Raw genomic sequence first — 270,754 nt, 5'->3', positions numbered from 1 at the left:
GGAGACTCCAGGAGAGTCCTGGAGGGCTGGCCACCCTCGGGGAGGCCCTTGCCAGTCAGTCTCTCATTGCTTTTACCAGCCCCAAATGTCCATTGCTCCATGTGGATTTACAGAAATGGGGACAAAACATGGATGTTGATACAACCAACAGCGATTCTGGGACAGGCCTGGAAAACACGGCAGTCTGTATTCTCGGGGACAAATGATCATATTAATCTCACCCTCATCTGGTTCCTTACCCTTGGCTTCAAACTTGTCATTGTCTCCCCACCTTAAAAAATCCTTCCTTGTCCCTCCTGCCTTTCCAGCTCCTGCCTCATCTGTCTCCTCCCTTTCACATGGAAGTTCAGGCTCCTCCGCTGCCTTTGCTTGCTCACTGTTAGCTCCCTCCTAGATCCCTTGCAATCTGGCTGTTACCCCTGAACTGCATGACAACCACAGAGCTGTGAATACATTCAGTCATTTTGGCACAGGACCCAGGCCACCCCTATTGTCCACACACATCAAATCTTTCACCTGGGTTTATATGTGCTTTCAATCCAGGCTTGCTTGCCCAGCTGAGTGCATAGGTTAGCGCTCAAGTTTTGCTTTAATGCAGGCTGAAACCTGGGTTACAGAACTCAGGTTCTGATAATCCTCCAATGCCTTCCCACACTTCCTACAGGCGGTACTTTTTCTGCCTGCTCATTGTCTGTGCACCTGTAGTCACTTACCAGTTTACAGACACCTGGTCAGTATTCAAACCCCTCATTCCATGTGATGTGCTGCCTTTTTGCCTGGCTCCTGCACAGTTTATTTGAACAGTGCTAGAACAGGAGATTATCAGCCCAGGGTTTACTTGCTGGCTTGAGGAACATTCAGGGTTTCTGGTGGACCTCCGGTGTGAGTTCAGTAAGCATCACGACTGGAAGATGTACCTGAAATCAACACCTCGATGACAGCATCTGCAAGAAATTGGAAATGGAGGAGGGGATTAAGTGGATGGAATGCAGTATGAGGAGAGAATAAAAACCTGAAGTCAAGGTGAAAGATACCAATGCCTAGAAATGCATTTTCAACCTGTCCCTACTATGAGGTGTTTTACCAAGTGCTTAGGACTGCCCTGAGCATGGAGCCCCTGCACATGCATATCTATTTATCCATATATCCTGTACTATTAATAACTGTGTTATAATGGCACTAGTACTAATACATGGTCCAAAACATCCAAGATTATAAATCCCACTGTAGAACCTGTGACTGTGCTAAGTGAAAAAGCTCTTGGTACTGCCAGTACTCAGTACCTTGGTAAAGCTAGTCTGATATCGGGGGTTTCTAGGTCTTTAGTTTTGTTGACTGACCTACGCTGGAATAGAAGCAGACACTTGGGGCCTGATACCTTCCTGCCTTGCATCCTGTGTAATGTCTCACACTTGTGCAAAGTGCATTCAGGGTGTGACAGGATCAGACCAGACGGCTTCCAGAGAGTGCTAGAAGCCGGCTATATCAGCTCTAGCATCAGCAGGTCACTTTTTCCCTGGTAGCTGAGCAGGGCTGATGCCAGGTTAATTAATACTGCTGGAGCTAATCAAGACCCTGCCTTGGACTTGTTAAAAGCCTCCCCTCCCGCCAGAAAGAGGGCATGGCCGGAGTTGTGGGAGTGAGTGACCAGAGTGTTTGATCAGGCAAGTGTAGGAGAAGGAGCGGGATGCTGGCAGGAGAGAGCCCTGCAGGTACAAAGAGTGGGGGGAGGGTAGAAACCCTGCCCAAAGAGGGCAAAGGACCTTTCCTAGGCCTGGAGGCCTGAGGGAAAAGAACCTGCCAGAGGGGAGAGATTGAAGTGGACATTTGGTTCAGCACTGCCTGCCCAGAGGGGCTGTCAGAGGCCAAGAGCCTCCTTTGGCAAGGAGGCCAGGAAGGGCCCCTGTTTGAGCAGCGTGTGGACATTGAGTCAAGGGACACGGGGAAGTTACCTGGGGAAGCTAGCAGCTTTCCTGAAGCCTGCAGCATGAGGCTGCTACTTGGAAGGTCCCAGGGTTGGGGCCCGGAGTTGAGAGTGGGGCTGGCCCCCCCTTCCCCCTACCCGCCATCTGATGGAGGGGAGAGAGTCCCAGCGAAGAAGCAAGGGCCTAGCAGAACCGGAGATCGGACTGGAAGCCTGTAGGAGGTGGCCATCTTTGAGAGGCTGTATTATCCTAACCCGCCACAAGAATGAGGGAGAGCACTACGGGACGAAGCAGTTCCCTGACCTACGGCTAGAGGGAAGCACTGGACCTACCGAGGCAGAGGAGGAGCTTTGTCACAAGGGATATCGTAGCGATGAGGCGGGCCTCCCTTGGAGATTGACAGGGAGGGAATACCGTCCAGCCGGTGGTGGGTGGAGCCAGAAAGGCCACACCCCTCCACCAGAAGCAGTAGGGCAGAGCCGGAAGTATAAAAGGAGAGTCCTGCAGCTCAGTTGGGCTGGAGCCAGAGGGTGAAGACAACCCTGACGACGCAGAGGGCCAGCACCAGACCCGCTGGCCGACCTGGACGCTGAGGAGCTGCTGAGATTCTGGCTAGCAGTGTGCCCTGAGGAGCTGGAAGATGACCCTGCGACTCAGGTACACCACAAGGGGAGTGCGGGAAGTAGCCCAGGGATATCGGACTATAGTCCACTTGTGTTATTGCCTACAAGCCAGTCAGCTTCTTTTGGTGGGATCCCTGCTGACCCACTGGCAGAACCATTTGTCACTGTTCCAGCCCTGGGCTGGGACCTGGTGGAGTAGAGTGGGCCTGGGTCCCCCTACTTCCTGCTGCCGACCCCACCCTTGGGGTGGGAGCCTACCCACGCTAGGTCAGGAGGCCTGTTTGGGGCCCAGCCTTGCCTCAGGGGCTAAGCCCCTAGACCGCTTGCTCTGCCCTGCCCTGCCCGAGGGCCAGACCACGTAGACTGCTACCTTCCCATTCAGAGTACCTTCCTAGGTACATGGCAGCAAGCAGGTGTGGCCTCCCTCAAAGATTGACAGGGAGGGTGGGCCACTCACTCCTACAGGTATGTAAAGTGCTATCCTTCCAACCTGGAAGCATTGTACACAATTGTAAATGAAGTACTAAGGGAGAATCCCATCCACATGGGTACTGTCGCATTCCAGCCATTTTCATTCTGCTCCCTGTGTGATAAAATTGTTCAAAACCTGCCTGATTGACAGCCAGGAGGCATGCTTGTCTGCGTATTGGCCTGCCATAGGTATTGGATCTGGTACCTTGGCATAGTTAGACTTTCTCCATGCTCATTGGGTTAGTATTTTAGTACATTTGTGGTGTTAAGATTTCCCACTTCCCATGGACAAGTCTTAGTAATTTAAAATGTATTAAAATCTGTGTCTGGGACAAGGTGAGTGAGGCCATATCTTTTATTGGACCAACTTCTGTTGGTGAAAGGGAAAACATTTGATTGTCAGACCTGAGGAAAAGATCTGTGGACAAGGTAACTAGCGTGTCCTAGCTAAATACAAGGTGGGATGGCTTGTTAAGCCTATGGGTTCACAAGTGGATCCAAGAGAGTGAATCTTTTACAGATTCTACCTTCAAGCAACAGCTGCAAGTAGGTGTTACTGTCTTTTTAGACTACATAAAGTGATCGTTAGGAGCTGGACAAATTGTTCAGCCACAACTTTTTTGCTGAAGAATGCAGATTTGTGTCAACTGAAACATTTTGTGAATTCATATTGAATTCACTGAGTTTCATTCAAAAATATTTTTTGAATGAAACATTGTAATCTTTCAGGTCAAAATAACTTTGTTTCGCATGTTAGTTCAATAATTTTTTTTTAAATTAGAAAACCTTAAAAATGAAAAGAAAGATTTGGCTGACCTGAAACGAACACTTTTTTTTTTTTTTTTTTGGTTTGGCCACCAAATCAAAAAGCTGTTATTTGCACAAAAAGCTGTTATCTAAGACATGTGACCATGGTTATTTTTCAGGTTTCTGCTGGGAGATGACAAAGTGACAGGTGTAGTGTAATGAGTATCATTTCCCGATAACTTGTGATGTACAGAATGACTTCCTTTTGCAGCGTTCAGCAACCAGCTGTAAGACACTTTCTCTGCCCATTCTGCTCTTACTGTGGAAACTATTCTTGGGTTCAGGATAGTGATGGCAGCTGTGACATAAGCATGCAAAAATATTTTTAGAAAGGAATCTATCAAAGTGTGTTATGAAGTCTATCTGCCCTTCATAGGAGTGTCAAAAACAGCTTCCGGCCATGCAGAAATCCAGCAAGAATGATCAAAGGTTTCTCTCTTGAAATTTATTTTCACTTTTTGGTTAATTTTTTCTCCAACTTTGATCAATTTAAAATAATATTTTCAGAAAGGGAAAAGAGCATCATTTTAAATCAAACACACATTCTTTTCTCATATTAGATAAAATTTTGAGCACCACATTTTCAAAACTGAATACAACTGTCTTTGCAAAATACAACATTGCCTGCTATGTTCAGAAAATGAACTGCAGGATACAGTTTGTCAAGCCCCTATTTACAAATGAACCTTCCATTCACCTTCCCAATCATGCCCAGTAAGAAATGAGGCAAGTTACTTATGTCAAGCCAGGCCTACGCACTCCCTAACAAGATCTGATAACAGATGACAGCAATAAGGCTGAGGTGTTTAATGCCTATTTTGCTTCAGTCTTCACAAAAAAGGTTAATTGTGACCAGATGCTTAACACAATTAATATTGATGAGGGGTAAGGAATAGAAGCCAAAATAGGGAAAGAACGGATTAAATAATATTTAGATAAATTAGATGTATTCAAGTTGGCAGGACCTGATGAAATTCATCCTGATGAATTACACACTAGTCAGCCTAACTTCAATACCTGGAAAGATCCTGGAACAAATTATTAAACCATGGTGACTAACATAGCAGGCATATGTTATCTCATATTCATAATATATATCACTGGTGCCTATAATCCTGTTCACTTATCCTAGGTATCCTATAATACCTTGCATTTGAGCATTTGGCATAAGCAGGTAGGAAACCTATCGAAATCAAGATACATTGATTCCATGCTAGGGCAGTACCTTCATGGACCAGGACCTAAAATGCTAGTATTCAAAACAAAGATAAGGAAGGACAAGGAAGATAAGGAACAACAGCTTAGGTAACTGGGAAAAAATGATGGGTTGGATTTTTAGTGATGTGTAAAGAGATACATAACTTGTAAAATCGTCATATATATATATATATATAATACCAACTGAAATGTGTAATTCTGGGAGCACGCCATCTGTGGAAGGTGAATGTAACATTGCTGCATAAGAGAGCTTCCTGGAGACAGGTATCATACAGAACCTTTTTCCTGTACTATATTATTACTGGCTTATAGCAATAAACTTGACTGATATTGGTTATTTGGTCTCTTGAATATATTTTATAACAAACCAAAGTGTGGTCAAGCAGTTGACTACATAATTTATGAACAGCCATCAATTTGTAAGTATCTGGAGGACAATAGGGTAATAAATAATAGTCAAGATGGATTTGTCAAGAACAAATCATGCCAAAATAACTTAATTTCCTTCACTGACAGGACCACTGAGCAAGTGGATAGGGGCAAAGCAAGAGACATGATCGGTATTGATTTTAGTAAGGCCTTTGACACAGTCCCACATGACATCCTCGTTAGAACTAGGGAAATGTGGTCTAGATTAAATTACTGTAAGGTGAGTACACAACTGCTTGAAAGACTGTACTCAAAAAGTATTTATCATTGATTTGCTATCAAACAGGGATGGAGTCCCATAGGGGTCTCTCCTGGGTGCAGTATTATTCAATATTATCCTTAATGATTTGGATAATGGAATGGAGATTATGTTTATAAAATTTGCAGATGACACCAACCTGGGAGGGGTTGCAAGCACTTTGGATAACAGGATTAGAATTCAAATCAACCTTGACAAATTGGAGAATTAGTCTGAATTCAACAAAATTAAATTAAAGACAAGTGCAAAGCACTTCACTTAGGAAGGAAAAATCAAATGCACAACCACAAAATAGGGACTATCTAACTTAGGTGATTGTACTGCTGAAAAGGATCCGGGGGTTATAGTGGATCACAAATTGAATGAGTCAATGTGATGCAGTTACTAAAATGGCAAATATCACTCTGAGGTGTATTAACAGGAGTGCTGTATGTATGACACAGGAGGAAATTTCTCCGCAATGGTGAGACCTTGACTGGAGTACTGTGTCCAGTTCTGGGTGCCACATTTTAGGAAAGAGGTGGATGAACTGGGGAGACTCCAGAGGAGCAACAAAAATAATAAAAGGTTTAGGAAACCTGATCTATGAGGAAAGGTTAAAAATACTGGGCATGTCTTGAGAAAGGAAGTCTGAGGTGGGACCTGGTAACAGTCTTCAAATATATTAAGGACTATTATAAAGATGATGATGATCAGTTGTTCTCCATGTCCATGTAGGAGAAGAAGTAATGGGCTTAATCAACATCAAGGTTAGGTATTAGGAAAGCTTTCTAACTATAAGGTTAGTGAAGCACTAGAACAGGTTACTAAAGGAAGCTGTGGTATTCCCATTGTTGTGGGTTTTTAAGATCTGGTTGGACCAGCACCTATCAGGCCTGGTCTAGATACACATGGTACTGCCTTGGCACAGGAGGGCTGGACTAGATTATCTCTCAAGGGTCATTCTAGCCCTACATTTCTAGTATTCTAAAGCTTCAATAGGCAGGACTTTGCCAAGCAATACTGTGAGGACTACTGCAGCTTAGAAGCTACCGTGTCCTGGGGAAGGCCTGTGTCCTGGGGAAGGCATTCTTCCTCCTGCGCCCCAGCCTACAGAAGCCCCAGCACATAGTTCGTCTATGCACTGCGTATTGCTTTGCCCCATCAACAATGACGTCTTTTAGACAGCGCCACACTGAGGCACTTAGGGCCTGCACAAGCTTGCTAGGTGCAATACAGAAAAGACAGATTAATTATTTAAAGGCCAAAAATGTTACATCATTAAAAATGGAGGGGGGAAGGGAGGATCCAACACAGAGGCCACAGCAATGAACAAGGAAAACACCTCTGGAAAAAATGTTTTACAATGTTGTTAAAACTGGGGCTGGGTGGGGGGGATGCAAAGGGAGGTGGAAATGTGGTGGAGGGCAGTGCTACCCCCAGGTGCCATCGCAGTACTTGCATGAGCACCTGTAACGGTGCAAGGATGACGTACCTGAAAGGCGGGTGTCAGAATGCAGATACTCACCAGGACCAAGCTCTGTGAGGAGGTCTTGGACAATGCCAGAGCCTCCTTGAAGTATAAAAAAGGTCAGCTGAAAGTCCAGCAGCCACCTCAGCACATGCATGCAGTGTAAAGAAGACGGAGTGGCTGTAACATGAGCAAAGAGGCTCAGTGCTGCGAGCAGGTGTGCTGCTGTACCCTGCACCAGCTCCAAGCGGCTGTGGCGTGCTGCTGCTAGCCCTGCTCACAGGGAAGTGGGTGATCAGCCCTATTCGGGCAATGGCTTTGTAGGACAAACAAGTGCACTAAGTTTGCAGCTGACATTTTTTTGGATCCTTTTTAAAATGGGGTTGACATTTAATTTGAGCCTCTATTATGGTGTTTTTTTTTTAAAAAAGCTTTCAAGCAGCTTGCAGGCGTTTCACTCTTGTTCCTTTTAATTTGCATTTAACTAGTTTCCTCATTTTTGCGTAGTTCCCCTTTCTGAAGTTAAATGCTTCTGTGGTGAGCTTCTTTGGTATTTTCTCTCCAGAAAAGATGTTCAATTTAATTACATTTCTGTTGCTATTTGTGATGAAGGGGGGATTTTCTTAATGGCTTGCGTGAATATTATGTGTGTATTGGTTCTCCCTATGTACTGCATGTTTAACAAGATGGAGGGAGAGGGGTTGTGTTTGTTGCAGAGGACTAGGTATGACCTCACCTAGCAGCCGGGACTCTGAACAATGGCCTAGAGATTGGGTACTCTAGCAACTAGTGACAGGGAGACCCAACCTATTTTGGAAATCAGCTGGTTCTGACCAGTTGGAGGACAAAGGGCTGAGAAGAGAGGACCCCAGTGACCTGACCAGCCAGTTTCAGCCAGTGGAGGAACAAAGGATGGAAGAGAGAGGGCCCATATGATCTGCCTGCCTGGGACCAAAGGCAAAGGACAAAGAAGGGGCTGTTGGGTAAGGTGATATAGGATGATTGACTGACTGACTGGAAGGAGGGGTCCGCTGGACTGGGAACAAAGAGCATCCTGAGCCTATCTGGACTGGGACAGGCCCAGATAGACTATGCTGAGACTTTCCAGGCTTGAAGGTCCTGAGAACTTCTTGTGCTGTGTTCAGACGTTCAATAAAACCTTATGTTTTTTGCTGGCCGAGAGTCACTGTAGTCTAGAGATCGGGGTTGCCTTGTTCCCCCTGGATGTGGAGGCCCTTGGGGTCCAGAGCGAGCAGACTCCTTGAGGGGGCCCACGGTGAGAGACAGGCATGCTGAAGACTCAGAGGTGTGGTTCCAGGAGCCGGTGTAGCTCCGGGCTTAAACCTGAGAGAGAGTGTGATCACCAAGAAGGGCTGTCACACTGAAGAGGTCCCTCCAAGGGACCATCTGGAGCCAAGAGAGCACAGGTCCTGTGAGTCCGTGACACTATTACTGAGCGATTCATCTCTTGGACCAGAGCCTGGGTTCCACTTAGTACTAAATCAAGAATTGCCTCGACCCTTGTGTGTTTCCAGGACTAGCTGCTTCAAGAAGTAATCGTTAATGGTGGCTAGAAACTTTCTCTCTCCATCTCATCTTGAGGTGATATGTACCCAGTCAATATGGGGATAGTTGAAATCCCCCATTGAGTGTTCTATTGTTATAGCCTCTCTAATCTCCCTGCGCATTTCACAGTCACAGATCACGTGACCAGGATAGTGACTGTAGTATATTCTTACAGCAATACTCTTCTTGTTCAAGCATGCAATTTCTATTCATGAATTTCTACGGTACAGTTTGATTCATTTAAGATTTTTACTATATTTGATTCTATGCTTTCTTTCACATACAGTGTCATTTCCCCAACAGTACGACCTACTGTCATTCAGTTATATTTTGTATCCTGATATTACCATGTGCCACTGATTGTTATCATTCCACCATTCTTGGCACTATGTTATTTAACAGTTGTTAATAACCTGGAAGAAAACATAAAATCATCATTGATAAAGTTTGCAGATGGCACAAAAGTTGGGAGAGTGGTAAACAATGAAGAGGACACATCACTGAATCAGAGCAATCTAGATCATTTAGTAAACTGGATGCAAGTAAACAATAGGTATAAACGTATACATGTAGGAACAAAGAATGAATCTAGGCCATACTTATAACATGCAAAACTAGCCAGGGAAGCAGTGACTCTGAAAAAGATTTGGGGGCCATGGTGAATAATCTGCTGACTGTGAGTACGCAGTGTGATGCTGTGGCCAAAAGAAATAATGTGACTCTGGGATGGATAAACAGGTGAATCTCAAGTAAGAGTAGAGAGGTAATTTTACCTCTGCATTTGGAACTGGTGGGACACTTGCTGGAACAGTGTGTCCAGTTCTGGTATCCATAAATCATGAAAATTGTTGATCAATTGGAGAGGGTTCAGAGAAGAGCCCCAGGAATGATTAAAAGATTAGAAAACTTGTCTCAGCGATAGATTAAAAGAGCTCAATATATTTAGCTTATCAAAAAGAACATTTAGAGATGACTTGATTAGAGTCTATATATAAAGTACCTGCATGGGGAACAAATCATAGTCATGAAAGATGTAGCTCCATCCTCCCGCAGCCTAGCTCCATCCTAATAAGTAGCTCTTCAATCTAGTGTTAAAAGGTATAACATGATCCAATGGCTAGAAAAATGTTCAGACCAGAAATAAGGTGTAAATTTTTAATTGAGAGTAATTAACCATTGGAACAATTTACCAAGGGTCGTGTTGGATTCTCCATCACAGACAAATCTTAAATCAAGATTGGATGTTTTTCTAAAAGCTGTGCTCTAGGAATTATTTTGGGGAAGTTCTCTGGCCTGTATTATACAGGAGGTCACAGTAGATGACCATAATGGACTCTTCTAGCCTCAGAATCTGTGAATCTAAGAATCTATGAAATGCTCAGATTCACAAATTTTACTGCCAGCAGGATCCATTATGACCATCTATAGGCCAGAGAACCCTCCCAGGGATTTCTGCACAGGAAGGAATTATTGTTTCCTGTTCTGTAAGTGACACAGTTGAGTTCAGTTACTTCTGGCGGAGATAGAGCAGCTTCATCTAGTTGAGAAAGATGTCCAGTCTTGATTTATAGGTTCCAAGTGATGGAGAACGGACCTCGTCCTTTGGGGAAATTGTTCAAGAGCCAATTTTCCTCGCTGTGTAAGTATCTATAATTCATGATCAAGCCGCCTCTCCACCCTTTTTTCTGATAAATATATTGAATGCCTCAGATTTTCTGTCATTAGGCTTATTCTCCAGAAGTTGAAGATTTTTTTGCAGCTCTTCTTGTAACCCTCTCCAGTTTAACCTCCTTGTTCAAGTGTGGACACACAGCATGAAGCAATAGTCTCACTAGCGCTGCACACAAGATAATATCACCTCCCTGCTCCTATTTGATTTTACTGTTTATACATCCAAGAACCACGTTGTCTTTTTGTCACAGCATTGCACTGGGAGTTCATGACCCCGAAGTCCTTCCCAAAGTCTCTGCTTCCCAGGATACAGGTCCCCAGCCTTTCAGTGTGACCTACTTTATTTGTTCCTAGATCTATAACCTTGCATATGGCTGCATTAAAATTCATGTTTAACTCCCCAGATTTCAAAGTGATCCAGATTGTTCTTTCTCAGAGATTTTGTTCTCCTCATTATTTAGGATCCCTGTAAGGGGTTGGGCCATCCCTCCCTGTCCATCTGGCAGGGAGGCCCTGTCCCCTTGCTATGATGCTCCTGTGGGCAGGTAGGGGGAACTAGCATTCAGGAGCGAGGAGGGCTCTGGCCCCTCCTACAGGCAACCAGCTTTCTGTAGTCCCAGGCATTCAGGCATGGTGGGACAATGAAGCAGTCTATGGCTCAGGTGAGGGGGGTGAGCACCGGCAGAGTCTAGGGGCTCACAGGCAAAGGGGACAAGCACCACTGAGGCTTCACAGGCTGAGGCTTCACAGGCTGGGGTGAGGCTGCCACCAGCAGCGGGGTAGCTTTAATCCAGCTACTGGGAGAAATTCTATGGTCTGTGTGTGTGTGTGTGGAAGTGGGCTGGGTGGTCTCTGCTGGGTTTGGACACTGTGTGTCAATCAGTCCCCCTATTCATCCCCTTCCTTCATGGGCTGTGAGAAGAATGCATTGCCTGCATTACCCTCAACATGCTCAGAACACTTGCAGCTCTGCTTTAAGATAATGACAATAATCAAATCTCATGCTTCAGGGCTTCAGCCAGTTCACTGCAGGGGTCAGGAAGGAAGCTTTCCCCCCCAGATGCATAATTGGACTGATGTATTCTAGTTATTTTTGCCTTGCCCTGAAGTATCAGGACTAGCCACAGCTGGAGATGGTATGCTGGACAGGCTGGGCCAGTGCGGTGAGGTGGTAGACAATCTTTTCTTTTTTTAGATGCCTGTTGGGATGCCTTGCTCATGTGCTCAGGGCCTAACAGGGTGGCAGATTAGGGGTCAGGAAGGAAATTTCTCCCAGATCAGCTTGGTAGGCACCTTGGGGGCTTTTTACCTTTCTCTGCAGCATGGGGCATGGCTTGCCTACTGGATTCTATGGGCATAACTCACCATATCAATGCCCTGTCACTGCAGGGGCCTCAGCCACTGGTGGCACATCAGCCTCTCCTGGTCTATGTCTGTGACACACAATTTAGTCTCCTAAAGGCTGAAATGTTTTGGTTTAACTTACATCTTTGGGATTAATGGAGGGGAATCTGAGTGAAATGTAATGGTTTGTGCTATACAGAAGGAGATTAGATGATCTAATGGTCCCTTCTAGCCCTAAATCCTATGAAGCTATCAAACACAAACACACACACACACTTACTGGTTTATATTATAAAAGGAGCACTTTTCTTTTTTCTTGTGTCATTACTATCCTTCATCCCCACATTACATTCTAAGAACAGGAAAATACCTTCTCAATTCAATTTCAGGACAGGATTAGGACGCAGAGCTAGGGATCTAGTTGAATCTCAGCTTTCACTTTTTCTAAAGTAAATTTTAGCCTTTGTGGTTGCAAACAAAAGTTTGAACGCATAACCTGAGTTTAACCGCTGCAGTGACAACTGCCTGCATCTGCAGGGAGTCTGAAACAATAGCTCTGTAAGGGGAAAACAGCCCCCTTTATCTCAAAGGCCCCTGCTCTGAGGTGCCGCAGCAAAGTACCCTGTGTGGGGAAGGTGCAGCAAGCCTGGCCCACTCACTCACCCAAGCAGATACACCATGGTAGCTGGGGTAAATACTGGAGCTCCCTGCATCTCCAGGGGCAGAGGGGACCCCTTGTTGCCTCCCTTGCTGTTCCTAAGAAGTGGTGGGCCCTGCTGCCTCTCCTGGGATGACAGAGGGGACCCCATGTTGAGATTCCTGCATCTGCAGGGAAGGAGGGGCTCCCTTCCACTATCATGCCAAGAGAGAAGCAGGGCCCAGGTATGGGGATATGTTTAAAGGGGCCCTAACATGGGAGTAAATGAGTTCAAGTGCTTCACCCTGTCAGACAGGTGTAAAGGGGGAACAGTGTAAAGCCTCACAGCTCGTTTTTTCCTGTCTCTCCGTCACTGTCGATAGATAGATGTGATTTGCATTAAGCAGTTATAATCCGTGAAGGCTACATTTTGAAAAGAAATCTCTTGCTGGTTGAAGTAATCTGCCAAGGTCAGGTGCAGAAGATTCCCTTATTTGGGATTATCAGGGACTTTCTCCAGCTTCCTCCAGCCCCCAGGCCAGCCTCAGCCTTGCAGAGGTCAAAGCGTGTAACTGAGACAAAAAAAAAAATCTCTGGGCAGCTGCCTCCATGCATCCTTCAGCCAATCATGTTTCTCAGTAATTAACAGAGAGAGAGAGAGATCAGAGTTTCAACACATTTACAACTAAAGAGTAAATTATTCTTCACCAAAAATAGAGGAGGAGAGTGCTGTGTTGGCAGATGACTGTGTATAAAGAGGCTAGGGCTAAGACTCCCTTATTCTTTGCCAGTTCAGCATCTCAAGGTAAGTTTCAGATGCCTGTCCACATTGTGGGGCCCTGGATGTCTCTGTTGCTCAGCAGAAGAGTACGAGGGTTCAGGGAAGAGTAAGACCTGCCCCGCTCCCCATTTCTGACACTCTGGATACACTAAATGTGAGTGAAACAGAGAAACGTCCCAAGCTGTGGACATGTGGCTTTGGGACAGAAGCAGAAGAACCCTGGCATGCATTCAGGAGGCCCCTCAGCACACTTCACCACCTTTTAGCCCGCCAAGGGCACAAGACAGCTAACAGCGCAGGTCACTACAAGTGATGCAGGATGATGTATTTAATGCATCTGACCTTTCCCAGCACCTCAGTTCGCTGGTTCAGCATTCTAATGTCAATACTTTCCAGTAAGATAGTGGGATACAAGCAGTTCTCTCTGGGGCTTGGATCCACATTGATAGTCCAGAGAACCTCTGTGTAGTTTAATGGTTAAGAGCAATTTTACATGAATGGGAAACACGTTCCCTTTTCCACAATCCTATTATTCAGCTGAGCAGTACAGAACTACTCAGAATATATGGTAAGACACTAGGCTACTAGATAACCAAGACAATGATCTTTCTTTGATTTAACTTTCTTTTCATTTCCTTTAAATATCATAAGGTGATACCGAACACAGTTTGCCTCCTTGGGTTACTGAAGGTAAGAGTCATTTTAAATGCAGAGTGTACCTGTGCTGATCTCCCTCAGCAATGTGTGTTGTTTACCCACAAGATGAAATGCTGTCTGGTGTGCAGTACTGACTGATCTCTCCAGCTAGCACATGCTGATCTTGCTCTTCAAAGCTCTTGAGCAAGCGGGAATTTGTTCATGAATTATCTATAGGATTAGCTTTACGAGCATCAGCAGAATGGACTGAACCCTTCCCGCTAGCCAAGAAATTCCCACCTTGTAGGAAAGCAAACAGACATTAGAGAGGTAGAAATAAGATGTTGTGCTAATGAGCTCTGGTACATCTTTCTCAGAGAGAGAGATGTCAGCCCTGACACCAGCACGGTAAGGAATACACAGACTTGCTGGTGTTTGGTTAGCCTTAAGTACCTCAGCCTACTACAGCCAGGTGCTAGCATCCTTCTGCGAGGATCTAATGAAACTGACCATTGCAAAGTATCTTATGGATTGGGAAGGGCTTGCCTACATGGTCTGTCAATGCGCACCAGGCAGGAGCGTAAATTTACAGCACACGCGCCTGGTGTGCACAAACTGGATTGTGGATCCTGCTACCAGGCACTAAAGGTCTCTCAGTGTACTTTGATCTACTCCTCTTTGAAACAGCTGTAGATCAAAGGATCAAAGCACTCGGGAACTTTCGTGGTGTGGTAGCAGGGTCCCCATGGGCAGTCTCACCCTGCAGGCTAGCACACTGTGGGGTTACACCCTGGCTAGCTGTGTACCGACAGACCATGCAGCTGGCCCTTACAGGCTCGTTTGGGTCACTTAGAGGGCAGACATGTAAGGGTCTGACGAACAGTGCAAGGGAAATGTGGTAGCAAGCAGCTAGCTGGATGATCTAGCCTTGCTATAAAACAAGCGCCCTGGAATTGTGTGTCCTATTTTCATTTGAAGAACACGTTCCATGGTGTTTAATAAAGGAAGGATTCAGTGATGGGCAAAAGGCGTGAACAGAACTGTCAGGAGAATTCACCATCAAACACGTATTTGCTGAATACAAAATGCGAGTTATAAAACAAAACGACAAAACCTATCATCTGAAATGAACCAAAACCCAAAAATAATCCACGAGAGCCTAGCATGACCAATACATTGTGTTCTGCTAAGTAAAGATAACAGGTTTGTTATATGAAGTAAACAAGACCAGATGACAGTATTCTGCAGCTCTGCAATTGGTTAAAGCCCATTGATCAGCAAGGACTGTTGTGAGAGGAGCCTATTACAGTCTTTCTTCCCCCCCCCCCCCCCCCCATTCTGCTTCTGAATGCTGATGACTCTGTATTGCTATAGATCTCGGCTTCCATGCAGTGTGTAGAAGCGTGTGACCTGTCTTCCCAGTACAATGCAATTCTATTCTACACAGGCTCCACTTTGCTTTTGGAAAATTAATCACATTTGTCTCTTAGTAAAACACTCTGAGGAGAATGGAAAGGCCTTCCGGAGAGGGGCACGTTCTTGGCATTCCAAGCGGTTAATTTACCTCTACATTCACTGGTGATCAGACCAGTCATTTCCCTGAAAATGCCAGGATGTTCCTGTCTCAGTGTTTTCCCCAGATCATTCTCTCGGGTGGGGGGTAGTGGGGGTTACGTGACCCCTCCCCAGCAGAACAAGCTGGGGTCTCTCAAGGGCTGCACTAGAACCCTGAACAGGGAGCTCAGCTGTGAGAGGAACTTACAGCACTGTGCAGGATGTCCCACCCAGAAGTTAATACCTAGCAGCATTAACTTGGGGGGATTTTCTCTGGGCCTGGATCTAGGACAATGCATGTCTTACCCCCTCCCCATACAACAGGTTCTGGGGGCCAGTATTATGGCAGTGGCCAGTCCCACCACCTTCCCCGCAGACAAAGGTATGTCCAGAGTGCCAAAGGGTCACCTCCATGCAGAGTCAATGGAGCCAGCATAGCCCATGGCCATTCCTTCCTAATGTTCATGGAAACGCTGGTGCTTTGGAGACCGGGATAGGGCTCACCAGCACTGGCAGAGGCTGCCACCACATCTGTCAATAACCCTAAGCAAAGGACTCTCGAAATTAGAGTGGGAATTGTCCAGAAACACAGGCTTGTGTCCTACAACCTGTCCGTGCATGGTTAAATGTCTGAAGCTTTCGTGCTTCCCACATGTTTCTCCCTTTTAAAGAGCATTCAACAGATCCTACCAGAATCTCCCAATATTCAGCCTCCACTTTCGGTGTTCCATGTTGCCCCATTGGTCCCATGCTAAATGACTTCTCTTTTCTGCCCCTATTTCTACTACCTCACAATCCCTTTGTGTCTGTCTTATGCTCACACTGGGCTTGCAGAACCCAGGGTCATCTGGAAATTTAGTCCATGTGCTGCTTGCCATCTCCTGCAGATATTACCACAGCTGTGAAATAAAACTGGGCTTAACACGAATCTCTATAGAACAGCTCCTAGGCAAAGTCCTATCCAAATGTATGGCTATTTATCGTCAGCCTTCCATTAATTGCAATGGTCCATATGCCAATTGCACCCCCTGTGACAGAATTCATATCCACGTTAATGTTGTAAGTGACATTTTGTGAAATGCTCCATCAAATAAATGCTTTATTCCTATCCAGATAATATGACTTTATTAACTCCTCTATCTCTGTTATTCTGTTTTAAAAAGCAGTCTAGTTTGGCTGGTATGATCCATAGCTTTTTGCTTAATATTCTGTTATAACTCCAGCTGTGTAATCTTAGGGCTGTGTAATCACATGTAAGGCTAGAAAGGGCCTAGAGGTCACCTAGTCCATCTCTCCTGTGCTGATGGTAAACCTAGACCATCCCTGTTTGTCTAACCTATGCTTAAAATCCTCCTGTGATGGGGATTCCACAACCTCTCTTGGAAGCCTATTCCAGTACTTAACTATCCTGACAGTTAGGAACTTTTTCCTGATATCTAACCTAAATCTCCCTTGCTGCAGATTAAACCCATTACTTCTTGTCCTGTCTTCAGTGAACAAGGAGAACAATTGATCACCCCCATCTTTATAACAGCCCTTAACATGTTCGAAGACTGTTCTCAGATTCACTCTCAGTCTTCTTTTCTCAAGACTAACCATGCCCAGTTTTTGAACCTTTCTTCATAGCTCAGGGTTTCTAAACCGTTTAGCATTTTGGTAGCTGCTCTTCTGTGGACTCTCTCCAATCCATCCATATCTTCCTTAAAGTGTGGAGCCTGAAAACTGGACACTGTACTCCAGCTGAGAGCCAAGGCCTCACCTGTGCCGCATAGAGCAGGACAATTGCCTCCCATGTGTTGCACGCTACACCCCAGAATTCTATTAGCCTTATTCACAACAGCATCACATTGTTGCCTATCACTCAATTTGTGATCCCCTGGGACCCCTGATTCTTTTTAGCAGTACTTCTGCTTGGCCAGTTATTTCCCCTTTTGTATCTGTGCATTTGATTTTTCCTTCCTACATGTACTTTTTTGCACTTGTCTTTACTGAATTTCATCTTGTTGATTAAAGACCAAGTCTCCAATTTGTCAAGGTTGACTAGCATTCTAATCCTGTTCTTCAAAGTGCTTGCAACCTCTGACATCTTGGCATCATCCACAAATTTCATGAGCACACTCTCCACTCCATTATCCAAATCATTAATCATTATCCAAATCATTAATGAAAATATTGACTAGTACTGGATCCAGGACAGACCCCTTATGGGACTCCACTAGCTGTGTCCTCCCATTTTGCAGTGAATCATTGATAAGTACTTCTTGAGTACAGTCTTTCAAGCAGTTGTGCGCCCACCTTATAGTAATTTCATCTAGGGCACACTTCCCTAGTTTGCTTATGAGACTGTCAAGTGGACTGTGTCAAAAGCTGACTAAAATTAAGATATATCACGTCCGCTGCTTTGCCCCACTAGCTCAGTGGCCCTGTCAATGGAGGAAATTAAGTTGGTTTGACATGATTTGTTCTTGACAAATCCTCTTGCCTATTATTTATTACCCTATTATCCTCTAGGTGCTTACAAACTGATTGCTTAATAACATGTTCCACTATCTTTCCAGGTATTGAAGTTAGGCTGACTGGGCTATAATTCCCTGGGTCCTCCTTGTTGCCCTTTTGACAGGTAGGTATTATGCTTGCCCTTCTCCTGTCCTCCACCTATCCTCCTATGTTCTTGAATATAATCATTAATGCTTCCAAGACTGCTTCACCTAGTTCCACATATACCCTAGGTGTTAGGGGCCTCAGGTTTTGAACCCAGGTCTACAGGGCACTCGGGTGCTGGAAAGCACCAACCTGCCACCCCGTGACCTGCTAGTGCAAAGGCTGATGCCTGACAGAGGACTCCGGTCCTGGAAGCTGATTGGCAGAATGCTGGCATCCCGACTTTTCCACAGCTTCTATATAAACCCAGCACAGGAACAGGAAGTTGTCCATGCAACTGAGAGACACCCTGGACTGGAGTATATGCCATCTCAACCTGACTTGACTCCTGGCAGGTGATTGGTGGTGCTCAGCTCTGGTTTGTCTCCTGCCTCTGGCCCCCTAGTCTCCCAACCTGGCTTGATTCTTGTTACTGATTTATGGTTCTGCTCTCAAGTTTGTCTCCTCCTTCTGATCTTCTGGTACCCTGACCTGGTTGACTCTTGACTCCTGTCCTGTGACTGTAGACCCTGACTTTGACCACTAGACCTGGCTGCCCACAATCTGGCCTCAATACTGGGTTGAATTTTACTAGACACTGCTGACTTGAATGCATCTAAATTATCTAATTATTCTTTAACCTGCTATTTCCCTTTTCTGGCTTTTGTTCCTTCCCCACTTGTTAACAGTAATTGTGTTAAGCTTCTGGTCACAATTAACCTTTTTAGTGAAGTCTGAAACAAAACAGGCATTAATACCTCAGCCTTCCTGCCGTTGTTGGTTATTAGCTCTCTTTCCCAGCTACACTTTCCTTTGTCTTCCTCTTGCTCCTAATGTATTTCCCACAACCACTTCTTAGTGCCTTTTATGTCCCATTTAGCTATAACTCAATTTGTGCCTCAGCCTGTCTGATTTTGTCCCTCCATGCTTGCACTCTTCCTTTATACGTCTCTTTAGCAATTTGTCCATGTTTTCACTTTCTGTAAGATTTCTTTCTAATTTCCAGGTCAGTAAAGAGCTCCTGACGCAGCCAAATTGGTCTCTTGGCATTTTTCCTATCTTTCCTTTGCATCAGGATAGTTTGATGTTGCCTCTAATGCCGCCTCTTTGAGAAACTGCCAGCAACCCTGAACTCCTTTTTCCCTTAGATTTTTTTCCCAATGGGACCTAACCTACCAGTTCTCTGAGTTTGCTTTTTCTGAAGATCAGAGTCTTTAGTCTGTAGTTCTCACTCCTTCCTTTTCTTAGAATCATGAAATCTATCATTTCATTACCACTTTCAATCTTCAGCTTCACTACCACTTCCTCCCTGTTGGTCAGAATCATGTCTAAAACGTCCGTCCCTCTGGTTACTCCACCTTCTGAAGCAAGAAATTGTCCCCAACACATTCCAAGAATTTACTGCTCTTTTGGTGTTTTGCTGTGTTGCTTTCTCAACAGCTTTCCGTGTCGCTATGATAGTTCCTCCCAATATTTGGTCCATCGAGTTCCAAGGAAAAGAGCATTTCAAACAGTGGAATGTCAGAACACACGACAGTGCATTTAATGCTTGGCAGCAGGTTCCACACAGCGACCTCGTGTGCACCAGACTAGTGCGCTGTGTATTCACACCCTGACTTGTTGTGCACTAGGTCTCCATGTAGACAAGCCATTAGACCTACAGAATTATGGACTTCAGAATCACGCTTTTTTAAAGATAGATTCAGTTTTGCTTTTCTCCCCATTTCTCTGATACCTCTAGTTCTCCAAGCCCTTTCTAAAGCAATCAGTGGTGGTTTAATTTTTTCATTAGTTAATTCCCCCAAAGTCCTAGAACACCTGTCATCCAGGTCTACTGACCTTATGTAGATTTTGTTTTGTAAGTATTCCCTTATCTGCTTTTAACACCAGACTGAATTTAGGCCTGTAGTGGCCCGAGTCCTGTCTAGTCCTAGTAATGGTTTATATGGCCTAAATATGGAAAAAAGAGAGGGTGCACTCAGAAATCCTGGCACTGAAACGATCCATTGCCAGACGGTTCAGAATTACAGACACACATCTCTCTGAAACTTTCTTGTTTCCTCAGCCAAACTGCAGCCATGAGCTCAGACGTGGAAATGTCGATCTTTGGAGCTGCTGCTCCCTATCTACGGAAGCCTGAGAAGGAGAGGATCGAGGCCCAGAACCGCCCATTTGATGCTAAAGCTGCCTGTTTTGTAGTCGATGATAAAGAAATGTATGTAAAAGGTACCATCCAGAGTAGGGAAAGTGACAAAGTCACTGTCACAACTCATGATGACAGAGTAAGTAGGAAATTAAGCTTTGAGTCATTTTCATGCAGCTCAGAAAGTTTCCTTGCTTTGTTTTTGTCACCTGTTCTTTTCTGGTTTTGCCAGACTGTGACCGTCAAGGATGACCAAGTCTTCCCCATGAACCCTCCCAAATTTGATAAAATCGAGGACATGGTGATGATGACCCACCTCCATGAACCTGCTGTCTTGTATAACCTCAAAGAGCGTTACGCAGCCTGGATGATCTATGTAAATGGATTCTTAAAACTTCTTTTCTGCATAAAGATATTTAATTCTCATGGACACATGAGAACTAAAAGTCCTTCCATTCCTCTTTGCACAGACCTACTCAGGCCTCTTCTGTGTCACTGTCAACCCCTACAAGTGGCTGCCGGTCTACAACCCCGAGGTCGTGGCTGGCTACAGGGGCAAGAAGCGTCAAGAGGCCCCTCCCCACATCTTCTCTATCTCGGACAATGCCTATCAGTTCATGTTAACTGGTGAGTCATTTAGCAGCAGGGGAAAGCCCTAGTATTTCACAGCTATGTGCAGGGCTGGCTGCCCTGGTAAGGGAGCTCAGCATTTAAGCATAAATACTTAAATATTCATTGGACCAAAGAGAGAGACTCCATAGGCTGGTGGTGAAGGTACTCAGCTCCGAATCAGGGAGCGAGATTTGAATCCACCTTTCCTACCTTCCTGGGGAGTGATTTAATCACTGGCTTATAGAGCCATTTTCTTTCTTTCTGGCCCAATAAATATTGAAGGATTTATTCAAAACTGAACAACTTCAACAGACAAGATTAGGAGGCCCCACCGCCAGGATAGCCTGCTGGAGGCAGAAGCTGTGCACGTAAGCTCCTGCTTCAGAGTAGGGATCAGACATGGGTCTCCCTCCCCCACATTCCAGGCCACTGCTGTAGCCACTGGGCTAACGGTAATGAGGTGGGGCAGAATCGTGGTTTGAAAACCGTTTTCCTAGCTGAAACCATTGGGCCAAGTTTGTGACTAGTCATGGGTCCACCAAAACTGCATTTTTGGCAAATTATTTGCCTTTTCCCCCAGTGCTACTTTCTACGCCCAGCTTTTCCACTAGCTCACTGAGTCATCTTGGACTACTCACTTCCCTTCTCTCACCTTTGTCTCTCCATCTGTAAAATGGGGAGACAAACAATGGCCTCCCTCATGTGGGGTTGGAACCTTGGTTCGTCTGGAGACTCCTAGAGGAAATGGGCCCAAGATCACATGAAGTGAGCCATCCCCTTTGTCAGAAAATGTAGCTTTTCTGTGGGTTGTCAAGATCTCAGGCTAGAAAGGACATTTTCTGCCTTGAGCAAGAAAGACTGAATGCCTAAGAAAGAAATGAAGCCTGCGTCATACCCTGATGGTTCAGGCATTAGTTCTGCTCTGCATATCTAAGTAAGGCAGAATCAGGGGTTCATGTTCAATGCAGCAGGGAAGGGGAGCATCAGGGAACTGGTTACAGCTCCCCAATTCTCTGACCAGCCCTAGCTCCAGTGCAGATTAGAACAGCCTGGGTGCTACTCTAATGATACCAGCTGGCAACTGTTCTTAAGAGCCTGCCCTGCAACTTAACAGAGGGAGTGGCATATTCCAGATGGGAGTTAGGGACAGAGGCAGGGACACAGCAGGGCAGAGAATTTGACTCTGTCAATAAATATTTAAAAAATCGATAAAAAACCCAGAGTCTTGTAAACAACTAACTGCAGCCCAGTCAGCTCTGCTTCTGGCCCCTTTTGCACATCCAAGCTCCAGCCGAGCAGCATTTCCTCAGCTTTGACCACAGCTTTGGAAAAGAAACTTTTCAATAGCTCCTCCAGCCAATGTGCCTCAGTTTGGTGGAGAATGCAGGGGGTGAGGGTGGAACAGCGTTTTGGCTTTCGGATGCAATGTGCATTATGTCCCATTTTGATAGCTCCGTTTTATTTTCAGACCGTGATAACCAGTCGATCCTGATCACGTGAGTATATTCCAATATCTGTGATTCACTTGACAGGGGAGGAAGAAGAGATTTAATTTGCTTTACACGTGAATACTTTTTCCCCCCAACAGCGGAGAATCCGGTGCTGGGAAGACTGTGAATACCAAGCGTGTCATCCAGTACTTTGCAACAATTGCGGTTACTGGGGAGAAGAAGAAAGATCAGCAGCCTGGCAAAATACAGGTAGATCTGTACCTTCCAGAGCTTTGTCTCTGCACGTGCCTGGACAGGAAAAACAGAGGAGTTGGGGCATGGGGGCCTCTTACCCGCACAGCGCATGAGCCACTGCTGCCAGGGGTCGAGATCTCAGCAGACTCCCCACACTCTGCCATACAGGAACAGACTCCCCACTTGCCAGGTCACAACATCATTTGGCCCGGCTGCCCCTCTGTCGAGACGCAGGGGTGGCTAGGTTAAATTTCCACACAGCGATGCTCTGGACTGTCCCGGCAGCAGCTATCTTGATTTAATATGGCACCCCTGTAAAAAGATGCTCAGGCCATGCCCCCCACCCTCCTGTTCTGCAGCCTATGGAACATTGAGCTGAGCGGAGGCATTTAGCCCCCAACACCTGCTGATTGGCACCACAGGTAGCTTGGGCCAATTCCATGCAGGATTTTCAAGTAAAGACAGCGACCCTGAACTGGATTCTGTTCAGTGAGGAGCCAGGGAGAGAGCAGGGTATCGGGCTGGCATGTTCCCCGTGACCTTTGCTGCTGCTTTCCAAACCAGCTGTAGCCTTCTCAGGGGCACAGGGACTTCATTAGGAAATACAGAGAACTGCATTAACCAGGCCTAGATGGTACCAGGAGTGGATCGCCATGGTCAGAGAGAAAGGGGCACAGACCAAAGGCGGGTTTGGCTCCTTGAGTATTTGAGTATCCAAAGATGGGGCAGCGTCCAAGGGGACTCCACAGCTGCAGCTTCTTGACAATCCAAGGTCAGATGCCTTGGATTGTCAGGCTGTTCTGGGGGCGGCGAGTTCTTCACAAGCATGTCCCTTTTCCCACCAGCATCATTTCAGGCCTGCCTGGGCTCACTTTTCGCCAGCTGCTCTCCATGTAGGTGCTGATCTCAACTCAGCATTGAGACAGCTGGGGGATGTGCAAAGTGGCTTGGATGTAAAGGAGAAGTAGGAGCCTCTCGGATGTGCAGCAACCTGCTCTGCCCTCCGCTGAGTTCATTCAGGTCTGAAATCTTCCTATTAGATGGAGTCAAACACTGGCTCCTTCTAAATGATACCATGTCACCTGGGAAAATAACATCGTCCGCCTTGTAGCTTGAGTTCCTGTTCCGCCTGTCTGCCTCTCTCCACGGACCTTTATTCATGGACCTTGATCATGTCACTTCTGTTTATCTCCCGTCTCCAGGGGCAGCCCATCCTTTGCCATGTACTGCTGAGCTGCCCAGGAGATGCCCAAGAAGCAGCCCGTGACTGCCTGGTGAAGGATACTCCCTGCAGTGTACTGCCTGGGGGAGGGGTCCTGAGGAGTCTGCTCTCCTCTCCCATGCTGCTTGCTGCAGTGTGGGTAGCTGGCACCCTACCCCCTGTGGGAGTCATGGCCACCATCTGGCCCTCAGTTCCCTTCACAGGCTAACAGCATCTTGTGAGGGACTTTGACTTTGACAGAGGGTTTGCTCAGCTGAGACCAGAGTAAGATTTCCAGCTCTGCAATTCCCAGGGACTCACCGATGCCTCTAGTTCTAGCAACAACATTTGCTACCCTCCAATACTCCAGCAAAGGAGCTGATCTTAATGAGACTCCAGATCATTTGCTGGCAGCTCAGGTACTTCATTGTTAAGCTCCTTCAGGGCTCTTGGCTGTAGCCATCCAGTCCTGATGAGCTGGTGCTCTTTAATGTATCAGTTTGTTCCAGCATGTCTTCTTCTGAAACCTCCATCCCTGAGAGAACACCATCTTTATCACTGAAAGGAGCAGGTATCTCCCTGGTATCCTTTGTGGCGAAGTCCGATGCAAAGAAATGATTTAGCCTCTCTGCAATAGCTTTATCCTCTTTAATTGCCCCCAGGTGGGCCAGCAGACCCACAGCTGCTCTCACAGCCTTCCTGCTTCTGATAAGGACCAGCAACTCTGATTTTAGATCTTTTTGATCTTTTGGTATTTGCACCTCAAATTCCATCTGAGCTGCCTAATTTCCTTCCTACCAGTGCCTCACTTCGGGCTGCATTTCCATTGCCAGAGGGATCTCTCTTCAGGTCAAACGTCCTCTTCAACCTTGCCCTTTGGCCACGGCTGGTTTACTCCTTGCCTTCCTGGCTCCTTTTCAACTGGGGGGTGAATGCTCTTGCGTAGCCTCTGGGCCACATAAGGATTTTCATATCTATTCTATTGATGTGAAGGCCTTAGTGACCAGCGTCCACACTCTCTAAATACCTCTGCCTTCTTTCCACGTTAGGCTCACCGTACTACTCCTTTCTTCCTGTGCCTTCCCAAAGACTTTGAAATTTCCTCCGCTTCTAACATTTACATTCAATGTTTAGTTTCTGAGGGATTTTTAGCTGAAAGTCCTGGTGGGGTCTAGCACACCTACGGGACTGGCTGTGCACGCGTGGGGTCTAGCACACCTACGGGACTGGCTGTGCACGCGTGGGGTCTAGCACACCTACGGGACTGGCTGTGCACGCGTGGGGTAATGTGCACTGCAATGGGGGCGGTCACCTCTTGAGCGCCTCCTTGCAGCTGGGTGTGGTACTGCAGCCCTTTTCTCACCCCAATGCTCCTTTAAGGCTGTTGGCTGACCTTGGCGTGGCCCTCAGTGCTTTGGATCTCTGGCCAAGTCACAAAGTCCTTATGAACCTTTCCAAGGTTTTGGAGTCCAATAACTAACAGTCTATTTGCCCTTGCAAGAGTCTTCAGTGCCGGCTCTGGGCCCTTTAAACTCCGCCCTTTGTTCAGGCTCCCAAATAAGCCCTGTCACTTTTGGGGTTTATGCCGTGTTACCTGTGGCTGGTAGGGGAACCTGGGCCTGCCCACTGTTGTGGGTTCCTGCAACCAGCAGCCACAGATTGCTTATTTTTGCTATTTCCCTGGGCCTCTTCCCACCAGGCCCTTATATCTGCAGCCCTGTCTCAGGGCCAGTGTCCTCAAGTCCTTCTCCCTCTGCATCCCCAGCTACGTAAGTTCAGCAGGCCAGGAACTGTCTGATTGCTGGGCTCCTTTGGCCAGAGCGGAGCCCCTCACCCTCGCCTCGCTCCTGCCACAGACCAGCCTGCCACAACTGGGGAGCTCCTCTTTTCTCAGCCTGCTGGGCTCTGGCTGGCTGCTTGTGAGAGGCCCCTCTGGCAGGCGGGGAGGACACACCTTCGCTGCTCCTTTCCAATCACTTCGCTGTTTCCTGGGGTGGGAGACAGTAGGACTGGGGGCTTCCTGCAGGGATCCTGCAATCAGCAGCCACGTGCGCCTGTGACTGCTGTGTTCCTGGGGGAGGGTCCCGCGCACCTACGTGACTGCTGTGTGCGGCGGTCTCAGGAGCATGAAAGGAAGTTAGACGCCCACACCCACTGGACGTCAGCGAGCGGGAGTGGGTAGCGGGGGTGGGTCGCCTTATTCCCTTAGGCAGATTCGAAAATCCCGGCATGGCCCTGAACTGGCCATTCATTAATGGCAGAGGGCGGGTGGGTGTGTAATGGCAAATGGCCATAGTGGGGCGCTAGTTCAGCTCAGGTGCCTAAGGCAGTGGCTAATTCTAAGCAGGTCTCCACTGAAGTCAGTGGGCCCACGTGCATGCTTACAGTGAGGCATGTACTCAAACGCCTCGCTGAGCGAGGCCTAGGGCGGCGTAGTGAACCTGCAAATGCTCGGGTTGTAATGTTTCCTTCGCGCCATTCCACATGAAGCAATGGCAAGGTTTAATGGGAAGTCTCTGTGCCGCATCTAGGGAACTCTGGAGGATCAAATCATCAGCGCCAACCCCCTCCTGGAGGCCTTTGGCAACGCCAAGACCGTGAGGAACGACAACTCCTCGCGCTTTGTGAGTTCATTGCAATTGTTGGCAAAGCACACGCCTTGCAGGAAATATACTGAGCACTGCGGCTGCTCCCTGCACAGCATCCACGTTGATTTGAGTTTGTACAATTCAACAGGGCAAATTCATCCGGATCCACTTCGGGACCACTGGGAAGCTGGCTTCAGCAGATATTGAAACTTGTGAGTGGCAGCAAGCCATTGCGGGCGGTATTTGAAGAGGGATGATTATGAATTCGCCTGGGACGATAACCGTCCGAATCTTTGCCCCATCAGATCTCCTGGAGAAATCCCGAGTAACCTTTCAGTTGGCTAGTGAAAGAAGTTACCATATTTTTTACCAGATAATGTCCAATAAGAAGCCGGAGCTGATCGGTAAGTGCTGGCCACGCTGTGTTTCGTTCCACGGCGTTATCACCATCCTGTCACTTTGCAGCTAATGAGACCTTCTTTGTTTACAGATCTGCTTCTCATTTCCACCAACCCCTATGACTTCCCCTTCGTGAGCCAAGGAGAACTCACTGTCACCAGCATTGATGACAGCGAGGAGCTGCTGGCTACAGATGTGAGTATCGGACCCTGTCAGCTTCTTGGGGCAGGGAGCATCTCTTCACTCTGTGCCTGTACAGCACCTGGCGCAATGGGCTCCTGGGCCATGGCTGAGGAGCCTCGGTGCTTTGATAATACACATCATTAATCATATTTATAGCAGGGGAATGTTCGGCATATTAGGAACTGCGGGCTGTGCTGCTGGCCATTGATCCCCCCTTCCTGGCCCCTCCACGTTTGCTCCTGGTACAAAAAACCACAGGCGTGCCTTGGAACACGCTCATGCTCTTCACAGGTGCTGAGCGCGTACAGCGCCCCTTGCATTTAACAGGGGCAGAAGGCACCCAGCACTCCACAGACTTAGGCCCTAAGGTGGTTGCTCTTTGGGGCATGATGCTGCCCACATGAGGAGTTCTACTGAGGTCACAAAGTGCATCGATTCACAGACGTTTGGGCCAGAAGGGACACTTGTGCTCATCCAGTCTGATGCCTCCAGCATAGTCCAGGCTGGGGCACCTAACTGGGGCGTCTGCCTGCAGCCAGCCCAGTGACAAGGGAGGACACTAACACAAGTGCAGCCGTGTTCGGGGACTGGACCTTTGAGACCTACTTCTCCCCAGCTGCCCCCTCGCCCCCAGGTGCCCCATTTGGATATTCTGTCCCTATATCTGAGCACCTCTTTGGCAGTGTGTGTGGGAGAGAGAGATGTCACTGACTAATCCCAGCGTTATCAGACCTTTCGTAATATTAGAAACTGCTATTGGGGCGCTCAGAGCTTCCCCTCATGCATGGACAGGCAGCAACAAGGTCTAGCAAAGCCTTCTACGTTGCCTGGGGTCAGAGCCATCCCTCAAAGATAGCCGGTGAGCACCACAAAGTCAGACGAGGGATGAATTTGGCCCACTAGCGCTTGAATCTCTTGTTCTGCCCCTTTGCCAACCCAGTCTTGTACTGTGTGTGCCTTCATTACTGCATTGGTGCTCTGGGCAGATGGCTTCAAAGGGATTTTCCCCATTCATTCCTAAATCCTTCTCCTGGCTCCTGTGCCGGACTGCCAGGGCTTTGCCCCCTGTGTGCTACACTGATGTGCCATGGAGCCGCTGCCCAACCAGCTCAGACAACAAAATCCTTTTCAGCCTGGACACGTTGTTACTCGTCATTTGCTTGGCCTCCAGTGTTATCCGAAACGTGATCTTGCTCACCAGAGGTTTGTGCGACGCCCAGCACTCAGGATCGCTTACAAGTTTCCCTGTTCTCGAGTCTCCCTGGTCACATGACACGTGGGCCCACGCTGCAACGCTCATATCAGGATCCAGGGAGATCCGATCTGGGCTTGAATCCCCATCTCCTACCTCCAGAGGAGTGCCTCGGTCACCAGGCTATAGACCTTCCATCTTTCTGGAGCAATGGATGTTTATACAAAGTGGAACCCCATCAGCAGATGAGATTGAGAGCGGAATAGCTGACAGTCTGCAGGGCAGGGAGCTCCCAGCAGGGAAAGCTGAGCTCAAGCCCCTGCTCTAGAGTTTAGGATTCAAACATACTCGGTACCCACAGGGCTAAAGACACCCCTGTTCTTTCTGCATGTATATAAGTCCTTAATCTGCATCCACAGCTCAGCAGAAGCAGGGACCCTGAGTCGAGGGAGGAGTTTGACTAAGAGACATTTTACACAGTGCATGAGAATGATGGACTGGAGAAGTAAAAGCTGGCCCAAACTGGCAGAGGCTGCTAGGTCCCAGGAAATAGTGCCACCTCTGTCCTCTGCCTCCTGCACACACAGGAACCTAGGAGAGGCTTTCTGTGAACTGAGAGGCAGTGACTCTGCACTAGCAGAACACAGGAGCAGCTCCATTCCCTTCGTTATCTGTCTTACCATAGCACATCAGAGCCCCGTCCCAGACCAGGACCACACTGGGCACGGTACTGTACAAACACAGAACAGACCGTCCTGGCCCCAATTAGCTCGCAATCTCTGCTAGTGGCTGCTCCGTTCCCAGGGCAGAGAGCAGTGCAGCTGCACCTCCCAGGGACCAGGAAGGGGAGGGATGGGATGCTGGATCCCTGATCCATGAGATGCTCTGGAGGGGAAGTGCTGCCAATGTCCCGTAAGGTTGCTGCCTTATTGCTTAAGAGGCTGTTTCAGCTATTAGCTGGGAACCCCAGTCGTGGTATCTGCCGCCCCCCAGTGGCTTCTAATGATCATTGCAGTCAGAAAATTATGTCCTTACAGCAAATCTCACCCACCCTGTCTACACTTACCTCCGAGATTCGGCGGCAGTCGACGGGAGTTATGCAAGCTACGCAAAAAACGTATGTAACTCCCGTCGACTTCTCTGCTCCTCTTCTGCGCACCGTCTTCACTGCACTGCGCCTACGGGAACCGTGTTCCCGTCGACGCAGCGCTACGCCACTTGTGAAGGTGGTCTCAGTATGTCAATTTCTGGATCGACTGAGCGGGTCTTCACTGTTACTGCTGATTGACAGCGCTCCCTGCTATTTCCTGCCAGGGCAGAAATGTAAGAGCTTGGGCTGCTTTCCCCGACCATAAGGAGAATTGGAATTAAAGCAAAGATGGTTTTAGAATTGCCACACTCCCTCCTCACAGCGCCTGACAGGCCCCAGGAGATGGGCCAAGCAAGATGCTAAGGGTGGTTGTGTTCAGAGATTTACTGTGCAGATGTCTCAAAACCCTTGTGCTGTTTTGACTGTCCTGGTTCCTCTACACAGAGTGCCATTGAAATCCTGGGCTTCAACCTGGAGGAGAAGGTGGGAATCTACAAGCTGACAGGGGCAGTCATGCACTATGGGAACCTGAAGTTCAAGCAGAAGCAGCGAGAAGAGCAGGCGGAGCCGGATGGCACGGAAGGTAAAGCCGCCAGATAAGGCGGCGCCTGGGTGACATGTTCGGGGGGAATGTTCACAGCAGTGTTACCACCCCCTGGTACAGCTAACGGTGGGGCCCTGGGGAATTCCTTCCCTCTCTCCTAGCAGGGGCCTCTCCAGGATGTGGCTGATGCATGGGAGAGAAGCGTATTGCTGCTGTCCCTGCCGTCCTGTTCTATGGACAGCGGGTGAAAGTCAGGTTCCAGGGCTGTCAATGGGGTCAGGACTTGTTATGTACACTTTGTGCATGGTAGGTTGCAGGGCTGTTACTAGCAGGTCAAGCTCTTGTCCAAGATATGAGCTGGCTACAGCGCTTCCTTCCCAGAGACAGACACCAGAGATATGGTCTCTATCAGACTTTAATGTGCTGCCAGGAATGGCTGTTGTGAGCTTAAAAAAGGTATTAGAGAGACAAGGTGGATGAGGTAATATCTTTTTAACAGACAACTTCTGTTGGTGAAAGAAACAAGTTTTCGAGCTTACATGGTTCTGAAGAAGAGCTCAGTGTAGCTCGAAAGCTTGTCTCTTTCACCAGCAGAATTGGTCCAATAAAAGATAGGACCTCACAAGCTTTGTTTCTCTAATATCCTGGGAGCAACCTGGCTACAGCATGGCAAACAATGACATACCTTATGTTATACAGGGCTCCCCCCAGTGGCAGAACCTTATAATACAGTTTAACATTCTGTTACAACTCCCAAGTTTTTTACATTCCTACCAAAATCTATATTGTCACTCGATCTTTAAAGTTCAGCATGGATCAGTCTGTTAAAGGTCTCTGAATTGTTCTTGTTTCCTAATTACAAAACCCAAATACATAACAGCTTGGGCATCTGGCTGGTCAAGAGCTGCAACAACTGTCTCTGGTTGATTGGGAATCTGTCTTCTTCCGCATCTGGCATCTGTGGAATTTGCTTTGGTTGTTCTTTCTGAGGAACAAACTGTAGCTGTCAATGGTTTCTGTCGAACTCTCCGCTGTTGGTCTCAATCACATACGGTCTGGGTGCTTGAATTCTTTTCCTTTATGACAGCTGGAGTTGTCTACCCTCTTTCTCCATCCAATTTGCCATGAACACAGTCACTAGGTTCCAGACCTGGAAGCTCTCTAACAGAGTGACGTCTCTTTAAAAGTCTTTGTAAGCTCCTTTTGCCTTTTTATCCAATTTGGCTACTCTTCGTGTCTGGCCACTTTGGAAATAGTTTCTTTTCCAAAGCTGGAACAGTGGTTCTGAGTTATCTTCCCATTAAGAGTTGTGCTGGATTATATCCAGTAGCTGCCATAGGTGTTGATCTGTAGTTCAGAGGAGCGAAGAACGGATCTTCTTGCTGTAGGATTTTCTTGGCTGTCTGAACAGCTCTCTCAGCCTCTCCATTTGCATGTTCATAATGTGGGCTGCTAATAATATGATCAAAATCATATTTCCTTCAGAACAACTTAAATTCTGCAATGAACTGTGGTCCATTGTCCATCACTGGTTGTTCTGAAACACTGAAGTGAGAAAAGTGCACTTCAGTTTCTCAATACCACAGCAACATATTGTTTTAAGAACATTATTTCTATATACCTATGTCAGGGAGTCACAGGATCTGGTCAATGCCCCAGCATGCAACCTGTGTCCTGGGAATGATCCCTTTAGTGCACTGGGCCTCAAGGACCCACATAGTCCACAGGTGCAGGCCCGTGGTGGACTCCAAAACTGGGCCATTGACACCAGCGATCGGTACCTCCGTGGTGTCTTGCAGTGAATCCAGCCCAGCCAGACTCCTGCGGGAGGCTTGTACTGTCCCCTTCAGGACGCAGTGCTCTCAGTGCGTATTACAGCGACACAGGCAGCCTTTGCAAAACAAGATCACCATTTACTAGTCACCTGGCTATGGAATCTGAAAGTCTTTGGTTAGCACAGAGGAATGAAGGATAAAGCATAGTCCATTCTGGTGAGTCCAGAGCCCAGCCAAGCTTGTGAGCCCCATGTTCAGGCTCTGTCTCTGTCTGACCTCCTCAGTCAGTTCCCAGGTGAGAAAGCTCCCAGCTTCCTCCAAAAGCCAACACTTATCCCCCACCTCATGCCTTCCAGTTCTTTGGTCTTGAGCTGAGATCTTTGCTTAACTTCCCTGCTGCGAGGCAGGAAAATCCATCTCCCTCTGGGTCGTTGGTTGCAGGATTTCAATGTCCTGGGGATTGGGCTTCCCATTGTCTTCTCAGATTTTCCATTGACATGGGGGTAGGCCTTGGCCAGTTCTTTTTAATGACGCATTCTGTCTCAGACAGCTAGTGGACTCACATACACTGTCTCCTAGCCTGCTCCAAGAGCAAACCAAGACCTTCCCCCCACCCCGCCACTCCTCAGGGAGCCATATAAAATATAGGGGAAACTGTGTCTCACATAAGACCAATAAAGTACCACAGAAAATTCCTGCTTCATCACAACCTGGAAAAATAGTCCATTATGACCAAGTAATGATGTCCTCTGAATTCGCATAAATCTGCAGCAGTCTGGTAAAGGTGTTTATACACTGTATGGTTTAGCATTGTCTCTTAAGGTTATTTGTTCGGGGTCTCTGTTCAAAAGTTCAATATCACCAAATTCTCCATTGAATTCTTCCACTTTTCTCAGTAGGCCCATCATCACCGCCACACGGTAGCTGAGGAGGTCATTGGTCTGTGGTCCTTCGATCATATACACTCTGAATGCAAAGCTTTTGTCTTTATACATTTTTTCTGTGGAACTGGCCCATGCAGTCAGGGGCTAGTTAGAGCTGTCAGGTAACTTCAGCTCTGGGAGGGGTTGAAAGTGATTGTAAGTTCTTTCTGAGATGACAATCACATCTGCTCCTGAATTGATTTTAAAGTCAATAACTTTTCCATGAACATTCAGTTTCACTCTCCAGGCAAGCGCTGTAGGCGAGCGACAGACATCACCTATTTGGTTGACTGAATGTACCCACTCTACATACATACATATCATACATCACTTGAAAACTTATTAGTTCTACTTTGAAATGATGTATGATGTGGAGCTGTCAAGTGGTGCCATTACTGGAAAAATGGGGATAAACAACGATACCATCAACAGGTTTAAAAGACCACTTTCCAAATATTTGCATTAACCTGTTAGTTTAATGACTGTTATTTCAAGACATAAAATTGGATTTCTCTGACCTTCAAGCATCACAACAACAGTGTAAAGGGTAAAATAAAATCTAAAAATAAATGTGTACATGTGTAATTGAAATGTAATAGTGCTTGTGACACTTTTAGTCAACATCATTAGAATCATCTTGTTCATCATTATGATCTCTGTTGAGAGCACGTGGGTTAGCACAGTCTTCGTAGCCTTGGCACGTACACAGTCCCATGCAGGGACGATGGTGTTGACTCCAAATGTAGTTGATTGTGCAGTGATATCTATTGGTACAGGCACAGATAAGGTCTTGTAGAAGCTCAGATGTCCTCCTGACCATCTTACGGTGGGGAAGGGCAAGCAGGAGCTAAGAGGCCATACCAACAGCCACGGCAGGGTTCTCCAGGGGGTATGGAGCAGGAGGAGGGATATAGGGATATTTTATCTCTGTGTTTGACACTCATGCAATCGCTGCTGGAATCCTGTGTCCAGTTCTGGTGCCCACAATTCAAGAAGGATGTTGATACATTGGAGAGGGTTCAGAGAAGAGCCACGGGAATGATTGAAGGATTAGAAAACAGGCCTTATAGTGATAGACTTGAGGAGTTCAATCTACTTCACAAAGAGAAGGTGAAGGGGTGACTTGGTCACAGTCCGTGAGTACCTACATAGAGAACAAATATTTGACAATGGGCTCGTCACACGACCTAATGGCTGGAAGTTGAAACTCGAGAAATTCAGTCGGGAAATATGCAGCAGTGAGAGTAATTAGCCATGGGACCAACTTACCAAGGGCTGTGGCAGGGCCAGTTCTGGGGGCCAGTTCTGGGGGCAGGTGAGCAGAATGGCACCCTTTGGTGACAATGCCCCGGGGGCACCTTCCCATTGTGCAGCTGAGGTGTTTTCTTTTTTCTTTTCTTGTAGTTATTTTTCTCCACCCTCTGATTGGCCGGCCTGTTTTTGGTTTTGTTTTGCCATCCAGTTGCATTTACCACCCTGGCGAGCAAAACGGCTAGAGCTATTCCAGGGCTGTGGAGGGCTGTGACAGCTGTGGGGTGCTGTCTGGGCTGGGGGAGAAGTGGGAATGGGAGCTCCAAATCATAATGGCAGCACTAGATAACGCAGCTCTTGGTGCAGGGCAGAAAAGAAAACCTGAATGGTGACTGCAGCAGTGTTAAGGTAGACAAACACCACACACAAGGGGCCAATGTGGCAGTCAGATGTGCCTGATTCTCGACACACAAGAGTGTGAGCTGAGTTAAGGTTTTGCACTACAATGAGTTGGATGGAGCTGGATTGTGTACTGAATTTCAGTTTCTGCTGGTGATGGAAGTGAAGGCCATATGGAGTGCTGGATGATAGTGTCTTATCACTAGTGTTACAGGCTCTGTGAAGGTGGCAATGAGTGCTGGATAGTGTGTTATCACTAGTGTTACTAGTGATCTTGTTGGAGATTTGTCATTTCATTTCTGATCTGCATGCGTTATGGCTCTGAGTGCCCTCTACAACTTGAACTGTCACACGGTGTAGTTTATGCTTGTGTTAATAATAATATTATAGGGCATGACGTGCTTTCCACTGAAGTCAGTGTCAAAACTCCTATTGACATCTGCAGGAGCTGAGTTGGGCCCAAAGGAGGGAGTCTCTAATAGACTAGAGGGCCCGAGAAATCTTTTCTAGACTTTGTCTAAAGCTGAGATCCTTCCTTTTTGCTAGTGGCTGACAAAATCGGTTACCTGATGGGGCTGAATTCTGCTGACTTACTGAAGGCCTTGTGCTATCCAAGGGTGAAGGTTGGGAATGAATATGTGACCAAAGGACAAAATGTCCAACAGGTACTGTGCCACTAGCTTTTGCTTTTCGTTTGTTGTTGTTGTTTAAACTTTTGAGGCTATCTCAGCTCTAACTCTTGCTATGGCTGTCTCTGGCAGGTGCACAATTCGGTGGGGGCTTTAGCCAAGTCAGTCTATGAGAAGATGTTCCTGTGGATGGTCACACGCATCAACCAGCAGCTAGATACCAAGCAGCCCAGGCAGCATTTCATTGGTGTCCTGGACATTGCTGGCTTTGAGATCTTCGATGTGAGTTATAGCAATGTTTGCCTACTGATGAAATGTCCTGCTTTTCCGAAGTAACCAGCTCTGCTTTGTGCTTTGACTGTTCAGTTCAACAGCCTGGAGCAGCTGTGCATCAACTTCACCAATGAGAAACTGCAACAGTTTTTCAACCACCACATGTTCGTGCTGGAGCAGGAGGAGTACAAGAAGGAAGGAATCGAATGGGAGTTCATTGACTTTGGGATGGACCTGGCTGCCTGCATTGAGCTCATAGAGAAGGTAAAGTGAAGTGTCTTGTGATAAAGGAAAGACAAATGTTCTTCTAGTCATTCTGGGTCAGCCTGGACATTGTGTATTACTCCCTCCTGTCAGTAGAGGGAGACAGGTTTAAAATCCAAGCTTTGTAACATCACCCCCACCCCTGTACAAGGGGATGATTTAAGGAGGAGTTGGGTGCCTAGATGACTTTGAGAATCCCACTAGGTGCTGCTCTGCACCTCTAGGTGCTTCAATTCATTTGCAAATCTCTCCCTTCAGTCCATTGACTTTCAGTAAAACTAAAGCTTATACCCATCTGATAGGTCACTTTTGTGAATGGTGCTCTGGAACACTTACCTGTCGTCTGAATTTGCCTTCTTTGTTTCTGCTTGTTTTTTTACTCCATGCATTTTGAAGTTTAGGAATAAAACTTTGGGGAGAAAATAAGACAATGACTGTGATTTATTTTTCTTTTAAAAAGGGGCTATGAAAGAAGGGTGAAAAATTTGGTTTATAGATTCCAAGGCCAGAAGGTTCCATTGTGATCATTTAATCTGACCACCTCCTCTGCAAACATCCCCAAAATAATTCCTAGAGCAGGTCTTTCAGGAAAACATCAAATTTTGACTTTAAAATGGTCAGTGATGGAGAATCCACTATGATCCTTAGTAAATTATGCCAATGGTTAATTACTCTCACCATTAAAAATTTGCAGTCTGAAATTGTCTAGCTTCAAGTTCCAGCCACTGGATTGTGTTATACCTTTCTCTGCTAGACTGAAGAGCCATTATTAGATATTTGTTCCCCATGTAGATACTTATAGACTGTAATCAAGTTGCCTCTTCACCTTCTCTTTGTTAAGCTGGTGCATCTCTTATTTATATGTATGAGGCACATATGGAGGACTGCCCAGAGATTTTTAAGGGCCCAGAGCAAAATCTGAAACTGAGGACCCTCATCCTACCAAAAAATTACCACGAAGAGGAGGCCGTGGGAGGGAAGGATCCTGCACTGCACTGCACCAGCAGCAGCGTCTCAACTCCTGTCCTACGGGGCTGGGCTCAGCTCCCAACTGTAGACGTTGCGAGCTGGTGCACGGGGTCACAGCACCACTCAGGTTTGGCCCGGCAGCCCCTCCACCGTGACAGAGGGGCCACTGGGTCAAATGTCAGCATGCGATGTTGTGTCCTGGTGCGTGATGTCACACCATGACTCTGTTTGGGGACCCTCTCAAACAGATGGTCCTGGGCTAACTGCCCCTCCCCTCCCTCCCTCCAGGCGGCCCTGTGCTCAGGTACTATTGTTATGAGCATGTTCGAAATGGAGATGTTTCCCATACACTCAAATATCATTAACTTATAGTTAAGGTTGCTCAAGTCTATTTCTCACAATAACATTCATAAACAAAGGCAACATTCACCCCAATGTCCCACTGTCACATCGAACATCTGAATTTCACATCCAGTAACCTACGTGTGCCCGCAATATTCACACCCACTGTCCAACTTCACATCAAGCACCCAAAATTTGCATTCACACGGCCACCCAGAATTCATACTCAACGTCCAACACTAACAGTTAACATTACTGCCCAATGTCCAGCATTCACAGAAAGATGGTTTAAGGCCAGTAGGGACCATCAGATCATCTAGTCTGTGATGTACAGGAGGCCAGGCCACCAACACCACCCTCACACTAAACCCAACAACCGAAATCAGACCAAGTATTACATTCATTCCCAACACTCTCAAACAACCACCTGGTATATATGCCCTGTGCTCAGCCAGCACAGCCACCATCCAATATTCTCACCAGTTAATCACACCCAATAGCCACCGATTACACTTAAGGCCCAGGGCAGCCCATTGGCTGGGTGGTCCTGACACTGACTCTTGCAGCCTCTTTCCACCTTAGATTAGGACTTCACTTGAAGCAGCAGCATGTAGAGTACGGACACGGCACGTCCAGCTAGCATGGGTATAAATAGCAGTGGTAGATGGTAAGGTCTGGCTTAGATGGGCAGAGTAAAGACACGCCTGAATCCTTTGGGTATGTCCCTACACAGCTCTCTGCTAGCCCAAGCCATGCCTCCTCTGTCCACAATGATGTTTTTCCCTCCCACCGCCGGAGCCTTTCCTCACTGCCTTCTCCTTCCAGAGCCTTTCACTGCTGCACGTATAGATTTATTTCTATAATACACCCTGGGACAGATCATCAGGATGTGTAAATCACCACCTCCAGTACAGTCAGTGGCTCCGTGGTGGTTTATGCCATCTCTCCCTAGAGCAGCTGGGATGAAAGCTCCATCCTAAGTGACGTAACCCTGGTCATTATTTCCCCGGACAATGCTGGCAGTATCATTCTGAATGTCTCAAAATATTCCCATTTGGGCTGAAATGTCACATGCTTGCTTGGAGAGAATTTGAGCAAAATCAGTTAAGAAGTGCTGACAAAACAGTCTCCACGTTGGAACAAATATTCAGACTTTTCAATACTAGAACAATTCCAAACTCCTTTGAAAACATCCTACTTAGTATGTGGTGGTTCTGCAACATGGAATTATTGCAACGTTCACCTCCGGCATTCACAGGAACGAATCTGACCCAGCACGTTTAGTGTTGATCATTAAATTCTTCAGACTTGTTGTTTCGTAGTAATTAATGTTAGTAGAGGAGATACATAAGTTACCACACTAACATTAATGAAGCAAAAGGCAAACTCTAAATTTATAATGGCAAGCACTACATAGTGACACTGGAACCTCATCCTGCTATGCATGTATTGAAACCTTGCAGACACGTTGCTCTCTGGCTTTCATTTTTCTTTCCATTTCTTGGAATGAGATGACAATAAAAGAAAACGTTATGGAGGAGGAAAATTACAGTCATTCGGTATAATGCACATCACTGACTTTGCATGCAAAGGTACAAAGATAGATGTCACTGGCCAGTTACCACAGCCACTATTAGTGGCATTGTTAGAGCCATTGACACGATATCGTATTCTGAGCCCAACCATGATAGTCACATGATCACATCCAGTCAGCCAGTTTGTGATCTCTCTCTCTCTCTCTCTCTCTCTCTCTCTGTTGCTGTTTCTCTCAGCCAATGGGTATTTTCTCCATCCTGGAAGAGGAGTGCATGTTCCCCAAGGCAACTGACACTTCTTTCAAGAACAAGCTCTATGACCAGCATCTTGGCAAGTCCAACAACTTCCAGAAGCCCAAGCCCGTCAAAGGAAAGGCTGAGGCCCACTTCTCTCTGGTGCACTATGCTGGCACTGTGGACTACAACATCTCAGGCTGGCTCGACAAGAACAAGGATCCCCTGAATGAAACTGTGGTGGGGCTGTACCAGAAATCGTCACTGAAACTGCTGTCCTTCCTGTTTTCTAACTATGCCGGTGCAGACACAGGTAAGCACTCTTCATGGTAGTGCAGGCACGTGCTCAAAGTGAGGAAAGCTTGGCAGCCATGGACACAATTGGCAAAGACAGCCTGGCCAAGTACGGCAGACCTGGAGCAAACACAGCACAGGGAGTCAGGAGACAGTTTTCTCAGGGGCCAGCCCAAGCTGTGGAACAAACTCCCCCAGGAACTAAAGACCATCCCAACCCTACCCACCTCTCACTCTAAGAACAAGATGCATTTCTTTAACAGAAACATATAGCAACAGGTATAGCTCTGTAGTGTCTTAAATCCCAAACAAACACTCCCTTCTCCACACTTCTCCCCTGAGGAGAGATGAGAGAAGAAGTGCGTGACAGATGTGAGTCATGTCACTCAGTGCACAACTGGAAAGCACTCACAGACTATGGTGATGTGTGTGGTATCAGAACCCATACAGAACTGAATAATAATAATTAATATCCAACGTTCGCACAGTGCTTTCCATCAGACCTCAAAGCACTTTACAGTGGAGGTCAGTCAGTATCATTACCCCTGCTTTACAGATGGGGAAAGTGAGCACAGCGCGATGACGTGCCCAAGCCAAGGTCACCCAGAATAGAGGCAGGCACTCACCGCATGGGACAGCACCGCCAAAGGTTTCTGGTCCTAGAGAACCAACGGCCTCAGGGCTGCCCTCTGCAGTGGACAAGCCTCTGGCACAACACAGACAGATGTGAGGGAATGGCAGCCGCATCCCTCTGCACTCCAGACACCCTCCTGTCAATAAGCAGTCAGCCCCGGCAACACAGCACCTGTCTGCTGCTAGAGATACGTCCCCTTCTGCCAGGGGGTGCTGAGTAGCTCAGTGTCTCAGGGTCCCTCTTAACATCACCAAACAGAACCAGCTTGAGCCCCCGCCCAGAAACGGAGGACAACTAACCACCACCCCAGGCGCCTGGACGAGGCCATGCAGCAGAGTGTGTGTATAACAAGAGAACTTTTCTTAGGAGCAGAGGGAACCCCGCATGAACTGGGGAGAACACTGCAATGGTGACTAAACACTGTACAAACCATAAGTAAACACCTGCCTCACAGCAGCTTGGGCAGAAGTTGTTTGCCTCAGTTTCCCACCTGGCAGCGTGAAAGTCCAGTTGATGCCTGTCCCTGTCACACCATTCCCTTTCCCGCCACTGCACCCCACGTATGTTTTGTTGTCTGAGGTCACTGACATCCCGAGTCCAGGGATGCATTCAGATGAGTTCACCTCCCACCCCTGGAGGGAAGGTTTGAGGGATGACGCTGTCACGGCTTGCTCTGCTGCCGCCTCTGCTCACAGTTTGCTGTCACGTCAGCCTCCAGCTCTGATGGCCTGTTCTGAACTTCCACCACTTAGCCCAGTCCTTGGGGATTTCAGTCTTAATGATTCACCCCGTAGTGGGGAACCTCACTGTTGCTACAGCCTTTGAGTTGTCTTTCCCTGCAACACTGTCCCCACACCAGATCTAAAGCACAGCACCTTAGACCTGCTTATCGGTGTTTCCAGCACTAGTGAATACTAAACAGGAATAAGAATCTCCATTGTCTTCATTTCTCAAGACTAAACAGGCCCAGTTTTTTAAACCTTTCCTCATCATTCTATCATTTTTGTTGCTTTCCTTAGGACTCTGTACATTTGATCCATATCATTACTAAAATGCAACATTTGAATTTTCCTTCCAGAGTGAAGAACTTTGCACTTATCTTTACTGAATTTCATCCTGTTGATTTCAGACCAATTCTCCAATTTGTCAGTTTGAATTCTAATCCTGTCCTCCAAAGTGCTTGCATCCCCTCTCAGTTGGTGTCATCCACCGATTTTATAAGTATACTGTCCACTCCGTTATCCAAACCATTTATGAAAATATTAAATAGTGTGGACCCAGTCTTCTATTACTACCAAGTCTTTTGATTTGGATAGTTCTGTTGTTTTAGAAATGCCTCATTTACCTTGTCTTCCTTATTTGGTGGTCTATAATAGACTCTTTCCATGACATCACCCCTGTTTTTATTCCCCTTTTTTCTTTACCTAGAAACTTTCAACTGGTCTGACTCTCACCTTCTTCTGGATCTCAGGACAAATGTACACATTCTTTATGTACAATGCAGCACCTCTTCCCTTTTCCCCCTGCCTGTCCTTCCTCAACAAGCTATACCCTCCATACCAACATTCCAGTCATAAGATTTATCCCACCAAGTCTCATAATTGAGTTTGTGTACTAAAACTTCAAGTTCTTCCTGTTTATTCCCAATACTCCTTGTGTTTGTGTACAGACATCTAAGATGTTGAGGAGATCCCCCTCCCCCCCCCCCCCATTGATTTCACTCTTATTGCTTCTACAAACTTATTGTAATTTTCCATTTCTCCTCCGCCCGCCCTCCCCCCTCCCCCCCCCCCAACATCTTGCTCTCTCTTAAGGTCACCTTTTTCTGACCTACCTTTGGCCTTTTGTCATCTTCTCCCTTTGCAGCTAGTTTAAAGCCCTCCTCACGAGGTTGGTGAATCAGTGTCCAAAGATACGATTCCATTTCTTGATCAAGTGGACCCCATCTCGTCCCAGCAATCCTTCTTCCTGGAACAGCATTCTATAGTAGAGAAACCCAAAGCATCCCCATTGACACCAGCCATGCATTCATCTCCAGGATTTGTGTCCTTGCCTGGGCCCTTGTCCTCAGCCGATTGCATGGATAAGAACATAACCTGTGCCTCCAGCCCCGACACCATTGCTCCCAGTACCCGGTAGTTAGAGCCCTGGTTGGATACAAAATTTGTACCCGCATCCGATCCGCGATCTGCAAAAATAATCCGTGGATATGCACATCCATAGATGTGGATATAAAGCGGATATCTGTGGATATAAAGCAGATATCTGTGGATATAAAGCGGATATCTGTGGATATAAAACGGATATCCACAGATATGCAGGTCTTTACCTTTCGTCACTGCTGATCTGATCACTTCATACAGAGTCTACCTGGCAGTATCATTGGTGCCCACATGGATGAGCAGCATGGTGTAGTGGTCAGTGGTCAATAGATCGACTTCCGAATTGATTGAGCGTGTCTTCACTGCCGCTTGATCGATCTGGAAAAATCGATCTGACGGCAGCGAATTTGTCGCCATCAGTGTGTACACAGCCTTAAAGAACTGAGGCTCCTCTGACATCTAAAAGCCGGATAGCCCCCCGCTAAACATGCATGCCAGCCCACTGTGTGCTGTACCCCCAAAGCCACAGGCCCCACAACACAGCATGCCTTTTCACCAAAGTCGTGCATCCCATTGCAGAGTCTGCCATGCACTAGTTCACAATCAGCCATTTCATTGGACAGCAGCTCTTCACTTAAAACACCAGTGTTCACATTTGGTTCAATATTCCACAAGGGAAGACCCTGCCTACAGAACATACCATCTGCTCTGACATGTCTGGTGTCTCCTCCCAAGGTGATAGTGGCGGCAGCAAGAAGGGTGCTAAGAAGAAGGGTGGCTCCTTCCAGACAGTGTCTGCTGTATTCAGGGTACGTGAGCTGCGCTTTTCAAAACTGCACTGCCTGTCCTGTCCCTGGACAGGAAAATGCAAAACAAAACTCTCTTGCACTGAGTTCAGAGCCTTCTGTTTTCCTCTCGCCCAGGAGAATTTGAACAAGCTGATGGCCAACCTGAGAAGTACCCATCCTCACTTTGTGCGCTGCATCATTCCCAATGAAACGAAGACACCTGGTAAGAGATCCAACCAGACAGCCATTGAGGCCGTGGCGCTATGGCACGGAGTAGAGCTGGCTGAATTGTTGGTTGTGAACAGTGTGTTGATCTCATTTAGCTCCTTAGCTTGCTTGTGAATTGTCCGTGAGTAGCCAGGCATTTAGAACTGTTCGGCAGATCCCTTTGTCAAACACACCAATGAGGCATTACTTGAGAACTCCGGTCAGACAAATCACATGGTATTGTTTCTCTTCCCAGCTCAGCGAATTTCATCTTTTAATGGGCCTCTGCTTTCACCTAAAACAGATGCCATTTAGGCATGTGATAAATTTGGTTTCTTGACTTAAATTAATCTCATCTCTAGGCCACAAATCAGCTCCCTGGGAACAGTCACGTGTGCAGAACTTGGGTGAGTGGCCGTGGAATGGAACCAAAAGGAAGGAAATGTGGCTGAATGCTGCAGATGGTCTGAGGGACGGGATTATCCCCTCCTTCCCTTAGGTGCCAGGGGCCTGAGAGCCATGTACCTGAAGGGGTGTGTATGTAGGAAGGGCTAGATGGCCAGGAGTGAGCAGGGTGTGCATGAAAGATAAAGGGGTGGGTAGGTGAGGGGTGTGAGAGTGACCTGATGTATGGACTGAGTGTGTCACCCTCAGAGGAAGGGTAGCTGTATTCCTCCTGTGTGGTCCAGCAAGGGACCCACTTTAGGCTTTCAGTTCTCCAGCCTTCGGCTCTCCTGGGCAGAGACGTGTATGTCTCCCTCCTGACCGGGGTATTTCCAGACTGCTCAGCTCCCTGCCTGCACTGTGACCTCCCCAGCACAGTCAGATTGCCTAAGCCAGCCTGCTCGGCTTTGCTGTCTCTTCGAAGGCTCTGAACAGGGGAATGGCCACAGGTAAGTTACCGCCCCGCTCTGTCTAAGCAAGCGCATCTATTCTTGAGATAAAAGCATTACAGAGAAAATATATTAACAACGATAAAAGAATCTACACACATGCCAATAAGCTGAGCAGAGATCACATTTGTCACACTCCACCAAGGACCAAACCTCTCACGTTCACACTGGCTGCACTAGCTCACTACAGGCCATTCCACTCTGGGGGGGATTCCCATGGCATAGTGTACCACAGTCATGCCCCCTCACCCACACAACCCTTCTTCTTGATGCACCTTGTATGCCAAGGAGCTGAGCCAGCTCTGCCAAATGGGGACGTCCCAACCCTGCGGGGAGGAGGTCTCAGCTGGCCTGTTAGGGCAGTTCTGGGCTGGCCTGGCACTGCTGACTTTGAGATGAGATCACTCCCCATTACTTTGTGGCCACTGGAGATTCCCAGGTGCTCTTTGCAAGGTTTTTTTTTTTTTTTTGCCAGCCCAAGTGTCCTGTACAACCTGCATTGAGCAGCTGCTGCTCACACTTTCCTCTGCAGCTTCAGTGTGATACTCCCTTCGTCTTCGCTTCCTGTCTTAGTCATTTCACAGTCTCAGTGTTAAACAGCTGCTGTCTTTCCCCAGTGAGGTGGCTGCCTTTCAGTCGAAGGAGAGGTTCCTGAGAGCTGATCAGCCGGGGATCCTTTGGAATGAGACGTGTCTGTGCCGGTGTTGACAGTCTTTGCTGTTTTATCTTCTTTAAGGTATAATGGACCATCACCTGGTGATGCACCAGCTGCGGTGTAATGGTGTTCTGGAAGGCATCCGGATTTGCAGGAAGGGGTTCCCAAGCAGAATCCTATACGCTGACTTTAAACAACGGTGTGTCTTTAATTATTACTATGAGTGATAGTATGCAGTGTCTGCGATCCAGTCAAAGATCAGGGCCCAGAGGGCTGGCTGCTGTGCAGTCAAGTAACACAGATGAAAGTCCCTGCCCCAGGGAGCTGACGAAGTACGTGTCAGACAGGATGCAATGGGTGAACAAAACAGACAAGTTCTTATTCTTTTTTTAGCCTGTAGATTCTTTCCATTTCTGCTGTGTCTAGAGCCCTCTCCCGTTCAGAGTGAGAGAGGAAATTAGGATCTGTCATATCGTTTCAGACTGTTGGTCTCCCCAGTCTGGTATCTCGTCTCCTGCCAGACTGGATCAGATTATTGGTCCATCCAAACCAGTATCTTGCCAGAGAAGTGGCCAGCTCTTGATGCTTAAAAGGAAGGTGAAAAAAGACTTTAATGTAATTAGAGTTCTAAATAGCTCTTATAAAGCATCTCTGGGTGCGTATGCAAACATACACAAGCATTAAATAGCACAATGACTAGCATCAAACCCATAACCAGCAAAAGAACTCAGCCAAGCCAACCCTGCAGGCCACCGCTTCTGGCAAGAGATGACTCTTGCTGCATGCAGACAGCCAGCAGACTTGGACTCTGGGATACAAGTGAATTCTAGTGCCATGGGTCCCTCACTGAAAATGCCTTGTCCCCTGCACCTGATGTTTAATCCAGCAGGTCACAGTTTCCATGCCAACTGCTGAGAAAACTTGGTTTCAGTAGCCAATTGGCTACTTAAATGCAGTTGGGATCTAGGGGGACATCTAAACAACACTTCAGGACAAGCACTTTCTTTGGTTTTGTTAGCAATTAAAATAGGCGAGTACAAGTCTGCAAAGCTCCCCTAGCTAATGGAGCAATGCCGCATGGGGGGGGGGGGGAATCCTCTCAAAATCCCTGCAAAGGAGCAGCTGCCCTTACGCATGAGACAGGATGTTCTGACTGGGATCTTATCTTGCAGAAGGCACAGACTATTAACAGCAGTCAGACAATTCTCCTGGCCACTTTTGAACCAAGCCACAACATTTCCCTGGGTGACTTTGTGGGGAGAGAGTTCCACAAGCGACGTATTCATTCTGGAAATAAGTATTTTCCTTTAGTGCTTTTAAATCTACTTCCCTTTTAATATCATCGAGTGTCCCCTTGCTCTGGTTTATGAAACAGGGTGAAAAAACAGGACTGGCCAGTTCTCACTGTGTCCTTCCGAACTCCTGGTACGAGTCACCCACATAATAACATGGCCAACCAACTCCAGTGGAGAATGAGCGGGTTAAATGTGGTCCCTATCATGATGTTCATTTCACCCACCGTCTGCGTAATCAAAGCCCTCTTCATTTTAGACTGCCTATTCAGTGACTTCCAAACAGCTCACCTTCCTGCTGCTCTGCAGTGTCCTGCTGACTCTAAGCATGCTCCCAGCCCTGTCTAAAACTGGTGTCCTGCTGCTTCTTTCACCACAGATACAAAATCCTGAATGCCTCAGCCATCCCCGAAGGCCAGTTCATTGACAGTAAGAAGGCTTCCGAAAAGCTGCTTTCCTCCATTGACGTGGATCACGATCAGTACAGATTTGGCCACAGTAAGGTAATGTTCATGTGCAGAGGTCAGCAGGCACCTGCATCTGGGGAGGGTAGCGTGACACATGACAATAAACAGTGGGGAAAACTCATCAACACTGCACCAGACTAGAGCCTGGGGTTTGATTTGCTGTTTTCATGCCCTTCTCGTTTCGGTTTCTTATAAGCATTAAGGCAGGAAGCCCAGTTCATCCAAATGTTCAATCCAGTAGGGGTGGGAGCAAGCGCAGAAGTCTGCCAGCTGCAGGGCTGTGTGCGCAGATGCTCTCTGAGCTCTGCCGCTAACAGCCATGCCATATTGCCACGACACAGCCATGCTGATTGTGCCCATGTTCAAAGTGGTGCCTGGCGCCTGCGCTGAGCCCAGACATGACCGTCGGCACAGACTTGTTTCTCCCTTCACGGCTTCCTCTCTCCTTCCTTGTGTGGGAGCTGGGGCTCAGGAAGGCAGCGACACACCGGACACGCTGGCTCCACGGCTTGGATGTCCCAGACTCATGACGAAAAATGCCTTTGAATGGGTGAGAGAAACCCTAGGCAATTTGCAGAAGCCTTGCTTAGCTTTTGCTTTCCCGGCATGAGCTGATAGGCAGCAGGAGCTTCTGGCCACAGGAGCAATGGTCTCAAGTGGCAGTGGGGAAGGGCTAGGTTGGATATTAGGAAAATCTTTTTCCCTAGGCGGGTGGTGAAGCACTGGAATGGGCTACCTAGGGAGGTGGTGGAATCTCCATCCTTAGAGGTTTTTAAGGCCCGGCTTGACAAAGCCCTGGCTGGGATGATTTATTTGGGGTTGGTCCTGCTTTGAGCAGGGGCTTGGACTAGATACCTCCTGAGGTCCCTTCCAACCCTAATCCTCTATGATTCTCTGACAGGACACTTTGCTTTTTGGAAGAGCCTCCCCGGGTACAGGCTCAGTGCTTTGATATGCTGCAGAGATGCAAAAGAAAACCTGGAGAATGGAACATTTCAGCCCAACACATTCTCAGCAGCAGCTTCTTGGGATGCAGACAGCAGCTGCACTGGGGGGGAGGCCTGGTGGGAGGCACCGAGACCACAGACACTACTATAGCTAACACCCCTTACGGAAGACTTCTCTGTCTGTGTCTCTGGCAGTGTGCAGCCCGGTTTCCTGTGGGGCTGCTCGGCTGGAGCGCTGAGATGCAGAAGGGTAGTGTATGGGCGAGCAATGAAACAGCCAGGGGCTTTCAGGAACACCTCCCCTCTCGCCCCTACTTACCACGATCATTGCAGACTCTGAACTGAGCTGGAGCAAACGACTTGGCCTGCTCCTAGCCATCTTGCTGCCAGGGGACGCTACTGCCCTATCCTGGTGGCTCATTAGTGGCTGGCAGCTTAAACTCTCTAGCCTGATGTGGCATTAACACAGGGCTTTGCGTTAATAACTTGGGTTTGCCACGAGATCACGGCGAGCCCCACGTGACTACAGCTGTTTTGAGAGCATGACAGCAGGCCTCGCGTGACCTGGTGAGTGACACGTGCCAGAGTCAGAGGCACACTCAGGGGCCAGCATTTCTCCAGCTGCTCAGATCTTCACACCATGGGAATCCTTCGCTGCTATCCCCTGTGTCCTCTCCGCTGGCTGCATAGCTGCTTTGCCCCCACACTGCTCTCTCTCCTTGGCACTGTAGGTGTTCTTCAAGGCTGGGCTCCTGGGACTGCTGGAAGAGATGCGAGACGAGAAGCTCGTGAGCCTCATCACCCATATGCAGGCTGCATGCAGAGGGTACCTCATGCGTGTAGAATTCAAGAAGATGAACGATAGAAGGTAACCACCAATTGCCTCTCTGAACCTGTGTTCCCTGGAGGGTTGGACAATTCTTCTCAACAGCATTAGCTTGAGTAGCTTTGAGATTTGGGAAAATCAGACTCCAAAGGCCCCACAAATTACAGTCCAGATGTGTTTTCTCTGTTTCAGAGCATTTCTCTGTGTTCTAGTCAGAGAGCGCATGGCGTTGCAGCTCCCTAGGGACTAGAAGTATCTTGTTTACATGCAGTAATGGACTGGATGTAACTCTAATCTCCTGCATTAAGAAGCTGTTTAAAAAGCTGTCATTCTAATATCTAGACTCTATTCCTAGCGCAAGTCCCATTGGCTCCGTACTTTGCTTCCTTTAAGCTGTAGTTTAATGGATTTTCAGGGAATCCATCTATACTCTCCAATACAATATTCGCTCGTTCATGAATGTCAAGCACTGGCCCTGGATGAAGCTGTACTTCAAGATCAAGCCCTTGCTGAGGAGTGCAGAAGCTGAGAAGGAGATGGCCACCATGAAGGAAGAGTTTGAGAAAACGAAGGAAGAACTTGCTAAGTCCGAGGCAAAAAGGAAGGAACTGGAGGAAAAGATGGTGACCCTGCTGCAAGAGAAAAATGACCTGCAGCTGCAAGTGCAGACTGTGAGTAACTTCCACTCCTTCCAGTGCACTGAGCTGCCCCTTTCCTGCCTGGTTCCCTCCCCAGCCCACAACACTCAGAGCCTTACCAGACAAGCCAAGCTAAGCTGACGTCTGTAACAAGAGGAGAAGAGCTGGGCATTGGGAAGAGCTGTTCAAATGGCTCTCCCAAAGCAATACCCTTAGTAGGGTGAAGTAAAGCAGAATCTTCAGAGTTATTTCCAGTTTTGAGCCCTGGTCTCTAGTGCACACTCCCTGGCTCAGAACTCGTCACTCAGCACTGCCTAGGACCGCTGGGACTGCATGGCCACATGGTCCCCAATCCTGAAACCAGTGTCACTCTACTAACCAGCCCCAGCCACTTAGGTTACGTCTACACTACACACCCCCGTCAGCGGCATGTAGGGTGCTTGCAGCTACTTGCCCCAGTGAAGCGCAGGCTGTGACCACTCTGCGGTGTGTAGCTACCTGTCAGTGAGAGGCCCTGGCAGGGAGAGGTGGTGGAGAAAGGCAGCAGTCATGGATAAATAACAGAGAGCTGGCAAGAGGTATCCCTGGGCTGATGCCATGTTGTGGGGGGTGGAGTGGGATGGGCAGTGAGGGGCCTAGGCTGATCCTGTGTGTTTGGGGCTGGAGGTTGAGGTAGCGAGTGATCCAACGCTCTCTGCAATCTGACTTTAACGTGCTGTCATTTTTTCCGTGCTGAGTGGGGCCCTCTTTCCCTTTCCACACCAATACCCAGGCAGTGCCCGTTGTCCCCCTTCCTGTGTCTGTTCCTCTCACTGACTCCCTGCTAGATCACGCCTTGTGCCCGAGTGCTCCTCCCTTCCCACACGCTGCCGGAGTGATGCTGTGCACAGGTATGCGGGAAGTGTCGGCAGGACCCGGTTCACATGAACACACCCCGTTCTCCTCGATGGGGTCAGCCAAGGAGCCCATGTCCTGGACGCTCCCACGCCCGTTCCCATGGCATGGAGGAGTCCTCAGCACCGTGTGTGCAGTTGCCTCTTCCGTTCGTATGCTAAACGTAACATGCCCCCAATATGTTCCCCCAGGAAAGTGAAAATCTGACGGATGCCGAGGAGCGATGTGAAGGGCTCATCAAAAGCAAGATCCAGCTGGAAGCTAAAATTAAGGAGCTGACTGAAAGAGTGGAGGACGAGGAGGAGCTGAATGCGGAGCTGGCAGCCAAGAGGAGGAAACTGGAGGATGAGTGTTCCGAGCTGAAGAAAGATATCGACGACCTGGAACTGACGCTGGCCAAAGTGGAAAAGGAGAAGCACGCGATGGAGAACAGGGTGAGTGGGGAGCTCCGGGAGGCAGCCTGGCACTGCGGCCTGCTGTTCCCAGCACGCTGGGCGGGGGCTCTCCAAAGGTGTGCGGTGCGCTAGAACGCCATTGTTCGTTCTAAGTGTGCTGAGCGGGAGCGATGTCAGGCGGGCACACGAGGAGCTGGGGAGGGAGGTTTGGAGTTACTCACCAGCAAAAGACACAGCTGAAGAACCTTTAGCTTTTCAGCAGGAAAAAAATACAGCCCCTCTGGGAGAGAATTCAAAAATAGCTCAGAGCCGGCTCATGCGCACGAAGGGGCCCAGGTGTCAGTGGCCAGCAGGACGCTCTGCAGGGGAGAGGCGTTTACAATCCAGACTGTCCCAGCCAAGCCGGGAGAGTTAGCCAGGGGAAAGCAAACTGCCATCAGCTGGCACAGCCTCGCTGCACTATGTAGGGCTGCAGATTCAGGGTTCCTTCTGGCTGGGCTGAGCCAGCTCCTCCTTGTGCTTTTCCCCTCAAGACCCCTCCTTCAGCATTGCACTGGATGCTTTCCACAGACCTGCACTAGGGCTCTGGAGGCCTGGCTCTGACCTGCAGTAAGTCACTTCCCCTCGCAGAGTGTTTGGGGCCCTCTCACCTTGGGACATGCCCTGTGGAAGGTGTTCTGTGACACGATTGCAGAGACTGTTTCTCCCAGGAGAAGGGAAGCTTCAACAGTGATGAGTGATGAGTCTTTCAGGGCGGCTAGCGTATCGCTATCCACACTGCTTCCCAGCTGTGCTCCTCGCCAGTGAAACGCTCACTGCAACATTCCCATTGTAGAGAGCAACGAAATCGCAGAGGGCCTCGATATCTGTCATTACAGGGGTACTTGTGGGGAGGGGACAGAGAGCTCTTGCCCATCTCCAGCACAGGGCACAGGCAAATCGGGCTGCAGAGAGCTCAAGAGTGCCATGCTAGGGGCTCCTAGCATTACCAGCAAGTACAGGAAGCCTAGAGGAGTATGGCCCTCACCCACCCATGAGTGCCTACAGAGCTGCACAGGAGGGAACACTGGCTATACTTGTGCAAGACTTTGGCCAAGGGCACCTCCTTCTGTGTTCCCTGTGCCTTCAGGTTACCGTGCAGCCAAGTGCCACACTCTGCCACCTACCCCTCAGAATATGTTTTTTTCCCCTAGATTAAGAATCTTGCTGAAGAGATGGCAGCTCTGGATGAAAATATCTCCAAGCTCACAAAGGAGAAGAAAGCCCTCCAAGAGGTCCACCACCAGACGCTGGATGATCTGCAGGCCGAGGAGGACAAAGTCAACATGCTGTCCAAAACAAAATCTAAACTGGAACAGCAAGTGGATGATGTAAGGGAAGGTTTTCAGGAGGGTGAACCCCACAGGCAGAGGCTGTGGTGGATCAGAGGAGAGCTGGCTTATGTGAAGTTAGATGGATGAGCTGTGTTTAAAGCAGGAAAACCCACACAAATAATTTTTAAGCCTTCAGAAAAATATTGGCACACTAGTTTGGTGTGAGTTTGGGGCAGAGTGCAAATCCAGCTTGCCTTTTATCTGTTCCTCTCAAAGTGCTAGTGTATTTTGTGTGTTCTTTTAGCTTGAAGGGTCTCTGGAACAAGAGAAGAAGCTACGTATGGATCTTGAGAGAGCAAAGCGAAAGCTTGAGGGGGATCTGAAGATGTCTCATGAATCCATCATGGATTTGGAAAATGACAAGCAGCAAATGGATGACAAACTGAAGAAGTACATCCCTGCTTTCTATCCCTCTTAATTTGTGTCTAAAAGTCCCCATTTGTCTTTAAAATATTGACTTCCACATTTTTCTTCTTTACCAGGAAGGAGTTTGAAATCAGTCAGTTACAAAACAAAGTTGAAGATGAACAGAGTCTAAGTTCTCAGCTACAAAAAAAAAATTAAGGAGCTGCAGGTAAAGTCTTAGAGCTATTGGTGACTTGGTGCTCATCAAAACCCACTTTAAAGTTGATCAGATGCTCTGAAGTATTAATGGGTCTTTATTCTTAAAACATGCTACTATAAAGAATTCCTGGCACATAAATGAAAACACTAACATGACTCAGAATTTAATAACTCACCCAAGTGTACTTTCTTAAGTGATAAGTTACTGTATATACAATGATATTCTCCTGTACATATGTACAGTTCTGAATTTCCAGAAATAAAGTTAAAATAAAAAGTAATTTCCAGACAGCAAAACTTTGTTAAAATATTGTTAGGACTGGAAATGTACATCACTCAGACCAAACAAACAGTATTAGAGCATTGCAGTTTGGGAAAAAAATGACATGTTGAAAATCAGAAAAACTGGGGTTTAGTTTCCACAAATTACCTTAACTCTGTCCTAATGTCCGATAAAAATGTGAACCATCCTGGTAATGTAGCAACGGAGCTGGCTTGTCAGGGAGAATTTCGTTTCCAAATTTTTTTCTTCTGGAAATACCAACGTTCTCCTGAGGGCCTTGTAATAAAGTTCAAAGTAAAATGAACTTCTTTCTTTCCTGTTTCTCTCCACTTGTAAAGCTGCCTTAGTACCACATGTCCAAATGTTCAGATATTTTAAGGAATGCAAAATTGTAAAAAATACATTTTAGAAACCTCTAAAAATTGCGTAAATAGCTTTTCTATGATCATGATGGAGTAGGGACTAAACACCATGGCTTCTGCAAAGGAAAATCATAACCGACTCATCCATAAAAATTACTTGAAAATGTCAAAAAAGTGAGCAAAAGAAAATTGGTTGATGTAATTTATTTGGACTTTCAAAAAGACTTTGACAAACTCCTTCCAAAGAGACTTTTAAGGAACTGAAGCAGTCATGTGGTGAGAGGGAAAGTACTGGCGTGGCCCAGAAACCGGCTGAGGGGCAGAAAAAAAAAATTGGAATATTGGTCGGTTTCCATCATGAAAGGTGATCCGTGAGACCCCCAAGATTCCATTATAGGACCGTGTTGTGTATGAATGATCTGCAAAAGGGGATGAGCATCAGGACAGCTAAATCTGCAGATAATACAGAATTATTTAGGTTAGTCAAGGCTGCAGAAGCCTGTGTAAGGAGCTTCTGAAGAACCTAGCTAAGGTAGGTGAATGGTCAACACAATGATAGGTGAACTTCAGTGCTGACAAATGCCAGGTAATGCAAAATGGAGGGAATAATTTGAACTATTTGTATAGCTTACCGGGCTCTAAATAAATTGAAACAACTCAGGGAAGAGATCGGGGCATCACTGTGGATGGCTCAATGAAGACCTCTGCCCAGTGTGCCATGGTGGTTAACAAAACAAATGAAATGTCAGGATATATAAGGAACGGGATGCAAAATAATACTGAAAATATTCTAATGCCATTACATAAATCAACAATTTGCCCTCCTGTGGAATAGCGTGTGCAGGTCTGGTCATCTAAACCTTACAGCAGAAATAGAGACAGTTCAGAGATAGGTGATGGAAATTGTTAGAGGCAAAGAAAGACAGTCATATGAAAAGAAATTGAAAAGATTGGTAGTGTTTCTTTTAGAGAGGAGACCAGTAGGGATGGTGTGACATAGGTATACAAAATAATGAATGGCACAGAGAAGGTAAACCAGGCATTCCTTTTCATACTTTGGTCCTTTAGTTTTGAGATATGACATTCTTTAAAACTGAAAGACAGCAAAGTTGAAACCAATAAAAGGAAATAGTTGTTTAAGGAATGTTCAATTAGCCTGTGGAACTCCTTGTCACAAGGTATCGTTGAGACCAAGACCTTAGCTTCCAAACCAAATTGGATATTTATAAAGTAACAAGAACAGAGTGAGAAGATTAAGGCTACAAATGGAAGTGATATAAACCCTCATGATCCAGGGCAGAAACCATGCTTTGAATGACAGGGTTAGGAAGATGTTTCCCCTATGGGTAGAGTATCCCATAACTCCCCAATTCAGGATTTCTTTAATCTTGTTCAGAAGTATCAGACACTGGTCACTGTAGGAGACAGAATACTGGTCTGGTCTGGTCTGAGAATCCCTATAATACCATATCTCAAGATTTACCAGGGATAGCGTCAATTCTCTTAACCCATTGCAAAGGTGCAATGCTGGCTTTTTAATGATGTAACTTCCTGCCATGGCATCTCGGTAACTCCTATGCCTTGCCTGTGGCACAGAATACAGAGGCTGAAATGCTTTAGTCTAACTAAAGTCATTGCACTCAATATAGCAGAATCCGGGTGAAGTTTAGTGGCCTGTGTTATATGGAAGGTCAGACTGGATGATCTAATGATGCCTTCTAGCCCTAAACGCTGTCAAATCTATAGAGCTCCCATATGTAGCTTTATGAAATACTGCTCCAGAACTGAATATCGCCTGTCGCAGGTCCCAGGCCAGTGTAAGTTCTGGGGAGGCCTAAAGTTTTTAAGAACTTCACCCTTTGTGCCTACAATAATGGAAGTGTAAGTGCTGCTGTCTCCTAAAACTAATTCCAAACCTGACACTTCAGAACTATCCATGTCACCAATTGACACTCACAGGCCCACATGGAAGAACTGGAGGAGGAGATAGAGGCTGAACGTGCCTCTCGGGCAAAAGCAGAGAAGCAGCGGGGTGATCTCTCCAGGGAACTCGAGGAGATCAGTGAACATCTGGAAGAAGCCGGTGGGGCCACAGCAGCTCAAATTGAGATGAACAAGAAGCGTGAGGCAGAATTCCAGAAAATGCGCCGAGACCTGGAAGAGGCCACTCTGCAGCATGAAGCCACGGCTGCCGCCTTACGGAAGAAGCATGCGGACAGCACAGCTGAGCTTGCGGAGCAAATCGACAACCTGCAACGAGTCAAGCAGAAGCTGGAGAAGGAGAAGAGTGAGCTGAAGATGGAGATTGACGACCTGGCTAGTAACCTGGAGACTGTCTCCAAAGCCAAGGTAGCTGGACAGCGAGTTACTCTCTGAACTACTGTTGTTCTGCAACAATATTCGATAAGCTAAAAACACCTACTTTGTATTTTTTAAACAGAGTAACCAGGAGAAGATGTGCCGAGCCCTTGAAGACCAGTTCAGGGAAAGCAAGATAAAAAACGATGAACACTTGAGGCTAATCAATGATCTGAACACACAAAAAACACGTCTGAACACCGAGAATGGTATGTCCAACCTGTAAAAGTTCTTTGTGCTGACATTTTGGGCGGGCTGTCTAAATATCTCTGCATTTTTAACACGTACATCACCATGGTATCTGAACACAGCACTTAGGCTGTGGCATATTCTTCCTATGAAGGTGATGAAAACACCACCAGTTGGGACATTTAAAACTTGACTGGACCGAGCAATAGCATATGAACTATAGGGAACAATCCTGGGACATGGTGTCTCCTATAATGTGTTGCCCTTATGATGCCATGGATGTGCATGGGACTTCACAGAAACATAAACGGAGCATCTGCCTTGAATTCACAGTCTGGGTTAAGATGTAAGCAACAGTGGTGAGAACACAACCAGAAATAGTTAAATGGGGTGAAGATGCCATGTGGCCCTGTGCAGAGTAACACAAATGCCTTGAGACTTACACAGACGTGTCTCAGTCCTGGCTAGTTTGTAGGAGTTTAAGCTGGTTTGAAGAAGCAAGGTTTAAGAAAGGGCTGAGGGAGATGTCATGTGACTAGTGACTCTCAAGATCGATCCTGTGAATATTTTCCATCAGGTGAACTCCTTCGACGAATGGAAGAGACGGAATCCTTGATTTCGCAGTTGACTAGAGGTAAACAAGCCTTCACTCAGCAGTTAGAGGAGCTGAAGAGGCAGCTAGAGGAAGAAAACAAGGTGATTTCTCCTAATGGATTTCTGTGATGTCTTGAGGCTCAGACAATTCTGGAGTTAAAAATCCAGCTGAACCAATCAGGAAGTCTCTCCCTTTCCAGAATAGGTAGCACATCTAAGAGGCAATAACATAAATAAAGCTGACGTCCAACCTTTTCTGAGAGTGAGGCTCAAAGTGGACATTAGAAAGGTAGAGAATAATCGAGTCCTCTGTTCACTATTGTGTTTCATAACATAAAAACAAGGCAACAGTCAACAAAATTGAAAGGCAGCAAATGTAAGTACTTTTTGATGTATAATTAGACTATGGAACTCATTGCCACAAGATACAAATGAGAGAAAGAATGTAGCAGGATTCCAGAAAGGCTCCCCAGTTTAGGTGGCTAACAAGAATGTCCAAAGTTAAATTACACAGAATTTGAAATGTTTGAAGGGATTTCCTCCTGCTTCAGCTATGAGCCAACCTCTACATGAGGAAGCCAGGGCAAACTTTCCCTAGGGTCAGATTACCCCACATCTGCCTACTGCAGCAGCTCTTCCTCTGACATATCTGGTACTGCCACTGTGAAAGACAGGATCCTGAGCTAGATGGAGCATGGGTCAGATCCAAACTGGCGGGGGCTCTGCTGAGTAATGTTCAGAAGGACCCCAAGTGTGAATGCACTCTGCACCTGGCTCTTCCCTTGTCCTCGTGAATTTCACTCACTGGCAGCAGGTGACATTTATATTTATATTAAAGCACCCAACAGGAGTGCAGTTTACAAATCTGTTCACGTGGTGCTGGCACAGCCCTCATTTCATTATACCTCCCCAGGCGAAGAATGCACTGGCCCACGCCTTGCAGTCCGCTCGCCACGACTGCGACTTGCTCCGGGAGCAATATGAGGAGGAGCAGGAAGCCAAGGGTGAGCTGCAACGCGCCCTGTCCAAGGCCAATACTGAAGTTGCCCAGTGGAGAACCAAATATGAGACGGACGCCATTCAGCGCACAGAGGAACTGGAAGAGGCCAAGTACGTGCTGGGATGGGGGGAGGTCTGGACGTGGGTGTGGATGTGAGTGGGGAAGGAACTGGAAGAAGCAAGGCTGTGCTTGGGATGGGAGTGACTGGAACAGTGTGCTCTGCAGGGGCAGTAATGGATTGCAGGCTGCCTTCTGGGGGTTGTGACCGGATGAGAACAAGTGTGCTAGTTCTCATGTGCTACATTTCCATTGGTAACTGCAGCTGAGTCACAACATTTCCCATTGCGTTTACAGTAGCCTTGCTGTTCAGAGTCCATTTTCTGGATCCTGCCCAGTCCTCTGACCCCACCCCCACCGACTTCCCTCTGGTTACTGATGCGGCTGTTCTCTCCAGCCTCCCCCCATGCACTCCCCCATCCCTTGGCCACAACTACCCACATGCCCCTTGCTCCTTATTCTTTTCTCCCAAAGACCCCTCCAGCACCCACCCTGAACCAAGCCAGGTTCCCTCATATCCCCTTGAACCACCCTGTCCCACATTCCCGCATGCCCTTCACCCCACCTTACAACAGACTCCCTTCTGGCCTCCCCGGCTTCCTTCCAGCCCTTCCCTCATGTAGGCTCCCCAAGGGGGCTGGACGTTTCCATTCAGCACTGATGTCTGGCCCTTCAGGAAGAAGCTTGCTCAGCGTCTACAGGAGTCAGAGGAGCAGCTTGAGGCCGTCAATTCCAGGTGTGCCTCACTGGAGAAGACGAAGCAGAGGCTGCAGGGGGAAGTGGATGACCTCATGGTTGATATGGAGAGATCCAGTGGAGCTTGTGCAGCACTCGATAAGAAGCAGAGGAACTTAGATAAGGTCTGTCTGATATCTCCATGTTTTGCAGTCCCAATATCACTGTTTACAGCCAACACAATGAAAGCTCCTATAAAAAAAAAATCAACATTTTCTTCTGATTCCTGAATTCTCTGATGAGAACATACTGTTTCATTTCTCCGAGGTATAAAGTGTGCATCAAACATAGCCTAAACTCTTTCATAGTAATCTTGGTGACTGGCTTCAATAAAGATAAAAGGGTTAAAGATATGCTGTGCTTACTTCCCCATAGCATAAATTAAAGAGATACTTGAATATCTGTAGTTTCCTTATGGAGTTTTGTAGCAATGCAAAACACTGCTTCCACTCTGTCTATTGTGAAGGTTTGTCAAAGCCAAAGTTCTCTGGGGCATTGAAGAGTGGTGTGGTGATGACGTTCTGCAACCTTTCGTGCTGTTTTCCTTATGTTTCTGTTCTCCTCTGGCTCTAGTTTACTTCTGACACCATGTCATATACACCTTGTGCATGGTAGGTAGCAGGGCTGCTACTAACAGGTCAGGGTTCTGTACTAGATATGGACTGGCTAGAGAGCTTCTTAGTTCCTTCCCAAAGACAGCCACCAGATGTGTTCATTATAAAATCTTTTAATGCATTGCTAGGAACGGTGCTTGTGAGTTTAAGTAAGGTGTGTTATACATGGCGCCACCTAGTGACTCAACACTATAATACGGTTTAGCATTCCCTTACAGGGCAGAAGACCCTCCTACTATATGTGTCTTTTAGGATTATTGTTTAAGATCTTTATCACCACCCAGTCTGGGGGTGATGAGAAATGGCAGACAACAGGTGGGGCTCTTTGGAGGCCAGTCCTGCCACAGAAGCACAAAAGCGCTGTCCCTTTCCCATTCCAGGAGAGCTCTTGGATTTTGGTGCCAGTGTTTCATAGAATCATTCAGAGTTCTCATAGAATATTAAGACAGTGCTGGGGCAGCCTCCATGGGTGCCATAAGCCTGGATGTTGTCGATGCACTGCTGAGAATTCAGACTATGGTGCTCTAGCTCTTCAGATAACTTTGTCTCCCTCGTTGCTCACTGCTCAAAGCAGGACTAACTTCATTATAGGGGAGAGGCTATATCATCCCAGCCAGGGCTTTGTCAAGCCTCAGCTTAAAATCAATGAAGACTGCTCTAAGAGAGACTGGAGATTCCACAAGAGTTCTGTACCTCTCTAGGTAACCCATTCCAGTGCTTCACCAGAAGTTCCCTCCTCTATCCAGTTGCATCAAAAGCTTTTTGGAAGGGACCTCAATATCCAACCTAGACCTCCCCCCAGCCAGGGCTGCAACTTGAGACCATTGCTCTTTGTTCTGCCATCTACTGCCATTGAGAACAGCCTAGCTCCATCCTCCATGGAACCCCTCCATCCTCCCTGGAACTTTCAGGTAGTTAAAGGCTGCTATCAAATCCCCCTCACTCTTCTCTTCTGCAGACTAAACAAGCCTAGTTCCCTCAGCCTCTCCTCATAAGTCTTGTGCTCCAGCCCCTAATCATTTTTGTTGCCCTCCACTGGACTCTCTCCAACTTGTCCACATCCTTTTTGTAGTGGGGGCCCAAAACTGGACACAATACTCTAAATGTGCCTTCACCAATGCCGAATAGAGGGGAATAATCACTTCCCTCCATCTGCTGGCAGTGCTCCTACTAATGCAGCCCAATATGCTATTAGCCTTCTTGACAACCAGGGCACACTGCTGACACATATCTAGCTTCTTATCCACTGTAACCCCCAGGTCTTTTTCTGCAGAACTGCTGCCTAGCCCGTCGGTCCCCAGTCTATAGCTGTGCATGGGATTCTTCCTTCCTAAGTGGAGGACTCTGCACTTTCCTTTGCTTGAACTCATCAGATTTTTTTGGCCCAATCCTCCAATTTGTCTAGGTCACTCTGTATCCTACCCCTAACTTCCAGTGTATCTACCACTCCCCCTACCTTAGTGTCATCTGCAAACTTGCTGAGGGTGCAATCTACCCCATCCTCCAAATCATTAATGAAGATGTTGAACAAAACTGGCCCCAGGACCAACCCTTGGTGCACTCTGCTTGTGACTGGCTGCCAGCTAGACATGGAGCCATTGATCACTACCCATTGAGCCCAATGATCTAGCCAGTTCTCTATCCATTTTATAGTCCATTCATCCAACCTATACTTCTTCAACTTGCTCATAAGAATACTGTGGGAGACTGTATCAAAAGCTTTGCTAAAGTCAAGGTATATTGCGTCCATGGCTTTCCCCACATCCACAGAGCCAGTCACCTCTTCATAGAAGGCAATCAGGTTGGTCAGGCATGACTTGCCCTTGGTGAATCCATGTTGACTGTTCCTGATCACCTTCCTCTCTTCCAAGTGCCTTAAAATGGATTCCTTGAGAACCTGCTCCAGGATTTTTCCAGAAATTGAGGTGAGGTTTACAAGTCTGTAGTTCCCTGGATACTCTTTCTTCCCTTTCTTAAAGATGGGCACTAGATTTGCCTTTTTCCAGTCATCTGGGACCTCATGTCACACTCCTTCCCGAGGCCCATGTGAGATTTGATGGGGCTGGATGGAGAGGGTATGTAACCAGCTGCCAGTGGGGAGGCAGCCAGAGTGAGAGTCACAATGAAGAAGCTCTTGAAGGCAGGCCAGACCAAACAGGTCATCTACAGGGCTATGGCACGAGCTGCACCTGCAGCTCCATCACATCCCATGTACCACACAGGAGTCCCAATGCACTGCGTTCTCCCACCGCAAGCTGACTCTTCTTCCTTAGGTCCTGGCAGAATGGAAGCAGCAATACCAGGAAAGCCAGGCTGAGCTGGAGGCTGCCCAGAGGGAATCCCGCTCCCTGAGCGCCGAGCTCTTCAGGTTGAAGAATGCCTATGAGGAGGTGCTCGACCAGTCTGAGACAGTCAAACGGGAGAACAAGAACCTGCAACGTAAGTCTAGCGCGCACCTCACAGTCCCAGAGCTGTCTCCATACTCCTGGGCCTCCAGATCTCTGCCTGTCCTGCCGAGGAATGGATGCCGAGATGGCTTTCTGTCCTTGTTTAAATCTTCTGCAGTTCAATGACCTTGCATCCAGAGACAGGAAGGTTTCCGGGAGCTGCAGCTTCCATCCCCTGTTGAGAGTGTTAAGTGGCTACCCTCCGTTCTGCTTTGCCTGATGGCTTGTCTTACCTTGCATGTAAATACAAACGGATTGTTTCTCCTTGCTCAATTTGCGCTGGAGACACATTCAAGCAGGCGGAACCAAATTCCTTTGTCTAGGTCAGGGTGAAGTAAGCCCTGTCTGCCAAACACACTTTAAGAACATATTTCCAGCACATGTTTATAATTCTTCATATAACAGCTATACAGACCCCAGGCAGTGATATTAATGAGCACTGTGTCACTAGTTCACATGATGCCTTTTAGATACAGATGATGACAGCAAGGTGTTAGGTGTACTGAGTATGTCAGGCCTTGCTGACAAAAGGAAGTGAAAACCACCAATGGGCCTCTGTGTCACACCTACATTCCTCAGACCCCCATAACTGCTCCCTGAGCCCACCACCCCTAGAAACCTCTGTCCTCCCTCCCTTCCCCCTCTTCTCTCTCCCATTTGCCTTCCTCTGTCCCTCCAACTCCCTCCCACTACTCCCTCCCCCCACTGCCATGCTCCTGGGCCCCATACATCTATCTGGGATTCATGCATGGCCCTGAGCTGCCCCACCTCCTCCTAGTGCTTCAGGACAGCCCAGCAGATGGGAAGTCTCACAGTTAGTGCTCCACAGACTCCTTTTAGATACTTGTGAGTTAGTTTGTTGGGTCCCATCTTTCCCCCTCACTGCCTGACACCCTCCCCATTCCCATACGGCATCTTCTCCTTCCCTACTTCCCAGCACTGGGCTCTCACCTGGGCTGAGAGCACATACTCAGGTGGTGGAGAAGGATCTCCAGATCAGAGCCCTGCCCTGCCCTACTTCTCCATTTCCAGAAACCCTCCCTGAGCCCGGCGCTCAGTGGCCCCATCTCCATGCTTTTAGAACAACTATTTTCAGGGTGTTATAAAGGCCCAAGCACATTTGTGCTCTGAAAAGCGGCTCTGCACAAATGATCTTATGGGGTTCCAGTCCTTAGGGATTTCTGCAACCAATGGACAGATGTTCTCTCCAACTGCCAGGCCTGCAAACTGAGCTGGGCCCTGGGTGTCATGCAAGAATCATTCCTCCTCACCCTCACCAGTGAGAGAGGTTCAGAAGGCTGTCGTTTCACCCATTACCTACAGACCCTGCCATCAGCGACTCCTGTGCATTCCCTGGTGTGATGGACTGGAACTTGGCAAACAAGTTAGTTGAGGATGCACAAGAAGGAACTCGGCTCCCTGCCTCTGAGCTGTGTGGCCTCTGCAGGGTGAACAGGAGTAAAACAGCAAATATTTCAGGTTGTCCCTAGAGATGGGACTGCAATACACACAGGGAGCTGATCCTTATTGTTGTTGTTCTGAGATCTCTCCAGTTTGTCACTTACATTTTCAAAAAGGCTCAAAGAACTAGCTACACAGCGGGTGCCCGAACTAGAGGCAGTGGGTCAGTGTCACAAGGCAAGGGCTGCTGTCTCCCTGGCCTGTAACTTCAGCGCTCTGCTTACACAGCCGAAAGCGTTAATTGGCCTTCTTTATTGCCACATCCCATTACCAGCTCTCTCTCTCTGCTGCTGCTCTCACTGCCTTGGCCAAGTATCACCTCCCAGTGCAGAGCTGTGTTTTAGGTCATATGTCCCTGAATGTCCACGCTGTAGCTGGGCGTGCGTCTCCCAGCCTGAGCAGACAGACTGCTGGTAGCTCTGCTTGAGCATCAAAACGAGCTGGGTGGGTGTTGTGGAGCAGGAAGAGATTCCGGCTAGTTTCCTGACTCCAAGGCCACCAGACCCTGAGGGCTCAAGCTCAAGGGGCTAGCCCGAGCTGCCACCGATGCCCCAACAGCCACACTGCTATTTTTTGCGTGCTAGCTCCGTTCCAGCTAGTGTGAGTCGATCTGCCTGGGCTGGCAGTGCAGACATACCCAGAATATGCAGCTTCCGAGACTGAATCTCACTTGGATATTTCCTGCCAACATCACTGACCTCTCTTTCGGCATTATTTTTTCTCTATTGTTAATGTTTGCAACTCCAAGGCCAGAAGGGACCATTGTGATTATAGCCTGACATTAATTGGGGGGTGTGACGGACTGGGACTAAAAATCAGCCCTGGCATTTAAAGCACACCAGCCAGGGCGCCGCTGGGCCCAAGTGGTAGGAGAGGGGTGGGGCCAGGAGGGGGGGCAGCTGGCACGCTTGGCCAGGCGCAGCTGGAAGGCCTGATGAAAGGCTTCCATGGCGGGCCAACCGGCCCACCAGCTCTTGAGTGCACCGGCCCCCCTGGCATTTGCCAGAACTGCCAAATGGCCAGTCTGCCCGTGATTGTCGGCAAAATAACGGAACAGCTGAAACAGGACTTGATTAATACAAAAGGGACTACTGTGATCAGCTAGTCTGACCTCCTGTATAACACACAGGCCAGAGGCCTTCCCCCAAACAATTCTTAGAGCAGATCTTTTTAGCGAAACATCCAATCTTGATTTAAAAATGGTCAGGGATGGGGAATCCACCCTGACCCTTGGTAAATAGTTCCAGCGGTTAATTACACTTATCATTAAAAATGTACGCCTTGTTCCCAGATTGAATTTGTCTAGCTTCAACTTCCAGCCACTGGATCATGTTACGCCTTGCTGTGCTAGACTGAAGAGCCTGTTATTAACCAGTTGTTACTCGCGTAGGTAACCAAGTTACCCCTTAACCTTTTCTTTGTTAAACTAAATAGATTTAGCTCTTTGAGACCATCCCTATAAGACACGTTTTCCTTTAATCATTCTCATGACTCTCCTCTGAACGCTCCAATTGATCAACATCCCTGTTGAACTGTGGGTGCCAGAACTGAACCCAGGATTCAAGCAGCCATCGCATTAATGCCAAATACAGAGTTAAAATAACCACCCTACTCCAACTCGAGATTCCCCTGTTTATGCATCACAGGATCCCATTAGCTCTTTTGGCCACAGTATCAAAGTGGGAGCTCGTATTCAACTGATAAGCTACCTGATACCCAAATAGTTTTCAGAGTCAGTGCTTCCCAGGATAGAGTCCCCCTTCCTGTAAATATGGCCCACATCTTTTGTTCCTAGATGTATATGTTTACATTTAGCTGTATTAAAATGCATATTGTTCACTTGCATCAAACTTATCAAACGATCCAGTTCATTCTGAGTCAGTGACCTGTCTCCTTCATTATTTACCACTCTCCCAGTTGTTGTGTCATCTGCAAACTTTATCAGTGATGATTTTATGTTTCCTTCCATGTCATTAATAAAAACGTTAAATAGCATGGGACCAAGAACTGATCCCTGAGGAACCCACTGGAAACATACCTGCTTGATGACAATTTCCCATTCATAGTTACATTTTGAGACCTATCCATTAGCCAGTTTAATCTATTTAATGTGTTCCATGTTAATTTTATATCGTTCTACTTTTTCAGTCAAAATGTTATGCGATACCAAATAAAATACCTTTATCAACCAAACATGAAATCTCATAAGAAAAAGATATCAAGTTAGAGTCAAGGCCAGTGTTAAATAAATAAACCTAAAGCCAAACCCTGTGGCAGTACCCTTTGTTTATGGCCCTTCCATACCTCACATGCCCTTTTCTTGGGTGTTGGAGGTTGAATTCAGTAGGAAGGCTGACCACTTTTGGAGGTGCCTTGCTACTGATCTGATGACAAACATTCAGGCTCTCGTGTCTTGCCAGCTAGCAACTGAACTACTCTCTGAAAACCCGTGTATTTAAGGCTATGTCTACACGAGAGCAGGGGATGGGAGTCCCAGCTCACAGAGACATACTCTCACTAGTTCTCATGGGGCCAGTATGCTAAAAATAGGAGTGTCACCCACATTAGCACAGGCAGTGGCAGCACCCTGATAGTTGCCCCAGGTACAAACCCGCCTAGACCCCGCAGGTACATACCTGGGGACTTCTGTCCATGCCACCTCTTTTAGCATGCCAGCTCGATGAGAATTAGCACTAGTATGTCTCCGCACACTGGAAATCACATTCTTGCTCACAATGCTAGACGCAGCCTAAGTATAATCTATTGTCTGAGTGTCTGGCATTGTGGTGTCTGAAACAGGAAAACCTATGCAGACTGTGCATTTTCTGTGTTGCAGAAGAGATTTCTGACCTCACTGAACAGATCGCTGAAGCTGGCAAAACAAATCATGAACTGGAAAAAGCAAAGAAACAAATTGAGAAGGAAAAGTCAGAGCTGCAAGCAGCCTTAGAAGAAGTAGAGGCAAGTATCCTGGATAAGCATTTCTGTAATTCAGACCAATTAGAAATGTAAGAGACCTGGCAGTGATGTGCCCTTCCCTCCCCTGATCCCAGTGGGATGGGTGCTGTGTCAGAAGCTCACCAGGACAGAATAACATAGACAGTTCTACCTTGCTGCAGATTAAACTGATTAGTGCTTGTCCTATCTTCATGGACATGGAGAACAATTGATCACCATTCTCTTTATAACAGCCCTTAACATATTTGAAAACTATTATCAGGTCCCCCCTCAGTTTTCTTTTGTCAAGAGTAAACATGCCCAGTTTAACTTTCCTCTAAAACTTTCCTCTTTTATCGTTTTTGTTACTCTCTTCTGGACTCTCTCCAGTTTGTCCACATCTTTCCTAAAGTCTGGTGCCCAGAACTGGACACTGTACTCAGCTGAGGCCTCACCAGCTCTGAGTACAGTGGGACAATTACTTCCTATGTCTCACATACGAGACCCGTTAGTACACCCCGGAATGACATTTACCATTTTAGCAACTGCATCACATTGTTCTTTCATTCAGCTTGTGATCCACTAACCCCCCCATCCTTTTCAGCAGTACTACTGCCTAGCCAGGTATTCCCCATTTTGTAGCTCTGCATTTGACTATTCCTTCCTTTGCATTTGTCTTTACTGAATTTCATCTTGCTGATTTCAGAACAATTCTCCAATTTGTCAAGGTGTGTTTGATCTCTAATCCTGTCCTGTGGACCCGGGCCCACACACTATTTCAGGGATCCTACAAATAGCAGCCACATGCTGCTTCTTTTAATAGTTACTGCTGCTATTCCCTGGGCTGCTTCCCATGTAGCCCCTTCCTCTTCACCCTCACCTCAGGGCTGAAGTTCTCAACTCCTCTTCTTCCTCACCAAATGCCACCAGAACCCATCTTCTGGTTCTCCCTTGAGCTCTCTTCCATACTCCTCTGGTTCCAGCCAGGAATTGACTAGTTCAAGCCCTGCGGTTCCTTTTAACTGAGCCTGCTGCACTCTGATTGGCTGCTTCCCTGCAGCCTCTCTAGGCAGGCCTGGAGGACCCACCTTCACTACTCCGTTGCTGGGGCAGGGTGTGACAGGACCATGAGGCCTCCAGCAGTGGGCCACAAAGGGCCTGATACGCCCCGTCACACTCCTCCTCTAAAATCTTAACAAAAGATCATTGTAACTTCAGAACTGGGGCCAGTGAACAATTACCCTGTGCCCCCTGAAGCTGGGGTAAATCAAACACATAAAAAACAGGTGTTATCCATATTTTGGAATCCTTCTAATGCCGCGTCTCAACTAAAAAGTAGACTGCAGGAGAGGACTAGGAGGAGGTTTCTTTGATTGATCTAGCTGAGATGGATGGGTCCGCACAGGGCTCAAGATGAGGATTCACAGATCCAGTTAGTGAGTTATTCCATGGGAAAGAGGAATGCCCCATTGTGGCAGAAGTGGAAGGATCACTGGGGTTCAGCTGAGTCTTGCTGGCTCCACTGAGATGCTGATGTGCTTTACCAAGGATACCAAAATATGGGCTTCGGACCAAGTGCCACAGATCCCAGTGCCCCTAGAGAATATCCAACCTCTGTGGTGCCAAACCTCACTTTCTCCTCACTGTTCTGGACTGTAGCTGCTCCCCACTGCCATTCCCATGGCTTTGGCTTCATCCTTCTAAATGCCTTCGCTTCCCCATGCCTGCAGAGGCATACTGGAGTTGCCCAATAGCATGATTTAAACTTCCCTGCTGAGTTCAGGACCATCACAGTGATGGTTACTTAGATTCATAGAATAGTAGGACAAGAAGGGACCTCTAGTCTTCTAGTCCAGTCCCCTGCACTCAGGCAGGCTAAGTACTATCTAGGCCATCACTGGCAGGTGTATGCCTAACCTGTTCTTAAAAATCTCCGATGAAGGAGATTCCATAACCTTTCTAGGCAATTTATTCTAGTGCTTAACTACTTAATAGGAAGCTTTTCCTAGTGTCCAACCTAAAACTCCCTTGCTGCAATTTAAGCCCATTGCTTCTTTTCTATCCTCAGATGTTAACGAGAACAAATTTTCTCCCTTCTTCTTGAAATAACCTTTTATATACTTGAAAATTGTTATCATGTCCCCCCTCAGTCTTCTCTTCTCCAGACTAAACAAACCCAATTTTTTCCATCTTTCCACATAGGTCATGTTTTCTAGACCTTTACTCATGTTTGTTGCTCTCCTCTGGACTTTCTCCAATTTGTCCACATCTTTCCTGGAATGTGGTGCTCAGAACTGGATACAATACTCCAGCTGAAGGTGTATCAGTACAGAATCCAGTGGAACAATTACTTCTTGTGTCTTGCTTACAAACTCCTGCTAATATATCCCAGAATAATGTTTGCTTTTTTTGCAACAGTGTTACACTGCTGACTCATATTTAGCTTGTGATCCACTATGACCCCCAGATCCCGTTCCGCAGTACTGCTTCCTAGGCAGTCATTTCCTATTTTGTAGGTGTGCAACTGATTGTTCCTTCCCAAGTGGAGTACTTTGTATTTGTCCTTATTGAATTTCATCCTATTTACATCAGACCATTTCTCCAGTTTGTCCAGATCATCTTGAATTTTAATCCTATCCTCCAAAGCACTTGCAACCCCTCCCAGCTGGGTATCATCCACAAACTTTATAAGTGTACTCTCTATGCCATTATCTAAATCATTGATGAAAATATTGAACAGAACCAGACCCAGGACCGATCCTTGCGGGACCCTATTTGATATGCCCTTCCAGCTTGATGTGAACCACTGATAACTACTCTCTGGGAATGGTTTTCCAACCAATTATGCACCCACCTTATAATAGCTCCATCTGGGTTGTATTTCCCTAGTTTGTTTATGAGAAGGTCATGTGAGACAGTATCAAAAGCCTTACTAAAGTCAAGATATACCACATCTACCACCTCCCCCCATCCACAAGGCTTGTTACCCTGTCAAAGAAAGCTATTAGGCTGGATTGACATGATTTGTTCTTGACGAATCCATGCTGACTGTTACTTATCACCTCATTATTTTCTAGGTGTTTGCAAGTTGATTAATTATTTGCTCCATTATCTTTCCAGGTACTGAAGTTCAGCTGATGGGCTGTAATTCCCCAGGTTGTCCGCATTCCCCTTTTTCTAGATGGGCACTATATTTGTCCTTTTCCAGTCCTCTGGAATCTCTCCCGTCTTTTATGACTTTTCAAAGATAATTACTAATGGCTCAGATATCTCCTCAGTCAGCTCCTTGAGTATGCTCCTAGGATGTATGTCATCAGGCCCTGATGACTTGAAGACATCTAACTGTCTAAGTAATTTTTAATTTATTCTTTCCCGATTTTTGCCTCAGATCCTACCTCATTTTCACTGGCGTTCACTATGTTAGATGTCCAATCGCTACTAAACTTTCTGGTTTAGCATTTCTGCCACCTCCACATTTTCTGTTATTGTCTTTCCCCCTCACTGAGGAATGACTTGTGGTCCACACCTGCTTCAGTGTGCAGGGGCTCTCCAGACGTTAGAGAATGCAGGGAGCTGTGTGCTTTAATGAGCATCCCTGGAGTTGTGCCTGGCCTGAAACACACATCTGCACTGGGCAGTGTGTGCTGTTCACACATGCCCAGGCCTTAGCTCTCACTCTGGGGAGGAGGAGGACAGGCGTGTCTCTGGTCAGACCTTCCACGGGAGGCAGAAAGGGCGGGAGGAGAGACAGCTTGTGAGCTCACTGGGTCTCCTGCCATTAAACGGGAGTTGAGGTTTGACACGAACTATATTCAGGTGTGGAGGAGATCTGGGAGGGGAGACGAGCAGCTGCTTTCTCCATTCTGGGGCTTGGCTGCTTTAGCTGCGCATTTCAGCGGTTCCCAACCTGTGGTCCGCGGATCCCTGGTGGTCCGCGAGGCTACTACAGGGGGGTCCGCAGAAAAGAAATAATAACATCCTCACCAAGGAAATGTACAGTTTCAAATAAAACTAGTAGCATGTGGTGGTCTGTGAAATGTTTGGAGGTTGGAAAGGGGTCTGCACACTCAAGAAGGTTGAGAACCGCTGGCGTATTTCATACTTTCTAATCTTATCTCTGGATGCCCTGGCTTTGGGACGCCAGCGATGTTCTTGGGAGGAGTTTCACATGACACACACATGTTCAGCTCAGGCTTAGTGAAGTACTTGGTCTGGGAATAACATTTTGTTCTTCAGTGCTGTGTCTAGTCCGGTTCTAAATGTCCCAAGTAACGAGGCTTCTGCTACTTCCTTGGAGACTGTTCCAGTGCCTGGCAAACCAGTCTGTCTATAGTTCCATGGGAGATTGATCGGCAGTTCCTTTGGAGCACTGCCCTGAGACCAGCAATGTTATCTTCACCCCGCTAGGGCTCTTTGGAACACGAAGAGGGAAAGATCCTGTGTGTCCAGCTGGAGCTGAACCATGTGAAGTTGGATATCGACAGGAAGATTGCCGAGAAGGATGAGGAACTTGAGCAGCTGAAGAGGAATCACCAGCGGGTGGTGGAGTCCATGCAGAGCGCCCTGGATGCTGAGATCAGGAGCAGAAATGATGCTCTGCGGCTGAAGAAGAAGATGGAGGGGGATCTGAATGAAATGGAGATCCAGCTGGGCCGTGTCAACCGCCAGGCAGCAGAGGCACAGAAGCACTTACGGAATGAACAGGGGCAGCTCAAGGTGGGCCCAGTGGAAAGTGTTCTTGTACCTGGCCGTGGGCCTTGCCTTGATTAGCTCTGAGTCACACTGTGTTTCACCACAAAGGATTCCCAACTCCATCTGGATGATGCTCTCAGGGGGAACAATGACCTGAAGGAGCAGCTGGCTACGGCGGACCGTCGAAATAACCTGGTGATGACTGAACTGGAGGAGATGCGAGCAGCTCTGGAGCAGAGTGAGCGAGCCCGGAAAGTGTCCGAGCAGGAGCTGACGGACGCCAGTGAGCGAAGGCAGCTCCTGCACTCCCAGGTACTTGCTCCTACACTCCTCAGTAGGCAGGTGGGATTGTCATGAGGCATGGGTGGGATGACCTGCCTCCCTTTGTGCCAGCAGAACACTAGCCTCATCAATACCAAGAAGAAGCTGGAAGCAGACATGTCTCAGCTGCAGAGTGAAGTAGACGATACCATCCAGGAGGCGAGAAATGCAGAGGAGAAAGCCAAGAAAGCAATTACAGACGTGAGTTCTGGGGCTCGCATCCCACTTTCGCTTCTGTGTGCTAGGAAAGGACCAATGGTGGTGTGGGTTGGGGGGAATAGCAACCTTGGGCCTCCCTGTACAGGAGCAGAGACTGGGGAGAGGCTTAGTGGACAGCCCAGTGCTAACTACTTCCTTCCAGGTCTCTCCCAGGAAGGCATCCTGGCGCCACAACAGATGGCTAACCCCACCACATAAGGCAGGGCGGCGGGTGCTCTGCCAGTCTGGGTGCCCAAATGGCTCCCATTGTCCAAGCCCTGGAGCTGCATCCCAGCACTCCAGCCGGCTGCCTCTGGGCCACAATGAGCAGCTCTTCTGCGCAGCCCTGCTCTGGCCTCGAGGAATCAGAGTGCCAGCCACATCTCTGCCATCCTGCTCCCTCTCCCTTCTCCTCTCCGTCCTCCTGCACCTCCCGCGCTGCACAGCTTTTGCCCAGGCTAGACCCACAGGAGTCGGTGAGGCAGAGCAGCCCTGCATACCATTAACACAAATGCAGGGGACTGCCCCGGGTCAGACCCTAAGCCCCTCCCTCAGTTTTGTCCCACCACGTTGCTCGGTGAGATGCTGCTCACGTGGCCCAGGGCAGACCACGGCCAGGGCCTCGCAGCTGGATGTTTCGTGGGGCGGATTGCAGAAGAGCCTGAGCTACGAATTACATCCCCGAACCTTGATGAGAACCACCATGGTGCTCGGGGCTGTTTGGATCCCGGGTTAGTTCTGGCCCCAGTTCTTGTGTTTCACTTAATTGCACTTCCTAGCAGACAGGTGCCTCATCACACCAACCACCTCCACAATGAGCGCTAACTTGCGGCCTTCCAGGCATCCTCAACAGAGAGGCCAAGGCCTGCAGGAGCCAGATTGCTCAATTCCCTTCTCCAGGCACTGGTGAAATAGCATTTGGGAAGCTGTTACGGTCTCTACTGCATGTGTCCTGTGGATGAGCAGAACCACCATGGCTGTCAGTGCACGAGCCCCCTTAGCATGGCCAGACTCCCTAGCTGAGGTTTTACCCTCTCTGGTGGAATGGTTTCTGTGAGGAGCTGGATCCTGGGAAGAGAGCACGAATGTAGACACACAGGTCCCAATGATGGCCTCAGCAGCACAGAGATGATGGTCACGCATAGTGTGATTGTGCACCTAACTAGGCAGCCATGATGGCGGAGGAGCTGAAGAAGGAGCAAGACACCAGCGCCCACCTGGAGAGGATGAAGAAGAACCTGGACCAGGCGGTGAAGGACCTGCAGCTCCGTCTGGACGAGGCAGAGCAGCTGGCACTGAAGGGTGGCAAGAAGCAAATCCAGAAATTGGAGGCCAGGGTATGGCTGGGTTTGGGAGTTTGGGGTTTGGCTGGGTTTGGGCAATGGGCTGGGTTGAGTTTGGGGCTGTGCTGGGTTTGGGCAATGGGCTGGGCCAGGTTTGAGGTTTTTGTGGGGGTCCCTCACTACTGCCTCGCCATCATGGCTGTGCTAGGGTGGTGGTGGCAGGCCACCCAGAGACAGCTGTTTGGGTAGATAGAGGCTGAATCATTCCTCCTCTCGGGTGAACCACGGCCCACTTGGTGACAGGACTTGTAATTTTGGGCCTGGTGCTGCAGTGTGCCCAGCGGCAGTGGGGGTGCCCCTCCCAGCCCTGCAGATGGATCTTGGTGTGGGAGTAGGGAGCTCATGTGAATCCCACTTCAAGTGGGCGTGGGGTTGTGGAGGTCTCATATGGGGATGTGCCTAGCCCCTCAAGGGGGCAGGGGGCTGTGTGTGGGGAGTGGCTGGGCCTGGCGTTTGCGTTTTTCCTGTGTCTCGAACATCCGTATCCTGGTCAGCTGCCCCGCGATGGTAAAACCTGAGTGAAAGAGGCAAATACAGCCTGACTCTCCTGCTGACACCTCGCCCCCTGCACCCTCCCTGGCTGCAGTAGAGCCACGGGTACAAGGTTGCTGTTGGCGGCCAGGTGTCGGCAGGCCTGGCACTGCATAACTCATGCTGCTGCCAATATGGGCCAGTGACTGGGACAGACGCCATCAGGCCCCACGCCCCAGAGCAATGGCCACTTGGAGTCACCAAGTCTCCTGGCCCATCCACAGCCACAACAGGCGGCTCTTACCCAGACCTTGGACATCAGAACCCTGGGCTGAGAAGGGCCTTTATGCACAAGCAGATTTTTCCTTCGCAATTTGCTCTCTTCACCGTCTAACCGTGCTTAGGTTCAGGAGCTGGAAAATGAGCTTGATGCCGAGCAGAAGCGGGGCCTAGAGGCCGTTAAAGGAGTGCACAAATATGAACGAAGGCTCAAGGAAATCACTTACCAGGTACCACTGGGAACATCCGCTCCCATTGCAGCTCTGCTGCGTTCCAAGTCCATCCCCAGACACTGGCCTCCCAGCCTGACCGTGTTGCTGTTGCATTCCCTGCAGTCTGAAGAAGACAAGAAGAACATTCTCCGGCTCCAGGGCTTGGTGGACAAACTGCAGCAGAAAGTGAAAGCGTACAAGAGACAAGCTGATGAGGCCGTGGGTGCAGAATTCTCCAGTCTGTTGGGCCGAGATCTGCAAAGCTGCCTAGGGCCTGGGACACCCAACTTGTTTCAAGTGGATGGAATGAGGCGGGGATCCGAAGCCCCTGGCAGTCTTGGAAATCTCCACCTAAATTGCTAACATCTCACAGCCTTAGGGCGTATCTACACGGGGCCGTGAACCGGCTGGCAGGGCTCCATGGGGCACAGTGCTGTGCAGGGTGCTATGAGGGCTGTGGCAGTCTCTGAAGCAGGGTGCTGGGTGGTGCACGGTGTTGATTGCACTGGACATGGCATGGCAGGGCGCTGCTGATGCTGAGTGGGGCGGAGTGTTGCTGGCATGGGGCTGGGTGTGGCATGGCGTGGTGCTGACAGCGCTGGGTGGGGTGCAGGTGGTGATGGCACTAGAGAGGCGCAGGTGCTGATGGTGCTGGATGGGGTGCAAATACTGAGGGCGCTGGGCCGGGCATGGTTCTGACGGCGCTGGGTGAGGTGCAGGAGGTGGGGGCGTGGGCACTGATGGCACTGTTTGCCAATGCAGGAGAAGCAGGCCAACACCCACCTGTCACAGTGCCGTAAGGCCCAACACGAGCTGGAGGAGGCTGAGGAACGAGCTGACATCGCTGAAACCCAGGTCAACAAGCTGCGGGCCAAGAGCCGTGACATCGGAAACAAGGTGAGCACCGGGCTCGGAATTTCTTACCCACAGTGACTTCACTCCTAAAGCACTTCAGAGTTACAGATCTCTGAATATAACAAAGCCCTATGTCCCCTCCCCCGAGTCTGATCTCACCCCTTCTCCAAGCTCAAGGCTCATCAGCTTTTCAGAGTCCCTCCTGCCCTCTCTCTCCTGCACATCCCCCTGACAGGTTGCGATGGGTGGCTCCCTGCTAGGAGCAGCCAGCACCCGGCTCTTAAGCAGAGTCTCCATCTCCTTGCCATGTGCTGCCGTGGCACACTCCAGCCCCTGCCCCCACAGGCAGAGAAAACTGACAGTCGTTCCAAGAGAAAGCTCCAGATTGCAATCCTGGTGGCTTCCCAGTGCCAGCATGCCACTGAGGTTCAAGCACCCTCTGTGGTCAGGGCTGCTGTCTGGAATGCTATTCAATCAGCTGCCTTGGCACGTGTATTATTATTGCAGTACCTGTATTCAACATAACACCCAAAATAGAGTTTACAGTTTGATACTGACATATTGCACCTGCCACAGACCTGACCTGCGATAACTATCCATCAGTTAGTCTGGCACCAATGCTGGGCAAGATCACGGAAAGGCTGATACTGGATTCAATCGATAAGGAACGAAGTAGCAAAACAAAGAGAAGCTTCAAGGGTGACTTGATCCCCGTCTATAAATACCTGCCTGGGGAACAAATATTTGCTAATGGCCTCCTCAGTCTAGCAGTGAAAGTCTAACACGATCCAATGGCTGGTAGTTGGAAATGAGGAGTACATTTTTAACCGTGAGGGTAATTAACCATGAGAACAGCTGACTCTAGGTTGTGGCAATTGTAAAATCAAGAGTGGCTGTTTTTCTAAAAGAACTGCTCTAGTTCAAGCAGGCATTAATTCCGGGAAGCCCTTTGACCTGCACTGTGCAGGAGGTCACAGTGGTCCCTTCTGGCCTCGGAATCTGACTGTGTGATGTAATTAATGCCAATCAACCTCGTTTGATGGAAAAGAGATCCTGTCAAATGAATTCCTGCTCTTTGCCACGCTGCCCAGGTTGGCTGGTTGGCAGAGGGAACTGTGCCTGTGGGATATACTGGACTTCAGTCCAACTTTTGACCTAAAGCCACCAGACATTCAGATAAAGACTGGCAACACCCAAAAGCAATGGAGCCGTATTAAAGAGATTAAACACTGGCCGCCGAGAGTGCTAGAGGCAGTGCGGACAGTCTGGCCCTTCTGCCCGTTCTCCATCAGGGACTGTATCTTTTGCACCAGCACAGGGAGGGCAAGACATGAGCCCAAAGAAGCCACATGAATGAGTCCTTCAGCCGGCACTTCCCCGGCCTAGTAGCTGCGTGGCATTCCACTGGCCCATGTCCTGCCACTCCCACTAGAGGGAGCCACCATGTACGTCTCCCCAGGCAGCACCAAGCTAAAGTGCATTCCCTGCTGCCTCCACAATGCTGCCTTCAGCACCGCGCTGAGCTTCTGGTGGACGGGCTCATCTGTACTGTGGCAGTCTGCTGTGCCACATAGGCCACAGGGGTCCGAAACTCAGGGGACAGAGAGCACTCAAAACATGGGCTGGTCCTCAGCGGCTGAAAATCCTCACGCTGCACTGCCTTCAGCAAGACGACTCCTCTCCTGTAGTGGGGCTGCCCGCTGCAGGGCTGGAAAGCGTTGTTTCTTTGCCTGCAGTTTTGCACATCATTGCCCCTAACTACACATTTAAAATCATGGTGAGATTCTAGCCCCCCGGGGCAATTCTATCATCCCAGGAACTTCTAAAGTATCTTCATTTATTTGCCTACAGAAATTGGAGGAATGATGTCCCAGAGTGCGGCTGCAGAGGACTCCCATGCAATATGGATGTCTGCAATCAGGGTAGATGTACATTAGCTGATACAAATAAATGGAGGGTCAGGCACCTGTTTTGGCCTTCTTTATTCAGCCCTATGTAGAAGAGTTATTATTTGGGAGAAGACCTGTGGGAAATAAAGGTTAATCTTGCAGGGACACTGACATCAAACAGGGCAGAGTTAAGGTGGTCTTTTGAGTGTGTCTGAGCATGGTTGATTTGCTAGGGGGATGGAGAGTGTGTGTCTGTGTGCTTGAGAGAAGGGTCTGGGATGTATTCAGCCCATTGTTCCCTTGAAGTGTGGCACATGCCCCCCACGAGGGGCACAAAAGGCTGTTTGGGGGACCTGGACAGGCATCTTAATGGTCCTCCAGAGTCTCAGCTTTCATTTAAAAAAAAAAAAAAAAAAGGCACTCTCTAGCTATTAGAGACTGACTTTGCAAAGAAAACCTTCAAAACTTGGATCAAGTGTAATTGATACAGCAATGGCTGCCTGAGTTTGCACAGAGCCTGAAACAATAGCTCTGAGGTGTGAACTGCTCGATTGTCAGTGGAATATTAACTCAGCTCAATGAAGACACCTCATACATCAACATGACTAACTTCACTGTTCCTCCCAGCATGTCAGGAAGGTGAGGAGGGGTCACACGCTGAGCACTTACCCATTGCCTGTGAGCAAGAGGAATGGGGAGGCCTTTAACCATATGTGATGGGGCTGGGGACTGGTGCTGAGGGAGTATGATGGGCATCCTGAAGGGGTGGGCACTGAGTAGTCAGGAGCTGGGCAAGTGCTACTGTGGGTTAATGGCCATCTCTCCTGAGCGGTGGGGGGCGGCATCTTGATTCACCCTCAGAGACTTGCTGGCACAAAGGAGATTTCCTTTGGTTTTTGTGTGTGTAATGAGAAGACGATGAAGAAGCCCCAGGAGGAGCGGCAGCGCTCTATGTGCCTTGGTGGTTCCATCACACAATCCCCTTCACCTCTGTGACATGCTCCCCATGTCACCTCTGGGCTCTGTGCACCAGCTGTGACTGCCGGACCACCTCTGCCGGTGAATACCCCTCGCATGGCAGCGCCGACAGGGGCAATGCTGATTTCATCAGTTCTGCACCCCTCTCCTCAGGGTGTGGGGCACGCCTGTGCAGGAGCAGGGGCTGTGACTGGGGCACTTCTGCACCCCAGGGATTCTCTGTTGCTGTAACAGCCTGAAGAGCTGTGGAAAATGAGCTGGGGAGGAAACCCAGGCAGTCCTCAGGTTTCTCTAAACTGTTCATGGGGCTGATCCACTTTCTGCCAGCCACAGCACAGGGGAGGAGAAAGCAAGGAGCTGTGACAGTTCTCCGGGTGCCCAGGACTGGGAGTTACCTTGTTCTTCAAGCAGATGCAGATGTGTATTCCACTCAGGCATGTGTGCACCCAGTGCACCAGAGCCAGAGAATTTTGCTAAGCAGCACCCCTAGAAGGGTGTTGGTCACACCTCAGGACCACAGCCCCTTCTTTGGCTATATAAGGCAGCGTCAGTTCCTCCACACTGCCTGTGGCTGGAGTCGGATCCCTGTGAGAACTTAACCGCACATTCTCACACAATCTTAGCGGGTTTTTTCTAGTTGTTTACAGTTACTAATACCCTTAATGTTAGTGTTGGTTGTATTTAGTTAGGAATTCCCCTGTGATGCCCTCACTAGGGTTCAAACATTGTCCATCATGTGGGGGAGCAAGCCCTAACAACAATCCCCACACGCAGTGCTTGTTCTGCTTGACTGAGGTCCGTGTCAAGGAGCAATGCTCGACCTTGACTCAAGTGGCTCAGGACCTTCACCTAAAACAGCACCTGCTTGAACAGGCCACACGTGATCTGCTTGGGCACCGAGGCCCTCGGTGGATCAGAGGTCGCCCTCAGGTTCCCAGAATGCTGCTGCCTCATGCCCTGGAGCAGGCACCTCCCCAAAGAGACAGAAGAGCCGTTCCCTGTTGACTGTACAAGGAAAAGGTCACATAAGACCAACTGAGTCTACTGCAGGTCTCGGGTGGACTTTCTCTCAGCTCTCTCAGGAAGAGCGTGGACTGGCACAGGTTGGAATGGCGCAGATACCTCTAATTTGCTCCCTGGTAACCAAGTAGGGGGGTTAGAGACTCTGTAGAGTTGACTCTGGTTCTGGCCCAAGGTCTCCACTGAGTCCAGTTCCGACGAGGGCACTGGAATACAAGGTGGCTCCAGTCTTCCTCTGTCTTTCTGTCCCGACCGTTCCCTTGGTCCAGGACTTGGCTGGGGCGGTGTCATTTATAGTCCCATTGGCGGGATGGGCCGCTGAACCCATGGGCCGGTCGGCACCACTCCTCAATGTTCCCCTTCCACAGTCTGTGGAAACAGGGCTAGCAGGGCTGGATTTCCAATTAGGAACAGTAGGCATGTGCCGAGAGGCGCTGGCATTTTAGGGGCACCTAAACGGTGGATTCCTGCACAGGCCAATGGGGCCTGTGCCCAGGGGCCTTGGCCAATTTTGGGGCCCCATACAAGCACCAGAACTCTGGCCACGCTCCCTGCTCCTCCTCCTCTCTCCTGGGTCCCCACTGCCCTGCTCCACCTCTTCCCTCTGAGGCCTCACCCCTGGCCAGGCCAGAAGCTGGAGCGCAGGGGTGAGCATATTCCCCCTACCTCGAGATGGCTGAGCCGGTCGCCCCAGCCCCTCACCTGCCCTCTGTGCGAAGCTGGCCCGGCCAGCCCTTCTCTCCCTTGTGGAAAACATGAAGGTCAGCTGTAGGCAGGAGGGAGGCACTGAAGATGATGTGCCTAGGGGCTCATAAGGTGCAAATCCAGCCTTGAGAGCTAGTACCGAGCTCAGTGCAATGGACCTCGGCACTGGGAAATTCCTCGGCACCACTACAGTCAGCGTAGCGTATTACCCTCCACTTCAGCACCGTCAGACGTTTTAATAGTACTGCTGACTTACGGGTCGACACTGTTTCTGGATGCCAGCAGTACTGCTTCTCTCATCGGTGCCGGTCCCTGCCTTGTTCTGGGTGATGGATGAGTCAGACCACAGCTCCCTCAGGACTGGCTCCACCTTCGTCCCCAGAAACCCAAGGATCCTCAGTGTCAAGGTTGGGATCATCCTCCTCCTGCTCTCCATCATCCCACCCACTTCGGGGACCGTTTATGGAGCACTACGGGTACCAGGACTGGCACTCCTCTCACGGTTGGGACAGGAGCCCCTGGCTCGGCACCGACTGGCCACCAGTGCCCTATCCATGTCAGCTGCTTTCACGGAATCCATGGACTGCTCCTAACACACGCCCCAGAGACACTCACGGCCACCGTCAGTCCTGACACACTACCCCACACACCCAGAGACACTCACAGCCACCGCCAGTCCTGACACACTACCTCACACACCCTGAAGACACTCACAGCCACCGCCAGTCCTGACACACTACCCCACACAGCCCAGAGACACTCACAGCCACTGCCAGTCCTGACACACTACCCCACACACCCAGAGACACTCACAGCCACCGCCAGTCCTGACACACTACCCCACACACCCCAGAGACACTCACAGCCACCGCCAGTCCTGACACACTACCTCACACACCCTGGAGACACTCACAGCCACCGCCAGTCCTGACACACTACCCCACACACCCAGAGACACTCATAGCCACCGCCAGTCCTGACACACTACCCCACACCCAGAGACACTCACGGCCACCGCCAGTCCTGACACACTACCCCACACACCCAGAGACACTCACAGCCACCGCCAGTCCTGACACACTACCCCACACACCCCGGAGACACTCACAGCCACCGCCAGTCCTGACACACTACCCCACACACCCTGGAGACACTCACGGCCACGCCTGCCTGGGACACCTCTTCCACACACACACAGCCCCTGGAGTCACTCACAGTCACCCCACCACACCCCCCTGGAGTCCCTCAGCCGTCCTGCCGAAAAACACACCCATCCACATCCAGCCTGGAGTCACTCTAAACCAGCCACCCCGACACACCCTCCGTACACGCACACCCTGGAGTCACTCACAGTCACCTCCACCCCTGAGACCAACCCCCCCACTCCCCCACAGTCTGGAGTTACTCAGTCACCCCCCCACACACATACACACACACACAGTCCGGAGTCACACAGCCACGCATGCACCCACCCACACCCACCCACAGCGCCGAGAGTCACTCAGCGCACACCCCCCTCCCTCCCCGGAGTCACTCAGTCACACGCACACGCACCCGCACCCCCCCCCCCCCCGAGTCACTCATAGCTACACCCCGCCCTGACACCCCCAGTCACTCACGCAGAACCCCCCCCGAGACACCCCCGGTCCCGCCCAGCCCCGAGACACCCCGGAGAGGAGAGACGCCCGCCCCCCCACAGGCGGGCCGGGGCGGGCGGGCGCTGTCCGGGCGGGGAGGCTGGGCTGGGCTGGGCCGGGCCGGGCCGGGCTGGGGGCGCGGCGCCGGCCGGGGGCGGCTCGGCTGGGCTCGGCTCGGCGTCGCGCTCGCTGCGCTCGCTCCTGCGCCGGGCGGGCGGGCGGTCTGGCAGCGCGCGGGCAGCTCCTGGCGCGGCGCGGCGCGGCATGTCGGGCTCGCGCTGCCAGACCCTGTACCCCTTCTCCGGGGAGCGGCACCGCCAGGGGCTGCGCTTCGCCGCCGGCGAGCGGCTCACCCTGCTGCAGGTGCCCGACGGCGGCTGGTGGGAAGGGCAGAAGGAGGACGGGCTGCGCGGCTGGTTCCCGGCGAGCTACGTGCAGCTGCTGGAGGTAGGAGCTGCTGGAGGCTGCACGGCGCGGGGCTGGGGACAAGGGGGGGCAGGAGGGGGGTTGGGGGTTCGGGGTTCAGGGGCGGGGGACAAGGGCGCACTGGAGCCCCAGCCTAGGCGCTGGGAGGGCACGGGGTGCGGGAGTGGGGCCCTGTGATGGAGCGTACATGAAATGTGCTAGGCGCTGTACAGATCTGGGCCATAAGGACGGTGCGGGTGTCAGCTCAGGGGGCGAGCTGCTGTCTGGCTATGCGCCACTGGCTCTGCTCAGGCTCCCTAACTCCTGGGCAGGGCTGAGCCCTGGCCGAGCAGGCAGGGCACCTGGGGCTCAGGCTCTGGTTAAAGTTGCTAATCCCCAGTTGCACCCACTAGAGGGTGTTTGCAATTTAAACAGACTCAGCCCTGGCCAGGTTGTCTCGGTGGAGGGAGCCAGCATGCTGAGCAGCGCAGCCGTGGCTCGTGGGTGAACATGGCACTAGCACACAGCCATGGGACGCTGCTCTGGCCACTCACAGGGCCGGTGCCATCCTGCAGCCTTTGCCACACACAGCGCTGACCTCCGAACCTTTGACCGTGACACAACTGCATGGCGATGGCTAGGAGGAAAGGCCTCCTAAAGCCCAGCGTGGCAGTGCGCACTCCTGGCACTCAGGTGCGCCCAGCTCCATGGAACTGGGGAGGCTCAGGCTGGATTATACCAGCTCACCGCAAAGGGGTGTTGGGTCTAGCCATGCCCCAGGACTCAGGAGGACACAGTGTGTTAGCTAGCACAATTTTTGGGTCTTCTCTCCCCCCCGAAATAGGCTGAACTCCAGCCCAGCTGCTGCATGGGAATGCGCTTGAGGGAAGAGGCTCTTCAGGATTTTGCCCATAGATTTAGCTTCAAGCATTCGTTCCTTTAGTTCAAACGCAGAAACAGGCTGAGTGGCATATCCGTTGCTTTTGTTGCTCTGCATCCAGCGGCAGCGGTGATGAAAAGGATATCAGCCCCTCTCCCCAGTGCTCAGAAAAATAGAGCAAGATCTTTACCATGCTCCTGGAGCTCTTGGCCAGTTTCAGAACCCCACCTCAAGACCTCGGCCAGTTTCACGCTGAGAGCCTTTTTCTGACCAGGCTTCTCCAGCTGTAAAAGTATGAGGCCTTTCCTCCTGGGTTAGGGAACCTCCCAGGTGCATCTGCTGCATAAGTATGTGCCCCTCAATGGTGAGCTTGTTTGCATCCCGAATGCACTGATCCATGCCCTCAGGTTAGCCCTGGTTTGCCCTGGGTTCATTACTGTGTTATATATAGTCTTGGTGCCCATGCGGCCACTGGATTGGTTAGAATTTTGTGTCTCTTTTCCTGGCTGGTGCTGTGCATACTGACAGTAAAAACCACCACTAATGCAGGAGCTCTTTGGTGAATGGAAACACCCCCTCCATAGCAGGCATTTCCATCTCTGTCACTAACACTGAAATTTGCTTCCACCATCCCAGATCCAGGCTGTCTTCAGGGCTGTCCAGTGTCAGATTGTGTCCTGCACTAAAAACCAGCCTCAGCTACACCTTGCCACCAAGCATTTGTGTTGTCTGATTTGCAATAGCTAAAGAGCTGCTGAGGAATTCTATGAGCTGTGTGGTCAGTGTGTGTGTTGTTGTAAGTGTGGCCACATGTGACCCTGGGAAGTTCCCTCCTCACTCATGACTCTGGTGCAGAGGGCGAGCTAAGGGCAGAAGAAGGAGTAGCTCCCAGCACCACTCCCATATATGCCAAGAGCTGTTGTGGCTCCTGCAGCAACGCAGCCTTTGAAGAGGGTAAAGGCAACATACAGCCTCTTGGGCTGTGCTGTGATTTGTTCCCAGAGAGCTGTCACCTGTTGTCTGATTGTTTTCTAGGAGATATTACCCTCCGAGCTGAATAACCATGTGCCCTTGAGGTAGCAGAATGCCTCCTATTTGCATGTGTTTCATACAGTGGGGACATTTACACAATAGCCGTGTCTCAAGAGGCTTGTTTAAAAGTACGTTTCAGGGTCTGCTTTTCTGATTTGCGGTTAGTCAGAAATCCCTTATATAAGAAGCAGCAGCAGCAGCATATGCAAATTCTGCTTCACTGAAAATTGTCAGCACTTTTTATAGCTACTGTCATCTCCCATAGCTGCAAATCTTTGTGTGGAGCACAACGTGCGTTCCAGCAATAATGGAGATGGCTTGGGAAGCTGCCTTGGCCAGCCACCAGCTCTGGACCAAGAACTGCCCCATTATTTTGCCTTCATTGGGCAGCACTTTCACACACGGATGGAAAAAGCAATATGAGATGTTTTTAAAGGCCTCGGCGAGCTGTTTGTCAGCTGTCTAAGGGCACGCACTTCTCCAGGTCGGCTCTTGCAGAGGGGAACAACAGCACAGATAATTTCTGTATGGAGTGGAAAGTGCCGTGGCTATGTGGCTCCATTCCTGCTTTGTGCCACTCCATACCCATCTCATTGCCCTCTGCAGCCCCAACGTACCGGCTGAGCTGCAGGTGGCCAGGCCAAGGGCCATCCTAAGCAGGCAAAGAGGTGGGAGACAGCTTCTGCCCATACCAAAGAGTTTGACTTACTGTAGGAGCCTAAGGAATGATGCACTATGCTGGGAGTCTCTGGTGCTTCGGGCAGCAGTCACTCCCTCATCACGGTGTGCTCAACCCGGGGGTGGGGGAGCACGTGACTGGCAGGAAGGCCAGCCATCGCTGCCTGTCAGAGCTGATGGTGCTGGGGCTCTGTGGGGAGAACAGAGCAGCTGGAATGCATGGCCCGAGGCCTTCCCAACAATTGGCAGCCTGTCCTTGGGCTGGTCTGCTCAGGCTCCAGCAGGAAGTAGAGGGGAAGAGTACAGGACCCTACTGGTCTTTCCCCTTCTGACCACTTTTACCCAGGACAGAGAAAGGATGCAGGTCTGAGGGGAATATTTTCAGAAGTGTCTCCTTGATGTGGGAGCCTGACTCTCCCTGGTTTCCCGTGTGACCCAGGCTCCGAAGGACCTAAGTCGCTTCTGAAAATGGGTCTTGGGCTCCTAAGTCACCCATGTGCTTTTGAAAATGTTCAACTAAGAAACCGTCTGCATGTGCATTGAAGCAAACCCAGCAGCCTGGTAAAGGCAGGGCCGGCCTGCCTTGAAGGGTAATCTCAGCAGAAGCAGATGTCAGGAATTCAGTCCTGTCTGCCCTGCCCTGGCGGGCAGAGTAGGTTTATCTGCTAACACTACAAACCTAGCATAATCCAGGCGAAGAACAAGAGGAGAATGAGCAGCCACGCCGTGCTCCTGCAACGCGTGCACCCTCTGCTATCGGACGCTACACTGTTCTGTGTCTCTTAGCAAGAAAAATGTGGGCTAAATGTCTTAAAGGTGCTGTGTTACCATGAAGATGAGCTCGATATAGGAACCTAAATAGCACTGAGTTGACTGGATAGTTTCATACAGCGAGACTTAACCCTTTCTTTCTAAAAAGTCCACAGATTAAATGGCCAAAAAATGGTTACACACCGTTTGCAAATGTTCCAGCCAGTGACCTAGCTTTGAGTTTCTTAGTATGTTCAAAGGTTTGTAATAAGCTTTCAAACACTTTCAGACCAAATCTCTTTCTAGGCTGTTGTGTTCCTTCTCCACCTGCAGACTCAGTCCCTGGGGCAGGCCCTCGGTCCAACCCTCTTCAGTCTAATCCTTATTCCTTTATTTGGATTTCTTTAAAACACCAGCCCCAGCCCCCTCCTAATCTGGGGCCTCCTTGAAGGACAGCAAAACCTACAAACAAAACCTGCTTTTTACTCAGCAGCAGCTAACGTGACCTTCAATACAAAGGAACCAACGAAGAAAAAGAATCTACCCTTCCAAGAAATTCCTCTTGAGCCCTGAAAGCCCCATGAAAAAAGGTGGCCCGGCCCCATGGGGCTCTGATAGACTATGCAGGGAGTAGGCGCCAGTGCTGAGGGCCCCTCCTGGAGAATGCCCTGTTGGCAGCTCCCTCTTTCACACGGAGGGGAATCCAGCTGGAGCATCCCATTAACCTCAGCTGTGGCAGGGCGGCACAGGGGGAGGTGTATCTTGGAGAGGCAGGGCCGCATGGGCGGCATCTCTTGGGGAGGCAGAGTGGCACGAGGGAGGTGTATCTCGGGGTGGCACAGGTGGGGTGTAACTCACGCAGGTGGGGGGCATGGGGAGGTGTATGGCAGGGTGACATCAGGGAGGTGTATCTCAGGGGAGGCAGGGTAGCCCAGGAGAGGCGTCTTGTGTAGGCGGGGTGGCGCAGGGAGGTGTTTCTCGGGGCAGGGCAGGAGCCAGGTTATCCCAGCCGCTCTCCTGCTGTTCCGGCATAGGGGCTCTGCACAAGGTCAGAGAATGCCTGCAGTCTGTCTGTCTGTCTGTCTTCTGCCTCTTGCTGGGGGCTGCTGTTGTCTCCCTTCCTTCCACTGGCTGAGAGAAAAGGGTTGCCAGGATGACTGGGGGTTGCATCCCCATCCCTTCCTGCCTACCCGCTGCTGGGGGAAGTCAACAGCGCAGGGCTCTGTGGTGGAGCCCAGGGGGCATGTCCCTTCTCTTGGGGTACCGCTCCCTTGCTAAGGGGCAGGGGGCTACATCTACTCGAGGAATTATTTTGGGGCGGTTCTCTGGCTCGTGCTGTACAGGAGGTCAGACTAGTTGATCACAGCGGTCCCTTCCAGCCTTGGAATCTATGACTTTTATTGGATGAAGGAAAGATCCCTCGATTGCGGCCATGAGACAGGGCTGTAGATGATCAGGAGTACATGTAGACTGGATCATCTGTATGACTGGCCTTGGCTAGACAGTGTGATTTGGGCGGCCCAGGCTTGTGTGTGTGCCCTGGGCTATGGTACTCTGCTGTTTTTACTAGCAGGGGGATAACTAGCTATCCCCCTGCCAGTTCAACCTACAGAATCATGGAGAGCAGCATGTGGAAAGGCTAGTGAGGGCAGACGTATGACTGTTGATTCAACATAACCACTACATTAGAAATGAACGTTGCTGACGTCGCTATACAGTCCACAAGCATCAGTTGTAGGGTTAAGGAAAAGGTCCAAGTGAAAGTACAAGGATCGGAAACTCACCGCAGACTGAAATTCAGCCTTTGCATTTATGCAATGGAGATTTTCAGAATGTCGATAAAACCAAACCAAGCCATTTTTTTTCTACGGATTTGCCATGGAGAAATGGCTGGTGAAACACTCCAGCGTGCTCAGCATTAGGTGATCAGAGGGGAAGAGCGGCCCACAAAGTTTACAGTCTATGGCAGGGGTGGCCAAACTGCGACTCGTGAGCCACATGCGACTCTTACACTTAAAGTGCGGCTTACGGAGCTCCCTATGTCCTCCCATTCTCCACCTACCAGACTGGGGTGGGGAGCTTCTGCCCTGCAGCAAGATGGTGGGGCTAAAGGATTCTGCCCAGCGGGGAGGGGAGTCTCGGCGGGTCAGTAAGTTTGGCCACCCCTGTTCGATGGGCTCGAGCCTGCCGGGCTGGTTAAGTAGCCAGATGGTGGAACAAGGTCAGCAGCTTCTCGGCAGCCTCAGCGTGGTGATTAGCTGCTCCTGATACTATCAGCGTTAGTGCAGTTAAGCTGCTTTGCTCAGTAGCTGTGTAGGATCCACAATTTATGTCAGATTAGAAATGCTCACGTTTGGGTAACTAGCTCAGCACAAGGAAAAGTGAAGCACCAGCACAGCTGGGTTCAAATCCCTGATACGCCACCGATTTATTTCATGAATGTGTCCAAAACAGTGGAATTATCTCTTTAATTTCCCCATATGTAAATATGGAGGGAAATGATGCTTAGATGCCTTTGCTTCCATAGATCTCCTTCTGATTTATAAACCAAGTGCTGTGTTAGTGATAATGTTATCATGATGTTCTCAAAACACATGCATTTCCTGTCCCTTTGGTAACACTGCAGCAGTCACTCCTTATGTTAGAAGCACCGGCAAGCCAGAGCACAACGTATCAGAGTAGTGTGGGGGCGGCTGGGCATGGTGAGGGTGACTCCCAATGCTGTCAGGAATACAGCGCAGCAAACCTGTGCGTGATATCATGGGTGAGGTCTAATGAGGATTTGTAAGTGGTCAGTGACAACTCATAGCCTTTTTTGTAATGGCATTGTTGGATTGCATTGGAGATTTTATAGTATGTGAATCAGAGTTGTTGAAGTGTGATAGAAATACTAGCACACAGCAGCATCCCAGGTGTGTAGCAGACAGGCTGCAGAAAATGTGCCAGGGTTTGTGTAGAGGAGGCATGCTGCACAAAGAAGCAATGTTGGTAGTTAAGATTGCACAAGCATTTCCCTTGTAATGGGTCTTTTTCCAATATCTTTAACTTTAATCTTTCAGTCTTGTACCTTGTACAGTCAGGCAGCTCCTATTTTTGAAAAGTTTGAGCAAAAACCTTTTAGAGCTCTCATGTTCAAAGCTGGTGGGAATTGCGGGTTTGGCATTACACAAACATTTTTTGCTCCTGCTCAGTTCTGGCCACTCCAGTTTGGTGCAGGCAATTGGGGTTTGGGGGGGTTTTGCTTTCTGGATTCATTTTATTTATGCTTGTGTGGTAAATGAATGGCCAATCAGCATTAATGAGCTGTAGTAGTCATAGACTACTATTACTTTGATCCCTCCCACGGCTGTTTGCTTAAGTGAGCGTTTATTTAGTTTGCACAGCAATGGTGTGTTGTCCGGGCCCTACTTTCCTAAGTCTGCACTTATACAGGGTTTGTTTTTATTCGAGTGTGGTGCTTTGGACAGCATTGACGGCTCTCAACTGACGCTGTCACTGAAATTGCAGAGGCAAGCTGTTCTTTTATTCGGGCAAGCTCCCGTACTTGCGGTTTTACAGCAGCATGGCACGATTACCAGTTTCTATGGGAATCTTTGGGAATTTTGCATTTGTTTTTACTGGGGACAGAATCAGGCCTGTAACTCAGTGTGGTGCGGGAGGTCTCTGTGTGTTATAGATTTCTGTACATCTGTCTGTCTACAGTAAGGTGTGGGGTATAGGCTGCCAGACTGCTGAGCATAGAGTTCATTCAGCACTGCTGATCTGCACCTCTCTGGTTTTTGATGGGCTTGATTCTCCCTCACCCTGCACTTTGTGTAGCTATTTACCCCAGTAAAAAGTGGGTGTGAAATGCTGCCGCCCTGATTTGTAACTGACAGCACCAGATGCAGGGCAGCAGAGAATCAGGCCAGCGGCTGTTCGACTGCTCACTGCACCTACTTGATGCCAGTGCAGAGGAGCGTACCGCAGCAACGTGTGTTTATCTTGAAAAATAAATGTATGATTTAATGGCACTGGAATTTGTATGTTTTGCCCCTGTGCTGCTGAGTGTAAAACATTACCTATTAAAGAGGTTATTATGCACAAAGCTTTGTGTGTGAGAGAGACATGGGCTGATAGCTACCAGGGTGATACTGTGGGCGTGTCTGCAGGGCCAACTGAGGCCAGCTGTATACTACACACTTCTGCTGGCACAGCTCTGTCAGTCAGGGGATGATCCCTGACCAGCAGAGCTGTGCCAGCGAACCCCTGGTGTAGACGCAATTCTAGCAACAAAACTGCCTTTCTATAGCTTGTTTTGCTCGGGACTGGAGTAAATTTACCAGTAAAGTGCAGCATTTTGCTGGTATGAACTACAAGCACTTTGCCGGTATAGTACAGCTGGACTATATAGTATAGCTGGACTGGCAAAGCACCCCTAATGTAGATGTAGTTTAGGTCAGCAAAAAAGTCCTTTAGCCAGTATAGCTTATCCCAGCTCCCTGAATGAAATAAGCTATGCTGGTGAGAAGACACGTAAGGTATGTCTACACACAAAATGCTACAACGGCACAGCCGTGGCGCCTCAGTGGACCACCTGTGCCGGCTCTCCCATCGGCTCAGGTAATCCACCTCCCGGAGAGGCGGTAGCTAGGTCGATGGAAGAATTCTTCCATCAACCTAGTGCTGGCTACACCGGAGGTTAGGACGGTGTAGCTATGTCTCTTAGGGATGTTTCACACCTTTGAGAAACATAGCTATACTGATGTAAGTTCCTAGTGTGAACCAGGCCGTATGAACCAGGGCTTTTGCTGGTACGGCAAAAACTCTCCCCCAGTGGACATAGGTATGCCAGCAAAACCTTTATGCGGGGACCAGGCCTAAATGACATATCTTACCAAATAAAAACCACTCAGACAAAGCAGCCTTGAATCCAAAGGCCAGACCTGGGACTGAGCACTTCAAGGAGACGATGAAGAGCCTCTGCACTTGGTTCTGCCATGGTTTGGATCATTGCTTTCTTGGGCCCAAGAGTTCAGGCTTCTGCTGACTGTCAGAGCAGAGCACTGCACACTGATCCCAGGGGTATCTCAGGTGGTTTTGTAAGCAGTTTGAACCCTGGATGCAAACACGTAGGGGGCACAGGAACTAGTGATCTGTGTTGTGTAGCAAGGCCGGCATAAGAAGCGTATTTTAACAAGGGAAGATCCTTTGAAATCGTTTGTGATCCCTCTAATGGTGCTTCCTGTCTTCCCTGTCTGGCAAGTACTGGCAGTAATCACTGACCATTCCCGGAAAGCAACGTAATTGTGACCCGTTTGATGGCTGGGCAACTGTAAGGAGAAGCATCAGCCTTGTCAGAAGGTGCCCTAAGCCATCCCAGGCAGCAGGGTGTATGTACCACGGCCTGGCATGCTCACATGGTAGCCATGGTGATTTGGGCCACTGTGCCCATGCAGTTCCATCGTATCACGTCTGTTGTGTAAAGAGCAAAAGACACAAGAACGGGCGATGAGGATGGGACCCTAATGCACGAACACTGTGAAACAGAGAGTGACTGCGGAGGCCTAGGGAACATGAGAAGGAAACCAGCAGCTTGGAACACTGGAACCATCAGTAAACTGCTCATATAGGAAAAATGGAAACAGGGTTACAAATATCTGGCTGTTTAGGGAAAATGGTCTTGTTTGATAGCTCGTGTGTTGAGGGCTGGTTTACTTCTGTCGAGAGACTGGCACAGTATATCCTCGATGATGGTATAACTGATGAGGAGAAAAAGATGGTGACTTTTACTTTATGTGACAGGGGCTAAACTTTGTAACCGGCTTGTCATGTTTTCCATTGGAAGTGGCAAGTAAGAGTACTGGAGTGGAACCAGAGACTGTCTGTATGGCACAAACTGAGCTTCTGCCAGTGACAAATGCCATGGTACAACGTAACTCTGAAATGATCTAGTGCTGGCTCAGGTACGTGCCATTACAATGTGTGGATGAACAGATGCACACAAACAACTGTGTCCATCCATTGTTGCTCCAAAAGAGCAGTGGAGTGTATCTCAAGGATGCCCGCTGTGTTTCACCAGAGTGGTTATTCCTACATACCTCCAGTCACAGGTTCTCCAAATAATTATACAAAGGCCATTTGGGAATTGGGAGTCCTGGCCAGAGGTTTTGTACACAGAGGATTGGTACACAAAATAGAGGAAATAGAAAACATGTTAAGTTTGTCAGCAAGCACAACACATAACTAAACCTTGTATTGTTAGGAGTGGCCAGTTACCCCAGGGCAGTGAATCCACATGGACTGTGCTGGACTGTTTATGGGACAAATGTTTTTGTTTGCAGTCGATGCCCATTCTAAATGGCCTGAAGTATTCTGTAGGAATTCCACTGGTTCTGTGCTGATAGGGAAATTATTCAGATGTTTGTTTGCATGGACGGGAGTGCCTGAAAAGATTGGAAGTGACAAAGGAACTCAGTTCACATCCAGAGAATGTCAGCAGTTTGTCAAAGGAAATGGCATCAAACATGTCATATCAGCTCCTCACCATCCTGCCACAAATGGATTAGTGGAAAGATTTATCCAAACATTCAAGCAACTGATTCATGCTGGATAAGGTGACTTACAACACAAGGTTATAGCAACGCAATCCATACTACTACAAATCAGGCACTGGCCACGTTGTTTATGGGATGTAATTTAAGATCTTACTGGAACTTGTTAAAGCCCAAACTACAGAGGGACACTGATATGAAACAGGCTGATCAAAGGGCCGCTGTCGTCCTGGACTGTACAGATTTCATGGGGGGAGAAAAGATCTCAGAAAGAGACGAGCAAAATAATCGATGGCAACCTGGAGTTATGCAATATTCTTTTTGAGATGGGATGAAGAGTCCTGCCAACAGGATCCAGATGAGGCTGCACCATTGATTTATATGATGTCAGTAGAATATTGTCTGCATCGTCTCACTCTCATTTATTATACAAACACCTTGTGTACTCTTTGGATTTCAGTGCACATGGAGCAGAGGTGTTTGTTGAACCATCTACAAAGATTCCCATGTCTTTTTCCGAATGGATACAGTTTAGAACTCAGTAAGGTGTCTGAGTAGTTTTTCCTCTAATGTGCCTTTATCAAGATTGAATTTAATTTGCCATCCTGTTGCCCATTCATCTAGAACCATAGAAAGGTAGGGTTGGAAAGGACCTCAAGAGGTCATCTCGTCCATCCTTACACTCTGAAGCAGGATTAAGTATTCCTGGACCACCCCCGACAGATGTTTGTCCAATGTATTCTTAAGAAACGCCAAGAATGGTGATTCCACAGCCTCCATAGTACCTATTCTGGTGCTTAACTAGTCTGAGAGTCAGAAAGTTTTTCCTCATTGCCAGCCCAGCTCTCCCTGGTACAATTCCTGTAGTCTCTGCGACGAAATGACAAATGCTTGGTTTAGAAACAGACGCCCAGGGATTTGGCAGGATCCCGGCTGCAGGGGGAGGAGAGAGAAGCTGTGGAGGGGGATGGAGATGTGTAGTGGAGCTCACTGTGCTGTGGCGCGTGGGCTAGGGAGGGAAATGGCACGAGTCTCATCGCGTTGAGTGTGGGGTGGCCGTGGGCCATGCAGGAGATGTGCGGCTGACCGGCGGGAGAGGTGTGCCGTCAAAGGGTGAGCAAACACGTCACTAAGCAAGGACCAGCCAGAAGCTGGGTTGATGAATTCGGTGCTGTTCACGCTCCCAGAGAAAGTGGTCTGGGGCTTCCAGAATTTTTTTTAAAAAGTTGGTTGAAGAACTCTTTCCAGCCCATGACTGGATGATTTCAGCTTCGCCAATGCAATCGACTGCCTGAGCAGCAGATTTGCTTCCCCTGCACCAGCTGTTTTATAATAGGACTAACTCCCTATCTAAAGCCAAGTAATCACTTTCAATTGCAAGATTTAGATGAGAGTCCCTGATTTGCCCTGCTGCAGTGTGTGCCGCTGGCGTTCCCAGTGGTAACCGCTCTGTCAGATCGGGTCACTGCGCTCAGCGCTGCTCAGATGTACCCTGTGGGTCTGGATACTTGCTCTGGGAAGTCACCTGTATGGCCTGCATGTGAGGGCAGGGTTAGCGACCGTTCTCAGGACTCTGGAGGCAGGTGGAGGGGATGCTGCAGATACGGCCTCTCAGGCAGCCAGCCTGGCAGGGTTCAGGCCGGCCCCATGCTGTTATCAGTGGGTGTATGTTTAACTGCAGGCCACAAGGCTATGAGCAGTGCCAGGCCCCAGCAAATAGCTGTTGTTCATTTGAAGGGGGGTGAGTTAATTGAGCGGAGGGGCCTCGCCTCCAAGCAGATCAGTCACAGCCTTTTCTGCATGTCCTTATCGGACTCCACGCTCTGAAGTCTTTGAGCATCAGCCCGTTCTGCCACCTCGGATCTGGTTGTTTCCTGATCCTGGGGCTTTTGTTCCAAAAGGCTTGGAACGAGTGGAAACGACTCCGTCTTTTGCTAGCTTTTCCCCTGATGTGTTTGTGCTTCCCTTTTATCCATATGTCGTGTGAGGGCTCGAGGCTCAGGCAGTGTCAGAGAAAGGGGAACAGTGGGAGGGGACAGGAGCAGGGACTGTTATTGCCCATTTCTACGGCAGCCCCATGGGCCCACCATAGTCTGCATCCATCCATCAGCCTGCTAGTCAGTGAGAGACTGTGCTCTGCAGAGCAAGCCCAGATTGAAGAACTTGGGGCCCTCCGCACGATGGCAATTGGGGGCTGTTGTATTGATTTAGAGGAACTAAATGGGCCCAAAGAGTCACAAGTGTTAACATGACTATGTCTCTGTCCAACATTCAACAGGGTCGGGATTTGGTCGAGAGAGCTCAGCACAATGACAAACACACGAGGAAACATCCCTTGACCCTTTTATTAAAGATACAGAAAAGGAGGGAAACCAGTTAAAACCTTTGACATGTACAGGAAGGCTTTTCTTTCAACCATCTCCCTCGCTGCCTTTCCTTTTCCCTGGAGAGAGCCTTTTGAAGGAACCCCCTTGTTTGACAGTCTCTTAGATGGTAATAACTGTCCCCGTGGGGGAAAAGAGCAGAAGTTACTTGAGATGGGTTGGGAAGTTGTTATTGTCGCGATTACTGCTGAAGTCCGATCACGTTTCCCAGAAGACAAAACCAGACAAACACGCACGAAAGGGGAGAGAAAAGAACAGCAAAGCGAGAGCGTACATCTTCTGTCTCTGGTGCTGAGTCTCACTGGTAGCCTCGCTGCTGGAGGAACACAGGCACAGCACGTGGTCTTATCAGCCACTCCCAGACCCAGCAAACTGGTGCCAGCATATTTTAGGTGCCTCTTTCTGGTCACAAGCTTACGGCAGTGTGGCAAAATACACACTTTTGGCCAACTAAGCCAGCCTCTTTTATTAAACAGAAGGAAAAGGAGAGGGATAGGAAAGAGAAGAAATAAGTGGGGAAGGAAAAGGATGCGTGTGGGTGTGGAGAGAGACTCCTATCCCTAGTGGTTGTTGGGATTTAGCTGGAGCCAGTGGAGGTGGTGATGTCATCTGTATCCCTCTCTTGGCCCAGACTGGTCAGCACATTTCTTGGGACCCGGATGTCAAAGGCCCAGTAATGTTATGATAGATCCCAGGGTCCCAGGAGATGGCGGGGTGGCAGTCATGGTGGTGAAGCTTGCTTCTACCCTTTCTTTCAGTCAGCCGTTACTATGCTCGCTTCTGTCCGTCCATAATTTCCCTGGAAAAGGAGAACCCCAGAGGAGAGTGATGGGTAGAACAGCCCATCCCCTTGTTGTTCTGTTCACCAGTTATGCCTAATTTTTAACACACCAGTTTTGGTCCATTAATTTCTGGACTCTCACTTCTCTTGTTTTCCTGGAATGATCTTAACACTGGTCTTGGGTTATATCAGGAAGCCTTTTCATTGGGACTAATTCAGTCTTTCTGTCTCCCTCTTACACCTTCTAGTTATAGGTTACTGTGACATTTTATGAACTTTATCCACTTTTTCATAGGTAGGCTCATAAGTGGGCTACATTTTTAGGCCCAATTATTACAACAGGGTCCATGGAGCTGTAATATAGCTATTAATTCTGCATTAATATTATCGCTGTTTGCTCAATGAACTTCAGAATTTCAATTTGGGTTCTGCCAAATAACCGGCTACAAGAAAAAGGGGAGAGCCCCCTACTACATATGCATCAAGCGCAGTGGCATCAGCGTATCATATTATAAAAGTTACATCCCAGCTGAGGGGCAGTAGGAGAAAGAGAGCAGCCCTGGGGAGGTGCCAGAATGATGGCCGCTGGTGGTGGTGATGATGAGGAGGAAGATGCTGGTGACCATTTCAGGTTGTTCTGCAAGGGATGGTGTGAGTATATGGATGTGCAGATGTACATTCGGTAGTATCTTTCTCTGCCTTACTGGGCTGGGGTGTTTGTGATCACGCTCAATGTATTAATAAATTAGTGGTAAATATGAGGTTCCCAACTATATAATAATTTTAATAATACTGGGCCTGATCTTGGGACAAGAACCTGTCAACCTTCCAAGTGGTAACTGGGAATTCTTAAATAAGCAATATATAATCTATAGATCCGACTATTCCCCCCCACCCCCCTTCCTTAAAGTCTCTGCCCTAGGCAAAACTTCAGTGTGCTGCCTCCCTCCAACTCCCTAGAGCAGAGGTTTCCAATGGGTGGGTGCGTTGGACTTTGGGGAGGAACTCAGCCAGCCTTCTGATGGTTCTGCGGGTATGGTCGAAGTGGAGGAGCCAGTCACCAGCGCCACTCACTCAGGTTTGGCCCGGCCACCCCCTCTGTCAGGTCTGGGAGGCAGCTGGGCCAAATTTGAGCGAGTGGCATTGTGACCTGGTGCACCACTCCAGTTTGTGTGTTTGTTTTGTTGTTTTTTCTGGTGGCCAGGGGAGCTCTATGCAAGTGTACTGAGGGCACATTGGCTAATTTGGGCCTGCAGAAGAGTGCCCCAGTTAATCCCCAGGCTGGATTAAGCCTTTAGCACAATAGTTCTGTGTTTGGGGTCACCAGCTCTGGGGTCGTGTGTAGCATGGACTGCCTGAGGAGATGGCTGCCTGGCTGGAGAATCAGCACCACTGGAGCACCTGGGTAAATGCCCTACCACAGCTTCCCCCGCCCCCATCTGCAACTGCCACCTTCCTTCTCTGGAGAAAGTTTAAGAAACAACGCTCAATTTCATCTGCCCTGTCACTCATCTTGGGGAGGGAGCACAGAAGCTCCTCAGCGTCGTCTTTTGTCTTGATTAATCTCCGTGACTGTGTGCAGTCCACCAGTTCTGCCACCGCACAGCCCATCTCCCTTCCAGATGATTGATGAGAACATTAGCCAACAACATCAGTTCCTTGATGTTAGCCTTTTGCCAGCTGCATTCATTCTGACTCCTCCCCCTGCCATTTCCTAGCCAGTTTCTGAGCCAGGACACTCGCTCGCTCATGGCTGCATAGTTTCTTTAGTCGCTACTGGTGCAGGACATTGTCATAGGCCTTTTGAAAGTCTAAATACATTCTATCAACTTGTTCTCCTTTTTCCACTACTTAATTGACATGTCCAAAGAATTGCAATCGCTTAGATTTTCCTTCGCAAAAGCAGCAGTGCTTTGTTCATCTGTCATAGACTGTACAAGATATGTTCCAGAAGAGGTTTTACACCCATCTCTCTCTCAGACCCATTGCTGAGAGGCAACTTAACTTCTATACCCGGAAAGGTAATGGAACAAATAATCAAACCACCAATTTGTAAGCACCTAGAAAATAATGAGGGGTTGCAAGTGCTTTGGAGAACAAGATTAGAATTCAAAATGATATTGACAAACTGTAGAAATGGTCTGAAATAAATAGGATGGAATTCAATAAGGACAAATGCAAAGTATTACACCGAGGAGGAGTAATCAATTGCACAAATACAAAATGGGAAATGACTTTTCTAGGAAGGAGTACTGCAGAAAAGGATCTAGGAGTTATCCTGAATCACAAACTAAGTTTCAGTCAATAATGTAATAATGTCGCAGAACAAGAGAACATCATTCTGGGATGTATTAGCCGGAGCGCTGTAAGCAAGACATGAGAAGTAATTCTTCCACTCTACTCAGCACTGATAAGGCCTCAGCTGGAGTATTGTGTCCTGTTCTGGGCACCACAGTTTGGGAAAGATATGGACAAATTGGAGAAAGTCCTAAGGAGAGCAACAAAATTGACTAAAGGTTTGGAAAACATGATCTGCGAGGAGAGACAGAAAATAATGGGTTTGTTTCGTCTGGGGAAGAGAAGACTGAGGGGGGACAGGATAACAGTCTTCAATGATAAAAAAGGTTGTTATAAAGAGGAGGGTGATACATTTTTCTCGTTAACCACCAAGGTACGACCAGAAGCAGTGGGCTTAAATTGTACAAGGCCGGTTTAGCTTGGACATTAGGAAAAACGTCTAACTGTCAGGGTAGTTAAGCAGTGGAATGAATTGCCTAGGGAGGTTTTGGAATCTCCATCACTGGAGGTTTTTAAGAACAGGTTAGACAATCACCTGTCAGGGAGGGTCTAGATAATACTTATTCCTGCCTCAGCGCATGGGCTGGTCTAGATGGCCTATTGAGGTCCCTTCCTGCCATACACGTCTATGATTCCATAGCCCCCTGAGGTCACTTCCTGGCCACTCAGGTGTCCCTCGGAAGCAGGAATGCAGGCCCTGAACCAGGTCAGCCCTGCAGCACCTCCCCTTGGTTGCTGGAGGTGACTCCCAGGGCTCTGAGCAGGCAGCCAAGGCTTACTTCTCCCACCTCTGCTCCATGCTGTCCATCTGCTTCCTCCCTTGTGCCTCTGGGCCTCTCAGCGCAGCATAGGGGCAGGAAAGGGGAGGAACTGAGGGCCAGTGCTATGCTTCCTGCCCGTGAGCAGCAGCACATTGCATTCCCCGTTCCCCCTCCTTCCAGAGGCAGCCGAGGCAGGGAAGGACAGAAAGTCCAGGGTAGACAAAGACAAGGCAGGAAGAACCAGTGGGGAGGGGGCAGGGTGGGCTGGGACAAAAAGAGAAGATGGGGAAGGGAAGTAGCCCAGGCGAAAGAGGGTCGGGGTTGGGGAGGGCCTCTGAGGGGACCCCCGTTTGGGAAGGATGGTGGTGTGGCTAATGCCCAGTACTCCAGGGTTCCATTCGCTGGTTGCCATGGGAAAGGCTCATCATTTCTCTGCATCTCACCCTAAAACTGTACGCAGAATAATAATGCAGCCTGACCCCACGGGTGAGACACCTCTCCTAGGGGAGCATGGGTCTGTTGTCATTAGAAAGGGGAAAAGAAGCTGAATCTAAAAAACTGCTCTCTGCACATGCTTACCTGTGCGAAGCTGCCACTCAGCGAGCTACTTGGAACCTAGCAGCAGTATCAATTGAGCTGAACAAAGAGAAAGTTAAGGGGTGACGTGCTCACAGTCCGTCAGTATCTACGTGGGGAACAGGCACTGAATAATGGGCCCTTCAGTCTCGCAGAGAAAGGTCCTGCATGATCCAGTGGCTAGAAGTTGAAGCTAGACAAATTCAGACTGGAACTAAGGTGCAGCTTCTTTAATGGTGAGGGTAATGAACCATTGGAGCAGTTGACCAAGAGTTGTCGTGGATTCTCTGTCACTGAGCATTTTTAAATCAACGTTGGACGTTTTTCTAAAAGCCATGCTGTAGGAATTGTTCTGGGCCAGGTCTCTGGCCTGTGTCATACAGGAGGTCAGCCTAGATGGTCACAGGGGTCCCTTCTGGCCTGGGGATCTATACATCTGTGATGGCCGAGCATCGGTTGGCTCTTGTGTGTGGGGTTAAGCCCTGGCCAAGAGTGCTTTCTTCTGCCTGTTGGGCAGGAGGAATTTGCCTGTGCTTGTTGCGCATAGGCGCTCTGCTCCGTTACCAGTGGAGAAGTGTAGCATGCTTTGCTGGGGACCCTCCGTGCAGGGGCCCGTGACACAGACTAGGCTTCATGGCTGCATTGCCTTCCAAGTCTGAAGGGGATGTAACTCAAAGTGGGCATTTGTTTAATGTCAAGTATTTAAGTTTAGTCCACGGATGTGCAAGGAAGAAGGGCAGTTTAGAAAGCACACCTGCTTAGCAATATGAACATGCTGGAGACAGGTCTCCTGCCCAAAGAGTCCCAGCTGGAGTCAGTTTTATCCTTTGGAGCCCTAGAGGTTTGTAAGGATTGCCAAAGGGCTGCCATCAGATCAGAATGGAAATGCTGTGAGCAGACACCGGGCGATACAACCAGGACATTAGCATCAGGAACAAACCAGAAGTGGCCCAGCTGTGAGGTTGAATTTGCTTCTTTTTTATCAATGTCATGACTTCACCCGTGGCACAGACTGTGCAGGCATCGCACACGCCTCCCCTGTCTGATTGTTTGGCAAAGTGACTCAGCTGTGAGTGGAGGTCCTGTTTTAAAACTGCAGGGACGACGTAGTGGGAGGGTGGATTTTGGCCTGTATGCTCAGGAAGGGAAGGCATTCAAGGTAATGCTGTCCGCAGCAACAGGAAATCTTCCATGCATTCTGAGCCTGGTGCAGGGGATGGTTCCCCAGCAAGTGCAGAACTTGGAACTCCTTGACATTTGTGCCTATAAAATCTTCACCACCCACTGAATTCCATTGTGCAAGTGCATGTGTCAGCCAGAGGGCTTTGAGCTGCAGTAATCCAGCGCTTGAACAACAATTTGCCCTTACGTAGCATTATTCATTTGGGGATCTCAAAGAGCTTTACAAGCATGAATTCATTAATTATGGCTCACGACGCCTCAGTACAATTTGCAAATTGGGGCATAGAGAGGTTTAGGAATTTGCCCAAGGTCATACAGCAAGTCACAGTATAGTTTGAAACAGAATCCAGGAGTCCTGATACCCAGCCACCTGCTCTAACCACTAGACATGCTTCTACTGCATTATAACTAAGCAAACGAATGCTGTCTGTTACAGGGGAGCAGCAGTGAACCCAGTATTAAGGCTTCTTAACACTTTCCTTTAAACAAATTCTTCAAACCGTTTTTATGAAGAGCCTTAGTGCCTCCATGGTTTGCAGCAGAACGTTGCAATTTGGCAAGGGGTATCTGGGGTTCAGGGAGCTGATTTCTGCTGGCTCCTTGAAAACCCATGCAGATCTGGCTGAACTGAGCTACAGCAGATCACCGTTTCCCTTCTGCGTCTGGCTCATTGCAGCCTATTCTTGTCTGGCTGGCCATTCTGAGCCCATGCACCGTACTTTGCAGCACGTGACACACACAGCACCAGAACATGGCGCACAGGCAGAGGGATCTGCCTCCTGTGCTGATTCTTTGCCCCAGCAAAACACTCTCCGGTTCAGCACAGTGATGGGCAGCTCGTGGCCTGAAGGCCACTTGTTGCCCTCAAGGTTCTCAGCTGGAGCCCTTGCAGGTGATTGTTGCTCAGAAAATGCTGATTTCATGATGCATTCAGTGTGTGTCCCTGAGATCCCGCCATTTTTAAACTGGTATGTGAATCAGCCAGGGAGATCCAGGGAGAGGGAAAGAGCATGGACTCTCCCACCACCTCCCAGGCTGTCCCTTCCCTGCTGTAGCTGCCCATCTGCTGCATTGCAGGGGGTGGAAAGAGAGTAGCTCTGACTGCACCAACTCCCACTTTGCTGCCAGGCTGGGAATTGCAGGGAGAGCCTGACAGAAGCTGGACTGGCTCTGCCTGAGGCTAGGGGAGCCCCCAGCAAAGGACAGCTCCCCCCTCCCCCCCACAATCCCCCAGGGCAGACCAGGAGATGGGTAAGGTGGAGAAGCAGAGAGACAACAGCCACTTACAGCTCCCTGCCCCTTTGCCCCAGGCCTGTGGACCATATGCCGTCATGTTCCCGTACCAGACCTGGACTGGCTACGCCGCTTGCTGATACACGCCAGGTGTGTTCATGGTAAGATCCTTAGTTTAATGCTCTGCTGGGTCTGGCTGCGGTTCCTTTAAATATGGTCTTTTACACACAGCGCCACCTACTGGCTGAACAGCACCATACAGTGTAGCATTCCATCCCCTCTCCCGCTGTACCGTCTGCGTTCCTGCATTTACAATATTCACACTATCATGCTTTTGTTGAGGTTCAGTCTGGTAAATGTCTCTGAATCGTACTGATTTTCTAATTACACATCCAGATGTCTAACAGCTTGGTCATCTGACTGTCCATTAGTTCAGTGATTGTCTGCGGTTGGTTTGGAATCCTTGATTTCTTGTTCTGCATCTGTAGCGTTTGCTCTGCTGATTGCTCTTTCTGAGGCACAAACTGTAGATGTCGACGGTTTGTGTTGAACTCTCCACTGTTGGTCTCGATCACATATGATCTGGGCACTGAAGTCATTTTCTTCACAGCAGTTGGAGCTGTCCATTTTCTCCATCCAGTTTGACATGACACGATCACCAGGTTCTGGAGCTGGCCTTTCCCTGACTGAGCAACATCTGTTGTAAAAGTGTTCATAAGCTTTTTTAGCCCTTTCCCCCCCAATTTTCTTAATGTCTGGCCACCTTTGAAATAGGATGTCTTCCAAAGTTGGAACAGTAGTTATGAGTTAATGTCGTCCCATCTGGAGTTGTGCTGGACGATATCAAGTAGCCACTACTGGCGTTGATTTGTAACTCAGAAGAGCAAAGAATGGACTTCCTGCAGTGGGACTTTCTTGGCTGTCGGTACAGCTCTCTGTCTCTCCGTTCACTTGTGGGTAATGTGGGCTGCTAGGAGCGTGATCACGATTCTGTTTCATTCGGAGGGACTTACATTCTGCTGCAGTCCATTGTCTGCCACCGGCTGTTCTGGAATACCAACATGAGCAAAACTGCACGTCAGTTTCTTGATAAAACTGTGACCTGTTATGTCTTTCAAGTACATTATTTCTATATACCTGGAAAAATAGTCCATGGCGACCAGGTAATGATATCTTCTGAATTTGCACTAATCTGCAGCTAGTTTCTTCCAAGGTCTGTTTGGTAGGGGTTTTGGTCTGTCAGTTCTGCAATGTTCACATGCAGATCCTTTATTCTTTATGTTCTTGCTGATGCCCAGCCACCACACTGACTGGCCCATTCACAGTGTTTAATTAATCCTTGATGTCCTTCATGGATGAGGGTTAGGATTTCTCCTCTCATTTTGTTTGGAATTACAATGCAGTTGCCTTTAATCATGGGTTCCTTTTGACTTGCTTAATTGCCATGCACCGCAAAGTTATCTCTTGTCACGTCCTTAGTGTGTTGTATTGGGCTAGTGAAGGAGAAATAGAGCTCAGAAACAGGTTTGTGGAGTTGGAAAATGAAGAAGGGGCACAGCCAGCGGTAACTGAAGGTGGGAGGGCAAGGAAGAAGAGAAGAGCAGCTAGTCCCATACAAAGCATGGATGAGCCAATGGCGATACCACCAAATCAGAGCCCCAGGAGGATACAGGAACGGTTGCAGAGGATTGCAAAGGAGAATAGTAGATGAGTTGACTTGCAGCCAGAAAGAACAGGGCATAGGCTGGAGAATCGCACCGTTACCAGAAAAGGCAGGTATACGTGATTGGGGACTCCCTGCTGAGAAGAACAGACAGGCCTGTAACCAGAGCTGATCCAGAGAACAGAAGGGTGTGCTGTCTGCTGAGTGCTAAGATACAGGATGTGGACCTGAGGCTGAAGAGGATCCTAACGGGAGCGGGAAAGAATCTGCTGATTGTCCTTCAGGTGGGTACAAATGATATAGCTAGAGTCTCGCTGGAACGTATCAAAGGAGACTATGCCAGGCTGGGGAAGACTCTTAAGGAAATGGAGGCTCAGGTGATCTTCAGTGGGATTCTGCCTGTCCTTAGAGGAGGACAACAAAGGCTTGACAAGATTCTGATGATCAACAGATGGCACAGGCAGTGATGCTATATGGAGGGCTTTGGGATGTATGGTCACTAGGAGGCATTCATGGATAAGGAACTGTTCTCCTGAGTAGGGAGGGAAATGCACTTCTAGGATGGAGGCTGGCACAAATGATTAAGAGAGTTTAAACTAGGGAGCTGAGGGAGGTGGTTGGGAGATGCCCAGGTAAACTCCACACCTGATTTTAGTATTGAGAGGGAGGAAAATGAAGTAAGAAAGGACACAGCATTGGGGAGCAGAATGAACATTAGGAGGAAGTGTCATGTAGATACCAGTCTAATAGGCGATACTGGCAGTAGAATGACTGTGCCAAATCAGGTAAGGAACGTGAGCGAAGCCAAACAGCAAAAATTGAGATGTTTGTACACCACCAATGCAAGGAACTTTGATAACAAAATGGAGGAACTAGAGCTACTGGTAGAGGAAGTGAAACCAGATATTACAGGGATAACAGAAATATGGTGGAATAGTAATCACGACTGGTGTAAAAGTATTGAAGGGTATGTGCTGTTTAGGAAAGACAGATATAAAGGCAAAGGTGGTGGAGTAGCATTGGACATCAGTGATGAGGTAGACTGTAAAGACATTAGAAGTGATGGAATTGATAAGACAGAGTCTGTCTGGGTAAAAACCACATTGGGGAAGAAAACTACTAGAGTTTCCCCTGTGATAGTGCTTGGGGTGTGCTACAGACCACCAGGATCTGATTTGGACATGGATAGAGATCTCTTTAAGCTTTTAATGAAGTAAATACTACTGGGAACTATGTGATTATGGGAGACTTTAACTTCCCAGATACAGACTGGAGGACAAGTGCTACTAGTAATAATAGGGCCCAGATTTTCCTGGATGTTATAGCTGACAGATTCCCTCACCAAATAGTTACTGAACCAACGAGAGGGGATGCCATTTTAGATTTGGTAGTGGTGAGTAGTGAGGACCTCATAGAAGAACTGGCTGTAGGGGATAACCTAGGTTTGAGTGACCATGAGCTAATTCAGTTCAAACTAAATTGAAGGATAAACAACAGTAGATCTGTGACTAGGGTATTTGAGCTCAAAAGGGCTAACTTTAACAAATTAAGGGAATTCGTTGGGGAAGTGGACTGGACTGAAGTATTCGTGGATCTAAAGGTGGAGGAGGCTTGGAATTAGTTCCTGCAACTTTGACTTGAAGTATCTGAAGCCTGAATCCCAAGGAAGGGGAAAAAAATGATCAATTCAAGAGTTGTAGACCAGGCTGGATGAGTAAGAGAAAGCAGAAAGCCTACAAGGAGTGGAAGATGGGAGGGATCAGCAAGGAAAGCTACCTCTTGGAGGGCAGAACATGTAGAGATAAAGTGAGACAGGCCTAAAGTCAAGTAGAGTTGGATCTTGCAAAGGGAATTAAAACCAATAGTAAAAGGTTCTATAGCCATATAAGTGATGCTAGGCCCAAAACAGCCAAGCAACTTTGCAAGTTGCAGGGTCTGACTCTGACCTTTCAAGATATATTATAGGAAAATATAATGGTAGTGAGGGTCATTCCTTATAAGTAGACTAGAGCATTGATATGCAAGTGTATGGTTGGTAGTTATTTGATATTATTTACCTATCCCTTGTTAGAGGTTAGCAAGGTAGTTAAACTGCTTTCCTGTCTGTCACTGTTCTATTGATTAGGAGTTCAAAAGGAACATATGAACATTTAGATGGAATTTTGAATGTAACAATACTATTGTTTATATTTCTCTTTGAAGTTTAAGTAGTGAATACCTGTGAATGGTTGTAAATGGCCAATTACTTTGTGCTAATGTTACTGGTTACCAGTGTGCTCAGGACATAGGAGATGGTACTTCAGAGTCCCAAGTAATCATCTATTGATTGTTCAAGGAGATACCGGCTGTCAAGAAAGTATTGGTCAGCCTGCATGGCTCTATAAAAGACTCTAGGGGACTGATTCTTTTTATCTCAAATCTGTCCAAGCTTCTCAGGGAAAGTTTGGATTGCAAGATTGAGATCCCAGCACCAGCCTGGAATCACCCTGCTACTTCTCATGGGAGAATTTGAACAAACTCTGCACATGGACTATTTAGTCTTGCTTCCTCTGGATCAATTCATCTATAACTGAAGCTGTGAATCAAAGGACCGAGACCCATCCAGGTACTGGATGTTCACCAGAGGGACTATATAAGCCTGCAAACTCCACATTTCTACTGGAAATGTGATGTAACCTGATGTATATGGCTGTTACAAGTTAGGCCCCAAGAGAACTTTACAAGTACACCACAAAACCCACAAGGGGCCAGAAATAACACAGGTTAGATGAACAGACTATCTGGAACCATCTGGAAAGGATGTGGATATGTCATTAATACGCACGAGCCTGCCAGCCTATAGAATGTGTGTACCCCAATAGTTTGGGGGTGGTAAATCCAAGTTTGGACTTAGAAGGAGGACCCATATTTTGGGGTATAAGAAGGGGCAGATCGTGCTATTTGGGGTGATCGATCATCAGCTACTCCTGCTTGAAGTTTCTTTAGTTAGTGTTAAAATTTTTCTTCATTTATACTTAGTATTATTTGTAGTGTTAGTCTTAGTCTTATAGTTCTTAGCTCTCGAGCATTGCCTACTCCACCCCTCTACTCAAAAGTTGAGGAACCAGACATCTCTCTCAACCAGGTCATCAGGGAAGGGTGTGAGTATATTAATCCAAAGCATATCGTAGATATATATAGATACCATACGAGTCTCTAAAATTAAGATTGTATCATCCATCTGATTGTTCATTTTCTCTATATCAGTCATTTGTCTATCATTTTATGTTGTCTTAATAAAAGCTTATAAAATTATACAAATTTGGTTATCACTAAAAACCTTCCTGTTGTGCACCCTGGGATCCCTATAAAACTCTTCTGGAGCCTGGTTCAGGGACAGGAACCTCATTATCTTCTTATCAGAGCAATTGGCGAGCCTATAACCCTATTAAATAACTAATACACCCAAAATCAGGCTATTAAGGGAGAGGAATTATTTAAATTCAACGCCAATATGGACACAAGAACTAATGGATATAAACTGGCCATTAGGAAGTTTAGACTTGAAATTAGACGCAGGTTTCTATTTTTCTAAGCATCAGAGGAGTGAAGTTCTGGAATGGCCTTCCAAAGGCAGCAGTGGGGGCGAAAAACCTAGCTGGCTTCAAAACTGAGCTGGACAAGTTTATGGAGGTGATGGTCTGATGGGACAGCCTAGTTTGGCAGTTGATTGATCTTTGACTACTGGTGGTAGATATGCCAATGTCCTGTGATGGGATGTTTGATGGGTGGGTTCTGAGTTATGACAGAGAATTCTTTCTTGGGTCTCTGGCTGGTGAGTCTTGCCCACATGCTCAGGGTTTAACTAATCGGCATATTTGGGGTTGGAAAGGAATTTTCCCTCAGGGCAGATTGGCAAAGGCTCTGGGGGGTTTTTGCCTACCTCTGTAGCATGGAGCATGGCTCACTTGCTTGTGGATTCTCTGTACCTTAGTCTTTAAATCATTATCTGAGGACTTTAATAATTCAGTCATAGGCTAGAGGCTTATTACAGGAGTGGGTGGGTGAGGTTCTGTGGCCTGCGTTGTGCAGGAGGTCAGACTAGATGATCATATTGGTCCCTTTGAGTCTATGAGTTTCTCTCACCACATGCTTATTGGCTGGAATCCATTCAGCCAGGACCCTTCCCCCCGTTCAGTGTTATTTCCTTGTCCTTCAGGTGTTATTGCTGCTGTGAGCAGAGAGTAAGGGAAGAGTATTTTGGGGAATCTGTTCCCTTTTTTAATAGTTCTCTTGTTCTTTGAAAATCATTTCCAGCTGAGGTTCAAGACACAGAAAGTCTGAGAGACGGGAAACTCCAGCTGTTTCTTTGCCATACCCTGTTTCTCGCTCACACCCGTTTTCCTGCCAAAGAATGGTCATTTAACCCAGGTGATGGTCCATTTGATTTTGTTGACACCTGGATGAGCATCAGTTTGCTTTTTGTCTCTGAGGAACTGGTTTGTGCCTGCTTTTCTAAACTTGGAACATGTGTCAGCAATGTCATAGAATAGAATCTTATAACTTTACACGCAATGTTGCCACACACATTTTACCAGGGCAATAATGATCAGCAAATTATGAGTTTTCAAATGATACCTCATAAGGCACCCTTTATACAAAATCCCTGGTTGTTTTGTAAAAAAGGTGAACGTGGGGATACAGACTGTCACACACAGACCTTGCTTATACACCCCAGGTACGTTCATCATAAGGTCCTTTAATGCTTTTCCAGGTATCATTGAGGTTCACTTAAATAAGGTATTTTATATACAGTGTCACCTAAAGTGGCATAATACAATTTAGAGTTCCTTTACATATGCCAGGGTCTATAGCTGGAACATAGCACAGTCCAGTTACTCTGCCACATCTGGGGCTCAGGGGACAGGAAGAAAAAGGACAATCTCATGGTTAAGGCAACTGAATGCAACTCTGGATAACTGGATCCTCAGCCCTCTTCTTAGCTATATAATTCCTCTGTGATGTTGAGCAAGTCACTTCAACCCAGAGTTTTGCAGGTGGCCACTACTTGTGTGCTCTTCATTTTACAGGTGCCCAATTTGAGGCCCTGGCACCTGATTTCACAGATTATAAACCCATGAGGAACTGTGGTGATTATCTAGTCTTACCTCCTGTATAATTCAGGCCAGAGAACTTCCCTGAATTAATTCCTGTTTGAACTAGAGCAGATCTTTTAGAAAAACATGCGGTCCTAATTTAGATATTGCCAGTGATGGAAAGTCAAACACAGTTCTGGGAAATTATTCAAATTATCCTCACAGTTTGCCTTATTTGTAGTCGGAATTTGCCTAGACTCAGCTTCCAGCCAGTGGATTTTGTTATACCTTTTTCTGCTAGATTGCAAAGCCCATTATCCAATTTGAGGTCCCCATGTAGGTATTTATAACCTGTGATTAATTTATCCCTTAATCCTTTCTTTGTCGAGTTAAATAGTTTGAGCTTCCTGAATGTATCACTAAGGCATGCTGTCCAATTCTTTTACCATTCTTGTAGCTCTTCTGTGAACCCTCTCCAATTTATCATCCTTCTTGAATTGTGGACATTAGCACTGCAAGGGTAATATAACCTCCCTGCTCAAACTTCTCCTATTTATACTCCCAAGAATCACATTAGCCCTTTTGGCCACAGTGTCACACAGGGAGCTCATGTTCAGCTGATTATCCACCATAACCCCTAAATCTTGTTCAGAGACAGTGCATACCAGAATAGAGTGCCTTCTCCTACATTCTTTGCTCCTGGATGTATACCTTTACGTTTGGTCAGTTAACATAGCTATTGTTTGCTTGTGCCTAAATTACTAAGTGATCCAGATCTCTCTGAATCAATTACCTGTTCTCTTCATTATTTACCACTCTCCCAATTTTTGTGTCCTTTGCAAACTTTTATTGGTGATGATTTTATGTTTTATTCCATGTCATTGTAGCTTAGGGCCAAGAACCAATCCCTGTGGGACCCCGTGTCATGGCCAGGTCATGTGTGACCAGACATAGTCTGAACTAGAGCCTGCAATCATGAGACGGGAGTCAAGAGTTGGTTGGGTCAGGATACCAGGAGGTCAGAAGCAAATACCTATACATATAGGCTAAGGGCAGAGCCTGGGCCGTGTGGGTCTTGGGTAAGCTATTGCCAGCAGGCTGCCGGGCGGAGGGTTGGAGCATGGCTTGAGATTTGTGGATCACGACATCACCACCTCCCTAGGAGTGCCCTCGGGGCTGTGTGGGTCCAGGTTTCTCTGGGTGGTGCCTATGGAAGGCCTGAACCAAGGTGGGAGCATGAACATTGTCAACGGGCTCCCAAATGCATTCCTCTGGGCTGCAACCTTCCCGAACAATCAATTACCATAATTTGCCCTGCTTTGTCTTAGCGTTGAGGACTTTTTGAAATATATTCCTTCTAACCCTGCACTTGTACTGGTGGGGATGGTGATTGGGCATTGTGAGAAAATATGTTCTCAGTGTATGATTTTTAAAAGTGAGACTTGGAATGCAGCGTGGACTCTAAGAGAGTCAGGGATCCAGAGCTCAAGGGTGACTGATTTGATTTGTCATCGAATATGGTTTGGGCCAAGGAACTGATCATCTAGTTACCGAGAGGGTCTGTTCATTTGGAGGTCCTCTCTTGTCCTACAGAGTGAGCAGGGCCTGGTTGTTTGCATGATTTTGCCTTGTCCGGGTGTCTCTTCATCTCCTCTTGGATGCAATGGGTATGTTGTACTAGTCCAAGGCAGATGGGTTGGGGGGGGATGTGGGTACTTGTGGGTAAAATCTGGGGTGGTACCTGTGGTTGATAAAGAAGGGGCTGTGATGGGTGGATGCATGGTCCACATTACTGTATGAGAACACTGCATAGGCTAAGAGTGAAGACTAGTCATCCGGGTGATGGCTGGTGTTGTATCGTAAGTACTGTTTCAGGATCTGGTGGATGCCGTTCAGCTGAGGATGGTAAGCAGAGGACAAGTGCGCATGGATTCCTAATAAACGTATGCCCTCGTGACAGAAGTGGGCAGTAAACAGTTGCCCCGAGTCAGGAGGCCATGAAGGCAGACTGTTTTGTTTATCCAGAGCTGGGCAGTTCCTCGGTTGAGGGTAAACCCATGCAGGGAATCAAGTGAGGCATCTGAGAAACGTGATCTAACGCCATCAGAATTGTCATAAAACAACTGAATTCTGGTAGTTCCACCACAGAGTCCAAGGAAATGACTTGCCAGGGCCAAGACGGGGTGTCCAGAGGTTGGAGGGGATTGCAGGGTCTCTGGCATGGATCTTGGTGCAGGCACGCACCTTGCAGGAAGCTACAAAGGCCTATATTAGCCGTATCTGCTTGCATGGGTTCGGCAGGTGATAGAGAAGCTGAGGTCATAGTATGCGGATAGTGGGGCTTCAGGGAACCTCTTTTCTCCCCCTTTCATTCTCACAGCTGATTATCTCTGTGCGTGGTAAGGTTCACCAGGGTGTCTATGCCCACAGGCATCTCTACACGGGCCAGTTCATTTTTGATTTCTTCCTGCAAGCCAGCTGCAGTTCTTTGTTCCATTCTGTATTTGCTGCGGGTCCGTGGAAGGGGGCTGCATCAGAGACCACTGTGCCTTGCCCAGCTGGAGTCCCCTCAGGGAGCTCAGTGCGAGTTGACATTGATTGAAGAAAGGTATCCCAGTTTGACAGCACCGGGCTATGTCCTTCCAGCAGAAGGAAGGCCCAATTTCACACATCTCCTGCCTGCAGGCTGGTTACCAAAGGGCCGCATCAGAAACAGAAGATGGCATTGGTTCCCGTCAAACCAGTTGGGCAAAGGTATCACAGGTCCTTGTTCAGGGCCAGGCGCTGCAGGCTGTGTTCGCAGTGCAGCACTCTCAGTGCTGAGTTACCTCGCTTGTCCCTGCAACCATTGGTTATCCAGGGCGTGCAGTGCTGGGTTACCTGCCGGGGGGTGGGAGGTCCATTCGGGTAAGTCAGGTGCTTCTGGTGGGTCCATCCTTCTCACACTGGGCTTGGTCCTGCAGGGTTATTGTGGTCCGAACAGCGTTGTCACAACCAGGTCCTGGGTAGCCAGACTGAGCAGTCAGACCCAGAGTCTGTAGTCACTAGCCAGAGTCAGCTGGATCAGAATATCAGACAGTCAGGAGATAGACTGGAGATCAGAACCATGAGTCAGGAACCGGACTCAGGCTGGGTCGCGATACCAGGGGGCCAGTGGTAGGAGCCAAACTAGAGGTGGGGAACCACAAGTCAGATGCCAGGAGTCAAGCTGGGGAAACAGAAGTGGGTTGCTGGAGTGAGTATGAGGAAGCACAAGGAAAACAGTCTGGAGCAGGGTTGAGACCAGTTGTTTGAACGGCTTCCTGTTCTTGCTGCTGGCTTAAGTAGGGCCATAGGGCCAGTCAGCTGCCCCGGGACTTTGCCAGTCAGACCTCACACTGGGGCCAGGCTTTATGGGTCTCATGTCAGCTATTACTGGCAGGCGGCCAGGTGTGGAGGGTTGGCGTGTGGCTGCTCCTGTGGGCCCATGTTTGAGACCTGTGAGTCACAACAACCCCATAGAAACACATAGGCCCACTGAGGGTCCATCACTTACAGTTACCTTCTGAGGCCGGCCAGCTAGCCTGGTTTTAATCTATTTACTGTGTGCCATGGTGATTTTATGTTGGTGGTATAGCTGTAGCTGTGTCGGTCCCAGGTGTTAGAGAGACAAGTGTGGGGAGGTCATACCTTTGACTGGGCCAGCTGCTGTTGGTGAGAGAGACAAGTTTTCTCCTGTTAACTTTATATTTTTTTTAGTTTTTTAATCAAAATGCCAGGAGGTACACATTCAAACACGTTAAAGAAGTGCATGTATGTTACATCAGCACTATTCTCTTTACCAGCCAAACTCGTAATCCCATTGAAAAAAGATATCCAGTTAGTTTGACAGTTTGACAACCAATGTTGATTCTATTACCCTCATTTAATTCTTTATTACTCAAGTCCCATATCAGCCATTCCATTATTTTACCAGGGATAGTTATAATTACCCGGCTTATAATTACCCGGGTGTCCTGTTTAGTCTTTCTAAATATTGGTACTACAGTCTTCTGGGGCTTCCTCGGTGTTCCACAAGTTATTGAAAATCACCATTCACAGCCCTGCAATCCCCTCAGCTAGCTTTTTAAAACTTCTCGGATGCAAGTTATCTGGTTCCTGCTGATTTAAAAATTTCTAACTTTAGTAGCTGCTGTTTAGCACCCTCCTGAGATACTGCTGAAGTGGAAATATTTCATCATCATCATCATATGATATGACTATATCATCTGTTTGTTTCCCAAATACAAACCAGAATTACTTACGCAATACTTCTGCATTTTCTGCATTATTTTTCACAGTTTATTTCCATCTGGTAATGGGGTAACATCATTGTTAGGATTTTGTTGTTGGTGGTGGTGGTTTTTTCACCAGTGCAGCCTTTTTTCTTGATTGTGGCTTTTTGGGCATATAGTAAAATGTTCGCAAATAGTTCCTAATTATTATTCACATTTTTCTGTTTAAATTCTCTTTCCCAACTGATATGGCTTATAATTGTTTTCACTTTTATGAAATTAGCTCTTTTAAATCACAAAGTATATATATTACTGGTTTGCACTTTATCCTGTTTGCACATTATAAATAGGACCTAGTCATGATCACTTATATCTAAGTGACCATTAATTTTTAGTCCTGTGGTCATTTCCTCTTTATCTGTCAGGAGGAGGTGTAATATAGAATTCTTCCCCGTTGCATGCAACACTTTTTGTGTTAGAAAATTGTCATCTATAATATTTAGATATTCCAAGGTTGTTTTAGTCCTTGCAGCATGAGACCTCCAGTGTATGTCACTCAGATTGAAGTCTCCCATGATCACACAGAGGTGCAGAGGCTGCTGTCTCACAGACAGTCATATAACCCAGTGGCAAAGTGTGTCTCATGCCCCCCTCTGTGGGCTAGTGGGCCCCAACACTTGTTTCTTTGGATGGCCGAGGCAGAGGGGAAGTTGTTATCCTCATTCAGCAGAGCATCATTCTTGGGGAGCTCCGTTCTGCCTGACCATCTCCTCCCAAGTTTTCCATTGACCTCTGTGGGTTTTGGATCTAGTCCAAAGACTTTACAGTCAGTGGATGGTGAGCTCTGACAGGCACTGCTGGACAGGACTTAGCTAGCTAAGTGCCACATGCTGCACACTGTGCAAAGCAGTAGCTTCTGGGTCCCCATTCTTATGTACCAGGGACAGCCATCCTTGTAGGGAATGAAGGCTGGTTTCAGCGAATGAAGGGCTTGTCTGATGGGTAAGATGAGGAGCTCTGACAATGGAGGTCACAGTGCAGCTGAAGGGATGAGCGAGTATTCAGTGTTTCACCAGCTGTGTATGGGAGCTGGGACTTGGATGTGTAAGCATCTAGTTAAAGGCTCTGAGCCTTTCCAATCCTGAGCTGCCAGCAATGAAATCAGGCAGCTCTATACAAGCCAAGTTCCATCAGACATCTAGAAACCCTGCTGCTCTGCCCACTTTCCCCATTCTCACACAGTATTTAGTGCCCCCTTGGGGGTCTGGGGGTGGGTCTCTGTTAGGACAAACACATCCCCTCACATCTTGGGCCAAGTTCTGCCCCATGTCATAGAGAATGTTCTGCCCTATTTCTCGCCCATGTCCCTAACAGGGCAGCAGCAGATTATGTCTGTGCAGGTCTGGTCTGATAAGGAGAGTCCCTGGCTCATGCAGCTGTCCATGTCAGATGCCCACTCCCAGTTTGCAGCTGTTCACATACCCTGCTCCCACTTCTGTTTTTAGGCTGGGAGTCTCAGGCTTCCTGGGAACACATGTGGAGCTGTGCCAGGATGACCTGGATGTTAGTTTGGTACTAAAGAGCCAGTGTATTGGGAGCCTTCTTTACCTACCTCAACAGGGGTGCTGCTGCAGGATGTTTCTGGAGAACGTCCATCACACCTGCTGCACCGCGGCCTTTCCCCATCGGTGTGATGTGCTGGGACTCACCTCACCACAGGCTTGGAAGGACAATTTATTTCCTTATCTTGGAGTTCTAGACCACTGCACTCATCTGCTTGCCACCTTATCTCCAGCAGGCCTTCCCCTCTGAGGGTTGGGAAGGGCTAGGGGGATCTAGGGAGCTAGAGGCTGCCCCTCCTGGGACTCAAAGGCTGGTCCTGTTTGCCAATCTTCTGCTCTGAGAGCACAGGAAAGCCAGGCCTGCCCAGGTAGGTGCCCCTGCCCACAACTGACTGAAGAAAACGGCCTGCTCTGGTAGTGTTAAAGGCCTGCTCTGTGGGTTTGCACTCTGGGCGAGCTGGCCGGAAAGAAGAGACAAAGGGTCTGTCTACACTACAGCAGAGGTGTGACTGCAGCCTGCGCAGATAGAGCAGAGCTAGTTTCGATTTAGCTAGCTCGAATAACAATGGCAGTGAAAAGCTGCAATTGCACAGCCTGTGCATACCTCCCCTGGAGCCTGGCTATGGACTCTATGGCTAGCCCGTGCTACCACCCATGCTGCTGCCACTTCTCTGCGGTTGTCGCTCAAGCTAATGAGATGAAAGCTAGAAAGTAGATGTCTGCAGGTGCTGCTCTGATTGCAGGATTGATAGATCCTGAGAGCAGGTGGAGGGTGACATAGGGAGAAATCTCTGGCCTTCCAGTAGCTTGTTCACCGCCTAAAATAGGGCCAGCCAGGAATGCAGGAGGAGTGGCCAAGGCTACTGCGGCATGCTGGGAGCCCGTTGCCAGGCCTTTGCACAGAGAGCAGAGACTTCGTGGGAGCGAGGGTCTGGATGTGCTGGTCCTGCTCTACAACCTGCCCCTCCATCACGTGTCAGGTTTTCATTTGCTCCTTTTTGATTTTTTTTTTTAAATAAACAAACTGCAAATCCTGAACCAGTGCAAAACTTCCAGCAGGGCCTTGTCCCTCCATCAGCCTCAGGGATAATCCAGCCCCTTGGAGCTCCTGTACATTGTCTGAATGTGAGAATTGCCATCCCATTGTCTTGGGCAGCCTCCTGACCCCAAAGATGTACTAAACCAAAGCCGCTTTATGGGGACCATTTGAGCTACTGGTGGAAGATTAACATTTCCTTTAATTTAGGAGAAATTTCCCCTTTAAACTCGACTTCTTGGTTGCTCAGCAGAGATGACCACGAGATTAACTTTCTGTGACACTGTTTAATCGTCTCACTCTTGTATTGCAAAATATTTAAATTGTCCCTGTTCTTATGTATCAATGGCAGGGAAATGGCTTAGTGGGAACATGACTTCAGTGGGAAGGTCTGAGGTTGACCCTTTCCCTGCAGAGGAGGGGCAGCTGCACTCACACGGTGATGTCCTGGGGTTTTGCTGCTGCACGGCAGAGTCTGATGCAGGTGACCCCCGGGGAGCCATCTGTGCACAGAGCCCCTATCATCGTGTGTGACGGGAACGAGTAACCACAGAGCAGAGGGAAAAGCCCTTCAGAACAGAAAAAGCCAAACTAACTGGCTGTAGGTCTCTGCTGACTCCCTAGCGTACACATCTGCTTCGAAGGTCCAGAGGCAGAGTTGCTGAGCAGCTGCAGCTGCCATGAACCGTAATTAAAGACCCAAGCCAAGATTTTAAACAGTGATCAGCAATTTTGGGAGCCTTATTTTTTTGAGAGCTCCCATAGAGACAGCTCCAGGTCCTGGAATTTCAGAGGTCTGGTTGGGACGTCTCCCGTTGGGTGCCCCCCAAATCACTATTCCTTTTGGAAAATCTGGGCCCCAGGTAATCTCCTGTGCCTTTCTTTGTGCGATGGAGGCTTGGAGGGCGTTTTCTAGGTTTTTATTCTACTGAAAATAAAAGCCCATCTCTCACTCATCCTGCTGCGGAAGTGCGAGGTGTTGACGCAGTCACTGCCCATGTAGCCGGGATGTCCTAGCACTGCTGGTGCTTTGAGCCTACCCCTGGGCCGTGGCATGCTCAGGGCTGGTTTGGTTCTGGAACCTCCAGTGCACTGGTGTTTCTCCATCATGGAAGGGAGCACACACTTGGACGGACAGATCTCCTCCAGCTTCCTATGGCAGCAAACACCTGTAGCTGGTGCTCCTGAAACGTGGTCATTTTTTTTACCTGAAAGGGGAAGGGTCAGGTCTGGGTATCGGGTGACTCATGAAGGGCCATGTTGCACAGCTAGCTGCTGTGTCGGGACCAGGATCTGTCTTGATTTCCCACACGTCCCACCCCGCTTGCCTTGATGAGACAACGTCTGGGTGTGGAACTGATCACGGGATCATTTCTATGCCTTCTGAAGACAGAGATGTTTCCCTGTCTGAAACATGTTTCCTCCTTTGATTTATGGCTTCATATCGTTTAATTACATCCACATTGTAGTCTGGAGATCAGAGTTGAGCGTTCCTGCTGAACTTACATCCTGATCTTCCTTTGGCGCTCGCCCCCATTTCGCCCTCTGTCTGAGGTCTCCTGTTCTCCAGGTCCTTTCCAGTGGGCGAGCGACAGCCAGTAGCCAGATTGCACGAGGTACGAATGTAAGGGAGTTAAATATAGCAGCCCTAGAAAGCAGCAGGCCAGATGTGTGAGCTGTCATTGTAGGAGTTGGCTCTGAACTTAGACCTCCTGCGTTGTGACTGGAGACTTTTTTCTCTTTCAAGGAAGATCACAGAATAAAATGTCGCGTTCTTTTCTGTTGCTCACAGTATGCCAGGATAACTGCCTTCAGTTCTAGATACATCCTGTGCCCCCCTTCCCCTCCCCTCCCCCCCCCCCCACACACACACAGGAGGCATCTGAGCTTCTGAGGCGGAAAAGGCACAAGTCACAGTGCAAGCTGAGATGCTACATGCCTTTCAAACAATATTCTTTGGAGAACAATAATATTAACTGTGTTGCCATGGTGTAGTGTGGCTGTGGCTAATTAGACAGAGTCAATGTGTTCTGGTATCCATGGCAACTATCAGGCCAAAAATACAGTAACTCAGAATAGTTTTTTCCACATCATGTAGTTCTTGTTTTCTGTCACACTGTGAAACATTGCAGCTGCACTGACACACAGGTCCTACTTCGCCATCTCCTCCTGAAGCTCTGAAAATGGAGACGGGTGGAATCAGCCTAGAACCCTTCCCCCCAACCCCCCGCATTCCAGTTGTTGAAACAGGCCTGGGTTAGAACAGAGTACGTTTGCGGTCAGGCGTGCCCTATCGGAAAAAGAGGTGAAAACGGAGCCCCGGGGGAGTGTGTGTGTGTGTGTGTGTGTGTAGGGGAAGTGAGCCCTGCTCAGTGTATGTGTTTGTGTGTGTGTGTGTGTGTGTGCGTGTGTCTCTGTAGGGGAAGTGAGCCCTGTTCAGTGTGTGTGTGTGTGTGTGTTTGTCTCTGTAGGGGAAGTGAGCCCGGCTCTCAGTGTGTGTGTGTGTGTGTGTGTGTGTGTGTGTGTGTGTGTGTGTGTGTGTGTGTTTGTCTCTGTAGGGGAAGTGAGTCCTGCCCTGTGTGTGTATGTGTAGGGGAGGGCGGGAGCTGGCACAGGGGAGAGTACCCAAATGCCGAGCAGTAGCACGGGTAGTGTGCAGTAAAGCAGAGGGCATGGGCCCATCCTCAGTCGGAGGCTACAGAAGAAGAACATACATTCACTGGTCATCAGGAAGGAATCTCTGTTATCCAGAGTATGGAGTCTCCGAGGGTTGCTGCTACTGAAGGGTGTCACTGAATTTACCGTCCTTGTCACGTCGTAGGTACACTGTATCTGACCTGCACTGGCCATGCACCAATTGTGTTTTTTGGTTCAGAATCTTTCTTCCAGTTGCCGTGTGAAGAACGTCTAGGCCAAAATATTCAGGGTCCTGCTGATGCTGAGTTCCTTGGTGTTTGGGGGCAGCCTTCCCTGAGTACAGCTAAGGGCTCAGGCAAGTCTCTCAAGTAGTGAGGACCAATGGCATAGAAGGCTTGGAAATTCAAAGTGACCTTGACCTGGACTCTGTGGTCAACAGGGAGCCAAGCCACTGCAGAAAGCATTGTACTCTGGAGCAAGGCCGCCGGCTCCCAGGGCAGCATGCCAGGCAACCAGGCAGCCAGCTCCCAGGGTGGTACACAGGGCAACCAGGCGGCTGGCTCCAAGGACGGCACGTTGGGCAGCCAGGCCACTGTCTCCCAGGATGGCACACTGCCCAGCAAGGTGACTGCTCAGAATGATGGCATTTTCAGGTAACTTCAGGGATGCATTTATCTGTCTCGTGATGAATTGCTGCAGTAGTGTGTGCAAAATGGGTCAGTGCATGTGCAAATGGCCAAATAAAGGGAAAGAAAAAGGTGTGGTCCCAAAAGGCTCACTGCAGTAGTTTTCCACCACTCTGTGATGCAGAATGCCGCAATAGCTGTATCCTAAGCTGGACTGCTTCCCATCTTGATGTCTGTGCGCCCTGCCATTGTGATTAGCAGGAGAACTGCCAGTGACCCTGGGCTCCATGTTTTGTATCACACCATAATTCAGAACAGAACTTGACCTTCTCCACAGAATGAGTTTGACATCCCAGGTCTCACATAAACCTTCCAGAGCTTTGCTGTGCAGATACCAAACCCAGGAGATGGTTCTCACTTTGCAGTGCCTCATCTGCATACACCAATATTCTCTGTGGGTACAAGCCCAAGGGATTCCAGGTGGAATGGGGGGAGGTGAGATTGCTTTGGGGTGCCTTTTTGAGATAATGCAGGCAGGAGAGTTGTGTGAGGGGGGTGCTGTGTACAGAGAAAGAGGCAGGCAATGGGGTAGAGTGAGTGGATGGAAGGGAGTTCCCCACTAGGGATGTTAGGCTGGGAGAGGGAACTGTCGGCTCTGAACTTCAGCCTCTGGCAGAGACTGTCAGATGTTGTGTAAGCCGGATCTGAATGAGCTCTCCCTGGCCAAGCTGGCTGGGGAGAAGGGAACAGGCTTCAGAAGCAAACTCTGTTTGCATGAGCACACCTGCCCTGCATAAGTATGCAGCATGATGGGACCGCTTTGCCCAAATAATCACTGGCTGGTGTTGGGTTACAAATCACTTTAAATTCGAACTTTGAATGCAGGGGTAATGAAATGTTGTTCTCTCTGTTGTACGAGCAAAGGGCCACAGAACTGTGCTTAGCCTGCCCTGATGGAAGGGTCAGCCTTATCTGATCTGAACTCGGTAAGCAGGGACTCAGATGCAGCTGGCCTGTGGAAAGTAGAGTGGTTGGGGACAGGTGGGTTTTGCTTAAGACCTGCCCCTCCCCACTGTTCAAAGACAGAGCTAAGTAAAGCTCCATTAGGAGTCTTTTTGTTCTGTTAAATGAGCTTGAAATCACTTGCTGTGGGATAGCATCCCTGCCCAACCTGCCTTCTCAGAGAAGTTCCCCCCCTGAGGGCTGAAAATCACTGAGAGCTAGAAGGAGCCTCAGGAGACTGAACTGCAGAGGAGCAGGCGGCAGCAGGAGGTGATGGTGTGCATTGGAGCAGTCGGCGGGGTGGCAAGCGGCCGGTGGGGTGGCTGGCAGGGTGGCAAGTGGCTGTCAGGTCGGCCAGAACGTAGCGGCCAGACAGTGGAGTGAGCAAAGTGCCTTCTTCCCACCCCCAACCAGGGTACGAGGTGAACTCTGCAGCTGCAGGTCTAGACTCTGGGTGTGGCCTGGCTAAGGACAACACCTGTGAGTTGGGGGCTGTGAGGGGAGGGGCACAATAAAGGAACTTCTTGGTTCTGGACTTAAGAACCTGAGGCAAAAGGAAACTGCCCAGAGTACTCTGGCGTGGGTGTTTTGTTCATGGTTTTTACACATGTGAATCCCGGCTTGTGGCGTTTTCCCGTTAATGCCGGTTAGTTTTCCCCTTTTTATTAAAAATCTCTTTTCTGCACTCAGTCTCTGTGCTTGCGAGAGGGGAAGCATTGCCTCTAGCGTGCCCAAGGGGTGGTGTCTGATTGTCTCAGGTTACTGGGTGGGGGCGCAAGTTGGTTTTGTGTTATTTGGTTGAAAGGAACCCCTAGATATTGCACCCACCACTTGTTGCTGCTGACTCTGACTGGCAGAAGGGTTACATCTTGGGGGCTCGTCCAGGATCCCTGGATCAGTGCCCATCGCAGGCACATCTTGAGTGAGCCACTAAGTTGGGAAAGCCCTGCTGTTACGTTCTGAGGAAACCGCAGTGGTGTGATGGCTAACGTGCTGGGTTTGTTGGGGCTTGACTCAGCAGCCCCAAGCCTGGGGCCTGCAGCCTCGGTCGACGAGTGGGCGAAGGAACGGGGGCACGCATTGGCCAAGGCTGTGCTGTGCCATTCTGTGTCAAGCTCCCATGGTGAGTCAAGGTTATTTGCTGAGGGTCCCATCCCGATACTGGGGAAGAGGAGTCTGAAGCCAGCCTGGAACACATCACTAAAATGCGCCAGGAGTGGGCAGGGCCAGATGCTGACAAGCGAAGCTGTTTACTCGAGAGCCTCGGGGGCCCAGCATTAGCTGAGATTCGCACCTGAAGCTCGCTCACCCTGGTCAGTGTGAAGGGCTGCCTAGAGACCCTCAGTCACGCCTTCGGGAGCGCAGAGGGCTCTGGGGACGTATTGTGAGTTCCTTAACTCCCGTCAGCAAAGGGGCGAGACGGTTTCAGCGTGTATACAGAGGCTGGAGAAACTGCTTCAGAGAGCCGGCAAGAGGGGAGCAGCGACTGCTGTGCAGATGGCTCAGACCAGGCTGGCTCAGATTATGCGAGGAATTCAATATCCGAACCCGACTCTGCTTCCTCTCCGGTTGAGGGGACAACAGAAAAGTTGCCTGGGTTACTCCCAGCTGATAAAAGAGGGCAGAGAGGTGGAAGAAAGGCAGGCCGCCCCTGAGTTTGTGGGAAGCCCAACCATCTGGGGCAGCCAGCACAGCATCCCTGCCAACGGGTTACACTTGCAAGCATGTGTCTGCAGCAGTGCCCGAAGGGTCTTGGCAGAGACCACTTAGCCCAATAGACTCTGTACGGGTCTGAGGTTATCGGTTCGTGAAACCCTCTGAACAATGAGGTGCAGCCTGGCTTTGGAGCTGCACCACACCAGTGAGCCCTGCAGCACCTCTGCTTGGTTTCTGTAGGTGACTCCCAGGACTCTGAGCAGGCAGCCAAGGCTCCCTTCTCCCTCCCCTCCACGTTGCCCCTCTGCTGCCTGCCTTGTGCCCCTAGGCCTCTCAGCGCAGCGCAGGGGCAGGACGGGGAGGACCTGAGGGCCAGGGCTGTGCTGCCTGCCGTTGAGCAGCAGCATTTCTCCCCCTCCCTGGCCAGGAGGAGGCCGTGGTGCCACAATGACCTGCAGAAGCTACCAGCCTGTGTCGCAGGTTGTGTGAGAGGGGGCTGGGCTGAGGTGTTGTGTGAGGGGTCTGCAGGACACAGGCCAACACAATTAGTGCAGTGAGGTGGGGGGGGGGAGGGATTTTCTGGGACCCAGCAGCCTCTCTCTGCACCTGTCTCTGCTCATCTTCTTTAGTTTCTTTATCTCCGGTCTTCCTGCCCCTCAGCAAACCCAGGCAGCCTGGCAGAGCTCACATGGGCTGCTCTGCTGGGCTTTTCTGCTGTGTCTGGTGCGTGTCTGATAGAGGCCTTTGGATGTCTGCAGTTATTTCTGCAGGGCCCCATGCTCCTCGGCTGCAGGGTGGGACTGGATTATAAATGCACTGATGGCTGTTTCCAGGGATCTCCCTCTCACTGAATATCTGTGTTTTGGCTGATTTTTCCCCAGCTGCATTTTTCCAGCCTGAATCTCATGTTGTTATTTCCTGCCCATATTTCTGACCTCTCCACTTTGCTGTGTGGTTTGTCTGTCCTGGCTGGAGCTCATTACCTCACACTTTAGGATCATCTGTGACTCTTTCTTCCAGCCATGAATGAAGGTCATTATAGCTCTCTCCAGGCACCTTCCCCTAGTTCTGCCTTTGCTGTTCCCTATTGCCTAAAGCCAATTTGTAGACTTTGCTAGTGGTCCTATTGGTTCTAAGCCAGCCTGAATAATTAAATGCTGTACTAAACTCCAGACACACTGTATTATTCCCTACAACTTTGTCATTTGATTAAAAAAACAAAGCAAATGTACCTAGTGTAAACTTTTGCTTTATAAACTCATGTGCAGTGTATTGGTTATGTTTCTTTTTATTCTCTGTTGTTTACAGCCCTTTCTCTTAATAGTTGTTCCGTTGTTTTTCTAGGGCTTGTTTACGCGTAGAGTTAAGGGAAATTAACTAAAGGTGTGACTGTAAACTGCATTAGGCCAGGTCTGTACTAACAAGTTAAGCTGACCCAGCCATGTTGCTCAGGACTGTGAAAACTCTACATCTCTGAGTGACATAGTTAGGCCAACCTAACCCCCAGTGATAGAAGGTTGATAGAAGAATTATTCCATTGACCTAGCTACGGCCTCTTGGGGAGCTGGACTAACTACAGCAATGGGAGAGCTCCTTCTGTTGACATATGAGTGTCTACACGGAAGCGGCATAGTGTCAGGCTCAGATGGTTTAGCGCTCTAGCCTTCAGCCCTGCTAGATAGCAGACAGCTGAGCTCGATGCGGCCACCCAGCAGCAACTGTAGCCACCTTGCGTTTCACGACTCCTGACTTACTATGGACACAAACCATGGGAAGTCCCGGCTCAAGGGGTCTGACAGGCAGCAACCTCCTGTTTGGCTCCCCGCCCTTTATAAATCCAAGCAAGGGCATTCCAGGAAGTGTCCTGAGTGTTCCTGCTCTTGAATGCCTGGCTTTGACCTTGGCTTGATTTGGACTTCACCTCCTGATCCGGAATCTGAAACCTGATTGGTTACTGTAATTCTCTTTGTGTGGGTCTTTCACACAGAAATGGGGAATAAAATCTCATTTTCAAATGTGAGAAAATAGAACTGTGGCAGCCTAGCAGGAGGTTCTGGGGTAAGTGGAGAACCTGACGTTACTTTCACTATTTTAAAAAATCGTTTAGATTTCAAGTTGATGGCATCCCTTTAAACTATCACATACAATATTTTAAAATATGGAAAGTCAGCCCTAAAGTCCCGTGGGGCCTGGTGGTAGGATGAGTAAGAATGTGTGCTAATTGGCTGTTGGCATGCAGAAGCCTTTAAAAGCTGTGAGCATCATGTCTGGGAAGCTGCAAAGCTCTGTACAGATTTTGGAAACAATATACATAAGCCAGGAGAGCAAATGGTCCTAAATACTAGTCATTCTTGCAATGGCAGCCACTTAAATCATGTTAGAACTCAAGTGGCAATCAGAATGACACATGTGAGTTGGAGCACAGATATTGCATGCCCCACAAGTTGCTTAGAAAACCTCCCCAAGTTATGACATCTAACCCTGATGGTTTGGAAATAGCTGAGCTTGAATCTCTCTTTGTGCCCTGGGATCTCTCTTGACAATACTTTTCTGGCAGTTGTCCGGGGCTGAACATAGCAAGTCTCGGCACTCAGGTGAACATTTATGTGTTTAGAGCTTCAGTCTGCCCTCATGATCCCTTTTATAATGAGGCGTTACATTAATGCGGGTAGCAAAGACCGATTCGTAACCAGATTGAACTTTCAGGAAACCCACAAGCCCTGTGCAAGAACTCTTGGCTTCATTCCTGGCCGTTTCACTTTGTCAAGACCAGCTGCAGTACGAGACTTCACAGAGGTGAATAATGATACGTGCCACTTCCAAGGAGGTGTACCTCACACCTCACGCACACTTCCAAGGAGGTGTACCTCACACGTGCCAGGGAAGAGTACAGTGCTGCCCCTGTTCTTGAGGGAGGACAGATCGAGAGGACAGCGTGTGGCAGAAGCAGGAGTAGAGCTCCAGTGCCCACTCTCATCCCCTGCATCATCCTCTAGGTCCTGTTGCCTCATCTACGTTGACAGCTGGAAAACACCCATTAGTATTGCCCTAGGGCCCCTGGGATCCGGGCCTCGTTTTGCTGCGTGCTGTACAAATAGAGTAAGACAGCTCCTACCCCACAGGAGTCACAGTCTGCATAGCTGAGAGCGACACAGGGTGGGGAAGGGACAGACCAGACAAGCAGAGCAGTCGATGGGACTGCGGAAAACACGAGAGACGCAATGTGTTTGTTCAAACCCTTCGGGTGAGGTCTTGTTGGGGCGGGGAGGGATGGAGCAAACAGCCAATTAATGCAGGGTAAAGAATGGCCAAGGTAAGCACTGCAGAAAGCAGGCTGACATGCATCATCACTGTCTGCGGGTCCCTGCGTGACCTGCTCTCCTAGCTGCTGCACTGGTTCCCAGGGCCACATGGCTGGAGTGAGGGGGAAACCACACAGGTCCTGATGCACCCAAATGGGGTGGAGGGTCTCCCCTGCACAGTTCTGGGGCTGGAGAGTGGAGGGGTGCCCCAGCTTGGCTTTATGTTTCTCCCTCCCTGCAGTGCAGCAGTCCCTGCATTAATTCGTTCATCTCCCCGGGGCCCCTACCTCCCGCTTTCTAGTGCTGTGTCCAGGGCGTTTGAAATGTCTTCAGTGCTGCAGCTCCCACCCCTTGCTTGGAGGCTCTTCCCAGCCTCAGCGACCTCAGGCTAAACAGCAGGGAACCCATCCTGGCACTACCAGTTCCCTTTCTTAATGTCATCCCTTTCCTCCTGCTTCCACTCCCTTGTGTCACTGGAGAATCCCTCCCCTGCTGGGTTTATACTCTTCCAGGAGTAGTAGACGGTTCCCATATCTCCCCACACTGTTCCCAGGGAATGGCACAAACTATTCAGCCAGAATTCTCCTCCTCCTCCTCCTCCTCCTGCTGCTGCTGTGTTGGGCTTTGCTCCAATTTCTGGGAAATTCACAATTTTTTTCAACAAGTCTCTTGCTGTTCACAAGGTCCTGCTCCCTGGAAAGGCTAATTGGACCTAGGCATCCCAGACTCAAAGTGGGTATCATGCCCCAGGCACTTTAAATCATAACCCTCTGTGACATATGCAGGGTGTAATCCAGACTCATAAGTAGCTATGTCACCCCTGCCCTCTAACCTGGGGTGCCCTTTACAATGTTTTGCTGCTGTAGCCTCGAACCTGGTCTGCTCACAAACAGCCTCCAGTGTGCAAGTCACTCCCAGCTATGCCTGCGTGTGTGATGCAGCCAGCCAGACCTTGGCTCCTACCATTCCAGGGTGACCCCAACACGCTCTCAGTCCTAGGTTTCTCCCCCACTCCCCAGAAATGTATGTCCTGTACTGCCCAGCCCTGTCCTGGATAATACAAATTCATATAAAGTCCGTATTTCTTGAATAGAAACATGTGCATTGTTATCCTAAATGGAGTTTCCCAGGCACTTCTATTTAAATACACTGGGTTAGATAAAACAAGTTTAACTACAAAGAGAGATTTGAAGTGAGTACAAGTAATAAGGCATGAAAGTCAGAAATGATTACCAGTCAAATAAAGACAAGATGCAACTACTGCCTAACTTAACAAACTGCTAAATTCAAAGTGAGGTTTTTGCTTACTGCATGCTCCCAACTGTCTTACTGGCCAAACTGCTTAGGCTAGGACCCCTTCTTCTGTTTAATCTTTGTCCCTTCCTGTGTAGTGGATCAATGGGCAAAGGGAGAGAGAGAGAGGAGCGCCTTGGCATGTTTGTTCCTCCTTTCTGTGTAGTGTCAGTCCCCTCTTGGAAAACACTTCTAGCTGAGATTCAGGAGACAGAGTCTATAGGAAAGGATGTTCTCACCTGTTTTTCTTAACCTGTTGAAGCTCTTTTGTTTCCCTTCTTGCTTGATCACTCTGTTTACTGCTTAAATGAAAATGAAGCAGAGCACACATTACTTTGTATGAAACAGGCTTGTTTGTCAACCTCAGTTTGAAATAGGTTAAGACCGCCATACAGGGTCTCCATGGGGCTTGGTTGAAAATGCTGGAGAAACTTTGGGTGAAAGAAGATTTTCTAGACAGGAGGAGAAATTATGTGTTCAGTTTAGTCTCTGGAAAGTGTGTTGTGATTTTGTTTTATATGTCACCATTTGTTTCCAATAGTCTCACTAACACTTGAATCTCTGTTCTTTGAGAATACACTTAAACAGATACATAGTGAAAACAAGAGGTAAATGCGGTGTGCTAAGCATGCCTGGCGGAGACCCTTCTTTCATGAAGCAAACTTGCTGTCCCTTTGTTTCTTAGCTGAGGGATGCTGGGGTGTCTGCTTTGTCCTCCAAACATACCAGAGCAAAACTTTGATGTGCACCTCAAGATAGTTTTGCCCTTTTCCCAGCTGTTACCTCCTCCTGTTACTGTCTCTCTGAAGTCTCTCCAAGCGCTTCGGTAGCATTTGTCTTGGAATGTTCAGGGTGCCTGTTTGTGCACCAGGTAATACTCAGTTTACATGTAAACAGACGCATGGATAACCATCTCTGGCCTGGACAGAAACCTGCTTTTCCCCTTTCCTGGTGGCCAGCTCCTGCTGCATACCCTAAGAACCAATTTTCAGTATATATAGATGACTGCTTACACAGTATCTGTACCTACATTTCGCAACGATATTGGTGACCAGTGTGACACCAGCTTTCAGTGGAGACCGCACAGGGCACTCTTTGGTGAACGAGTACGTAATAGACCCAGGCGTTCTAGTCACCTTCATGCATCCCTTAGGCCAGAGGTTTTCAACCTCTTTTAGAAACTGTACCCCTATGATCTCAAGGTCTCACCTGAAGTACCCCATTGTTTTCCCACCTGGCTCCAGTGACATACCCTGGGTCTCCAGCGCCCGGGGGCCAAGCCTGCATTTGCCTCCATCCCCAGGCCTCATGTGCCCCCTCCCATGCGGGGCAGGAAGGGTCCCTGGCTCCCATAAGACGGCACAGAGCCCAAGCTGCCCCGGGGAGGGGGGGTTCTCCTGTACCTGTGGGGGGAGGAACATGCCACTTACCTCTACTGCTGCCCCCCCCCATAGTTACCCATCACATGGCGCCTGGCTGTGGCTGGGCTGGCCTCTGCCGTCCCCCCTCCCTTGCACTTACTCGCCGCATGGCGCCCAGCTCTCCTGCTCCAGCCCTACAGCTCGGCACCGGCTGGGACACAGCCACCTCACCCCCCAGCTTGTGGGGGATGCCAGGCCAGCCCTTCACGACGTGCAGCAGGGGTGCAGGAGGCTCCCAGTTGCGTGTCGTGAAGGGCTGGCCCGGTGCCCCCCTGCATGCTAGCGCCCGGGAACCTGGCCCCCTCGGTATGCACCCTCCTGCCTGGTCCGGTGCACAGCTGGGAGGCAGGCTGCAGCGGTCCACCTCTCGCCAGGTCTGGAGCGGGGTCCCCCAAAGCATGGGGTCCCCCAAAGCACGGGGCCCAGGGTGGTTGCCCTGATCCTCTTGCATACCCCGTACAATACTCTGAAGTACCCTCACAGTGCAGGCCAGGTGTCTCCCTCCTGGCCAGGCCATTGCTCTGCTTCTGGGGCTGGGATCCCTCTTGGGGGTTTGTGTCACTGGCTGCTTGGCGGCAGATCTTGGCCCCCACATTCAGCGCAGCTTTGCAGCTGGCCTGAGCTGGGCTGGGTGCCTGCCTGCACGGGCGCGTGACTCCTGCAGCACCAGGACTGCCCAACAACAGGCCTATTCTCCTCAGCAGGAGAGCACAACAAAGCCCCTTACAGAGCTCTGGCCCTAGGGCTCCGGCTTGTACCAAGTGATGATGTCAGAGACAGGCGCTGGGACCGTCCCGCTGGAGTCTAGTGGGTGGCTTTGCAGAGGGACATCCTGGGCCAGGCTGCACTATGGGCCCTGGGCCCGCCCAGAGTGTATGCACCTGAATGGCGTCCAGCCCAGAGCTGGGGTGGTGGGCACCCTGTGACGCTGTCAGTGACCCTGCCCCTCACCTCTGTCACCCTTCTTCCAGGGCCTGGGGGTCTTGGCTCGGGCATTCCAGGCACTTCGCCCCTCCTGGCTCAGCAGGCAGCGGTGGATTCAGGTTCACATCCACGCGGAGGCTGCTCCATGCCGCTCGCCCATTTCCAGGGGCCTGTCAGAGGCTGAGCCCCAGAACCTGACTCCCGTCCTGCCTGCCCGATGGCAGCCCCCGTGGCCTGCCAGTGCCGGGGCTGCACTGTCTATCAGTTAACAAAAGGGTGCAACAAACAGGAGGAACTTCTGAGCGGTGCCCGCTGTGCGTGCCTGGTGCGAGCCGCGAGCGTTGTACGTGCACTTGGGGCACTCCCCCCCACTTGTCTGTGTCAGCCTCCCAGCGGCTGAGGTTTTGGACACCAAACGCCGCTGAACAGGTGCATGTAGCACTTAGGCGTGGATCTCAGCTCCCCATTGTTTCCCAGCTAAACTGGACAAACATTCCCTCCAACTCCATACACTGACTGCCCTGCCTACAGTTGCCTCCCCATGCACACAGCAGCTCAGCCCTCCCCAGGCAGATTGTCCTCCCAGGAAACAGGTTTGTCCTGGAATCCTTCCAAGAGACTTGGGATCAGATCTGAGCATAAAGCATGTTTGATTCCCTGATACAGAAAGGGAAAGCAAAAGGGGGCAAGTAAGCATGCTTCTTGTTTGGCTTAATAAACAGCAGTTCCCAGATCTCTCTTTTGGTTCACCATAACCTAGCAACCCTTTAGCATCTGTGTCATGACAAAGGGCATTTCTGTCTGCATGTCAATGGGACATTTTATTAGATGCCCCAAAAGCCTCAATCTCACAATTGAGGAAAAAGATTGTCATGGTTTAAAAAAAAAGCTGGTTTAGAGGAGAAGCGAAGGGAGCTATAAAAAATAATATATAGCAAATGGAAGAAAGGGGAAGTTGATAGCAATGAATATAAATCAGAAGCTAGGAACTATAGAAAATTGGTAAGGAAATGTCTTGGCCAGCTGCATTAAGGACAATAAATTGGAGCTTTTAAAGTATATTAGGAACAAAAAGAAATTTAACAATAGCATAGGTCCATTTGTAGAGGGAAATGATAGAGTTATCAAGAAGGCTGTACTTGAATTGCAGGATGATTGTCAAGAAAATTGCGGCTGAATTACACACAAGCCTTGGAAAATTGTGGAAAAGTAACAATGGGCCTTATTATTTGTAGTAATAAATTGCATTATTACTTTTCCATGACTTTTTGCTGTCGGCTGCCCAAGGCTGAAAGTGGGGGCACCGGCCTAATATTGCGTAATTTGCAATTTCTGCAATATTGCAAGTTAAGTAGGGCCTTAATGATCAATAACAACTGAGAGAAGACAGAAGTAGTTGATAAATATTTCTGTTCTGTATATGGGGGAAAAAAAACAGATGATGTAGACTTAACATTTGATAACACTCTTCCCATTTCACTCGTATCTCAGGAGGATGTTAAACTGCAGCTACTAAAATTGGACATTTTAAAATCAGCAGATCTGGATAACTTGTGTCCAAGAATTTTAAAAGAGCTGGCTGAGGAACTTGCTGGACCATTAATATTGATTTTCAATAAGCCTTGGAATACTGGGGGAGTTCCAGGAGAATGGCAGAAAGCTAATGTGCCAGTATTTTAAAAAAAGTAACTGGGATGACCTGGGTAATTAGAGACCTGTCAGTCTGACATTGATCCCGGGCAGAATAATGGAGCAGCCGATACAGGACTTGTTTAATAAAAAATTAACTATTTAATGTCAAACAACATGGGTTTATGGAAAATAGATCCTGTCAAATTAACTTGATTTTTTTTAATATTACAAGTTTGCTTTACAAAGGCAATAGTTTTGATATAATATACCTAGATTTCTATAAGGTGTTTGACTTGCTATCACAAAACATTTTGATTAAAAAACTTGAATGATATAAAATTAGCATGGCTTACATTAAATAGAGTAAAAGCTGGCTAACTAATAGGTCTCAAAATGTAAGCAAGGAATCATCATCAAGTGGGTGTGTTTCTAGCGGGGTCCTGCAGGGATTGGTTCTTGGCTCTGCACTGTTTAACATTTTTATCAATGACCCGAAAGAAAACAAAATCATCACTGATAAAGTTTGCAGGTAACACACAGATTGGGCAAGTGGTAAATAATAAAGAGACCAGATCACTGATGTAGAGCAGTCTGTTTGCTTGGGAAGCTGGGCACAAGCAAACCTTATGTGTTTCAGTAGTGCTAATGTAAATGTATACATCAAAGAACACAGGCCATACTTATAGGATGGGGGACTCTGTCCTGGGAAGCTGCGATGTTGAGAAAGATTTGAAGCTCATGGTGGACGATCAGCTGAACATGAGCTCCTAGTGAGATGCTGTGGCCAAAAGATGCTGCAGTCCTGGGATGTATAAACGGGAATCTCAAGTGGGTGTAGAGAGGTTGTTTTACCTCTGTATTTGACTCTGGTGTGACCACTGCTGGAATCCTATGTCCACTTCTGGAGTTCACAATTCACAAAGGATGTTGGTAAATTGTAGAGGGTTCAGAGAAGAGCCACGGGACTGATTAAAGATGAGAAAACCTGCCTTATAGTGATAGACTCGAGGGATTCCGTCTATTTAGCTTAACAAAGAGAAGGTTCAGGGATGACTTGATCACAGTCAGTAAGTTTCTAGAGGGGGAACAAACATTTGATAATGGACTCTTCAGTCTGGCAGAGAAAGATCTAAGACAATCCAATGGCTGGAAGTTGAAGCTAGACAAACTCAGACTGGAAACAAGGTGCACTTTTTTAACAGTGCGAGTAATTTCATCATTGGAACAACTTACCAACGATCAGGGTGAATTCTTCATCCCTGGCAACTTTTAAATCAGGATGTTGGATGTTGTCTGAAAGCTCTGCTCTAGGAATTATTGTGGGGCAGGTCTCTGGCCTGTGATATACAGGGGGCCAGCTCCAATGGTTCCTTCTGGCCCTGGAATCTGAGAGTACCATTCATGAGCTGATTGCGGTGCTCTGCTTCGCTCCCCACTGGATGGCTGCTCAGTCAGCAGGTCCAAAACCAGAAAACTAGAGACAGTTCAGAGAAGAGCAACAGAATTGCTAATGAGGCTCGGCACGAGCTCTGATGGGAGGCTATATGCTAGGCTTCTTCAGGTCATGGAAGGTCAGTTTTAAGGCCAGAAGAGCCCATTGTGCTCATCTGTCTGACTTGCATTAGCCAGGCCAGAGAACCCACCCAGTGACTCCTGCGTCCAGCCCAGACCTTGTGGTTGTGCTAGGATGTATCTTTTAGAGAGCCATCCAGTCTTGATTTAGAGATTCCCAGTTATGGAGAGTCCGCCGGGTGGGATCCCTTGATGATCTGTTCCAATGGCTACGTCCCCTCACCGTTAACAGTTTGCATCTTATTTCCAGTTTGAACTCAGCTTCCAGCTGTTGACTCTCATTCTGCCTTGTCTGTGAGATTAAAGAGCCTGAGGCTGTCAGACACCTCCTCCCCCTGCGATGGTGTGAAGAGAGTGAGGACGAGTCACAGAAGGGTGGAGGGTGTTCAGGCGGAGGACGCCTGGAAATGGAGCTCTGGGCGTGCATGGCTGGAGCTAGCGCTGGGTTTGTGGCATCTGAGAGGGGGGTGAGGTTTTCTGGCAGGGGCAGTACCTGTGGTGAGGAAGAGTTCAGGCAGTTTGGGGAGGGGGTTGGGACTCCTGTCCAGAGGGGAGAGGGCAGAAGGGCTTGGAGGAGCTGCAGGAGAGTTTGCCATTTGGAAGTCGGGAGGTAGTTGCATGTTTGTTGCAAGAGGTGTCTGCGGCTGTGGCCGAGTGAGCGGACTCCGGCACTGCGGTAGGTGCGCAGGTGCTGCTCTGAGGGAAGAAGAAGCAGCACAAGGAGAACTGAAGTTAATTAGTCAGAAAAAATGATTAAGCGGAGTTTGGGGGTGATGGCAGGTGGGGGAATCCTCAAGGGTGAAACTGAAGTTTCAGCACAGATGGTTGGGGATGAAATAAAATTCTGGGGCAAGAGACTGGGGTGTCCATCGCTCTGTGAGCCTGGCCTGGGGGGAAAGGGTCAGGTGATGACCTAATGTCTAGCGTGGGGGGTGGGGGGGCTACAGTTTCTCTTCCAGAGGCTGATGGAGGGATGGGGCGGTGGGAATAGAGCAGGGAGATTTTACAGGGTTTTGCAGCACTGGCAATTTGGGTGCAGTGCCAGGTCTGTCTGTGCCGCTGGCGTCTCCGACCTGGAGCACCATGCTGAGGGCACCGGGGGGCAGAGTGGGCAGGCCGGTTCTCAGCCCAAGAATCAGGATCTGTTGGATTCATTCTAAGTAGGACTTGTGTTGGTTGCCATAACAATTTTGCAGATGTACTGGGGAGCTCACGTGACCCGCTCCACTTTCTAAATATAAACCTGCTTTCACACAGCGCACCTGACACACGGGGCCAATACTGTGTACGAATGAGTGGGGGAAATGCAGAGTGGAGAAAAATACTGAGATAGGCACAGCTGGCACCCCGCACCAGGCCCTGCAGCTGCCCCGGGCAGTAGCCATGGCTGGGACCCTGCCCCTGGCATCTTGGGTGCCCTGGGAACTAGCCATGGCTGGACCCCTCGCCAGGCCCCGTGGGTGCCCCAGGCACTAGCCATGGCTGGAACCCTGCGCTGGGCCCCACGGGTGCTCCTAGGTCCCCCTCCTCTTGCCCCATCTGTTGCTTGTTGCCACAGTGAATTGCATTCCTTGTTACTCTGAGTCCCGGCATTGAACGTCCCGGCACCAGTGAAATGGCCATTCCCGTGTCTTTCAGCTATCGAACACGTCTCCGGTTGTGGCTGCGCCCGGAGAAGGGCCTGCTCTCCTGCAGAGGAGTAGAGCGCATTTGCCAGTGTTGCTAGGGGCTCCTCTTCCTCCTTTCCTCCAACCCCTTGCCCACTGCTCTGGTGAGGTGACCCACTTTTAGTGCTGCTCTGGGTCCCTCCGGGGCCCCTGATCTTTCCTCTCCTACGTCTGTGAGGTGGCAGGATCTCAGAGGCTCCCGCTGCACGTCTGCAGCGTATCGAGTGTCTCGGTCCCTGGAACAAGGCCAGGCACCCTGAATAGGCATCGCGCAGCAGAGCGCCTGCCCTTCTGGAGTGTCGAACTGAGCCCACGATCCCTCTGCGGCTGGGCCCTGCCTGTGGGGCTAGAGGTTCCCTGCCCTTTGCTCTGTGGTGGCTGAGGGTCCTGCTCCCTGGGGCTCTCCTATACCTTCTGCTTTGCCCGGGTGGGTTTCAGTGAGCCGGGCGGGGACAGAAAGCTCTAGCAGGCCGGCAGCGCAGGGGCCGGACTCCTTTTTCTCTCTCTGCTTCCTGGGGCCTCCTCCCTCCTGCCTTCACAGCGCAGCTTCTCCCGACACTGGCGCTGGCAGTGTGAAAATACCCAGTGCCTCCAGCCACCGCCAGCCGCTGCTGCCCCAGTCCTGGCTCAGCTGCCCTCACCTCGGCTGCTGCCACACTCAGCTGTCCTGCCCCTTTCCTCTGCTCTTCCAGTGCCCTGCTCCTGGCACTGCAGCTCCCATCTCTGCATCGCTGCTGCCTTGTGCGGGCTGCAGCCGTCCCTCTGCTGCCCTCTGCCCCACACCTGCCCCCGTGTCCCCTCAGCAGTTCCCGCTCACCCCGTGCCGTGCTATCGGCGTATGAGAACTGCAGCCACAGCGATCGGGGAGGGAGCGGCTCACCTCCCCTGCCGTCCGGGGCAGGGCAGGTTGGTCCCTGCAGAACAGGACGATGTCTGGCGTGTTATCTAATTCCATTTGACTAGCCCTCGCAGTTGTGAGGGGGCATCTCCCTTTCCCTCGGGCCTTCACTTGCACGCCTAACACAGCTCCTGCAAGGAACTGACATAACCAAGGTTCCCCTTCCTTACCTTTGCCAGGGCAGGTGGTGCAGTGGGAGCTGCAGGCCTGGCTTGTGCTGCTGGCTTTGCCACGGCCTATTTTGAGTCAGCCAAGCCACCGCTTTGTGTCTGGGGGCTCACGGTCCATCTACGCCGCGGACATAGGCAGGGGGTCTCAGAGCCTGGTTCGGCTGCCTGGACTCACAGCACCCACAGCGCACTGCCCTGGGAGGCTGTGAGTGGCGTGTCAAGTCCTTACCACTCCTCAGCTGGGAGGGGCTAAGAACAGGTGCCAGAGGATGGTTCTTGTGACTCCTAGTCCGACCCCTGTGCCCTTTAAACAACCCCACTCCTTTCCCAGTTACACCTGCAGATATTTATCCCATGCACCAAGCTTGGCATCTCCCCTGGTTAGCACACCAGGCTGCCCTGGGTAGTAGGAGCCAGGGACTTGGATCTTTCTCCAGCCCGCTGTCTGCATCTGCTGCCTTTCTCTGAACTGCCCCCAGCTGTCATTGTTTTCCCAGTGCGGAGTTGCCCAGAACAGACCCCAGTGTTGCAGGGGCATGTGCACCTCAGACCTATACAAAGGGAAAAACCTGTCTTTTTCCCTGGATGCCTTTGTATGCAGCTCAAATATCCGTCTGATTTGATCCTCAGGATCCCTGCTGCTGCTTCCCACTTTCTCCCTCCCATGCAGTAGGGGCTTGAGGTCTGTTACCTCCAGCAGGATCACAGGCATTTGTCCAGGTGGAGTCTTAGAGAGAGCCTGCTGCTGGTCCTTTGTCCTATTCCCCGGTCCCCACTGAGGCTCACAGGAGCTCCGAATTTAGCATCCTGTGCAAATGTCACTAGTGCCCTCTCCTAGCTCAGCTGTGAAAATGTGACATCAGGTGGCTCCTAGCACTTGGGGTGGGGGTTGTGTATGCGAACTCGAGTTGTGTATCTCTGGCAGAGCTCCAGCCCCGACTTTGTCAGCATGTGCCATGAGCTACCACAACTCGGGTGAGTTACACAGATGTTTCCTCCTTTCACCGGCGGGTTTTCCTGTGGTTTGAAAATGGGAAATGATTTTTCTCTTTGAGCAAGCTAAACTCATCTCAGAGGGTCACCCCCGCTTGGAAGGGCTCAGGGGCCACGTGCAGTGCTTCCTGCGGGCAGCGCGAGTGCTCACTGCCAGCCTTGCTGTGCGAGATACCTCCACACTGCCATGGCTGGAGAGGGCTCAGCCTGCCAGCTGGGCTGTGAAACCCGCCAAATGCACAGAGCCACGCTGGCTTCTCTGGGTACCAGCGAACAACCAAGGAAGAGTAACTACAACAAGGTTGTGCAAGGAGCTCCTGGGCTGGGTGGCAGTCCGAGAGGAAGGGGAAGGTCTGCAGGGAGCCTGCTGAGCCAGCTGCCTGGCATACACGCAGGCTTCTGCTCTGTAAGAGATGCTCTTCTTCCAAAGGAATGATTCTGGGGCAGCTCTCTGGCCTGTTCCACAGGAGGTCAGACTCCAGGGGCACAGTGGTCCCTACTGGCCTTGGAATCCAGCAGGTTATAATCTAGGGATCATCTTCGCTCGCAGAGGTTCGGATACTGGTGTTGCAGGGGGGATGTGACGCTTGTCAGTCTGCTTGGAGCAGTTACTAATTTCCCATCCTGGTATATTGGCCAGTGGCCATAATGCAATCCTTGTGCCTGTATCTCCCGAGCTAGGAGTGTGATCTTTGCTTACGTGGCTGTGGTAGCTTCTGTGCAAGCTTTCTGTGAAAGCAGTTAGCCCTCCCCACCCTCCAACCCGCCTCCCTCAGCACCTTTCAGCTCCCCGTCTCTCAGAGGAGCTGTGCTCAGAAACCCTGACTTCTCTAGTTCACATTGGGATCCCGCCCACATCTGCTGCCTGTTTCTCTGTGACATGTTGTGACCGGTGAGCCTCGGGGCTGCGTCCTTAGCCATGTGGGGAGGCAGGAGCCTGCCTACAGCCCTTATGGACAGCACTTGGTTTGGGGGACAGAGCTTATCCGGGATGGCAGATCAGGTGCGGGGTGATTGTTATCAGGTGTCCTACTGCTGCCCTGATCTGGGTGAGGGCTTTTAATTCCATGACAACACTCCCAGGGCAGAAACTGAGGTGCTGAGATTGGGAAGTTTCCAAAGTACTTTTTCCAAAGGATAGTTTCGCCCTTTTTCAGTTCTGCAAGTGCAGAGGGGAGTAGGAGGAGTCCCTGCAGTTACAAGCTCTTTTCTGCTCCTACATCTTTAAAATCCACTGTTTCTTGCAATGACACACCGCAGACAGTTAGTTCCTTAGTGGGCCAGTGCAGCCGGGTATTCCCCTGCACGAGCCAATTGTCACTCCCATATGTGAGAGTGAGAGGCGGAGTGTCCATTCTTCTCCCACCTTCTCCGCATTGTCATAGTCAGAGGTTTTAAGGCCAGAAGGGAGAAGTGGAGAACCTCGCCCAGTGACTCCCACGTCCAGCCCAAGAATTTGTCCTTGAGTTAGAGCAGATCTGTTAGAAAGAGAGATTCAGTCCTGATTTACAGACTCCGTGGGATGGAGGATCCGCCAGGTCCCTGGGTAAGTTGTTCCAGTGGTTAACTACCCTCACCAGTAACCTTTGTTCTGGTCTCAAGTTTCTCTAGTCTCAGCTCCCAGCCATGGGCTCTTGTTCTGTCTCTGTCTGCTAGACTGAAGAGCTCCCATCCAGCCGAAATCTGCTCCTCGGGTAGGCACTTCCAGACTGTGATTTATAATTCTCATCAATTCTGCTCTCAATAACCTGCCTGCCAAAGAGGAACTGGACAACCTCATAATAAAAGGGCCTTGAAAAATCATACAAATGAGAGGTGTAAAAGCCATGTGAGGTCAGCTACCGCATCCCCTTCCTCTCCCCGGGTCCCAGTCAGGGTTTTGAGGTGCACCACAGCTAGTTTTTCAGGAACGATGCTACGTATTCTTGAATGCCATCTTCTGATACCTTCTGTACCAAACTATTTTACATCTGTCAGCTGGCCTGCCGGGAGACTGTCGGAGGTCACGTCCCCTCTCTCTCCCTGCCCCTGTCCCTATCTTTGGCTGGTTGGCCTGTTTAGACTGTGAGTTCTTTCGGGCAGGAGCTGTCTTCTATTCCATGATAGTACAACCTTAGTTCAGCCCCACCCTTGTGGGCATATGGACAAAAAGCTTTACCACAGCAAGGCTGCTGGTCATCCCAAACGCGGCTGTCCCATTGTTTCTTGTATTCCCCCGCCAGTGTGTCTCCATCTCTTGTCTTAGATTTAGATTGGAAGCTCTCCGGGGCAGGGACCTTCTTTGTGTCCTGTTTCTGTACAGCACCTAGCTCAGTAGGGCCCTGCTCCATGGCCAGGGCTCCTAAGTGCTATAATAATGACAACACAGGCTTCAGAGATGCTAGTTGAGATGTATGGAATGAATGCACGAAGTGGGTGTGAATAGGACAAACAGGCAATGTAGCTGCAAATTAATGCCGGTTTATGCAAATGTATGCAACTGTATGTAATTTAGAAACAACTGTTTTAGGTTGGCAAATGTTGGCCCTCGACCAGATTCCCCTGGGCACAAAATGTCTGAGAGCCACCGCTGCCTTCCTCCCGCCTCCGCACTGCTTCTCTCCATGCTGCACTTTCGAGGTGCAGATTTGCCCCCACCCCTGGGCTGTACACTGGTGTCATGGAGAGCAGTCAGGCCCAGGTGCTTGTCCTTGTCCTTGTCCTTCATGGTCACCTGCAGAATGTATGCAGAGCAGGGGAAATAATTTCTCTCTCCCCAGTCGGTCCCAGTCACTGATAGGCGTTCAGCTCAGAGCTGCTCTCTAGCTTTGCTCGGAGGCTGGTAGCTGTGCGCTTCTTTTTGTCATTTTGCATATTTGTTTGTCTCTCTGCATAGTACTAGAAGCAGAACAAAATGATACGCAGGGGAACAAGAGATTGTTATTTCACTTTGGGGTTCAGAAATGATCGGGAGAGAGTAATCAACAGCACTAAAAAAATTTCCCAACAAAATCTTTAAGAAAGAGTTAGGGCTGAAAGGATGTAGCAATAATTTAGGGTCAAATAGATTACAGGGATGATGTCATTATCCCCCAGACCCAGGCGTTGGGAACCCAGGGAATTCAAAGCAAGGTGAAATTTGAAAGAACCCCAAAGGCAGGTGAAGTATGGGAATTCGGCTAAGGCACCCAAACAAACATAACTGTGCCCCTGTAATGACACCAGGCGGTTCGGTGGCGGAGGGGAAGTAATTGAACGAGTCTTCAAAAATCAGGTTGATCTAATCTGGGACCAGTCAGAAAACTGCAGTTTCATCATGATGTGATTATTGCCCAGTGTCACTGCGGGGCAGAGTTAAGGGCTGCAGGGCCCAGAGCCAGGCTCCGGGGCAGTTAGCAGCAGAGGGGCCGAAGGGTCTCTAGGCGCTACAGCAGTTTCCTCCAGAACCTGTACTCGTGCCCAGGGCCCTTGAGTCCAACGTTCCTCTGCCGTCACCAAATACTGTGAATCCCACTAGCAAAATGTGTCTCTTCCCCCTCAAGTGGCTGGTTCACACAGAGGATAACAGTCTACTGCTGCTGCCAGTTACTCAGTAGCTCAAATGGCAGAGGTCTGTGCAGCGGATCTAGAGGTCCCAGCCTTGCTGATGACAGACGGCGTGATCCTGCCATTTAAACTGGTTTGGGTAGAGGTTTGCTGGAAGGGGATCAGCTAAATGGAGACACCAGGGAAGGAGGAGGGGACACTGAAAGGGAGAGCAGGGGAGGGAGGACAGGACAGGGGGTAGGAGGCTGAGGTGAAGAGGCTGTGAGGGGAGGGAAGGGAGAGGATTGGCGCAAACAACCGATCAGCACAGGGCAAAGAACAGCCAGGCTGCAGGAAGTGTCCAGTATTTCCTCCTGCAGCACCTGCCGAGGCGGCTTCTGTGCTTCTCCTCCTGCCTTTCCTGACTTCGGCTCCACCCTGGAATTGGTTCTTCCTCAAGCCCACCTGGCGCAGGGGAGCAGGGCACTGCATGGGGCCTTGGGCCCCTCCGGGGGCTGTCGCCCTGGGACTGAGGATAAGAAATACTCATCCCGGGCACTGAGTGGGCAGGGTCCTGTGGAGAAAGACTCTGGGAGCCTGGCCTTCCGCACACACAGACACACGGGGCTGCGGTCAGGTTGGGTCAGCTGGAAATCGGCGTTTACTAACTTTGCAAACGCCCTGGTTTTAGCCAGAATTGGAAGGTAAGAAATCTCAACCTGAAATCGTTTGGCAATGTTCCCCTCTCGGCTCAGCTTCGCTGGTGTGTGCTGGCTGCCAGATGCCACTGGGGAGCTGAGCAACGCCGCGGTGCACCCTGGCCAGTTCAGCCGGATTCACCGCTGTTTGCGTGACCCGAGCGGTGGCGAAGTGCGTGAGTGGGCGCCCCGCTTCCTCCTCCTCCTCCACGTTCCCCTGCGCACGCCCTGGGATCTCCCACTGCCGGGCACCTCCTTCCTTCCGCTGAGCACGCACGCATCGACATACACACGTGCGGGCACCCCACTTCCTCCTGCCTTCCTGTCTGCTGCATCCCCCTGCTGACCCCACCTCCTGCCTCCCCCGGGGGGTGGGACTGGTACAAGGGGTAGATGCCGGAAAGGAATATTTAGGGTTAATGGTCATTTTTGGCCATTATTTTTCATACCGAAGTTTCTCTGCCAGCAGAGGTGGGCACATCAAATCTCCATCAGAGAAACACGCGAAGAATTCCCGCTGTCAGAAGAAAAGGGGTGATACAGGCCATCACAGTTCTTCTGCAATGAATCTTAACTCCTAAGCTAATTAACAGGTTTATTTTAATCCATTCTGTGCCTGGCGAGTGAGGGGTGTATGTTGCGGGAGGACACATGGACTGCTTTGTACATAACCCAGAAGGGGAATCCTTGCTTTGAGTGCAAAAGCCGACTAGTGAGAGGAGATCCTGGTGAGGACTAGGCCTTGAAAGTCTAAACCGGCCGCCCTTGCCTTGGTGTCTGATTTTATTGTGCTGTTATGGATCTTCTTCCCTCTCCTGGGACTGTGTCTGCAGTGTCCAGTGGCGAGAGCCTGGCATGCTCCCTTGCACATCGTACAGCCCTTGTGCATAGTGCATCCAAGGCAAACAGGCTAGTTCTTGGCTGTGGGAAGCTGCAAAGCTGCGACCACTTACTTCCCCCCGCCCTGCACGGCTCCGGCTGCTGCGTGTGCACGTACGCCCGCGTTGGCGGGAGGTTGGCAGCCTGAGGCAGCACAGTGCATTCTGCATCTGATTCCATTCTCGCTGCCAGCCGGGCCCAGCCCTGCCAGCCTCCCCCTCCTCCACCCCCAGCGTGTCCGTGATATGCCGCTCCTGCCTCTGCTCAGTATTTCACAAGCAGGGTGTTCTGAGCAAAGCTGGTTCCTCCTGCTTCCAGGCAGGAAATAGCCATTTCCCTGAAATGTCACGGCCACGTGACGTTCCCCCCAACCCCCGCACAAAATGGCGATTGTCTCTGACTGAAGGCACGTGTCACAGGGGGGCACCTGTCTTCTTGCCCTGCAGAAACTGCGCAGCCTGCACGAGGGATGCAATCACAGAGCCGTTGGTTTTGAGTTCCCTCCACCAATGCCACTACGGTCCCAGTGCAACAGCCTGTTACAGTATCCTCTGTGCTTTAGGCACCTCAGGAGCGGAAGGCATCGGAGGTCTCCCTTCCCTGAGGCCGCTGCGTGACTGAGCGCAGCTTGTCCTGTTCCTCTCTCCCCCCTGGCTCTTATCCCACCCAGCCTGCCAGCCTGATTTGCTAGTTACCCCAATCACCTTCCTCCAGGGAACGGATTGGCAGCTAAGTGATCAGGATGCCGGTTCCCCTCTTCACTCCCTGCTCTCTGTCCCGGGATGGGACCGTCCACTGCTTTGACACAGCTCTGCTGGTAACCAGTCTGCTGTGCTGGGGGGAGAGGCTGTGAAACTGAGGCTATTGCAGAAACTGCTTGTGTCCCGCTGTGCATAGCGAATACGAGCGTCCCTTTGAGGGCAGGCGGCAGCAGGTGCACAGGGACTGCTGGGGGTGAGGGGTCCAACGCAGCGCTGAGGGAAACAGCCAAGCCTTGCCCCGAACTGTAAAGCTAGAGGCCTACAGGTCTGTAGCAGATTGTGCATATATTTACACTGCACCCATCCTCCGGGGCGTATTACAGGGACTAAACCCCCAGCTGCTGACACGCTGCTACAGACCCAGCCCCTTGCAGACCTGCCGTCCCCGCCAGGTCGCTCTGTAGCTACGAGCTCAAGTGAAGGAAACATCTGTATCTTGCACTACTTCCTGCAGGCTGCCAAGCTGCTCTGGCAATAGAAGCTGCACGCCTGAGATGCGCTGGCCTTGCTAGAGGGGGAACCGCTGAGGTTACACTGGGTTTCCCTATCCGTGATTAGACTTTTTCCAGGTAGAAATGGTTCGGCTTGCTGGGCGGCTGGATTTTGTTTTGTGGCTCCTTGCCCTCCCGCCGAGGACTCGTTCTGGCTGAGATGCTGGAGGGTGCTTTGGGATCCCGCAGCACCGGGTTTGCTGGCCCTGTCTGAGAGACGCGGGCAGCGACAGAGTGAGGTGTCACGCTCCCCGGCCTGGCCGTGGGAATGTGGCTGCCAGCCCCACGCGCCGTGGAGCGTCCTGGGGAAGCTGCTGGCCCGGCTGTGCGCTCAGCCCGGGAGCGCAGGGGATTTGGCCGTTTGGGAGGCGTTGCTGCCACCAAGGCCACCCTGGCGCTTTGCTGAAGCCTAACAGGCATTGCACAGGGCCCAGAGCAAGGCGCCCCTGCTCCAGTGTGGGGCCCGGAGGCAGAGTTATCCTGCAAATAACCCACAGCTCTTACCCCAGCTGGGCAGCAAGGAGGGAAGAGCTTCTCCAGCAGGGCTTTTTTCCTTTCCAGCGTTACATTCCAGCAAGCCAGGCCCTGCACAAAGGCTGGGCTGAGAGACAATGGATGGAAAAGTTCCCCAGCAGGACCGGAGGGGACCAGGAAGGTCACAGAGACTGACAAAGCAGCTCTTGTTCTTGGGGCCTGTGCATGGAAAGTGGCACAGACCCGGCCATTGTGTCCCATCACCAGCACAGCCGCTGCCAGGCTCCCGGAGGCTTTGCATCTGGGCCGTCTCGAATGAATCCTTTGGATTCTCAGCTGAGAATAAGGCAGTGCTCAGAGCTTTGCACACAGCCACGTGGCCATGGGAGCAGGCCCCAGGCTGGGGATTCAACTGTGGCCGTAGAGGCTTTCCACACCCAGTGCAGGCAGGCAGTGAGCTGGCTTCGTCTGACAGCGAGGTCCTTTGCCCTTTCCCGGCTCCGCCACAGAGCAGTGCAGGCCTGTGTCCAGCCCAGCCTCGCCCGGAGCAGATTCCCACGGGTACCGCGAACTCTCCCAGATGGTAAGTGGGGGGAGGTGGGCTGGCTTTAGCTAGGAGGAGAGCTACCCTCAGGGCCTGGGCTGTGCCTGGCAGTGCTCCTCACAGCTCACCTGGAAGCCTAAATGTCATCAGAGCCTCCCTGGTGCTGTCCTGATGGGGGATGAGTTGGGAGAGGAGGCTCTGTCTCTCCCCTAGGCCTTCCACCCATCCTGAGATTTGCTATGGGGGGGACAATTTCCTTATCAGCTGGAGCTGGGGGAGTTTTTGCCATGGCCGCCTGAAGCCCCCAGCAGATGTGATTCCAGCTACAGAAAGGGCGAACCTGTCAGAAGAGAGCCCAGCTAGCGCAATATCTGCGGGACCCCTGCTCAGTGTCAGGAATCGAACAACACCCGCTGACCCCAGACTCCTTCAGGGAGCTCGTGAGTAGCCGGGTCCTTCCAGCCATTAGACTGCAACCAGGCCACGCCTCGTGAGGAGCAGTGAAGTCTGAGCGGTTGAAAGCCAAGCCTGACAGAAAGAGGAGATGGGCCGTGGAGACGGGCCGCCCTCTCTGAGGGACACCACGCTCGCTAGGCACAGGCGTTTTTTGTTTGGCGTGGCGACGGTGGTGACGAACGAGAGGGCTGGTGAGGGTGCCCGGAGCCCGGCCAGGCGAGGGGCTCCTCGGAGGAGAGTCAGCCGAGCGCACTGCTTGAGATCTTGCTCCACAGCTGGCGGTCAGAGCACGGCAAACATCTGAGCTTCCTACGTGGCGCGCCACCAAAAGGCAGCAGCTGCCTATGGGGGTGGGAGGAGACATCACACTGCACTGCCAGCGAGCGCAAGGAAGCGTTGGCCAGGGCGCCGGGCAAACTGTGACTCTGTGGCAAGGCTGCTTTGATTTTCAGAGCCACACGGGACCTTGTATTTTAAGGTCCATTCAAAAGCCACTCAGCCAGGAACTCCCCCGCATTGTTTGCCCTCGTGACAGGCTCCATGATGTGTGCGGCCCGCAGACGCTAGCGGGGCGTGAGCCAGCCTCCTCCCAGCCACCGACTGGTCTGCACGGGTCTAGTAAGCAGCTCTCCAGCCGTGCGCTGCGTCCCACGGCTGTTTGAATTGGAGACGCTCTTAGTGCTGAGGGAGAGATTGTGCAAACAGCTGGTGCTAGACTTGCTTCAAAACCTGCTCGTGCTGCAATACAGCACCTCACCCCGTCCCCTCGCCCAGCTGGTGTGAAGGTGCCTCACAGCCCCTGAACCCATGTGGGAGTCCTCTGTCTAGGAGAGAAATCCTGGGGTGTCAGAGAATTGGTGTGTAATTGATTTCCTTTGAAACATCGCTGCTAACTGCGCCAAGGAGGTTGCTGTGACTCACAGCAGGCGGGGACCTGGCGACCCCAGCTGGAGCTCCCGTCCAGCAGCTGAGGTTTTCTAAGTGGAAACCTTCATGGACTCATACGTTTGTGCTGCTGCCCACCCGAGCTGGGAGCTCCTTATTTCTTTCCCGGAGCACACCCACCCCCGTTTGCAGTGGCACTCCGGGCCAGAGTGGGGAGGGCTTGGGGACAAGAGCTGTCTGGGAAAAGGGGGGGCCACTGCTGTGCTAACTGCACCCCAGCACAGCTAGCGAGCCATGGCCAGAGACCTTCACGCCCCCTTACTCTGCTCAGCAGAGCTGTCGGATGGTCCTTGAGCCATTGATGATTCACCTGCTGAGAGAGACCCGCGAAGAGGATCGCCAGCCCCAAAGGGCTGGAAACCAGCAGACAGGCCCCTTCAAATCAGGACACTGGCTTAAAACAAAGGGGATGTTCAGAATAATCAGCGTTGGGGCCTTTTATTCACCTTCTGGCTTTTGAGCCTTTTGGTCACATTCGGATCACGTTTCCCAGCTTTTCTTCACAACCACAGGGGATAGAAAGAGGTGGTTTAAAATGGAAGATTCTCTTGTAATGCCCTGACTCCAGGAGCTGGGGCTTTAAAGAAGACGCCTGATATCACAAGAACTGGTCCCATTGTGGGGAGCCTCAGACCTTGGTAATGTGGCAGGACTGGGACTGTCCTGGCGCACCAGGTCACGAGGTGTGACCCAGGCTCCCCGGTATGAGCAGTAAGCCTCAGCTGGCCTAATCCGCTCCGCATACCCTGGCTCACTGCAATCATAATCTGTATTTAAAGGCTGTGGTGACAGATATCCTATGGACGCTGGCACTGGCTGGTGGTGGCCGTTAATGCGTGGTGTACGTACAGGTGATCTGTGAAAAATGATAACTATGCACTGGAAATACGTTCTTAAATGTGGTTGGCAGGTAGGGCTTACGTCACCCCACCCTGGACAAAGGAATGTGGCTCTACATGCTTGGCTGTGTCTCCAGTGCACATTCAGCAGAGCACAGATAGAAGTACATTTACATACAAGGTAAACACCGTCATTAAATTAGCACATTTGGGAGGCAGCTGCTTAAGTATCCCACGGGTGGGGGGGACACTGTGAAAATTCACATGGCGTCAGCTCCTTGGGGACACAGCAAGCAATGCCAGGTCATTCCAGATACCACAGCTGGAGCTTCCCAGCCCTCTGCTATATGTGCAGCCTACAGCGACCTCACCCAGCCGCTCTCTGGCTCATGGAGTTACCCTGGGGGGATCTGATCCAGGCTTCCTGTCTCCAGGATGAGACTTTGGGATAATGCCCCCAGCTCCTAACCAGCCACGCCTCTGCCCAGCCACCCTGGCCGTCACACTGCCCCCAGCATACACCCCAGAGGGGGGCCAGCTCTCTCCTGAGTCTGGTGCTCCTTGGTGGTTTACTGATGGCCTCAAATCACAGGGACCCCTGAGCATCCCAGCTCTTGTCTGGGTGAAAAGTACGTTTCCCGCCCTCGTGGCTGGGGAGAAACCGGAAACCCTCCAACATCGGAAGGCAAAGAGAAACCCCACGGTTCGGATTTCTAAAATCTCATGGTGTTGGGGCCTGACTGATGATTTTCAAATGCTTCGGGCTGGCAACGCCGCAGTCACCAGGTTCAGCACTGAGCAGCCGTGGCCCTCTGAGTGCACCCAAAGGGCAGCTGGGTTTACTGGCCCCATTTACAGATGGCCCAGGCAGGGGAAGTGATTCACACGAGGTCACCCAGCACCTCAGTGGCTGAGTCAGGAACAGGACCCAGATCCCTTGACCCCCAGTCAGCCAGATTTTCACAAGAGCCCAGGACCAGGTTTCCCAGCTCCAGACTTTTGAAGAGCTCATCTCCCAATCAGGCACCCCCTGCGGGAGGGATGCTGGCCTCGGATTTGGGGGCGTTCACAGGAGCTGGTGGTCCTCTCCTCCCCCAGCCATTGCCCTTAGACTCCCCACAGTTTCCCTCTGACCGTTCGACCTTCACTTTTGCCCCCTCTGCCCCCCACATCATCCCATTTCTTTTCCCTGCCCCAGAACTTCCAGGAGAGCGTTCCCATCAGGCCCTACTCTTAAAGCGACCCACACACCTTCCCAGGCAGAAGTCCTCCGGTTTTCCTCCTCTCAGACTGAGTGGAAAAGGGCGCAGGTGGAAGAGGGAGGAACAGGATTGTGTCAGCGGAGGAAAGAGAAGGGAGGAACTGCAATGGCGGGTGCTGCAGGGGTGGCAGAGGGCTCCCCAGAAGTGGCATTAAAGCGAGGTGAACCGTGTGAGGAAGGGCAGGGCTCAGGCCCTAGCTTTAACTTCCCCCACCCCCCAGCGGTGCTTTGCCATTAGCAGGGTCCTGTGTCTCCCTGATCCCGGGCCTTTGAAATGCCACCTGCGGCCGTGCATCCACAGTGGCGTAGTGTAACCTCTCCAGCCGAAGGCCCTGTATGCAGGGCTCTCCTAGCTCCGGCTATCATCCGGAAAGCGTTCCCTCCCCCTTGATTCGGGAACACAATCAGAAAAAGAAAGGCAGATTTGTTCCTGGTCAGTCTGTTCCACGGGTTGCTGTCCTGTGTGATGGGCAGCAGAGGGGAATGATGTGGCTTTGCCCCTCCCATAGCTCTGTGGGTTTGTTATGAGCCGAGAGGGCTGAGTTCAGCTGAAAGCGATTAAACAAGGCTATAAGAAAACACTCCTCCCCAAAGCCAGGGCCCGCTGGCCATAGCCAGGTGACTCCTCTCTGCAGTCACCTGCCCTCATGGGCAGGGGCAAAGGGTACATGGCAGTTTGTGCTGAGAAAGGGAAGGGCTTGATCTGCTAGTTCCCTGCGCTAGTTTTAGGATGCAAACCACACATGCGCACACCATGCCTGGTCATTAATCTGCAAGCCCAGGAACCGGGAGCTCTTGTCCTATCTCTTCCACTGACTGTTGCTAACATTTCTGTGCTGAACGGCCCTTATTCTGAGCCAAGGTTTCATGCCATAGGGGTCCCACAGCCGCTCATCCCCCCATTTCACAGAAAGGGAATAAAGGAGCTACGCAAAGTTACTCCTACCAGAGCTGAGCGCAGAGCCCAGGTCGCTCAGAGGGCAGAGCTGCAGTTACTCCACTTTGCTACACAGGCTTTCAGAAGGAAAGGGTCAAACTAGGTACGTCTGTTACCCACACTAACGCTGTAGCTCCAGGTCACCCTCTAGCAGCTAGACCACAGTTAGGGTGGCCAGTTTTGGTGGGACGTGTTCCTGGAGGTTTAGCACGTGACACAATCTTTAATTAAAGATCAAACCTTTAATTCCTGGAGACTCCAGTGCAATCCTGGAGGAGTGGGGACCCTAATGACTCTGCTCCCCCCACCATGCTAAGGGAGATGGTTCTTCAGCTGAAGAGCTGGTGGTTCATGCTATTAAATGCAGAGGCCCCAGATTCTGTCCCCAGGGGTATTGTTACATTTGTCTGTGCTGTCTGTAATCACGAGACCACAGTTTGTTCCCAGAGCCAAGAATCTTGCTGCCTAACATCCCACTGCCTCGGTAATGCGTTGGTTGTGTTGTGTCGCTCCTCGCTCCCCACTAGTTCTCCTGGGGCTGAGCTAGGCAAGGGCTCTGTTGTGGGTCTGAAGGCTGTGGCCTCAAACCGTGTGGTGGGAAAATAGATACATATGAAAGTTAGCGTAAAGGCTCCAGGGCTGCTTTTGTGGGAATGATTTTATACGGAAAAACAGTGTTTGTTCTGTAACCAACTGTAGTCTGGCAAACCTGAGAGATGTCAGTCATGTCGCTTGATGCACGATTGGCAGGCAGGTACTGTGGTGACAAGGGCAGGGTATGCAACTGTATAGAATATACAAAATATATGCTTTATTTTTTAGAGTTTGTGTTTTTGGTTCATGGGAGCTGCCCCTTTAAGAACAGGGTGCGATCGACAAAGCGGCTGAGTTGGCGGCTGAGGACAGTGTATACAGGGGGGATGTTCCCAGTGTGGCCAGAGAGCTGCAGAACCTGCCTGTGCAAATGCCAGGAAGGTCAGAATGTGATTTACGGAATGGCAGATCTTTCCAGACAGCAGCCTCACTCTCCAAGGTGTCACCTTAGTGCTTCGGGGCCTGGCTGTCGCCGGGTGTCGCTTTGCACTGGAATGCAAACACTTTGGGCTAGGATAGCCTCTCACTGTGTACGTACAGTGTCTTGTACAGTGGGCCCCTGATCTCCACTGGGTCTAGAGAGCCCCTGCCACAAGATGCTCACTAGAAGTAGGCGTGGCAGAAGCTGATTTGTATTTCTTTTTGCAATTCCCGTGATTAATATCGATTTTTATTTTTTCCCAATTTTTGACGATTTTAATTTTTACAGTTGCAGGAAATGAAGCAGGGGTAGGGCTGGGGTTAGGGTGAGTGCAGTGCTCATAGCTGGGCTGCAGAGGGCTCCCCGTGGGCCGGTGACACCGGATCCCTCAAGGTGTGAGGGGGAGGGGACTGCACTTGCACTGTCGGTTATGGAGGAATATTTTTTTCATCAGTTTCAGTGTGCCAGCTGAAAGACCCTGGATTTATGGCCTATTACAACACTCTGTAACCCCCTTTTTGTGTCTTATGACTGCAGAGGTGTTAACAGGCCACTCTAGTTTGAGTGGCCTCTTACAAAACGTGCTCACTGTTTATGCTAAACAATCCATTCCACTCGTCTTTAGCTGTGAAGCTCTGAGGCTAGGGCTCTGTTTGCACAGCGTTTCTCAAACTTCTTGTGTTGGCGATGCCTTTCACACAGCAAGCTTCTGAGTGCGATCCCCCTGGTAAATTAAAAATACATTTTTAATAAATCGCACGATTTTAAGTGCTAAATTTATAACCGTATTGTTTAAAATGAATCTACCTTTTCTCACCGCTTTTAAATTAAGACTAAAACACATTTTTATTGAATTATTGCTATAAGCAGAACAATTATTTTTAAATAGTTACTGTTTAACATGGGGGGTGCGAAAAACGTTGTCAATATCACTTTTCACAGCAGACAGCGCCCCATTGCCACCCTCACTTCTGCGCTGCTTCTGCAGGTGGTGGCGCTGTCTTCGTAACCCCCCCCCACATCATAACCTCAGGGGTTGCGAACCTCAGTCTGAGAACAATTGCACGGCGTCATTTGCAGCAGTGTGGCGGCACTGCTTCTGGAGAAGACGCTCTAAGCAGATGGGAGGGAGCCATCCCATCGGCTTGATAATTCCTGCCTCCTCGAGAGGCGGTAGTTATGTCGGCAAAAGCCAACATAGCGCTGTCCACGTCGGCACCTAGGTCAGTGTAACTTACGTCACTCGGGGGGGAGGGGTGGATTATTCACCCCGCTGAGTGACGTAAGTAACACCAGAGTAATACGTAGTGTAGACATAGCCTAGGTCTACACCTAAAGTGCTAGAGTGGCATAGCTGCAATGCTGGAGCTGCACACAGTGCTGCTTTAGTGTAGACCAGTGGTTCCCAACCCGTGCCCGAGGGCCAAAAGTGGCCCGTGGAGTTTTTTGGAGTGGCCCACCACTCCCCTCCCCCTGGCTGCTTAGGGAGCCGTTGCCTAAGGACCCAGGTGGAGTGTGTTGCCGCGGGGCTACAAAACCGGTGCAGGCTCCTTGCTGCAGCCAAGGGGACGGGAGATCAGCACTTCCCTCCCCTGGCTGTTGCAGGGAGCACGGCAAAGCGCTCTGCCTGGGTCCCTAGGTGCTGGGGTGCCTGCTGGAGCCAGAGGGAGGGGAGCATTGATCTCCTGTCTCCCTGGCTGCAGAAGGGAGCCACTGCCTAGGGACCCAGGTGGAGCACACATGGTTTCCCTGCTGCAGCCCGGGGAGCAGGAGATCCGCGAGGAGGCAGCCTCGGTACGGGGTGGTTACATCCTATGTAGCCAGATACTGAAGCCCTGCCTGTTCACTGAATGAGGCTCTTAGGAAGTGTGCAGAAGCCTAGTGCTTACCTGGCTCTGTGAGCTCCTGCCTCATTGGCAGCGCGTCCTGCATGGCGAGAATTGCTCCAGTTCCATTTGACACACTTCTTTAGTCTGTCCCCTGGTTTTTTGAGGGGAGGCAATAAATCCAAGGCCTATGTTACAGGAATGTTCAGGAGGAAAGTGATTGCACCTAACATCAGCAGGCTGAGGCTGAGGCAGGAGTGCACACATAGCTGACCACATTTGCAGATGCACTCCAACAGTTTTTGCCCACATACTTACTGTTATCGCCTCTGCCCAAGCTCAACAGTGAACAGTGAATGAGGCAGGGACATATTGGGAATGAAACGGGCCAGGGCCTTTGCCTTATTTGGGGCCAAAGTCTCTTTGCAGATACCAAAGAATGCACCTGGAGTAAACTCAAAGCCCTCAAGGGCCGTAGTGTGAATGAGATCAGATGCGGGGGCCTCCCAGCAGAGCTTGGGTGGGCCCTGGTGTCACTGCAGACTGGAGGATGCAGGGTCAGTGAGGCGGGGCCCACTCACTCGACAGTGAGGATGAAATAAATATTGCTCAGCCACTTAATCCACCATCCAGAGGGCCTTCCTCCGCCAGCCTTCCTGGAGCCTGGATCAGGTCTCGAAAGGGTCGGGCGTAATAGTAATGCAGAACACTCGTGCTCTCATGGCATGTAATTAAAGACTGTCTCTGGATGCACGCGCCTGGGGGCTGAGCAGATGGGGCATGGTTTTGCCTGTCCTGATGTATGAGTACTTGGCTTTGGAGCCTGAACCGTCTGTGAAGGCTGATTTGAAACTGATTAGGTCTAGCAACACATAGCCCTTGTGTTAGCGGAGCCTGAGCAAGAACAGCTAAACACATGCACCGTGAATAGCATGGGGCTGGGTACGGTACATGCATTGTTATTTCCAGTGGTATATGTTATGGTAATGACCCTTAGCAGTGCCTTGAATGTGACATGCTGACTGTCATAACCGGGACAGGGGTGGTCAGACCTAGTGGTTGGAGCAGGAGTCAGGCCAAGTCAGGTAGGGGGAAGTCAGAGTCTGAGACAGGCCAGAGGGCGAACGGAGAGTCAGGAGTCAGGCAGGGCTGGGTTTCCGAGAGATCGGGGTCAGCTGCCAGCTTGCAGACAGCAATCGAAGAGCAAAGCCAAGGACAAACCATGGCTGGAAGCCGGAGCCTAGGGTCTATCGCAAGTAATAACTCAGTCAGCTTCCTGGTACCTGCCAATCAGTGGGCTACGAGAAGCTGCCACTCAGGGCCTGCTGCAATGTACTTCCTGCCAAACCCAGCCTCACAAGGTCCTCCCATGGGACCCCAGCCTAAGCCTCCAGAGGTGCTGGGGTGGCATCAGCAGCACGGCACCACCATGGTCTCAGGTTCCACCCTGCAGGTTCTTACACTGGCTCCAGGGCCAGCCCATCCTTTCCTGGGCAGCTTAGCAGATGTTTCCTCAGTTTCTGCATGTGCCAGTGTTGATGGCATAGCTGGAGCCCCAGGAGGATGCAGTGAGGCCAGGCTTGGGGTTCTCCACTGGGAACACAGAGCACACTGGGTACACAAACAAGAATATATCTTCACAGCAAAGAAAAATCTGCAGCTGGCCTGAGCTAGCTGACTCCGGCTCAGGCTGCGTGGCTCTTTCATTGCTGTGTTGACTTCTGGGTTCTAGGACCCTGCAGGGTGGTAGGGTCCTAGACCTCAGGCTTCGGCCCAAGTATGGAAGTCTACAGAGCAATGAAATAGCCCCACGAGCCTGAGTCAGCTAGCACAAACCAGCCACAGGTTTTTCTTTGCTGTGTAGACAGACCCCTAGTGACAGAGGCAGGGACATTCCTTCTCAGAGCCTTGTCCGCTCACTGCCTGCTTTGCACCTTGCTGTGTGATGAATCATTCTCTTGTTACAGTTCACATTGCTCCTCCCCAAAGAGTCTCCTCACAGACTGCTCCCAACGTCATATGCTCTGCACAGTGTGTACTGTCACGGATGTGCAACCTGATGCAGCTTGAATCTGGGGTACCGCTAAACCTCCTTACTCATGTGGCTTGTGCTGACCTCCAAATATGCTCCTGTCGATGATGCACAGTTTCTCCAGACCCTGTTATCATCCAGCATGACAGCAGGTGGCGCTACACACCCGCCATAGAGCCAGGGGACAGCCAATAACCCGGGCCATAGATCCCAAGCTTTTCACTACTGAGGAAGGCACTCCAAGATAATACCATCTTGTGCTGTGCTGGATAAAAATTTGTCTAGCAGAAACTCATTAATAAGTCCTCTTCCCCCTCTATATGAGGAAGACATGCACCAGTTTCTGTTACTGAGCTAAGATTTCCAGACACTTCAATTCAAGATCACACTGGTTAAGATTAAACAAGTTTATTAACTACAGAATAATAGATTTTAAGCGATAATAACTTGCAAATGTAAAGAGATTAGAAGTAGTTACCAAAGAAAATAAAAATAAGAACGCAATCTAAATTCTAACAGGATTTGAATCTAGAAATGTCTCACCCTGAGAGATGGTACAAGCAGGCTACAGATTTTCAAATCACAGGCGGAGGCTGCTTTCCCCACCTGGGACTCCACTCCCCCAGTCCACATTTCTTTTTGTTGTTTAGCTGTGGGGAGTGAAGCCAAGTCATTATGTCACACCCCTTCTTTTATAGTCTTTTCCAGCTTGTTGGACCAATGGTGCTTGTGATCTGGGGGGTCGTTCTCATTGGTTAGTCAGTATTTTGTTGTGTACATGCTTTCTTGGTGAAGTTCCACTGTAAACAATCCCAGTTAATGGAATCGCTCTTTGAGTGGGTGAAAGAGAGCCATCAGCACTGTCTGGCAACTCCATTGTTGTGCCTGAAAGGCTGTTTGTGGGAATTTCCCACCTTGTAACCTGCTTTAGTAGCATTTTAGCAATATTTTATAACTTCACATACCATGGTAGCATATACAATCCAACAAGATATTAATGTTCAGTAGATCAAGACTTTTAAAATAATACCACGCAAGGCATACCTTGTACAGAACATATCATAATTACATGACACTGGTAAATATGGAGTTTCTGGGGTATTATTCTCAGACACACAGTGTCACAACAGTGTGTTGCGTCAGCATAAAGAGTCGATACAAGACGCACAGCAGTCCCTTGCACTCTATGCCTCTCAAGGGAACATCTCCAGGAGATAAGGGCCACTGCACTGTGTTGTTGGAATCCAAGACACTGTTTATAGGCTGCTGATGGGCAGAGAATTGAAGTGTAGGGTTGGCAATTATTAGCTGTGTTTATCTGCCTCACTCCTGCCCCAAGACTCCCAGATTATAGGACCATTTTGCATATCTGTGTCTGTTTACTTGTCTGAAAGCTGCTTACCAGGACCCTCTTCTTCTTCCCAGCAGAAACCCAGGAAGGTCCCTCCTCAGTCAGGAGAAGATTCTCTGAATTGCCCTCTCCCCCCTGGCTGGCAGAGCTACACGTCTCCCCAGGGCCACAGGTACTATGTGAACACCTACACCAATGGTAAGTCTCATTCATGGGAGCTGTGTTTGGTGCACCTGGCTCTGCTGCAGTGAAGGGTCTTGCAGGGCTGTTTCTGGGAGTTTGGGATTCATCTCCAGGCTGCTGGTGGTAGTGCATGCTGATTTTCAGGGAAGCAATGCAAAGAACGAAAGCGTGTGAATGGTACAAATACATTTCATTGACAAATTCCGAGGACATCAAGAAGAACACCACGGGAGCATGGTTAAGCACTCACTCCAAAATGCAGAAGTGCCAAAATGAGGGATGTCTGTACCACCTTAACTCTGACCCTTAGTGTGTGCTGTAGGAGACTGGCTTTAGCTCCAGGGTACTTTTGTGGAGTCCAGGATTCAGACTGGTGCATGCCTGATTTCAGACGTGGCCATTATATTTTTTAACTGAAATCTACTTTGCCCAAGAGTTAACAAAAAAGTCTGTGTGATTCCATTTGCAAGATGTTCCATTGCAGAAGATAGTGATAATGGCAGTCCAAGTGTCTTGGCTCTTACTGTGGTGGTTGGTGCTTTATAGGCAGAGGGATAAATATGGATGTAGAACCACTGTGGTCATTTGGAGTTTGAATGTTGCAAGTTCATGCTAATCTCCTGTAAATGAAAAATGTCTCTGGGTTAAAACTTCCAAATGTGGTTACGTGACATAGGAGCTCAAGTTCTCTTTTCCAAAGGCCCTTAGGCATTTGGGAGCTGGTCTTACTGGATGTCATTGGGACTTCAGCTCCTGGGTCACTTGGGCACTTTTGAAAAATGTACCCTCGTTCCTAAAGTTGCTGAAAGACCCCCTTGCTAAGCTGAACCGGGTGTGTGTCAGTGCAAGGGGCCGGTGGGCAGCCTGACCCAGTGGCTGTAAGGGCTGGAACATGGCTTGAGATAAGCACAGAGGAAGCTGCCAGGAACCCATTCATCTCGCTTGCTCTGAGCCAAGCCTGTCTAGATTTGAGCTATTTGGATATATTCTCCGAACCTGGTGCTTAGGCCACTCTGGCTGCTCCCCAGCCCATCTGCTCGGGCTCAGTGCATGGCTAGGGGTGCTGAGAGAGAGCAAGGGGACTTTGTTCCTGCCCCATGCAGTGCGCTGGTCCTCCAGGCTGCAGGGGCAGATGATGCTAATGAGCGCTGTCCATGGAGCTGTATCTTTACAAGGCACCATCCCAGCATTCCTGACAGGCCCTGCAGAGAGCTTGGGCAGGGCCAATGGCCTTTCCAGATGGTGAAACAGGTGGAAAAGCAGCTTCCCAAGGCTGGGCAGCAAGGACGTGTCCAATGGGGTAGTGGAAGCCCGGGCAGTACTAACCAACAGCCCACAGGGCCAGCACACCTTGCATATCCAGCTGTCACCAGTCCCTCCACTCTCCCGTGTGTAAATCAGCTAAGACGAGCTCTCCCACAGCACTCTGTCCATGGGGGATCTCCAAGCACTCCCAAAGGGGAGGCACAAGTAGCCCTATTTTCCTGGCAGCATAACTAAGCAGATGTAAAGCCATTGTTTCTGAGAGATTTTGTCAGCTGGGGTCTGAGGGAGAGATCGATCATCACATCAGAGAGATGGCTCCTGGCACCTGCTCTGCCGCAGGGTCCCATGGGGCACAGGGCAGGTCCCCTCCTGTCATTCATTGTTCCTCATAAGTTGCCCCGTCTGTTCAGGAGGTGGGAGATTTACAGTCCACGCCCGGCCCAAGGCCAGAGGATTCCCCAAACAGCCCCTGTGAAGTGCAGAGGATTGCTAAGGCCAGTCATTGGCATGGGTGGAAACAGAGCATGACTTTTTCTGGCCTGGGGCTCTGAGTTGCTCGGGGTGGGGTGAGGAGGGCAGGGGAGGATGGGGATCCCAGTACTGCCAACTTCAAGAAATCACAAATCGTGAGTTGGTCCCTCCAAAATCATGACATTTTAAAAAAAGACGATATTGTGTTTTCAGGTCAGTCTCTTGCTCTTTGAACTCCCCTGGCCCATGGGGTGTGTGCATGTGACAATTGGTGTCACCCACGCTCCCACATGTGCTGGACAAACGGAATTTGGCCCTCAGGAGCTCTCACCCCACATCTGCCCCTCTCCTGCCCAGCAACTAATCCTGTCCTCCAGTCTCCCATCAGTCCTGTCCCCACGCAACCCCCTCACTTCACCCCCTCTCTGTTCAGTCCCCAGCCCCCATCATCACCACCCCATCGACCCCCACCACCCTCGGTTCACCTGCCCAGCACTCTCCCCATCTGCTTAGAACCCACCATCAATTCAGCCCCCCCCACTTCAGCCCCCAACCTGACCTCTGCTCCTTAGGGTTCTTCACTCTCCCCAGGCTGGGGGAGGGGTGGCTCCTGTGGGGTCCCCTCTCCCATTTCCCAGGCTGGCAGGGGAGCATCTGCCTGGGGCTGACAGCTGGAGCCCTGGCCACGCCTGGGGAGGCTGACAGGATTTCTAAGTAAAATTAAGTCTCACTTTTAGACCTCTCAAATGACAGCATTTTTTTTCAGTTGATTCAATTGATTATTTGAGGTTTGGCCCTCACCACCTTCCTTATCTCTCCGATGAAGTGTCTCTTCCCTGCTGAGGTGTAGCCCTGCTGTTTCTTCCTCACTTGTTAGCCTGAAAGCTTTGTTTATCTGTTATGTAGATGAATTCGCATGGTCTTTCAAAGTACTTTGGAGGTAACTGCCCAGTGCAGACACCCCAATCATTGCTTTGTTCAGGGTGGGGTTTGACTGGAAACACCTTTTCAGACTGTGCCGCGGCTGGAAAAAACATCCTGACATTCCAGAGTTCGATTGTGAGATGATGGGGGAGGCTTAATTTTACTCAGAAATCGCGACTCTCGCAAGCAAGAGCTGGCAAGTCTGGGCTCCTCTTTCCAGGCTGAGTGGCTCCCAGAAAGGCTGAGTGCAGACAGCTGTAGGGCATCCCAGGGCTTCTTTAACTGCAGGCCATGTCTGCCGCTGCCAGCTGTTGCTCCCTGTGTTGGAGAAACACCATAGGAAGCCATAGAATCATACTGCCCAGAATCCAGTCCAGTCAGACCCACGTTTCCCTGGACACTCAAAGGCACTGTTCCTCCCTACCCGCCTTTGGCTTCCTGCCCTAATCTGTTTGATGTTAGAGTTGCTCTAAAGAGGTAATGAGAAGTATTCTACCCTGGGGAGAGTGCCTCTCCTTATTCCCTTTGCAGTCCACAAAAGGCAGAACGTTTAACTCAAACTGGCCTGAAAGCTCATCTTGGAGCAGGGACCAGGTTCAGAAAAAACTAAGCAGCTGAAAGAAGGGGCTGGGGCGAAAGGGCTCGTCCCTTCCCTTGTGGGACAGTCACCCCTAGATATGGCAAAGGACGGGTTGAGGGCTTGTCGTCCTTGAGTGCCTGATCAGATGTGCCAGGGTGGAGATACTGGCTTTCACACCGGCTCCTGGCTCCTGGGGGGAGGTGGCTCCACACCCTCAGTTCTGCTGGCAGTGTCTCTTCCACACTGTTTCACTGTCCATGGGAAGGAACTCTAGTTTGACTGCATCCTTGTGCCCAGACAGTGGGAACTTGGCCCAGGGATCTGCCTCAGCTGGGTTCTCTTTTTTACCCGGACCTTTCTCCTTCGGGCCATCATTCTGCAGGCAATGGCTGTCAGACAAGAAGCTGAGAAATGTGCTGTGAAAGCTGCACTTGAGCAGCTACGTCACCACGGCCAGACAAGTGCCTCTCCAGCTTCCTTTTGCTCTGGAGGAGATTGCTTTCCACATCCTCCGTGCGGAGCAGAGCCGCAGCCCTGCCCTTTGGAAAGGGAAGGCTCTGTGCTGTGACACAGCCAGGCCTGCCTCTTCTCCCCATTTGTCAGGCACATTGGCCGGGGCGATCAGATCTGGGATGCCAAAGGTCCCTGGGCAGGAGGGCAGATTAGACCCCCCAGTAGCAGAAAACATTTACGTTCAGCTAATGTGCAGCCAAACAAATACGAAACAGCCTTTCAGTCTGCTATAGATCCTGTGAACTCAGTAGGCTTGGTTCATGGTCAGTTCTTGAGCAGCATAAAGGGACCATAAACTGACCAGACGCAGCCTGCAGAGGGCCAGATTCACAGAGCCATAATTTTAAAAGCAGAAGAGGCCAGAAGATCCTGCCTGTCGCAGGGCCCTCCTTCCCATTCCTTGCATGCGCCGGGGCTTCATCCCTGTACCCTCCCTGACGTGGTCACTGATCCTTGTTCTCTGTGTACCATGGGGCACTCTGTACCGTCCATGTCTCAGGGCCCTCTTCACTTGCTTCCCCCCGGGGGGGCCCTCACCCCCTGCCCTCCCTCCTGAGATCCAGGGTGGGCAAAGACCTGGCTGTCTCAAAAAAGCAGCTCCTCATTCACACACTGCTGGGACAGGGGCCTGCAGCTGGGCATAGCCACAGTCAGACTCTGCCACTCTGGGAACAGAGCAATGGCCGTGGTGGGCTTTGAAACTCCACCTGGCAGAGCTGAGTGAGCCGCCATTTGATGGGGTTCAAACAGATGTGAGCACAGATGTCTCTTCTGGTGCATATTGAATGGAGGGGGTCAGAGATGATGGAAGGAAAGAAGGAAAAAGAAGAGCTTTAAAACACACACAGCCAGTCTGAAATCCTGGTCAGGGAGCTGAATTCGCTTGAGCCATTAGCTGTGCTCCCTAAATGATGCTGGCTGCCAAGATACCTTGGTGCCTCTAGGACAGACAGAAGGTAGGATTTCAGGACTGATGGATATGGGGCTGTTCCACTGCAGAAATTCCTACCTTCCTCTTTTGCAACATCAGCAAAGGGCTCTTTTGAAAGGCTGTTGTTATACAAAATAAGGAACATGTTTACTAGGTTGCAGATAAAACACAATCTTTGATTTATTCTCTTTGCAAAATGAGGAACAGAGCATTGTTTGTTATACAAAATATGCAACATACTTGCATGATTTGTCCTTTCATGAACATGTGGAAGATTTGACAGCAGCTTGGCTCATCTTATCCAGTGCTACGTGCATTTCTGTCTAGTATGCACAGCTAGAGCTTGGGAAACTTCAGAGAACATTTCCTTGTTGATCACAGCAGAAAACAGGCTGTATTTTCAATTGAGCAGGTCATAGTCAAATTCTACCCTCCTTTCATTCTTGTAGACAATGGACTAAAAAGGGCATAAGATAGTGCAGAATTGTGAACCCATTGTGTAGTATAGTATATATCACCACGACCACCAAAAACCAACCCTCTCCCCAAAAACCAACAAAAACCAACCATTCTTCTTCGAGTGATTGCTCGTGTCCATTCCACTAATGGTGAGTGCATGCCACCATGCACGGTTCCCGGAACTTTTTTCGCCTTAGCAGACCCCGTAGGGCTGGCTCTGTTGCCCCCTAGAGTCCTGCACACATGCCGCGGTATATGAGGCACTGCCGGCCCTACGCCCCCTCAGTTCCTTCTTTTCGCCCGTGAAAGTTGCTGGAACTAGCCTTGCTCTCTGCAAGTACTATTCCCCTTCTTGAACTCTTTGTTATTCGAAGTATTTTAGTTAGTTTTAAGTAGTTGTTAAGTGTTGTTAAGTGTAGTTAGATTAGGAGTCCCTGAGGGACTTAGAGCAGCCAGGCCATCCCCCGGTCACCTGGATTTAAGCCGTGTGCCTCCTGTGGGAAGGCTTTCCCGCTCAACGACCCTCACGATCGGTGCCTTAAGTGCCTGGGGGAAGAGCACAGGAAAGACAAGTGTAAGATCTGCAGGGCTTTTAAACCGTGGACTCAGAAGGACCGAGAGATCCAGTTACAAGCCCTGCTCATGGAGGCAGCGCTCCGCCTGGCGTCCGAGCTGTCCCGCTCCACCTCGGCATCAAGCGTCACCTCAGTGCAGAGTGCGCCGTTGGCACCGACCTCGACTCAGCACCGAGCAACATCCCCGGTGCCGAAGAAGAAGAGACAACGTGCGGAGCGTGGACGCTTCCCTGCGCTGTCGGTACGGGCAGGGTCGAGTGCAGAGATGCACCAGCCATGGCCCATCGAGTTTTCTCCGGTGCCTGCATCTCCTAGCATGGAGCCTCCCCCGACTCCTGGGAGTGGGAGAGTGCCCCTGCCGACGCCATCGAGACCGGAGGCTTTTCAGGTGGCAAGGATCTTGTTGGCCTTTCCTATGCCACTTCCGCCCCTCCCTCCCCCAGAGGGAGAAGGGGCTGGTGTCCCGGGGCAAGCCCGCGTTGGGTCCCCTCGAAGGGCGGTGGAGATTCCTGGTACGGGGAGGAAGATCTCCTGCCAGACGGCCACCGGGGGTAGAGTGAGGGAACTCCCCCAGCAGTCGCTCCAGGTTGGCATCGTCGAGCCGGCCTGCTTCGACTCAGGATGCGGAGTCTCCCTCTTGGTGCCGACGTCGGTCCCCGGCACCGGAGGCAGCGCAGGCCAAGAGGTGGCACCAGTCGAGGTCTGCCAGGCGGTGCTCGGACGGCTCCTGCTCCAGATCCCTGGCACTGAGGCATCCAGATGGGACCGGGGCCCCAGTCCATGCCCCCGGCACAGGAGAAGGCCTGTAGACACCACTCCTCATGTGAGGAATCGGATCCCATGGAGGGACCCTCTACGGGTGCATCCCTTTGGAAGGCAGGAGAGCACCCGCAGGACGTGCCTCGGCAGTCCTCTTCCTCCTGCCCAGACGAGGCAGTCTCCTGGGACCACATGGCGCCATTGGAGGATTTCAGGGTGCACCAGGAGCTGCTCAAGAGGGTGGCCTCTAACTTGGGGATGGAGGTGAAGGAGTTAGTGGAGGCCGATGATACCCTCTTCAGTGTGCTGGCGGCGGCTGTCCCAGCGAGAGTGGCCCTACCTGTCCACAATAGGGTCCTCAAAATTGTCAAGGCCTGTGGCAAACCCCTTCCTCGGTCGCCCCGACGTCGAAGGTGGCTGAGAGGAAGTATTATGTCCTGGCCGAAGGGTTCAAGTATCTGTTCACTCACCCGGTCCCGGGAACCCTGGTGGTAGGTGCAGCCAACCAGCGGGACAGGTCAGGTCAGCCTGGTTCCACTCCCAACAACAAAGACAACAAAAAGCTGGATTTGTTTGGGAGAAAGATTTATTTCACGGCAGCCCTGCAGTTCAGGATTGCCAACCATCAGGCCCTCCTGGGGAGATATAATTTTAGTTCGTGGGACTCCCTCAGCTGGTTTGCTGAGGCCGTGCCCCAGGATCAGGCCGCAGACTTCACCACCATCCTGGATGAAGGAATCATGGTGGCTAGGGCAGTGCTCCAAATGTCCTGTGACGCTGCTGACTCGGCAGGTAGGGCCATAGCCTCCGCCATTTCCATGAGGAGGTGCTTGTGGCTGCAATCCTCAGGCCTGTCCCAGGAGGTGCAGCAATCAATCCAGGACCTCCCCTTTGATGGGTCGGCCCTCTTCTCCGATCAAACCGATGCGAAACTGCACAGTCTGAAGGACTCCAGGGCCACGCTTCACTCCCTGGGCCTGTACACGCCCCAGGCTTCCAGGTGCAGTCATGGCCCCAGGTGCAGCAGCAACCAAGGCCTCTGCCTAGACCATTTCAACCCTACAGAAATAGGGACAGAAAAAGGGGGTTTAGGAGACGGAATCAGCCCCCCAGCTCATCTTCAGCCCCCCATCAGGGGCCCCCCATGGGGTCGGGCAATCATAGGAGGCAGTTTTGATGGTGCACCCGAGGGTGGCGCCCCTACTGCTCTCCTGGATCCGCCCTGCCCCTTCCTAAACAGGTTAAGGCTCTTCTATCCCAAATGGGCAAAGATTACATTGGACTGTTGGGTCCTCGGGATAGTGTCTGGGGGCTATGCCATACAGTTTACCTCTACCCGCCCCCCAACAACCCTCCCCCTCCGTCCATCTTCAGGGACCCCTCTCACGAGCAACTCCTCTTGCAGGAGGTGGACACCCTCCTCAACATAGGAGCAGTGGTTATGGTTCCTCAAGGCAGAAGAGGGCAGGGGTTCTATTCGAGGTACTTCCTCATCCCCAAGGCAAAGGGGTCTGAGACCCATATTAGACCTGCGTCATCTAAACAAATATGTCAAATGACTCAGGTTTCGCATGGTTTCCCTAGCCTCCATAATCCCATCCCTGGATCCAGGAGACTGGTGTACCGCGCTCGATCTCAAGGACGCAGACTTCCATGTGTCTATCCTCTCCAACCACAGGCGTTTCCTCCGCTTCACAGTGGCTGGCTTCCACTGCCAATTTACAGCCCTGCCCTTTGGCCTATCTTCGGCTCCAAGGGTGTTCACCAAATGCATGGCGGTAGTGGCGGCCCACCTGAGACGAAGAGGTGTGCAAATCTTCCCTTACCTGGACGATTGGCTGATCAGGGGCACGTTCAGGTCCCAAGTGCAGGAGAGCGTGACCCTCACTTGCTCCACGTGCAGCAGGCTGGGACTGCTCATAAACGAGCAGAAGTCCACACTAACACCAGTGCCACGCATAGAATTCATTGGGGCCACCCTGGACGCTTCCCAGGCCAGAGCCTTCCTGCCTCAGCCATGTTTTGAGGCAATGGTCTCTATCATCTCCCAGCTGCACGGATCCCCCATGACAACAGCCAGGCACTGCCTACAGCTGTTGGGCCACATGACGGCCTGCACGTACATAGTGAGACTAGCTCGCCTAAGGCTCAGACCACTTCAGGCGTGGTTGGCCTCGGTATACGTACTGAGCAGACACCCACTGGATCGGGTGGTCACAGGTCCCCCGCCCGTCCTAGCCTCCCTAAACTGGTGGAGGTCTCCCAGGGCAGTGTTCTGGGTTCTAAACCTGGGTCTAGGAAGATGGGGTCTAGTTGTTAGAGCACTGTCTACAGCCAGCAGAGCCACGCACAGCTGTGCTGCATTTCTCTGAAACGCAGTGTTGTGGTGATGTGGCTGAGACTTGATTTTCTCATATTTGGGACCTAGGTTCCTCTACTGGCAGTTACCTTGTGCGGTCTTTCAGTGACTTTGTGTGAATTGGCTGAATGATGCTCGTCTGCCTCCCAGGGAAGGGGTTTGGGGCTGGGAACAGGAACATTAATCCCAGCCCATAGAAGAAGTGAGGCCAGACCCCATGGATTGCAGCCTGGTGCACCTTCCCCAGAGTCAGAGGTTGTTTCTTCACATGGAGAAATGGGGTGACAGAATTTCCTACCTCAGAAAACGGAGGAGAAGGTTACTGAGGTTTGGGGCTGTGTCTGTGAGTTAGGTTGGACTGGAATGCTGTGTGTGTGGGGGGGGATTGGGACCCCATGTGTGAGCGCTGCAGCATTGACCTGAGGGTTCAGGGGGGCTAGATTCGAGGTTCCCTGCCCAGCAAATCCCAGCAACAAGAGAAGCCACAAGCCAGCCAGGTGTGAGAGGGCTGCCCTGTCAGTCCCGGCTTAGTCCTGCCCCTTCTCCAGACACTGGGCTCTGACACAAAGTTTGTGCTAATTAATACTATCAAAAACTTGATTGAATGCCAGCTCAGATTGCAGCAGGACAACCCCTCCCGGCCACCCAGAACCTTAAAAGTGTGGAAATAAAGAGCAAAGTCTCCAGCGTTCCTTGCTCCTGGCCCAACATCCCAAAGGGAGTTGCAGCACACTGCAGGACCTTCGCCCCGACCGCATGCTCTCTTGGATCAAGACCATGACTCGTCTGACTGCGCGCAGGCTGCACGTGGATAATATTCATCTGGCTGAACATGGTGGAGGTCGCTGTTGAGGTTTTGCGCTGGAATGTGAGATGGATGAAGTCGGGAGGTGCTTTGTTTTTCAGTATCTGGTGGAAGTGGCAGCCCTATGGAGTGCCGGAATGCGTTATTGACAGCATTATTTGAAAGCAAATGACCCTTCCCTGATGTCAATTGACACCACCAGAGAAAGAGAACTGCTACATTAAAGAGCAAAGCACAGCAATGACTAATCAGCCTCCTCCACACCCAGAACCCATGGCCAGGAAATCCACCTCCCCGTCATGCAGAGCAACACAGGAATATGGAAGGAAAGTATGAGTGCAGACCTCTAAAACGCTTCCCAGACCATTGCTCCACGCAGGACAATACCAGCAAACCAAGCTATTGGTGCTCACAGAAAGAGGCAAGCTCTGGAATACGACATTCTGTGATGCCTACGAACACAAACCAGCAAGGAAAAGGAGACTTGATACAAATCCTTGTTGGAATTGAGATCTGGAAAGTAACCACCTAGCACCAGTCTGGCCCAGTCGTAATGCAGGGAAATGAACGTTGACTCCTCTGCTCTATTCTGTATACTGTTTATACTGTACTTCTCACCGTAGTGTCTGAATGCCACGCACTCATGCATTAAGTGAGGTGACTCACATCTGTTCAATGTTTGTTCTCTTCTCCTTTCCCAGGGGAAAAAATGTGGGCAGGGGAGTGTTTGTTTGGGATTTTTGTTATCTGTGTTTCTGGTGGAGAGGACAGCTTGCATAGATTTGCCTGGCAGCCGGAGTGAAGGTGTGGAGGTTTGAAATGGTCCTTTCTTCCTGAGGGAGTTCATTCTGCGGTCTTGGGTCAGGCTGCTGGGAGGTTGAGGAGGGGGCTCCTGCCTGGGGGCAGGCGCGGGAGGAGGGGAGGGTCCCTGTCTGTACTGTCCAAATGTCAGTTCATGCCACCCTTCTCCTACTTACAGTTCATTCTCTCCCCTCACCCTGCACATGCGTGTACACGCAGACTCACTCACACAGGTACATGCACACATTCATATGGGCAGGCTCGCCCCTCCTGTACCTGAAATCCCCAGTCTGCCAGGAAAAAATGCTTCATGGAGCAGCTCTCTTTATCCCTCCCCTCAAGTGGCGTATGTGGATGCTGCACCCCTTCCCGAGGGCCCCCTTAGCAGATCCTAGCCCCTTAAATGTCCTGGCCCGACCGTACATTTTACATCGCTCTCCGCCAGCTCCCTCAGCTGAAGAGAAAGGACGTTCTGCGGCCAGTGCTGTTTGCCAGGTTGCCCAGGGGAAGAGGGGGCCTGTGTCTGGGCCTGGCACTGCACAGCCTCCAGCAGCGAGTTCTGCGCCTTCCAAGCCCTTTCTCTGGCCTGGCGCGCTGGTCACTCCCTCTCTAGCCATCACGGAGAACTGAGGTCTGTGCGTCTCCCACACACGTGCTGGTGGCCAGGGCTTTCCCCGGCTTTCATCTAACTCCTTGCTGTCGGCACTTAGTCTGTGAGGAAATGAGAGCTTGACGATGATGTGTTGTCACTTTTCAGGGAGGGTAATTGTAGTTTCAGAGGCAAATTACAGTACAGCTTTTTTCAGTCTTCAAACCATGGCAGAACCTGCCCATTGGGAGTGAGAATACTATCCCTGTCAGCTGTTTTCAGCACAAACAAGCCTCCTGCTCTCCCATTCAGGCTTAGCATCCTGGCAACGTTTGTGATTGTCTGCCTGTGTTACCCTTACATCCCAGGGGCCGCGCTTCGGGGGGTGGCTGCGTGCGCTGACGCTCATTGTCTGTAGCAAGGAACGAGAGGAATCAGGAGTTTCCCTGGAAGGAACGAGAATTGTCAGGACATATTCGCGTTCAGCCAGAGCTTTATGAAAAGATCTGTAATTTGCTGGCAGGTTTGGAACAGCTCCTTGGGAAGGGGACAGACCCTCGCCCGTGAGCCAGCACCGCCGCGTGGGCTTTCTCAGCACCACCCCTCAAAGGCTCCTGGGATCTGTTGGGCCTTGGAACCAGGGGGCCCATCTCACCACCATCTGCAGGCAGGACTCCCCCGAGGCCAGGGGTGGGCAATAATATTTGCACAGAGGCCACTCCACAAATGTTGGTAAGTCACCGTGGGCCTGGGTCACTTCCGGCGTATGGTCACGTGACCGGAATTAGGAAGTTCGGGAAGCGACCAGCCAAGAAACTAAGCTGCTCGACGCCCCGGTTACCTTGGCAACTGGAGCATCGGGCAGCTTAGTGATCCTTGTTCGGGAAGAGACGGGCCTTCCTGCTTCTGGCCACGTAACCGGAAGATGGAAGTTCAGGTAGCGACCAGCCGCAAGCTGCCTGACGCTCCAGGGTAGCTTAAGCAGAGCGTCGACAGCCTGCTTTCACCCCTGCATGGCGGGCCGGACAGAAATGTTAGACGGGCCGGATCCGGCCCACGGGCCGTATTTTGTCCACCCCTGCCATATGCCCTGTCTGCGCAGTGGCTGAGGAGCTGGTCTGATGGGAACTGTTATGACTCTGTTCCCCAGTGTGGAAGCCCGTTTGCTGCTGCAGCAGGCGCTACTGCAGGGAGGCTGGCTCTGTACAAAGTTCCGCTTCCTCAAGCTCAGCCCAAACACTCGGCATCTCCCTCATGCGACGTTCAGAGGCCCCTGACTTGTTACACAATGCAGTTCATGTGAAAGCTCAGCGAGGCAGGGAGGAGCTGGCTAGCCGTGCTGGAGGGCAGCCACAGGGCCTTGTCCTGCAGCTGGAGACTGCAGCCTCACTAGACAGCACCGTGAGAATGGAGGCCACCGAGTCTGTGCCCCAATTTGGGGGTCTGCTCCATGGCCCAGCTCTTCGCTTAGAAGCGGGTGGCAGCTGAGTGTGATTGAGAGAATGGCAGAAAAAGGCAGAGCCCCACATCTGAAGGAGCGTGTGTCTGGGGTCCCTGCCATCATGGCCAGTCGTTGGGCTAGAGGGCTGCTTGCGTCTCCAGCCTGGGACAGCTTCCTCACCCCATTGCTGAGACTGACAGTCCAGTATAGGGACTGGAGGTGAAAGGGAGTATTAGAAAATCCACATCTATTTTGCATTGTTCACTGTGTGGGATTGCTGCCCCTATCACTTCTCTGGGCAGGATCTGACTCCTCCCCTCTCTCTGCCATACACCGTCTCTTCTTTAGCATCCCCTGCAGAGGATGGTGTGTCCTAACTCTACACTCTGTAACTACAGCTGTTGCAACAACCACACACAGAAGCACACACTCACCTCATAGATACACCGACTTTAAGGCTAGAAGGGACCATCATGATCATCTAATCTGACCTGCTGCACATCACAGGCCATGGAACCTCCCCCACCCACTCCTGTGACAGGCCCCTAACCTCTGGCTGAGTTACTGAAATCCTCAAATCTTGATTAAAAAACATAAAGGTTACAGAGAATCATCTTCTTCAAACCAGCAGGTGACCCATGCCCCATGCTGCAGAGGAAAGGAACTCCTCCCGCAGGGTCTCTGCCAATCTGACCTGGGGGAAAATTCCTTCCTGACCCCAACTATGGTTATCAGTTAGACCCTGAGCATGTGGGTGAGCCAGACACCCGGGAAAAAAATCTCTGTAGTAACTCAGAGCTCTCCCCAAGTAGTGTCCCATCTCCAGCCATTGGAGATATTTGCTAATAGCAGTTGGGGATGGGCCATATGCCATTGTAGGCAGTCTCATCATACCATTCGCTCCATAAACTTACCAAGCTCATTAAAAACAAGTTAATTTTTGCCCCACTGCTCTCCTTGGGAGGCTGTTCCAGAACTTCTCTGCTCTGATGGTTAGAAACCTTTGCCTAATTTCAAGCCTAAACTTATTGATGGCCAGTTTATATCCATTTATTCTTGGGCCAACATTGATCCTTAAGATAAATAACTTCTCTCTCTCCCTGGTGTTTATCCCTCGGATGTATTTATAGAGAGCAATCATATCTCCCCTCAGTCTCCATTTCACTAGGTTAAACAAGCCAAGCTCCTTCACTCCTCTCTCATAAGGTAGGTTTTCAATCCCTCTGACAATTCTAGTAGCCCTTCTCTGCACCTGTTCCAGTTTGAATTCATCTTCCTTACACATGGAAGATGAGCACTGCACACAGTATTCCAGATGAGGTTTCACCAGTGCCTTGTATAATGGCAATAACACTTCCCTATCGCTACTGGAAATACCTCGCCTGATGCATTTTGGGTCTGTATTAGCCTTTTTTACGGCCACATCACATTGACGGCTCATGGTCATCCTGTGATCAACCAGTACACTGAGATCTTTCTCTCTTCTGTCACTTCCAACTAATATGTCTCCAGTTTATAGCATCTTCTCACTCTTTCTCTCTCTCACATACACACACACATGTTTGCGCGCACGCACACACAACCACAGACACTCAGGCTCATGCACAAAAACTCCCTGGTGCTGAAGTTTTGCAGGAGGAGAGGCCGTGGGATAGCCTGGGCTAAAGTGAAGAGCGAAGACGGAGGTCAAGGAAGATAAGGCCATTGCGGAGAAACTAAAGGAATTCTTTGCTTCGGTCTTCACGGCTGAGGATGTGAGGGAGATTCCCAAACCTGAGCCATTATTTTTAGGTGACAACTCTTAAAAAATGTCCCAGACTGAGGTGTCATTAGAGGAGGTTTTGGAACAAATTGATATGTTAAACAGTAATAAGTCACCAGGACCAGATGGGATTCATTCAGGAGTTCTGAAGTAATCCAAATGTGAAATTGCAGAACTACTAACTGTGGTATGTAACCTAGCATTTAAATCAGCTTCTGTTCCAGATGACTGGAGGTTAGCTAATGAGACACCAATTTTTAAAAAGGCTCAAGAAGTGATCCCGGCAATTTACAGGCTGGTAAGCCTAACTTCAGTATCATGCAAATTGGTTGAAACGATAGTAAGGAACAGAATTATCAGACACATATATGAACATGGTTTGTTGGGGAAGAGTCAACATGGTTTTTGTAAAGGGAAATCATGCCTCCCCAATCTACAAGAATTGTTTGACGGGGTCAACAAGCATGTGGACAAGGGTGATCCAGTGGATATGTGCACTTAGATTTTCAGAAAGCCTTTGATAAGGTCCAAAGGCTCTTAAGTAAAGCAAGTGGTCATGGGATAAGAGGGAAGGTCTTCTCCTGGATCAGTAACTGCTTAAAAGATAGGAAACAAAGGGTAGGAATAAATGGTCAGTTTTCAGAATGGAGAGAGGTAAATAGTGGTGTCCCCTGGGGGTCTGTGTTGGGACCAGTGCTGTTAACATATTCATAAATGATCTGGAAAAAGGGGTAAACTGTAAGGTGGCAAATTTGCAGATGATACAAAACTACTCAAGATGGTTAAGTCCAAAGCAGACTGCAAAGAGTTGCAAAAGGATCTCACAAAACTGGGTGACTGGGCAACAAAATGGCAGATGAAATTCAATGTTGATAAATGCAAAGTAATGCACATTGGAAAACATAACCTCAACTATACATATAAAATGATGGGGTCTAAATTAGCTATTACCACTCAAGAAAGAGATCTTGGAATCGTGGATAGTTCTCTGAAAACATCCACTCAGCATGCAACGGCAGTCAAAAAAGCTAACAGAATGTTGGGAATCATTAGAGAGGGATAGATAATACGACAGAAAATATCGTATTGGCTCTTTATAAATCCATGGTACACCCACATCTTGAATACTGTGTGCAGATCTGGTTGCCCAGTCTTGAAAAAGATATATTGGAATTGGAAAAGGTAAATAAAAGGGCAACACAAATGATTTAGGGGTTCTGAAACAGCTTCCGTATGAGGAGAGATTAATAAAACTGGGACTTTTCAGTTTGGAAAAGAGAGGGATATGATAGAGGTCTATAAAATCATGAGTGGTGGGGAGAAAATAAATAAGGAAGTGTTATTTACTCCTCCTTTTAACAAAAAAACTAGGGGTTGCCAAATGAAATTAATAGGCAGCAGGTTTAAATCAAAGAAAAGGAAATATTTCTTCACACAACGCACAATCAATCTGTGGAATTCTTTGCCAGAGGACGTTGTGAAGGCCAAGACTATAACGCGGTTCAAAAAAGAACTCGATAAGTTCATGGAGGATAGGTCTATCAATGACTATTAGCCAGTATGGGCAGGGATGAAAAATTATACTTTGAAGTGTCCCTAGCCTGTGTTTGCCAGAAGCTGAGAATGAGTGACCAGGAATGGATCACTTGATGATTACCTGTTCTGTTCATTTCCTCTGAAGCACCTGGCATTGGCCAATGTTGGAAGACAGGATACTGGGCTAGATGGACCATTGGTCTGACCCAGTATGGCTGTTCTTATGTCAGACATGGGCAAAAAAAGAAGCATGGGGCTGGAGTCCCTGACACAGGTAAAGGCCCAAAGGAGATAAAATAGAACAGGTGGGCCCATCTGAGTCAGGGAAGGAAACTAGTCTATAAACACCTGCTGGGTGGAAACGCCACAGAGGAAGAGGAACAATTCAGGGTGGTACGTGGAGTCAGGACTAAAATGATTGGGATGAAGAAGTGAACATAAGGGGGATACTTCGAGCCATGCAGTCAGTTCCCTGCTTCACGATCCATCTCCACCATCCCACGATCAGTCACCCTGGCCCCACAGTTGGTCTCCCCAGTGCCAGGCTCGAGCTCTCCCTCCCTATGCTCAGTACCCTCAGCCTCACATTCCCTCCCTCTCCCCATACTCAGTCCCACATCAGTCCCCACAGCCTCCACTGGAAAAAGGGCAATGTTGGCTCTTCTGAGGCTTGTCTGTGGCCCAGCGTAGCGGCAGTGGTGGGTGCTAGAGAGAAGCCAGGGTGGAAAGAGGGCTCAGCTGGGATTGGTCCCTGGCCAGGGGCTTCATTTCTGACAAATCACAATTGCAGATTTGCTCCTGTCATTTCCTCGCTGTCTAAACTGCAAGGAGAAGAGCTGCTCTCTGCATTCGTTCTGCGCTGCACCAGAGGGCTGCATGGTTCTGATCCGGGCTCTCCAGGCCGGACCTTCTGGCCTGTCTGGCTTTAGCTATCGGGGCTGATTCTGCTGCTCTGAAACAAAATGAAACAAGGCTTCTGGGAGCTGCTGGTTTCTTTCAGATGCAGCCTCCCAACAAGCACTGTTGAAACTGTGCCTGGAAGAGGCGTTTGACAACGCCCAGGCTCACTCCCAGCTGCATAGAGCAGAGATCCCTGCTTTTCACACCCACCCACTCGCTCATAGCTGGCTGGCTGTCAGTCAGCCAGCTGAGGTGTAGGCTGGGGTGGTGCCTCCAGCTCTGGCTGGCAATGGATGCTGTTCAGGGCTGTAGGCAGCTGTTCTGTCTCTGCAAAGTGTTGCACAGGCCTGCTTGTTCCTGAGACACGAGTGGATCTGGTTTGCTCTCCGACTGGGCTTACTGGCAGCTTTTCTGTACAGCAAGCGTCCTGTATATTCTCTCCAAAGACAGCACAGTGTGGAAAGTCAACTAAAAACTCAGTCGTTCTGCCGGAATTTCAGGAAATAAATGTCCCCGGGCTGGTTTGGATTGCAAAACCCATTGTGTTGTGAGGCATTCCAAAGTCTCTGCATCCATACCCTGCTGGAGGGTATGCGTGTGAGAAGACTGCCTCAGTCTGAGGCAGAAGACGAATAGGCTGGGTCCTGACATCTGGATTCAAACTTGGGCACATCTCTAAATGCTGTGGATCTTTTGGGGGAAAATCCAGGTAAGCTGGAACCATTTCTGGGCTCTCTTTTATTTTCCTGCTACCTTGACAGTCACAGTGAAATAAGAAAGAACCTGACCAATGACTGCACCGTTTGTCCAATCAGTGCCAAATTTCTAGCTGGCACTCGCTGAGTCCAAAGCAGGGAGTGTGGCACTGTGCCCACTGTGGTACAGGATGGGGGACTCTAGCCTGGAAAAGGAGTTGGGGCTGTGGTAGATAATCAGCTGAGCTGAGCTCCTAGGACAATGCTGTGGCCAAAAGGGCAAATGCAATGCTTAGATGTATAAACAGGAATCTTGAGAAGGAGTAGGTAGGTTATTTTACCTCTGTATTTGACATGGGTGCAATCACTGCTGGAATACCGTGTCCAGTTCTGGTGCCCACAATGCAAGAAGGGTGTTGATAAATTGGAGAGGATTCAGAGAAGGGGCATGGGAGCGATTATAGGATTAGAAAACATGCCTTATAGTGATAGACTCCAGGAGTTCAATCTATTTAGCGTAACGAAGAAAAGATTAAGGGGTGACTTGATCGCAGTCTGTAAATACCTGCCTGGGGAACAGAAATTTGGTAATAGAGAGTTTTTCAGACTAGCAGACAAAACTGTAACTAGATCCGATGGCTGGAAGACATTTAACAGTGATGGTAATTCACCATTGGGAACAGTTCACTAAGAGTCTTGGTGGAGTCTCCATCACTGACCATTTTAAAATCAAAATTGGATGTTTTTCTAAAAGGTCTGCTCTCGTTCAAAGCAGGGGTGTTCTTTGCAGAAAAATTCTGCAGAATGGGAGGGGGACCAAAAATAGATGAATAGCAATGGCCCATCAGCATCATGAAAGGCTATGAGCCACGTCGGGGGAGTACATGAAGTGGAAGACCCAATAGAGCGTATAGATCTATGAAAACTTGGGGGGGTGGAACCAAGATTGGAGGGTGGGGACAACAACTACCTCCCTTCCCCCGTAGCATATGACAGCCATGCTTCAAAGAGCAGTTAATTCAGGGAAGTCTTGTAGCACATGTTATACAGGGGGTCAGATTAGATGACCTTTCCAGCCCTATAGTACATGAATCTATGGACTGGGAGAGGAGGAGAGACCAGACAAGGGGATACAGTGGGGAAATGCAGCTGGATGAGGGGGGACAGGAGTGAAGGTGGGGTCAGGAGAGGAGGGACATGGGAGGGCAGGCGGGGTTAGGCAAGTGGGGAGGCAGGGATACGGGGAGCAGGCGGAGTCAGGCGAGCGGGGACACGGGAGGGCAGGTGGGGTCGGGCGAGGTGATGCAGGTGGGGAGTCAGCCAGACCATGAGCTGATTTACTCTGACACTGAGTCGATCCTCTTAGGGCAGAGAATCTCTGGTGTGCTGGATGGGGCTGTTCCATGCCAGGGTCTGAATGCTGGATGCAGAGCGGTGTGTGGCAATGTACACATGCCCAGAGTGTAGAAATGGTCTCAGCTCTGCATGACTGAGGTGACTAGCTCTGTACGAAGCCCTGATTCAGGACAGCATGTAAACACATGCTTGCATCGGTTCTTATTCAGGAAGGCAGGAAGGCTTAGCTTTAAGCACATGCTTAAGTGCTTTTCTGGTGAGTGGTGCCTTGCTCAACTGTACCTTAAACTTGCCCCATGGGGTGTGAGAGTTCAGTGTGTCTACGTGGCTCAGCTAGATGGGTGAGCAGTGTTGGAGAGCTGGCAGTGTTCTCCAAGTGTGTGGGTGGTGGTTTCAGCAGGAAGTTATTTGTCAGCATGTGAAGTGCTTTCCTGCTGTTGCTCTGATGTGAGACAGCTGTCACACTGCTCACATCAGTCAAGGAATAACGCTCCAGAAACCTTGTCCATCCTGTACTGGGTGAGTCACATGTTTCTGACAAGCAAGCGTGTGTACTGCTGCTGTCTAATGTTCCTGACTGAGATCCAGTTAGATGGTGCCTCCTACTTTCTGTAAATCTGCCTGAGTAGGAAATCATGTCATTTCTTTACCGTTTGCTAAACAGCTGAATCTCTACCAGAACCTGGGAACTCGGCTTGCATGTCACCTTGATCTTCATTAAGGTCCACATCTGTGCATCATAGCAAAGATGACCATTAAACTGTGGCATCGGAGGGATTCCTGTAGTTAGCACCACTGAGCATGGGGACACAAACCTTCAGACATCCCCGAAACGCGTGGCCATGAGCAGTCATTCTCTTGGCAGTGAACGTCCACTATCCCTGAGAGACCATGGCTTTAGGCTGCCCCTCCTGTCCTGGCCAGACACTGTGCACATTTTTGTCAGGCCTAGAGAAACCACCCCATAGCTCCCTCCTGATGCCATGGGTCCAGTCTTTCTGCCTCTGCAGCAGAGCACTGGGGATTAATATGAAAATTGGAAGGTGGATAAGGAACTGATTAAAGGGGAGACGACAACAGATCTCACTGTCAGGTGGAAGGAGGTTACTAGTGGAGTTCCTCAGGGATAGGTCTTGAGACTGATCTTATTTAACCTCTGTATTGCTGACCTTGGCACAAAGAGTGGGAGCGTGCTAACAAAGTTTGCAGATGACACACAGTTGGGAGGTATTGCTAATACAGAGAAGGATGGGGATATCATAGAAGAAGATCTGGATGACCTTGTAAACTGGAGTAATAGAAATAGGAAATAGAAATAGGAAAGTGCAAGGTCATGCATTTAGGGACTAATAACAAGAATTTCTGCTATAAGCTGGGGACGCATCAGTTGGAAGTGACAGAGGAGGAGAAGGACCTGGGCGTATTGATTGATCACAGGATAACTATGAACCGCCAATGTGATGTGGCCATGAAAAAAGCTAATGCGGTCCTAGGATGCATCAGGCGAGGTATTTCCAGTCGAGATAGGGAGGTGTTAGTACCATTATACAAGGTGATGGTGAGACCTCATCTGGACTACTGGGTGCAGTTCTGGTCTCCCATGTTTGAGAGATGAATTCAAACTGGAACAGGTGTGGAGAAGGGCTACTAGGATGATCCATGGAATGGAAAACCTGCCTTAAGAGAGGAGACTCAAAGAGCTTGTCTTGTTTAGCCTAACCAAAAGAAGGCTGAGGGGAGATATGATTGCTCTCTATAAACACATCAGAGGGATAAATACCAGGGAGGGGGGAGAATTATTTAAGTTCAGAGCCAGTGTGGACACAAGAACAAATGGATATAAACTGGCCATCAGGAAGTTTAGACTTTAAATTAGATGAAGGTTTTTAACCATCAGGGGAGTGAAGTTCTGGAACAGCCTTACAAGGGGAGCAGTGGGGGCAAAAAACCTAGCTGGCTTCAAGACAGAGCTCGATAAGTTTATGGAGCGGATGCTATGATGGGACAGCCTAATGTGGCAATTAACTGATCTTTGACTACAAGCGGTAAATGTGCCCAATGGCCTGTGAGGGGATGTTACATGGGGTGGGTTCTGAATTACTACAGAGAATTCTTTCTGGGTGTCTGGCTGGTGAGTCTTGCTCACATGCTCAGGGTTTAGCTGATCATCATATTTGGGTTCAGGAAGGAATTTCCCCCCAGGGCAGATTGGCAGAGACCTTGGGGTTTTTTTGCCTTCCTCTGCGGCATGGAGCACGGGTCACTTGCTGGTGGATTCTCTGTATCTTGAAGTCTTTAAATCATGATTTGAGGACTTTAACAATCTATTACAGGATTGGGTGTGGCCTGCATTGTGCAGCAGGTCAGACTAGTTGATCATAATGGTCCCTTCTGGCCTTAAAGTGTGTGAGGATGAGAAAAACATGACCAGCACTTTGTTTCCTGGGGTCTAAGCAAGAAGTGCCCTTCCTAAAGCCAGAAGTGGATGGGGCTGATCCAGCAACCCATCTGCTGTGACAGAAAAGGGCTTTTCAGAATGAGCATTTTTCCCCCCAAGAAAACCCCTTTGCAGCGACGGGCTGTTTGCGCTTGCCTGGGCGCAGAGCTCTGACAGGGGCCACTTATGGGCCGGTAGCGGGTGGAATCCATGGCTGCTAAATCAGAGCGATACACAGCAACACTGAAGCCAAAGGAAGACATCTCCCAACAAACTAACGTGCGTAATTCCCAAATGCTGCCAGCAACGTGGTCCTAGGCAGAACTGTGGGAGAGGCCTGTGCACCCCAATGCAATACAACGCACTGTAGGGCTCCCTTCATGGATGGTGCTAGGGAGGAGACAGAAACTGTTTCATCCTCCTCAAAGTGTGAGATTGAAAAGCCCTCTCTTATCAAACTTTTGTTCCTCATGTAGATACTGATAGACATGACCAAATCACTCCTCAGCCTTGTCTTTGTTAAGCTAAATACATGAAGCTCCTGGAGTTGCTCACTATAATGCATGTTTTCTAATCCTTTTCATATTCTGTATCAATCCTATATTATTTTTGTGGCTCTTCTCTGAGCACTCTCCAATTCATCCACATGCTTCTTGACTTATGGGCACCAGAACTGGACACAGGATTCCAGCAGCTGACACACCCGTGCCAAACACAGAGGTAAAATAACCTCTCTGCTTCTACTCAAGATTTTCCTGTGTATGCTTCCCACGGTCAGATTAGCCTCAGCCTCGCTCTGGGAACTGCTATTCAACTAATTACTCATCGTGACCCCCAAGTGCTCTTCAGAGTCGCTGTTTCCCAGGATAGAGGCCTGCGTTCTTCTGGGGACGGGGACTCCAAATAGTGCCGAGATCCTGAATTGTGGCTAGCCTTCCTTTCCATTACGGCAGCATTAGAGTGGGTTTGTTCTGTCTGAATAAGCCAGATTCTCTGGGGAGAAAAGAGGAGAAATAAGGTGGCAAAGGAGCGTGGGAAGGGGGAATAGCTAGTACCTCAGTTCCACTGCCTACGTGTTGCTCAGGGTTCAAATGAACCAGATATGGAGGTAGTGACATCACCTGGTTCCCTCCCCTCATCTGCGAAGGCTTGGTGGGGTGGGTGGTAGATACTGAGGTCGCAGGAGAAGATGGCAGCCATGATGGCGATGCCGGCTTGCCCGTTTTGTTCTGCCAGCGGTCTGAGCCACAAGCTTAAACTAGCTGCCAACTGACCCAGAGAAAAGCAGTGTCTGACGGGGGGCAGGATAGCTTGTGCCATTAAAATTAGCCTGCAAAACACTGTGATTCCAGGGATGGCCTCTTCTGTTCCTAGGGCACTTGGCTGTGCGGCTCTAGCAGTTCTGTGCTCCCCCCTTCTGCCCCCAGGAGCTTTGCCACCCCCCATATCAGTTTGTAGCATAACATACCCAGTTTGTGCCTGTCTCCTTGGCGGCTTATTTCACAAGCAGAAGCAGTTTTCTGTAAGAGGCCCAGCCAAGTGTTAGTTGCCTTTCGCCCGCTTGGACAGCTTGGCACACAGGCCTCTGTACAGCACGTCTTCTCCCATCTGTCAGCCAAAGGGTGCGTTTGGATGCAGTAGCTTACTCTTGCTCTAGGGCTGGAGGTCATGTTCTCCAGCTCCCTTGGACTGACTGCAACCACCATGCTGCCATCTACACACTCGCTTCATGCCCTGCACCGTTAGTGCAGAGATCCCCAGACTGTGGGGAACGCCTTCCTGGGGGTGTGTGCAGAATCATTCAGGGGGGTGCTTCAGGGCCCGGACCAGCCACCCAGCTCTGGCCCTGACCGTGGCTCCGCTCCCAGCCATGGCCCCAACCCCAGCCTCGGCCCATGGTCCAGCCATGGTTCTGCTTCTGGACCCAGTCCCAGCCCCAGATCCACCCCCAGCCTTGGCCTCCAATCCTGGTCCAGCCACGGTTCTGCTTCCAGCCCCAGTCCCAGCTTTGACTGTGTCTCTACTCCTGGCCCTGACTTCCAGGGGAGCACAGATGGGGTGAGGGCGGGTACAAGGTGAAAAGTTTGGGGAACATGGATTTAGTGGCTGGTCCACAGAGAGCATCAGAGCCTCTTACTGCTGTTAGTTGATGCCATGCTCTTATAGCTCAGCTGGTGGAGGCCTGTCCTTGAAGTCCTGGAGTCAGTCCCTGACTCCCTAATGACCACCTGTGCAGGGGAATGACAAAGTGGCAGCTTGTCTGGGGATTTCGGTTCCTGTGAACCTCAGACACCTGACACGGGGTTCCTCAGGCATGTGTATAATGTCTCCTTCTTGTGGCTGCTCTGTGTAGAGGAAATATGGCCTGCTGCTGTTACATCAGCTAAATGCACAACAGCTGCTTTTGGAGCTAATGCGCACTCCTGACCTTATGTGTCAGGCACACAAGAATTGCCTCCTCGTTTTCATTGGCTGTGCTTTGAGCAGACTCAGGCTGCACTGGGAGCTTTGCTGGTGCAGTGTTTTTTGGCTGGTAGGAAGTTCTGGAATCTCCATGTTATGATGGCCCGACAGGTCACTTGGCTTCTTTCTGCATCAACCAGATGTAGAGTGAACTTTTCTCCCCGAAATGCCACAGGTTTCCTCTTTTTCAGAATACTCTGCTGCAGGAGAAAGTGGTTGTCCACCTCTGTAGCTAGCCTCTTCCGATTTGTTAGCAGTGTGTGACTTGACTTTTCCTGTCATTTCCCTCTTGCACAATTGCAGTCTGGACAGGCGACTTTCCAGTTCTTTGCTATCATTTCCAAATGTCTGCCATGCTGCCACAGTTCCCGGAGTCATTTCCCTCTTCGGCGCTCTTCTTAATTGTTCAGTGGGTGTGCGGGAAGCTATTAAGTATGTTACTTCAGTTCACTGGCTAGATTGTATAATTAGCATGTTGTGGATGCTGTTTTCAGAAGACAGACATTTGTCTACGTACTCTATTGCTTTATAGATCTAAAGATTGGTCCTGCATGTTCTAATTACAGTTTGGTGAAAAAAAACATTAGCTTTTCAATCTAGAGCTTATGTGCTGGTTGTTTCTCCTGCTGGGTTTTTATACATCCTCACATAATTTTGGACATATTTTTAATAGCAAAGAACACTTCTCATCTTTTAAATAGTGCTCAGATTTTCCAAACACTGGTGTCAAAATTCATCTGCATTTGGTGCATGCGAATGATGGAGGTGTTAGCTGTAAAATGTCACTCACTTTTGCTGTCTAACAACAATCTTATGTGCAAGTGTGAAATAAAAATCCTCTTTTTCCAAGGCAGACACTTCTAGACCAAGCCTCCACGGCTATTTCTGCTCTTGTAATATTATCTTGTAGTTTGTAGTAGCTTCCAGTAGATGGCATCGTGACAGAGTATTTTTGCTGGGAGCCAGTTGCTATTTAAATAGTCTGAAGTTGCCTGATTACTTCATTTGCTCATGTGTGAACAGAGAGGTTGTTCAACTGATTTTTTTTCTCCAGGCGAGCAAGACAAACAATATCTTCTTAGTCACTTCAGTGATTCCCTTCCTATCCAGCAGAATAGGATTCTTCTTATTTGTAGGGTTTTGCTTGTTTCTGCTACACACTATCTGACAACCACCTCAGTTCAACAGTCAGAAATCCCTTACTCAACCCAGAAGGTATTTTGCCTTGTTACTGTACTTGACTTATTTTACTATTGCCACGCAGGGGGAGGAGGGACTCTTCTGAGTGACTGGTTTTGCTTGGTTTACTTAGTGCTGCTTCTTGCCTTCGCTAGAGCAACGCCAGGTTAAAGTTACGCAGGTAGATTTAAGGCTGGAAGGGAATGCTCTGCTCATCTCGTCTGACCTCCAGCATAACTTTGGTTGCATTGGAGCACGTCTTCTAGCAGCAGACATCCAGTCTTTGTTCCTTGTGTTCAGTTAGGTTGCATGTTACCTTCATTGCTAGTAACGTTTCCAGTAGGGGGTTTAGGCCCTGATTTCAGTACTGGTTTCTTTATCTCAGGAAACACAAACTGATGTCTGTCTTCTCGGGTGCATTGGCTTGGCAGTACTATGGCTGTGTTTGTAAGAAAGTTCCAGTTCTCATCCCTGTGTTTCTGTCACTCACAAACTTTGGACCCTTTCATCTTTGAGCTGACATTTTCCACGGGTGGCCCACTGGGGAGGGTGCTACAGCCCCACTGTGTGTGTGCTAAGCACAGAGGATATGAGCTGCTACACAGGCGTGGCCATTCAGCTCAAGCTGTAACAGCTGCTGCTGCTTTTCACTCTGGAAATCCTGGCCTCATCCCCAGTGCATCAGCCAACAGGGCAGCCATCGCACATGCCTGGCCAAAGGTGAATTTTATTTATGTATTGAAAATTTGAACACAAGTGTTGGAGTTGTTGGGAGGCATGAGGAGAGTAGGGAAAACCAGACGCCTGATTATCAAAAACGATCAGAACTTTTGTTTGAACAGCTCTGTGATTGATGAAAGGAGCTTAGGGGAGAAAGGTGAAATTTGCCATGGAAATTGCCGTCAGTAAGGAAAAGCGCCTTTGCTTGTCCTGGAGAAAATGGATTTGATCAAGTGATGAGTGTTTGAGAGCTGTACACTGCCCGTGCCCGGCCCACGGGGCACAAGTGGGGCACTCAGCTCACGCAGGGCAAAGCTGAGCAAGACCAACTACAGAAAGAAAGACATCTCAATACAATCATGGTAAGAGACTTGCAGACTCTGCACCGCGGAGAACGAATGTCCCCATCTCTGCCCAGAGCCTGCTGCCTTCCTGAGAGAGTCAGTGGGGTTGGAGGAACCTCCCAGTGGAGATGGAAAAGAAGGGAATACTATTTGCAGGGCAGTTAGCCTCTGAGAGCACAGGTCCTGCTGGGAGATGCATAGGTTTTGGAGGTCAGGAGGAACCACTGTGATCATTCAGCCTGCCTTCCTGCATAACACAGGCCATGGGACTGTTGAACTAGAGCAGATCTTTTAAAAAAGCATCCAGAATTGCCATGGATGGAGAATACACCCCAACCCTGATAAATTGCTACAATGGTTAATTCCCCTCACTGTTGAAAACACGTACCTTATTTCCAGTCTATCTTCAGCTTCAACCCTTTCTCTGCTAGACCGAAGAGCCCATTATTAAATATTTGTTCCCCATGTAGCTATTTTATAGACTATGATCAAGTCACCCCTTAACTTTCTGTTTGTTAAGCTAAATAGATTGAGCTCCTTTTGTCTGTCACTCCAAGGCAGGTTTTCTAATCCTTTCATCATTCTCGTGGCTCTTTCTGTGCCCTCTCCACTGTATCAACATCCTTCTTGAATTGTGGGCACCAGAAAAAAGGGAGTAGCAGAGTAGCCTTATCATCTGGTTTGTAAGATTTACTCTTCTTGAAGCCACTGGCTCAGATCTAGACAGGTCTGTCTCAGACCTAGATAGGTGACTGGAGATCCCAGCAGGTGAGGAAAATCTTGGAATTAACATCCCGGAGAGAAGCAGGGAAGAGGCTGATAGAAGTGGCAACCATGCTCCATCCAGAATGGGTACCATTGCTGGTGGGCAGGGCCAGATTTAGGAGCAGGCGACCCAGGTGACTGCCTGGGGTGCTGGGCTTGGAGGGTGCTGTTTTTTTTGTTAGTGGCAAAAGGGAAAATAGAATGTCTGAAGTAAAATGTTTTAGGTATTCTGTATGTGGATTCATTTTTCACTAGCCTCCTAGAATGCTCTGGACCTTTGTAGAATCTCGTGGAACCGTCCAGACTTTCTGAGAGCTACATTCTCCTCGAACCTACTAGAATGTTGTCAGCCATGCCCTCGCGGGTATATAAGGGGCGGGTCAGTCAGTCGCCAGTCAGTCAGTGAGATATAAAAACCAACTGAAGTGAAGTGAGAGCCTAGTTGTGTTATTGTGAAGCTTCAGGATTGCCATGACCAAAGCTACAACAACGGCGTGAACATGAAGGGAAGAGACAGTGGCATCCAGGCAAGGATCCTTGTGCTGAATCCAAGAGCATTCTTCATGCCTTCTGGCTGTCATTCTCTCAACCTGGTTGTGTCAGATGCAGCGTCATCTTTAGATTCAGTATCTCTTCGGAGTACTGCAAAGAATGTACATCCTGTTCTCAGCATCGACTGTCAGGTGGAAGATCCTCACAGACAGTGTTACAGACCTGACCATGAAGCCGCTAAGTGACACTCGCTGGGAGAGCCGCAGTGACAGCATAAGGCTAGTGAGGTGCCAAGTGACTGAGGTTTATGAAGCTCTGATGGACCTGGCGCAGTTGAGTACATCCAAGGCCGGAATCCGACACAAGGCACAGAGCCTGGCAAACCAGATCACTGGCTTCAAATTTCTGGTCTCAGTCATGGTTTAGCACTATATCCTGTTCCAAGTAACCGTTTTAAGCAAGGCATTACAAATTCAGTCGATGGGCATTGCAACCACTACTACTTTGATGAGAAGCTGCCTTGATTCCGTTGGGGCCTACAGAGACAAAGGAGATGAAGATGCCATCGCTGCTGCCAAAGAAATGGCAGAAAACTTAGGAGTTGAGCTTGTCTTCAAGGAAACTCATATTCATTGGAAGAAGAGACATTTTGGTTATGAAGGCAGAGATGAGCTGATGGGACGCTCAAAAGAAAAATTCAAGAGGGAGCTTTTTTGGTCGCTCATTGGCACTGCTCAAGCATTCATTGAAGAAAGGTTCGGACAAATGAAACATCACGAAAAGACCTCGGGGGGGTTGTATGACCTTAGTAAGCTGCCAGCAGACAGAAAAACACCCTTGAACAATTGTACGGACTTTACCGACGCTGACACATGGGGAATGTTCGGATAGCAACGATAAAGACCTCTGTGTTGAATTGGACAACATCTGTCACATTCTGCCACACGGGAAGCACTTCCCACTTCAAGTTCTCCAATTCATTCATGATGCAGAGCTGAAGGACACTTTTCCTAATGTGTGCATAGCTTTGGGGATTCTCCTCATGCTACTGGTCACAGTCGTGCGTGGTGAGTGCAGTTTTAGAAGCTCAGGCTCATGAAAACATATCTTCGATTAGCAATGGCTGACGAGAGACTGACATCGCTTGCTATTTTATCGCTTGAAAATGCCGTTGGCCAATCTTTGGATCTCTTTGACACTGTGCTTCAGCTCACGAGGGCAAAGGCAAGAAAAGTGACCTTTTGAACTAAAGGACTAGGATTAACATTCTAAGACTGTTACCTACTGTAACACTATTTATATTGGTCCACGCAATGTTGCGGCACAGTTCAATTTCTTGATTTTAGTACATTTCAATTATTCTTAAAATTAAAAAGTTTCTATAAGCTTAAAGGAAACACATTTTTATTTGCTTATATATGGCATGAATAAGTACAGATTTACAGATCCTAGCATGCAAATGTATCGTTTTATATGACAGGGATAAGTCATGCATGCAAATTGTGCATCAAAATCGTGAAATGGGTTACAGGCGCAATAAAAAATAAGGTATCCAAAAGTTTAAAAAATGTGGGGAGGGGCAGGAGGCGCTGAAGATGTTCCACACCTGGGGCCCTATTTGGTCTAGGGCTGGCCCTGCAGCTGGGGTCAAGGACAGGTCCACAGGCGGACCAAGTAAGGATACAGCTGGAAATGGATTGAGTGCATCTGGAAATGCAGCAGCTAGCAGGCTGAGAGCAAAGCAACAGTGCCAGCATGAGGAATAAGAGCATCAGTATGAGAGAAAAGAACCAATGCCAGCATGACTGAGAAGAGAACAAAGATTGTCAATATCAGCTCAAGATGGAGGGACTGTGCCAGCAGGACCATAGTCTAGTACGTGAAGCCAGATCCCTGTCCAAGTGGGTGGCATTGGCTCCATATTTCTTCCTTGCTTTACGGAATGGGATGTTATAGATTTGTTTGCGAATGCCTTCAAAATGAGGGTGAATTCAATACGGTGGGGAAGGAGGATGTGATACAGTATCTGGCTCAACTGTCTGGAAGAAAGACCTTGGACATTTTCACCCTTAGGAACAGGAAGGACTGTTCTGAGCTAAGTAAATAAGTCTTAAAAGTTTAAACTGACTCCTAATGCATACAGAAGGAGGTTTTGGGGAAATCAGAAACAAACACTTGACCTGTGCTGAAATTTCAACTCAAATAAGAGGTTATGTAAGAAAATGGGGAACTGGTTGCAGGGTTACCACAGTCAATGAGGCCTATGAGCTAATGGGTGTAGGACAGTCTATAAACTCTGCGACCTGACCTGAAATCATGGTTAATAGACAAAAATCCCAGAGATGTAACCATAGCTGGGAAATGGGCCAAGTAATACCCAGGTTAAGTGGCCTCGGTTGGATTGAAAACTCAACAGGGAAGGAATGGGATCATAGGACAGTGATCGGACCCAAGCCGAAACCCCCACCCGGAGCAAGGGAAGCCTGGGGACCAGTGATGGCATAGAGTGTTCATGCTGAGCCATTCGCACCCTAAACCACACCCACATAGCATGCTGTCCTTCCAGGGAGCAGATTCATCAGTCCACCAGTGGAAGCAGGTGAAAGTCAGTGGGGAGACATTCGCTGGATGGAGGGATTCTGAGTCAGTTAAGGCTTCAGTAAAACTGTCATAAAACTGAGGAGATTACACTGTTTACACTGACTGAGGGGAAGGCAAAGTGGCCTGTGTAGGCAATCTGACTAGCTGAAGAGCTCACAATGTAGGCAGAGAACAGTGCAGCCTGGAAACTCCCCCATTAGACGGGAGAGAGATGTGCCTCTCCACCCAAGAGAGGTGATGGTTGAAGAGATTAGAGCCCAGAGTGGGTAATCTTGCTGGACTGTAGTGAGGGAATACAGGTGCAGTTGCCCTGAAGTGTGACAGAGGCAAGGGTGAAAAATCTGCCACAGGGGTGGAGGTGGAGCTGCTGTCTGCTGACTTTGAACAACCAGACACAAGGGTTGTTACAAGAGCCCAGCATGGAGCGATGTGGTTGAGGGAGACTTTGAAAGAGCACGTTAACAGTCAGCCACAGGGTTGTTCTGCACTGGAATTCGCTCTGGGCCTGGAGCACTGAGCGCTGCTAAAAACTCTGCAATGCTCGCTGTACGTGTATTAATATGACGGGTGTTCTCCTGAAGCGATGAATTATGTGGTACATTTACAAGTACTGTTTGCTTTCAGTACTGCTTTGCATGCTGCAATGTGGGTTGTGAACTAATGAAGATAAATTTTATTCTCCAAAAATAGAACTTTATTGAGTGGGAAAAACAGAGCAGAAGACTGTGCCAAAAAGCTCAGGGGAATGCAAGACAACTTTTCACATAAATTAATGGAATAGAACTGCAGAAAAGAGAAAGGCAGTAAACATTTCTGTCCATTTCTGGGTAAAAATGTAGTCTGTTGTGGTTTCATTAGGCCAGCATACGTGAAGCTGTGGTTTTCCTTGCTGTGTCCCAGCTTGGGGTGGTACTGGGAATGATGCAGCCCGTGCTGCCACATGGAAAGTTAGTGGTGTACGGAGCAGCAGCCCTGCGTTCTCCATGGACTGTGAAGGGCGGAGAATCCAGGTGTCAAACTGACTAGAGTGGCTTATGACTCTGAGTATCTGTCTCAGGGCAGAGTGTCTAAAACAGGGGCAGACATCCCAAACTGATGGTGTGTTCTCTAATTAGTTTTCCCCAAGTCAGAAACAAATGTGAACTCCTGGATCACTGTTACAGTCTGTCCACGGGGACACAGACAGTCCCCTTAGTCTCTCCAGTCTATCTTGCCACCCAGACAAACTGGACATAGTGATAAATGGTCACCAAAAAACACACCATGTTCAGGTTGCTTCCAGTTCCAAGAGATCAGTCACTTACCCCAGATCAATTGGTACCCTAGGTCATACACCAAAGACAACGCCTGTAGCCAATCCTATAATAAACTATTTAAAGGTTTATTAACTAAGAAAAAGCAGCATGAGCTACTTACAGGTTAACACATACACACACAAAAAACATATACACACAAATGAATTAGCATCTAAATCATAAGAGTGACAAAATTGTAGTGATCTATCATTTCAAAGTGTCTTTCAGAGCAGACCCAGAAGGCAGCCTCTGGGGATCTCTGGATTCAGATTAGAGTCTCTGTCAAAGTTCAAACTGCCAGAAAAATGGAAAATTTTCCTGTGGCTGTGTTTTATTTTCTTCATTCAGCTTCCAAATCCACAGCACAAGCTTCCTTGCACATAGCATTTCCCAGGTGCTATAGGGCCATTAACCAATCCTGTGTATTGTGATGTTTCTTGATGGCCCATCTGATCTGCAAAATCTTTGCAAAAACTTAGAAGATAATATGATCAGTAACAGTCAGCATGGATTTTTCAAAAACAAATTGTGTCAAACCAACCTAATAGCTTTCTTTGACAAGGTAAGAAGCCTTGTGGATAGGGAGAAGCAGTAAATGTGGTATATCTTGACTTTAGTAAGATTTTTGATTCTGTCTCACTTGACCTTCTCATAAACAAACTAGGGAAATACAACACAGATGGAGCTATTATAATAAGGTGGGTGCATAATTGGTTGGAAAACTGTTCCCAGAGAATATTTATCAGTGATTTACAGTTAAGCTGGAAGGACATATCAAATAGGGTCCAGCAAGGATCGGTCCTGGGTCTGGTTCCGTTCAATATCTTCATAAATGATTTAGATAATGGCATAAGAGTACACTTCGTAAGTTTGTGGACAATACCAAGCTGGGAGGGTTTGCAAGTGCTTTGTAGGATAGGATTAAAATTCAAAATGATCTGGACAAACTGGAGAAATGGTCTGAAGTAAATAGCGTGAAATTCAGTAAGGACAAATGCAAAGTACTCCAGTTAGAAAAAAAATCAATTGCACACATATAAAATGGGAAATGACTGCCTAGAAAGGAGTACGGCAGAAAGTATCTGAGGGTCATAGCGGATCACAAGCTAAATATGAGTCAGCAGTGTAACACTGTTCCAAAAAAAGCAAACATTATTCTGGGATGTATTAGCAGGAGTGTTGTAAGCAAGACATAAGATGTAATCTTCTGCTCTACTTCACGCTGATTAGGCCTCAGCTGGAGTATTGTGTCCAGTTCTGGGTGCCACATTTCAAGAAAGATGCGGACAAATTGGAGAAAGTCCAGAGAAGAGCAACACAAATGATTAAAGGTCTAGAAAACATGACCTATGTGGAAAGATGGAAATAATTGGGTTTGTTTAGTTTGGAGAACAGAAGATTGAGGGGGGACATGATAACAGTTTTCAAGTACATAAAGGATTGTTACAAGGAAGCGGGAGAAAAATTGTTCTCATTAACCTCTGAGGATAGGACAGGAAGCAATGGGCTTAAATTGCAACAAGGGTGGTTTAGGTTGGACATTAGGAAAAACTTCCTAACCATCAGGGTAGTTAAGCACTGGAATAAATTGCTTAGTGAGGTTGTGGAATCTCCTTCATCGGAGGTTTTTAAGAGCAGTTTAGATAAACACCTGTCAGGGATGTTCTAGATAATAGTTAGTCCTGCTTTGAGTGAAGGCAGTTACATCCTATGTGTTCCAGGCCTTGGAAATGTTTGGTCTGGCTTGTGTCCAACCCAGACCTCCTGCACTGCAGCGTGAGACCATTGCTCCTTGTTTTGTCATCTGCCACCACTAAGAACAGCCTAGCTCCATCCTCCCTGGAACCCACCGTCAGGTAGTTGAAGGCTGCTGTCAAATCCTCCCTCTCTTCTCTTCCATAGACTAAACAAGCCTAATTCCTCTTCCTCTCCTCATAAGTCCTGTGCTCCAGCCACCTAATCATTTTTGTTACCCTTCGCTGGACTCTCTCCAATTTGTCCACATCCTTTCTGTAGTGGGGGGCCCAAAACTGGACACAATACTCCAAATGTGGCCTCACCAGTGCTGAATAGAGGGGAATAATCACTTCCCACGGTCTGCTAGCAATGCTCCTACTAATGCAGCCCAATATGCCGCTAGCCTTCTTGGCAACAAGGGCACACTGCTGACTCCTATCCAGTTTCTTGTCCACTGTAATCCCTAGGTCCTTTTCTGCAGAACTGCTGCCTTGCCCGTCGGTCCCTAGTGCTTACTCTGGCTCTGAGCCCCTCCCCAGCAATCCCAGAAGTGACTGCTGCGGAGGAATCCTGGGAAGCTGTGAGGCTAGAGATGTGACAAGAATGTACCACCCACCTCTGGTGTGTTCTGAGGCACAGGTTACCTCCCTCCACAAGCTTCCCTTGCTGAGCTTGGTCTCTGTTCCTTGGCGGCGAACTTCTCTTCGGAGCTGAGGCTGAAGAGGCAGCAGCAGCAGCAGAGCTGAGCATCCCATCATTCGATTCCCCAAGCTGACTGACCTGTACTAGGATGGCTTTGCTTTGCGGCTGCTGCTGTCTCTGAGTATGCATTGTAACCGGCTCTGCCTGTGGTGACATCGTGCCTTCGTTCGCCTCTGGAGAGGGCCACCTTTCTGCATTGCTGCTCTGAGTCCAGTTGTACACTGCAACCTTTTGCTGACATAGCTCTGATGGTCAGGGTGTGATTTGTAAGGGATGGAGCTGTGCCAGCAAAAGCCCGTAGTGTGGATGCCGCTCTACAGACAACATTGCACTTTTATCAGTACAGTTTATTTCACTCGGGGGGGGGGCTGGAAGCAGAAATATCCTATATAGGTAAGATTGGTAACCAGGCCCCTCTCCTCACTCTTGCGTGACTCAAACACTGTCTCACATGCAGGCACGCCTGGGGCGCTTGCGGGTTGGTGGGCAGACAGCTGCTGTATTTTCAGCCGTTTTGGTCTGTGATCACTTAAACTGCAGCATCTTTAGCTGGACTCAGAAGCTTTTAACATTCGATCTCTCAGGGTATTGTGATAATCATGCAAATCTTTAGACCCACGTAAAAAAAAACCTGGCAACTGGCAAATCCATTTAAAACAAAAAAATGGCCAGGTCAGTTCAATATTGGCCAGGTGGTAAACCAAGGCAGGGTGCAGGGCAGCGGGTGACCCCACATGGGGTGGGGGTAAGGCAAGCAGGGCAGCCAGTAACCCCCCCGTGGGAGGGTGGGTGGAAGCATCGGGCTGTGGGTGGCACTGTGCTGGCAGCATGGGGCCGAGGCAGGGTGCGGCTGACCCATTCGTGCTGCAGCTGTGGAAGTGGCTGGTGGCTCCGTGCTGTGCTCACGGGGCCCTGGTCACCCTTTGCATTACACCCTCATCATGGGGGGGGTTTGTGTTGGGTTAATCTCACCCTGCTGTTCTCTTTGAGCAGAAACCACGTGGGAGCGGCCGAGCAGCGTGCCTGGGACGCCCAGGAGCCCCGGGAGCCAGAAGAGTGCCGGGCCAGCAGGTACTGTTCCCTCGGCTGGGCTCGCCCCGTGGGTTTGCCTAGGCTGCCGGGAGGGTGAGGCGTCACAGCCGCTGACCTGGCTGGGAAAGGTGCTCTGCGTCCGCTGTGCTGGGGCCTGGCAGGCTCTTCCTAGCCCAGGCGTTCCTGGCGGGCTCTGGGGCCCTCTCGCCAGGAGCATCTTCCCGCCCTGAGCTACAGCCGACGTGGCTCTGCTCCCCGCAGCCTGCCAGTCAGCTACAATGCTGGCCCCCGGGTGCCGGGGAGACCCCTGCGGGGGAAGGAGTGGCTGGCTTGGTGCGGCTCTCTGTCCTCTTCTAGTAGTGCCTAGCCGCACCAGAGATCAACAAGCCTGCTAGAGCAGTGGTGAACAGCCGGGTGGCTTTTAGCTCATGTAGTAGAGGCTCATGCACTAAGCTCCAGTGGTCCCAGGTTTGATCCTGGCCGCTGATGCTTGGGGTCTGTTGTGTGGCACCTGCACGGGGGAAAGGCCTTAGCCCAACTCAGTGAATGTGCTGGCCCACCAGGGGAGCCACACAGCAGTGTGAGGGGGAAGGTGTGAGCCCTGCTGGGGGAATGCTGCTAGACAACTGCCCATCCCCTCCTGATGACAAGAGCCCTCGCAGCTGTGTGGAGGGGAGCGCTGGGCAGTATGGGGGGAGGAAGAGGGAAGCGCCTTTCCTCGCAGCCCTTTGCAGTGTGTGGAGTCCCCATATATAGAATATAGATATTCAGGCCTGCCTGTAAAGACCTGTGCTTTGTAAGTATATCCTTATCATTTAGCTGGGTATAGAGGTATAAAACAAAGAATCAAAACCGCAGGCCTTCTCTCGCTGCGACAGTCTGAGGCCTGGTACATTAGCTCAGATGCTGGATCACCATCTTAACAGCCTGGTATTAGAGGTTATGTTGGAATGTGCGTATGTGACCGCACGCTTCCCAGCTCATGGCTACCATGCCTGCATCTGAGCCAAAGTACAAGGCCTCAGATGTCGCAGTGAGAGAAGGCCTGTGGTTTTGATTTTTTAGTTCGGGACAATGCTAAATCCCTGCTGAGCTGGGCTGGATGCAGGCTGGTGCCCTGCAGGTGGAAGGTTATGTAGTGCATTAGCAGCACCCTGTGGCAGCCAGTCCCCAGTCAGTGCTTCCTGGAGAAAAGGTTGATCCCTAGGGAGACAGAACCCATACAAGCCTCTTTATGTACAACGGATGTTCAGATTCTTCTTCGAGTGCTTGCTCGTGTCCATTCCCAATTTAGGGGTGTGTGCACGCCACATGCACCGGTGCCGGAAAACGTTTTCCCCTAGTGGTACCCGTAGGAGCCGGCTCTAGCGCCCCCTGCAGTGGCGCGCACATGCACCCGCATATAGGCGCCTCCAGCTCCCCCTCCCTCTGAGTTCCTTCTTGCCACCAGTGACGGTGCTGGAACATCTCTTGCTTTTGCAAGTTTACGTCGCTAAACCTAGTGATTTATTCATCATCCATGAACTCCTGTCCGCCACCGGAGACACTGCTGGTGAGTCACCTAAATTGGGAATGGACATGAGCAAGCACTCGAAGAAGAAAGAACGGTTACTTACCTGTAACTGTTGTTCTTCGAGATGTGTTGCTCATGTCCATTCCCCACCCGCCCTCCTTCCCCTCAGTCGGCGTTCCAGCAAGAAGGAACTGAGAGGGAGGAGGAGCCGGCGGCACCTATATGTGGGCGCACATGCGCACCACTGCAGGGGGCGCTAGAGCCGGCTCCTACGGGTACCACTAGCAGGAAAATGTTTTCTGGTACCGGTGCATGTGGCGTGCACACACCTAAATTGGGAATGGACATGAGCAAGCACTCGAAGAACAACAGTTACAAGGTAAGTAACCGTTCTTTCTAAAGTCCAGTGCTCGGACGTTAGGAAATGCCAGTATTAGTCACCTGAATTCTGCCTCCATTGGGATAGCCTTTCATTTTATACAGATTTTTCTGATAAGGGACTTCATCGTGGTCTGAACCCAAGAGAACCTTCCCAGCCATGCCGTAGACCTTGCCCACTTGAGCCGAAGAGGGAACTCAAGTCTCCTAACATACCCAGGCTGTGCTCTGTATGGACCAGCTTGTAGGGGCGTGTGTGACACACATTCCCCAGCTGTTTGCTAGACAGCAGGAGAATGCTGGCTATCAGGATTCCTGGGCTCTCTTCCGAGCTCTAGGAGCAGCCTGTGGCTCCTGGTGGGAGCGGTCGCTCCTGGCAGCACACACTTGGTGCACGTGCTGAAAGGAAGCATGGCTGAATGCTGCAACCTGGCTCTGCCATACTTGGTCCTGCTCCCAGTTTTGCCAGAAGTGATGTTATCTGGAAAATGAGCATAATACTTGCCTCAGAGGGAGGGACATGAAACCTTACCCAGTGCTGAGGGGTGTGCAGAAATAGTAACACCAGCGAAAGACAGAGGTGAGACTTAAACTCATGTGCGCTTGTCGCTCAGCACAGTGCATCTTCCCCCAGGCCACAGGTGGTTTTGTGGGTCACTCTCATAGTTGTGTTTACCCCAGACTGGTGAAAAATTGAGATTTTGGGCTGCCCCAGAGCCCAGGTAGGTCTCCTGAATTTGGGGGTTGCCCCACAAGGGCAGGGGCAGGGTCTAGCCATGTGGGTCCCCCAGTAGCCCTACCAGGAAAGGCCTCCCTCTGGGGAGAGGGTGAAGCAGCTGTGGCCCAGGCCTGTAGACCTGACCTGTCTGGCTTGTGCTGTCTTGGACGGAGCCTGTCACGTGGGCTGTGCTGCACTATATGGGGAGGGGCGTGGGCTGTTTGGGGAGAGTGCACACAAAGGTGGGACACGCAGCTAACCACGGCTGAGATTCTTGATGTGGTGTGCGTATGTTTTCTGGCCATGAAGTTGTCTGTCTCCATTTGCCTGTCTAGTCTATTCAGATTGCAGTCTCTTTGGGGCAGGGACTGTCTGTTTCTCTGTGTGTCCTGTATCCAGCACAGGGGAGTCCTGACTTCACTCGGTGTGCCCCCAGAATATAAACAATGATTCATTTCTAATAGCACAGCAACACTGAGCTGCAGGTTTCTCTCTCCCAAGGTCCCTCCCTCACTCCCAGCGTGTTATTCTGCCCCAGTTTAGGCACCATTTTGAGTTACGTGGCAGAGTGGTCTGGCAGCTCATCCCACCAGCCTGACAGGATAGTGAGAGAATTGTCCCAGCCTGGCACAGTTTTAATAGCCCTGCAGCTGCCTGACTGGCGTTCAGCCCTCCAGGTACCCTCCAGAGGGTTGCAGCCCAGGTGAGCAGCCATTAGCCGTAGAAATGGCTGCGTTTCCACTAACACCTAGGGCCTTTTGAAACCTGGAGCAATCCTCCCTGAGTGTGCTGGAGCCAGGGGCAGATGCTGAGGACTATTTACAGGATCCCTCCCTCATTCAAAGCAGGACCAGTGTCCTTTACCCCATTTCTCAGGCGCTATGCAACAGGCAGCTGCGAACATCCGTCCCTTACGGAGACATTTGGATCTGGGCATGGATCCAAGCTAAATACGCTGAAAAGGAGGATCTGGGATGTCTCGGCCCCTGAAAACTGAGGGTGCAGAAGTCTTTTGCACTCATTATTTGCTGTCAGGACTGGCTTCTGCTTTATGCTTAGTGTCAGCTTTTCAAAGAGCAGATGCAGTATCCAACCCCACGCAGCCACAAGTCAGGCCTCAAAAAATCAGGGTGATCATGCAGTTTTAAAAGATAATCAGTGGTGGATTGTTGTCCTTTGCCTATGGCTTTCTGGATGCTGGTGTTGTGGAACAGAAGAGGAACTAAGTATCTGCCCCATAGGGGGCTAAGTGGGCTGGTGGGAATTGATTAAAGTTCTAGGGTGTCTCCCTTAGACCTCTTTCTACAGCTGTCTAACTCTGCTGTCTTCAGTCTGCCCCGGAGCAGTGACAGGACGCCGAGCCCAGAGTCTGGCTACACTAATGGGATCCGTGTTGGCACTGCCCCATTTAATGATAGCGAGTCAGGCCCAGGCCTGGTTAGAGCTCTCTTCAGTTCAGGCCCTTCTGAGATGGCACCTAGGGAAGGCTAGTATCTGGCTAAAGGGTTCTGAGAGTTTACCTTTATGATAAATAAAGTGACAAGAACCACTGAAAGGCTGTCTCTGTGTTTGCTGCCTACAGCAGTCCTTCTAACCTCCTCTGTGTGTTCCTTACAGCGAATGGATATCACACCCCTGGAACTCCCATGCATCAAATGGAGTCCGGTCATATGAGCCTCCGGAAAACCAGCGGGGACCCCCAGGTAGGTTTTGGGGAATGCTCTGAGCAGAAGTGTATAGGACTAGGGTAGTGTGTGAGCCCACCATGCACGCTCACAGTGTGTTTGTTTTCAAAGCCACCAGAACCCAGTCAGAGCAGCTGTGTGTATGTAGCTGGGCCTGCCATGTAACACAGATATTTAGAACCCCATTGTGTCGTGTGGTTTCCTCATGTTGCTTTGTTGCGAAAAGATGGATAGACACAAGGAGGCCTTTTGATGTTTGAATCAGACGATAGCAGTGTGGCTGGCAGTGCTCCACTAGATCTCTCGTATCTCAACAGGGTACGAAAGCTAAACTTGAAAATGCATTTAAATGGCTTTGGCAACAGCCTTGTCCTGCAGGTAGCCAGGTGTGGAGTGAGTGCACCGTTGCTATGGTTACAGTTACAAATCCCTTTTTAAACTTAGTTTAATTACTGATAAAACGTTAAACCCCCCAAACTTTTAGTATTATCTTCAAGTGCAGGCCCCAATCCTGCAAGCATATACATAAGCTTAACTTTACTTCGTGAGTAGTCTGACTGAAGCCAATGGCATTACTCATCTGCATAAAATTAAGTATGTGAATAAATCCTTGTAGCACTGGGGCCCATATCATTGTAAGTGCTATAACTAGAGCTTTATCTAAACCATTATTTAAATGAGTTTTAAATTGTTGGTCCCAGCACAGAACCAAATTCCCCAACTTCCACAAAGAAGACACACCTTTAACTCCAACCTTCTGCCGTCTGCCTACTGACCTATTCTTTTAACCATCTAAATCTTTTGTTTAGAGCAGTTTTACAATAATCCATCATATAAAACTTAATCAAAAGCTTTCTGAAAATCCAGCTGTACAAAATCATATGGTTCTGCTCTTAGAGTAATAATTATTTCATTCTAAGACAGTAATAAAAATTTTTGGCCCATTTTTATTAATGACCTGGAAGAAAACCCTAACTCTAACCCTAACCATCTCTTTCTCCAGTGGTGTCTCACAGGGTCTGTCCCTGGCTACCTTCTTTTCTACCTCTGCACCTTATCCTTGGGTGTCCTTTTCCACTCTCTTGGCTTCAGCCACTTACTTCAAACTGACACCTCACAAATCTACCTCTCCATTCCTGATCTCTCGCTCTTGTCTGGCAAACAATTACTCCTGGATGCCCTGCAGTCCATCCAGTCCGGCAAAAACACCACTCCTCAGTTCCCCTCACAATCCCTCTCCTTCATAGAATCATAGGGCTGGAAGGGACCTCGAGAGGCCATCTAATCCAGTCCCCCGCATTCAAGGCAGGACCAAGCATTATCTAGACCATCTGTGACAGGAGTTTGTCTAACCTGCTCTTAAAAATCTCCAGTGATGGAGATTCCACAACCTCCCTAGGCAATTTATTCCACTGCTAAACTACTCTGACAGTTGGGAAGTTTCTCATAATGTTCAACCTAAGCCTCTCTTGCTGCAATTTAAGCCCACTGCTTCTTGTCCCATCCTCAGAGGTTAAGAACAATTTTTCTCCCTCCTCCTTGTAACAATCTTTTATGTACTTGAAAACTGTTGTTATGTTCCCCTTCAGTCTTCTTTCCTCCTCACTAAACAAACCCAATTATTTCTGTTGTTCCACATAGGTCATGTTTTCCAGACCTTTAATCATTTTTGTTGCTCTTCTCTGGACTTTCTCCAATCTGTCCACCTCTTTCCTGAAATGTGGCACCCAGAACTGGACACAGTACTCCAGCTGAGGCCTAGTCAGCGCTGAGTAGAGTGGAAGAATTATGTCTTGTATCTTGCTTACAGCACTCCTGCTAATACATCCCAGAATGATGTTTGCTTTTTTTGCAAGTGTTACAGTTTTGACTCATATTTAGTTTGTGATCAGCTATGACGCCCAGATCCCTTTCTGCAGCACTCCTTCCTAGGCAGTCATTTCCCGTTTTGTATGTGTGTGACTGATTGTTCCTTCCCAAGTGGAGTACTTTGCATTTGTCATTGAATTTCATCCTGTTTAATTCAGACCATTTCTCCAGTTTGTCCAGATCATTTTGAATTTAAATCCTACCCCCAAAGTACTTGCAACCCCTCCCAGCTTGGTATCGTTCACAAACTTTATAAGTGTACTCTCTATGCCATTATGTAAATCATTTATGAAGATATTGAACGGAACCGGACCCAGGATCGATCCCTGTGGGACCCCACTTGATATGCCCTTCTAGCTTGACTGATAACTATTCTCTGGGAACAGTTTTCCAACCAGTTATGCCCCACCTTATAGTAGCTCCATCTAAGTTGTAGTTCCATCTAGTCCCATGGCCCTTCAGTTCGTCCTTGACTCTTTCCCCCTCCCGTTATCACCAACAGACAGGCTACCAAAATAAGGCGCTGCTTCGCTCCCACTCCCAGTCAGTACCCTGCTGGCATGGTTGGCTTTAACTGTGTTTTGTGTCCATATAATTTGGGAACTGGTTTTCAGCAGGAGCTGTTGGGTGCTTCTGAAAATCCAACCATGCTGGGTACTTGGTGAGTAACTGAGGAAGATGACCACATGTCACTGTGCCCAAGGTCTCGGCTGACACAGCCATTTGTCCTTGAACTGGTTCAGCACACTGGCAGTCTGCAGTGTGGCTGGTCCTCCTGCCGCCAAGCTCTGTGCCACCGGCATCCCAGAGTTCTTTGCCCCACATACTTCTAATGCCATGTATGTTCTTGGAGCACACTTGCCCCTGGCAGATGGAGGCTGCCCACTGTTCCCCAGAATGCGCTCTTACAGACATGGTTAGACAAGGTGAGCAGTGCAAATACACACACTTGTTTGGCGCATGGTGGTATTGTGAAACACTCAGCCACATTTGTTGTAAGCAGGTCAGGTTAGAGGATTGCAAACGGATCACAAAACACTTCATTCGACTGCTTGTGTGGATGGGCCTTGGTCACCAGCGCCTCCTGGACAGCACAAAACTCGCTCCCTTTTTGCTTGCCAGTACTACCAAAAATGGGTCAGCAGCCGTTGCAAAGCTGAGATATTTTAGGTCAGCACTTATCACAATCCAAAACTTTAGCTCTATTTAGCCTCTGGCTTTTTAATGTTTTTAATTTTTACTTTTCATAGTTCCATAGCGTTTAAGTCCAGAAAGGACCACTAGATCATCCAGTCTGTCCTCCTGGATAGCACAGGCCATTACATTTCTCTCAGATACCCCTACACTGAGCCCAATAACTTGAGTTTAGACTAAAGCATTTCAGTCCCCAGGAAACTAAACTGTTGTGTATCACAGGCAGAGGACAGGGGAGACTGAAGTGAAACCACCAACTGCAGCCACTGTAGTGTCAGGGAATTAATTAGGTGAGATACACTCCTAGGATCCTAGCAGGCAAACCACACCCCATGCTTCAGAGGAAAAGAAAAAACCCCAATGTCCCTGCCAACCTGACCTGGGGAAAATTCCTTCCTGAATCCAAAGCTGGTGATCAGTGTGACCCTGAGCATGTGAGAAAAGCCACCAGGTGGAAGATTCTCTAAACCACTTCAGAGCACTGATCCACCCCACCTGGTGTCCTGTCTCCAGCTGTGGCCAACTGCTGATGCCTCAGAGGAAGCCAGACAAAAACAAACAAAAAACAGAATACATCTGGCCAACTGTACAGTGAGGAAATGAATTCCTTCCTGACCCCTGCAGGTGTCTTCCAGAAGCCCTGAAGCATGACATTTTAGTATAGTGCAGAGCTGCAACTGTCCTGAGCTTGTTGAGGGCAACGTAGAGCTCCCATGTTCTCTCTGTGATCCATGAAGGAAGGGGATGAACAGGGGATCCATGAATTTACAGACCACCATGTTTATCCAGCCCAACCACATCCACCCCCCACACCCCTGCCAAATTGTAAAATTTCTCCCCGAAAGCTGGATTAAAGCCTCTTTTCCAGAAAGTTATTTAATCTAATTTTAAAAACTACAAGTGACGGTGAACCCACCACCTCCCCTAAGCTGTTGAAATGTTTAATCACTGCTAGGAAATTGTATCTTATTTCAAGACTGAATTTATCAAACTTCCACTTCCAGCCATTGAATCTTGTTAGCAAAGCTGAAAATGCCCTGCTCTCAGATCTCTTTTCCATGCTGTGTCAATAGCTAGACACAGTGATCATGTCACCTCTCAACCTTCTCTTCAATAAGCTGAATAAATTGAGCTCCTTGAGCCGCACAATAGTAAATCTTATTTTCCAACCTCTGGGTCACTTTAGTGGCCCTCCTTTGAATGCACTCCAGAACTTCCACATCCTTCCTGACGTGAGGACACGAGAGCTGGACGCAGTTTTCCATTAGTGTCTTACCAGTGCTGTGAACATAGGCAAGATCATTCCCTACTTCTACTTTATATTCCCCTTTTCATACATCCAGGGATCACATTAGCCCTTTTTGAGAGCTCATGTAGAGGTGATTATCTACAGTGACCTCTAAATCCTTCTCTGAGTCACTCCTTTCCAAGGCAGTCTTGCATCCTTTAGGTATAACCTAATGTTCTTGGTTCCCAGATGAATTATCTTGCATTTGGCTGCATTAAAATGTATCTTGTTGAATTCTGACCTTTTAATCAAACAATTCAGATCACTCTGTAGCAGTGACCTGCCCTCCTCTTTATTTGCTACCCACCAGGCTTTGTGTCCTCTGCAAACTTTTCTAGCAAATGGTTAATATCATCATCTAGATTGTTGATACAAATATTAAATTGTGTTGGACCAAGATCTGATCCCTGGGGGACCACACTAAAAACGGCCTGCCTGTTGATGTCTCCCCATTAACAACCACAGTCTGAGTTTGGTCAGTGAGCCAGTTTTTAATCCATCAAATCCATACACTGTTAGTTCCATACAAGTTTTTAATCAAAATGTCGTGGCAATAAGTCAAGTACTATGCAGAAAGCCAAGTATACTATACCAATCAGTTATGTTTATCAACAAGACTTGTAATCCTGCCCAAAAAAGGACAACAGGTTTGTTTGACAGGAGGCCTACCTTCCATGAAACCACACCAACTGACATTAATTCTATTTGTAGCCTCTAATTCTTTGTTGATAGAGTCCCAAATTAACCATTCCATTATTTTACTTGGGCTCGACATCAGGTTGACAGGTTTATAGTTCCCTGGGTCACCCCTTTTACTCTTCTTAAATATTGGAACTATATTTGCAGGCCTCAAGTCCTTTGGAATTGCCCCAGTTTTGCAATATTTGTTGCAAAATTAACATCAGTGACTCAGACAGCTCCTCGGCTAGTTTCGTTAAGACTTAAAACAGTTTCATTTGAGGTCAAGTTCCAGATTGTACAGCCTGATTCCAAAAGCTGTTGAGGCTGGTGTGGTCTGTGTCACTTAATTAACCACAACAGCACCAGGGCAAGGGGAGCAGAGTCCCATCATAGTTCTGCTTGTGTAAGCTGAAATCCCCCTGCCCTGGGGAGCAGAGAGCCCTCCATCTGAAGGGGGGGGGGGGGCACGGTCTAAAGCAAAGCTGAGTACGGAAGAGCAGAGCTGCTAACTGATTGGATGGGTAGCTTGGCAGTACCTCGTGCAGAGATCTGCTGGAAAGGATGGGTGCATGGCTGGGACTGACCCGGAACAGTTTCTGCTGCCTCTGAGCCCACAGCTTTGTATGTGATGTCTCTATCAGCTGTTTTCTGCTCAAGGTAGACATCAGTTTGCTGCTGGCTCAGAACAATGTCAGCGCAGCTGCAGGCAGGAGGTGGAGGAGTGCTGCCAGGCTGCTCAGAACCAGGGGAATGTCACACAAGCTCTAGTGAAAGTGGGACAACCCCTGATTTCAGGAGAATTCTCTGGGCAACCTCATAAACCAGGCCTGGGGCCTCCTGGCCCATTACAAATGGCTTACGAACATCTGAAAAACAGGCTGTTTCCACTGCAGATTTTAAGCTCTTAGCTGTTTGGGGGCAGGGCCCAGGGTGGTGTAGGTACAGCATACAGCACCCGCGCCCTGCTCTGGGTCCGGGCCTCCCTGCTATACAGGGCATTAGAATTCTCCGCAGTGCCACATGCCTCAGGCTCGGCTCAGTTGTGCAGGAGTCCAGAGCTGGGCCGTGCCGGCGGTGTGCGGTGCCAGGGGTTCAGTGGCGCTGGGGGGGGAGGAGCAGCAGCAGGGTCAGTGCTCAGTGGCTGGATGCAAGGGGCAGAGGGGGGCGCAGTGGAGGGGAATGGCAGGGAAGGGCTGCAGAGGCTCAGTGGCTGGACAGGGGGTACCTGGGCACAATGGATGGAGGGGCACAGAGGCTGGGGGGAGGGGGCACAGTGGTGGGGTGCAGGGCAGGGGAAGAACAGGGACGGGGCACAGAGGCTGGGGGTGGAGGGGCAGAGAGGCTGGGGGGCACAGGGGTACCTGGGCACAGTGGCGGGGTGCAGGGGAGGGGCAGGGGCTCAGCGGAGACTGGAGCGGGGCAGGAGCCCGCCGCTGCTGCTGACCTGGGCGCCCAGGGCTCCTCCCCGGCCTCTCCCCTGCCCGCCGCCCCCGCCTTTCTCGCCGGACACGGGCTCCCTCCGGCAGCGGCGCGCTTGGCGGGGCGGGGCGGCCCCAGGCAGGCAGGCAGCGCGGAGCGGAGCGGAGCCGAGCGGAGCCGCCCGCCATGGAGCACGGCGCTGACGACGCCTCTCGCCTCTCTCCGCAGCAGAGCCCGGGGTCCCCGCGCGCGCCCAGGAGGAGGCCGGCCCGGGAGAGCTCGCAGACGGTGAGTGCGGCGCGGCCGGGCCGGGGCTGGCGGGGGGCGGCGAGCGATGCCCCCTGCGGGCGGGGCTGGGGCGGGCCCGGGGCGGGGCAGGCAGGCGGAAGCGGGGCACGGGGTCGGGCTCGGCCCGGAGCGCGCTGGCTGCGTTCACACCGCGGCAGCGTCTGCAGCAAATGGTCCCAGCGGGGCCGGCCCTGGAGAGTCCCGGGCTGCGGCTGAGAAAGAAGCGGCCCGACTCAGCTGTGTCTGGCCCCAGCCAGCCAGCACGGCAAACCCTCCCCGCCCCGCCCCGCAAACCCTCCCCGCCCTCCCTCCGCCGCGCCCTGCCGCGCCGTGCACCTTCCCGGCCCTTCCTCCCGGTCACCGCCGGCGTGGGTGCGGGCGTGCAGGGAAGGTAGCGTTTCCCTGCGGGACGGGACGGGGCGGGGCGAGGCGATCCTCGCTGCTGTATTTCGTAACCTCCCCCGTCACCCACGCACCCGCCCGTCCGCAGCAGACGGGACGGGAGTTCCTCAAAGGTGGTTTTGTTTGAAAGAACATGACCCACCCATGTGATGCCAGCCGGGGGGGGGGGTCAGACACTGCGGTCTTGTGGTGCCGGTTGCATGGCCTGGGCCAAATGTGCTGGTGGTGTCAGTCCGGTTCTTAGCAAAGTGGCCACCTCCCAACAGGACAGATTGGCGTTCCTGTGCTTACTGTCCAGAGAGGCCCTGGGTCTCCATGAGCGATGGACGCTGAACTCCTCTGCGCCCTGTGGGTGCTGCCTCCTGGACAGAGGTGGGGAACCTTGGTAGAGAAGCTTGTCCTGCCTGCATGCAACCTGGTCTGTGAACGAATGAAATCCTCATTCTTCAGGGCTGTCAGGGCAGCATCTCTCATCAGCGCTGAAGGTCACACACCAAAAAGCAGTTAAAATCAATGTGACACAGTTCCCCAAGCATTATCTCTGCCCTGTGCTATCATCCATACCTATTGCTGGAGGACTTCTGCCAAGAGTGGCCCACATGGCTTTCATTCTCTACCCTTTTTTGCTATTATATTTACTTCTAAGCATGTAAGTGCACTGAATTCCCCAGAGATTTAGAAGAAAAAGTTTGTTTCAATTCTAGCACTGAAGCAAATAGAGCTGAAATGGACCCTTTCCTTTGCTTCCAAGTTTGTTGGTTTTGTCAGATAAAGTTAAAGGTCACAATAATTGGATGCATCTTCTGCCGCTCTGGGATTTGGAAATTGATTAGTTTATCTGCATGTTACATGGTGGCTCAAAACTGGCTGAGATACAAAACTCCTTTTCTAAGGAGAGAAACTCCTTTTCTAAATCTGTCTTCAATAAAAAAATACAGAAAGGAAGTTTGAACAACTACTAAGGAATGCTGACTCTGCAAAATAACTGTTGATAACCAGCTGGTAAGGAAGTACTTGGAAAATGTGAATATCTACTACACAAATCAGCTGTTCTGGGTGATGTATCTAACAAGTATACTGAACCACTATCATTTCAAAACTCAAGGGACAATTCAGGAAGTAATGAAATATTGGAGAAATGGAAATTTAGCACCTTATTTTCAGTGAAGAATGATTCTGGCAATTACCATCCTACAAATGGAACTTCTCTCTCTCTAGCTGAAAGAAAGTAATGAAAGGGCATTAATATCTGGCAAAACATCCAGTTGGGTGGAAGTATCTGATATAAACTGCAGGGATGGGTGTTTGGATCAGTGTTAATGAACATCTTTATTATTGAATCAAATTGAGTAGTTTGCAACTTCACATTACAGAAAAGGGTGTTATTAATCCCCCCTGTGAAACTTTGTGACCGTATCTGGGCTTAAGTGCTCAGTGCTGACCATCTCCATAACAGAAAAATATTTGAAATTGGAGGGAATTCAGAAAACAACACAACTGATGGAGCTGGGTGGAATTTACTTACAAGGAAAGATTAGAGAAGCCAAGTGAGCTAAGCAATGACCAAGAGAGAGGGGAGTGAGCATACTCATAGTCTACAAATATTTGAAGGGTATGAACCCTGAAGGAGGGAGAGGAATGATTTGAAGTCACACGTTGTAGTGGCGTAACTAGGAGTAATGGGATGATCTTGTGAGAACAGTCTATTGATCTGCCCTTTCGTCAGCGAGGGGTACTCTTGTGCCCACACACAGGTTTGTTACAGTCCCTTTTGGTGGTCATTGAGGCACAATGGGAGTTCATTCAGTTGTCTGTGTGCCCGTGCGATGCATCCCTCTGCTGTGGTAGTGCTATCACGTCCATCAGTCTGACGGCTGTCCCATAGTGCACCAGTGACCAGTCTGGTCACCTTTCTGTACTCCACCGTCCAGCAGTCACCTAGCAACTTAAAGAGTCATGCATGCTGTGTGGCGCTCACTTGTAAGCATTTCAGAGCATGGAACCTCTGTGTCCTGAGCAGTGCTTCCTAAGGTCTGGTAAATGCCCATGCTGCTATTTGCACCTCTGCTGAAGTCCGCTGACGGGCTCACCTAGTGCCAACTGGGAACGTGGCCCAGGGAAGCCAGGGGGTGGCAGTGCTTGTCTCAGCTACTGTCCACACTGGGAGTCGAGCGCTCTGAAGGGTTGGCAGAAGGGAGAGGAGCAGACAGGTGTATAAACACACCCAAGACAACAGTGAAACACCAGGAACTCCTCCCACAGTTTGTCCATTCTACTGGAAATTGGATCTGGGTTGGGGACGGGAGGCCTCCAACCAGGACCTGTTTGCAAATGTGGTGACTGAGGCCCCAGACGCTACTCTTGAGGTGATGGATCTGGGCCAGCACCAGCTGGTGAGCACCTTCCTACTGTAGAATGGACTCCCATTCCTCTGAGTACCATGGCACCTGACACTCCCCTCGCCCTGGTTACAAATGCTGCTGTGCAGTGTAGAGCACACTTCAGCTGCCAACCCTCTGGGCGTGGAACACCGTGTGGTGTCACCCAACGTGGTGGACAAATGGCGAAGGAAGCAATATCCATGATGCATGCCTGCCTCACAGTGTCCAAAACCATAAAAGCCGCTGTTGCTTTAAAGCAGTGGTTCCCAACCTTGCTGGCTCGAGGGCCACAGATATAATTTTAGCAACCATGAAGGGCCATCAGTCTTCACCAGCAGGTCCCTCCCTGCTGCAGCCAGATGGCAGGAGTTCAGCGAGGAGGCTGCCTCTTCGCTGATCTCCTGTCTCCCTGGCTGCAGCAGGGAAACCGCACGCATCTTATAGCCCTGTGCACTCCACCTGGGTCCCTAGGCAGTGGCTCCCTTCTGCAGCCAGGGGGACGGAAGATCAGTGGCTCAGACCTCTGGCTCCAGCAGGGATCCCAGCACCTAGGGACCCAGGCAGAGCGCTTTACTCGCTGCTGGAGCCGGGAGAGGGGAGCTCTGATTTCCCCTCCCTCTGGCTCCAGAAGGGACCCCAGCACCTATGGACCTAGGCCGAGTGCTTTGCCATGCTCCCTGCTGCAGCCAGGGAGAGGGGAGCGCCAGTCTCCCGTCCCCTTGGCTGCAGCAGGAGCCTGCACCGGTCTTGTAGCCCCATGGAAACGCGCTCCGCCTGGGTCCTTAGGCACCGGCTCCCTTCTGCAGCCAGCGGGAGGGGAGACGTGAGCCACCTTGAAAGGCCCCATGGGCCACTTTTGGCCCATGGGCCACAGGTTGGGAACCACTGCTTTAAAGCATGGGATTACTCCGGCCAAAGCATTTAGGGTGGGGGTTTCAGAGGTGACTAAGGGAGTTAGGCGCATGCATGTACGTGGTCACTTAGAGGTCACTGTTCCTGCCTGGCTCATGTGACATTTGGCAGCGTCTACAAAGCAAGCAATGACTTTCATGGTGCTGCATAGGTATCTGTAAAATACACACCACTTTCCCAGCTTTAGAGCACCAAACTTTACAGTACAGGGTATCATAGGCATACCAGCTGGTTAATGTTAACCCTTCCTTGTCCCCTGACACTGTATCAGGGAAGTGTTGTGACAGTAGGCTTTCTCATCTGGAACGTAAGTTACAGAGCAATACATTTCTTCTATCCGCTGTCAGTAGATAATGTTTTCTGCACACTCCTGGAGCACTCTGTTGGGGTGTTCTAGCACAGCGTGCTACAGTATACTTCCCTGACTTGCCACGAACTCTCTTGAGCAATGTTGTTCTCTGCTCTTTGGGTAGAATCAGCCACTGCCTGAAATGGGATGTGTGAGTGTGAGTGAGTGAGTGAAACCCTGATTCCCTCTAAACAAGTCCCCCAGTTCACAGCCACAACTGGCAGTCAGCTAATGGCTCCAGGACCAGCAGCCACAGCCCTCCTGTTTCTTATCTCACTTTCTGTGACAGACCAGAGGGCGGAAGTGTGGCAGGGCATTTGAAAATGGGGCATTTGATCTTTTGTATGTCCATTGTATGGACTGTGTGAAGAGTTACCATAGCTATTGAGTACGCGGGGGGTTGCTGTGGCTACAGGCTTATCTGCTTTCTGTCTTTGACATTAATAGCCGGGCTGGCAGGCTCACTAACCTAGGTGAGCAGCTGGCAGCCTCCGGGCCGAGACACAGCAATCCAATGAGGACATGTTTGCTGAACGTAGGGGAGAACACGCCTTAGACAAGAGGAAACCTATCGGCTTGAGAGGCAAGAACTGTGTTGAGTGTTGAAGAAACAGGAGAGCGTGAGACAGCAGGAGAAATGGGAGAAGCATGTACATCTGGCTGTTACCTGGGGGCTGAATCTGAAAAAATCGGAAGCAGAGAGATGTGTAGGAGAGGTTGTTTGCTGTTGTGGGAGGTCATAGCAGGCTTCAGAGGAGAATGGGAATGTCCAGGAGTCCCAGCCCCTGTCCAGCATCCTGCATTACAGGAAATGACCAATAATGCATATTGGGATTGTTGGGATGCCTCTTTCACGCATCCCCCCTGCTTCTTTCGCTGTCATTCAGCACCACCGTGGGGTTCGGTCCTGGCAATGCCCCCTGCTTGCACAGGAATCTCTCCCGGGCTCACTCTGGGACCACGGAGGGACGTGTAATGAACAATAATAGTCACACTGATAAGTCTTTCCATTGAGTAATCACCTTAAAAAATTGTGCCTATTTCTAATTTGAATTGATCTGTCTTTAACTTTCAGGCGTCGGTTCTTGTTATGCCTTTCTCTGCCAGACTGAAGACCCTTTGAGTAGCCAGTATATTTTCTCAGCGAAGACACTTGTACATTGTGATAAAGCAAATAGATTGAGTCCCTTAAGTCTCTCACTGGAAGGAATTTTCTCCAGCCGTCAAATCATTTTTGTGGCTCTTTTTTTCACCCTCTCCTATTTTTCAACATCCTTATGAAAATGGGGACACCAGAACTAGACACACTATTCCAGTATCTCTCTCTACATCTACACAGTTACCTTTATCACCCAAACTTGTAACTTCATCAAAAAATGAAATCAGGTTTGGTTGACAAGACCGGTTTTCTCTGAGACTATATTGACTGGCATTAATTATATTCCCACCCTTTAATTCTTTATTGACTGAAGCCCCTATCAACTTTTCCATGATTTTGCCTGGGACTGACGTCAGATTAGCTGGCCTATAATTGCTCAGGTCATCCTCCCTGCCCTTTTTTTTTTTTAAATATTGGCACAACATAGCACTTCTTCATTCTTCAGGAATTTCCCCAGTATTCCAAGGTTTATTAAAAATTAACATCAGCAAGCCAGAGTTGTGCTCAGCCAGCTATGTCAGGACTCCTGAGTGCTAGTTATTCAGGCATGCTGATTTAAAAATGTTTATCCTTAGTAGACGCTGTTCGGCATATTGCTTAGTTACTAATGGACTGGAAAGTACTCCATCCTCTTCCTGTGATGTGAGTACATTATCCTACTTCTTTCCAAACACAGAACACTTCTGCCTTATTGTAGCGTATATTGTTTGTCTCTACTTCTCACCAGGCAAAGTGCCCAGCCATTGTAGGAACCGTTTAATGAGAGCTGCATGTTTTCAGAGACAGCAATTCATCGTTTGCAGATAATTTCCCAAACCTGAGTTGGACTGATTCTCGTCCATCTTGTTGATGTTTTTGAATGGTTTAGTGAACTAATTTTATGACTACAGTGACCTAACATGAAGTTGGGCTGCACAAGTTGAAGAAGGCTTTTTTCATACTACTTTGACTCTTGCCAATTTCTCAGAAGACTTTGAGGTCAAGGCTGCCATTCCCTTTGCTGAGGAAGGGATCAGCAAAGCCATATTGCTACCAGATGGGCAAGTTTCATTGACTGAACTGTCTTATTATGACTCAATGAAGGTTCCATTTAAAAGAGAAGATGTTTGTTGGTTTTGATGTAAATGTGACTACACACCATATTTATCACCAACTCTGAGACTGCTTCATCTGTGTGCTTTTTTCATATCTTGGTGAAGCAGGGTTTTCAAGAATGGTTGCCATTATAAAAAAGTACCATCAATAGTTGAGTGTTGAGAATGAGCTACTTTTGAGTCTGAGAAATGTCATGCTTTGCAACCCTGGACAGGCTCATCCATCTCATTAGTCATTAATATTCATACAAGAAGACAAAGGTTATTACAGGCAAATTAAATTGACGTTCATTTTGGGTGTAAATTTGGAGAAATATCCATTTTTATAGATTCATAAATCTAAGGAGAGAAAGGTCCATAATGACCATCTCTTCTGATCTCCTGACTCATACAGGGTCGGAATTTCTACATCAGGCCCAAAACTTCTGAAGTTGTAGTTTCAGTCTTGATTTAAAGACTCCAAGTGGTGGAGAATCCACTCCATCCTTAAATAAGTTGTACCAGTGCTTAATTACCCTCACTGCCAAACATTTGGATTGAATTTCAAATTTGAATTTCTCTAGCTTCAGCTTCCAAATGTTGGATTTTGTTTTAGCTTTGTCTGTGTGTGTTAGCTTAAAGAGCGCTCTGTTATCAACTTGTGGGTACTTGTAGGCCATGATTAAGTCACCTCGTAACCCTCTTTTGGATAAATTAACTAGATTGCGCTTTTTCAGTTTCTCACTTTGACATATTTTCCAGACCCTGAATCATTTTTATAGCTAATTTCTGAACTTCTCCCAGTTTTTCAACGTTCTTTTTGAAATGTGAACGCAGAGCTGGTCACAGTATCCAGTAATGGTTTCATTAATGCTGTATATTTCTCTGCTTATGCATCCAAAGATTGAGTTCACCCTCTTAGCCACAGCATCACACTGGGAATTCATGTTTAGCTGGTTATCTACTGTTATCCCCATGTCCTTTTCAGTATCTCTGTATGCCAAAATACCCTATCTCCTGTCTTGTAAGTGTGAGAAAGATAGGTTATAAACCATACATTTGTCAAATAATTCAGTCATTTACCTCTACTAGATTTCTCACTGTTCTTAGGATCTGTGTTCCTTAGCTAAAGTACGGACAAGAGAATTATTATAAATCAATTAGTTTGATTAGCCAAAACAGCATTTTAAGCAGGTAAGAAATTAGAGAAAGTGAGTAAAGATGGTTAGATGATAGTACTCACAGTATCAAAATTCAACTCAACATGAGAAGTTGCAGTTTATCAAAAGATGATAAATCAATTCAATTAATGCAAGGTCTTATCACAATCTTATTACAAAGATGAACTTTTATCTGAGATCTGTGCTAGTCTGGGCAAGTGATTTTGTATCAGCATGGAACTATGGAATCTTAAGTACAGATCCTCATTCATCTCCAGTCTAGTTCTATGATGATGGAATTATGGGACTCCTCAAAACTACCTTGCCCAGGTTATACTCAGAGCCAGGCGTTCCCACTTAGAACACAAGACTTCATAGATTCTAAGGCCTGAAGGGACCACTGTGATCATCTAGTCTGACTTCCTGTAGAACACAGGCCAGAGAATTACCCTGAATTAATTGCTATTTGAACTAGATCATGTCTTTTACAAGAGCATCTAATCCCAATTTAAACATTATCAGTGATGGAGAATCCACCACAACCCTTGTTAAGATGTCCCAATGGTTAATTACCCTCACCGTTAAAAAAATTGCACTTTATTTCCTCTCTGAATTTGTCATTACATCCAAAACATAATATGCAGGTGATAATTTTGAAGCCTTTCTAATTTTTCTGGTATTTAAGCAGTACTGTGGGCTCTTATCCATTTTAATCAAAGGTTCAAACAGTGCTAAAATCTTCAGCTTACAAGCCAATTCAACACTACTTCCTCTTTTCATCTAGGAACTGTCATTTCTCTTGTCAACAAAGTGTGTGATTTCTAAGCTGAACTCTTAGAAACACTCAGGGTTTTTCCCAGTAACATTTGCTGTAGGGAAGCACAGTTTTGTCTTACAAATTGTATTACTCTTAGTGTAATGAGTTTCTCCAGCCTCCACATTCTCAATTAAGTTAGTGATTCAGCATAAGTTCTAGACAATTAAGACAAACTGTGAGTGAAATACAAGTATATGTCATACATTTTAGTCATTCAGAGGGTTTTAACTGAGGCACTTGATTCTAGAAAGCTTAACATAACCATGTTGTCACTTGGTGAAACAATACATGCATAACTAGGTTTGGCAGACTTTTTTTTAATATAATATTGATAGATGTTGTTTATTTTAAGCAGGGCTACCATATTTCAGGTTCCTGAAAAGAAGACAGTGTCAGAGCTGAAGGGCAGGGAGGGGGAACTGGGGGAGATATTTGGTGGGTGCTGGAAAGGGGGGTGTGTACTGGGAGAAGGTGTTTGGAGATGCTGGGGGGAGTATTTGGGGGATGCTGGTGAGGTGTCTTTGTAATGGGAGTGGGTGTTTGGGAAGTGCTAGATGGATGTGTGTGTACTGGGAGGGTTACCTGGTGGACGCTAGAGGTACCTGGAAGCCTCACTCTCGAGGTGGGGGCAGTGTTGCTCCCTGTCAGAGTGGTACGGCGGCTGGCGCAGGCCTGGAACACAGCACCAGCCCATCAGTCAGTGCCTCCCTGCGGGTCTCTCCCCCTCCCCAGGGCTGGGAGCTGGAGTGGGCAGGATCCGGCTGCAGGGGGTGACCAGTTGAGGCACGGAGACAGCTTTCTGAGCTGTGATGTCTGCTGCCCAAAATTCCCAGACGTTGCCTCTTCTTGAAAAATCTGCCCGGACAGAGGGCATAGTGTCAAAAAACAGCTCATGTCTGGGAAAACCCGGACGTATGGTAACCCTAGTTTTAAGCATTTTTTTTCAGTTTTTACCAATTTAAATTTTCACAGTTGCGGGAAATTATGGGGAGGGGGGAGCGGACGGGAAGGGAGGGGAGGGGAGGTAAGACAGTAGGGAAGTTAGTCAATAATTATTTCATTACAGTAATTCAAAAAATTAAAGCTTTAACTATTAAAACACAAATTGTCAACATCCTTTTTAAAAATATATCAACTAAATATCCTTAAATCAAACTCTAGTCAGTTCTTAAGCATCATATTTCTTACATTGTCTGTCAGTAAATGTTGATTACTATGGATGGAAATATTTTTGTCAGTTTTGCATGTGCGGTGAAATGGACATGTACCAATTATAATCTATTCCTTCCAAGCCTATGTATAAGTCATTTTGCTATTTCTCAGTTGCAACTGGCCTGAAGGTGGGTTCTCCAGCTCAGCTGCACAGTTGCAATGACTGGTTCCTTGAGGTACCTAGAGAGTTCATTCATTCAGGTAATTCACTACGGGTGTTATGATACCAAGTTCTTGTCCCTTCCAGATTTTGCAGCATTCTCCCTAGATGATACTTTAACAGATAGGGTTAGCAGGTGCTTGTCAGTGGAAGGCGTTAGTTGTTAACAGCGGGGAGTGTGCTCCCTGGCTAGGCGATGACAGTTCTTTCTTGTCTGGTGTGGCTGTGTTGAACAACGTGGCGTTTTATCCATGTTCTGCTGGGCAGGGCAGCGAAGCATGATGAGATAGTGATCCAGGCTTCTTGCAGTGATTTGAGAAGTCCTGCCAGGTCATTAGCTGTGTTGCTCCCCATCGTCATGATAATAAAATGCTGATGGACTAGAATCGTAAGATATGAAAACATCATCTTGCTTTTCTCCAAATACAGACCAAAAACTTGTTGTGCATCATAGAATCCTAGAATATTAGCGTTGGAAGGGACCTCAGGAGGTCATCTAATCTAACCCCCTGGTCAAAGCATGTCATGGTTGACAATTTTACATCCTTATCCTATGGTAATGCTACTGTACCATTGTTAGGATTTCATTTGTTTTTGATACATTTAAAGAATTGCTTCTTACAGTCTTACTGGCCATAGATTTTTCATTGATACCTTTATCAGTAATCAGCATTTCCTAACTGCTGCTGTGTAGTCATTGCTATCAGCTTCCTCATTTTTCAATTTGGTTTCTTAATATTTTAACTGCTGCATTAATTTCTCTCTTAACCAGAATGATTTTTTTTAAGGAAAGAAGCCTTCTTAAATCATTGTAGAGTTGTGGGGTTTGGGGTCATTTAATAGAGAATTTTTGCATTATGTTGCTAATATAGTGTGAGTTATATAAAGACTTGCCTGGCATATTTGCAAGATTGGGAAAGTCATTAACAGGGGTTGAGGACTGTAGGAGGGCTTGTGAAAATACTGGTGGTCTAAAAGTCACTTGCGGCTCTGAAGATTTTGGAAACCACTGATTTCGAGGATTGTCGCCTGAAGGATTGTGCAGAAAAGCGGGTTTTGAGAAATGCAAGGCGACATGTGATACAAGCCTAGGGAGCACGTTCCAGGTATAAAGGGGCAGTTTGCGGGAAAGCATGGCAATGCTTGTGGAAGGAGCGCCCGGAGAGGAAGTCAGAACTGTCCAAGCACAAGATGCACTCAGGAGAGTAGCAGGCGAAGAGATGCAGCTGGGCATAGCCTGGAAAGAGAAGCCATGGAGAAAGCAACCTGCTCTTTCTATTAGCTTTGATCAGCACTTGGAGGCACTGGACCAGCTCCTTACTAAGCTTGCAAATTAAGTTCCTTGGAATGTCTCTCTCCACCTGGGCAAGAGTGTTTTAAAGCACACGTATACTGACCCTCCCTGCCCCTTCCCCCCAGCTGCTGATTTCCTTGGCAGTAAGAACAGGAAAAGTCAGGGCAGCCTTGGTTCTCTGGGGAAATCAGCAGCCCTTGAAGCCCATAGTTTGAAACCACTGGTGTATTGCATTATCTGAGCATGTGGTTGTGTCATCCAAGCTGCATTGTGATCATGCATATGCACAAGGGCAGAGTAGAAGGTGTGCTCACATCTTGACTCTGGTATTTCCTGCCTTGAGGGCAATTCCCATTGTAATCACAGGGTTGCATTCATTTTGGGTTTGTCATGTAATGAAAGAAATATCCTCCTTTTGTCCCAGAGGACGTGTTTCACTTGGGCATTATTCCACGCTGACCCTGGCAGTGCCTGGCAGGTGCTCCTCCATTGACTACGCACAGGAAGCTACACTTTCCTTTTGCCTTTCACTGCTTTTTCCAAGTATTTTTCAAAGGTCCCGTCACTCTAATCCAGTTTGGAGATCAAAGCAAAGAGGGAAAGAGAAGTGCAGTGTTATAAATCAGTTCCAACAGGGTGTTAAGCTATTATGTATTTGCTGTGCCCTGTATTGAATCTGGCCAGTGTACAAGGCCTGCGAGCTGCTTGCCAAATCCTCCTTTGTTCTGGGTGTAGAGGACAAAAGAAGAAAGGCTTCACTGAAGAGATTGGCCAGCCCAGTCCTAGGATCCTCTGAAAACCCCTGCAGCTGATGATATGATTTGATCCACCAGCAGCTCCTGGAGGGGCTGCATCTGTTGTTAGGGTTTGGTAGTGGTGAAGAAGACAATACTGCTGCATTTCAGAGTTAGTGCCGAGTCACTTGGCAGGAATTGTCTCTGTAAAGCCCTTTAACAATTCCAAGAATGAATAGACTTTCCACATTACATAAATGTAAAGAGATTCTACAGTCCCTTGCCTCATAACAGTCTCAGAGCCGTGCTTGGCACAGAGCTCCCCGAGAAGCCATTAGAGGAGCTGGAGTACTTGGGGATGAGAGCCAAAACCCACTGCAAGAGGTGAACAGCTGGTCTATGCAAACAGCCCAGGGCAGTGCTGCCAGTTGCACAGAGGGATCGCTTCCCACAGTGCATTGCTCTCTGTCAGTGCAGGAGCTGCTATTGTGGAAGTGCTCCTCTGACCCAAGGAGCATAGTGTGAATATGTAGCCGTGGTTTGATTACAGGGGTGGCTGGACATCTGTGCAACTTGCATCAGCAAAGCTCTGTAGGGTAGACGAGGCCTTTGTAGCTGGGCCTTGCCGAGACAAAGAAAGATGGAAGCATGGCTGGGTTGGGCAGTCTTTTTCACTCTTACTTTTTTAATATTTGCTCTCTTGATTGAGCCATGGGTGCCCAGGGCAGTCTTACTGCCGGCAATGGTCCTGTGGATTGTGAGGCAGGGTTTTGGTGTGGCCATGCAAAGGGAATAGGTTAAAAGAGCATCCTGACTGGTGACTAATGTGACCTTCCATGGCTAGGGCAGCCACCTGAGAATGCCAAGGTCAGGGCAGGCTGTAAAAGGAGAGCAGATTCTCCCTGCACTGGTGGGTGGCACTGAAAACAGACTTCCCAACCGGCCACAAACTGTGCTTCTGATTCCCCCAAACCAGTTATCAAGAAGCCAGTACACAAATACACACTGCCCCCTTTACTGCATTTCAGTCTCTGGCTCCCAGTCAGCCACTAGGTCCAGTAAAGAGACCAGTTATTTGAACTCTATGCTCTTTACTAAAAAGGTTCCTTCTGACCCCAAAGGGTCAGCCACAGTACCAGATCAGTATAAGTTTGGATCTTACCCAAAATACCACGCTGCCAGCCAATCCTTTAGTAACTAAAACTAAAGATTTATTGTAAAAAGAAAGGAACAAATGACAAGAGAAATGTTAAAGGATTAAAGCAATCAGATACATACAAATGATTGAAAGTCCATATACATCAAGTTTCTGGGAGAATTGTGGAGTTGCAGGCTTCCTCTGGAATGCATCCAGTATCTGGATCCTTTGGTTCAGTTGCAAGTGAATTGATCCAGAGGCAGTTATGTGTCTGTAGCTGAACAGGAACAAAAGACAAAATGGTTTTCCAGGCCACCACCTTATATACCTCCTGGCCCTGGCCATGCTGTCTTGTGGAATTTTACAGGAACCAAAATGGAGTCCAGAGTCACATGGGCAAGTCCTGGTGACTTATCAGGTATATCCCTGGCTTCTCCCCTTGGGCCCCTTGCCCCTGGGAATGTCTTAATGGGCCATTAAGCAGGCTATTGTTTTGCAGCCATCCTGTCTGAGTCGTTACCCAGACAGCACAATTTGAAATGCTGATATATCAAACATATCCATAACTTCCATCTCACATATAACACATGAACATAAACATCATCATCTTACTTAGCACATTATGGCCTTTCTAACAGTACCTGACATGGCATATATCACATGAATTATTATGAGTTTGACATACTGATGTCAAACAATATACTAAATGCCCCCGCCCCCCCCCAATCCAGCCAGCGTGACACCCCCAACGCGCGAGATTGGTGTAGAAAGGAGTAATCAGAGCTCCTGAATACACCTCAAGGGCCCCCCTGATCCAGCCAGCGTGACAACTAACCCTGTCTTTCACCCCGCCCCATTATCTATTTTAATTAGGAAGCAAAACAAAAAAACCAATGAAGGTACGGTCTATAACAGCCTAAGGGCTTGTCTACACATACCGATTCTAGAATAGCTGTTCCTGAATAACTCCCTGTGGACGCTCTTATTCTGGAATAAGAGCGCCTCGTTCCTGTTAAACTTAATCTGCTTTCGAAGTGTGTTAAATTAAACAGGAACGAGATGATCTTATTCCGGAGTAAGTGTGTTCACACGTGGTTATTCCAGAACAGCTACTGCATTTTACCCCACCTCAATCTGAATTAATTTTCAAGTGTAGACAAACCCTAAAAGAGCCACATAGTTTCATTGCTCTAACCCTTGTCCTTTCTTGCTGTGCCACATGGTACCTCAAAATAGGACCTTGAAACCCCCATATTCACCACTGTGATATGCTTATGATATGCTTTGTACAATGCATGCCTTGTGAGGTTTCATTTAAAAAGTCTTGCTCTGTTGAACATTACTATCCTGTGTGTGCTGTTAGTGTATGTGACGTTATGAAGTATTGATGTAGGTTTGTCACTGAAATACGGGGTAAGTGGGAAATGCCCACAGCTACCCTTTCAGCGAAGGAGCAACTGACAAGACCGCTTTACATCTAGACTGGCCAGTCGGGGGTTGATGGCCCATTAAGGGGAATCCACTCTGCCAGTGGCCATCCCAGAGACTCCTCAGAGGGCAGGTACACATTGGAGGTGGCCTAACTCTTGACATAGCAAGGATCTTTCTAGCAGCTGGAGGAAAGTATAAAAGAGGAGCAGAGAGATCACCACTTGGCCTCTCTCCTCCCCTATTTCAGCACCTGGTAGATTGTTTGGAAGACGAAGACTTTGAACGGGGAGATTGGTCCCAGGCTGAGAGGGAATTCAGCATGTGTATTAAAAATTATAAACTACATAGAACATCCAATGGGGTGAGAAAAGCTGTTTGATTCAAATCTTGCTTAGTCTGTTAAAGTTAGAGGTTAGAATGCGATTCTATTTTTATTTCTTGTGCAACCAAATTTTGACCTCTGTGCCTAACACTTATTATCACTTAAAATCTATCTTTCTGTACTTAATACGTTTATTTTAATGTTTTATCCTTACCAATGAGTTTTGTCCAAAGTGCTCGGGAAATCTGCTCAGATTTCAAAGGTTGATGCATGTCCACTTTTCCTATGATGAAGTGGCAAATCAATCAATTAAGTAATGGGCTTGCACTGTTCAAGAGAAGGTCTTGAGCAATGTGAGATGGTGCATTTCTGAGGTGCAAGGCTGGGAAAAGTGGCTGGTGTCTCTCTCTGTATAATTCATGAGTGGCTCATGGAGCATTCATGCAACGTAGCTGGGTGTGTCCCTGCATGCTGTTCACTGAGTGACCACAGCACCTGGATGGGTCTTGCTGCTGGTCACTAGCACAGCATTGTAAGAGACAGCCCAGCCTGAAGAGCTGGGGGGGCACAGCGGTCCCACAGTTCCAGGTTGTGCCCCAGGGATCCCATCAAACTTTCTTAGTTGCTGTTAATTGCTGTGCAATAGTCTGTACCTTGGAAACTGCTGTGTGGGCACCTGCACCTCCGTGAAGCCCAGTTGACTTCAAAGAGCTCCATGCAGAGTGTTGGCAGGACTGGGACTTTTACTTTAGTGCTCTTTTGGGCACATGTAAAGCATCCTGCACAGTAGGAATAACAAAAAATGTTGTGGTCCTGTCAAAAACCAAAGTAACCACATTTGTCCGAGCTGATGTGTAGTTTGTAAAACCCTCGGTGCTCCCTGCTGCTCGTGGTTCTGTTTATTCTTTAGGCGTTTGTAGTTTTCCTTTTAATCTTCGTTCCATTGTTTCATTAGAGATACGGGTTAAACTCACTAGATGGTACCTGCCAGAATCCAGCTTCTTTCCTTTTTTGAAAATTGGTGCCGTGTTTACTGTCATCCAGGCTGTCACTACCTCCCGGCTCTCTGTGTCGTTCCAAATATAATTGTCTGTAATTCAGCGAATTCAACATTGCATCTCAGTTGCCGCTTTGTACGTGCACAAATTTCACTCACTCACTTCTTATCAGCAAATAAATTCACAAGCATTTCGTTGTTTTTTACCTGCCCTGTTTGACAGGCTTTTTGCTTGGTTTTTGCAGATAAACTGTGTGACTTTTCCCCACCGAGACACGATGCCAGAACAGCAGTTGCTGAAACCCGCTGAATGGAGCTACTGTGATTATTTCTGGGTAAGCAGGCATGTGCCATAGGCTGCAGCTTCTGAGATTCGGGAAGAGCAGAACAAATTGCTAAGCTTGTGTTAAGAGCGCAGATCAGAATTCAGTGCGCAAAGTTGCTGAAAAAGACGCACTTCAGCGAGGGGCAGCACCCACTCTGCTGGGTCACTTGTGCAGGGTCTTTAAGAAAGTACTTGTCTGTTGGAAACACAAGAGCCTCTGTGTGCTGCGTGCTCCTGTCTGCATAGTGCAGCGTGGTGTGAGAGGTGCTGAACTTTCCCTCCAGAACAAAGAGAAAACAAGGGAAGGGCTCATAGGGCAAGAGAATGAACACACTCCTGCAAGGAGAGGGGAGGCCTTATTATCCTCTGCCCCAACCACCGGAGCGGGCTGCACTTAGGAGAGAGGGAGCACCTGACATGCTGCGATGGGCAGGTAGGGAGGGCAGAGAAAAGTCCAGGCTCCAGTGAGCAGAGTCAGAGGAGTCTCTCAGTCCATCAGAAGAACTGGGTGCACGGCAGCAGCATCAAGGAGCCCCAGAAAGGAGGGGGGCGAGACACACACTGGAGGGAGAAACAAAAGCGACCTTAATGGTAAAGAAACAGCAGGAAACCCCTCCAGGAATGTTTTTGTCAAGGCACAGAAGTTATGGTGAAGGGAAATGGGTCAGCATCTCCTGTAACCCTTCTAGGGAGCTGAAACTTTGCTGATACATCAGCATGGCCCAAGTGGGTAAGCCATCTCGAGCAGTTTCATGTGATATCAGGACTTGCTAATAAAGGTGGTGAGCACCGAGATAGGGACGGACCGGTCCTGCAGCTGTTTTTGTGCTGGCAGATTCCTGTATCTTTGCAGCACCACTTGCGGGACTGGGGCCTTCATCTCCTCGTCTGTGCTACGGGAGATGAGGCGGATAACGTTCTGCTCACGTCATGCCCAACGACACTGACATCTATTGCACAGGGGAGGGAGAGCAGGCCTTCCAGAACATCACCTGGGAATCGTCTGGATGTGAATCTCAGCGTGCTGCAGCTCAGCTAACGACCTCACAGATGTGCAGAGCACAACGCCAGCGTCGCTCCAACTGAAGACTTGGGGACAGGAAACAAAGAATGGAAAAGATGTTGAGCTTGCCGTACCTTCCTGCTCTCTGTCTTCCCCCCTCCCCAGCCATCTTGGGAAATGGTGCCCAGCCAGAAAATGTACTGCTGGTCGGAAATCTTCTATCAGAAAATGCTGACTCATCAAAATCAAAATGTTTTCAGGCCACAAATCAATGACATCTACATTTTCTATTGGAAATTATCAAAATGTTTTATTTTTGACTTTTATCATTTTACTTGTATGATAGAATAGAATAGCTGACATGATGGAAGTCAAACAATAATGTTTCAGAATATTTCATTTCGTAAAAAATTCAGACTTTGCCTTTGGTTCCCCATTTGGGGCAAAACAAAATCTCAGCATTTCTTGCGTGATGGAAATGCCATTATTTTGACCTGCTCTAATAAAAAGTGTCCTTATCCACCATTATTCCGATCTTCCAAGGGGTAGAAGTGACATATGCCAAAGCAGATCCAGAGGGGATGGCCACAAAAAGCCATTGTCTGAAGATGGCAGTCCTCAGAACCATGAACAGAACTAAAGAAAAAGATTACCCAGCAGATTTATTAACAGAGCTGTCAGTGCCTAACCGTGGCGTAGCTCAAAGAGCAAGGAGCCAGACAGAGATACCCCTACAGGACAAATGACACAGAGGTCTCTCCTGGCCAATGGGAGAAGCTATTACTGGTGTCCAAGTGACAGACACTGAAAGCTCTAAATAATTGAGGATTTCTTCACTTACCGTAGATGCAAGTCACGTAGTTTGTGGGATAGTCTCTGACGTTTGTGTATTTTACTGGACATTGCTACGCTAGCAAGGCAATTTCAGCAATAGACATTCAAAGAACCTAGACACATGTCCTGCTTAAGAGAAATCTCTCCTCAAGTAGCATGCGCCTGGGATGGAATATGCACAGATTCTGATGTGTTTCCCTGCTCTTTTCCTGGTGATCTCATCCACAAACACCGCTTTGATTATCATCTTTACCTATCTATGGTACTTATCTGGCCCTATCATGGAAGTATCTGAGCGACCCATAATTTTTAATGTTTTGATACAGGTAGGGACTGAGGCCCAGAGACATTAAGGCCTGGTCTACACCTAAAATTTAGGTCAACCTAGCTACATGGCTCAGGGGTGTGAAAAATTCACACCCTGAGTGACATAGTTAAACTTACGAAAGCCCCAGTATAGACACTGTTGACCTAGCTACTGCCTTTCAGTGGCGTGGATTTACTACAGCGATGGAAAAACCCATTCTGCCGCTGGAGCACGCGTCTACACTATGGCGCTACAGCGGCGTAGCTGCAGTAGCGTCTGCGGTGTAGACATGCTGTAAGGCTGGAATTTTCAAAGGGGCCTAAGGGAGGTAGGGACAGATCTGTAAAGGTTTTTCCAAAGATGTTTAAATCAATATGAGTTAGGCACCTTGGTGCTTTTGACAACCACACAAGGTGCCTCTTTGCATCTTAAGGCACCTGAATACCTTTAAAAATCTGGCCCTAAGGGTCTTGCCCAAGGTCACACATGGAGTCTGTGTCAGAGCAGATGTGAACTCACATCTCCAGCATCCCAGGCTAGCACCCAGCCCATGTCCTATCTTCATGCTGATGACTCACAGAGCTACCTCTCTGCTCTGGACCTGGCCAAAACTGAACTCCTGATCTTTCCTCCCAAGTCCTTCTGTCTTCCCCCTTTCTCTGTCACAATGGACAGCACCACCACCGTCCCTGTCATACAGACCTGCAGACTTGCCTCTATCTCTGCCTCAGCCCTCTCTGTTGACCCACACATCAGCCTTGTCAGTTGCCACTTCTTCCTGGACAGCTTCTCCAGGATCCAGCCTGTCGCTGTGGCCAAAACTCTCATCCAAGCCCTGATCATCTTGCTTTTTGACTACTGCAGTCTTTTACTGTGTATGTGCATATAGCATGCAGCACAATCAGGCAAAAAGCATAGCAATTCTGAAAATGTCCCCTGTGCCTGTGTGTCCGGGAGATGGCGTTAGACATTAAAAGTGTAGGGAAGAGGGAAAGAGAAAAGATGAAAATGAAACGGGAAGAAAGGGTTTGTTTCCCCATGTTATAACTGCTCCAAAATCAGTGGAATTATCCTAGGGATGAACTGGGCCAAGTAATGAACAAATAATTATTGAAAGACTGAATGAATGGCACTACTATCGCCCTGAAATGAGGTTTTTTTTTTTTACACAGTGAGAAGGTCTGTCACTGGCTACTTTCTATCAGGCCCTGATGGGTTGGATGCTGAGCAGAGGGGAGGAAGTCATTTAACAGCCTTCCAAGATACATTTCAAAGTGTCTTTAATGTTCTGATCAGCACTGCTGCTTAGATCCCAGGAGCAGCTTCCAGCAAAGAGAAGCAGCTGTTCTCAATCGTGGAAAGCCCTCTTTTGGCAGCGTTGCTATAGTTAGAATTCTAGTAGCCATGACATGTCTCGTGTTGTACATATCCTAGCTGCTATTTCTCTTCCAGGCTGATAAGAAGGATCCACAAGGGAACAACACAGTATCGGGCTTTGAAATTCTTCTTCAAAAGCAAATCAAGGGGAAACAAATGCAGAAAGAAATGGCAGAGTTTGTTCGAGAAAGGTAATTGGCAGATTTCTGTCAAGTTTAGTATTTCTTGTACTCACCAGTTACTTACTTACTTTATTTCCATGAATCAAGCATGTAGCCTGAACTTTGGAAGTTGTGCATATTTTATAAAACACACACAAACATTTAATTTAATCACTATCCATCCAAACTCTCCAATCTTTGTTAAACAATGTTCTCTTCCTTCAAAGCACCTACTAGTCTCAGAATTTTCATGTCTCTTTAAAGCTTGTGACTCAGTTAACTTGGTGGAATGAGGATAATCAATGGGATGCAGTAATACCAGGGTACACAATATATAGGAATGACAGAGCAGGTCACTCTGGTACAGGAGTGGCACTAGATGTGAAAAAAAGCATAGAGTCAAATAAAGTAAAAATCTTCACTGAATCAAACTATAATAGAATCTGTATGGATAGAAATTCCGTGTTTGAAATAACAGAGTATAGCAGTAGGAATATACTACCAACCACCTGACCAAGATGGTGACAGTGATTGTGAAATATTCAGGGAGATTAGAGAGGTTACAAAGGTAGAAAACGCAATAATAATTGGGGATTATATCAACTATCCCCATTTTGACTAGGTAAGTATCACCTCAGGAAAGTATGCAGTGCTAAAATTTCTAGCCACCATAAATGACTGCTTCCTGGAGAATCTTGTCCTGGACGCCCCAGAGAAGAGGCAATTCTTGATTTAATCCTAAATGGAGCACATAATCTGGTCCAAGAGGTGAATGTGGCTGAACCACTTGGTAATAGTGACTATAACATAATTAAATTTAACATCCTTGTCGGGAGAAGAATGCTGAAGAAACACACCACTGTAGCATTTAATTTAAAAAAAGGGGAACCTAGTTAAATGAAAATTAAAAGGAACAGTCACAAAGGTGAAATGCCTGCAAATTGTATGATGACTGTTTAAAAGCACAATAATAGATGCTCAAACTAAATGTATATCCCCCCCCCAAAAAAACAAAATAAAACAGTAAGAGGAACAAAAACGCCATCAGGGTTAAACAGCAGAGTAAAAGAGGGGGTCTGAGGCAAAAAGGCGTCTTTTAAAAATTGGAAATCAGATCTTACTGAGGAAAATAGAAAGGAACATAAACTCTGGCAAGTCAATTTTAAAAGTATAGTAAGGCAGGCCAAGAAAGTATTTGAAGAGCCACTAACTAAAGACGCAAAATTTAACAGCAAAAAAAATTAAGAACATCAGAACCCTGCCAAACAATAAGTGGGACCACTGGACGATCGAGGTGCTAAAGGAGCACTCAAGGAAGATAAGGCCATTGCAAGAAGCTAAATGAATTATTTGCATCGGTCTTCACTTCAGAGGATGTGGGGGAGATTCCCACACTGAGCCATTCTTTTTAGTAGACAAACCTGAGAAACTGTCCCAGATTGAGGTGTCAGTCAAGGGGATTTTGGAACAAATTGATAAACAGTAATGAGTCAGGACCAGATGATATTTACCCAAGAATTGTGAAGGAACTCAGATGTGAAGTTGCAGAACTACTAACTATGATATGTAAACTATTGCTTACATGAGCTTCTGTACAGGTATCTGGAGGATAGCTTATATAATGCTGATTTTTAAAAAAGACTTACAGAGATGGTCCTGGCACTTATAGGCAGGTAAGCCTAATTGCAGTACCAGGCAACTTAGTTGAAACTACTGTATAAGATAATAGGGGATGGATGACTCAAAATTGCCTCAGAAGCATCTGGCACTGGCTTCTTTCTGAAGACAGGATACTGGGCTAGATGAACCATTGGTTTGCACCAGTTTGGCTGTTCTTATGGGTCAACAATATCTTGCATCAGTGAGTTCCACGGGTTGATAATATAGGACATTAAAAGGAACACTCCTGAATGAGGGCCCACTGGAAAATCTGATGATTTAGTTTGCTGTGTGGTGGTTTTGTCCATCTTTAATATATTTTTACTGCTGTCTGTTTTTTGTAGGATAAAGATTGAAGAAGAATATGCCAAGAACTTGTCCAAACTGTCTCAGAACTCTTTGGCTGCTCAAGAAGAAGGGTAAGGAGCCCTTGCACAAAAGGCATTCCCCCAGACTTAGGCACTTGTTCTTCTCCTGAAACTCTCAGTATATCAGTGGGTGATTCGGTCTATTATCCTGTCTCTGTTAGTGGGGAGTAGATTAGTCCATTGATTGACAGGGCCAGTGTGTTTTTAAGAACACCTGTGCAAAACTTGAAACATTTTAATCATTTATGTTTAATATTGTAGCTGTTCTAAACTACAGCAGTACTTGGGGTTCAGTACAGGAGAGCACTGCATTGCTGGAACCACAGAGGGACCTGTGTATTAAGTGACATTGCTGATTGCTGGCCATCAGGGGACCCAGTAGCATGAGAAGATATGGGGATGCAACAGCATCTTCTAATCCTGAGTCCTTTCCTCAAAGGGGAGCAAAAAGAGAGACCCTCTCCCTTTTCATTGCATCTGCCCTGGGAAGGAGAAAGGAGGCCTGGTAGTGGAATGCAGGAGGTCAGGGAGGGCTCATTTACACTGCTTTAATATCCCTGCACTAGCACATTTCTGTGCCATTTCCAGAAATCACTGATGTGGAGGCCTCGTCACTAGATGTGTTCAAGAGAAAACTAGGAGAATCATTTGGGGGCTAGAGCACAGGGGCGCTCGAGTTCGTTTCCCAGTTATGGTCTCGAATGATAAATCCTTATAGTACAATTCATTTAACGACCAAAAACCATTTAAAGGGGATTAAGGGAGGTAAGTGTGACCACCTCCAACGTAAATCCTTCCAAACAAAGCCAAGTGATGGGACATCTCTTATCTGTGTCTAACACAACCCAGCACCTTTCTACTGGCAGTGAGAGACTCCACAGCTTCACAAAGAGCTTCCTTCTACTTCCAGTAGTGAAAGAAACGGACTCAACGCCACACATTGATCCACTTCACCGCATGACACCGTATAGCACCGTAACTGCAAGCTGAGCAGCAGCCGCTCCGATCCAGCACTGACCTCTGAGTGCCAGCTCAGTGTGGGGATGGTGTGTGTTTCTGGGGGAAGTGTGAGGTCTTAATTAAGGTTCTGTGCAGGTGGGGGTTGGGAGCAGAGTTGTGTCTGGTAAGCACACGCTTGAGCCCCTCTCAGACAGCTGTCAATGCCTGGTGTCAGGCATCCTTACATAATGAGGCAGGGACAATGGCTCCCTGTCCTCAAAATACGATTCCATCCAACACACTCAGTTCATTGTTAATTTGAAAGTAGTGAACTGCTCCTGCTGTTACTTGGCTTTTTGGCTTTTGGGCACTCGGCTGCTATTGCTCTCTTGACTGCCTCTAGTTGGATGTCCGTTTCCGTAGCCTCTTTGATTTCCATCACCTTCACGGTGGAAATTGGGACATTGTGTATGCTTCATTGGTTTGCCTGGGTATGTGACGACGTCTGCAGTTGCAGATGTCTTGTACAACAGATCTGAGGGCTATGAAGCAGACACGTAGCTAAACCACATTTGTACACAGGGTTTCAGAGTCTGCAGGCTCAGGGATTCTAAACATTGTAGATGATAGACGATTTTAATGATTGTACTTTTTCCATTAGCTAATGTGAGGGAATTGTGTTAGGAGGGGGCTGGCCAGATTGTGTGTATGAGATCTGAGGGGTGAGAACTGGTGCTACTGTCTTAACGCTGGAGGAGGCACAGTCTGTGATTGAGAAGCTGTAGCAGCTGGATGTATGCTGAATATGATACAATGAAGGGGCTGATAACAATGTACACTGCACAAATGAAAGGTTGTCTCATGAGTTCTGGTGGGGGCTATGCATGGGTACAAGGCAGAGATCAGGGCACTGACCAGTGATGCATTGTGTTTTTCAGCACCCTAGGAGAGGCCTGGGCCCAGCTGAAGAAGAGTCTGGCAGATGAGGCAGAGGTTCATCTCAAATTTTCCTCTAAGGTAATCTGCAAGCATCTCTGCTCACTCAGAGTGTTCGCCAGGAGCTTGGTATTGGTCCAGCCTTTGGGGGATATTAATAAGGAAAATATGAACATACACAAGTGGTCCAAATAACAAACGTCTGAGAGCGCTAAGGAAATCTGGCAAATCTGTGTGCTTGCCTACGCGCTCTGCAAACACTGTTCTAACCCGCTAGACCCCACTCTGACGCCAGAGCTGGGAACAGAACCTAGGAGTCTTGATCCTCAGCATTGAACTGGGGTGTAGTAAATAGAGTGAGAACGCTTAAAAAGATACTCTCTCTCTCGCTGTTCTTCCACTAATTGATTCCCCTGGAGATCTTACTTATTGTTCTTTCCCAGGATGGCTAACCTGTTTGTCCTATTATATTTTGCTAATCTCTGGTGGTGATCATGCTCCCACTGCTTGTTCAATGTGGTTCTAAATCCCTGTGCATACACAATTACGTCCCACGGGAAAATTACAGTGCATCCTCTCCTGCTCCTGGGCAATTACACCCGGGTTACTAAGGCAAACAGTGAGGGACTTGGTAATCTGCTGTTTAGTGTCAGAGTTGTACCACTTCAGAGTTCTGTCTCATAAAATAGGTTTTGCTCTCGGTTGGCCTCTTGAATTGATTTCTAAGGTGTAAAAAATTAGACGCTGTGGAATGGGCTGTGCAGGTGGATTCTTCTCAATAGTCTGCCCCTTCTGAACCCTTCCCAGCAACTCCCCTAATCCTCTGCCCCACTCCTGCCCGCACTTCACTCTTGCAAGTGCTGAGGAAGATACACACACAGTGCTACTTCACCTTTTGTTAGAGTATTACTTTTACTAACACTTGCCATTATTCACATGGAAGTTATAAGTAATTATTCATATTTGTAGTGAGTATTCATATACAAATGTAATACAAACCAATCTGTGCTGTGTAAAACACACAAACGACATTCAAAAATACCCCAAGAACCAGCTAGGATAATGGGGAGCAACTTACAGCACCCTCTTGTTGAAAAATCAGTAACTGACTTACTGCTAGAACCTAGATCCGAACTGACTCCAGGTTGCATCAAAGAAGAAGAGACTTCCCTCAGAGGATGAGGCAGTGTATAAACCACTAGCAAAATGTATGTCACCTCTCATTCTAGTATCTCAAGGGTAGAGGTCTGAGCAGGGCATCAGGAAGTCCAGGTTTCAGACCTTTGTGCGGGAAGATCTTGTGGTTGCACATGAAAGAGTTTCCGTTTAAAAACCAAACAAACCCATCCCCAGTTTACATAATTCACTCACTGAGAAAATATCTTTTTAATGAAAAACTCTTGTTACTATAGCACAATGCTCGAAAACCTCAGCTGTGCCGCATTTTGGTCATTTGTCACCCATTTAGATGGCTTCTGTCACTCCTAGCAGGAATGAAGGTTGAGGGATATGATGGCATTAGTGAAATGGAGGCCATCTTCCCAGAAGGCAAGCCTGCTTGAGTCGCATTGGAAACAATTTGGAGGAGCAGTCATCTTTAGTAACAGCAGCTCTCCTGCCACTAGTGAGCCAGCGGCCATTTTCATTGTGGGCCTGAGCAGCTTCAATCCCATTGTAAATGATCGGAAATGAAGGCCATTTTGAGTAAGGGAAAATTGTAATTATAATGGGAAAGATGTGAAAAAACCGTTAATAACTTTGCTTAATAGCAACCTAATTTCTTCCAATGTATATCTGAAAGTAACTGTCAATTTGTTTTAATTAAATGGAAAAGCGGAGGGATCCATTTGTTAGCAAAAAGGGTCCAACGAAGAAAGTCACACGGTAAATATTTCTTAAAGGTCCCATTTTAAAATTAATTTTAACTCAAAAACTAAGTGACCGATTTAATTGAAAATCTCCACAAAAAAGTCAGTCTTTATTCACAGATTATGTGCTGTAAATCCGGTAAAGATGCACTGTGTTTTTCGTATAAAACAAAAAGGTTGAATCCTTTCTGTAAGTGAAAAAGTGAACCCAAGACATTCGAACCCAGTATTAAGGTTGTAATGTTTGTGTGACAGGAGCTATGTTTTTGTTCTGTGTTTGAATGGAGTTGGTGCTTCTATGTATTACTGCGGTATAAATGAAGAATTATAATAATATAAATTACATACAAAACTATGTTAAAAGTAGGGCTGTCAATTAATCTTAGTTAACTGCAGCGATTAACACAAAACAAATGAACTAGATTTAAAATAGTTATGATTAATCACAGTTTTAATTGCTCTGTTAAACAATAATAGAGTACCAATTTGAATGCATTATAAATATTTTTGGAAGTTTTTCCGTATTTTCAGATACACTGATTTCAATTACAACACAGAATACGAAGTGTATAGTGCTCACTTTATATTATTTTATTACAAATATTTGCACGGTAAAAAATAAACAAAAGAAATAGTATTTTTCAATTCATCCCCATACAAGTACATTAGAACCTCAGAGTTACGAACACCTCAGATATGTAGGTTGCTCATAACTCTGAAATGTTTGTAACTCTGAAGAAAATGTTATGGTTTTTCTTTCAAAAGTTTACAACTGAACATTGACTTAATACAGTTTTGAGAGTTTACTGGGTAGAAGAAAAATGCTGCTTTTCACCATTTTAATTTAAATGAAATAAACATAGAAACAATTTCCTTATCTTGTCAAATCTTTTTTTTTAAACTTTCCCTTTATTTTGTAGTAGTTTACATTTAACACAGTGCTGTACTGTATTTTCTTTTCTTGTTTTCTTTTTTTTTTTTCTTTTTTTTGTTGTCTCTGCTGCTGCCTGATTGTGCTCTTCCAGTTCCAAATGAGGTATCTGGTTGACCGGTCAGTTTGTAACTCTGGTGTAACTCTAACTGCATCTAGTCATGTTACGGTACTGATCAGCACTTGTCTGTTAGCATTGCCCCATGCCCCCTTCTCTTGTCATTCCCAGCTCCAGAGTGAGGTGGAGAAACCACTGCTTAACTTCAGAGAGAACTTTAAGAAAGACATGAAGAAATATGACCATCACATTGCAGATTTACGGAAGCAGCTGGCTAGTCGCTACACAGCAGTAGAAAAGGTAAGAGCAGAGAATGAAACGGAATGGGATTTGGTGGGATAATATCTGGGACACAAGAAAAAACAGTTCATGGTATGCTTTGCTTCTCTTCAGCTTCTAAGTGCACAGGAGAGGATTCTGTCATAGGCTGTGTGGTCTGCCAGGCTAGACTCCTAAAGTGATTCACAGGAAACCAGAGAGGCAGTGTCTAGTTTAAAGACGTTATTGTTAAATTGAATTGTGTCTCTAACCCAACCCCTCTCACTCTCTAGGTTATATATTGCTAAGGCATTAGGTTAAAATATCCGTCCTCATCTATGCCCAGCAGTCACATTTGCCACACAGGGCCTGGCAGGGATATCAGTCCGATACGGGGCACCTCAGATCACCAGCAAAACTGCTGCCAGTTCTTCACACACCTGCAGCAGACAGCTGAGGTCATGTCCCATTCTCTATTCTGCATCCCACTTCTTCTGACTGATTCTCAGACTGGAGGGAGTGCAGTAAAAGCCAGGTGCCAGCACTGTTTGTGTCCTGTATGAAGCTGAAACACAATACTGCTGAATGATTTGGGTGTTGATTATTACGTCCCTGCTGAACATTCTCACAGGGACTGGCAGAAAACATCATCATCTCACACGATCAAACTAGTACCTTTATTCTGACACTCCGTGGGCCACCCGATTTCAGTCTGGCCCTTCCCCTGATGATCCTAGTGCACATCTGTCGAATTGGGATTGGCCGTGTCCCCTCATGGCAGCCCCTGGAGACGGGGGCACCAACCAGCCATCCCCTGAAGTTAACAGGAGCAAAGTGGAGAGGCCTTTGTGTCCCCAACATAAGACCCCCTGGGTGAACGGGCAGCAATCAGGGCTGTCAGATGAATCGTGTTTATCATCGCTAACCCTTATAATAGGAGTCCTCGCTGTTGGGGGCCAGAGCCGTGCGATAATCAACTCAGTTTGCTGGTTGAACCAAAAACACAACCCTAGTTCACTTCAGATCAACCCGAAATGAAAATGCTTTGCTTTTCTCAGCAAAACAAACAGAAACTCATTTTGAGTCATATGAATGTATCGGCATTTCGGGCATTTCAAACCACTTTTTTATCAAAAGCAAAGGCAATTTGGAAATGCCATTCACAAAACCACTGAAGGAGAGGTGCCCCTGCCCAGATCTTACAGGCCAGTGACTAGGGCCCCCCCTTTTAAAGTGCAAGGCTCAAATTCATATTCCTGTTCCACATAAGGCACAAAGGGTCTTGAGCGTGGGTTCCTGTGTTCCCACCAAGAGCCCTAGCCACCGGGCTATAGGAGATTGGGGGCTGGGACTCCCTGAGTCTCTCCTGCTGAAGCTCTTGCACTTTATATAAGTGTTTAAATATTTTTTGAGCCAGAGAAAGAGCAGAAGAGCGACTCTGTAAGCCTGGTGGCCTGGGGGACACTTAGGTTCCAGTCCCTGCCGTAATTAATATTTGGTTAGTTATACAGACTGCAACAGCTTCAACGGGGGAGATTGAGAGACCCAACCCCCCCAAGTACCTAAACAGTCTAGTGATTAGGGACTCACCTCCAATATGGGAGACCCAATCGTTGAATTCGTTAATAGCTTCAGTTCACATAAAGCTGCATTTTTTGGCAAATAAATGATTTATCCAGAAAATTTCACCCCAGTGACCTACTGGGTCATTGAACATACAGTAACACCCGGTTCTTATGAATTGCCTGTCTAGGTACCTGGTGTCTGAGGCTGGTTATGCAGACCACAGAGCCATGAAGAGCAGCCTTAAAAAGGTCTCTGCCGCTTGGTGCCTTATCACCTGTACAGCTTGCACCGCCATTGCCATAGAGTGCTTTAAGTCTAAGTTAGGAGGGACGTTTCCCTCAGCTTTTCACTTGTCATCTTGTTTCGCAAGAGTTGTCTGTCCTCCAGCTTAATCACTGCCAAGAGAGGCTGGCTGAAGCGTATGAGAAACGAGCTTTTAAAGATATTTGGAACAACATAAAATATCCCCAGCATGCACATCACTACAGAATACCTGCTTTCTGTACTGGGATGATTTAGTTTGGGAGGATACAGACTCCATAGACATCATGAGGCAGCTGGAAGTTCTCCTGTAAGGCGTGTATGGTGTGCTTTGTTTTTTCAAAGGCCCGGAAGGCCCTGACAGAGCGGCAGAAGGATCTGGAAATGAAAACCCAGCAGTTGGAGATAAAACTCAGCAACAAGACAGAAGAGGAGATCAAGAAAGCTAGGCGGAAGTCCACTCAGGCTGGTGAGTGTGTGAGGCTTGGGGTTAATATCAGGTAAACAGCATTAGGGAAGCCAGAGAGGAGTATGTGGGGTGTAATGGGGGCCAGAATGAGAGATGAGGCTGTTGGGATGGGAAGAAAAGGATATTCCTGGCAAGGTGATGAGGAAGAAGCAGCAGAATTTGGATGCATGGGGAAGGAAAAGGGGGAGGAAAAAGTAACCACCAGATTGTGGGCCTGAGTGGTGTGGATCATGGGGATCTTGTCAACAATGATAGAGAAGAGGGGAAGCGGTGAAGATTTGGGAAGGAAGAGAAGGAGCTTGATTTTGGCCATGTTAAGCTTAACTGATGACAAGGCATCCAAGAGATAAGATCAGTGATCCAGATCAAGCCAGGAAATTGGATGGAAAGAGAAACGTCAGTGGTGGAAAGAGAGATTTGTGAGGCAACAGCGTATACCTGAACCAGGTGAGCTGATGAGAGACGCAGTCGAGTGAGACTAGCCGAGGGGCAAAGGATGCAACATTGGGATACTCCATAGACAGGACAGAGGAGGACCCACTGGCAAGGAAATGGAAGAAACTGTCAGGCAGTTAGGAGAGAAACCAGGAGAGGATGTTACTTTGGAAAGCTGGGAGGAAAAGACAGAGAGAAGGAGAGGATCGCTGACAGAGTGAAAAGCAGCAGAGGTGGATGAAGACAGAGAAAAGGCCCTGAAGTTTGGCCAGAAAGAGGTCACTGGGGACGTCAGGGCGAGCAGTGTCGGTAGAGAGGAGAGGACCCAGCGTGTCTTAGATTGGATTTACCAACCTATTGAAAGACCGTTCGGCCTATGATTTCTGTCCCGCTCCTTCGGTTAGTCAGTGGTGGAGCTGGCAGCAAAACCCATAGTTAAAAGTTGCCCGACATTTTCTACTATAAGACTCTGTTTTCAATTCCTTCTAACGTCACCAGACTTTAACTGTTCAATATAAAATTCTCCTTGCCTGATGTCTGCCGTAGGCTGAAGTTCTTTGGAAAGTTCCGACAAAACTGGTCCAGCCATTTCCAAGAACAAGATGTAGGAAAAATACCTTGTTTTGCCCCTGTTAAAAATTCTTATGGCCCTGTCACTGAGACGCTCTAACGCCCGTGTGCTGTGGTCCCAACCCCGTTGACCCATCTGCAGGTCGGTGTGGGTGAGGCTTGTGGGTTGCTGGCAGGCTGTTGGGCTCAGAGCTCTGGACCAAAGTTGCACAGCCACAAGACACCGGGGGTCCCCAGGCTGACAGTGACTGAAACACTTCCTCCAGCCAGATTTTGAATGGCACCCAGTCTGGTAGTCAGCCTCTGAGCATGCCAGATCAGGCCCCGCAGGTATCTTCCTGCAGGTATCTTTGCCCAGTTCATGGACACGGTGATTAGGTGCCAGGTGAATTTAAGCAGGGTTCAGTGGCAACCAAGTAGGGGTGTTTTGGGTCTCAGTGGTGCCTAACCCTGCGTACCTTTGAGTATCCGGGCCTTATTTGTCATAGTTTTACACAGCTAGTGGCTTTTAGGAAGCTATGACTGTGTTGATTGGTTTGTCCAGTAGGTGGTAGGCGAGAGCCTTGGGATGATCCACTTGAGACCATAATCTGAGAACACTAGCAAAACAACGTGCTTTTTCAGAAAATGGTAATGGTTTAGTTTTGCTTCTCTATAAATCAGACAGATGCAGAGGACCCTCTGGAATTGATCAGGAGCACAGAGGCGGGGGCGGGAACTGTCCACAGACAGCCTTGCAAGAGATGTGGCTGCCCTTCCCCCAAGCTTCCCTAAATCTATGACTCTTGTGCCCCAAGTCGCTGGCAGGGGTGCAGGTACCGCAGGCCCCCCTCGTGCAGCTCGGCCGTGTGTTCTGAATGAAACATGGGGACGCTTCCACAGTGTGTAACGGGAAGTGTTTAGCTAGAGGAATTGGGCAGGGAAAGGGGCCCCTCTCCTGCCCCTTCACCTTGTCAGGGTCCCCACGAGAAGAGGCTCCTGCTGTCAGTCAGTCCCCATAGGCCAGGGCTCCTGCTGTCAGCCCCAGTCAACCTGAGAAGTGAGAGGGGGGACCCTACTGCAGCCCCCCCGGCCTGCAGCGGGTGAAGAACCCTAAGGGGAGTAGAGGTGAGGCTGGGAGAGCTGAACTATGGCTGGGGACTGCCGGGGAGCTGAAGTGAGGAGGATGGGGGTCAGTGGTGTGGGAGGCTGAACTGATGGGGTGGTGATGATGGGGGCTGGGGGCTGAACTGAGAGGGGCTGAAGTGAGGGGGTTGCGTGGGGACAGGACTGATGGGGACTGGAGGACAGGATTAGTTGCTGGGCAGGAGAGGGGCAGATGTGGGGTGAGAGCTCCTGAAGCAAGGGCCAAAATCCCCTTGTCCGGCACGTGTGGGAGAGTGGGCGACACCAATTGTCACATGCGCACACCCTGGGGATGGGCCAGGGGAGTTCAAAGATCAAGAGACTGACCTGAAAACACAATATCGTCTTTTTTAAAATCTCATGATTTCGGGGAGTCCGACTCATGATTTTTCATTTCTTGAGGTTGGCAGTACGGCAACTTCTCTGTGCCCCACCCAGCACCATCCGCCCCGGCTCAGAACCTTGCCCCTCACTCACTTAGATCCACCCCCCCATCGCCTCCATGCTGAGAACGCCCCACCCTACCGTCCCTCAATGAGGAACACCCTCCCCCCCCCCCCACACACACACACAATGAATCCGCATGCACACACGCTCTTCCCTGCGCACACAGGTGCCCCCGTCAGGCTCTTCCCCCGTTCCCTGGCACCCGCCTCCAGATGCCAAAGTCCCTGCTCGGGCTGGATCTGGCTGAACAGGACGACAGGCAGCAGGGGTGTGTGCACATGATCTGGAGTCGCCCCACAGAACTCTGTGCTCCCTGCCCTGGGTTGGTTCTGCCTGTGATCTATGCTGCAGGGCCAGGAGCCGCAGCGGCAGCCAGGCAGCCACTCCACAGAGCATACAAGACAGCTGGCGGGAGGCTCAGCGTGGGGCCTCACTCCTCATGAATAGCTTGATCCTGGAAGCCGATTCATCTCTGGGCCAGAGCCCAAGCTCACTTCACCCAGGATTTTCATGGTGCTTAGCACCGAGGTGTCTCCAAGCCTGGCCTGAGACTTAAGGGACTTGAAGCCAAATCCAGAGATGCGCTGAGTGCCCCCAGCACAAGCTGGGCTCTGCTAGTGCAAGTAAAATCCGTAATCTGGAGGTAGCTGGTTACTTGCCCCTGGAATGCTGCTCTGAGACAGCGCACAAGGAAGATATAGCCTGGAATACATAGACGGCAGGTTATTCATTGCTGTGTTTAATAATATCTAAGTGCTGGTCCCAGGCTCTGCGCCCTTTGATGTGTCACAGCAAAAAATGATAGGAAAGTTCATCTAATAAATTGTTTAAAAACTGCTATCAAACCCTGATAATTACAACTACAGCTGCCTGCCAACAAGCAAAATAACATCAGAAGACTGCTTCCATCAGTCTTCTCTCAAAATACTGGGGGAAAATACAGTGTTGATCATATGTCCAAAAGACCAGCAAATGCAGGCTCTTGTGGACCTGGGAGAAGAGAATTCTAGGGGCCAGCATCTTCCTGGAGAACATGCTGCTCTCACGCTGGGAGCTCCACTGCTTACGACCAGCAGTTTGGCACAAGGAGAGGGGATCTTTCAGGTAACCAGGCTCCAAACCTGAGAGCGCTTTGGATCTCCACCTGGAACCCAATAGGCAGCCAGTGCAGAGCACAAAGCACAGGGAGTTGTGCAGATACCTTGATCAAAGCTTGTGAGATGCTTCAGTACCATGCTGATGGGTGCCGGGGTGGATAATTGTTTCCAGGTCTGCAAGTGGAGGACAGAGCTGGCTCATTTAAACAAACACAAGTGGAAAAAAGCCACTTGCTGCTGTGCAAACATGGAGCAGCCAGGCCAAGCCAGGCCAGTAAATACCTGGAATTGTGAGCCTGTGTCACACTGAGCAGCTGGTACAATTCTCACCAGTTTGTTCAGTGTTTTCCCTCAGCGTGGCCACAATTTGGTTCTCCTCCAAACCCTAGGTCAGCGTTCTGCTGTACCACTCTTGGGATTGCATGTGGTGAGGACACTGTAATCTGTGGTTTTACTGACGCACTTAGGGAACTCCTCTGTGCAGTTAAGTGAGAGAAGAGAGAAATCCCTGCAGCAGCCCATCATGCTTGATGTAAGGACTGGTGCGAACACTGTGGCAGTGTTACCAAATAAAAAGACATCTGGATGGTTGCATTCTAAATGCCCTCCAGGGCTTCCATGTTTATCCTCTCTCAGTAATTTCCATATCAGATCTGCTCAGATCACTAGTAAAACGATCTCAAACTTCCAGGCTTGCCAACTCCACATGTGATGACTTTCTCACGAGTGAGCACCACTCCGCAGGCCAGGTTAGACCCTATGTTCTTCTTCAAGTAGATGCAGACAAGTATTTCACTTAGGTGTGTGCACCCGGCGCACCAGAGCCAGAGGTTTTGCCTAGCAGTACCTGTAGAGGGGCGGTGTTCGCGTCTCGTGGCTGTGGCCCCTCCTGTGGTTATAGGAGGCACCGCCAACACTCCTCAGTTCCTCCTCACCTCCCATGGCTGCAGTCAACGCTCTGGGTGGTTGTAATCTCACAGCCTTGCAATTCATCTCAACCAAGTTTTATTGTACATAGTGAGGTACGTGGTGGTTGGCAGTCAGTGTGTGTTGTTCTAGTCTGGCTCCTGGGTGAGTTTAAACATTTTTCCATCGTGATCCCCACCTCGATCTGCAGACCATTCAAGAAAAGGATCAGGACTTTCACCTCACACGGCACCTGCTCAAATAGGTCATGCAGCCTGATCTGGTACCGAGGCCTTCATCAGGCCGAAGATTGCCCTCGGGCTATGAAAGTGCTGCTGCCCAGTCAGGGGCAGGCACCTCCTCGAAGAGGCAGAGGAGGAGCTGTTCCCCATTGACGGCGCCAAGGAAGAAGTCCTGTAAGACCAATTATGACCACTCCAGATCTCAGGGTGACTCTTCTGCCTCCCCCAGGAAGACCACAGACCAGCAAGGGGCCAGTGCCGGCACCAGATCAACCTCTGAACCTTCCCCAGTACTGGCTAGGGAGGTCAGAAACCCTGTATCGGTGACTACAGTTCTGGCCTCCAGGCGTCCATCGAGTCTGGTACTGATGCAGGCGACTGTATCCACAGCATATGCATAGTGGGCAGCTGCAGACCTCCTCTGCCTTTCGGTCCTGTCCTCACCATTGGTCCAAGATTTTCCTAGGGCTGCACCTTCGATAGCTCCTCCAGTTGTGTAATTGGGGTAGAGCCGGTACCAGAATTTGTCCGTGGGAGCTTGGTGCCAGGAACCTCCTTGGCCCCATTGCAGTTGGCACTGCAGATGTTTCCCTGGTGGCTTTCACCACCCTTGACGTCGATACACTCGGGCACTATTCGCATTGGGACGGATGCTGCCTTGGGCACTGGCATGCTCAGTATCAGTGGTACCGCCTTCATCTGGTGCACCACTTCCTGCCTCGTTCTGGGCGATGGACAAATCGGGTCACCTACTCACTCCCTCTGGTGTTGCTCTGCCTAGGGGGACCACATAGCAGTGTGAAAAATCGGGATCGGGGGGTGGGGGAGGGGGGAATAGGCACCTATATAAGAAAAAACTCTGAATATCGGGACTGTCCCTATAAAATCGGGATATCTGGTCACCCTAGCTCTGCCCCCGGGACTGAGATCCCGGGATTCTTCCACATCTGTGTCAGGGTCGTCATCTACCTGCTCCGCATCACTCAACGAGCGCTGGGGGACCATTATGGCTCCCAGGATTGGCACGCGCCCCGTCATCGGGATGGCGATCCCTGACCCGGTGCCTGCTGGCCGCTGATGCCCTACCCATGTCAGTGGCTTCCTTAGACTCAGTGGGATGCCGCTTGCTCGTGGCAATCTCACGTCTCATGCCATTCAAAGGCGAGATCTCTTGCCAGATCAACAGCGGTGGCTGCAGATCAGCTGCAAGCCCAGGCATCGGCAGGATTCCTGCCCATGGAGCCTCCCATCTGGGTGTGTCATCCCGAGAGCCAGACCCAGCTTTGGCTCAATCAAGGGCCTTGTCCCCATTTCCGGACGATGGTGTGCTGCCCAGTTCATCCTCCCCTTCCATACCAGATGACTTTAAGGCATTCAGAGATCTTTTATTCCACATATCTGCGTCCCTTAGCATTCAGGCAGAGTTCCTACACTGAGAACACCCACAGATTGGTGGAGAGTGGACAGCCATCTGTCCCTGGGTGAGTTGCTCTCCCGCTCAATGATGCACTCCTTCTACCGGTAAAAACCCTCTGGAGCACACCGGCATCAGTACCATTAGTGTGGCTAACCGGTGCAGGGACCAAAGGGTTCTATTCCCATCCCGCCCTGAATTCCCTCGTTACATCAGTGAATAACGGCCTGAGAAGGCAGATTCGAGTCCACCCGTAATGACTGAAACTCCACGCGGTTGGACCTTCTGGGCAGGAAAATCTACTCCTCATCCCTACAGATGCAGATCGCCAATCAACAGATCTCACTGTCCCAATACAATTACCTTAATTAGACAACTCTGTCCAGACCTGTGCACCAGCTGCCTGAGGCCTCGAGTGAGGAGTTTTGGGCATTTGTCCCAGAAGGCATCTTGGTGGCCAAGACATTCTTGCCGTCGGCCCTTGATGTTGCGGACACTTCAGCCAGGGAGACGGCCTGTGTGGTCACGGTGAGGAGGGCTTCCCGGCCGCAACACTAGAAAATAGCGCCTGATGTCCAGCAAGCGATTGAGGACTTTCCTTTTGACAGCCAGACCTTGTTCTCAGACCAGACCGATCACCCGTTGCACTCCTTTAAGGACTCCAGGGTACCCTGGAGGTCCTGGGGGGGGTGTACACCGTCGACACAGAGGCTCCACTATGGTGCTCAGCAGCAGCGGTATTGCCCGCAGCACTCCTTTGCCCAACCCTTCCCCCCCAAACAGTGGGACTACTCCAGAAAGAGGGCTAGATCCCACGAGAGGAAGCAGTTGGGCTTGAGATTTGACCAGTCCATGCGCCTTCAGACTATGCATCTCAGGCAGGGTCTAACCTTTTACCTGGATAGGATTGATCTGTTTCATGCTTCACTTCAGCTGTTCGTGTCATGTGCGGATCACATGAAGGCAAGCAGTCTCTGCACAGACTGTCTCTAGGTGGATAATGTCCTGTATCAACACTGTGTATGAGAGAGAGTCAGCTACGCCTCCTCAGAGGATACAGGCCCATTCAATGAGAGTGAAAGCAATGTTGATAACATTCCTCAGGGACATTTCCATATTGGACATTTGCATGGACATGGTTGTCCATATCTACATTTACAGACAATGTTGCTAGGACCACATCTTCCAGAGTGGATGCAAGCTTCGGAATAGCGGTCCTGCGACCCCTCTTTCAATAGACTCTGACCACCAACCTGCTGGACAGGGTATTGCTTGCGAGTCAGGTAAGTGGAATACATATCTGCATCTATTCAGTTTCTTACTGTAACTGTGGTTCTTCCGGATGTGATGCAAACGTGTATTCCATGACCCACCTTCCACCCCCTCTGTATTGGAATCTCCTCTCAGCAATAAATAAATAGCAATAAAACATTATTGTTGTTCCTAATCAGTAGCTTTGGTGCCAAATATACACAGGGAGCATTTCTGTGGAGGAAGAAGGTGCGACTTTTACACAGTTACAAAGCCGGTTCAAAGACCTCCACATCCAGCCCTTCCATCATTTATAGACATAAGCCTGAATCCAAACATCTTGAAACCTTGGCAAGCAGAGGGGTTCACATCTGGGTTTGGATTGCAAGCAAGCTCCCTTTGACATCGGACAGCTAACATCTGCTCTTTCTCTTTCACCAGTTACGCATCTGTGCAGTTTCATTCAGTGCAGTGGTGCTCCCCCTGATTTAAGGAAGGCAGAATCAAGCCGCCCAGAGTCTATGTCAGTCAGGGACTGGCAAGGAGCAGGGAAAGAAAGCAAGACTTTTTTTGCAAGCGAGGAAGTGTTTGGAATATTTTAAAGCTTTGGTACATTAGCTTTTCCTCGTCCTGTAGCATGTGTGCAGTACTCCTAGAGTTATTAAACACCAACATCAGTAGCTCAGAGAGCTCTTTGGCCTATTCATTTAAAATTCCTGGATGCAAATGATCTGGAACTGCAGAATAAAAAATGTTTAACTTCGGGACTTGCTGTTGGAATAGAAAATATTTCATTGTCACTGTAAACTGTGAATACATCATTCTGCTTCTTTCCAGACCCAGAACAGCACGTCTGCCTTTTCTGCAGGATTACTGACAATTTTACCATCTCCAGCTGGTATTGGGGACCTAGACCATTGCTAGGATTCCTTCTGTTCTTTGAGTAGATGCAGACGTGAATTCCACTTACGTGTGTGCATGCCCAGCGCACTGGAGCTGGGTAATTTTATCTAGCAGTGCCTGTGGAGGGGCAATGCTTGTGCCCTGTGGCCATAGCCCCTCACTTGGCTTTATGAGCTGGCACCACCTCCACTGCTTCTTAATGCCTGTGGCTGGAGTTGGAGTCCTGTGTGATTCTTAATCTCACAGTTCCTCAAAATCTTTGGGCCCTGTTGTTCTAGTTGTATGTAGTTAGTAGTACCCTAGGATTAATGTTAATTAGTTTACTTAGCCATTACTCGGGTTCAAACATTGTCCGTCATGGGGTGGAGCAGGAATCCCCAGCAACAACCCTCACACCAAGTGCTCTGCATAGGCAAGGCTCACATCGAAGAGCAGAGTTCGAGCTGTATGTTGTTCTCAAAACCGACTGGTGGCTAGAGACTTTCAGCTGAAGCAGCACCTGCTCAAGCAGGCCATGAGCCCTGCTTCGGTGCTGAGGTCTACTTCGGGTCGGAGGTCACCCTCGACCTCAGTAACTGGTGCTGGCTCGCACTCTGCAGCTGCCGTCTCTCCAGAGAGACGCGGAAGTCACTCTCCTTCAAGTGCACCAAAGAGAAAAGGTCTCTCCAGACCAATCAGGACCAGTCCAGGCCTTGTGGATACTCTTCTTCCTCCATGGAGTAGGTCCTTCCAACCACTCCCCAGCACCATGTAGGGATGCAAGAGGCTCTGTACCATTGATTCTGGCTCTGACACCAGGGTGTCCATTGAGTCTGGTAATGACAAGGGCAATGCTGGCACTGACTGTGTCCACATCAGCAGCATATTTAGGTGGGAGTGAACCTCCTCTGCCTTTCCGTCCTGAGTTCTCCCTTGGTCCAGGACTTCGCCAGGGCTATGGCATCCAGAGCCTCACTGCCTGGATGGGCCGCTGACCCTCCAGGTCTGTCAGCTCTGAATCCTGATGTTCCCTTGTCACAGACGGCGGGAGTCCGGTGCCAGGTTTGGCACAAGGGACCTCCTTGGCACTGGGAAACTCCTTGGCACCCCTACACTCTGCACTGTCAGTGTTACCCTGGCAGCGCTGCCCACCCTTCACCGCCGCACCATCGACTGCTTTGGTTTCACTGCTGGCTTCAGTGCCAACTCTGTTGCCAGCACTGGAGACCACAGAAGGATACTCAGTGCTGGCTGTGCCATTTCTGCAGTCAGTCCTGGTCCCTCCCTCGCTTCAGATGATGGATGGGCACCTAGTAAATGTTTTTAAAGGAGTCCCAACTGTCATTCACGTTTTTCTGTTTAAATCCCCACTCTCCCAATTAGTTTTGCCAATAAATATTTTCAGCTTTGGGAAATTGGCCATCTTGTCCTTTTCTAGAACTGAGTGTGTGGCAGGATTCTTTTCTCTTTGCATATAACAAATCTAATACAGACGTGCTCTAGTTCAGCTAGAAAGTATGGTGATTCAGTGCAGGGGTCAAAATAGATGACCTAATGGTCAATTCTGGTCTTAAAATGTCTGAATCTATAAACAAAAAGTAAGCTGTCACTTCCCACTCCACTCCTTCATGAGGACTAGGAGCATGACTTACTGTTATCTTGGTCTTTTCAGGAGATGACCTGATGCGCTGTGTGGATCTTTATAATCAAGCCCAATCCAAGTGGTTTGAAGAAATGGTGACCACCACTCTGGTATGTATCAGTGCGTAGCCTTTTCTGTTTCTAATACTGCTCGTTTTTCATTTCTCCTTGTGATAAAAGCCCTTGAGGATAATCTATCATGTTGATCACCCTGGTATCCTTTTACAGCTACAGTACAGAGAAAACAGACTTCAACCTGCCACTGTGTTGCCCATCAAGTAAATTAAGTGTAATGTCACTTGGAGAGGAAAAAAGAAAACATTTTACTCGCCGTATGTGTTGAAAGAGGCAATAATTTGAAACTGTTCAGATGTGTGGGATGATGGAAATAGGCCTGAAAAAGTGGGGTGGTGGGACGAGGATAGAGCAGTAAAAGATGCATACTAAATTGTGAATACGTTTATAAATTAAGAAGGTTTGTGATGGTTTTTTTATCCCACCATTTTGAAATGTAACACGCTGGTATCCCCGGCACATACATAGTGTGAGATAATTGCTGGTAATTCTGCTTCTCTGAAGGTATCATATCACAGAACTCTCACACTTGGGGCTCATGCTTCCAGGGTTAGTCATGTGGGAAATGTCCTGGTTTTTATATATTTTAGCCCTCTGGAGCACCTGTAAGACAACTTGAGGGCTCTTCTCCAGTCCACCTCACGTGCTCCCTATGGGTCTGCTCCAAACAGAGGTATCTCAGGGGCCTTAAAGATTGCAGCCAGTTCCTTTCAAGAATAAGAAGTGGTAGCTCCCCTGGCAGGCAATTAAAAAGCTACCCATTTTCTTTCTCCAAACAAATACACAAGAATGAGCCATTCCAGATAAGGCCTGGTCAGTTCAGAACTGACCCAGCATTCAACTCTCAAAGGCCACTAACTCCCAGCGGGGAGGAGAGGGGAGTGAAAATCCTGAAACGTGATCTCGTCAAAGAAGCAGAATGACAGTAAGTAATTATCTCTTTCTTCTGCTGTGGGGCCGGATCAATTCTCCTCTCCTTTACACCAAGTTTACACTGGAGCAATTCCATTGACATCAGTGGCATGACTCTTGCTATGCACTGGTGTAAATAAGCAGGATTCTCGCTTCTGTGGAGCAGATAGCGCTCACACGTCCTGCAAAGGCAGCACCAGACAGACGCCAGTACCCAACAAGCAGCACAACAGATAGGTTTTAAATCAAAGGTAGGTTGAGAAATGTCCACACAAGGCTGTGTCTTCATACACATAAAGACTCTCGACTCAAATGCAGTTCAGTTCCAAATGAAAACCATACACCAGGAGGTCAGATTTTGATTTATTTTTTAAATTTTCTTTATTTAACTTCCTCAGGGAAGTTTCTGTCTAAGGGTATATCTACATTGCAGCTGGCGATGTAATGTCCAGCTCAGATAGATGTACGTGCACTACTTGTCATTGAATTGGCATACTAAACTCAGAAGTGTAGCCATCACAGTGCAGGCAGCAGGGTGGACTAGCTGCCTGAGCCTGCACCCTCACCCTGGGCGGAAGTGTACGTGGAGTGGCTAGTCTGTCCCACTGCCATGCCACTGCAGCTACACTGTTCTTTATAGCACACTAACTCGACCAACGCTAGCATGGGTATTTCTGTCCAAGCTGGAAATTATACCTGCAACTCCAGCGAAGAAGTATCCTTAGACACATGCAAGTCAACCACGTGATCCTCCCCACAAAAAATTGTTTGGTTCTTCTTCAAGTGATGGTCCCTGTTGTATTCCACTGAGGGTTTTACACGTGTGCCAGGTGTCTGGAGTCAAAGAATTTGAAAGTAGTAGTGTCCATTGGTCCGCACATCCCCATTGCTCCACATCATGATTTTGTCTGAGGCTATAACGGGCAAGGTGGACCGGCTGCATCAGTTCTTTCTCACCACCCCATGGACCAATGTGGCACTGCTTTAAAAAAAAAAAAAAAAAAAGAAAAGAAAAGGTTTTAGAATTGTACATAGTTTTTCCTGTTGTTTTTCCTATAGTTTTAGAGTTTTTAGTGTTAGTTTTAGGAATTAAGAGACTTCGGGGCTCCATTTTTTCACCAGTCCCTTCCCCCACATCCAGCACCCACACCTGGGTACCGGATTATTCCGAAGATGCTGGGGTTCAAGATCTGCGCCTCCTATCCATGTTGGTTCTTAGATAGCGACAAGTACCAACACTGTCTCTGTTTGAGAGAAGCCTACATTTCATCCAGATGCAGTATCTGCCTGTCCTTCCCAACCGTACCCAAGAGGGCCAGGTTTTCCACCTCAAGAAGTACCTCATGGAAGTCACCATGAGGCTGCAGTCAGATCCAGGCTGGGAAATCTCCCCCATATATCTGTCTGAGAAACCTATTAGTGCACTTCCAAGTGCAGAGAACAAGTCTGGTTCTGCCAATACTGGTACTATGGTCCCCATGCCAGGGCCTAGTCGGGAGACAAGGAAGCATCCACATAAGCGTGGCAGTAAGTCTTCCTCCAGGCCCAAGAAGGGTGATGTGCCTTCCACGAGTTCCAGCCACAGAGAAGCGGCACGTTCAAAGTCACACAAGCACAACAAAAAGTTGCACAGAGCAGCAGATCTGTCGGTACCAACCTTTGAGCCATGCACACCTTCCAAGTCCACACCCCCTAAATCAAAGGAACCGTCGGTTCTGAAACAGCCCTCTGCTTGGGCTCCAGCTACAGAGCATCTGCCGCTTGTGCTGGGGTGATTGGAGATGGCGCCTGAGCCTCATGAACTCTTTGCTTTGGGAGAAATGAGGTCTCCTCATCTGACTCGACCACTGGTGCCTTTGGAGGTACAAACTCTGACCCTGGACTTCTGTCAATTGAGTCGTGCCCCCGCTCACTCCCCTGTGGATTCGTATGGTTCCACCAGTTCCAGCGGCACCACTATTCGAACCGCACTCCAAGTTCTCATCATCGGAAGATTTGGATGGAGAGCAGGGGCCGCCTGTCCCCTATCGCCACTGAGAATAACCTTAAGGGACCACCAACTTCGTGGTAATACCCAACAAAGAGGCCACTGGTATCCCACTCTGTGGTGCCCCCCACAACATCCGTTAAATTCTCCCTGTTGGCCATACAGGTGATCCTGGCTTCAGTATTCACCTGTGGAGCCTTCCTGTTCAGCAAGGGAGGGATCACCCCTCTCCCCACTTCAGCCATTCTCAAGTAGACGCTTACAACCAGTTCTGGAGGATGAACTGATCTGTCTAGCTCTGACGATGCAGCCGGAACAGGAGCCATTCCCATCATCTTCTCCAGACACAGCTGTGTCCTTGGCTCCTCCCTTGCCTCCGAATAACTTTTGTCAGTTCCAAGACCACCTACACAGGGTAGCTGAAGATCTCCATATTCTACTGGAGGAAGTACAGGACAAACAATATCAACTTCTCGACATGCTTCATGTCTCAGTACTGACCAGGGTTGCCCTTCCCATCAACAATGCTATTCTTCAGCTGGCTCGAGCTGTTTGGCACAGCCTGGCTATTTGCCCACCTACCCCCAGTGGAGCAAAAAAGGGGTACTATGTACTTGCTAAAGGTCTGAGTTTCTGTTCTCTCCCCCCCAAACCAATTCTCTTGTGATACAAGCGGCAATGGAGTGGGCCAGGCTAGAGCACCCATGTTCCATCCCAGTGGATGCAAAGTCTTCTTGTCAGCTAGCCTTCAATTCAGATTTCCAACTACCAGGCCTTGTTGGCCAAATACGACTTTCTCAGTGGCAGTAAATTGGAGGACTTTGTGGACAAGCTTCCCCAGCAGGATCATGCCCATTTCTAGGCTATCTTGTAAGAGGACCAGCTGGTTGCCAAAACATCACTTTAGTCTGCTGTGGATGTGGCAGACACCTCTTCGCGCACAATGGCTACAGGGATCGTCGTGCGGGGGAAATCATGGCTGTATTCATCTGGTTTCCCCAGGGAAGTGCCGAATACCATAGAGCACCTCCCTTTCGATGGGTCTCAGCTGGTTAGTGAAAAGACTGACGATTCCCTCCACACCCTAAAGAATTCCAGAGCCACACTGCAGTCACTGGGTTTCTACACACCTGCGCTTAAGTCGGAATTCTACCATCCGCCACCCACACAACGATTCAGAACTCCCCAGTTCTTCCACAACGACCCTACGAAGATTCAGCAATCCTGTCTGCCTGGTCCACCTCTCCAACCTTCAGCATCACATGCTCAGTCCTCTCAGAAGCTTTATTTCTGAGTGCACCTAGAGGGCTGCCAACCACCTTGCCTCCTACCATGCACACAACTCACTCCCTTTCGGGGTGTCTAGCACTCTTCCTACCAGCTTGGAGTGTGATAACTAGAGATGAGTGGGTCCTGGATGTCTTCTGACATGGCTATACAATCGAGTTCTCAATGCTACCTCATCCACTCCCACGGCCCCAGGTCCTCCTCAGGAACGACTCTTAGGACAGTATCCTGGCTCTCCAGGTAGACTTTCTTCTGCAAAGGGAGTGTTAGAAGACTCTGCAGAAAGCAGAGACCGTAGGACATCACACTACATAGGCAGGAATGCACTTGAAGATCTCATTTATTCCATGGTAGGTGTCCTCTTGCTGCCACTGAGGTCAACTAGACAGTTAATGAGGTAGCTACAGCACAACCGAGTCCTTTCTGATGAATATATGGTGCAAGAGGTCCCTTTGTCTTACTTCCTATTAGCCTCAAAGAGAAATGGAGATGATATTGGGTCTATGCATCTCTGAGTGTGAGTATAAAACAAGAGGGGCTTGAAGTCATTGTAGGAGATGGAGCTTTCTTCCTGACAGAACAGGATGGGGGAGTCAGTCAGCCAGCCTGGCTGGTGTGTGATGGTGCCATCAGGGAACGTTTTTACCTTGGTCTAAAGGCCCAGGCCTGATCGCCCTTACAGGCCAAACTTTCCCAGCAGTGTCAAAAACCAGGCAGGGATTACATGCAGGGACTTGGATACATCATCAGAATTCAGGAGACACGGTGGCCTGAGGCTTGGCTGACCCTCAGTGGGGCAGAAAATAAGAAAAGGGTCAACCCCTAACTGTCAACTGAAACCTTGATTGCTTCCACCCATGGCCATTCCCAGCCGGTTGAGTTGTGGGGAGCTCTTGGTGTACATATCTGTACATATCTGTCGTCCGTCTCCCCCGCCCCGGTGAATGAGCTGAGTTGCCCTGTCAGCTCTCTGGGCATAGACCCTGTCACCAGGCCTCCAGAGCTCTGCTCCCAAGGTAACTTCTGGAGCTGGTAGCACAGTAAGCAGGGCTGCCCTGCCCCCAGAGGCAGCAGCCCTCCATAGGCCCAGTAGTTCTTGCCTTTCCCCATCTCTGACCAGTCTCACCTTCGGCAGAAGGTTCAGGATTGTCAAGGAACCGCACGAGCCTTCTTCCCTGCTCGCTGGCTCCTTGCTGGTTCCCCCCGCCAGTTGCTGCGGGCACAGGCCAGACCTGCTGTTGCTGCTACTGCACCAAGTGTCCTTACCGGGACACTGTGCACACAGCCTGGCTCCGAAGCCCCGACCTGGGGCAGTTGTCCCAGCTGTCTCCGGTGGTGGGAACCTCGACCACTAGTAAACCGTAAGCTGCGTGCCTGCAGTACTCTGGGCTCAGCCACTGATGAAGATGTGGGGCTGTTTTTCCCTCGCAGGAGCTGGAGAGGCTGGAGGTGGAGCGGGTGGAAATGATTCGGCAGCACCTTTGCCAGTACACGCAGCTTCGGCATGAGACAGACATGTTCAACCAAAGCGTGAGTCTGCTCTTCCTTTAGGTCCCTTCGGTTCAAGAGCTGTGGTGAGCTTCGGCTGGACTCCAGCCTGGGCTTGTACACAGGGTGCTCAATTCCACTTCTGATGGAGATGGGGCAGAAGTCAGACCGAGATGTAAGTGGTGGCAGTTCGGAAGTCAGTGGCTGTGCACCTACCGTGTGTCTCCAGAGCCGGGGGGGGCGGGAAGATGGAGTAGCACAGAAGCTAGGGAGAAGGGACATGTTCACTGGAATTTTCCATTGTGGAAGCCGTGTGTGTGTGTGGTGTGTGTGTGGTGTGTGTGTGTGTGTGTGTTTTGGGGTGAAGGGGTTAAAAAGTGCTTGACAGGAGGGCATAAGGCAAAGTGGCTCCTTGCTTTAATTTACACCTGCCCTGGCTAGAGGCAGCTCACTCTCCCAGCAGCACACGCAGCTCCACACAATCCTTCCTTGTTGCAAGAAAGATGGTAGTCGCAGCAGCAGCCATCCTTTCAAAATGAAAATGTCAAATCTTATAAAACTGGCACCTTTTCAGATACTTGCCTGCTTGGCGTGTTCTGATACGCCTGGTATTCGGTGTTTTGGAGGTATATATTCACATGACAGAAGTCACGTATTCAGAGCCATGTGCATCGTAAAACACATGGATAATTGTCATTAGTGCAGGTCCCAGCGCTCCCCGCTGCAGTCAGGCCTGGTGTGGATGAGCCCTGCATTCGTGTCCCCTCACTCAGGCAATAAACAAGCCCAAGCAGGCCTTCAGGAACCACACAGCACCTTCTTTGGCGGGTCTCTTATGAACTAGAAAAGACCACCACCAAACATCAGCAAAACCCTCAGTCAGCTCTTCTACCGGAAAGCCCTCTGCCTCTGGCTTTAACTAGCCTTATGGCCCGTTAGCCACGGAGCAGTCACTGCCTGAATTCCTGGCCTGGGACTTGGGCCTCTGATGGACGTTCTGCAGCTGCTGCTCTTTCCCTGACAGTGTTGCTCTTTGCTCGCTAAGTCCCTGGTGGCCCCCGGGTGGTCCCATGCCAGTTCATTCTCCAGGACTGCTCCTGTCTCCCTGAGCCCCTTCTCCCTGGGAGCAGCTTCCCTAGCTGAGCGCAGGTAGCCTTTTTATTAGCTCCATGTGCTTGTTTGCTAATTAACCACTAAGCAGCCACCTGGGACAGTGAATTGCTCCTAGATGGCAGGCAGGGGCAGACAGCCCTGACTCTCCTTAAAGGGCCATTGCCCCATGATTATAATATTCAAAAGAAAATATGTTAAAAGAATGTTATGGTTGAAAAATCCTGCAAGTTCGGAAATACCCGTGACAGCTGCCCGTGCAAGCTTCATTTGGATCCTTGTGCCATACGCATTATGGTATATTCTAATTACATGATCACGTTTTATTCACAGGGTGATCGTGGAGTTTATCCTCAGCATTCAATACGTGCCTTAATCGCTACCCAGCATCGAAATCTTACCCTGAATGTTTCTTTATAGGTGGTTTCTGTGGTGCTCATCCCCATAGTATCTGAGTCTCACAGACATTGATGAATGTACCTTAACAACACCGCTAAGGCAGGGAAGTTTTATTCTCCCCCTTTTACAAATATAGACACGAGGCACAGAGAAATTAAACGCCAAATTTGTGTCACAGTGACTGGCTGATGGATTTTTCTCAGCTGTTGAGCTCCTGAATTCAGTTGCAGGTGTCCAGTGAATATAATAGTTGCACAGGCAGCCTTAATTCTGGGATTCATTACAACTGTTTAGCAATTCTTTTAATGCAGTTTTTGTATGGAATTCCCTGCAAGGGGAAGGAGGAGGGGGCTAGTTGTATGTTTTAAGAAAAATGGATAAACACATGTGCAACCATTTACTAAGTGGCAGAACGCGGTCAGTCAGGTTTTGTTCCTAGTTGTGGGCGGGGTGTGTGATTTTAGTAGTTAGATCAGTAGATTGGGCGTTAGGATTACTGTGTGCTGTTGTATAAAACAATGCGTACGTTTATCAGGGAGTTTGTAGTGGTGAGTAAAGAAGAACATTTTACAGAAAGCAAGAGCAGACACATAGCTGTGGGCATGTTCTTTGTGAGAAGCACCAGTCAGGAAGTGGGGCTCTATTCCCAGCTGTCCGAGAAGCAGCTTTTCTAATTTTTAGTTATCCTCTCTGTAAAATGTAACCCCGCTCCCCCCACCCATTCAGCACAGAGCAGAGCTGCTCCTGCTGTAGGCCAGGGAGTATTTTGATGTGCCGGAGCAGGGATTTTGCCTGAATGCCATGTGGAAACAATTTGATGCAGTCACTCCAAAACAATACAGTGTTGAGCAATCATTGAACAAGTCCAGCTGCAAGTGGTGATTTTCCACATTTAGAACTTGGCCAAATTGAGACAGATTTAGGGGGACGGTCTAAGACATTTCTCTGACCCTGCGACTGTCTCCCTGAACATGCCAACTTCCTATCCCCATGAAGATCTAGAGCAGGGGTTCCCAACCTTTTTGGCTTTTATAACCCTGAAGGGCCACCAGCAGCCTCCACCCCCACTGCAGCCACACAGAAGGAGTTCAGCGAGGAGGCTGCCTTCCTCCCTGCTGATCTCCTGTCCCCCTGGCTGCAGCAAGGAAACCGTAAACGTCCTGTAGCCCCATGCACTCCACCTGGGTCCCTAGGCAGTGGCTCCCTTCTGCAGCCAGGGGGATGGGAGAGCAGCGCTCCCCCACCCTCTCGCTCCAGCAGGGACCCCATCCCTGTGAACCCACGCAGAGCGCTTTGCCGTGCTCCCTGCTACAGCCAGGGGGAGGGGAGCGCTGATCTCCTGTCCCCTTGGCTGCAGCAAGGAACCTGCACCGGTCTTGTAGCCCCGCGGCAGCGGCTCCCTGCTGCAGCCAGCGGGAGGGGAGCAGCGGCCCACTTCGAAAGACCCCGTGGGCCATGGGGTGGGAACCACTGAGGTAGAGGTCTTCAAACAACGGTTTGATTTTTCTTTTAATTGGCAGGTTTCTTTCTCCACTAAGTTTGTTCTCACAACAGCTGAACCATTTTTGCTCAAACAGTCCCAAAAACTCAACCTGCGCAAGACGTTTGTCACAATAACAAGCCAGTGAAAACAGGGAGGGGAAAGATGGTCTTGAGGTTCAGGCAGTGGCCTGGGACTCAGGAATTCTGGGCTCAGCACCTAGTTCTGCCGCAGATTCTCTGTCTGACCTTGGGTAAGTCACTTACTCTGCCTTTGCCTCAGTTCCTATCTGTAAAATGGGGATAATAGCGCTCCCTCTCTCCCACCCCTTGGCTGTTTAGTTTTTAAACATTTCAGGGCAGGGACTGTGTGTACAGTGCCTAGCACAGGGGACCCCAGTCTCAGCTAAGCCCTATGAGCACTACCATAATACAAATAATGAATAGTAATAAGAGGATTATAAAGAAAAACGTTAGGCAGCCTTCGTATAGGTGACAGGACTGACTGACTGTGCGGGCGGAGGGCTGGAGTGGGATTACATTTTTGCTTATTTGATGAAATGACTCTGAGGGCTCTGGCAATGGGAAGCAACTGTGTCCATCCTGTGTTTTCCAGCAGGCTGCACATGGGCCCTGCCGCAGCGTGGAATGGCTAGTTTCACTCCTGGCCAGTTTTGTAAGATTTAACATAAATGTTCAGTGTCCCTGTGTCGACGCTCTGCTCTCTCTGGAGATGTGTGTGTGCCTGCTGCCCCGGGGCTGGCTATGGGACACGCCAGGGGCTGCCTGGGCTGCTCTGGGGACGCTGCCTTTCACCGTGCTTTCTGCTGAACAGGTGCCAGATACACTCGGCGCCAGAGAATAGATGACCCCCCTCAGGCTGAGGGGAAGGGCCTCTGTGGGCCAATTCAGACCCCAGGGCGAACAGGGCAGCCTCTGTTACCCCCCTTTACCGCTGAACACCTGTGACTGCACCCTGGCACCCCCAGCTTCGCAGGAGCAGCCAAGACCCATCACAGACGGAGAAAGCCAAGCCTTGGGCCCCAGGAGCAGCATTCCAGCTCCCACCTCTTCCCTGGCCTCAGGCAAACATTCCTGGGTCCTTCCTCCCCACAACCCAGGGGTATTGCTAGGTTCTCTCCACCCCCTTCCCCTCCCCCCCCCCCCCCCGGGTCAAGCATTTCTGGGTCCTTCCCCTCCCTGGGAGGAGCGTTCCTGGGTCCCCCCAGGAACAACACTGCTGCCCCCCACTTTGTCTTTAGCCCGAGCCCTAGCATTTCTGGACCCTCCCGTCTCCCACTTCCATGCACATGCCCAGGGGGAGCATTTCTGGCCCTGACAGTTGGGCTGTAAAGGGTGGGGGGCTTTAAGGAGTTGGTTTGCGTCCCTCTGTGGCACCAGGAATTGGATGTGGTCAGAAGCGGCACGCATTGGACTTGTTTCACCAATGGCCAGATTCCTGCTGCCAAGCCTGTATTTTGTCTGACCTCCCATTTATGGATCCAGCTACTTGGGCAGAGTTTGTTATTGCTGTGGTGGTGACACAGCTGATTCAGTAGCAAGGAGCACTTGCAGCAGGAGCTGCTCTGTGCCCATGTACGTGCTTTTGACATTTGCTTCTCGTTCTGTTCTTTTCAGACAATAGAACCTGTGGATCAGTTGCTTCGGAGAGTGGAGCCTGCCAAAGACAGGGAACTGTGGGTACAAGAACACAAAACTGGAGATATCAGACCTGTGGACATGGAAATATAGACTGATCTGATTAGTGATAGTGATAGGGTCACTGGCCTCGCCAGGCTAATGGGTTCTATAAAGGGTCAGAAGAGCTACAGGACAGGAAAAGGGTTGCTATGCTACCAGATACCTTGTATTTATTGCCTAGAGAGACTCTCTCTGTCACATTTGATCATCACATCAGTTCCTATTGTGTTATGCCTTAAGCTCCCGACATTCCAGGGTTAAGAAGCCAGATGTGTCTATTCTTCCTGCCAGAGGTTTCCAGCTGCCAATGATGTGCTGCTTCCAGGAGAAACCAAGGACCTTACTTTCTGGTACAGAGAGAGCTCTGTTCTTCAGTGATTGCACTACACCCATTGCATGACTCTCTTTGTGTAGATGTAAGAACAGCCATGCAGCAAGCTTCTGCCATGCAAGCAGACTAGTGATTTGACCATGACGCTGGAAGCAAGGAGCTCCTGAACATTGGATCCCAGCACTGCCACTGATCAGCTGGACGGCCTTGGGCACGTTGCATAACTTTTCTGGTTCCCCCATTTATAATAATACTTACCTACCTCACAGGAGTGTAGTGAGGATTCATTGATTTGTATAATACTTTTTAGCACAACTTCCTTGCTACTGGAGTAATTTGGAGTGCAGGGAGGTATGGGCTTTTCCCCAAAGCAGAAAACAAGGCAAAAGACTAGAGAGAAGACCCCACTGAGTAAAGACACCTGTTCAAGCCCCTCCTGTTTTATACTCCCACTCAGAGACGCGTAGACCCAATATAATCTCCATTTCTCTTTGAGACTAATAGAAAGTAAGATTGAAAGGGACCTCTTGCATCATCATTTACCAGGAAGGACTCGGTTGTGCTGTAGCTACCTCATTAAATGTCTGGTTGACCTCAGTGGCAGCAAGAGGACACCTACCATGGAATAAATGAGATCTTCAAGTCCATTCCTGCCTATGCAGTATAATATTCTACAGTCTCTGCTTTCTGCAGGATCTTCTAACACTCCCTTTGGGAGGTCATTTTCCAGCCAAATAGATCCAAGTTTAAACTGACCTTTGTTTAATGTCCTCCAAATAACTCCTAGTTTGTAGCTTATGGGATGCCCATGTACCTCCATCTTTTTCCTTGGTGTTTGCACCCATCAGATATCTGCAGATAGTTGGCAGGTCTGTTCTATTCTATTCTATTCTGTATAGGTTTTGTACTGCACTCATCACTCTAGTATCTGAGTTCTTTCCAGTAGTGCATTAAGCCGTGTGACTATACATCTGTCTGTCACACGTTGTGTGTTCTCTCATCCTCTTCCCTAGAAGGAGAAACATGCAGTGAAGTGTCTTATTTTGGTAGTTTTAAAAAAATTCTTATTTATTAAATATACCTGTTGCTATGTGTTTATATTACAGAAGGCAAGATCATAGAAATGTGGTGAGGTTTTTATAGTCGTCAGTTCCTGGGGAGTTCATTCCATAGTCTTGGACTGGCCCCTGAATTCTGTCTCCTGCACAGATAAGCTTTACTCTTATTTTTGAGAGTGCCATTGGGCCAGAGGAGTGTAGTTGACCATGGTCTTCGTCCTGGAGCTTTAGATGGTCTTTCAGGGCCCAGGACATTCAGTGCATTGAAGATAAGGAGCAAGACCATCAACTTGATTTGAAACTATATGGAAAGATAGTGTAGAGTGCAGAGCACAGATGTGATGTGCTCGCAATAGCCTATTTTGCTAAGGAGACACACTTCAGTGTTTTATACTAGTTGGAGTTTTCAGAGGGCTGAAGGTTTCATGCCAGGGTATATCACGTTGTAGTCCAGCAGTGACGAAGGATCTGCCAGGATGAGATAGAGATGGTAGAAAGCATTACTCACAGCTGTTGTGATGTGAGAACTCAACATTAGCGAGGAATCCCAGAGTACTTCTAGACTATAGACTGAACTGACCAGTTGTGGCTGTGAACCTTCAGCCGAAGAAGACTGCATCATTTCCCTCAGCAACCATCCATTGTCTCTCACTTCACCACTGTATCAAACACAAGCCATTTGTCTTCGCTTTCAAGGCCGTTTCTGGTTTAACCCAGCTCTGCCTATCATTTCTTATATGGTATTAAGCCATCGACTGGATGATGTCGTTATATATTTAATTTATATAATGATGATGAGACACTTCCTGTTTCAACAGTAAGAAAGGAAGATGTTACACAAAATCTGAACAACTGGTAACTTGCACAGAAAAGTTTTAAAAGAGTTGGCTGAAGAGCTCTCCAAATCACTGATTTTAATTTGTACTAAATCTTGGAAATGGGATAGTATCAGAGGGCTGGAAGAAAGCCCTTATTGGGCTAAGAGACAAAATTTTCAAATTTTGATCCACAGTAACAATTTTAATGCATTAATTTCTAGTTACGTTTTTTGCCCCCCGTCAGTTTTGCTCATAATTCATTTTACCTTTTGGAAATTGGCCTGTTTAAAATGCTAAGTATATATCCATATTACTGGTTGGGATTGTATTCTTTCTGCAGGTAAATATTTCAGTCAGATCATGATAACTAGCACTTATTCAACCGTTCATCTTTAGTGCAGTGATAAATTCATCTTTGCCTCAGAATGAGGGCTGCAGTACTCTTTGAGCTAGAGAATTAACGATAATTTAAAGATTCCAGAGAAGTTTTACTGTTGGCACTAGAAGGTTTGTTTCCACATAAAGGACAATTAGTGAGAATTTCCCAGCAATCCTCAGGATGCTCTTTGTCACATGCCTTGTTGTGTCACCCCAGAGGTAATATAGACTATTCTTTTCTCTGAATCTGAAACAAGTGCAGGTATTTTGAGCCATCCCTCAGCAGTGGGTCCCTAGACAAGATCACTTGCCCTAATTCTTTCCTGGTAGTTCTGCTTGCCCTAGCCACTGGTCAGGCTACTGTCTTTCCTAGTCCTCTTTTGTCCAGCTGACTCTGTCTTGGGTTTTCAGTAACTTCTTTTCTTAGCTTGATTGTCCTCTAGCTTACCCAGGGTGGAATATTTATTGCTGTTGCCTAGGCTGGATGGCTTTCTATGTTCCTCTTCATTTCTGCCACAGTGTTCTATCTCATTCACATCTACTTCCTTTCTCCTCACAACTGCAGCATAATCGATCTATTTTAACTTCTCCGTGCTGTTAGCAATTTTAGCTTCTCTGAGTCCTTCCACGTTCTACCACAGGATGCAAAACAATTTGCACTTCTCACACATGTAGCCTTTTCTGTCTTCTTACAGAACCAGAACATAATTTGTCTTCCACACCCGCCCACCTTGCCTTTTTGTTAGCCATTTATTGATGCATCTGACTCCAAGCAAACCAACTTTTTAAGGCCTGTCTTACTCTTTGAATTCCTTCTGGAACCACCCCCTTTGCCATTTCCTGACCATTGCTAGCTGGATGTGCTAAGCCCTGGCTTTAACATGTGGGTCAGATCTGCTTCTTCAATGACTGACAAGCCCCCAGGTGCTCTCACAGATGAAGCGCTGCCAAATAGGGCTGCTGAAAGATTCCCAGCCTGCTCTAAAGCGCTCAGCTACACAACCAGCGTTGGTGTGCAGCCACTCAGCACTCAGGCGGCTGTAAGCACTGCAAGACACCCGCCCTTAGGAACACTGTTCAGTGATTGCGACAGCCTGAGATCTTTGGCGGCTGTTTTACAAGACGCGTGAGTTATTCCAAAACAAAGTCACAAAGTGTGGAACAAAACCCTAGAGAAATAGCTGTGTTCTCTCATATACACCTTTGCCTGAGTGCACACCTGGAGCAGCTTCCCTGGAACAGCTGGGGCTTTGTTCACTGTATGCTTTGTGCAAGGAGCTCTAAAGCAAACCTTCTCCACTGCATGAGGAAGATGTTTGCTGCTCCCAGGGTTATTGTCTCATTGTGTTTCACTTTGCTGTGCAGTTTCATGCTGCTTGCCCATTGCATGTTGCCCACACAGCTGTGTTACCAGTGTGTTAACTGTTCTCTGGCAGAAAATCAGGTTCCCAGACACTATTTTAACAAAGTATCCAATATTTTGGGAATTCAGACTAAAGCTTTGATAGAAGGTGAGGTTAGTGGATTCAAACCAGCACTAGTTATAACTGCTCAGACTGTCTGAGAGGGGTGCCCCAGGCTCTGCATTTCAGCAAGGTTTTAACAAATGGATAAGTTGGACTGCTCAGTCCCCATATAGAAATACATGACCTGCTCTCCAGAAGTGCTGAGCACTCACAAGTCTCTTGAAAGCAAATGGGAGCAAATAGGTGAAGAGAATCTTTGAAAATCAAACCATGGATCGAGGTGCCTAAATAAGGACTAGGAGCCTAATTAAGGCTTCCATTTAAATAAAAAAATCGTAATCTTTCTAGTATAAATAGTGACTGAGCACTCAGAAATAGGAGCGTGAAAAGCTTCAGCTTATTCCAAGAGAGTTAGCTTCACCATCTGCTGAAAGACAAGGTATTATGCTACCCAGCTGGGCTGGAGGAGACCCAGTGATTCATTGGGTTTAGAAAAGTCTGTGGGCTCACTCTAACATGGCACCTTAGCCTCTCCATCACGTAAAACAGCTCATTAAAAATATACGAGATCCTAAACCCTTTGCACCCAGGTGCGCTTTCTCTACATAGTCACAAGATCAGCTGCTTCCATATCCGTGGTTCCCTGCAGCGCTCTGAACCTAGGCTCTGTCAGACCAAAATGGGGAGCCAGTACAGAGAGAGGGGCCCACTGCTCACCATGCCCTGCTGCCAGCAGGTGAAGAGAGCACAAATCCCCGTGCAAAGAGCAAGAGTGAACTTTTAGATCTCTACCGCCACAGTCAGACACAGGGAGACGTACCGCTGCTCACCCGGCTGGCTCCCTGACTGTCAAGAACCTTACAGGCCATAACCAGCACCGTAACGCACTCAGAGAGAAATGTCCCATTATTGTTTCAGCTCCTTGTCACCATGGCATGGGAGCTGGCTTGCAAAAGCTAAGTGGCTGTATTTGACAGAGGATTCACTTGCATGTTGAAAATGAACACATCTGACAATAAAGACGTTTAACTCTGCATGCAACTTTAGCCGTAGACACACCAAACTCAAGCCCTAAACCCAGACTTTCCCCAGGACTCTGGAAATGGTGATATTAAGGCTTCGCTCACCCTCAGTTTTCCTTGGGATTTAAAAGTGCAGTGACAAAAGGTGCCCTGTCACTCAATAATGCAATAGAGTGATTCTGTAATACCGTGACTTCTTGGTCATTTCTCAAGGGTTACCCAGGATGCTGATGGACGGCAACACCCAGCTCATGTCCAAAGATTCCTGGGACTGTGGTGATGGCCTGAACCACAACATTAGGTCACCCATGACTCAGGGTCCCATATAAACAAACCCCAACCCAGGCATCCTCCAAGACTTGGGAGCACATGCATTCTGTCTGTGACCTAATGAGGGCACTTTCTTTTTCATTAGCATGACTTTCCTTTAGAAGATACTTGGGGGATTGCCTCTCCCCACCTGCTAGCTGTGCAATGGGCGTTACCTTGTGTTTTAAAGTAGATGTGACTCATAAATGTCAGTGACTTCTGTTTCTGAATGCTCAGCTCCTAACTCTTGTTTTAGACTCATTTCCATCAGGGCTCTCTCTGTTTCCAAGCATTTTGTTCTTCGGTTTAGCGTTTCAGATGTCACTGGCATGTTTATATTGCACTAATGTTCAGAACAAAATGTCATGCTTCTTGGATAGATTTCTGAAAGTGACTGTTGCTCAAATGTTGCTTCAAGTCGCTGTGTTTGGAAGTGCAATTACTCCTTTTTGTGCTGCTCAACCACATAGTCCACTAGTCCTCCCTTGTCTGTTCACCTAAGCGACTAACACTTTGGCATAGTTTGATTTCTAATTTTTAATCCCATGCATTACACAAGGCAGAATCCTTTTGTGCCTTGCTAAATATATGATTCTAACATACATACATTACTAAAATCTTCTAAAAGACCTTTTAAATAACACTTTAAGTCAATAGTATAAGAAATATAGAAAAAAATTGTAATCCAATTTGAAACAGATGTTCAAATTTCAATTCCCTCAACTTATATTAAGTTGGACTATTTTTTTAGATACGGTGTGAAAGACAAAGTCAGTAGGAATGTAGAAAAAGCCTGCCAGGTACTGATTCCCTGAGCTTCCGGGACTACAATTTGAATAAATTCACTGTTTCATTGCTTCAGATTTCAAAGAAATTGAAGAATGGTTTGAACCTCAACTTCAATTTCATAAAAATACAATTAGTAATTCCCCCAAATTCTAGGTTCCTCTTTAGCTGCTACAACTACACAAATATAAAATTGCATAAGCCCACCTCATGAACTTCTACAGCGCCGGAGCAGCCAGTGTACAGCCTCCTGCTGCAGCTGTCTCAGTTCCCCTCTGTTGCTTCCGCATTATCACTCATCAACTGAGTTTGGGTCTGCACTGTTCTTTCACTGATTATTAATGTCAAGCATAGACATCAAAAATGTTTATTGCTGACATTGAGGGTATAGGGAGCTTTAGACATGTTGAAAAGAAGGTCTGCCAGCTGCCCCTTCATCTTGCACTAGCTTCTGCTTCCTTCTCCTCTGCTCTTTGTTGGGTGTATTCCTTGGTTTGGGGGGATCCTGTGAGCTTGCATGAATTTCAGTGGAAGTTGAGGTCACTCAGCATCTCGTACGATCAGGGTCTTTGTCACACTTGCCTTGGAAGGGTAGAGTCATGCATGCCACTCAAAGAGAAATGACCTTGTGCTGTAGGGCATTCAGAACAACCTCCTAATCTAATCTTCCAACAAAATGTCCTTCCATTCAGTGGCACCATTAAAACAAGCAGCAACTTCACATGGTGTGTCGGAATAAAGGCCATGCTGGACCAAAGCAAGTGCTGTTTTCTGTTTCTGTAAATTATGACTCTTCACGCTAAGGCTGTTACTGTGGCACTGTGACTCAGAGTGTGGGTGCGGTTACCACGTATATGGGCTGAGGATTGGTACTGGAAGTGTAAAGAGTATTTCTTGGGACGCTCAGATTTGCAAGACGTGACTATCTAGTCATTTGGCTGTAGGAAAGTTTATCCTGAGGCTTATTACTCCTTCCGAGTAATGGATACTAGGGCTGAGATTTTTAAAGCTGCCTAGGGAGTTTGGCCAGTTCCCATGCCCTTGGTCATACGCAGCGCAAACACCATTTAAGAACAATGGTGTCAGTCTGTTCTGGACAGAGCCGGTGGCAATATCGGACAAAGGGAATCTCAGCTTTTTAAAATGGCTTTCTTTGTTTCAACAATCCAAAAGAAGGTGGGAAATCCATTGAGTGGTTTGGCAAACAGTCTAACAGCAGTTCAACAGCAGACTATGTTCTAAAGCAGTTTTCTAATCAAATGAAGTTGCCTATTTGGTCCTTTTGCTAAATACTTTCTAAATTTTTAAAGTAACATTTGTCTTTTGCCAGTACAAATGACCTCTTTTGTAATGTGTTTAATCAAAATTTTATATCTTTCCATAACTCTTGTCTGAATAGACCCTTTAACAGCTGATGTAACATAAGATCTGTGTCTGAATAACAACAGTAAACCTTTGATCATTGTGAAAATTGTAATGTGGTCATTGTCCCATAAAAACATATGATGGAATCATTATGGCTGAAAAATTGAATGCTCAAAAAGTTTAAGGGCCAGCCCCCTCAGCTGGGGTTGATTAGCAAAGCTCCATTGAAGTTAATAGGGCAGTGCTGATTTACACCGGCTGTGGATCTGGTCTTTAAGTGTTGAAAGCAGTTGCTATACATATTTTTTCTGTCTTATTGAAAAACATTGCAAAAAGTTAAACTGTATTTTCCTGCATTCTGCGATTATGTATACACCTCAGTGCTTCATCTCATTCTTTGTAAAATAAATTGTACAGATACATCGGCTGACCATGAAGTTATATTTACTAAATGGTTGTTTTTAAAATCAAAAGCAGCAATACTTTTCATCACATTGTCATAACAATAAGAACATAAGAACGGCCATACTGGGTCAGACCAATGGTCCATTTGTCTTGTCTTCCGACAGTGGCCAATGCCAGGTGCTTCAAAGGGAATGAACAGATCAGGCAGTCGTGTGATCCATCCCATCGCCCATTCCCAGCTTCTGGCGAACAGAGGCTAGACACACCTCAGAGCATGGTTTTGCATCCGTTCTCATCCTAGCTAATAGCCATTGATGGACCTATCCTCCATGAATTTAGCTAGTTCTTTTTTGAGCCCCATTATAGTCGTGGCCTTCACAACATCCTCTGGCAAAGAGTTCCACAGGTTGACTATGTGCTGTGTGAAGAAATACTTCCTTTTGTTCATTTTAAACCTGCTACCTATTAATTTCATTTGGTGACCCCTAGTTCTTGTGTTATGAGAAGGAGTAAGTAACACTTCCTTAGTTACTTTTTCCACACCAGTCATGATTTTATAGACCTCTATGATATCCTCATCTCTTTTCCAAGATGAAAAATCCAATTGTTATTAATCTCTCCTCAAATGGAAGATGTTCCATACCCCTAATCATTTTTGTTACCCTATTCTGTACCTTTTCCTATTCCAATATGTCTTTTTTGAGATGGGGTGACCAGATCTGCACACAGTATTCAAGATGTGGGCGTACCATGGATTTACACAGCGGCAATACAATATTTTCTGTCTTATCAATCACTTTTCTAATGATTCCCAACATTGTTAGCTTTTTTGAATGCTTCTGTACATTGAATGCACTATTACATACATGTGGCTGAATTTCCCCAACCTGCTGCTCCAATGAATTTCTGCTATAAGATGGGGTTCATCAGCTGAAAGCAACAAGAGGAGAAGGACCTGGGTGCATTAGTTGAGCATGGGATGACTATGAACCATCAGCGTGATGTGGCTGTGAAAAAGGCAAATGTGATTCTGGGATGCATCAGGCATGGTATATCCAGTAGAAATGGACTCGCACTGGTAAGATCTCTTCTGGAATACTGTGTACAATTTTGGTCACCCATGGGCAAGAAAGATTATTTCAAATCGGAACAGATGCAGAGAAGAGCTACCAGGATGATGGGAGACTGGATAGTCTATCCTATGAGAGAAGTTTGCGGGAGCAAAGGTTGTTTAGTCTAGCAAAATGAAGACTGAGAGGGAATCTGATTGCTCTCTATAAATACATTGGGGAAGGGGTGGGGACGTCAGGGAGGGTGAAGAGCTATTTAAGCTAAAGGACAGAGCTGGCACAGGAACAAATGGGGATAAACTGGTTGTGAAAACATTTAGGTCGAAAATTAGAAGACACATTTCAACTGGATAATATGCAGTAGATTCTGAGTTTTCAAATGATACTTCAGAAGGCACACTGTAAAAAATATAATCATGTAAGAGTGGTGAATATGGGGTACAGGGTGTCACACCAGCAAACTGAAAAATCCATTGTTTGTCCCATTTCTAGTTTCTCATCGTCAGATGAGTAAGGTTCTGGAACAGCCATGCAATAGGTGCGGGTGGGGGGAGGAGACCAACTTAACTAGTTTTAAGGTGCAACACTATAAAGTTTATAGGACGGGGTTGCCTGTGATAGCAGGCATTGGATGTGATGACTGAGGGGGTCCCTTCCAGTCCTAGATTCCTAATGGCCAATGTGAGCACCCAAAAATGGGAAGGGGGGGGGCACTTGTTCGTCAGTCATGCTCTTCTGTTTGGTGGAGATCCTCCTAGCAGCAGCTCCATGGAAATTATGACTTAAAACATGGAAATACCATTGTCACCTGTCTTACTAGGAGAATTTTGCTTTTCTAAATTCCTGTCTCAGCCATTATACAAATAAAAAATAAGTTTTATAAACTGGTCCTACTGAAATATTTACAGCAAAGACAAACATTCCTGCTGAACTCGCTAGCATCCACGCTCTCCAGTTTGCAATGATTTTACTTTCACAAGTTGCTATGGAGAGGACATGAACTTCCAACTTCCATTTTATTTTCATTTCCTGATGTCTAGTGTAGAAAAACCAAACATTTGACCCTTCTGAAGATACTGCATAAATTACACTGTCTGTATATACAGAGCTAGGACGTGCTTTAGACCCAACATCAGTTTCAACAACTTGTTTCTTTAAGGAGACCTAAACTGTCCTTTAGTTGTTGCTTGTTTACATGAGGCCTATTTGGCCCATCCAATGTGAACTGTCTCCTCAGGTGATACGAACATTTGACGCTCTCTGCTCAGAGGTTCCAGCCTCAGTCTGTGTGCCTTGAAAGCTTGTCTCGTTCACCGACAGAAGTTGGTCCAATAAAACATATTACCTCACCCACATTGCCTCAGGAAGCAAATGAGGTACCCACTTGATAGGTGTGCGGAAAGTCACAATTCCTTAATGACCCAACCTCTGAATTTAATGGGCATTTTAACAGAGGGCTTGTCCCCATGAACACTTAGTTCACAGCAAGCTGGGGTGTAACGCTACCACGCACTAACTCGCCATGTTAACCCTGCTGCTGCGCACGAAGGTCTCGTGTGCACTTTGAAACCGGAGTAGATTAAAATGCACCAGGGATCTGTTAGTGTGCAGCAGCAGAGTCCATATGACCCTTTAGTGTGCAGTGGGCTAGGACAGGATCACTTTACACCCCATCTTGTCCACACAAACATTTTGTTTGCGGCAAGCCCAGAATAACAACGTACTGAAAATAGGGTTTGGCCCGGATGGTTATAAAGTTCTCTGAGGAGCGTGAATGGAAGTCACTCAGTAAGTGCCAATATTATTGTTTACAGCAGGTGGCTTGAAAGGGGAATAAAAATCTTTATGTCCACCTTCTATGTGGCAAATCATTTAACTCCATAAAATAGACACAATCGTGTTAAAGGAAAGCAAGTCTGGAAAAGCAATGTTGGCACCGGCTAGCAATAAGGTACAAAGTGTGTAGGAGTTGGGGGGGGGGGGTCTGACAGAGAAGCCCCCTCATTCTGAGAGGTGGGCAGGACTTCTGACCGTGGTGACAGGAGACAGCCTCTATGGATTCCTTTCTAGTCCAAATAATAATACTCCCTGCCTGCAGCAGCGCCTGGTAAGTGCCTGCCCTGTCTTGGAAACAAATGTGCACTCTGCACCTTTAATGCACCTGAAACAGTGGGCCTGATTTTCAGCGCTGCTGGGCATTTGATACCACAGAAGAAATCAATGGGAGTTGTGGGTGCTCAGCACCTTTGAAACCAGGCATTGTAAAATGAATTACCTGGTTCCAAGTCTGCAGCTGGGGATGGGCCGCTACACTGGGGGGGAGCTGTAGGCCTCGTCAATATTTGGGCAAGGCCTTGTCAAACCGGCAGGAGAACTTAAAGAGGCTAAGGACGTTGCAGAGAAGCCATCGTCCCATAGCATTCTGGGGAGATGCCTGCCCTGGCCTGCTGCCAATGGACAGTACAGATGAGGCTTTGTCAGGCATGGAAGTGTCCGAAGAGGAGAGGCCATATCTGAGCCAGTGATGAGCAGAGACTTGCCAGGCCCAGATGTTTCCAGCCAAAACCTCTGAGGTTCTCCTGGCATCCCCCACCGCTTTGCGGACCCACGAGCACTGACAGCAAGAGCTCACTCCAGCCTCCGCTGCTGAGCATGGGAGAGGGTTGCACACAAGCAGGAGTGGGAGTGTGTCCCCTCATTGGCCCTGCCCCTTGCTCGCCCTCACCCCACCTCTGGGTCACTGCAGGGCGGGGAGGAGCAGCCAGTGCTGCTGCTGGGAGGAGAGTTTATTCCTGGCGACAGCTCGGGATGCCCAGGTTGGGGGGGTGAACATTCTTCCCTTCGCCCTGCTGCTCTTGCTCCTCAGACCTTTCTCGCCCGTCCCTGTAGCCCCCACCCCTGCAGCCCTGCAAGGCAGCCGGGATTTGCCCAGGGTGTAGGAGCATGTGTCATTCCATGGGCAAATTAACAATCAAAAGTTGAGGGAGGGGGGGTCATCTGATTAATCAAAATCTGCAGAGCATAATTTCCCTGGTGTTATCCTCATCTGCACGCCCCTCCCCCACCCCCAGCCCCGGCTCCTGGTCCTCCGGCTTGGGGGAAATGTTGACGTGACATTGTTAGACATGAGTCAAGTCGGGCATCACTGGAAAGCTTCTCCTCCCACCAGCACCTGACAAACCCTAGAACAATGGTGTCAACACGTGTTTGAGAACATGTTTAAAAATCAGTGTGTGTTTAATGATAATTTAACGCAGGCATGTCAAACAGGCAGCACTCACACGCTGAACGGTGGTCCTTGCCTGCCAGTGCTGTGTTAGCAGTTCATTTCAGAACACACGGCCTGCTTAATGTTCTTGATTTGCAGAGTAGGTGTTGCCATGTTGTGCCCAGGATATGAGAGAGAGACCAAGTGGGTGGGTGTTATTTATTGAACAAATATCTCTTGCTGTCACCTCCCAGCCCACGCTGGAACCCATACTGGGTATCACCAAACAATTACAACCCATACTTAATGGGGAACCACACCCTGAAAGAAATTGCTCTCCCCTCCCCGCCAAATCTAGCTTCAAACAACCACCCCAAGCGCCTCAAAAGCAAGCTTCCCAGACACCAGGACCCACCAACTCAAAGCAGGATCAGACCCAGCCAGAACAACAGATGCAAAACCTGCAGACCTATCTCCAGTGCTACAAAGATCAACTCCCTCCTCCCCTCACACACACACCACACCAATCGAGATCCCTGGATCCTGCACATGCCTATCACACTGTGTGGGGTACCTCATCCCACACATCGAATGCCACAATATCAACTATGGGGGTGAAATCAGACAATCATGATGCTCGCCAATGACCTCACACAGAAAAAAAATGAAAAAGACAAAAACACCCTATTATCTGTGGGTGAACACTTCACAACGCGCTCACGCCACGTTTGACCGCTGGAGGAGGGCTGTGTGGGTTGGAACGTCTTAACAAGTCCATACAAGGGCATCTTATAACTTCACATACAATGTTGCCACATGTTTTCCCAGGACAATACTGCCCAGCACATCATCAGTTTTCAAATGCTACCTTACAAGGCCTACGTGGTACAAAGATTGTTACACTGGTCTGTAGGGTGTGAACACAGGGATATATTCTGGTACACAGCCATGGTGTGTTGCTAATGCACTACAGAACCTGCCACCTAGCGGGCACCAGCCTGAGTCCAGCCCAGCTCAGGAGGCATTAAACATCCTCCCCGTCTAATGGGTGTTTGCTGGGCTCAGCGTGAGATGAGTTTGGTGGGACTCACATCAGTACCTATGTCATAGACTTCACACTTATAGGCACCCAGCAGCAATGTCACAACTGGCTGGGGCCACGGGACTCCTAGCGGAAACCGCCCAGCTCAGGGCTGACTCTGAGCCATGGAGGTCGGGAGTATATGGAGCAAGTGTAAGCAGGGGGTTGGGCCCGCTATTGTGGGGAACTTTCCTGGCTCACACATTACCCCGGTGGAGTTGGCTAGCGAAAGGATCTGAGTCCTTGCCCCCACTCCCTTTACCCAGAGGCCTGCCTCTCACTCTCCTGGGTGGCAGAGTCCCTGTTACCCCGACAAGGCCGGGCCCAGGATTCCTGGGAGGCTCAACCCCCCAATCTTGCCGTGGTCACTAGGACAGGGGCTAAGGTGTCCCCACAGTGGGGGGGCTCTCTCTGCTTCCCTGACCCACTGATCAATGCATACAGTGCAAAGCAGATACAATTAAACAACAATCAATTAAAAAAATAAAGAAAAGATGGGAAATGTTAAAGGAAAACACCTAAGGCTGCCCCCTGACCACACCCAGCGCCTCTGGGGTGTAAGGAAATTCGCAGTCTGCGTCACACATCGCGGGACCCCTCCCTGGCTGCGCTGCAGAGATGCAGAGTCAGACACGTGCTCTGGCAGTGGCCACACACCCACAGGCTCCAGGGGACAGGGCCCTTCTCCCCAGCGTCTGCCCCCCAATGTCTGGGTCACGATCCCCTCCAGGGCCCCTTGGTTGGTGGCTCTTTTCATCTGTTTCCTATTTATCCCGTTTCTGACTAATCCACCCCCCCATGGACTCCAGCAAGGGTTAGCATCCTTCTCCCTCAGGCTGCTGGAGAAGGAAGTGCACTTCTGCTGCTCAGCTGGAGAGCTGCTAGCAGCCCTTCTCTCCCCAGCACCTGTGGGTTCCTGAGTATTATAGGCTGCGTTTTGTAAAGTGGGACTACAACGTTTACAGCCGCCTTCCCCAAACACAGGTAAACCAGATTAGAGTTTTAAAATGATGCTTGAACTAAGACCTCATTTCAAGAAGGTCACTCTATTTGAGCCAGAATTGGGGCGCTTGCAGGGCTGCTTTAAAAAATGAAGCACCTGGGTGGCCATCCGGATTTGACAGGCACTGTCTTCCTCTGCTAGGATAAATAACATCATTCTATTCCAATGATTAAACTTGTTGATTTATATAGTTATCAACTTGCCTTTTAACAGAAACCATGTTATATTGAAATAGTGCAGCAGATTGTTTTTACCAGGCCCCCTGGGTCTGATTACATAAGATCGGTTGATTTCTATAAACAGAAACAGGCAGAAAGATTACACATGCATGAGAGAGAAGAACTGCCACTCACTAGAAACTATGGCCAGCAACATCAGAGGCCGCTGCCTTTCCCGGGGGAAATATCTTCTCCTGCTCCAAAGAAATAGTTGAAACCACTATTTTTTTTGAGAAATAATAATAAAATAATTTTATTTCTAAAGCACTTCTTCTGGGGCACAAAGATAAAATACATTCATAACCAGAAGAAAAAGAAAACCTTTTAATGTCTAACACCACACGCGTAGGAGAAATAAGGCTTTTTTTTAAAGTGGGGCAGAAGTACTGAAATAGACGGCAGATTTGCACACCCTAGGACACACCATAGCAAAAGCACTGCTGGCAAGGGCTGATGTGGAGTCCCGCAGCATTTGATGGCATTTGAGCACAGACACCAGCCCTGATGAATCTGCAGGAGTACGTCTCAAAACTAGCCAGGCCCTACATTGTTCCGGGCTCTTAAAACCAGTAGAATCAGTTTAAAATCATTCTATCATTAATGTTAATAATCCCATTAAAAAAAGAACATCATACAAGATCAGAGCCATACATATTACTTAGATTAAAGGCTAGCTGACAGATTTCTAGAAGTAATCAATATCGGGGCGACATCATCCCGAGAGCATGGTCCTAGTGGGGTACCATGGAATTCTGCCCTTGGCCCAGTGCTATTGTGTAACTTCATCAGTGATGTGGAAGAAAATACAAAATCACCACTGGTAAAGTTTGCAGATGGCGCACAAAAACTGGTGCAATGGCAAACAGTGATAAGGACAGGTCAGTTATACAGAGACTTCTTGATTGCTTGGTAAGCTGGGTCCATTAAAACATGTTTTAATACAGCCAAATGCAAGGTCTACAACTAGGGAGGGAATGTAGGTCACACTTACAGAATGGGGGAATTCATCCTGGAAAGCAGTGACACTGTGAGTGATGGCAGGGCTAAGAGGAGTAATGCAGTCCTTGGATGTATGCACAGTAATATTGAGTAGGTGTAGGGAGATGACAGTACACCCAGAGATGATAGATGGGGAGAATGGTTTTGATAGCCGGGGCTTCTCTGACAGAGTGTCTGCTACCACTGGATTTTTCCCAGGAATATATTTAAATCACACTAACCTTAGCAGTAGATGTTTGCATTTCAGCGTTGCTTGTTCCAACTGTTTTGTGGTGAGGGTTAGAAGAGGTTTATGGTCTGTTCTCAGTGTAAACGAAGCCAGTCCACACTGATAGCTGTAGAAGTTCTCACATGCCCATACTCTTGCCAGGCACTCCTTTTCAATCTGTACATACGATGTTTTTGCATCTGTGAGTGTGCTGGAGCAAAATGCAATTTGCTTCCACTTAGAACCATGTGGTTGCAACAATATACCACCTGGGCCATAGTGCTTGCAGCTGCACTGACCATTGTGGGTTTGTTCACATCATAGTACTTGAGAACTGAAACTGTTGAGATATTTTTTTTTACCTTTTTGAAGGCAATTTCTTGATTTGGCTCCCATAGTCAAGATGTGTTGGACTTTAACAATTCATTCAGTGATTCTGTCACCGTGGAAACATTTTGTAGGTATCGAGTAGGGTAATTTACCATCCCTAGTACACGTCTCAGTTCTGGCACATTAGCTAATTTATTCATTTCTCTAATTGCTTTTACTTTCTCAGGGCTAGAAGTATTCCCTCTTTGTTCATTGTATGTCCCAAAAACTTTATTTGGGGTAGGGGAAAATGCATTTTCTTTTTTTTGCTTTATTCTGAACTGACTGATTAGGCTTAGAACTTCGAGGGTTTTGTGGTGTTCTTCCATCAAAGACTCTTTTAGTAAAATATTGCCCATGAAAACTACAAGTCCATTTGTGTCTGTTTTACAGTTCTACCATCTTTCTTTGGAAAAATTTCAGGTGCACTAGTAATCCCAAAAGGTAATCTTTGAAAGTATAACCTCTCAAAGGGTGTCATAAATGTAGTCAGTTTAGCACTTTCTTTGGCTAAAGGAATTTGCCAGAATTCACTTGAGGTATCCAGCTTGAAGACTATTCTAACGCCTTTCACTTTGGGGAAGAAGCCATCCAGTGTTGGGAGGGTATATTTTCTCTCACAACTACTTCTTTAATTTTTTTTAGGATCCACACAGTTTTGTAGTTTTTTCATTTTTCTTTGTAACTGGTACCACCGGGGCACGCCTTGACGTTGACTCAAAGATTTTTCTCGATAAAGCCAATCTGCTCCGTTATCTTTAACTCAGTTTCCACTGTCTGAAGTAATGGGATAGGAGTCCTGTGAGATTATGTATGGATGGTTCAGCATTGTTATTTGTACTGGAACTCCTTTCAAAAGTTCAATATCACCAAATATTCCATCACAGTCTTCTTCTTTTCTCACTAGGCCCATCATTGCTGCCATGCAGTGGCAGAGAACCTGTTAATCTGTGATCCATTGATCCTATGAGCCTTTGAATGCAAAGCTTTTGTCTTTGCAAGTTATTCCTATGGTGAACCAGCCCAGGTAGGTCAGAATATCTCCAGGGCAATGCATGGCTGTGTCAGATGACTTCTGCTTTGGGAGGGGTTGAAAGTTATTGTACATCATTCTGAGTCAATTTTAAAGTCAATAGTCTTTCCATGAATATTCAGTTTCATTCTACAGACAGACTTTGTCTCATCACACATGATAGATCCCAGAAACAATGGCTATTGATTGTCTGTAATATTAGTCAACTCCCTGACTGCTTTAGTGCAGCAAACAGACCCAAAATGTCCATATTTTGTGTGCTTATTACACCCTGCACATTCGGTGAACCATACATCTGTTGGGCTAGAAATTTTCCCATTTCTTCTACCTTTGGGCTGTCAGGCTTTAGTGTTTGACTTGAATTTGTCCTCTTCTCCTGATAATTTTCTCTCCTTGCCTCGGGGTTCTTGTGGTAATGTCTTGTAGCACTGATTTGCATCTGTTAATAGCTTCTAAAGCTAGTTACTTGTTTTTCAAGTTTGGCAAGTTGCTCTTGATTTTGCTGTCTCACCATCTCAGACAGCTATTCAAGTAGCAAAGCGGAGCACAGAATAAGTCTGTTTTTAATTATAGCTGCTGTGAAAGTTTTTTATCTGTTAATCCAATAACCAGCCTGTCTCTGATATTTTCATATTTTGCAGTTCCAAAATCACAGTTTTGAACCAATGCATGCAGAGCTCTTATCAAACATTCTACATTTTCTCCTTGTCCTTGAAATCTCTGGTGAAAATATGCTCTTTCATAAATGACATTTCTCTCAGGTATAAAATATTCATCAAATATAGCCCAAACTCTTTCATAGTCATCCTTGTGATTGTCTTCAATAAAGTCAAAGGATTTAAAGATATGCTCTGCTTGCTTCCCCCTAGCATAAAATAATGATGATACCTGAATATCTTCAGTTTTGTATAGAGTTCCGTAGCAATTCAAAATACTGCTTCCACTCTGTAGGTCTATGAGAGATGAAGTTCTCCGGGGCATTGAAGAGAGGCATGGTGATGAGCTCCTGCAACTTTTGTTGCTTTATTTCTTCTGTTTGCAACCTTTGGTGCTGTTTTCCTTCTGCTTCTGTTTTCCTCTGGCAGTAGTTTTCTCCTGACACCATGTATGTACATTGTGTGCAAGACAGGTTGCAGAGCTGCTACTAGCAAGTCAAGTTCTTGTACCTGGATACAGAGCTTCATTCTGAGCGAGATGCATACCAGATGTGTTCACTATAAGAGCCTTTAATGCTCTGCCAGGTATGGCTTTTGGGAGCTTAAGTAAGATATGCTTGCAGTGTTGTTGTAGCCATGTTAGCCACTTTCACTAACTGAAGTTGGTCCAATAAAAGATGTGCCTTACCCACTTTGTCCACGTCAGGTATGTTACACATATCGTCACCTAGTGGCTGAACGATAGAATACACTTCAGCAGTCCATTACAGGCACCATGCTTTATGCTATTGCTTAGGACTCTAACACTCCCAAACTGAGTGGCAGGTTATCAGCTGAAAAGACATCAAGATCTGTCTGCCTTCCATGCTTGTGCACCCTCTAACTCTGCAGCAATCTATACCAAGAGGAAGGCATTGTGACTCAAACAATTATTTTACAAAGTGAATTACTTGAGCAGTTGCCATTAGAATCACTCAGCACCTGCGCTCCTTTCAGCTCCACAAAGCCCATGCTTTCCTAAGCATTTGTAGGTGAGTGCTCCACCTTAGACGCCTGACTCCATGAGAGTCATGAATGCTCCACGGCTGAGCATCCCAAGCAGAGATAGGCACCTCCATCTGTCGTGGACTTAGGTTCCTAACTCCCTCTCCTTGACATCTTCCATCGACTATGTTAGGAGAATCCCTGCTCAGCTTGCTGGCTTTTGTGGCTTCCATTCTCAGGCACCTACCTCTCCCCATGTATTGTACAGGGAGCCTGGTGGCTAACTCAGGCTGCAGATTCTACTGTAAGGTAGGTCCTACATGTTAGACATTGCCGTGTTGAGCATTACAGCACTTAAGTCCCTTTGTGGGCCTGGGTCTTCGTGCCCAAAGCTCATCCTGTTACTTACTTGAGGGAGATTTTCAAAGGCACAAATGGTGCCTAACCTCCATTTCAGACCAATGGGAACTAGGCACTAAATCCCATTTCTATTTTTGAAAATCCCTCTTCACCTGCTAGAAGGCGCTTATCTCAAACTCTTTTCCAGACTCAAGTTCGAAAAAGTAACCCTTTGTAACGGACTCAATACAGACAGTTTGTAAGGCCTGAGTCCTGGCCCCTCAGCCGCCAGCACATAAGCCCCTATTGCTTGACCTAAAGGAGTTTGCTCTCCTAAGTAACAACCTCCTATTGCCTCTAGGAGGAAGCCTTTACCAGGAGTCAAAGTCACAACCCTCCCGTCAGGGCATTACACATAGCTAACTTTGTTGAATACTTAACATGCACGTGTGCCACTGTGAAGTCAACAATTCCAGGTCTGGGCCAGGCTTCTTCTGGACTGCACAAAAAGGAGCTATGTGGGTGCAAGCAAACTATGTATTTTAATACAGCTCTATGTAAATGCATACAGCTAGGAACAAAGAATGGAGGCCGTATTTACAGGATGGTGGGCTCCATCCTGCAGCACAGCGACTCTGAAAAAGATTTGAGGGCCCAGGTGGATAAACAGGAGCCCCCAGTGTGACGCTGCGGCCAATAGGGCTAATGTGGGCCTGGGATGCATAAACAGGGGGATCTCAAGTAGGAGCAAAGAGGTTATTTTACCTCTGTATTTGGCACTGGTGCAACTGCTGTTGGAATCCAGTGTCCAGTTCTGGTGTCCACAATTCGAGAAGGAAGTTGATAAATTGGAGAGAGGTCAAAAAAGAGCCAAGAGAATTATTAAAGGATTAGAAAATCTTAGTGATAGATGCAAGGAGCTCAATCTATTTAGCTTAAAAAAGAGAAGGTTAAGGGGTGACTCGATTACAGTCGATATAAGCATCTACATGGGAAACAAATATTTAATAAGGGACTTTTCAATCTGGTAGGGAAAGCTCTAATACAATCCAAAGACTGGAAGTTGAAGCTAGACAAATTCAGACTGGAAACAAAGGGTAGATTTTTAATGGTGAGAGTAGTTAACAACTAGAACAATTTACCAAGGGTCGTGGTGGATTCTTCATCTCTGACAATTTTAAAATCAAGATGGGATGTTTTTCTAAATGATCTGGCTAAGAATATTTTGGGACAGTTCGCTGGCCTGTGTTACAAAAGAGATTAGTTTACACGGTCACAATGATCCCTTCTGGTCTCAGAATCTGAGTCTCTTCAGGAGAGGAAGGAAGGTCCTCTACTGCACATCCTCCAAGGCTGCAGGAAAGAATATGGCAGTATAGAGAACTCCCCCCTGAAACCACCATCTGTTCCTTTCAGGAATAAAGCAGAAGAAACCCACATGCATTCATGTTTTATGGATAAGAATTCATTAGGAAAGTGCTGAATTAACTTTTTTTGAGGTGGAAAGACTTTAAAATATCTTCTTGTTGGATGTTTATGGAAGCGTCTAATTTCTCTTTGTGTTACCAGTGCAATATATACAACATCACAAAACTGCGAACATTGGTGGATTACAGGCGCCTGTTTGTAAATCTGTGTATAGTGCCACTTTATAAAAGCAAATAACTAGAGTAAATCCCCTGATTAGACAGGTTTTTATGTTTGCTTGTTCAACATGCAGATTTCATGGGCTAGCACAGTAAAATGTTTAAGATATTAACAGACAGGAGTCTCTGTCGGTGAAGCTGGCAGAGAAAAGTAAAAGCCATTGAAAAATATATTCTCCAGTGGCCCTTGCTGCTGAAAAATGCTTTCAGCACCCACACCAAAGATAATGGCGTGATGTGTTGTTTATGCACCATCTGCTATCATTGATGAGAGCTTGCTCAAACATTTCCAGGAGGAGGGTGTTGTGTTCCTTTCAGGGAGCACATTTTCACTGACAAATTCCACACCAATTTCAAAGCTGTGGGGAGAATATGAATTTTGATTTCCAGTTATCTACAACTGGGACAGTTCTGCTGACTCCATTTGTTTCAATGCAGTTTACCTAGTCCCATTTATTTAAAAACCTATGGGCCACGTCTCAACTGGTGTAAATTGGGGCACACTGATGTCAGTGAAGCTTAATTTACACCAGGCAAGGAGCTGGGCCATAATCCTACTTGCCCATACCAAAAACAACCCCAAAACCTACAAGGATGAAAATTTCCAAACCAAAAAAAAAACCCCAGTTATTAAAACAATTAGGTAAGTTGCACTGATAATGTATTTACCCATTAAATCATTTACAAACCCCAAGCACTTACCAGCAAGGGAATGAAAAATTATAGACCCTGTAAATCCTGCACAGTTAATGAGAGCTCTGACAACTTCACTTGCTGCCCATCAAACACTGGATCAAGTTTAAACACTGCTGACCTGATTCAACACTGTCTGCACTTTGTGTGTAATTTATACCAGTGAAAAGGAAGTGCACGTTAGCTGTACAACACTGCCCATGATAATGGATCTGGCAGTGTAAATCTGGAGTAACGTCACTGAAATCAATGGGGATATGCTTATGTAAAAGCAATGTCAAAGTCATGCCCTGGTCTTGGTCTCTGAAGCGCTCCGTGGGTCAGCACATGCAAGGAGAGGAACTACGTCACAATTTTCAGTGACTGAAATACAAACGCTCAATCCTTTACTAGTGATTAATTAGTTATTAGGAATATCTTCTTTTGTAAAATACATCACATAGTAGTTACTAATACCATAAAAAATGAGTACCACATTTTTACTAGCGATTATGCAGAATTACTTAAAAACAAATAAACATTTCTTGGAAATGCTGAAAGTGCCTAGTGCACTAGCAAGAACTTGGCCAAGTTCATGTACTGGACAGTGAACTTGTAAACATCTGCTTTAATACATGGCCTGACTTTGGTTCACAGCCTCTGGTTCCAATCTTGTACCAGGCCCAGTGCTCCAGGCCCTACTCTCTCTCCTATACCATGCAGACCTGGGCAGACCTGTTTCTACTTTGTTCAAATACAGAGTTTAAAATATAATATCAGAGGACAGCCATGACGCCACATGCAGCATTGTCACAGGTATTCTATGATATTATTGACTCGTGTGCTATTAGTTTTCAAATGATACCACAGAAAGCGTTGTTTGCACAAATATCAATGCAGTAGTGTATGGGGTGTGAATCCAGGGGTGCTTAGGGTCTCACCTCTCTGATCACCAGGCCAGTAACCTTGTCAAAGAAGGAAATTAGGTTGTTTTGCAATGATTTGTTCTTGAAAAATCCATGCTGGCTATTCCTCATAACCGTGGTATCCTGTAGGTGCTTACAAATTGATTGTTTGGTAATTTGTTCCAGTATCTTTGCAGGTATTGAAGTTATGCAGACTAATCTATAATTTTCTGGGTGCTCTTTCTTCCCCTTTTTAAAGACAGGTTTTATGTTTGCCCTTCCCCAGTCTTTCCTCGTCCTTCAGGAGTTTTCAAAGATGATTGCTAACAGGTCTGAGAGATAGCTTCATCTAGCTCCTTAAGCATCCTAGGATGAATTTCATCAGGCCCTGCTGATTTGAATATATGTAACTTATCTAAATATTCTTCAACCTGTTCATTCCATACTCTGGCTTGGGTTCCTTCCTCCTTATCAATATTAATTGTGTTAAGCATCTGGTCACAATTAATCTTTTTAGTGAAGACTGAATCAAAATAGGCATTAAATACCTCAGCCTTCTTGCTGTCATCTGTTATTAGCTCTTCTTCCTTGTGGGGAGTGGGCCTACACTTTCATTTGTCTTTCTCTAGCTCCCAAGGTATTTATAGAACCTCTTCTTACTGCTTTTTATGTCCCTTGCTAGGTGTAACTCATTTTCTGCCTTAGTCTTTCTGATTTTGTCCCTACATACTTGTGTTATTCTTTTGTACTCTTTGTTAGCAATTTGTCCATATTTCCACTTTTTGTAAGATTCCTTTCTGATTTTCAGGTCACCAAAGTACTCCTGATGGAGCAATATTGACCTCTTCCTATTTTTCCTTTATTTTCTTCACATCAGGCTTGTATGCATTCATGCCTTTAATAGTGTCTCTTGTAAATATTGCCAGCTCTCCTGAAGTCCTGTTTCCCTTAGATTTTCTTTCCATGGAACCTTACCTACTAGTTCTCTGAGTTTGTCAGAGTCTGCGTCTTTGAAGTCCAATGTTCATATTCTGCTGTTGTCACTCATTCCTTGCCTTAGAATCATGTAGTCTATCATTTCATAGAATCATAGAATATTAGAGTTGGAGGGGACCTCAAGAGGTCATCTTGTCCAACCCCCTGCTCAAAGCAGGACTAACCTCAGCTAAATCACCCCAGCTAGGGCTTTGTCAAGCCACAGCTTAAAAACCTCTAAAAATGGAGATTCCATCACCTCCCTAGGTAACCCATTCCAGTGCTTCACCACCCTCCTAGTGAAAATCTTTTTCCTAATATTCAGCCTAGACCTCCCCCACTGCAGCTTGAGACCATTGCTCCTAGTTCTGTCATCTACTACCATTGAGAACAGCCTCCCTGGAACCCCTTTCAGGTAGTTAAGGCTGCTATCAAATCCCCCCTCATTCTTCTCTTTTGCAGACTAAACAAACCTAGTTCCCACATGGTGAAAAGTTCCAGAGGGGTAGTCGTGTTAGTCTGTATACAGCAAAAATGAGAGTCCTGTAGCACTTTAAAGACTAAAGTGGACTTTCTCTAAATTGTCCACATCCTTTTTGTAGTGGGGGGCCCAAAACTGGACACAATACTCCAAATGCGACCTCACCAATGCCGAATAGAGGGGAATAATCACTTCCCGTGATCTGCTGGCAGTGCTCCTACTAATGCAGCCCAATATGCTATTAGCCATCTTGGCAATCAGGGCACACTGCTGACTCATATCCAGCTTCTTATCCACTGTAACCCCCAGGTCCTTTTCTGCAGAACTGTTGCCTAGCCCATCGGTCCCCAGTCTGTAACTGTGCGTGGGATTCTTCCGTCCTAAGTGGAGAACTCTGCACTTGTCCTTGCTGAACCTCATCAGATTTCTTTTGGTCCAATTCTCCAATTTGTCTAGGTCACTCTGTATCCTATCCCTACCTTCCAGGGTATCTACCACTCGCCCTACCTTAATGTCATCTGCAAACTTGCTGAGGGTGCAATCTACCCCATCCTCCACATCATTAATGAAGATGTTGAACAAAACCGGCCCCAGGACCAACCCTTGGTGCACTCTGCATGTGACCGGCTGCCAGCTAGACATGGAGCCATTGATCACTACCCATTGAGCCCGATGATCCAGCCAGCTCTCTATCCATTTTATAGTCCATTCATCTGAACCATACTTCTTTAACTTGCTGATCAGAATACTGTGGGAGACTGTATCAAAAGGTTTGCTAAAGTCAAGGTATATCATGTCCACAGCTTTCCCCACATCCACAGAGCCAGTCACCTCTTCATAGAAGGCAATCAGGTTGGTCAGGCATGACTTGCCCTTGGTGAATCCATGTTGACTGTTCTTGATCACCTTCCTCTCTTCCAAGTGCCTTAAAATGGATTCCTTGAGGACCTGCTCTATGATTTTTCCAGGGATTGAGGTGAGGCTGACCGTTCTGTAGTTCCCTGGATCCCATTTCTTCCCTTTCTTGAAGACAGGCACTATTTTTTCCAATCATCAGGAACTTCCTCAGTTGCCACAAGCTTTCAAAGATAATAGCCAATGGCTCTGAAATCATATCTGCCAACTCCCTTAGCGTCCTTGGATACATTGCATCTGGCCCCATGGACTTGTGTATGTCCAATCTTTCTAAATACTCCTGATCACTTTCACCCAGTTTCCTTAAACTTTCATATTTCTCCCTTTTTGTCAGAATCAAGTCCAAAATGTCTGTTTCCCTCATTACTTTCGCCACGTTCTGAAATAAAACATTGTCCCCAAAACATTTCAAGAACTTATTGTGTTTTGCTGTATTACATTTTCCAACACACGTTTGGGTAGTTAAAGTCCCCCATTACTATCAATTCCTGTGTTTTGGCTATTTCTGTTATTTGTTCTAGAAGTGCCTCCTCCTCCTCCTCTTCCTGAATGTTAACTGGAATAAAAGATTGATAACTAGACTGATCCTAGGGGGCAATGGCCTGGAACCAGGTACACATCATGACTAGTTTATAGATAATGAATGGTAATATAAAGTAACAAAATCTTTACTTTTTTTTAAATCAGCAGAACCATCCAAAGAAGAAAGCAATGGCCTATGCCCTGGATTCTTCTTATTGGGTTTCCCAGCTTTGGGCTCTGGGTGAAACTGAAGCTTATTTAAAAATTTTAAAATAGCATTTTGTTTTTCCCTTCCACAGGGACGCAGGGCTGTTAGATTAACACAGAGCCACGCTGCCTCACTCCATTGAACACTGACAGGGAAGAACTCAGAGAGGCTCCAATATTTGGTTGCTGGAGGAGGCTTGGCAACCTCCCTTCCCCTCCACACACACACAGAATGAACCATGGGCTGGACCTCTGCATCTGGATCTCAGGGGAATGGCCTGCCCCACACTTGAGTCAAAAGAAAGTTCATTTCCGCGCTGATGATGGTGGAGGCCTTTCTAGAGAGCCCTCTGCTCCCTGACTAGGAATTGAGGTTGATGAACCTCCCATAAGATTTGCCTCTTTTCTCTTACTGTAATTACATTGTCATTCTATTTTCCAAATGTATAAAATACAATTAAAATACACACATTTAGAAGCAACAGTAAAACTTAGTATAGCCAGACTTCTCAAAAGCTGGGGATTCTATGTATAAGCTGTTTAGAAATAGATGAGTAAACAAGGCTCCTTTAATG

General features: G+C 48.6%; 2 protein-coding genes across 4 annotated transcripts; both read left to right on the top strand.

Moving 5' to 3' along the window:
- Positions 1 to 20,089: 20,089 nt before the first annotated feature.
- On the top strand, positions 20,090 to 74,548 carry LOC137152919 (myosin-13-like). Its single transcript, XM_067547868.1, is given in 40 exon segments — positions 20,090 to 20,293; positions 20,387 to 20,530; positions 20,625 to 20,781; positions 22,235 to 22,262; positions 22,355 to 22,466; positions 26,184 to 26,276; positions 26,389 to 26,452; positions 26,546 to 26,644; positions 26,731 to 26,834; positions 29,549 to 29,687; positions 34,543 to 34,661; positions 34,758 to 34,907; positions 34,992 to 35,162; positions 38,246 to 38,555; positions 42,008 to 42,081; positions 42,196 to 42,283; positions 43,897 to 44,014; positions 45,487 to 45,610; positions 47,253 to 47,389; positions 47,763 to 48,018; positions 49,071 to 49,313; positions 50,468 to 50,644; positions 50,892 to 51,037; positions 51,130 to 51,187; positions 51,189 to 51,221; positions 53,816 to 54,205; positions 54,297 to 54,423; positions 54,981 to 55,099; positions 55,911 to 56,107; positions 56,731 to 56,914; positions 59,677 to 59,842; positions 64,148 to 64,272; positions 68,656 to 68,964; positions 69,049 to 69,252; positions 69,337 to 69,462; positions 70,626 to 70,796; positions 71,678 to 71,782; positions 71,888 to 71,983; positions 72,527 to 72,661; positions 74,471 to 74,548. Coding segments are annotated over 40 exon segments (5,817 nt in total). The 3' UTR covers positions 74,486 to 74,548.
- Positions 74,549 to 79,070: 4,522 nt separating this feature from the next.
- GAS7 (growth arrest specific 7) lies at positions 79,071 to 252,710 on the top strand. 3 transcript variants are annotated; one of them, XM_067547715.1, is made up of 14 exons: positions 79,071 to 79,295; positions 149,814 to 149,934; positions 184,370 to 184,447; positions 188,635 to 188,720; positions 195,382 to 195,441; positions 211,228 to 211,317; positions 214,904 to 215,019; positions 216,993 to 217,067; positions 218,894 to 218,972; positions 221,920 to 222,048; positions 224,179 to 224,302; positions 234,344 to 234,423; positions 240,005 to 240,103; positions 244,688 to 252,710. In XM_067547715.1, exons 1-14 carry the CDS (start codon positions 79,113 to 79,115, stop codon positions 244,799 to 244,801), a joined length of 1,434 nt encoding a protein of 477 aa, XP_067403816.1. In that variant the 5' UTR covers positions 79,071 to 79,112; the 3' UTR covers positions 244,802 to 252,710. The 3 variants fall into 3 exon arrangements, with proteins under 3 accessions (XP_067403816.1, XP_067403815.1, XP_067403817.1); XM_067547714.1 differs by having other exon boundaries at positions 149,811 to 149,934; XM_067547716.1 differs by lacking the exon at positions 184,370 to 184,447 and having other exon boundaries at positions 149,811 to 149,934.
- The last annotated feature ends 18,044 nt before the right edge of the window (positions 252,711 to 270,754 follow it).

Source organism: Emydura macquarii, unplaced genomic scaffold (assembly GCF_026122565.2).
Source record: "Emydura macquarii macquarii isolate MOO-44397 ecotype Brisbane River unplaced genomic scaffold, CSIRO-AGI_Emac_v2 contig_1230, whole genome shotgun sequence".
Taxonomy (NCBI): domain Eukaryota; kingdom Metazoa; phylum Chordata; order Testudines; family Chelidae; genus Emydura; species Emydura macquarii.
Note: the sequence above shows the minus strand (reverse complement) of the source record. Positions and strands in the feature narration are given on the sequence as shown.

Bases quoted from the DNA above. Each gene is read 5' to 3' on its own strand.
- GAS7 (XM_067547714.1), top strand. From the start codon at position 79,113: ATGTCGGGCTCGCGCTGCCAGACCCTGTACCCCTTCTCCGGGGAGCGG. The intron at 211,318-214,903 runs GTAAGCAGGCAT...TTTCTCTTCCAG, and splicing joins GCTACTGTGATTATTTCTGG to GCTGATAAGAAGGATCCACA. The intron at 217,068-218,893 runs GTAAGGAGCCCT...TGTGTTTTTCAG, and splicing joins TTGGCTGCTCAAGAAGAAGG to CACCCTAGGAGAGGCCTGGG.